A 288,358-nucleotide genomic window follows, 5' to 3' on the forward strand; every position below is an offset into this window, starting at 1 on the left:
GCCGGAAAGTTCACAGGGTCAAGGTGACGCACATGAACATACAATTCTAAGCAATCCCAAGGGGGCAGTGCTACACCTGTATAATAATAATGCCTGACATGTTGAAGTCACCCATAATTAAAACCTCTCCCTTCTTTGTCATTTGAGTTATCTCATCAACCTACAGCTTATCATAATCCTTTGACTGTCCAGGGGGCCTATATACTACACCAATTCTAAGGAAAGACACCCTCTATGGTTTGTAGGCAAAGTTCAACTTCATTTCTTTTCTGAAGTAATGTTATTTTTATGCAATTCTTGACATAAATGGCAACTCCACTACCCATCTTTCAATCCCTGTACACACAGGCTGAATATTGGCCAAAATCAGCCGGTAAAGTAGAAACCATCTGATATTTGTCCTGTGTCCAAGTCGTTTAACTTCCTGAACCATACCTCAGTATTTGCAATAGAATCTGCATTAGCTTTGCACAGAAGAGTTGATAGCTCACAAAGCTGTCAGAATCTTTAATTGCATGAACTACCCCATCAGCCAAGTCCTTAGAAACACAAGCCCCCTTTTTTTTTACCTGATGGAGGCAGAAATGCTCCTTATTAAATCATCTATGTTCATTATTAATTACATTTCTTTGTGCATTTATTATTATTTTCTATTTTTTTAATTACTTTGTATTACTTTGTATTTGATTACTTTGTATTATTTTCCTTTTTTTTATATATTTTTGACCTTCACTGTTTCAGTATTGAACTCAGTGCTTATACAAGGATTATGATGACTTAGACTTTGTTTTCTGGTGTTATCACAGGTCTAAACACACTTGTAACTTTCTTTCGAAGGATAATGTTTTTCAGACCCTCTAATACACACCCTGTCCCACCTCGCTGAGCATTGCCCTCCCTCCCCTCTGAGTCTGGCCTTTCTCCTCCCTGCTTCCCTTAGGGTTTTGACACCGAGTTTTCTCTTCTATATATAAACGGAATCTGCCTCTGCAGCTTCTCTCCCCACTACATCAGTGTACTGAGCATCTACACTATGGCAAGTTGTGCTGCTCAGTTGGCCAAGGATAGGCGCTCAGCCCTAGGCATTGGCACCAATAAAAACCCAGTAAAATACTTGAACCAGGACTATGAGGAGCTGCTGGCACAGTGCCTGGCATCTGGAAAACTATTTGAAGATCCAACTTTTCCAGCTGCTCAGGCTTCTCTGGGCGTCAATGATCTTGGACCAAAGTCAGAAGAGGTACAAGGGCTCATCTGGAAAAGACCTGAGGTAAGTGACACTTTTATATCTTACCTGTAGTTTAATTGTTCATTAAAGTGGAACTAAAGTCTGAAAAAAAAATTATAAACAGGCAGACTCTATTGCAAAAGAGACATGTAGTGCCCCATTCTACAAAAAAAAAACTTACCTGCCTGTTTGCAATCTTTTGCAAAATGTACACTGAACTGCGCATGTGCAGCCGTGTTCACCTTTCCTGCTTGGTGCCAGTACTCCGGGATGAATGACTCACATTCATGCACTGGCGTAACATCTGGTTGGCCCCCAGTGCCAACCAGACAAGATGGCCAAAGACTACTGGCACCCAGAAGAAAGAAGCGGGGGGGGGGAGATGTGGCTATCAGCGAGAGCCTTCCCAGGCATCGGATCGCTGGGATATAGGTGAGTAATCGTAAGTTTTGTCCCGCCTTAAGCTGGATGTTCATGTGGCAATTTGATAGACTGTTTTGAACTTCAATCCAATTTTATGCTGAATTTGATAGCCAATCACGATTATAAAACATTGGTTTTGATCAAATGCAAGCACATTGGATTGAAGTTGTCCCAAAATAATGTTTTGAAAAAAATATGATCGTCAAGTTTCGTTTCCATTTCAATTAGATTTTCCAATAAACTGTATTAAAATCATCACTTTATTGCTCAGTTTCAACTTTACAACCACCCAAAATCTAGTGGTTGACTAAATTTGTGTGTTTGTTAGTGTCTAGGGATTATTTATGTGCAATTCCAGATGGCTTGAAAATTAGTCAAATAAACTTAAAATTGCTACGTGTATGGACTGCCATATGCTGCCCATAGACATAGCAGATGGCAGTTTTCAGGCAATTTCAACAACTTTCAAGTTTTGTGAATACAATCGAATGTGATTGAAAGAATGGAGGTGACCTACTAGACCACAACAGGAATTTAGGAGCATGCTGCATTTTGGTCCATGCAATATTTTTCTGTACTTGCAGGGTCTTTAAAGGGGTTGTAAACCCTTGTTTAAAAAAAAAGAATAATAAAAACATGTTATATTTACCTCCACCGTGCAGTTAGTTTTGGACAGAGTGGCCCCGATTCTCGACTTCTGGGGTCCCCCGGCGGCGCTGGTAGATCCTCCCCTTATCGAGTGGCCACAATGGAGAGGGCTCTCCTAAGGTGGACACCCGTGCGAGCGCCCTCCCGAGTCCCTCCCGAGTCCCTCCCGAGTCCTGCTTCTGTGTACATTTGCACAGAATGCAGCATTCGGCCCCGCTCCCCGATGCCCGTGTCATTGGATTTGAGCCAATGGCTGCTATTAATCTATCCAATCAAGAGCCAAGACAACAGGCAGAGAGGTACAGCGTGTCTCCACTGAGGGAACGAACGGGCTCAGATGAATGAAACGGGGGTTGGTGGGGGGGGGGTTGGGTTGGCCGTACAGTGTCAGAAGTTTTTTCACCTTAATGCACAGGACGGATTACAACCCCTTTAACCACTTCTGGACCGCCTACCGCATACATCGTTTCATGCATTAGATACTGTGGGCAAGCATCTGCTGCACGACAGGGGAGCGCACGCGCGGGTCTGACAGACTCGATGTCTGCCGGCCACCCGCCATCGCTCCACAGAGAGGCAAAACATGTAAACATGGCGGATCCCCATTCTGACAGGGGACAACATGGATATATGCTATTCCTAATGAACAGGAACAGCGATCTCTGTGTTGTCCCAGTGAGCCCATCCTCCACACAGTTAGAACACACACTAGGGAATACAGTTAACCCTTTGATCACCCCTAGTGTTAACCCCTTCCCTGCCAGTGTTATACATTGATCAGTGCATTTTTTTAGCACTGATCACTGTATTGGTGTCACTGGTCCCCAAAAAGTGTCGCTTAGGGTCAGATTTGTCCGCCTCAATGTCGCAGTCCTGCTAAAAATTGCAGATCGCCGCTATTACCAGTAAAAACAATAAAAAAAATTAAAAGTCCCTAAATATATCCCCTATTTTGTAGATGCTATAACATTTGCGAAAACCAATCAATATTCGCTTATTGGGATTTTTTTTACCAGTAATATGTAGAAGAATACATATTGGCCTAAACTGATGAATAAAGTCGGGTTTTTTTATTTTTTATTTTTTGGATATGTATTTTAACAGAAAGTAAAAAATATTGCTTTTTTTTCAAAATTGTTGTTTTTTTTTTGTTTATAGCGCAAAAAATAAAAATCGCAGAGGTGATCAAATACCACCAAAAGAAAGCTCTATTTGTGGTAAAAAAAGGACATACATTCAGTTAAAGTGACACAGTGCCGTATCGCAAAAAATAGCCTGGTCATTAAGGGGATAAATTCTTCCAGGACTGAAGTGGTTAAAGAGATAAAATTTGAGAGATGTAATGTACGTATAATCTATGTAATAGACTGGAATGCCATTGTGGATTATTTTCCTGAAATACTAGCTGCCAGGCTGTCCTGTTCCACCTTAATACTTTGTTACTGGCATTGAACACAGGCGAATAAGAAGGTTTGAGTATAGCCATGATCTGTATAATTGTTCTGGATTAGTGACTCAAAGGACTGAATCCAGAGGATCACTATGACAGGCAGGGAACAAGGATCTGCAGATTAAGGAGCCTGCAGCCGTAGCATTCATGGTCCTCTCAACTTGATTTGATTGTAGCCGTATTAGTGCAATTGTGACAGAGAAAATTGAGAACTGTCCGTGATACTTTTTTTATTTGCACTAACATTTTTCAGGACAAGCTATCGGGGGTATGTCCCCTTCTTCAAGGTCCAAGCAGTACTGATTCACAAATTTTTAAGCAGCATGTTAAAGAAAAAGAAAAAAATAAAAAATAAAAGAGAAAACCAAACACATACAAATCAATGGTAATAAAGATAGCAGCAGAGTTAGTGAGATAAGACAGAGGGAGAGCTATAGAATGCAGGGGGGGATACTGGTCACAGAGGGGTCGTAAAACTTTAGCATAATGTGTAAGAAAACCAATATCTAAATTCAGGCCGTTATTTTTCGTGTCAAAAAGAAGTATCATTCTTAGTTCAAACGTTTTCCTTTCCTGGATAGTTCTGAAACTCCCTTTAAGAACTAAAACATTGAGGTCTTCTATAGTGTGGTCCGGTTGTGAGAAATGATGTCCCACAGGTGTGCATAAACCGTCTTCTTTATGTTCTTTGATGGTATGTCTGTGCAAATTCATCCTCGCTTGCAACTTCTGTCCTGTTTCACCAACGTAAAATCCTTTGCTGCACCTTTTGCGTTGGATGAGGTACACAACGTTACTGGAGGTACAGCTGTAAGACCCCATGATATTGAAGGTCCCATTTGTGTGTGTAACACTTTTGGATAGATTGATCTGGTTGCATAGTTTGCAGCGTTTTTTATTGCAGGGTTTGCTTCCATTATTTGTGACTTCATAATCAGAGTGAAGTTTCCTGCTGATTAGTTTGTGTCTGAGGTTGGGTGGTTGTCTGAAAGCCAATAATGGGGGTTGTTGGAATATTCCTTTCAGAGTTTCATCCTCTGTTATAATGGGTTGTGAATCTTTGATTATCTTTTTGATCCCTTCAAGTGCTGGGTTGTATGTGGTGACTAGAGGTACTTGGTTATTTGCTTTTTTCTCTGTTTATTGGAGGAGATTTTCTCTTCCGGTTTTCAAGGCTGTGTTTATGCTGTTGTTGATGGTTTTGTCTTTGTAACCTTTCTTATGGAAGGAGTCTGCCAGTGTTCTGAGATGTTTATCTCTGTCTTCTGGGTCTGAACAAATTCAGTGGTATTTGATGGCCTGGCTGTGTATGATGGCCCGTTTGGTGTGTTGGGGGTGAAAACTGGAACTATGAAGATAGCTGCATCGGTCAGTAGGTTTTCTGTATATCGACGTGTGAAGCTTGTCATCCCTGATGTATACTGTAGTGTCCAGGAAGTTGACATGTGTTTTTTTGAATAGCCCATTTTTAGTTTGATAGATGGGTGAAAAGTGTTGATCAATGAGAAGAATTGGTTTAGATTTTTTTCACCTTCAGTCCATATCATGAATATATCATCAATATAGCGATAATATCTGTATGGCTTTTGTTGTATGCTGTTCAGGAATTTGTCCTCCAGGTCAGCCATAAATAAGTTTGCATATTGGGGTGCCATTTTGCTTCCCATAGCAGTACCCATACACTGGAGATAGATGTCATTATTGAAAGTGAAGTAGTTGCGTGTAAGAATGAATTCAATGAGCCGTGTCACATCCTCAGCCGTGTATTTGTGGTTTGGTGAGGATGATAAGAATCTGTGACATGCCGCCAACCCATCCTTGTGAGGGATGTTACTGTACAGAGATTCTACATCCATAGTGACTAGAAGTGTATTTGGTGGTAATTGTTGTATATTGTTAAGCTTGTTCAGAAAATCAGTGGTGTCTTGCAGGAAACTCGCAGTGTTCATGACTAAAGGTTTTAACATCTTTTCTACAAGGCCTGAGATATGTTCGGTAAGTGTATTCATACCTGTTATAATGGGTCTGCCTGGATTTCCTGGCTTGTGAATCTTGGGCAGCATGTAGGAGTCTCCAATTTCTGGATTATCCGGAATCGCATTGATGAGTTCTGAATGTAGGTGGGTTGGTATTGTCGCAATGAGACCTTTTAATTGCTTAGTAAAATCCTGGGTCGGATCATAATTCAGTTTTTTGTAGTAAGTAGTATTTGCCAGCTGCCTCTGGCCCTCTTGTATATATTTGTCTGTATCCATCACAACGACTGCTCCCCCTTTATCTGCTGGTTTGATGGTTATGGCCTGATTATTGCGCAGATCATGTACAGCTCTTCGCTCCAGTGGTGAAAGGTTGTATAATATTTTTTTTTGCTGGGTGGATATCAGGGATGTAACTCGCAGCCTGAAGCTGTCAATATAGGTATCCAGTTTGGGGTTGTGTCCTTGTGGAGGTGTGAAGTTGCTGTTCTGAAAAATTGTATGTTAGTGCAAATAAAAAAAGTATCACGGACAGTACTCAATTTTCATGGTCCTCTCAAGAAAGGTCTCCTTTAAACCAACAGCACCCTTCCAGAACTGAACAGAACAGTTCAGTGTTGGGCAAAGTCATACTTTTTTTGCATCATGCTTCAGTAGCACACTGTAACATCTACATTTTTATATTCTCTCTTAGGAAATAAAGGAGAAGCCTCAATTTATTAACGAGGGTGCAAAACGAGCTGATGTACGACAAGGATCTTTAGGTGATTAGCAATAGTTTGAGCAAATGGTGTTCAGTATTCCTTAGAGTGATTATAGATGGGAAGATCTGTCAGCAAGTAGAGACCAGTCCATCCACACTACACTTACTATAGAGACCCCCTACAACCTTTTTTCCAGTACCCTAATTAGTAGATGTGGTGCATGTGTGATGAAAGGTCTGATCCTTTAACTCCATCAAAGGAAATTGTTAGGACAGAGATGTACCACAGTTTCCTTCTCTTGGTGGCTCTGTGGATGTCCTCATGATCAAAGGGGGTGCTCAGATCTGTCTCTGGCAGGCATTTGGTTATGTAATTTCTATTGAAGGCAAGTGATAAGTTCAGCTTGGAATATGTAGTTAAAGTGTATCTAAATCCAAGAACTTAAATTTAATATATTGTATCTTACCAGTCCTTAGATGTGACGGCTGCATTAGCTTACTTTACTCAGTCTTTTATTTTCACTTGGTGAGCCTGAAAATAACACACTTCCTGTCCTAATGTGGCTTTGCTCATTTCTCCACTGTACCAATGGAGGGAGGCACAATTGTCACATGGGTGGGATTAGTCATTTGCAAGATAAATTTTTTTTTTTATTTCCGTAGAGCTCAAAAGGTCACTGCATTTCTGGCAGGATCAATAGATGGTTTCTCTACTTGCTGAAAATGTTCCTAGTTAAAGAGGAACTGCAGTCTGCTCACTTAATTTGTAATAAAAACATCTTTGCTATTCTAAAGTTTCCCTCCAACCACTTTGCATATTATTTTATATATGCTGTGATTCTGTACTTGCCAAATATGCTGCAGAAATCTCGTTCCACGAAGCCTGGTTGCAGCCATTTTAACTGTGGGCAGCTGAAGCTGCAGTGCTGCCTGTTCACTTCCTGGATTTACACAGACACACAGAGGCACACCTCCAGCTCTGCAGCCCCGCAGCTTTCATTGGCCCTCTTATGACTCATGGGGCAAACTCTCACAAGAGAGAGAGAGAGCTGTGCATGATGTCATAAGCCTAGGCTAATGACCAGACAAGAAACAGGAAGTGGGCTGTAAAAGGTATTTACTGGCAGAAAAAAAAAGTTTTACTATCCAAAATTAAAACAACAAGGGGAGAAGATTTAATAGATGGAAAGTTTAAAAAAATGACTGAAGGTCTGCTTTAAGTATAGAAAGAAGTGCTGCGCTAAAATAACAAAGTGTCTTCCTTATTCTCTAAAAAATGTTATACTTATCTATGATAGCTGAATACCTTTTATGGAGGGATACAGTCAGTTTGGTGCCTAGCAATTTTAGCCAATATATATTTCTCCAAATAATAGCAAGGATTGTATAATTGTTTATTCTGAAAATGTTCTTAGCCTGAAAAAAACGAATGTAGTCACCACATGTAAGCACTGGTAAGCTGTATAATATTACAATTTTGTTCTTGGATTCAGATATATGCGTAATGGAAAACAGACTTTGTATCCAATATATTTTACTTGTTAAAGGATAATTTCACATTTATAGAAAAAATAATAAATGCGCATATTTTTGCAGAAGAAAAAAATATGCATTTGGCCCCCATTCACATTGACTGCGCCTTTAAAATCGTGCAACTTCATCTGAAATCGCACACCTTCAAACCTGCGTGTCAGTGCGACTTCAGATGCAACTTGGAAGACATCTGTGCGGCTTCATGCACAGATGTCTATCCAAGTTGCACCCAAAATCGCCAAAAGTAGTGCAGGAACTACTTTTTAAAATCGGTGTGGCACCGCAAAGTTGGTGTCTCAATAAATTTGAACAGAGCAATTGTCGGCAAAAGGCTGCGACTTGTCATGCGATTTGACCTTTCAAATTGCATGACAAGTTGCTCCAATGTCAAAGGGGTCTTATTATTTTTTCCTGTACGAGCCTGAAAAGCATTGCCCCCACAATCAGGTGCAATGTGGACTCCTTCAGACATCTCCTCTGGTTTTCAGCCTGTACCTCTGTATGGGCTTTCTATTTGAAAGCCAAAGGATAAGTCAGTGGACTACAAAAGAGCTCATCAGTGTCCCTGAAGCCCATTGAAACTGCAAGTTCATCTGCAACAGTGGAAAACAGTACTTATAGTTTATTTATTCACATGAATCTGTGAATGAATGATGTCGCTGTGTGGGCTCTGCCATGCTGTATTTAAAAAGTGACAGTGGGTGCAGGGAGAAGATCCCCTGATGTCACAGGGAAGGAGTATCAAGGCGGAAAGGGGGAAGGAGCTGGAACATGTTACATGTTCCACCCTAAAAATGCAAACAGGGGGGGAATTTCCTTTAAATGGGACTTTAAGGGGCACTACTCCTCTATAGATCAAGACCGTAAATATAAATAATATTATTTTATTTGAAAAGGTTAAAAGTAGGATATACAATACAGAGAGTGTACAGGGTGCAAATACAAAGATATGCAACAATACAGTTGGAGACAACCACTGCTCTGTTGAATGAATAAAGCAACAGAGATGACCCAACGTGTTTCAAGTTAGCGATATTTGTTCTCTTCTTCAGGGGTAGGTGGTTAGACACACGACGTGGCGATATTGGTCGCTTTGGGCCATACATGGGGTATTCCCATTGGGGCCGAGTTGGAGTGCCCTCTGTGAGTGACCATCCTGGGCCTTGGGTTGCTTTTCCTGGGTGTACCCATTTCTCTGGACCCGAACTGATTGGCTTAATGCAGCAGCATTTTTTCCAAATGTTTTAACGTGGATGCAAGATCGTTGATTTTTTATGCAAATTTCATGAGGTATTTACGTCCTGTGTCTAACCACCTACCCCTGAAGAAAAGAACAAATATCGCTAACTCGAAGTGCGTTGGATCATCTCTGTTGCTTTATTCATTCAACAGAGCAGTGCTTGTCTCCAACTGTATTGTATCTTTGCATATCTTTGTATTTGCATCCTGTATTGTATATCCTACTTTTAACCTTTTTCAAATAAAATAATATTTTTTATATTTACGGTCTTGATCTGTAGAGAAGTAGTGCCCCTTAAAGTCCCATTTAGAGGAAAATTTACCCTGTTTGCAATTCATATAGTTTAGGGATGTGGGCAATAAGTCCTTCTTTTTGGACAATAAGTGCTATTTATGCGTGCAAACTAATGCATACGTGTAAATCTGGCCATACACTAGTGGATTTTAACATTTGAAACCACTGTAATGCCCCGTACACACGGTCAGATTTTCCGCCGGAAAATGTGTGATAGGACCGTGTTGTCGGAAATTCCGACCGTGTGTACACAAATCCGATGCACAAAGTGCCACGCATGCTCCGAATAAATAAAGAGATGAAAGCTATTGGCTACTGCCCCGTTTAGAGTCCCGACATACGTGTTTTACGTCACCGCATTCAGAACGATCGGATTTTCCGACAGTTTTATGTGACCGTGTGTATGCAAGACAAGTTTGAGCCAACATCCGTCGGAAAAAATCCTAGGATTTTGTTGTCGGAATGTCCGATCAATGTGTACGGGGCATTAGAAATGTATTTGTTTGAAAAAATTTCCATCCTGCTGCTTCAAATGTTCGATCATATTGTGCCCACTAACAATTAGAAAATCGAGTGAACGTTCTTCCCCTGACAATGCCTTTGTCTTTCAACCGGTACTGTTATATTGTTTTATTGTTTTTCATAGGCAATTGCTGGTTTCTTTGCTCCATTGCATCTCTTACCCTAAATGAAGAGTGCTTGAACCACGTGGTTCCAGTAGATCAAAGCTTTGACAACAACTATGCAGGGATCTTCCATTTCAAGGTAAGTCCCATTTTTATCTGCTTTGAAGTCCAATATTGACTTATATTAGCCAATATATAAAAAAATATCCAGGCGAGACGATGGGAGAATTGAAGGAAGATAAAGCAAACAATTATTTCCAGTTATGCTGCTACACCTAAAAAAAGGACAGTAACGTTTTTTCCTGTAAGTGGTTTCTAACAATCTGGGCGTGGCTTCTTATTGGAGAAACTTCAGATCTGCAAGGGGCTTATTTACATATTGAAGCAGTCCTCACCTGTAGCAGTTTATGGGTGACTCTTTATTAGATATTCTCCATGAGGGGAAGTAGAGAGGTGGTAAGATGTGGAAGATGCCACTTCCTTGGAATAGGCAAATGTCTCTCATCTGATCTTTTCATGGACACATCTGCCCGTCCATGGTTAGAGTGAATAGTAGTACCAACAAGTGGATTGCAGTTTGTTAACAGCTTAAAACGGAGTTCCACCCAATTTTGAAAGGTGGTCTTAAACGAAAGACCACCTCTCCACCCTTTGTTTTTGGATATTTAAAAAAAAATTTTTACTTTCTAACTTACCTTTTTTACGTTGCGTCCTCTTCTGCGGCGAGCCCCCCATTGTCTTCTGGGACATGTGTGTGTCCCAGAAGACAAGCTGGGCATTCACAAAGCGCCGCGCGACCAGCGCATGCGCAGTCAGAAACCGGCAGTGAAGCCGCAAGGCCCCACTGCTGGTTTCCCTTAGATGGAATGGCGACGCCTGTACCTGATCCGAAGGACGGATCGGCTTCAGGGGGATAACATTGCGATCTCCCTGAACAGGTAAGTGTCCTTATTAAAAGTCAGCAGCTACAGTGTTTTCAGCTGCTGACTTTAAAAAATTTTTTTTTTTGGCTGGAACACCACTTTAAGACCTCACAGACATGGGCAGAAAAAAATGCTGCTTTTAAATGGGTCTGGCATTATTTTTTTTTTTTTTTTACACCTCTGAACGCAGCTCTAGTTTATCTTATGTGCATATGCACATTGTGTTGTTTACAGACGTATTTTGAAGCAGTGATCAGGGGCATAAAAAAAATGCCCCAAACCTGGGCACACAGGCTGCATATGATGGGCACAGAGGCTGCATATGATGGGCACAGAGGCTGCATATGATGGGCACACAGGCTACATATGATGGCATAGAGGCTGCATCTGATGGGCACACAGGCTACATATGATGAGCACACAGGCTACCTATGATGGGCACACAGGCTGCATATAATGGGCACACAGGCTGCATATAATGGGCACACAGGCTACATATGAAGGGACACACCTCCATCCGTCTGTTTTAGCTGGCAGGACTGGATTGGATGCCGGCGGGTGTCAGAGCACACATGTCATGTCATAGAAAACAATAGCGGGTCCGATCAGGTCTGCCTGAAAAACTGTGTGAAACCAGCCTTAAGTTATTTAATCTAAGCAGTCAGTAGTTTAATTTACTTTAATTTTGCAGATGTGCTCACTTGGATTTGCAGCATTTTTAAAGTCTTATAACATAAAGGAGAATTCCTTAATAAAAGAGTAGCATGTTAAAAGACTTGGACGTGAGAGCATTATTTATTTACAAGGGAGGATATCAGTTTAGCTCCAAAATGGGTGGGTTCATTTACTTTGATTTTGCAAACTGGTTAGCATTGCAGTGGAGCTCAAAGAGGAAGTTGGGTGCTCATTGGATTTCTTTTTTTTTCTGTGCTTGTAGCATTTTTTAAGACACATAGATGTATATTTAGCCCTTTGACAGGTCCAAATCGCACGACAAGTCGCACCCCATTGCCAGCAATGGAACCGTTCATATTGCCGCTACTCGTGTTGCAGCGATTATGAAAAAGGTTCCTGCACTACTTTTTTTCCGATTTCATTGCGACTTTCATTGACTTCTGTTAAATGAAGTTGCTTGCTGCAATGAATTTGGCAGTGCAAATTGCACTAATCTTCAGCTTCGAAATCGCACTGAAGTAGTGTGATTTCAAAGCCGCACCAGTGTAAACCAGGGCTAAAAGGTCACCTCGCCTCGCTCACCTCACTAAACCCAGCATTTGTTTCATAATTCAGCTACAACCATGACTCACTGATCTCTGTACTAACCTGTAACCTGTCTCCCCCAGTTCTGGCAGTACGGGCAGTGGGTGGATGTTGTGGTGGACGATCGCCTGCCAACAAAGAATGGGAAACTGCTCTTTGTAAAGTCAACAGTGGCCTGTGAGTTCTGGAGCGCCCTCCTGGAGAAAGCCTACGCCAAGTAAGTACAATGTGATGCCCCACAATCAGGAGACTTACCAAAGAAAAATAAATTCTCCCCTGAGCTGTAACTTCTACCTTGGCCAAAAATGTGATTGATTAAGGCCCCATGTACACTGGGCATTTGCCCAGCAATTCTAAACGCTCTTCTCCTGGCAGGAGAAAAGCAGCTTCAAAACGCACCTAAGCCACTTGGGTATTTATTAATTTCATTGCCCAGAATATTAATTTATTCTGCCCATTGAAATGAATGAACGTTCAAGCTAATGCACCTAGCGGCCAGGCGCCTTTAGATGCATTTGCATGCGTTTGGTGATTTTTCTGTCAAAATGCTCTTTTCCTGAACGCACAAGTGATCAAAAGCTCAAAAGCACCATGACCCCATTTATTCCTATGAATTGTATATACTCATTCCATTTATACAGAAGAGTTCAGAACCAGCCAGGAAATATGGAGGAGCACAGGAGTGCGATGATGCTCATAGTTTATGGCCAACAGATGACTTAGAAAGCTTCAGGAATTTGCCAGTTATTTGCTGTATCACCATAGGCATAGCATCAGAGGTTGCAGGGGTCACAATTGAGACCCCGCCCATGCTCCAGGGGGCACGTGTGGTTGCCCTGTCACTGTGACGGGGAAAGTGGAATCCAGGTCAGAGTGTGATGTCAGCAGCCAAGAGATCCCCCACAAAGTATTTGAATCAGAAGCTCTGAGCTTATGGCATCATCTTCAAGTCCTGAGTCGTGCAGAGAGCCGGAGAGTAGCGGAGGGAGGACTGGGTGAGGCCAGCCCTGGACGAGAAAATGTCAGTGCTAACAACCAGGTGGGGACCTACACTGACCTGTCACAGGGCTGAGCAAGGGAGGAGGGAGGAGAGCACTGTCCAGGAGCCGGGACCACTGTGGTGAGGTAAGACACTGGTCGGACGCGGAACCGTGTAGAGAACACACACACACTGCCCCACCACCACCACCTGCTGACACTATCACACAAATACAAAAAAAAATCCCCTAACACCTCCTGAGGGCCCACCCACCCCACCCCCGAACCACCCGAAGGATTGCTGGGTCCAGAGGCAGGTGGGGGAGGAATCAGTAATTCCCATGGGGGGGCATGTGTCATTACTAGGAGGAGGGAACCTATCATTACCTAGAGGTGGGGGACATCAGTCATTACTTGGAGGGGGGAGGACATGTGTGTTACCAGGTGGGGGAACCTCTGTTATTACCTTGGTGTAGTGGGCCTGAGGTATTTGATTTGTTACAGCTGGGGGGGGGGGGTATGTGTCATTACCTGGTGGGGAGGGGGATCTTGTGTCATTACCTGGTGGGGGAGGGGGGTCATCTGTCATCACCTAGTGGGGGGAGGGGGATCATCTCCCATTACTTGGAGGGGAGAAGGGGGGTCATCTGTCATTGCCTTGTTGGAGAAATAGGGTAATCTGTCATTACCTGGTGGGGGAGGGGTTTATCTATCATTATCTAGTGAGGGAGGTGGGTCATCTGTCATTACCTGGTGGGAGGGGTCATCTGTCATTACCTGGTGGGGGGGTCATCTGTAATTACCTGGTGGGGGAAGAGGGTCATCTGTCATTACCTGGTGCAGGGAGGGGTGTCATCTGTCATTAACTGGTGGGGGGGGGGGGATCATCTGTCATTACCTGGTGGGGGGAGGGGCATCTGGTGGGAGGAGGGGGGTCATCTGTTATTACCTGGTGGGGGGCCATCTGTCATTACCTAGTTGGGGGGGTCATCTCTCATTAACTGGTAGGGGGAGGGAGGTCATCTGTCTTTTCCTGGTGGGGGGGCATGTGTCATTACCAGGAGCAGGAGTCATCTGTCTTTATAGGAGGATAGAGTCATCTGTGATTATCTAAAGTGGGGGGCTCCTAAAGGAAGGGGTCATCTGTCATTACCAAGAGGAGGCAAAGGGGAATACGTCAATGCCAGGAAGGGGGTGTCACCTTATCCCAATATCGTGCTGAACTGCTGGGTGAAAGCGGTGGGCTTGTATGTGAATCTGGAAGACAGAAGGCCCTCTGAGTCTCCTCTTTTACATACAAGCTCACCACTTTCAGCCGTCAGCTCAGAGCGTGGCCTGCCTGTCCCCACCTTGTGTGCACGTGCAGCCGGTAGCAGGAGAGAGAGAAGAGACAGACAGCCACTATATAGCTACCAAATCTTGGCATGCGGTGGGAGTATCTTTGGGCACGGTGGAAGGTAGTGGGGGCTTCAGGTCAACCTTAGCACCAGGGCTCACAAGCTTCAAGCTACGCCTCTGTGTATCACCCTTCTGGCTTTGCAGTGAATAAGGGCATGCATCAATCACAAGTCTTTCTGAAAATAATTCTACATTTTATGGCAGAGAAGATGGTTTATGTCAGGGATATGCAATTAGCAGACCTCCAGCTGTTGCAGAACTACAAGTCCCATTAGGCATAGTAAGACTCTGACAGCCATAAGCATGACACCCAGAGGTAGAGGCATGATGGGACTTGTAGTTTTGCAACAGCAGCAGGTCCGCTAATTACATATCCCCGGTTTATGTATTTAAACTGTTTATAAGCAGTATGGCAAGAGTTACACTTTCAAAAAAATTTAAATAAATACATGATTGCTATACTAATTTTCACTGGGGAAATTGTACAAAAGTCCGTTGTTTGCTGTTTTATTATTTCAGTAATGGGATAATTATAGACACCATTTACCTCTTGTATTATCACACAGGCTGAATGGGTCCTATGAGGCTCTAAAAGGCGGCTTATCTTTGGAAGCTCTAGAAGACTTCACTGGAGGTGTTGGTGAATTATATTACTTTGAAAAAGCACCGAACAATTTGTTCCAGATCATTCGTAAAGCCCTGAAAACAAAATCCCTGGTCACCTGCAGCACTGTGAGTCCCATCTCTTCTTCTTCTCTATAAATAATTCAATATTGGATAAAAAAAAATCCTAGCAGGGACAAGTCTATAAAATGTAGCAATGGCCTTGCAGGTTACCATGGGCAATATCCTGGATGAGCCCCCAAATCTAGCACACCCCCGTAGGAACTGCTAATGAACTTGAAACCCCCATTCCTGCACAGCCAGGCACACAGAATTTTCACAAGCACACAGAGTCAGAGAACAGTCCATGACTTTGTTTTTTTTATGAGAGGGTTAATAACTTGGATAGGGATAGGAGGTTATGGGATGCCCATTTAACTTCAGCAAAACATCAAGGACATCTTCCTATATATATATATATATATATATATATATATATATATATATATATATATATATATATATACAGTCTCCTTCACTCCCCTCAAGCACATTCACTTGCTTGCTCCAGCTGAATCACTCTGATTTATCTGGCAGTCTCTCAGTCTGATTAGCAATGGCCCATTACATGCAAGAACCCATAGTCACTTTTTGTGTAGCACAGTTGTAGTGAAACAGCTTGTAACTTCTCCCATGTGGCCACTGATCTCAGCACCACCTCTTCAGGCACTGCCAATGCACCTGGCTGCAGCTGTCCCTTTCACCAGCCCTCCTGGCTGTCTCACTCTTCTTCCTAAGGCAGGACACCCCCCCAACTGCCCCTGCTGGCATGGCCCATGTCTATTCATGGAGTGGTCTCAGCCCCCTGCCAGCCTACCTCTGAGGATTGGCTAAGGCTCCATAAATATTCAAGGCAGCTCCTCCTAACCTCCAATCTCTAATTCTAGAAGATTTTCCAACCTTCTAGACCAGGGGGAGGAACCGGAGAGCTGCCAGGATGAGTCACCCAGCACTGCGTAAATTGACGGCGCTATATAAGTACCTGAATTAATATAAAATAAAATAAATAAAATGTTTTATCTACATTATCTTCTAGCACACACTAGAGGGTGCTACAAAAGTATAGTAAACTGTACAGATGTTGGCAAAAAAAAATTAAACAGTGCTGAGCACTGAGCATCATGTAAGTCCTCTGTGCTCAGTTTTTATTTGTAAAGAGATTACACAAATTACATAAATCAAATATCAGTATATTAGGCAGCCCATACATTGATTATTTTTCTTTCGTTCAACCAGCTGGCTGAGGGAACAAAAATGAATTGAATCCCCCATCCACATTCGAGGTGGATGGGGGAATCCTTCCCACTGTGGTATTGTACTCTGACAGCGGGAAGACTTCTTAACCATCAGAATACAATAATCAGTGTTGCTCGCTATAGCCGGCAGCACTGATCATTCAGGAAAACCTGAAAGGCTGGTTGTACACAAGTTGATCAATAGATTGCCTTGTGTACAACTAGCCTGCCCATACATGGATTGAATCTTACCCAGTCCCTGCTCAACCGGCCAAATTTTGATCCATGTATGATCAACTTTAATTTCTAAATGTTAGAGCTGAAGTTTAATACACTTATATTTTGCCTTGCCTTTGTGGTTCCTTTTTTCTCCTCTTATCAACATGGGAATGAATTTTTAAAATAAAACCTTTCCATTTTCATTATATTGTTTTAGACCCAGTGATGTAATCGCTGAGTTTCTGTGCTTCTCTATGCACTGCAGTCAGATCATGGTTGGTGGGAGAGGCGGTGGGGGCGCTGTACATATTTTCCTGAAAACATCAAAGCACCTCCTCTCAGGAGCAATCAGACCCAGTGCAAGTAGTGAGCAGGCTCTAGGGAGGAGTTATGCAAATATCCAAAAGCCTTGATAAGTGGATGTTAGTCTGGAGGGGTGGGCAGGCTGTACTTGCATGCCCTAGGCAACACCCACATTGCTTTAAAGAACCAAAATCCAGTAAATAAAAGAGGCAGAACAGGGACAGTAAGGCTGTGGAGGAAAGTTGACTGAAGATGATGCTGGATGTCCTTTATCTAGGTAATTACTTACTGCAGCTTCTAATGCACAATGTGAGAAGCTCAGAGTGTGCAGTGAAATTAGAGTAAGCGAATACAATAAAGGAAAGTAGCTTGTACAAACTGTACAAGACTGAGTTTAAGACTGGAGTTTGGCTAATAAAACTATAAAACCTGCATGTTCACCTCAAAACTAATAATGATCCTGCTTTTCCATTGCAATAGAAATCGGACTTTGGATCGGGTGAAATAGTTGCGAGCACCAATGTTGTAAAGAATCACGCATATTCTCTGATCGGTGCTGAAGAGGTAAATAATTAGCAGCTGCCATTTCCACTGATTTGTGAGATGTGATTGAGAGCTATATCATCCCACTTTATTTACTGTGGATTGTGTGTTTTAGATCAGCTATCGTGGAGACACAGTGCAGGTTGTCCGAATGAGGAATCCATGGGGTTATAAAGAGTGGAATGGCGTCTGGAGTGATAAGTATGTTCTATCAAGTTGATGTGGTCAGTGTACCCAGATGATGTGGTCAGTCCAATCAGTTAAACCGTCAGACTTTAGTTGATATTGTCCTGTGGAGGGTCAACTGGGGACTTGGGGAAATAAAGGCAGTTCTTCATGGTGGCATTTTGATGGATCAGGCCAGACTGAATAACTGCATTTAAAAAGAGAATAAAACATACTGTATTTATCGGCGTATAACACGCACTTTTTTCCCCTTAAAATCAGGGGAAAATCGTGGGTGCGTGTTATACGCCGATCCCCGCTAATTGTGATCTATCGGCGGCGATCGCCACCGACATTCACATAGCGTGTCGTTTTAAATATGGTGGCGCGGAGTTCGGAGGGACTCAGCGGCGCTGAACGAGCGCCGCCGAAATCACAGTGACTGCTCCGAGCCGAGATACACATAGTCGAGTGTATTCGGCTCTTTCCGGCGCTGCTCACAGTCACGGCCAGTCCCGCCATTGGACCTGTGTTACGTCCATCATAGGGCGGGACTGGGCGGGACTGTGAGCGGCGCCGGAAAGAGCCGAATACACTCGACTAATGTGTATCTCGGCTCCGAGCAGTCACTGTGATTTCGGCGTTCAGCGCCGCCGAGTCCCTCCGAACTCCGCGGCGCCATATTTAAAACTACTTCACATGCTACGTGAATGTCGGCGGCGGCAAGCATGGACACTGGGGGCAAGGCTGCACTGACCACTGGGGCAAAGCTGCACTGACAAGGCTGCACTGACAAGGCTGCACTGGGGCAAAGGTGCACTGACAAGGCTGCACTGGGGCAAAGCTGCACTGACAAGACTGCACTGGGGCAAAGCTGCACTGACAAGGCTGCAATGGACACTGGGTCAAGGCTGCACTGACACTGAAAAGGCTGCAATGACACTAACAAGGCTGCAGATGAACACTGATGAGGCTGCATTGATGGGCATTGTAATGTAAGTTTTTTTTCCTTAAACTTCCCTCCTAAAAGTTTTTTTCCTTAAAAGTCTCTCCTAAACTTGGGGTGCGTGTTATACGCCGGCGCGTGTTATACGCTGATAAATACGGTATTTAAAAAATACCCACAAGCCCCAACTAGATTCACTGCTCCTCAGTTTGAATTTATTTGTTTCTCTTTTTTTAAGCTGCTTTATATAAGACATTTCAGGTGTAGCACATCCCCTAGAAAGCCACTAGTGAATTCAGTCCTGTTTCTACCTTAGAACACACACAGCCAGGCACTCAGCATTTTCCTCTTTGTTTCACAGTCTAGAGGTTCTTTTTAGGTTTTTTTTTTTTATGGGAACAATGAACTTGGATAGCAATAGGAAATATGAGATACCCCGTAACTGATGAACTGGATATCTTGGGGACTTCATCATTTCTGGCTGCACTTTATAGAACCACTGGCTGCACTGCCCAAACAAATGAATGTCCCACAGGATCTCTTATTCCAGAGTTAAATAAAGCTGCACACAGTCACTTTTCCTCCAGCACTGAGGGTCAACTACTCACATATCCACCAGGATATTTCTAGTGGGAAAGATGTAGACTCGCACCACCATAGGACAGCTGTTCTCTTCCCCACCAAATTCCTCCTGGCTCTCTCCTGTGAGCTTCTCTTCTCTAGAAGACTGGGGTTATCAACAGAGCAGCAGTCTGTAAAACACTGAGCCAATCAAACCCTGCTCCGCTAATTACAGGGAAGCCAAACTAAATGCTCCTAGCAGCCTACTCTATACTAGGAGAGTACTACACCAGGGTTGCCTGCATAGGCGTGCGCACAGGGTGTGCCAGGTGTGCCTGGGCACACCCTAATCACCCTGTGTGGTGCAGATTCTCCCTGTTTAAACCCCTGATATGAATAAAAATAAAATAATAATACTAATAAAACCTACTGACACCATCCACTGCCTTACTGACACCAATCTCTGCCTTACTGGCACCCGCCACTGCTCTACTGACACCCTCAGTATGTATACACATGCACACATATATGTATTTGCGCTTTGAGGTGCACACCCTAATGCAATAGGCTGTGCACACCTATGGTTGCCTGTCAAGTACAAGTCTAATTTGAAAACAACCAACTGGATAGAAAGTGAGGGAGATCTCCCCCCAATGGAACACAAAGTCCAATAAAATCTTGATGCAAACAGGCAGTGTAGATAAGGGATTGAAGTGCCAAGTCAAGATACTTATTTATTCCAATGTAAAATCATGTAGAAGATTGTTTGAGAAATCCAACACATTTTGAGGATTGTAAGGGTTTAAGAGGATGGATCAAAAGAATTTGGTAAATAGCCTGGCTTATGCCGTGTACACACGGACGGACTTTCCAACCAGACTGGTCCGACGGACCGAATCTGGCGGACAATCCGACCATGTGTGGTCTGCATCGGACTTCCGACGGACCGTTTTGGTCGGAAATCTGATGGACTTTAGATTTGAAGCCTGCTTCAGATCTTTACGTCGTAACTCCGTCGGACTCAGTTCCTAACGGAAAGCCAGTTCGTCTGTATGCTGGTCCGACGTACTGCATCTCGTGCTCTCTGCAATAGGAAAAACAAATTTTCGTATTGCGGCGAGTGCGAAGGTGAGGCGACGATGTCCCTTAGGTCTGGTATGGGTTTTAATGGGAACCCCCTTCGCCGAAAAAACGGGGGCATGCGGCCTGGTACGGTTCGGGGGGGGGGGGCGCTCGCTCGTCCCCACCCCCTTTCCTGACATGCCGGGCTGCGTGCTCAGATAGGGGTCTGGTATGGATTTTGGGGGGATCCCACGCCGTTTTTTCGGCGTAGGGGGTTCCCCTTAAAATCCATACCAGACCTAAGGGCCTGGTATGCCCCGTGACGGGGCTCGCAAGGTGTCAATCTCGCCGATAAAAGCGGTGAGATTGACTTCCTTTTCTAGTCCCGCCGTACCCGAGTCACCTTCAAAATGAACGGACTTGTTCGTGTGTGGGCAAGTCCGTTCATTTGGAAAGTCTGCCGTAACTCCATCGGGAAATAGGTCCGCCGGAAAGTCCGGTTGTGTGTCGGAAAGGGCGTCCTTAGTCCGGTCGTGTGTAGGCAAGTCCGTTCGTAGAAAAAAGTCCGGCGGGAGTCTGTCAAAAGTCTGTCGGAAAGTCCGTCGGACCAGTCCGGTCGAAAAGTCCGACCATGTGTACGTTGCATTAGAGTTGAATTGGGTTTGAAATTCGGCATGTCCTTGTGGCAGCACGAACAGCCACCTGGAACCTGGTTGGATGTGCCTTTGATTCATTTTCTTGGCCCTTTCTTTCTTTCTCTGACCTGACTGAAGAAATATCCACTCAATTCCTGTTCTGACTGAGGACATTTGAATATATAGAAAGTGGGAAAATCTTTCCCTTATGGGGCGTACACACGGTCGGACTTTTCAGCTACAAAAGTCCGACAGCCTGTCCGACAGACTTTCGACGGACTTGCGGCGGACTTTCTAACGAACAGACTTGCCTACACACGATCACATAAAAGTCCGTCGAATTCTTACGTGATGACGTACACCAGACTAAAATAAGGAAGTTGATAGCCAGTAGCCAATAGCTGCCCTAGCGTGGGTTTTTGTCCGTCAGACTAGCATACAGACGAGCGGATTTTTCAACCGGACTCGAGTCCGTCGGAAAGATTTGAAGCATGCTTCAAATCTAAAGTCCGTCGGATTTGAGGCTAAAAAAGTCCGTTGAAAGTCCGGAGAAGCCCACACACGATCGGATTACCAGCCAGCTTTAGTCCGTCAGCGTCCGTTGGACTTTTGTAGACGAAAAGTCCGACCGTGTGTACGCGGCATTACTTTCTGTTCTGCCTGACACTCAGATTAATTAATCTTCCAAAATGGGAACACAGGCCACAAAGATATCTGGTTCTTTCCCTTCCCTACTCTATCCAAATCATGCAAAACCAATTTTGCTGGAGTTGGGCTTTAAAATGACCCTGTCACCACAGTGTCACTTGTAAAAAAAGCCAAGTATGTATAAGAAAAGGCAATTTGCTTACTTTTCTGGTGTCCTGTATGTTGAAAGGCTGCAGCTTCACAGTTAGTGAAGCTAGGCAAGTATTTCAGTAATAGTGTTTTTTATCTTTCAATGGATTCTTTTTTTACTGGAGATTTGCTTTAAGTAAAATTGATTAGTACTGTATCCTGTGTTTAATCAAATTTAACAGATGAGATTTTCCTTATTTGTACCTCCTACAGTGCTCTGGAATGGAATGAAGTTGACCCAGAAGTTAAAGCTCAGCTGCATCTGCAGTGTGATGATGGAGAGACCTGGTGAGTTCTGGGGAAAATGTATAATGCATCGCCAATAAGTTCTCCTACTGCGCCATGATCACATTTCATATACAAACTTTAAAATGTGCATTAAATACTTGTACACACACACACACACACCAATGCATGCTCTGTACAAGCCTAAAATAGATATACGGTAAATCCAATAAAAAAAAATTCTCATATAAGTTTGCCTACTTTTACCCCTTCCTGCCCAGGACAATTTTCAGCTTTCAGCGCTGTCGGACTTTGAATGACAATTGCGTGGTCATGCAACCCTGTACCCAAATGAAATTTCTATCATTTTTTTCACACAAATAGAGCTTTCTTTTGGTGGTATTTATTCACCACTGAGTTTTTTTATTTTTTTGCTAAATAGACAAATAAAGCCCGAAATAAAAAAATTAAAAAATACTTTTTTATAGTTTCAACATTTTGCAGGTAATTTTTCTCTGTCACTGATGTGTGCTGATGGGCACTGATGAGGCGGCACCAATGGACATTGATGGGCACTGATAGTCTGCACTGATGCGCACTGATGAGGCTGCACTGCTAAGCGGCACTGATGGGACTGATATGTGGCACTGATGGGCACTGATAGGCGGCACTAATGAGCACTGATAGGTGGCACTGATGGGCACTAATAGGCGTCACTGATGGGAAATGGTAGGCGGCACTGATGGGCACTGGTAGGCAGCACTGATAGGTGACACTGATGAGGAGGCACTGATGGGCACTGATTGGCCTCACTGATGGGCACTGAGTGGCAACAGTGGTGGGCATAGATTGGCAGCAGTGGTAGGCACTGTTGGGAATGGTAGGCACTGTCCCTTTTACAGAAGCCAGTCATCAGCTCCCTTTTCCTCTCCTCCTCATGCTGACAATGTCAGGCGGAGGGAAGAGAGCCGATGACCGGCTTCTGTTTACATCCATGATCAGCTGTGGTTGGACACAGCTGATCATGTGGCCGCAATCTGTGATCAGCTGGAGTGCTGTCAAGTGCCATCATTCAGCACAGCAGGGGGAGGGCTCAGTTCCATTCATACCATTAACCAATAGTAAAAGACCAATCAGTACCGGGGAGGCTGCGTGATGTATCTGTGAGATGCTAGTAAACATCCACTGCATGGGCAGATAGATCACACAGCCCTACCAGCAATGACTGACACAGAATACAGGAAGGGCATGAATAAATGCCATTGTAAGTAAACATTTCCCTGTGCCTACAATGAGTGTCTTAGAGAGGGGGCAGTGCCTAGGGCTTTGCGGTAGCTTTCACTTTGGCTAGCCTACAAATTGGGCTTCAGCCTGGGGTGTAGCCATAGCACAAAAGAAATGAAAATGTACTTTTAATGCACAACAGGGCTATGGATCACAATAGGACCAAGTGTTATATGCACATGATTCCCTAGGGCAGTGGTTCTCAACTCCTGTCCTCAGGACCCACTAACAGGCCAGGTTTGCAAGATAACTGAAATACATCACAGGTGATATAATTTGCTGCTCAGTGATTGCAGTATTCTAGCCTGCATCTCCCCAAGGTAATACTTAAAATCTGGCCTGTTGGTGGGTCCTGAGGACTGGAGTTGAGAACCACTGCCCTAGGGGATTCAAGAAAGATTTTTAAGCTGTGGCAATACTTCTTTAATATGTTAATGTAATTTTAAACTTTTTAAATCAGTCTTCTCAAATTTTCACGGCTTTTTGTCACCCTGTCACATGCATCTCTGCTTGCCTAAGCAATATGGCAACACATATTGCTTATGCGTGATCCGCTGTTGCCAATATCAGGAAGCCAGTCCAGAGCAATGATATACAATCAATGTATACACAAAGTAGCTGAAAGAGGCTGGAGACATAACTTGCCCTGTTGGATCCCGCTCAAGTATTTTGGGAAGATTAATGCAGATAAGAGATTTGATCTGGCGAAAAAGAAAACTCCCAGGATTATATTAGAATTTTTGCAATATTCCAAAGAGTAAGGTGGACTGTCTGCTCCTAACCCATGGGTATATTTCCTTGCCGCTCAGCTTCAGCATATTGAAGGATGGGGCGGCTTGGATCTTACTTCAGGGTAAAAACCATTACACACGTTAGACACTCCTGCTGTTCTTAAAGTGCAATCTGCACATCCTACATTAAATTTGATGCATAAGATGTGGCAGTTAAAACTCTTTTGGAAATAATTGGATTTACCAGATATACTCCACTTTGGTTCAATGATACAGGAGTCACTGGTTTTCTTGGAGCACAAGAGTCACTTAGAAGTTTTCTGCATGAACATTTATTTACTATATTTTTTGTATGAACATTTTTTTGGGATCAACATTTTTGCCATTTTTGGATTCACATTTTTTCTTCATTATATAAATTTGTTGACATTTTTGATATTTTCGTACACAATCTATGTTATGGACTTTTTGCCCTTCTGGAGCATCACCTTTACCACATAGGGATTATTATTATTACTATTATACAGGGTTTATATAGCGCCAACAGTTTACGTAGCGCTTTACAACTTGAGCGTAGACAGTACAAATACAATACACTTTGATACAGTAGGAATCAGAGGGCCCTGCTCCTTAGAGCTTACAATCAAAGAGGGAAGGTCAAAAGATACAAGAGGTAATAACTGTGGGTGATGTGCTGATTGAGAAGATAAATGTACAGTTGTTAGGTGGGGGCCAGATAGGCTTCTCTGAAGAGATGAGTTTTCAGGGATCGTCTGAAAGTGGATAAAGTAGGAGAAAATCGGACGGATTGGGGTAGAGCATTCCAGAGGATGGGGGAGGCTCTGGGGAAGTCCTGAAGGCGAGCATGGGATGAGGTGACCAGGGAGTTTGAGAGCAGGAGGTCTTGGGAGGAGCGAAGAGAACGATTAGGTTGGTATTTTGTGACTAGGTTAGAGATGTAGCTGGGGGCCAGGTTGTGTATGGCTTTGTAAGTTTTAGTTAGTATCTTGAATTTAATTCGGTGACTGAGTGGCAGCCAATGGAGGGATTGGCAGAGGGGTGTAGCAGACGCTGAGCGGTTTGTGTGGTGGATGAGCCTGGCAGCAGCGTTCATGATGGACTGAAGTGGGGATAGCCTATTTAGAGGGATTGCTTATATATTTAATTTATGTCTTGTATGCTTGATATGGAGCATTTACATAAGGTTTAGTTTCACATCTATGCCACTTTACTGCTAGCGGGACATTTCTGTGTGTGAGACCCCCCTTTTTTTCAGGTGGGGTACCCATTATTATATGATTTAGTATACTATATACGTATACCACTGTTGTAGGAGATGTTTTGATATTGGTATACACACACACACTGGTATACGGGTTCAACACTTTTTGTTTATTATTTTTTCTACCTAGACTCACCTGGGTTAGGTGGGTGTTTGGTACATGCACATTTGGGATTAGTACACATACACTGTGTTTATGTAGAGACCTCTGTCCCCATCAACTTAGGGAGCGCCACTCTCCCCTCACCCTTTTACATATATACCTGTTAACATCCCCTTCCAGATTGGGGGGTGCTAATTAGGGGAAGGCTGCATACCTATCTATCTATCCTAAGCGCGGAGGTAGTCCCATTCCTTGTTTTGCATACACACAGTCACACAAATGTTGTCAGAATTTCCAAACGTCAAGAACGCGGTGACGTACAACACGTACGACGAGCCGAGAAAAATTAAGTTTAATAGCCAGTGCGGCTCTTCTGCTTAAATCCGAGCACGTGTGGACTTTTGTGCGTCGGAATTGTGTACACACGTTCAGAATTTCCGACAACAAGTTTTGTTGTCAGAAAATTTGAGAACTTGCTCTCAAACATTTGTTGGCGTAAATTCTGACAACAAATGTTCTATGGAGCATACACATGGTCGGACTTTCCGACAACGAGCTCACATCCAATATTTGTTGTCGGAAAATCCTATCGTGTGTACAGGGCATAAGTTTACAAATCCTTAACCACTTCAATACAGGGCACTTAGACACCTTCCTGCCCAGACCAATTTTCAGCTTTCAGTGCTGTCGCAGTTTGAATGACAATTGCGCGGTCATGCTAAACTGTACCCAAACTAAATTTTTATCATTTTGTTCCCACAAATAGAGCTTTCTTTTGGTGGTATTTGATCACCTCTGCGGTTTTTATTTTTTGCTAAACAAATAAAAAAAATAAAAGTTTTGCTTTTGTTTCTGTTAAAAAAATTTGTAAATAAGTAAGTTTTCTCTTTCACTGATGGGCACTGATAAGGCGGCACTGACAGACACTGATACGGCGGCACAGATGAGGTGGCACCAATGAGCGGGCACTGACGGGCACTAACGATGGGCACTGATATGCAACACTGATGGGCACTGGTAGGCGGCACTGATGGGTGGCACTAATATGCAGCACTGATGGGCATTGCTAGGCGGCACTGATGGGCACTCATGGGTGGCACTGGGTAGCACTGGTTGGCACTGATGGGCACTGATAGGTGACATTGATGGGCACTGAAAGGCAGCACTGCTGGGCACTGATAGGGTGGCACTGATAGGTGGCACTGCTGGGCACTGATAGGCAGCACTGCTGGGCACTGATACGTGGCACTGATACGCGGCACTGATATGAGGCATCCCTGGTGGCACTGGCAGTGGTAGGCATTGGAGTGGGCACTGATTGGCAGCTGCCTGGGCACATATTGGTATTTCCCTGGGGGTCTAGGGGCATACCTGGTGGTCCAGTGTGGATGGCTTCCCTGGTGGTCCTGGGCGGGATCCGAGGGGGGGCTGTGCTGATAAACAATCAGCACAGACCCCCCCTGTCAGGAGAGCAGCCGATCGGCTCTCCTCTACTCGCGTCTGTCAGACGCGAGTGAGGAAAAGCCAATCACCAGCTCTTCCTATTTACATCGTGATCAGCCGTGATTGGACACGGCTGATCACGTGGTAAAGAGTCTCCGTCAGAGACTCTTTACCTAAATCGGTGTTGCGGGGTGTCAGACTGACACCCCGCAACAACGATCGCCACGATGCGCGTCCCCGGGGGAGCGCAGCGGCTCGATATTCCTGATCACATCATATGATGTCCGGTCAGGAATATCAAACCTCTTTGCCGCCGTCATTTTGTAATAGGGCGGACGGCAAGTGGTTAAAAGAGCACAATTTACCATTTTAGAAAATGTGCAGCAGGTGCATGATTCCATACCTTTTCCACCTAGCCCCACACTGCAGGGATTGTAGCTCCTTGTAATACCCATTATCCCAAATTGGGCTGTGACCAGTAAAGCCAGTGACATCCTGCAATTGCCTAACCTTATTCCACACCTTTTGCATCAGGACATACGTGGGGAAGAGTTTATTGTATTTAGCATAAGCCAGTGCCTCCAGTCCCATGGCCATATCATTTACCCTTGTTACATAGCGCAAAAGGGCCTTAACTGAGTCCACATTCCCTCCCTCATTCCCGGGGCTACAGGGGCATAGCTCGGGCAATATGCTGCAGCTGAGCTGCAAGGTAGTAAAGCTATGGGTTAGGTAGGGCCAGACCACCCATATCTTTAGGTTTCTGCAATTTCTCCAGCTTAACCCTTGGTGGTCTAGTATGCCATAGAAAGGGCCTGAATATGGAATTGATGATGCAAAATAATTTAAGCGGAATAACCATTGGTGTATTATGTACAATGTACTGTATTATTAAGGTTTACTCTACCTACCAGGGACATCTTAAGTCTAGACCACACTTTTACTTTGGCCCAGTTGGCACCTTCAGTTCATTTCGTTCCGAATTGAAATTCGGATGAATTTCCGTTTTTCATAAAATTCGGATATATTTGAATTTCCGAATTAAAATAGTACCGAATTTAACCGCATGCCAACCAGCCGCCACAGTTGTACTGCAGCAACATGGCTTGGCTGCGCGAATCGCCGCCATGGTACGTCAGTAACAAAGACGGCCACTAGGGGGCGCGTCGCCGGAGGTGCACGCGCGCCCCCTTCTCGCCCACCAAACCTAGTGCCCGGCTTCCGCAATCGCTCGAGGCAAACGCAGAACCGGGATCTGTGTGTATAAACACACCATTTACAGTTCTCTGAAGGGAGAACAGACAGATCGTCTGTTCATATAGAGTATGAACAGACGATCTGTCATCTCCCCTTGACAGTCCCCTGCACACGTACTAGGATACACTTAACCCATTTACTGCCCCCTAGTGATTAACCCCTTCACTGCCAGTGACTTTTTACGGTAATCAATGCAATTTTATAGCATTGATTGCTGTAAAAATGCCAATGATCCCAAAAATGTGTCAAAATTGTCCAACGTGTCCGCCATGTCGCAGTCCCGATAAAAATCGCAGATCGCCGCCATTACTAGTAAAAAAAAAAGTTAATCATAAAAAAGCCATAAAACTATCCCCTATTTTGTAGACGCTATAACTTTTGCGCAAACCAATCAATATACGCTTAATGCAATTTTTTTACTAAGAATATGTAGAAGAATACGTATTGGCCTAAACTGAGGACAAAAAATTATTTTTTTATATATTTTTGGGGGATATTTATTATAGCAAAAAGTAAAAAATATTGCGTTTTTTTCAAAATTGTCGCTCTTTTTTTGTTTATAGCGCAAAAAATAAAAACCGCGGAAGCGATCAAATACCACCAAAAGAAAGCTCTATTTGTGGGAAAAAAAGGTCAATTTTGTTTGGGTGCAACGTCGCACAACTGCGCAATTGTCAGTAACAGCAACGCAGTGCCGAATCGCAAAAAGTGCTCTGGTCTTTGGCCACCCAAACGGTCCGGGGCTGAAGTGGTTAAAGGAATCTGACGAAAAAAAAATTTGGACGGATTTGAATAGATTTCAACTCAATTTTGAATAGTTTTCGAATTTGAATAGTTTTCCAATTTCCAAAGAGAATAAAATAGAATAGAAAATAAAGGAATACAATAGAAAAAATTGAATACAATAGAAAAGGATATAACAGAAAAAAAGAATATAATATAATAGAGTAAAACAGAACAAAATAGAAAAAAAAAGAATAGTAAAAAAAAGAAAAGAATAAAATAAACTATAATAGAATAGAAAAGAATAGAATAAAAAAACAATAGAATTGAATAAAATAGAAAGAATATATCTATTTTCCAAAATTTAAATACACTCAATTTGAATTTGAATAGAAAAGAATAAATTAGAATAGAATAGAAAATAACAGAATAGCATAGAAAAAAAACAGAATAGAATAGAAAGAACAGTGTCCGAAATTTGAATATAAAATATATTATGTAATGTGATAGGATAGAAAAGAAAAAATAGAATAAAAATAAAATAATAGAATAGAAAAGAATAGAATAAACAAATAGAAAACAAATAGAATTAAAAAAAACAATAGAATTTAAAAAAAAATTCCCAGAATTAAAATAGAATCAATTCGAATTTGAATAGAATAGAAAAGAACAGATTGGAATAGGAAGACAGTTATATTCTTTTTATTCTATTCTATTGTTTTTTTCTATACTATTCTGTTATTTCCTATTCTATTGCAATCTATTCTTTTCTATTCTATTCAAATTTGAATTTTTTTCTATTCCATTGTATTTTGAAATATATTATTTTCTATTCTATTCTTTTCTATTTGACTTTCAGAAGATGGTTACATTCTATTTTATTCAATTATTTTATTTTCTATTCTATTTTGTTCTGTTTTACGCTATTATGTTCTATTTTATGTTCTGTTATATATTTTTTTCTCTATTCAATTTTTTTTCTATTCTATTCCATTATTTTCTATTCTATTTTATTCTCTTTGGTAATTGGAAAACTATTTGAATTCTAAAACTATTTGAATTCTAAAACTATTTGAATTCGAACACTATTTGAATTCGAACACTATTTGAATTTGAACACTATTCGAATTCTAAAACTCTAAATTCTAAAACTCTAAATTGATTTGAAAACTATTCAAATCGATTCGAATTCGAATTTCGAAAATTTGAATTAATTTGAATACAAATAAACAAAACTAATTTCCAAAACCTGATTAAACGGGTTAAACGAATTTAACCACTTCAGCCCCGAAGAATTTACCCCTCTCCTGACCAGGCCATTTTTTGCGATACTGCACTGTGTCGCTTTAACTGACAATTGTGGTCGTGCGACGTTGTACCCAAACAAAATTCACGTCCTTTTTCCCCCACAAATAGATCTTTTTTTTGGTGGTATTTGATCACTCTGCAGTTTTTATTTTTTGCGCTATAAACAAAAGAAGAGCGTAAATTTTTTTAAAAACACACTTTTTTTACTTTTTGCTATAATAAATATCACCATTTAAAAAGAAATGCCTTCATCAGTTTAGGCCAATATGTATTCTCCTACATATTTTTGGTAAAAAAAAATTGCAATAAGCGTATATTGAGTGGTTTGTGCAAAAGTTATAGCATCTACAAAATAGGGGATAGATTTATGGCATTTTTGTTATTATTTTTTTTTTTACTAGTAATGGCGACAATCTGCGATTTTTATTGGGACTGCAACATTGCGGAGGACAGATTGGACGCTTTTGACACTTTTTTGGAACCATTGACATGTATACAGCGATTAGAGCTAAAAATAGCCACTGATTATTGTTGATAAATGTCACTGGTAGGTGAGGGGTTAACACTAGGGGGTGATCAAGGGGTTCAATGTGTGTTCCCTAGGTGTGTTCTAACTGTATGGGGAAAGGACTGACTGGGGGAGGAGACAGATCGTTGTTCCTACTTAGTAGGAACAGACAATCTGTTTCTCCTCCCCTGACCGAACAGGGATTTCCCCTGACCGAACAGGGATTTGTGTTTACACACACATCAGTGCTGCCAATCAGTGCCCATCAGTTCCTCATCATCAGTGTCACCTATCAGTGCTGGCTATCAGTGCCCATCAGTGCTACCTATCAGTGCCCATAAGTGCCACCTATCCGGCCACCTATCAGTACCCATCAGTGTCACCCATTAGTGCCTATAAGTGCCCATCAGTGCAGCCTCATCAACACACATCAGTGAAGTAGAAAAATTACCTGCAAAATTGTATAATAAACAAAGAAAAATGTTTGTTTTTCAAAATATTCTATCTTTTTTTTTAGAAAAAAAAATGAAAAACCCAGTGGTGATTAAAAAGCTCTATTTTTGTGAAAAAAAAAAATGATAAAAATTTCATATGGATACAGGGGGTTTTTTACGAAAGGCAAATCCACTTTGCACTACAAGTGCACTTGAAAGTGCAGTCGCTGTAAATCTGAGGGGTAGATCTGAAATTAGGTGAAGCTCTGCTGATTTTATCATTCAATCATGTACAAGCAAAAATGCTGTTTTTAATTTTCCTTGCATGTCCCCATCGGATCTACAGCGACTGCACTTCCAAGTGCACTTGCAGTGCAAAGTGGATTTGCCTTTAGTAAATAACCCCCACAGTGTTGCATGACCGCGCAATTGTCATTCAAAGTGTGACAGTACTGAAAGCTGAAAATTGGCCTGGGCAGGAAGGAGGTGAAAGTGCCCGGTAGGGAAGTGGTTAAATATTCTGTATACAGCCTGTCAGTGTTGGATTTTTTGTGTTTTGCAGGATGCCTTTTTCCTCCTTCTTGGTTGAATTCTATCGGGTAGAAATATGCCACCTTAATCTGGACGATGTATGTTGTAGCAAAATACATAAGTGGTGTCTAACTGGATTTAATGGAAAGTGGATATCAGGAGTGAACGCAGGAGGATGCAAACGCAACTGTAAGAATCACAAATTCCTGTCTCAACCTTTTCCCACTCACCACACAACGCTAAGAAATATTGTTTACAAAGTCCAATAGATCTAGCTCAAAATTTCCACCAAAAAAAAAAAGTAAAAGTGACCAAAATGCAGTATACATTTTACTTTAACACTATAGATGAAAATGGCAGACATCTATAATTCTGTAACGATACTCCCAAGGGAGTCACTTGGTAATCTGGGTTCTCTGTTCTGTGCCTCGACTCCAAGCCTCTCTGACATACCTAGTTGAGTGAAAGTTACTTGAAGCACTTATAGGGACATGAGTATAGATACCTTTAACTCGGCTGTGAATTAGTACCAGATAATAGACACAGGACCGTTTAGTGGTGAAGGAACACAAATGTATTGGTACAGGTTAAAATAATGGTTTGAGTATAAATGAACACACAGAAGGTAAGTTCAGACAGTCTACAAGACAGTATAATCTTTATACCAAGGTAATTTAGAATAGAGTTCTGTACCACTAGACTGGGATTAACTCATGAATCATCATGAATGAACAGTGCATATAAGCATTACCTGCTATGAATAATAATACTATAATTAGTTGTCAGAAACCACTAAATCAGATTGAGATAGAAGTATCGTTAAATCACACTTGTTTAATAATAAAAGTAAAAAGAACAAACTTATTCAATACATAGCCAGAGTTCAGTAACCGGAACAGATAATCAGCCAAGCCAGAAGTCAGGGATCAAAGTAGTGGAACAGCAAGCAGGATCTGGAGCCAGAATGTCAGCAAAGCCAGTCTTTAAACAGGAACGCAGGAGATGTTTCTTGTGATGTTGACTAAGGCGAAGGCAGAGACCCTTTGGACTGGATGGCTTAAGTAGGCAGGACTGACGAGCAGGATCATCAACAGCTGAGTAACTGTGGAGAGAGATGAGAGCTGGCAATTAGCCGACAGCTGAGCGGCCAGCTTAGAAAAGGAAGGGCTGAGCCCAGCCCTGACATTAGTCTAGAGCAGGGATCTGCAATTAGCGGACCTCCAGCTGTTGCAAAACTACAAGTCCCATCATGCCTCTGCCTCTGGGTGTCATGCTTGTGGCTGTCAGAGTCTTGCTATGCCTCATGGGATTTGTAGTTCTGCAACAGCTGGAGGTCCACTAATTGCATATCCCTGGTCTAGAGTGTACTGTAATAGAATGGCTAGCATATGGTGCAATGTCCACTGAGAGGTACCTCTTAGGCTACTTTCACGCTGAGGCATTTTTCAGGTGCTAAAGGGCTAAAAATAGCACCTGTAAAGTGCTTGAAAAATGCCTCCCCTGCCACCCCAGTGTGAAAGCCCGAGGGCTTTCACAGTGGAGCAGTGCGCTTACAGGACGGGAAAAAAAGTCCTGCAAGTAGCATCTGTGGAGCGTTGCGGGAGCTGTGAATACACCGCTCCTAAAACAACCCTGACATTGAAAGCAATAGCCAGCGATAGCCAGCGCTGCCAATTATCAATTCGGCAGCGGCGCTTTTGACCCTTTTTCGGTCGCTATCGCTAAAAATATTGGCGCTTTACTGCTGACGCCCCCCGCCCCAGTGTGGAAGTGCCCTTAGTGTAAGCAATAGGTGAAGGTCTTTGTGTAACAGCTGTAAAGGGACAGTCTTTAGTTTATCTCTTCAGCTGGCTAGCATTGGGAGCCCAATTGTATCGTTGGTGCACGTGAGAACAATCCCAGTCAAGCATGCAGGCAGCAATAGGGCTACTATATGGCTGTATGGCCAGTTCCTAAAGAGCGCTATATTTATAGCAGCAGATAGTAAAACCCCACAGCAGCAACTCACCAGTGATTTTGCAGCTCAGCATCCGGTCATACACAGTGATTAGCCCACGCTATGCTCTGTACCCAGGTGACTCTGGCTGTTGATGCACCTGGACTCAACACTTTGAATCCTGCTCAGGCCGCTGTTATGCAGCACTGATGGTGCACACTAGACAGCGACATGCACTCTCATAGCTCTCTCATGGCAAGCTAAAGCTGAGTTCTATACAGCCTGAGGAAATGCAGTTCTTTCCCCTCCTCCTGGCAATCTTCCTCTGGGAAATGCAGTTTAAAAGCTCTTGATTACAGTAGAGTCTCTCTCCTCTGGACTACAGTTCCCACAGTGCAGTGCTGCCTGGCTCAGTCTATTGAAATGTTCCTCTTTAGCAGCTTCCTCCTCTTGCTGATATAGCTGTTAACCAGTTCAGCACCGCAGGGCAGCAGCTTCAAAGAGCAGCCGCAGCCAGTGTTTCTCTCAGTCTCCAGCCAAGTGCCTCTCTACATTTCCATTGATGATTTAGGTTCTTTCTCTTCCCCCTGTAAGCTCACATAAGTACACCTCACCCTTCACCTTACCAAGCAAGCATTCCCTTGACAGTCTTACTTCAGCCTTCAGCTGGTGTGTGGCTACTCGAATAAAGAGAGCTTTCAAGTTACTGTAGCTGATTTGAAAGATTACTTCATGCCTTTTGAAGAAATGTGTATTCATTTCAATTAAGTCATTCTATATTTTATAGGACTCTTATAATAATTGACTTTTTTGTGGCAGTGACATTTTGGACCAATCCACAGTTCCGGATCACCCTGGAGGACTCTAATGAGGATTGCAAAGGAGAGAGTGGGGAGCCACTCTGTACAGTGCTGGTCAGTCTGATGCAGAAAGAGCGTCGGAGAAAGAAAGGAGGGGACCTGTTAACAATTGGCTACTATATATACAAGGTTAGCTTTACATGCCAGCATTTAACTCAAGGAAATTGTAATGGTTTAGGACCAATTGAAAGTTTGTAAATTCCTAAACAGATGTTTTAAGATTACTATGCAAGCTGTCTTTTTTTATACCTTTTATTATATTTTATGAACATTTAAATCATGGCAATGGATTCCCAAAGCACATTAGGTTATCTAAAGAGAGGGAGCAGAAGCAGTTATCTCCTTTCAGACAGGCTATTTCTCATTTAAACCTCAGATGGGGCTATACAGAGGGAGGAGAGGGGGTTATTGCTCTGACTCATTTAGTTGTCTGTTAAATTTAGCTTGAGCTGCTGAACTCTATAAACAACAATTTTTGGCTGACAATATATGGTACATAAAATTTCTTTTTTAACATTATGAGGTTGATTTACTAAAACTGGAGAGTGCAAAATCTGGTGCAGCAGTGCATGGTAGCCCATCGGCTTCTTACTTCAGCTTTTTCAATTAAGCTTTGATAAACAAACCTGGAAGCAGTGTTAATTTTGACGTCAAATTTCGATTTAGTCTTAGTTATAGTCTTTTGACTAAAATGCCAATTTAGTTTTAGTCATATTTTAGTCTTTTAACTAAAATGCCATTTTAGTTTTAGTCATATATTAATCACCTGCATTATTTCAGTTTTAGTTGTATTTTAGTCGACTTAAATCTCCAGTACATTTCAGTCGACTAATTGGGTTTAGTTAAAATTGAATGCATTATTTAAGCATTTCTTTAGAATTGCCAAACTCATTATAGAGTCCTGGAGTAAAAATCTAATAACATGTTTATTTCTTATGATATTAAGGTTGCACTACTTGCACTACAGACACAGATTTAGCTGTTGCGATATTTAACGTCTTTATAAATAAAACCAAGTGCCATAAACAAACAAATATATTGCTTTTTGACAAGCAGAAGTGCAACTTGAAAATATAAAAAAACACAAAAAAATGTAAACTCTGTTGACTGTAATGCCATTGCACATATTATCTGAATATATTACCAACATTAAATATCAAGAAGAAAAATTAAAGTCTTTTTCTTATTTTTTTTTTCTTTTAGTAGCTTAGTAGATGCCCCCTACATATCCTTATATGGTAGTGCAGTGTTCATTTTGATTTCAAATTTCAATTTTGTCTTAGTCATAGTCCTTTGAAAAAAATGCCATTTTAGTTTTAATCGTATTTTAGTCTTTTGACTAAAATGTAGTTTTTTAATCATCTCAATTGTTTTTGTTGTATTTTAGTCGACTAAAATAGTATTAATTTAGTCAACGAAAATATTTTAATGGACCTAATTAACACTATCTGGAAGCTAAATGGTTTCTATTCAGAACTGCACCAGATATACAGTACGGATCTATACTTTGCAGTAACACACAGTAAAATGAGTTACCACTTCGCACATGAACTCATGTACTATTAATTTTTCGATGGCACTTAATCAACGCACTGTCACTGTGTATTCGGGTTCTGCATTGTGATGTGAAAAAAATAGCGCAAGCCTGATTTTAGGTCTAAAACAAACTATGAGGATCTTGCGAACTACCTATTTTAAAAGTGACAAAATATATAGAAAACAAAATATCCTAGACGAGTAATAATGATCGACAGCTGCTAGCACTGATTACGTCCCATAAAGTCACCTCAAAACAATATAAATAGAAAATTACTGTTCAGCGCAATCTCCTAACATTAGTTCCAACAAATACTTTTAAAGTGCCTACTTTACAATGATGAGAAAAATAATAATAATAATAAAAAACCATGATAAACTAACAAAAATTATAATAATTTGAGGTCTGTTGCCCATTGTGGTGTGTAGTCATTCAAATGAGTGGGCTGCTTTAACACAATGCATCACATTAGACTGGATATGATTGGACCCTAAAGCTAAAATTTAGGCCCTGCAGTATTAATGTTCTAACTACAATACCATAAACTTTATCTCCAGCGACAGATAGGACTTATATGGCCTGGTGTTCTATCTATCCCTTGCATCGATTCAGACAGTTTAACTTGATGAATAAACTCACATGTTGAGGAAGTCAGACAAGGAAAGCCTTTCAAATGTTCCTTTTAATGAAGTAGTCTTAGGTAGAAAAACGTTAATGTTGTAAGCCACATGGAAAGATGTTTACACCATGAAAGGATACTGGAGAATGGCTCCAGAGATGGGGAGGAGGGAGGAGTATACACAAGTACGATGAGAGGAAGAGCTTAGCTTAGACAGGAGGGAATAGCTTTAAAGACACAAAGCAACGATAAACCAAGTTATGGACACAGAGAAATGATAATAAATCGCATGGGTGGTTATTTACTAAAGCTGGAGAGTGCACAAGCTGGTGCAGCTCTGCATAGAAACCAATCAGCTTCCAGGTTTAATTGCCAAAGCTTTATTGAACAAGCTGAAGTTAGAAGCTGATTGGCTATTATGCACAGCTGCACCAGATCTTGACCAGTGTAGTCAAGATAGTTGTCAATATGTCCCCAACTTTTCTTACCACCCTTAAACCCCACAAAACTCCCCACACTCCCATTCCCATACCACCATCCAATAATAAGACCAGACAAGAGTTTGGAGTATAAATGGCCATAGCAGCCTTTTTATTAACCAAAATATTTAATTATTTCCAAATAACCTTTGTAACGACAACTTTTAAACACACAGCCTGTTGGTCTTTGACGGCACCCCGAACTTAACATTTTCTACCACTACACACAGGACCTTTTACCATACCAGGCCTCCAGCCGTATCATCAGCTCGGAGACAACCCCTTTCCCGCAGTGCAACCAATACCGTATTCCAGCAGACACCTATCCACTGGAATAAACCCAGAGGGGCCCATACCACGGTTGAGCCCCCCACCACTTCCATCACATCTGTTTTTCTGCCACCATCAAAGACCAAAGACACTGCCACAGCCCACAAGGATAACACCTTACCCTTAAGGGCGCCTCCACACCTGCAGGTCCCGCTGAATCCCATCCGGAAGACCCAGCGCCCATAGATCCAACCCTCAGCCGAGAGGTAAACTCTACCACCCCGCAGGTACAATCCCACATTAAAACTCCAACTCCATATGTCTGATAACCAACACCCCTATTACGTGAAACAAATCTACCCACCACCTTGTTCACTTTAAAGCGAACTTCATAATCCTCGTACTACACTGCTCCACACCATCCCTGGAATTTCCAGCCACCGAGTACATACCTCCCTTCGAGAGATACCCCAGCTGTTTGCCACCGTTCTAACATCTGCTTTCCTGGCCCCCCAAAAGCCATAAGAATGCCCCAAGATCCAGACAAGGCGTGTGTAACCTCCATCTGAAATGACATCACAAACAAACAAGGGGAAGCACCAACACAACAAACATAACATGACAGCAGTAAAACTAACAAGTTGAACCACCCCCTACAACCCGTACCTCCCCCAAAAAATAACTTGATCTGTTTACCATTGTGGGTGCACATAAGAGCGAAATCTCCTGGATTACCACCGGCCAAAACTCTCAACTGCCGCCTCATCCAACCCACACCTGGCAGCCTCTGTGGCCGCCCCGATGCGTAAGGAGTGTAAGGCAAATTGTATGCAGTCAACACCCCCCCCGTTCAAAAGCACTCCCTGGAGGGGGGCGTGTCCGAATGGCGAGGTGAATGGACGCACTGCAGAGGAGCTCTGTCTAGCCCTCTGCAATCCACTGCCATCCGGCATCCACAAACATCAAAAACTGCCCCAAGGCCTATCTAATAACCACTGGACACTAGGAGAGCCTTTTACTGAGGACATTGGAGCAGATTAGCCGGCGGACTACTTTGTTTTCAGGCCGCGGCCGGCCTTCTACAATCTACAGCCATCCGGCATCCACAAACATCAAAAACTGCCCCAAAGCCTATCTAATAACCACTGGGCACTAGGAGAGCCTTTTACTGAGGACATTGGAGCAGATTAGCCGGCGGACTACTTTGTTTTCAGGCCGCGGCCGGCCTTCTACAATCTACAGCCATCCGGCCTCCACAGATATCAAAAGCTGCCCCAAAGCCTATCTAATAACCACTGGGCACTAGGAGAGCCTTTTACTGAGGACATTGGAGCAGATTAGCCGGCGGACTACTTTGTTTTCAGGCCGCGGCCGGCCTTCTACAATCTACAGCCATCCGGCCTCCACAGACATCAAAAGCTGCCCCAAAGCCTACCTGGTAGCCACTGGGCACTGGAGGAGTCCTTCCCTGAGAATATTTAAGTAGATTGGCTGACGGATTGCTTGTTTTCGGGCCGCGGCCGGCCTCACTCCACAGACGCCGGCCGCCATCTTGCGGCCTACGAGACACACAGAATCCCCGGTCTCGGGTGCCGCGGAGGGCGATCGGGGGCCCTGGGGCCAGGAGGGCTGTATCCGGAGCGGAGGGGACACCAGACAAGGCAGAGAAAGCAGGCACTGGATGCTTGCGGCAGGCCCGAGGCCTGTGAGGCCCCCAGCATCGCCGCATCTTGGCGCCACGACCGGAGGTAAGGGGGTCATATAATTCACCCTCACTTAAAGTGGCCCCCCCTGGGCATATCTGACAAGTTTATAGCCAGCTCAGACCCATCGCTGACCCCGGTAACACTAGAGACTTCCAGTGACGGCCGCCATCTTACCATCTTGCGGCCTAGCTTACAAGACGGGCCCGCACTATCAGAAACTGTGCCCTGGCTGGACGGTGCTCTCCCCCTTGAACCCATACGGTGTCCCAGCCTTGCGCCCATGTTAATAGGGTGACACCGCTGCTCCCGCAGGCCTGGTCACCCTCCCCAGTCCCCCTCATCTCCGTGGAAGATAGGTTTTGATGGAGAGAGACTAACTATGGATGGCTGAAGACCCGCACCCCTGAGTCCCGTGCTATCCCGACAGCTACAGGCTATTTACATAGCATAGCACACCCACATAATACATGGCGGCAGCTAGCTCACACTCCACGGAGCATACCGACCCCCAACAAGGCACCATACAGAGGTATCTACTTAGAACTACGCCGATTGATCCCCGAACTCCCAAAGACAAGATGGCACCCGGCCGCAACCCGGGGAAGACCAAGCCTCCCGCCTCAGCAGCAGCTCACACGGCAGAGGACAATAATGAGAGACTTCAGAATTCTACGGGAGAGCCCTCAGCCTCCTCCACAAGGTCAGTCTCATCGTCCGACACAGGCACCGGGGAATCCCAGTCTGCTACGCATCCCCTATCAGGAGAACCCATTAGATCGGAAGCTGCTGCCCTCCTCTCTGCCTTCAGAATGGATTTCGAATCCTGGGCAAGCAAAATGGAAGATTCCCTCCACGTGGAGCTGAACGCCCTGAGGCAACAAGTCACAGCTAACGAGGAAGCAGTATCGGTCTTAACCACGGCTCAGGATGACCACGAGGCACGTATAACAGCCCTTGAATCCTCATCCGCGACACATCTTAGGCGCATACGTCACCAGCAACTCCGCATAGAAGATAGCGAAAATCGCAGTCGCAGAAATAACATTAGACTGCAAGGCATACCGGAGGCAACATCTGGAGCAGAATTGATACCCACTGTCATAACTATCCTCAATAAAGCACTGGGAAGAGAGGCAACATCACCAATTGAACTGGATCGTGTTCACAGAGTAGGAGGACCAGGGGGGGCCCGAGATGGTCGCCCCCGCGATGTTCTATGTCGGGTCCACTATTACACTTTAAAAGAAGAGATCATGCGAAAGGCATGGAACTTGGGTCCTGTTGACTTCTTTGGTGCCCCTATTCACCTATACCCTGACTTATCTCGCAATACGCTGTATATGCGTAGAGTGGTGCGCCCTCTACTTGACCTTATACGGCAAGCTGGAGCTACCTATACATGGGGTCACCCCTTCAGCATCAAGGTGACACGGGGCGGCAACAGGTTTACGCTCTCTGATCCAGACCAACTGCCCGACTTTTTCCTCTTTATCGAACAAGATCCAGTGGAAGTTTTGAACTGGTTAGACCCTCCAGAGGATAGATCAGGCCAGGTGGGACTTGGTCCACTTCCACAGCGCCGCAGACGTCCTAGGTCCAGATCAGTTTCCTCTGGCCCAGGGATAAGAAGACCTACTTCCCCAGAAGATTAACTCAACAGTTAATTAGAGACTGATGGCTTGTTTTGTCTCCACTGGTTCTTTCCCTGCTCTTTGCCAATTTACAATTTGGCTGGGGTTCGGGTGAGAGCATAGATTGGAGTCAATCTTATGCCTCTCATTATGAAGAGCGTCAGGTAATGCGAATGTCTACCAATGCTATGTTTTTGTGTTTTTCTTTTTTCCTTTTTATCTGACGTTTTTCTAAAGATGTTTTGCATTGTCTCAGATTGATTCCTCTCACCTTCCCATGATGATATATGCAGTGGGGGAGGTGTAGCGGGAGTGGGGGGATACCTTCCTCGGAGGGGGGTTTGGTACCCGGTTTTACTCGGTCTCTGCTACAGAGAATATAGGGTTTAAAGGACGTTACACATGGAGCAGAGGATTGCCCCCATGGGGGGATCCCCCACTCTCCCTGCCCTCCATATACCCACCCAATTGTCTTGGCGCAATAACTTTCTTTATATACATGAGACAATGCAATAGTTTTATATATACCTCAGGGTTACTTATTTAAATCCAATGCACACACTTGGTTGATTGTTATCATTTGTTGTGGTTAAGCTGCCTTATGCCCCACACTCGTTTTAAATATCAAGTGTGCCACACATACTACTTGCATGCCTGATATGCTGTCGGGAACACGGCTCAGACCCATTCATCTCGACTTTTCCCCCACAATAGGACAGGCACGGTTTGTGCCTAAAACGTGAATTTTCACGCAGTGTTCTGCGTTCGCGGACACATTAGTTTTCCAGACACATCTTTTTAGGTGTCTTTTCATTTATATCGTATTTCTTCCATTATCCTCACGCTCCTTTCATTTTTCTTCCTCCCCTCCCTCTCTTCCCCCCCTTTGTCTGTTTATCTTTTTCTTCATCTCTTCTTTCTTTTTCTTTCCTGCTCCCTATACCTTTCCTCCATATCTTAATACTTTCTCCCTTTTACAGCTTTTGGCACTCCAGCATGGCTCACACGGTGACTTTGCGCCCACACCTGAAACTTTGTTCGTATAATGTAAACGGACTTAACATAGCGTCGAAACGTGGGCAAATTCTATATCAGATGCACAAAAGACAGGTCAGCATACTCTTGCTGCAGGAGACCCACTTCCATTCTGACTCCACTCCTTCCTGCTCCAATAGATATTTCAATAGATGGATACACAGTACCAACCCGACACAAAAATCTAAAGGAGTATCTATTGCGTTTCATAAAACACTCCCTATTGAGCTGCTTGATCAGGTGACGGACCCCCAAGGCAGGTATGTCTTTGTAAAAATTTTATTATGGGGGACTAAATTTACAATAGCCAACGTATACTTGCCTAACACACACCAAGTCCCATCAGCCTTGCAATACCTAAAGATTTTGGCGGGTTTCACGGAGGGCAAGCTCATACTCGGAGGGGACTTCAATACTCCCCTGGATCCACTTTTGGATTCATCGACATCCCGTTCGTCTATATCCTTTCCAAAAATACGGGCCCTAAAACGTACCATCTACAATATGCATCTCATAGACGTGTGGCGAATACTGTACCCGGACTCACGAAACTACACACACTTCTCCAACATCCACCAATCATACAGTCGTATAGATTATTTTTTAGTCGAGCACGGCTGCTTAGATTGGTCCCCCAATTGTGAAATAGACCCTATGGTTTGGTCCGACCACTCACCCATATTCCTGACGCTTACAATCCCCTCTACTCCAATAAAAGAATGGACATGGAGGTTAAATGACTCTCTCTTGACTGAACCAGGGTTTGAAACACAGATAGCAGAGACGATATCAAACTTTTTCACAGATCACACATCTGATGACACCTCACCACCCATGAAATGGGAAGCATTGAAGGCGGTATTACGGGGTAGGTTTATTCAGATGGGTGCTCGCATGAAAAAAGAACGTTCAACTGCGATAGTTACGGCAGTACATAAGCTAAGGACACTAGAAACTACTCATAAACGCTCCCCGACGGTTGAACTGCTTACGGAGGTTTCTTCTGCTCGCACCCAGCTTAGAGAGTTATATGAGGCATCAGCCCGCACGTTTGCGAACAAACTAGCTTTTCATCAATATAAATTTAGAGATAAATGTGGTAGATCCCTGGCTCGCACCCTCCACACCAAACAACCTAACTCCTTTATACCTCATATACGGGACAGCTCTGGGAAAACTGTCTCATCACCTTCCGAGATGGGACAGGTGTTCCGGGACTTTTATCAATCCCTATATAATATACCTGCAGCGAGCTCCACTGATCCTCCCCTCACTACAGCGGAAACACAAGCCTTATACATCGAGCAAACTGCATTACCCACTCTAGATGGCGAGACGATAGAGGACCTTGAGGCCCCGATTTCGGAAGACGAGGTTGCCCGCGCCATTACTTCTACCCCATCTGGTAAAAGCCCGGGTCCTGATGGCTTTACTCCGAAATTCTATAAACAATTTGCTACCCTTCTTACTCCCTTCTTGACAAAAGTATTTAACTCCATCTCTGAACGATCAGTGTTCCCACCACAAACCTTAGAGGCACATATTACCCTCATCCCCAAACCAGACAAAGACCTGAATGTTTGCGCTAATTACCGACCTATTTCGCTAATAGGAGTAGATCTAAAGGTGTACGCAAAAATTTTAGCTAATAGGTTGCAACCATTGTTACCCCGTTTAATACACCTAGATCAGGTTGGCTTTGTGAGTGGAAGGGAGGCGCGTGACAACACCCTCAAAACACTCCTCATTGCGGATTATGCTCGGGCCCACAATATCCCATTGTGCCTTCTCACAGTCGATGCGGAAAAAGCCTTCGACCGTGTCGACTGGCAATTTCTCCGCTTATCATTACAACAACTAGGTCTAGGTCAAAACATGATCTCCAGAATAATGTCCCTCTACACATCTCCTTCCGCTAGGATTAGACTAAACGGCTCCCTATCCCCTAAGTTTACTATACACAACGGAACGCGGCAGGGGTGCCCCTTGTCCCCCATTCTTTATGTAATTGTCATGGAACACCTAGCCATTGCCCTTAGAAACAATCCGGCCATACATGGCGTTAGAGTAGGCCCACTACACACTAAAATTGCCCTATTTGCTGATGATCTACTCATATTTGTAACCCAACCACAAATTTCTCTACCCTCCATTATGCAGGAGTTTCAGAGGTATGGAGAGGTTAGTAATTTTAAAGTTAATCTAAATAAGTCAGAAATCCTCAACATTTCACTCCCAACAGCGGCTCTACAACAGCTTACGACTTCCTTCCCTTTTAAGACAAGCTCCACATCTATCCGCTATCTAGGAATCCATATTCCAACAGTCTCATCCCAACTATTCTCCAGCAACTTCACCCCTTTACTTACCAGAACTCAAGCGGATCTGACCACATATGCCTCTAAACAGCTCTCCTGGCTGGGTAGGGTGAATGTCTTGAAGATGGATGTTCTCCCTCGATTCTTATACCTTTTCCAGACCATTCCTATCTATATCCCCACCTCGTTCTTCAAAAGGCTCCGTCAGATCTTCTCTAAATTTATATGGCAGGGACGTCGCCCCAGGATAAAACATGACACAATGATTCTCCCGAAAGTCAGGGGGGGTGCGGGGGTCCCAGATGCCTCTATATACCATAAGGCAGCGGTACTCGTGCGTATAGTGGATTGGTTCCACCACTCTTCCTCCAAACTTTGGGTTCAACTAGAGAAATATCTTAATGAGGCTGATCTTTGCGCCCTGCCGTGGACCCCTATGGATGGGCGTGGGGACGGCTTATTCTCCACTGCTCTTACTCGCCAAACTCTCCAGATTTGGGACCGCATGATCTCAGCGAGTAAATTGTCTAAAATCCAGGGCCCAATGACCCCTCTCTTCGGGACTCCGGCTTTCCCCCCAGCAGCGAACAAGTTAAGATTTGGACCCTGGAGTAGGGATAGCCATAGACGTTTAGCACAGGTCTTACGCGCTGACCCATCCTTGAGAACGGACATACCCTCTCGGACGGAATTGGGGACCTCAACAATGTGGTTACAAAGGGGTCAAATAACGTCATACATACGCACTTTCTCATCCATCTCAGAGATACTGGCCGACCCATCAGACTTTGACGAACTGCTTTTACAACCAGACCCACCAATACATGTAGTATCACTGTTGTATTCCCTACTACTGAACGAATATGCCCCTGACCTTCCAACATATACACAGAAATGGGAAGCGGAGCTGCAACACTCCATCTCCCCCACTGATTGGCAAAAAAGCTTTATCCTAACGCATAGGATTTCCCTGGCAACCAAGAACCAAGAAAAAGGGTTTAAATTATTAACGAGGTGGTACAGATGCCCAGTAGATATTAAAAAGTTTAACCCCTCTTTGACAGACGTGTGTTGGAGATGCCTGTCCTCTAGCGGGACAATGCTTCACATCTGGTGGGCTTGCCCTCCAATCTGGAAACTATGGCAAAAGGTCTTTGATCTTTACAGCAGGCTGATGGCGACATCAATCAAACCCACACCAGAGATAGCCCTATTATCTATACTCCCAGGCCCCCTCAAGTCGATTAAAAAAGATGTACTGCGCCACTTTCTGGCAGCAGTTAGGACAGTGATCCCCCGACATTGGAAAACGACAGATGTGCCTTCCTTGGGAGAATGGGTGGTTGAAGTGGACCAGATAAGAGATCTGGAGCGCCTGTTGGCGGAGGAAGTGGGAAAGGAGGAGCAGTTTACCGCCACCTGGACCTCATGGTCCATGTTTCGCTATTCTGATGAGTTTTCCCTTTGGGTCAGAGATACCCCACCCTTACCCGCCGATTAGCCATGCTGGAGTGCCTGGTGCCTCAGGTACCATCCCACACTTCTACTCACGTTCTTATTTCTGACTTTTTCTGTCTCCTCTTTGTTAAGTACTGAACCGACCACTCACATATATAGTTAAAGATCATATCTTTGGACTAGCTAAATGACTTGATTATCTATAATAGGTGAATAAAAGACTTCTACAGCAGTCTAATTCGTTGAGAGGGAACCCTCAGATAACACCAACCCGCGAAACTACAAGGTTCATTATATGTTGGCCCCCACCCGCATATTATTCCTCTCTTAGAATAAAGATTTCAATATACAATATGATATACCAGTAGTTCACCGAAAGCTGTATGTTAAAATGATCACTCCTGTTTATACATGGGTAAAGTACACCTCACTATTCTATGTATACTATATGTGTTGCCAAACTGTAAAGAATGGTATTTTTCTGTTATATTCTTTGTGTTCTTACTTTTGAAAATAAACTAAGATTGAAAACAAAAGCACTCCCTGAAAACCACCACTAATAAGAACCTGGACAAATCTGACCCATCCCAATAAAATAAGAACGGCCCACCTCCAACCGAACTAATTCCCAAAAAGTCCCATACCCCTCGCACCGGGCAAATCCTCGCACCAGGCAGTGAAAAACAGCTGAAAACTCACCCCTTTACCCCTCTGATCCGTTTTTTATACCTGTGCCAATGTAACACCACCCAGTCTTCTGAAGCATACACATCCTAGGCCAGCAACCCCTTTGCTACCCATCTGGATGGGCTCCAACTCCCCCACCCGAATGCTCCAAAAACTCTACAGAAAATCAGCTGTAAACCAAATCACCTCATAGCCTGAGTAACATACTGACCCCAATTTTTTCACAAATGGCCTGAAGAATTGACAAGAGACCGGCCTCCGATTGTCTCTTGTGATTGGCACGTACAATACCCTTTAATCGCTTGTTTCACCCAAAATCTTTTAACAAATCTGTCAGGCCCTGCATCTTTAACAAAAAGGGGGCCAACCCCGCCAGCTTCCGCTCCATGGCAGACTCTGACCCCCCTTCCTTCCATGTGCCTGTAACAAACTATACCATCAACAACCTTGTCTTGGACCAACCCAGCTCAGCTTCCGCCAGCCGTATGAAAGCTAACCGCTCCCTCCATACCTTAGAGTGAGCTGCCCATGACAACCCCCTCACCAACCTCCTGATCCTTCCTCCTCTGCCAGCAAAACCAGCTCCCCAAACTTTTCCCCCTGAAACCGAGACAGTGCATCAGCCAGCATGTTGTCACAGCCTGGGAGATACATAGCATACAGAAAATTGTTCAACTGTAAACAACACCAAACTAAATGGCGCAGTAACCCTACCACCAACTGTGATGACGCTGAAATCAGTTTGATAACTTGAACCACCCCCATGTTGTCACAGTTCCACCTAATCTTTAAGTTCTTACATGCATCCCCCCACACTCCATTGCCAGGACCACTGGAAACAATTCCAAAAGTACCATGTTCCAAAGTAACCCCGCCTTCACCCGGGATCTAGTTCAAGATTCTGCACTCCATTGCCCATGCCATAATGCCCCAGAACCCGTAGACCCTGCCGCCTCCGTGACCAACCCTAAACCAAAAAATACTCAAAGTTCCAGCCATCAAACGCGATCGCCCGTTGTCCGTCCCCAAAAACATGTGCCAGACTCTCAAATCCCCCTAAGCTCCCTGTCCAGTCTGATGACGTGGTTTGGGGCACGAAAAACCCCCAGCAGTAGCCGCCGACAGCCGTCGGCAGAAAACCCTACCCATTGAATTAATTTGACAGGCGAAATAAACTTGCCTACAAAGACTATAACATCCGGAGCTGGACCTCGCTCTGCCCCATCCTCCCCCTGATCCAAGCCTGAGAGCCACTCTACCTTGCCCCTCGGCAGCCGACCCTCCCTGTCTCCAGAGTCAATAACTTATCCGATGCCAGCAGACGCCCAAACTTACCTTAATGCGCTGCCACGTGGACAGGAATCGCACACACATTCGAGGAAGGAGGCCCCATACCCGGAAAATCATCGAAATAGTGGCTGACAGACTCCAAGCCAGACACATCCCTAAACACCCATTACAACAATGAACTGGACATTTTAACATGGCGCAGTAAATGTAGCAACCCATGGCAGACATTGATCCCCAAAAAACTCATCCTTCCATCAGCACACCAACAGCATAAAAACTGTCTGGGTGTACCAGAAGAAAGTGCCCCTTAGCGCCTCACACACCCGACAGTAGCGCAAAATTATTATTATTTTTTTTTTTTTTAAGTGTAGCGTACAAGCTTCGGGGTCTATGAAAACAATAGCAGACCCCCCTTTTGAAAATGAGAGGTGGTGAGTAAGTCAAAACTTTGGTTCCTTCTCAGGCACCACCCCCCAGCGGTGAGCTACCGAACCCCCAATGGTTTAACCTTAAATGCCCCCCCCATGCGCCCCAGCGCGACTTCTTTTTCCAATTTATCCGAAACAACCCCCAGATTCCGTAGAGCAGACCTCAAATTCCGCGTAATAGTCGGTACCTCCGTCAAGGAACGCGGTATCCTATAACCCTCCTAAAAAAACCCTGAGGCCAAACCTCCTAGCAGCTGCCCTAACCATGCACCCATTTAGGAAAGGCTGCATCCTCCCACCCTTCTCCGGATTTGCCCCTCTGGCAAGCAAACTCCCCAGCATGCTTCACTTTGAAAAAACAGCGGGACAGAAGAAATTGAAGAAATTGATTCAGGGCCTGCGGCAAATACATAAATTGCATCCAAAGGCTGATGTGTTGTTGATCCCACCGGGGCTATGGTCGAACCGCCCTATGGCGCCCAAACTGCTCATCCTCTACACGGTCCCCCATACACCCTATGTGCCTCACCTAGTGCATACATATAACAAAAAGTACCGAGCAATGCTCCGGGTTTTTCTCACCTATGACGCTGATCATGATCGCGAGCACCTGCAGCCAAATCACTAATGTCCGCTGAATAAACCTCATGTTGTACAGCGCTGCGTAAACTGTTGGCGCTATATAAATCCTGTTTAATAATAATAATAATAATAATAAACGGTCTCTTCCTTCTTTGATTCATCGGGCTTGACCCTAACCCCATTAACTTTTTATAGGGGGAGTAACGAGAACCTCTCCCCATACTCACCCTTACCGATCTCGTCCCATACCTATTGCTTCCGGTGCCCCAATGGTCACTCGAAACAAACATAAACTTCCCACTTAGCAGCATCCTAAATTCTTACCTGGCAGCAGCCCCCCTTTGTCCTCTCCTTTTTCTCCAGCCGCCATACTCACTGTCCCTACCCGACGTAGCGGCGGAGAGGTCCGTCAGCGTTGGGGGGGGGCCCTCGTCCCCCAGCCTTCTCCTTACTCACGCCAATCCACGAAACCACCTGTTGGGGGCCCCCTTGTCCACCCACGAAGCGTTGGACCAGATCCCGCAACCCCCCCAGCAGCTACCCTTGCAGTCGCCCAGCTGTCCTGGGAGCGACAGGCGGACTGCCCGGCACCCACGGGCCAACCCCCCCACAACGCTACCCATGTCACCGTGGACACCCCATAACTTGCACAGTGCCTCATTTAAATAACATGTGAAAAAGAGACAGACTTACCGGGCTGATCGGGCATGTCCCCCACAGCCGTTGCTCCTGCTTCCCCCGCAGGCGTACTATCCTGGTGTTCTTCCTCCTCAGGACTGAGACTTCTCCTGCCGATCGCACCTCCAGAGCCGGCAGCCTTGGCCTCAGCAGCCCCTCAGGCGAAGCGGGCCTGGAGGCCGTGGATCCCTGCTGCTCTGTGTACCGCCGTCTCATGCTTGACACTGCCACTGGCCACCCAGCTGCGCCCGTGTATCCACTGGTATGCTGCGCTTGCTGTCCTCCGCCATCCCTCGATCACTTCCAGAACCCCCCAGCCGCTGGCCGCATCTGATGACGGCCTAACAGCCGCACCGCTGCTCCTCCCCCACCGTATCTCCCCCTTTGATGGGACAGGTGAGGTGGGGGGAATCGTGCCCCCCCCGATCTGCTGGCACGTGGTGAGGAATGGGTGCCATTACGGCCTGTAGCCCCGCCCCCTAGCTCCACCGGTGACGGGGATTGTGCCCGGTCCCCCCCTCGGCCAAAGCTTGGGTGTGCTCCGCCGGTGGGACCGCTGGGTCCACAAATGGGCTCCTGGGACAGCGCTGATCTCCGCTGAAGGGGCCGGGCGAGAACGCTCCTGAGACCTCAGAGCGTGTGGGGAAACCTCACCTCCAGTGATCAACCCCCCCGCCTGGACCTGGAGAATTGAGGCCACCTGGCTCAGAAGCCAAGCAGGTCCACTCGTTGCCGCCACCCGCAAGCGCATCAGGATAGGATCCCTCCCAGGCATGACAGAGGAGCAGCGTGACAAAAGGCCTCCGCCTTTTGTACAGCTCCTCCCCCCTCCAGCACTTTTCCTCCTGAATCCTCCCCTTCAAACCTTTTCCAAATGAACCCCTTATTGACTCTCCTTTCCACCTTCTCATGCTCGGCCCTCCACTATTGTTTCCTTTGTCTTTTCCGTTCCGGGCCTCACTTGAGTGCAGCTGTTTTAGTAAATCTCCCCTATAGTGTAACACAACAAGTAACATATTACTAGTCAATACAATCCCCAGTCTCTGCAGACTGTGATTGATGTTTTCTAGACTCACTCAGTTTTATTACTACAAAACATTAGTTCTTTTTAGATTCCCAATCTTACTGACCACTCTTGCATTTGTGTCTTCTTTGAACCAACATACTAGTCAGAGTACAGCCCCCTGTAGGCAAAGATAAGGTCTATTGTTACTATGCTGGAGAAGAAAGCTGAGGACTGGGGTGGCAATGAAGGTCTGGGACAAGGACAACATAAAATAGTGAAAGGGACACCCTTTTACTGCCCACATTTCTGTTTATGTGGCTTTTATGCATTCCCCCTACTGACTTTTCCTAGGAAATGTGATCCATGTCTGTTGGCTACTTCCCTGTTCTGTAATGTAATGCTGCCATCATAATGTTGTGGTGGGTTTTTTTTTTGGGCAGGAGAACAGCTGCAAAGTAGCATGGGAGGGCAAATGTATTAATTAATTTCTTATATGTAGAAAGATACATCACTGGGAATATGTTAGAAATGTTATAGGTTACTTTGATGGTCCCTGAAATTCAATCTTAACAATTATTTTGTGTATTTGATTTTATAACGAATTTATAATGTATTATATTACTTGGATAGTAGATCATATGTAATTATCATTGTTGTTTTTGATTATGGTAATTTTTTATTATAGTTGGTATTGTTTTGTAGTTACACAATGCTATTATTTTTTTCTTTTTCAGGTCCCTAAACAGGTGCGGAATTAATTTTTTTCTCTGCTTGCACATACCTTGCAAATTAAGATGGTAAAGAGCAGCCTTCCTCAACTGGGGTTCTGTAAAACCCAGGGGTTACAGTGAATGCTAGGAGTCCCTTTAAGGATGGGATAATCATTTACTACGTGATGGTACTTACAAAGTTCCAGTACTGGCAACACTAAGCAGGAGTCACTACACTGACCAACACCAATGTAACAGGACATTCTTTTCATTGGCTTCCACTGTAAGTAGCCCCTTATTGACCAAAGATACAATAAGGAAGCCTTCCTCTGATTTCCAATGTTTTATACTTATCACCAATGTAAAGTATCACTTTTCCACTGCCCTCCAATCTAAGAGAATTACTATTCCATTGACAAAACCCACTATATAATATACCATGAACTGTAATATAATAACTTTAAGCAGAGGTTCCCCAAGATCTGAAAATTAGTTCAAGGGTTTGTCCCAATTACATGGACCAGAAAAGGATTAAAATGAAAAAAAAGTGATTGCTTAAACTCCAAGTGTTTTTTTTTGTGAACCACTGTTTTTCCCTTATACTGGCATTTCAAAGGAACATTCTAATCATTTAGATGCTGGATGAAAGGTTTAGGATTGTATAACACCTTTGGTATTTAATAGCCCACTTTTATAGGGGTCTGTACATTAAATCAAAAAAGGGACAACTGAAGAAAGAGGGACAAAGGGGTTTAGTCTAAAAAAGGGACAGTCTCTCCAAATGATGGTCAGTTGGAAGCCATATTATGCTTCTAAATATGTAGAACAGTCAATATCATTCTTTCTGTGTTACTAATTTTTAGTTACGTTGTATATTCGGTTTCTCATACATTCATTAGCAATGAATTTCCACAGAGCAACCGGGAACCCAGCCTCATTAGGCCTTATGCATATAGATAGTTTGAGGTGGAAAAAATGCACTAGTGTAATATCCCAGGGTTTTTCCACACATTTCTGCCCTCAGGGGGCCTTAATCATAGCCAGATAGCTATGATTAAGGCATCCTGAGGGCAGAAACACGTAAGCTGCTTGTCTTCTGGATTTTTTAACTCTGCCTATACTTAACTACTTCCCGCCCACCGTATAGCAAAATGACAGCCGGAAAGTGGTTTCATTATCCTGACTGGGCGTCATCCAGCAGGATAAGCCGCGATCGTGCCCCCTGCGGCGGTGGTGTGTCAGTATTACACACTGCATCTCCGATCTAGGTAAAGAGCCTCTGATGTAGGCACTTTGCACTGTGATCAGCTGTGTCTAATCACTGCTGATCACAGTGTAAACAGGAAGAGCCGTTTAAAGGCTTTTCCTCCACTCGCACTGACAGGCGCGAGTAGAGGAGAGCCGATCGGCTGCTCTCCTGACAGGACATTGACTATCAGTGCAGACCCATCGAGGATGTCCATTTCAGACCACCAGGAATGCCTACGTCAGACCACCAAAGATGCCCACTTCTGACCACCGGGTGAGCCCACCAGAGGTGCCAATCAGTGCCTATTAGGATGGCACTCTGTGCTCATCAATGATGCCTGCCAGTGCCCACTGATCAGTGCTGCCTATCAGTGCCATCTATTAGTGCCGCCCATCAGTGCCACTCATCAGTGCCCACCAGTGCCACCCATCAACGCCACTCATCAGTGCCACCCATCAGTGCCCATCAATGCCCTATAAATTCCCACCAGTGCCACCTATGATTGCTCATCAGTGCCACCTATAAGTGCGCATCAGTGCCGCCTACGAGTGCCCATTAGTGCTGCCTATCAGTGCCACCTATCAGTGCCCATCAGTGCTGCTTATCAGTACCGCCTATCAGTGCCCATCAGTGCTGCAAAAAAGTGCCTCATCAGTGCCCAACAGTGCCACCTCATCGAATCAGTACTGCCTCATCACTGCCTGTCAGTGCAGCTTCATCAGTGCCCATCAGTGAAGGAGAAAATTTACCTATTTACAAAGTTTTGTAACAAAAACAAAAAGAAACTTTATTATTTTTTGTAGCGCAAAAAATAAAAACCCCAGTGGTGATCAAATACCACCAAAACAAAGCTCTATTTGTGGGGAAAAAAAATTATAACAATTTTCTTTGGGTACAGCGTCGCAAGACCAAGCAAATGTCATTCAAAATGCGACAGCGCTGAAAGCTGAAAATTGGACTGGGCAGAAAGGGTGGAAAGTGCCCTGTATTGAAGTGGTTAATAAATGGATTTTACTTTCAATCATTTTTATTATTGTTGTAAGAAGGTTAACAATCAAATCAAGAAAAAGCACATGAAACATCAAAACAGCCAGGACCCTGACGCAAGCTTACAAAAATTGTGATTGGTAAATACATACACATATAAAGCATTGCCAAATAACATAATAATAAGAGTAACAAGAGACATAGCAATCTTCTCACTGTATTATCTTAAACCTCAAAAGTATAGCAGGGACTCCAGTTGTAATATCGCACAGGAGACGTATCCTGTATACTATAAATCTCAGGAATAACAGAAAAGAAAGAAACAAGAAAACCAAAGACAAGAGTGGAAGATAAAGAGAGAGGTGAAGGGGAAACCCAGAAAGAGGGCAAGGAGGTGATGCTCTCTGGGGACGGGCCTGATCTGGTCCCCTAGAGCCTCACTTGTACATAGTCCGCCCAGGGACTCCACATGGCCTCAAACTGTTTTACTGTATTATTAATTACACTAGCAATTTGCTCACTGAGCATTATCCAGGACACCCTTCATCTGTACAACAACATGCCCACAGAGGCTTTCCTCCATGAACGAGCAATAGAAAGCTTAACCGCCAGGAGCATAAAAAAGATCAGTCGCTGTTTAGAGCGAGGTAAGTGTTCAATAGGCTCATTTAACCTAGCCTCCGAAACTTTCCGTATCAGAGTTAATAAATAAATACAGCACTTTCCAGCTTTAGTAAAAAAAAACCCCATTGCGTACTTAAAAGTGGGGTATGCCTGTAGATGCCTGTAGATTTTATGCTGTGAAGACGAGTCAGGGATTGCATCTCTTTCAAATCTTCATTACTGGCTTGTGGAGCCTGTGGATTGGCCACAGGAGGACAGTCTTTCCTGACAAACTGGATTATTGGGGTAGTAGGACAATTTACGTTTTTGGGAACTTAAGTACATCCATGTGGACAAGGTATTAAATGTACGTGTGCTCAAAAGTCAGGATTCAGTCAGTTTATAACACCTTATGCCACGTACACACGAGTGGAATTTCCGTATGCCTTGCATACACACGGTCACACAAAAGTTCTCTGAACTTTCGACCGTCAAGAACGCGGTGACGTACAACACTATGACGAGCCAAGAAATTCAAGTGAATGAAGTGAAATTCAATGCTTCCGAGCATGACTCAAATAGTTTACGAGCATGCATGTTTTTTTGCGCGTCGGAATTGCATACAGACGATCGCATTTTCGGATAGGAACTTTTTCCGACCGAAAAATAGAGAACATGCTCTCAATTTTTTTTGCTGGCTGGAATTCCGCCAGCAAAAGTCAGATGCAGCATACACACGGTCGCATTTTCCGACCAAAAGCTCTCGTCGGAGTTTTGCTGGCGGCATTTCCGATCGCGTGTACGGGGCATTAGGTTAGAAACACATGCTGTGTGCTCACATTAGAGGGCTGGAAACCTGTCAAGATTCTGGTGCAATATAAAGTAATAAGAATGGAGCTAAGAGTTCATTGTCACAAATGTGAAGATGAATTACTGCACAATGCATACAGCTCCCAAGGGGAATAAGGACTGTTTTTAAAAGGCTTTACCTGCTTGTTCAGGGTAAAGTGTATGTAAAGGAGTCATGCTTGTACCTGTCAGCCTTGCAATGCCTCATGGGACTTGTAGTTTCGCAACAGCTGGAGGGCCACCAGTTTGAGACCCCTGATCTAGAGGGTTCTCAAGGTTATAACTCCTGTCAAGTTTTTATTGCTGAAATGCCGCTGGGGAGATTCACTCTCTCAATTGGTCTGGATGACCTTTGTCTCTAGAACAGAAATGTTTGAACTGTCACAAGAACAGGAGGTGAGGAGAAATCTTCCAATGGAGACCCCTGTTCTCAAGACAACTGTTTAAGAGGGAATATGGAGAGACCACCTCTGCATCTCTGGGACAGGAAGTGAAGGTAAATCTCTCTAATAGGACATAGACAGAAAAAAAAAAAACTGTCAGGGATCTTAAAGAAGAATTCCAGGAAAAAAAACATTTTTCCCCATGCAGTGGGCTGTGCATGGGTTAACGGCCCATCTTTGTCTAAGGGTGAAAAGAGTATAGATATACTTACCTAATCTGCTAATCTGAGTGCAAGACCAGTCCCCAGAGTTCTAGTTTAATCATTCCCCACTCTATCTTAAAGTGGAGTTCCACCGACATGTTTGTTCTTTTTTTTTTTAAAGCCAAACTTAGGGTCCTAACATACATTAATGCCACTCACGATTGTAAAAAAATTTGGCGCTCTGCAGCTGAATGACCAGCATGCACCGCCCGTTCTCGCACATGCGCAGTGTGTAAAGCTTGCAGCGCAGGAAACTTATCTTGTTGCCATCACAATGGGCGGCGGTGTTGGAAGTGCCCGCCCCGTTGTGATCGTAACCAAGATAAGCAAAACAGTAAAAGCATGTCATCGCGTCATTTCCGGTTTCAGAATATCGCGGTGATGAGCGGTGGCCATCCACACTGACTCCTGGGAATTATGACACATAGCTCCCAGGAGACAGTGCGCCGTGGGATATGACGGACATATCCGCGAGTGGCAGAGACAGGAAACTCAATTGAAAACAGTGCTATCCAGGTAAGCTGTCAGAAAAAGAAAAACTTTCCATTGCAAAATCTATATGCTGCAAGAATGATTTTGATGATGCGCTCTAAAAGTGGGTGGAACTCCGCTTTAAGTGCTTGTTTATGAGGCACCTGAGATGAGAACAGTCTGGCTAATATGACAGGTGCTCTTTAAACTTAGTTCATTGGGATCCTTCCATATTGTCTCCAGAATCTCACAGATCTGCAGCTGGGGAAAGATTTCTTTAAAAAAAATAAAGACGCAGCCCGTGTGGATTTTTACAAAAATGAACGTGAAGTATCCAACCGGTTCCTGCTTCCTGTTGGAAACTACGTGATCATCCCAACCACCTACAGTCCTTGTGAAGAGGCTGACTTCTTTCTTCGTGTCTTCTCAGAAAGGAACTCCAATGGGCTGTAAGTAGAAAGAGTACATGAAGATGTTTTCACATTTTAAAGCAATCCTGTGGTTTGTTTGTTCAGTTGGGGCTAAGAATGGGTTTGCTTTGATCCCCCCCCAATCTTCAGCAGCAAATACTTACATCCCTTTGCTCCCATACCGCTCTGTTTAGCACCAGGAGCCAAAGGAAATGCCCAGTGCTTCTGGGTATAGAGGAGAATGTGACTCACTCCATGTTACAGTGCTGGGACCTATGCTGCTATATCCTCACTGTAGCTAACCCCTATTTTAAAATGTATATTCCCTGTGCATGTGAGTGGGCAGTCTCCGAACCTGATTGGGGTCTTTTTCTGCCTTCATCCCAAGGGTTTGCCAGCTTTAGAAAATCTTAAGCCAACGAGCCCACAAACAAGGTGTATGGAATAATCCCTCCACCAAGACAATGAATTCTGACAGCAGCACCTGCTACCATCAAGAGACACTGATCAGTGAAAATGTTTCCATCATGTTCCTTTTACAGACATTGATTAAATAATTGATTTGGGGAGGTCACGTACTGATCAAGATTCATTCAGTCCCTGCTGGACCAGTCAAATATAGCTCCGGTCAAGTTTATTATAAAACTGGCCATAGATCAAATTTCAGCCAGTTCAGCAGGGACCGGCTGAGATTCAAACCATCTATGGGCAAGCTGATTGTACCCAAGTCGATTGATCAATTTGGGTACAATCGACATGTTGGATTTTTTCAATGCGATTATTGTCAACGGCTATAGTCACTAACAATAATCATTGTGTTCTCCTGCTAGCAGTGGCTCCCCGCACCTCCCACACCCTGGGGGAACACTATAGCTTCGCAAAAGGGATTCCCCCCATCAAACTAACCATGTTAATGGGGAAAACTAGCGATTTTCTTTCCTGTGAAAAAAGATTGCATCATTTATGGCCAGCTTAAGTATTAGACTTGGAGGGGATAACAATAATTCACATTTCCAATTCGCATTGTATCTCGTTACTTCCAAACAACCTACATATTACAAAATGTTAGCTTTTTCACTTTACATTTCATCATGAATTTAGGATTTCCAATTGACAGGTGTATCTTAACGGCAATCTGTTCTTATTCAGAGACCAGTGGCAATTTTTTAAATTTCTTTTATTTGTTTTAGTGAAATTGGAAATGTGGTGGAAGCAAATATCTATGAGGTAAATTCAAAGTCACAATTTATATAATGTATATATGAGTCTAAAGCCTGCATACCTTTTATGTCCTTTCAAACTTTTCTGAGCTCATAATATTTCATTATTATTATTATTAGTGTGTACATTTCACATTATCATTTGCAATATATTCAAACCCCAAAACAAAAATCTTTAACAGCTTACCAGTCCCTAGATGTGGTGACTACATATGTTTTTCATTATTACCACCTGGTAATCCTGCCGGTAACAAACTTCCTGTCGTGGTATGACCATGCTCTGCCCCTGTATTGCATCTATGGAGGTGAATCCTAGGATAGGAAGTGTGTTAGGACTACAAAACAACTCCCAATCTCCTCATCCTAATTACATATGAGGGTGGGGGGTCTGTAGTCCACAGAAGATAGATGGGAAGGCTGATCATTTTGAGATTTCAGCGCCATGCCCAGCAAGTTGGATTTCTATTGTGGTGAATGAATATTTTCTGTACTTGATGAAAATGCATTTACCCTGAAAAAAAGAAAATGAATGCAGCCACTATATCTAAGGGCTACAGTACATTTTTATTTTTGGGTTTAGATACACTTTAACCACTTGCAGACCTCGCTATAGCCGAATGATGGCTACAGCATGGTCGTCCAGTTCTGGGAGGCCATCATATGATGCGCCTGGACACTGATGAGGATTGAGGTAAAGAGCCAATCAGCGGCTCTTTACCACGTGATCAGCTGTGTCCAATCACAGCTGATCACGGAAGTAAACAGAAGCCGGATATCAGCAGAACCGATTACCGTCTTGTCTAAAAGGGACATGTACACTGATAATCAGGGCATTGATTATCAGTGACCTGATTATCAGTGCAGTCCCAACAGTTTCCACCAGTGTTGCCAATCAGTGCCCACCAGTGCCTCCTCATCAGTGCTGCCTATCAGTGCCGCCATCAGTGCCTCCTCATCAGTGCTTATCAGTGCCTATCATTGCCCACCAGTGCCGCCTCATAAGTGCACATCAATGCCCATCAGTGCAGCCTCAGCGCACTTCAATGAAAGAGAAAAATTACTTGTTTGCAAAATTTTATAACTATGAAATTTTTTTTTTAATTTCTGCTCTTTGTTTATTTGGCAAAAAAAAACCCAAAACTCAGTGGGTGATTAAATAGCACCAAAAAAAGCTCTATTTGTGTGAAAAAATAATTATAAAAAATGTGTTTGAGTACAGTGTAGCATGACTGCACAATTGTCATTCAAAGCGTGACAGCGCTGAAAGCTGAAAATTCGCCTGGGCAGGAAGGGGGCAAAAGTGCACAGTGGGCAAGTAGCTAATTGTTGTTAGAAGCATCTATTTTTATTTCTAGAAGTATGCAGCGTATATATTTATCAATTCAGAAAATAACTAATTAGTTTGAATGAAAATTAAATAATAATATTTTATTCTGTGAAGCCTTTATCAAATTCTGCCCCAGAAGTGGAGCCTCAGAACGGGTGTGAGGAATCGGATGAAGAGGTAACTGACATTTTAATTATAGACAGATTACATGTTTTATCATTTTATATTTATAAGTGCAATAAATGTAAAGAATGTTATTCTGCTTGTTACATTGTTTCCCATCATGTTTGCAGCAGCAGAGAGAGGAGTTTAATGAAGAAGACCTGAGTCGGGCTTTGAAGAAGAAGCTGTCAAAGTGTAAGTTTAAAATTATTCTCACACTACATCAGAACAATCGCACACAATTGCTGAATTAGAATTTTTTTTTAAAATTGTATTTTTTTTTGCATCTCATTTATTACATCCTCAAAGTATCACAAAAAATGCACACTAGAACAGTCTCAACAAGAACAGACATCCATCTCCATGTTACATTTTGGGTATATTACTACCCTTTCCACAGGATAACAGTAGTGTTGTGCCATTTTACTGCAGAACTGTCACCCTATCACAGGAAGAAAGAAAAATAAGGGGTCTACTGGCAGGATCCACAGTTAATAAAACTATCTTACAGGATGGAAGGGGAGCCCAGATAAACAAAAACTGCTGTTAATGTTAGTGAAAGACTGCATCAAACACTATATTACCAAAAGTATTGGGACACCTGCTTTTCCACGCGCATGAACTTTAATGGCATCCCAGTCTTAGTCCGTAGGGTTCAATATTGAGTTGGCCCACCCCTTGCAGCTATAACAGCTTCAACTCCTATAGGAAGGCTGTCCACAAGGTTTGGAGTGTGTCTATGGGAATGTTTGATCATTCTTCCAGAAGCACATTTGTGAGGTCAGGCACTGATGTTGAATGAGAAGGCCTGGCTCACAGTCTCCGCTCTAATTCATCCCAAAGGTGTTCTATTGGGTTGAGATCAGGCCAGTCAAGTTTCTCTACTCTGAACTCGCTCATCTTTATGGACCTTGCTTTGGGCACTGGTGCGCAGGCATGTTGGAACAGGAAGGGGCCATCCCCAAACTGTTCCCACAAAGTTGGGAGCATGTTGTCCAAAATGTTTTGGTATGCTTATGCCTTAAAGCGGAGTTCCACCCACTTTAGAGAGGTGGTCTTAAACAAAAGACCACCTCTCCACCCCTTGTTTGGATATTAGAAGAAAAATTTTTTTTTTATCGTACCTTTTTATGTACAAGTACATAGTGTACTTACGATCCATCCGGTCCGCATCGCAGCACGTCATATCCTTTTGTGCGGCGAGCCCCCCCCCATTGTCTTCTGGGACCTGTGTGTGTCCCAGAAGACAGCTGGCCCTTCACAAAGCACCTCGCGACTCGCTCATGCGCAGTAGGAAACGGGCAGTGAAGCCGCAACGCTCCACTGCCGATCTCCCTTAGTTAGAATGGCGGCGCCTGCACCCGATCCGATTGACGGATCGGCCTCGGGGGGCCGACATCACGGGCTTTTTTCTTATTGGGCCCAGAGATCCACTTTAATGATATCAGTACATGATTCATGTGGTTTTGTTCCTACATCTGATGCACATGTAAAATCACTGACTATGGATAGATAAAAAAAAAAAAAAGATAAAATTGCATTATTATTGTAGTCAGGCCACTGCTTTGTCGCTATAGGTTCACTCCATAACAAACCACAATTACTAAACTCACCCTATGTATGCTAGAGCCTGTTCTTCTGTAGTCATAGCACACTTCCTGTCCAGGGGTGACAATGTTGCTCCTCCATAGATACAGTGCAGTAAGTGAGTGTTGTCACTCTACGACAGAAAGTGTGCTACTGGACAAATCACCAGGTGAAAGTAAAGAAAATAATCCTGGAAAAAGGAAACAAATGCAGCCATTACATCTAAGAACTGGTAAGCTGCAATATATTACATTTCTGCTCTTGGAGCGAGATATGTTTTAACTCTGTCTTTTTCTGGAAGATGTCACCCTTTCATTGAAGGCATCATATTAGATCACATTGGGGTATAAAGCACTAGCTGCTGGTTGCAAAGGTCTGAACATTAGACAGCGTGCATCTAATCCAAAGTCTATAACCGCTTGTACACAAATAATGATCAAGTGGGGGATATAGGGTAATTTAATTATTAACTGTATTTATATTTTAGCGTATGTACTTTATCATTTTTCTCTTTACAGATACAGATATTAAATTTGATGGATTTGGCCTGAGGATATGTCGAGAAATGATTATTCTAATGGATGTATCTTTTAAAAAAAAGAATAGATTCATATACTGTATACCCTGTAATGGGGCATGAGAGAACAGCTCAATACCTTGTACTGGTGTTCTGAGCCTTGTTGGGCCAGCTGTAGGGGGGCAGCTCTATATCCTGTACTGGGGCCCTGTGCTGTGCTGGGTCAGCTGTAGGAACACAGCTCAATAACCTGCACTGGGACTCCGTGCTGTGCTGGGCCAGCTGTAGGAACACAGCTCAATAACCTGCACTGGGACTCCGTGCTGTGCTGGGCCAGCTGTAGGAACACAGCTCAATAATCTGCACTGGGACTCTGTGCTGGGCCAGCTATGGGAGGACAGTTTTAAATCATGCACTGTGGCTCTGTGCTGTGTTGGGCCAGTTATAGGAGCACAGCTCTATCCTGCACTGGGGTTCTGTGCTATGCTGGAACAGCTGTAGAAGCACAGCTCAATACCCTACTCTGGGGCTGTGTGCTTTGCTGGACCAGCTATGGGGGCAGTCCTATATCCTGCACTGGGGCTCTGTGCTGTACTGTTTTACTACTGTCTGGAAGATTCCTTAACCACACACTGTACAGGTGGACAATACCGGGACTCTGAGTGCAGAAGAATATAAGACCCTCTGCATGAAGCTGGATCACTATATGGTAAAGATCTGTTTGCTAGACATAGGAGTGTGCACAGGGTGTGTCGGTGTGCCTGGACACACCCTACTCACCCTGTGCGGTGCAGATTTGTGTGTGTGTGTGTGTGTGTGTGTGTGTGTGTGTGTGTGTGTGTATATCTTACAGTATCTCACAAAAGTGAGTACACCCCTCACTTTTTTGTAAATATTTTATTATATCTTTTCATGTGACAACACTGAAGAAATGACACTTTGCTACAATGTAAAGTAGTGAGTGCACAGCTTGTATAACAGTGTAAATTTGCTGTCCCCTCAAAATAACTCAACACACAGTCATTCATTTCTAAACCGCTGACAACAAAAGTGAGTACATCCCTAAGTGAAAATGTCCAACTTAGGCCCAATTAGCCATTTTCCCTCCCGGTGTCATGTGACTCGTTAGTGTTACAAGGTCTCAGGTGTGAATGGGGAGCAGGTGTGTAAAATTTGGTGTTATCGCTCTCACTCTCTCATACTGGTCACTGGAGGTTCAACATGGCACCTCATGGCAAGGAACTTTCTGAGGATCTGAAAAAAAGAATTGTTGCTTTACCCTAATGCAATAGGCTACGCACATCTATGTTGCTAGATATGTGACATTTTTCGATATGCAAACATTTTAAACATTTTTCAGAAGATCGATGCAAATCTATTCAGTAACTGAAAAAAAGCAGCGCAATGCTGTAATCCAGGCCAGTCAATCAGTATTCACTTTTTGCTGATCTTATTCAAAACAAGCTGATTGGTTAACACAAGAGACCACTTCCTGTTCTAGGGTGACAACACTCACCCACTGTACTGTAAATATTGATGGGCAGCGTTGTCACCCTCCCTGCTCTCCTGATTTGCATTACCAAAACCTCCCCCTCTCCTCATTGCCATTATATAGAGTGTGTTGTGTTGTAGTTCACAGAAGAAGATGAAGCTGATAAGATTGTTTGAGCTTTTAGTCTTTTAGAAGGAAGTTACAAGGATGCTGCATTTTTGGCCAAATCAAAAGGTATATTTGTGTACTTGTGTAAAATGTACTTGGCTCGGAAAAAACAATGCAGCCATCATATCTAAGGACTGATAAGCTGCAATATGTTACATTTTTTGTTCGTGGGTTTAGACATTCTTTAATTGGGTTAGTTCATCTTTACAATAAAATTGCCCATGCAATCCATTGTCGCCAGGGCCAATTCACAGTAGCGCATTGACCAGCGTTTTTTAGCACAGTTGTTTTACTATGTGTCCAATTCACACTGAAGCGCAGGCCAGAGCAGCAAGGCAGTGATCTGCGATAACATGCAGACACTGGACAGGATCTCATATCATTGTATACATAGGCGTGCACACAGGGTGTGCCTGGGCACACCCTAATCACCCTGTGTGGTGCCACTACCCCCTGCAGTGCTACCAGCTTCCCTCCTCTCCTCTCAGGAGCGGGGAAGGGGCTGGTAAATATTTCATTAACTGTCCCTTTCCTTTTCTGAATGAACACAGTGAGTTATCTGTACCAATCGCTCCTGTCTCCATTTTTTTTTTTCAAAGAAGTTTATTAGAGAAAAGAAATTACAAACATGGCATAGATTTCATTTTCAACAAGTTACAGTGTACAATCGGTATGCTTATCATCACTTTACACCAGTGTTCAACATGTTATCTTCAATATGCACCTTCAACACACTACCCAACAGGGCCCGCTGCACTGTCCAACATCAAGCACTTGTTACAGACTTTAATGCCATGTACACACGAGCAGAATGTCCGTCAGAAAAAGTCCGATGGGAGCTTTTCATCGTATATTCCGATCGTGTGTATGCCCCATCGGACTTTTTCCGCCGAAAATTCAGACGGACTTAGATAGAGAACATATTCTAAATTTTTCAGACGGAACTAATTACTATCGGGAAAACCACTCGTCTGTATGCTGTTCCGACGTACCAAAAATGACGCATGCTCTGAAGCGAGTACGAGACGGAAGCTATTGGCTACTGGCTATTGAACTTCCTTTTTCTAGTCCCATCGTACGTGTTGTACATCACCTCGTTCTGGACGGTCGGACTTAGGTGTGACCGTGTGTAGGCAAGACCGCTTGAGCAGAATTCCGTTGGAGTTCCGTCTGAGAAACCTTCGGAGTTTATTCCGATGGCAAAACCGGTCGTGTGTACGTGGCATAAGCCTTAAGCAACTGGTCTAGAGTAATAGTCTGTCCAGTACAAGATCCACCGGGGTCATTCCCAGGGTATCCAGCCAGGGTGACCACAATGCAATACCAGGGCATCCTCTCTGTTGGAAGATAAACCTCTCCAGCAGTAAAGTGTCACCCACTTGGTGAATCCATTCCTTGAACATGGGAGGGTCAACTGCCTTCCATCACTGAAGGACGAGCAGGCGAGTCTGAAAAAGGGCTCTCGCAATAGCTGGTTTAAAGTTATCCTCAAGGGGGAGGTCATCCAGAATGCCCAGTATGCAGGGTCTGGGATCTGTTGGGATATTGACTGAAAAGGCTTTATTAATAGTGTTCAGAACCCCTGTCCAGTATAAGTGAAGCTTGGGGCAATGCCACAGCATATGGATTAAGTCTCCATGGTCTCTAGCGCACCGAGGGCAGTCAGAGTCTGATCTCACCCCCATTCTAAACAGCCTTGCGGGCGTATATTGCACCCGCAAGACAATGCACAATTGGGATAAGCGTTACGCTATGTTGAGGGATGACATTTGAACCGCCTGGAGGGCCTTCTCCCACTGTTCTTCCTCAAATGTGCCTACATCATTCTCCCACTTGCTCGCCGCCAACAAAAGGGAATCCCGCCAGGAATGCCGACAATAGCATTGAATAGCAGCTAGAAATAAAGCCTTTTAAACAGGACACCTCCCCCATGTAGTGAAATATGGGAGTTGGGGATAGCACCCACGGAGTCCCGCTGGATTGAGCTCTAACATCATGTTGCAGCTGCATATGGTAAAAGTACATCATCTGTGGGAGTAGAAATAGCTCCAGAAAAAGAGCTCAATTTACCTTCTGCAAAAATGTGCTTTAGATGTGACTCTGTGTTTCCTCCACCGAGCCCCACATGTCAAGGATTGCAGTTCCGGATAGTATCCATTGTCCCAAATTGGACTGTACAGGAAGTCCCCGAGTTACGAACACAATAGGGTCTGTAGGTTTGTTTGTAAGTCGAAGTTGTTCGCAACACTGCATTCGTAAGTGTAACATCCGCCTGTGCATGGATGTGGGATGTTCCGGGCGCTTGTTATGTTATCTGGGGTTCTTCTGGCCATGCAGTACATGTAGTACTGCAGCATAGGCGTGCACAGCCCATTGCATTAGTTTGTGCACCCCAAAGCTCAAACACATATGCATGTGTATATATACTGACAGTGTCAGTAGAGCAATAGACAGTGTCAGTAGGGCAGTGGACAGAGTCAGTAGTTTTTATTTTTATTATTTTATTTATTATTTTTTACAGTTTTATTATTTTTATTTTGCTATTTGGGAAATCTGCGCCTAAATGGGGAATCTGCGCCACAGGGGGTGATTAGGGTGTGCCCAGGCACACCTGGCACACCCTGTGCGCACGCCTATGTACTGCAGTATGGGATGTGTCCGGAGGTATCCAGGACCAGCGTGGAGCACAAGTGGCCGGCATTTTAGGCCGTTCGTAAGTAGGAGTCGTTCGTAACTCGGGTGTTCGTAACTCGGGGACTACCTGTATTTAGTAACGGCCTGTAAGTGTCTGGCCTTTTTCCATACCTTTTGGATCAGGGCAAATGCGGTGAACTTCTTATTAGATTTTGCATAGACCAGGGCCTCTAATTCCTCCTCTATGTAATTAGCCCCCGTTACTTGGCGCATAGCGGACTTGATAGGGTCTGTTTCAGAGTTTTTCCCCTACCTCCCTTTGCGGCGGAGACATGGCCCGAGCAATATGCTGTAGTTGGGCCGCTAAGTAGTAAATCCACGGATTAAGTAAGGCCAGGCCTCCTGCATCTTTGTGTGAACAGTAAGTGCAGCACTCAGAATAAATCTCCTTTCCCAGCAGAAGCCTCTTATGGAGAAACGCCGCGTTGGACAGGAGTCACGAGTCCTGACGTCACCACACAATCAGCTGGCTGGCTTCACCGCGGCCGTGCTGCTCGTTTACCTAACTTTCTGCTCAACCTGTGATGTCAGCCACGCAATATATTTTAAAATATTTTTTAAATAAAGAAACTAAAGTACTACACTATGGAGGATCTCCTGTTTGTTTGATCTCTCCTATATATCGATAATCCCACGGAAGCACTGACTTTTCCACTGTACTCCCTTTGCCTGGGAGGGATCGGAGACGGACCGCAAACCACTAACAACATCAGCTGTTCCTGCTTGCCTGATCCGGCATCTGTGGGCTCGTAAAACCCCCGTATTAGGGGGTCCAACGTATCCGGTAAGCGCCCCCCCCCCCCCTCCCCCTCCTTTCTGCCGTTTTTGCTTCAATCAAGGAGATGTCTTTCATTCACTGAAGGAAGGACTTCATACACAGAAATTTGCACTGATTGACTGTCTTTTCAGGATTGATTGATTTTTTCCAGGACTTTATTCAATCACCAGGGTTGTGCAGTATCTGAATACGCATTTATTTATTGATTTATTTGTTTCATTTTTGATGATAGTAGCGCACCAGAAGTTATATGTTATAAATCTCAGAATAAACTGAAAAATGTATATATACATAAAGTGCACATAAATGATCCAGGAAGAAACTCAAACAACATATATATGCAAGTAATGCGTATAGACACTAAATATATGTGTGTAATAAACCAAAAAATGTATATATTATGTGACAATTAAAATATGAGTGAATGATGTCCAATAAAGTGAAGGAAAAAAAAAATATTTTAAAAATAAATTATAGTCCTTGGTGTTTGGACAGGTGAACCAAACAATAAATTGTAGATATCCATTTCAAAATAACTGACACTTGAACTGGATAATGATGTGACAAAGGAAAATGTGCCCAAACTTGATAAGTGATCCACCACCAGAGAGTCAAAAGGCTTACCGGAGCAATTGAACCCAAATGAGTGTACACCCAATGGGTCAATCAGGCTTGTAGGGCCACACACCCAGGGGAAACTGTTACAGAGGACACGACTTCCAACCAGAAGACCAACTCCAACAATGGACCTCAATGGTATAGGTAATGGACAGAGAGCCTCATGGATAGTTGCTCCAATAGAACAGATTTATGAAAAGGAAGAATAAGTAGGCACATAGTGTAATCCCATTTAAGAAGTAATTTAATCAATAAAAAAGGAGGAAATACACTCACATTTTTTTGGAATAAAACAGTGACTTCAGCAAAGCGTCCCCCGTGGGACACTCTGCTGAAGTCACTGTTTTATCCTAAAGCGCTTTTTTACCTACTAAAATGTGAGTGTATTTCCTCCTTTTTTATTGAATAAATGACTTCTTATTTAAATGGGATTACACTGTGTGCCTACTTATTCTTCCCTAGTTTATTCTGAGATTTATTCTGAGTGCTGCACTTACTGTTCACATGTTTTCATTCTTTGCAATTGATCTATTGCTGTGCTAGCTGCATTTTTACATTGATTGCAGACAACGCGGTATATTTGCTTTATACCTCCTGCGTCTTTGGGTTTCTGCAATTGTTCCAGCTTATCTCTCGGGGGTTTGTCATGCCATAGGAAGGACCTAAAGATGGAATTAATAATACAAAATATTTTAAGGGGAACCATCATTGGGGTATTATGTAAATTATAGAGAAGTTGTGGCATAAAATCCATTTTTATAAGGTTTACTTTACCTACCAAGGACATTTTTAATCTCGACCATACTTTGATTCTATCACAAAGACCTAGCAGGGGTGACAAATTGAGGGAAATATAATCTCCTGTCTCAGGGGTGACATATACTCCCAGATATTTAAAGTTCGAGGTCACTGGCACATTGTGTAACATGGGACCCTGGCTACCAGGTCCTGTATCTATTAGCATTAGTGAGGATTTGGTCCAGTTAATTATCAAGCCAGAGTACATTACAAATTTCTCTATGACCGACATCACTGTTCTCAGGGAGTCAGTAGTGTCTCCCAGGAGTAACATAGTGTCGTCAGCATAGAGCATACGTTTTTCATGAAGCCCCCCGTATTTGAAACCACTGATAGATGGATTAGATCTTATATAGGCTGCCATGGGTTCAATCGCGATGGCAAATAGTAGTGGGGACAATGGACAGCCCTGTCAGGTACCCCTGTGGAGATGGAAAGGTAAGGAGGTGTGGCCCACCTCTCTTATAACTGCCTGTGGGGAGTTATATAGCAGCCGGACCCAGGACAAAAACGTGTCCCCAAAGCCGAACTTGCCCATAACTGCCCAGAGGTATTGCCATTCTATGCTGTTGAAAGCCTTATGGCCATCCAGTGACAGCAGTGCCCTGTCACCCACATTATCCGACTGGGCTTGCAAGTTAAGAAAAAGTCTGGGGAGATTTATAGCAGTTGATTTTTGGGGGATAAATCCAGACAGGTCCGGATGAATGATAGAGGAGATAACCTTATTGAGTCTCAAGGCTAGGACCTTGGCTAGGATTTTAATATCGCTCTGTAAAAGAGATATTGGTCTATACGAACCCGTATCCAGCGCGTCCTTACCCGGTTTCAGTATAAGCACAATATCGGCTCTAGTCATGGATACTGGCAGACACTGACAGTCCCTGGCTGAATTAAGTACTCTAAGTAGATGGGGTAGAATGGGTCTCCCATATTTCTTATAAATTTCCATCGGGAGGCCATCATCACCCGGGGCCTTGTAATTAGGGGAGAGCCTAATCACCTCCTGCAATTCCTCTATTTTAATGGGAGCATCCAGAAGTGCGCTCTGGGATGCGGAGAGGCAGAGTAACTCAACGGCCTGTAGATAAGTCTGCAATTCTGCCTCGACTGGTAGAGATCCGAATAATACTCCACCAGTGTTCACCATCCTTCCCTGTTTGGTGCGTAGAGCACCTATAGAGGGGGGAGGTCTGGGAAGACTTCACAATTTTCGCAAGTAGACGACCTGTCTGTTCCCCCTCCTCGTAAAAAGCAAATCTATTGAAAAATCTCTTTCGATCAGCTGCTGAGCTGGTAATATGATCTACCGCCTCTTGTGCAGCCAGACAGGCCTCCCTATTAGAATCATTGGGTCTATCAATAAACCGTGTCTCAAGCTGACTTACCAACCGCTCAGCCTGCTCCTTCTGTGCACTAGTTTTAGATTTAATACCCGTAACTACAGTGATAAGGATACCTCTCAGGAATGCTTTAAAGGCATCCCAAGCTGTGTTCAGGTTGGGGTGATCCATGTGATGTAGCCAAAACTCCACAATTGCATCAGTTATGCCATCATGGGAGAGAAATAGGTTTAACCAAAAGGCATTGAGTTTCCAAGGGGCCCTCGGCAGGGTCGTGTCAGGTTTAGAATTCAGATAAACCAATAGGGGAGAGTGATCTGAGATACCCCTGACTAGATATACAATGTCATGTAAGAAGCGGGACATTTGGGGTGTGTATAAGCAGAGATCAATCCTAGAGAGGGAGAGATGCGTCTTAGAGAAGTAGGAGAATTGTTTCTGCTGCGGGTTGCGGCCTTGCCAAGGGTCTATCCATCACACCTTCTCCGTGAATTTCTGCAATGCCGTTCGGGCAATTTTGCGGCCTGTCGCTGGAGTGGGATGTTTGTCCAGGACAGGGTCCATATAGCAATTAAGGTCACCCACAACAATTAGAGGTAGGTCAGGGTTGCCTAGCTGAAATGCCAGGAGGGTTCTCAATGCCTCTGAGTTAAAAGGAGGTGGGACATATAGAGCAGCAACAATGCATTTCAATTGTACTTTACATAGCAGGATCACATACCTCTCCTCTGAATCAGTTTGTCATATACTTGGAAATCCACCGATCGGTGCACCAGTACACTCGCCCCCCCCTTAAGTAGGAGGTGAGCGTGGAATGGTATGCCCATCCCACCGATAAAAAGTTAACACAAGATATCATCTCTGGAATGGGTTTCCTGAAGGGCATAGATAGCCGGTGAGTGCTTTCTGTGGACATGGACACCATGGTAGGTTTGAGTGGGTCTTGGAGACCCCTAATATTTCAGGACAATACAGGGACAGTGTTCATCTAGAAGTAATAAAGTATTTGCGATAGGGTAAAAAGAGCCCCAGGCCTTTCGTGCCCGGGATAATGCATGTTCCTGCTCAGCCGAGCATAATATACTTGGGTGTACAGCAGCATGTCAGTCACAGGGCATTGGGTAAGTGTCAAGGCACAATTCTACAGTGAATGCGCAGTGCTTAGAAGTGAGGTCAAAAGTTCTGGAATCATAGCGGCATCCTTGGTTGAACTGTGAAGAAAATTAGTGAACTAAGAACAGTAGAGTCACCATCACTGTGTGACCTAAAAAAAAATTCGCTAGCCAGCGATTTCCGACTCGGTCGGTCGATAACTGAAAGTAAACAAACCAAGCACATAGGTTTGCTTTGAGCAGTCCAACTGGCAAAACTCAAGGGGAATCAATTACCTTAGGTCTTTCCTGGTAAACTTATAGATTTTGTAAAATTCACATTGCTGACAACGCTGAGGGGAGAAAACCGTTTTGTCTCCCAGCCAAACTGCTGGTGTCCTGAAGAAAAATAGGCTAAAGGTAGCCTCCTCTTTGCTCACCCCACCTCCGGGAACAGTGGAACAGGATGTCAGTTTCCCTTCGCCGCAGCCCTCCTGGTCTGGTGAATGACATGTTTCCTACATCCCATGTAGATGTGTCTGCCGCGGATTCAAAAAGTGTGCTTGGCCTCTGACCGTAATGCGGAGTAGTGCCGGGAACAGCATGGCATATGGAGCTTGGAGTTGTTGAACCCTCTTTTTAACATCAACAAATCTCTCTCTGCGGTGCTGTACTTCTGCAGAGTAGTCAAGTTAGAAAGAGATGCGTGCACTGTTAAACTGTATATTGCGCCCTTGTCAGGGCGAGGCTCAGCCCTTCCTTCTCTGAGCTGGCAGCTCAGCTGTCGGCTAAGTGCCAGCTCCCCTCTCTCTCCACAGTTACTCAGCTGTTGTTGATATCCTGCTTGTCAGTCCTGCCTACTTATGCCGTTCAGTCCAGAGGAGCTCTGCCTTCACCTAGGTTAACATCACAAGAAACATCTCCTGCGTTCTTGTTTAAAGACTGGCTATGCTGACATCCCCTCTGGCTCTGTATCCTGCTTGCTTTTCCACTACTTTGATCCCTGACTTCTGGCTTGGCTGACTGTCCGTTCCGGTTACTGTACTTTGGCTATGTTTTGACTACGTTTGTTCTTTTTACTTTTATTATTAGACAAGTGTGATTATTTAACTGTACTTCTGTATCGGTCAGATTTCATGGTTTCTGACAGCCGTTCCCTTGCTTGGCGAAGTATAATTTCCTTGTCTTTATAGTTATAGGAGCCTGGGTAAGAGGGTGCGAGGCGGATGGCCTTGCGGAAGAGGCCTGGGTGGCACTCTGTGCGCCTGCTCCACCGAGTTCAACAAGGTGAACACCTCCCTCCCAAGGACCTTGAGCAGCCATTTTTCCACTAATTCTGTGGGGTCCTTGCCCTCCGTCTTCCCCGGGAGCCCCACAATCCACACATTGTTCCTCCTCAGACAGTTCTCAATATCATCTGACTTGAGCTCGTTTGCCCTAGCAAGTCTTGCTGTGATCTGAATGTCTCTGATTAGGGGGGCCATTTTGTCTTCTATGTCGCTAATGCGACCCTCTACAGCAGTGGTGCGCTCTCTAACCTTCTGCATATCATAACGGATAGAGCCCACTTCCTCCTTCATACTGCCAAACTGCTCTCGCAGAGTATGCACAGAGGCTGTGCAGGTATTTCCCGCTCTGAGAATGTCTGCCAGGGTGGGGGGTGTGGTCTCCTCATCTCCCCCATCCTCAATCTCAGGGAGAGCTGAATCACTAGTGGCAGAGGGGGCCTGTGAGAGCTGCTCTCCCGCCAGTGCTGCATGTAATATAGCAGGGATGGCCTCCATGTCTTCCTCCCCTCTCTGCCCCATAAGCCCAGAAAGTTTTTGTGTGTAATACATGTCCCTGGGGGGTCCTTCTCGTTTGTCTTGGGAGTTTCAGGAAGCTTACCTGCGTCCTTCAGCTTGTCAGCTCCACGTGAGCACCTGGATAAGGAAGCTGTGGCGCCATGTTGGAATTTGAACAGTCCCCTGGTCTCCGTCTGTTTGCGGGTCTGCATGGCGTCCAAAGTGTCTGGTGGCAGAACCGGGAGTGTCAGAGGTGGGTCTGGCAGGGTTGAGGACCGAAATCCTACGGTTTCACAGGCTGGGAGCAGGATCAATGCAGGATCTAGGACGGGAGCTCTGTGAGACACGTCCTCTCACATGCCGCTCTTGGCCACACCCCTGTCTTCATTCTTAACTGAAGCATAGTAAACTATGTTTATTACAAGCTGCAGAGAAAGGGTCTGGGGAATTTCTGTCCTCAGTTTCTTTCTTTGTCTCAAAAGTGAGACATCAGGGGGCTGTTTAGACCCTTGATATTTCACCAAAGCCACATAACGGGGTTTCTAAAAAAAAAAAAAAGTAAAAAAAAAAAAAAATAGTATTGTAAAAAAATAAATAAAAAAAAAAAAAAAAAAGTTTTACATTTTAAAGAATAATAAAACTACTGATACCGTCCACCGCCGTACTGACATAAATCCTAGCTCTACGGACACCCTCCACTGCGCTGCTAATATACACGCATGTGTGTTTGTGCTCAAGGGTGCACACCCTAATGCAATAGTCTGGGCGTACCAATGATTGTGTAGCAGCACAACGCATCATGCTCCTGGTTAGTGACATTAAAGGGGTTGTAAAGTCTCCAGGTCTTTCAAACCTTCTGTGCTGCAGCTGCCCCCCAGAGCCCCCCTCCCCCTTTTTCTTATCTGAACCCGTTCATTCCAGCGACAAGCTCGAGCCAAGCAGCTCCAGCCGCTGTCTCTGTCCTCATTGGATAGATTGATAGCAGCGGGAGCCATTGGCTCCCGCTGCTGTCAATCAAATCCAGTGACACGAGAGTGGGAGGTGGTCCTGCTGTCTGTGTCAATGGATGCAGCAGCGGGACCATGGCTCTCTGTGGGGGCACCCCAGAAAAGGAGGATCGGGGTTGCCCTGTGCAAAATCGTTAAAGGATATGTAAAGGTTCGTTTTTTCTTTTTTTTTTGTTTGTTTTTTTAAACAAACATGACATACTTACCTCCTGAGTGGCCCCAATCCTCTTCTTCTGGGGTCCCCCAGCGGCGCTCCTCCTCTTTTCGAGTGCCCCGTTGGAGAACCGCTCTCCCTCGGGGCACCCGTGTGAGCACACTACCATGTCCTGCTGCTGTGTCCATTGACACAGACAGCAGGACCTGGCCCCCACATCATTGGATTTGATTGACAGCAGCGGGAGCCAATGGCTCCCATTGCTATCAATCTATCCAATGAGGACCCAAGACACCGGCTGGAGCGGGTGTGCGCGTCCCCATCACTAGAGCAATCGGGCTCAGGTAAGTAAAAGGAGGGCTCTGGGGGGCTGCTGCAGCACAGGAGGCATCGGTATTGTAAAATCTTAACGTGAAAAACCCTGAGGGTTTATAACCCCTTTAAGTGCATAGCCTTGGACTGCCTAGAGTTCACATTCAGGACTGCCCACGTTACTAGCAGTAATTACTATTTGTTCTTCTTTATGATTCCCTTTACAGAAAATCTTCCTGGAAGTGGACGCCAATCACTCCGGATCCATCGATGCCCATGAAATGAGAAACGCCTTGCAGACAGCAGGTGAGTGAACTCCTAATATTCTGTACTGACCAGTGTAGCTTCATCAGATGAGGAGGGCGCCTATTGCTGTAATAGGCGCTCCACATAATACAGAGGTGCAGCGGCAAAGAAGGTGGGCTTTAACACCCACATGCCACAGATATGTGTCTATGGGTGGCAGAGGTTTCTGTGCTGAGAGTCCGCTCACTGTGCACTCCCAGCATAGAGACCAAACTGGAGAAACGGGACCAGCTCCCAATCATGTGATCACTGTGACAGCCAATCACAGTGGCCACATAAGAAGCCCCCCCCCAGGCATTATAGCTCAGTAGAAGGAATGGCAAGGCTGGCCAGGAAGTAGTTAATACATCATCAATTGTATTTTTAAATGCTATTATTATTATTTTTATTATACGGGATTTATATAGCACCAACATTTTGCTCGGCGCTTTACAATATAAAGAGGGACGGTACAATTACAGTACAGAAGGAATAGGAGGGCCCTGTTCATGGAGCTTACAATCGAAATGAAGGGGGAGGTGGTACAAAAGGTAATAGCTGCAAGGGATGATCTGATGAAGGTGCCTAAATTTAACTTGGTATCCATCAGCCCCTTGCAGTCCTTGTACAGCAGAGCTCATACTGGGAGAGGGAGAAGCAGCACAAGGAGCCAGTAAATTCTGCTTCAGTGCTCATGTGCTGACAAGGAATGTGCTGATAGGAGGAGAGAGCAGAGTGACAGAGATGTGCTCATCAGTCTGCTGCTTCTCCTTTCACTGTCCAATCACAGGCTGAAGGTGGGGAGGTGACCTGTAAAGCTCACCACACATTTTTGTCTGATTGTACAATCAACATTATATTTACCAAAAACGATGTAGTGCAAGGGCCTGCCTGATTGGACACAAAATGATTGGTTAGATTAGGGTGCTCCTATTATGTCATTTTGGTAAATTTAAAGTTGATTGTAGAAAGATTGTATAGTCAGATTGCAACATGTATGGTGGCTACATACATCGCTACAGCATCTTGCATATGTCATTTAGAAGTGAGATTTCAGTCCTGGAAGTATTTTGCTTTGTTGCAATGTGTGAGGCCCAATGTAGGATGATCACAGCAATTATCAGTAGTTAACTTAGCGGAAGTCATCTGTACACTGTGATGGGAACCTGAGAATATTATTGTATGTTATGTATTGATGACCCCTACAAGAGGGGATTTAAATTTTATTTTCAGCAGTTACATGAATTCTATTTTATTTGCAGGTTTTAACCTCAATACCAGGATTCAGGAGATCATTGTACAGCGATACGTCTCCAGCGATCTGTCCATTAATTTTGAAGATTTTATAGCATGTTTGATTCGCTTGGAGACTTTATTCAGTAAGTGGTGGAAGCTGCTCAATACTGCCCCCTGTCATCCTTGTTGTGTATAAAGGAAAATAAAACTACACTGATCTATGGAGAGGTACATGCATTCATATATGGAGATAAACATGGTCATGTAGGTGAAAATATATTTTAAACTGAACTCCTGGCAGATATTAAAGACACAAAATATTTTTTTTATATATGCAAGGAACTTTTAAGGTCACATCACATAAAGAGTTTTGCAAAACATTATATATATATAATGCACAGAGTCGCCCCAATCCTCCTCTTCTGGGGTCCCCCAGCGGCGCTCCTGACTCCTCCTCTCGAGTGCCCCGTTGGAGAGCCGCTCTCCCCCGGGGCACCAGTGTAGGTGCGCTCCCGGCTCCTGCTGATGCGTTCATTGACACAGACAGCAGTCCCCGCCCCCGTCTCCCGCATCATTCAATTTGATATATATATATATATATATATATATATATATATATATAAAAATTATATATTTATATTGATCCCCTGCAGATTTTGTAAATTTGCCCACTTACAAGGAAATTACGGGTCTCCGATTTTTATCATAGGTGTATTTTAAATGATAGAGCCAGAATATCAACCAAAATAACAATCAATCTCCCTCGGTCTGGAGTTCCTTGCAGGATTTCGCCTCATGGGGTAAGGATGATCATGAGAAAAGTGAGGGATCAGCCCAGAACTACACAGGAGGTGCTTATGAATGATCTCAAGGCAGTTGGGACCTAACAAACCATTGGTCTCACAATACGCCACCATGGATTGAAATCCTGCAATGCCTACAAGATCCCTCTCCTCAAGAAGTCACATGTACAGGCCCGTCTGAAGTTTGCCAATTAATATCTAAATGATTCAGAGAAGAATTGGGAGAAAGTGTTGTTGTCAAATGAGATCAAAATTGAGCATTAACTCAACTCGCCGTGTTTGGAGGAAGAAAAATGCTGATTATGACCCTAAGAACACCATCCCTACAGTCAAGCACGAAGGTGGAAACATGATGCTTTAGGACTGTTTCTCTGTTAAAGGTACAGGCCGACTTTGCCGCATCGAGGGGCCAATGGACGGGGCAGTGTATTGTAAAATCTTGGATGAGAACCTTCTTCCCACAGCCAGAACATTGAAGATGGGTCATGGATGAGTCTTCCAGTATGACAATGACCCAAAACATACCGCCAAGGCAACAAAGGAGTGGCTAAAGAAGAGGCACATTAGGGTCCTGGAGTGGCCTAGTCAGTCTCCAGACCTTAATCCTATAGAAAATTTATGGAAGGAGCCGAAACTTCGAGTAAAGAAGAGTGGACCAAAATCCCTTCTGAGATGTGTGCAAACCTGGTCACCAACTACAAGAAACGGCTTCCCTCTGTGCTTGCCAACAAGGGTTTCTCCATCAAGTACTAAGTCATGTTTTGCTTGGGGATCAAATACTTATTTTACTCACTGAACTGCAACTCACTTTAAAAACATTTGTATCATGTGTTTTTTCTGGATTTTTGGTTGATATTCTGTCTCTATCATTTAACCGCTTGCCGACCAGCGCACGACAATGTACGTCAGCACAATGGCACGGCTGCGCAAATGGGCGTACCTGTACGTCCCCTTTAAGATGTGGCATTGTGGGCGCACGCGCCTGACGCGTACTCCATGAGCGTGCCCGCGAGTCCTGCGGACTCGATGTGTGCTGGGGGCCCGCGATTGTGACACGGAGCTGCAGAACGGGGGGATGCCTATGTAAACAAGCATTTCCCCGTTCTGCCTAGCAACATGACAGGGATCTACTGCTCCCTGTCAACAGGAGCAGTGATCTCTGTCACTCCCTAGGACACACATAACCCCTTGATCGCCCCCTAGTGTTTAACCCCTTCCCTGCCAGTGTCATTTACACAGTAATCAGTGCATTTTTATAGCACTGATTGCTGTAAATGACAATGGTCCCAAATTAGTGTCAAGTGTCCGATGTGTCTGCCATAATGTCACAGTCACGATAAAAATCACAGATCACCGCCATTACTAATAAAAAAAAAAATAATAATAAAAATACCATAAATCTATCCCCTATTTTTTAGAAACTATAACTTTTGCGCAAACCAATCAATATATGTTTATTGAGATTTTTAAATATGTAGAAGAATACATATCGGCCTAAACTGAGAAAGAAATTTGTTTTTTTTTAAATATATTTTTTGGGGATATTTATTAGAGCAAAAAGTTTTCGCTCTTTTTTTTAGCGCAAAATATAAAAACCGCAGAGGTGATAGATATATATATATATATATATATATATTAAAATTAATAATATAAAAAAAAACGACCAAACATGCCATGAACCAAAAAAAACAAAAACAAATTTCCATCCAAAGATCATGGGGTATAAGTGAGGGTTCTGGGCTTCCAGGACTTATCTAAGGCTACATGATACATTTGTATGACCTTAAAATGCTCTATGTGATTTGGGTTGAATAAAATATCCTTGTATGAAATGATTTATGTTTCTGTATATTAATTTTGCACCTTAAAAGTCTCTTGTAAATATAAAACATTCTTTTGTGGTATAAAGTAGTTTGTTGGGGATGAGGTGCCGGAATAAAAGTCCAGTCCAAAACACTTCTTAATACTGTAAAACCTTGGATTGCGAGTATAATTTGTTCCGAAAACATGCTTGTAACCCGAAGCACTTGTATATCAAAGCGAATTTCCGCATAAGAAATAATGAAAACTCAGATGATTCGTTCCACAACCATTTATTCATAAATCCTTCAGTTTATAGTCCATATAAAAAGATTATAGCAATGTGATTGTGTAACCATTAAATGTGCATCCACAAATGGCAGCCTCCACAAGGGGATTAAAGCAAAATCCAGCAGGAGCTACAGTGTAGAAAAGAAAAGAGAGGCGCCTCTAAGGGTCGGTTCACACATGGGCAACACGACTTTAGCGCGACTTTGTACCGCGACTTCAACGCGGCTTCAGCGCGACTTTAGCGCGACTTCAGCGCGACTTCGGCAAATTACGAGGCGACTTGAAGTCGCCTCCATGACAGGCGACTTTGCCTGTGGCCAATCACCTCTCTGGGAGGGAGGGGGGGAGGGAGGGGTTTTCTCTGCAAAGTCGCTTGACTTTACAGAGAGATCCGACTTGCAGGCGACTTACATTGAGTTGAATGGGTACAAGTCGCCTACAAGTCGGATAGAAGTAGTACAGGAACCTTTTCTGAAGTCGGAGCGACTTCAGTAGTGTCAATTAAGACGCTCCCATTGCCTACCATGTTAATCTAAATACAAAGCGACTTGGGGCGACTTGGGGCGACTTGAGGGCGTACAAGTCGGATCCCAAGTCGCCCCAGTGTGAACCGACCCTAAGTGTAGTAATATGGTTACATTTAATGAAGGTGCAACATTTAGCAACTCACATGGTTGATGATTAAAACGGGCACGTCTAAGTATGCAGGCATCCGGGGTAAAGAAATCCACATAGACCATCCTCCGCACTGCCGGCTACCACCGCAGTAGAGCGAACTGAAAGCGAGGCTTGAAGCACTCGTGGAGTGCAGCATGGAAGGGATGACATTGGTGGCAGTGCAGAGGATGGTCTATGTAGACAGCTTTACCCCAGATGCCTGCATACTTAGATGTGTCTGTTTTTAATCATCAACCATGTGAGTTGCTAAATGTTGTACTTTCATTAAAGCCTTTGTTAACCCCCCAAAAATGGATCCTGCTCCTTTAACCACTTAAGGACCGCCTCACGCCGATGTACGTCGGCAAGGCGGCACGGGCAGGCAAAATCACGTACATATACGTGATTTGCCTCCCGCGGGTGGGCGGTCCTGTTATGTCCCCCGGCGATCGGAGGTGAGGGGGAGGCCATCCGTTCGTGGCCCCCCCTCGCGATCGCCGCCGGCCAATCAGATCACTTCCTTTGCTGCTGTATGCTAAACAGCAGCAAAGGAAATGATGTCATCTCTCCTCGGCTCGGTATTTTCCGTTGCAGCGCCGAGGAGAGAAGACTTCACTGTGAGTGCACAACACTACACACACAGTAGAACATGCCAGGCACACAAAACACCCCGATCCCCCCCCCCCGTCACAAACTGACACCAGCAGTTAGTTTTTTTTTTTTTTTTCTGATTACTGCATTGGTGTCAGTTTGTGACAGCTACAGTGTTGGGACAGTGAGTATTACCCCCCTTTAGGTCTAGGATACCCCCCTAACCCCCCTAATAAAGTTTTAACCCCTTGATCACCCCCTGTCGCCAGTGTCACTAAGCGATCATTTTTCTGATCGCTGTATTAGTGTCGCTGGTGACGCTAGTTAGTGAGGTAAATATTTAGGTTCGCCGTCAGCGTTTTATAGTGACAGGGACCCCCATATACTATCTAATAAATGTTTTAACCCCTTGATTGCCCCCTAGTTAACCCTTTCACCACTGATCACCGTATAACCGTTACGGGTGACGCTGGTTAGTTCGTTTATTTTTTATAGTGTCAGGGAACCCGCCGTTTATTACCGAATAAAGGTTTAGCCCCCTGATCGCCCGGCGGTGATATGCGTCGCCCCAGGCAGCGTCAGATTAGCGCCAGTATCGCTAACACCCACGCACGCGGCATACGCCTCCCTTAGTGGTATAGTATCTGAACGGATCAATATCTGGTCCGATCAGATCTATACTAGCGTCCCCAGCAGTTTAGGGTTCCCAAAAACGCAGTGTTAGCGGGATCAGCCCAGATACCTGCTAGCACCTGCGTTTTGCCCCTCCGCCCGGCCCAGCCCAGCCCACCCAAGTGCAGTATCGATCGATCACTGTCACTTACAAGGCACTAAACGCATAACTGCAGTGTTCGCAGAGTCAGGCCTGATCCCTGCGATCGCTAACAGTTTTTTTGGTAGCATTTTGGTGAACTGGCAAGCACCAGCCCCAGGCAGCGTCAGGTTAGCGCCAGTACCGCTAACACCCACACACGCGCCGTACACCTCCCTTAGTGGTATAGTATCTGAACGGATCAATATCTGATCCGATCAGATCTATACTAGCGTCCCCAGCAGTTTAGGGTTCCCAAAAACGCAGTGTTAGCGGGATCAGCCCAGATACCTGCTAGCACCTGCGTTTTGCCCCTCCGCCCGGCCCAGCCCAGCCCACCCAAGTGCAGTATCGATCGATCACTGTCACTTACAAAACACTAAACACATAACTGCAGCGTTCGCAGAGTCAGGCCTGATCCCTGCGATCGCTAACAGTTTTTTTGGTAGCTTTTTATTGAACTGGCAAGCACCAGCGGCCTAGTACACCCCGGTCGTAGTCAAACCAGCACTGCAGTAACACTTGGGGACGTGGCGAGTCCCATAAGTTCAGTTCAAGCTGGTGAGGTGGCAAGCACAAGTAGTGTCCCGCTGCCACCAAGAAGACAAACACAGGCCCGTCGTGCCCATAGTGCCCTTCCTGCTGCATTCGCCAATCCTAATTGGGAACCCACCACTTCTGCAGCGCCCGTACTTCCCCCATTCACATTCCCAACCAAATGCAGTTGGCTGCATGAGAGGCATTTTTATGTCCTCCCGAGTACCCCTACCCAACGAACCCCCCCAAAAAAGATGTCGTGTCTGCAGCAAGCGCGGATATAGGCGTGACACCCGCTATTATTGTCCCTCCTGTCCTGACAATCCTGGTCTTTGCATTGGTGAATGTTTTGAATGCTACCATTCACTAGTTGAGTATTAGCGTAGGGTACAGCATTGCACAGACTAGGCACACTTTCACAGGGTCTCCCAAGATGCCATCACATTTTGAGAGACCCGAACCTGGAACCGGTTACAGTTATAAAAGTTAGTTACAAAGAAAAGTGTAAACAAAAAAAAAAACACATACAAAAATATAAAATAAAAAAAATAGTTGTCATTTTATTGTTCTCTCTCTCTCTATTCTCTCTCTATTGTTCTGTCCTTTTTTACTGTATTCTATTCTGCAATGTTTTATTGTTATTATGTTTTATCATGTTTGTTTTTCAGGTCTGCAATTTATTGTTAACCATTTTTTTGTCTTCAGGTACGCCATTCACGACTTTGAGTGGTTATACCAGAATGATGCCTGCAGGTTTAGGTATCATCTTGGTATCATTCTTTTCAGCCAGCGGTCGGCTTTCATGTAAAAGCAATCCTAGCGGCTAATTAGCCTCTAGACTGCCTTTACAAGCCGTGGGAGGGAATGCCCCCCCCCCCCACCGTCTTCCGTGTTTTTCTCTGGCTCTCCTGTCTCAACAGGGAACCTGAGAATGAAGCCGGTGATTCAGCCAGCTGACCATAGAGCTGATCAGAGACCAGAGTGGCTCCAAACATCTCTATGGCCTAAGAAACCGGAAGCTACGAGCATTTTATGACTTAGATTTCGCCGGATGTAAATAGCGCCATTGGGAAATTGGGGAAGCATTTTATCACACCGATCTTAGTGTGGTCAGATGCTTTGAGGGCAGAGGAGAGATCTAGGGTCTAATAGACCCCAATTTTTTCAAAAAAGAGTACCTGTCACTACCTATTGCTATTATAGGGGATATTCACATTCCCCGAGATAACAATAAAAACGATTAAAAAAAAAAAAAAAAAATGAAAGGAACAGTTTAAAAATAAGATAAAAAAGCAAAAAAATAATAAAAAAAAAAAAAAAAAAAAAAAAAGCACCCCTGTCGCCTCCTGCTCTTGCACTAAGGCGAATGCAAGCGGTGGTCTGTCGTCAAACGTAAACAGCAATTGCACCATGCATGTGAGGTATCACCGCGAAGGTCAGATCGAGGGCAGTAATTTTAGCAGTAGACCTCCTCTGTAAATCTAAAGTGGTAACCTGTAAAGGCTTTTAAAGGCTTTTAAAAATGTATTTATTTTGTTGCCACTGCACGTTTGTGCGCAATTGTAAAGCATGTTTGGTATCCATGTACTCGGCCTAAGATCATCTTTTTTATTTCATCAAACATTTGGGCAATATAGTGTGTTTTAGTGCATTAAAATTTTAAAAAGTGTGTTTTTTCCCCAAAAAATGCGTTTGAAAAATCGTTGCGCAAATACTGTGTGAAAAAAAAAAATGAAACACCCACCATTTTAATCTGTAGGGCATTTGCTTTAAAAAAATATATAATGTTTGGGGGTTCAAAGTAATTTTCTTCCAAAAAAAAAAAAACTTTTTCATGTAATCAAAAAGTGTCAGAAAGGGCTTTGTCTTCAAGTGGTTAGAAGAGTGGGTGATGTGTGACATAAGCTTCTAAATGTTGTGCATAAAATGCCAGGACAGTTCAAAACCCCCCCAAATGACCCCATTTTGGAAAGTAGACACCCCAAGCTATTTGCTGAGAGGCATGTCGAGTACATGGAATATTTTATATTGCGACACAAGTTGCGGGAAAGAGACAAATTTTTTTTTTTTTTTGCACAAAGTTGTCACTAAATGATATATTGCTCAAACATGCCATGGGAATATGTGAGATCACACCCCAAAATACATTCTGCTGCTTCTCCTGAGTACGGGGATACCACATGTGTGAGACTTTTTGGGAGCCTAGCCGCGCACGGGACCCCGAAAACCAAGCACCGCCTTCAGGCTTTCTAAGGGCGTGAATTTTTGATTTCACTCTTCACTGCCTATCACAGTTTCGGAGGCCATGGAATGCCCAGGTGGCACAAAACCCCCCCAAATGACCCCATTTTGTAAAGTAGACACCCCAAGCTATTTGCTGAGAGGTATAGTGAGTATTTTTCAGACCTCACTTTTTGTCACAAAGTTTTGAAAATTGAAAAAAGAAAAAAAAAATGTTTTTTCTTGTCTTTCTTCATTTTCAAAAACAAATGAGAGCTGCAAAATACTCACCATGCCTCTCAGCAAATAGCTTGGGGTGTCTACTTTCCAAAATGGGGTCATTTGGGGGGGTTTTGTGCCACCTGGGCATTCCATGGCCTCCGAAACGGTGATAGGCAGTGAAGAGTAAAATCAAAAATTCACACCCTTAAAAACGCTGAAGGCGGTGATTGGTTTTCGGGGCCCCGTACGCGGCTAGGCTCCCAAAAAGTCCCACACATGTGGTATCACCATACTCAGGAGAAGCAGCTAAATGTATTTTGGGGTGCAATTCCACATATGCCCATGGCCTGTGTGAGCAATATATCATTTAGTGACAACTTTGTACAAAAAAAAAAAAAATGTGTCACTTTCCCGCAACTTGTGTCAAAATATAAAATATTCCATGGACTCAATATGCCTCTCAGCAAATAGCTTGGGGTGTCGACTTTCCAAAATGGGGTCATTTGGGGGGGGTTTGTGCCACCTGGGCATTCCATGGCCTCCGAAACTGTGATAGGCAGTGAAGAGTGAAATCAAAAATTTACACCCTTAGAAATCCTGAAGGCGGTGATTGGTTTTCGGGGTCCCGTACGCGGCTAGGCTCCCAAAAAGTCCCACACATGTGGTATCCCCGTACTCAGGAGAAGCAGCTGAATGTATTTTGGGGTGCAATTTCACATAGGCCCATGGCCTGTGTGAGCAATATATCATTTAGTGACAACTTTTTGTAAATATTTTTTTTTTTTTGTCATTATTCAATCACTTGGGACAAAAAAAATAAATATTCAATGGGTTCAACATGCCTCTCAGCAATTTCCTTGGGGTGTCTACTTTCCAAAATGGGGTCATTTGGGGGGGTTTTGTACTGCCCTGCCATTTTAGCACCTCAAGAAATGACATAGGCAGTCATAAACTAAAAGCTGTGTAAATTCCAGAAAATGTACCCTAGTTTGTAGACGCTATAACTTTTGCGCAAACCAATAAATATACGCTTATTGACATTTTTTTTACCAAAGACATGTGGCCGAATACATTTTGGCCTAAATGTATGACTAAAATTGAGTTTATTGGATTTTTTTTATAACAAAAAGTAGAAAATATCATTTTTTTTCAAAATTTTCGGTCTTTTTCCGTTTATAGCGCAAAAAATAAAAACCGCAGAGGTGATCAAATACCATCAAAAGAAAGCTCTATTTGTGGGAAGAAAAGGACGCAAATTTCGTTTGGGTACAGCATTGCATGACCGCGCAATTAGCAGTTAAAGCGACGCAGTGCCAAATTGGAAAAAGACCTCTGGTCCTTAGGCAGCATAATGGTCCGGGGCTCAAGTGGTTAAAGCATGTTATATGACACAATTCTTGTCCTGTGTCATTTGGTCCTCTTGTAACACCTAAAAAACCTGGCTGATCCTGCCAGTTTCTTCCCACCCCTCTGTAAACTGACCACTCTGTATCATGGCTGCTGAGACCAAACACTGTGGTCAGTTTAGGTGCCTCTGTCATCAGCAGCCTGCTATCTGCCCTCCTCTCTGCTCCTGTTTCCTCCTCTCCCCTCCTCTCTTTGTCTGTGTGTGAGCTGCTCCTCCCCCCTCCTGCTGCTCTCATAACACTAACCTGTATACACCATCAGCACTGCCTCCTATTGCAGTGTCCCCCTCTGTGAGTGATTTATAAATATAAATGCTGCAAATACCTCATTTAAGAGCCGAGATTGCGATCACATGACCAGCTAGCACTCTCCTCCTCTCCTCTTCCCCTCAAGACTGACATCAGCAGAGGAATCTCATCCCCGCCTGCTGTATCTCTCAGAGGAAGAAAGGAGAAAGCTGGCCAATCGCAATCTCAGCAGTGAAATAAGGTATTTACAGCATTTTATTTTTATAAATCACACACAGAGGGGGATACTACAATAGGAGGCAGTGCTGATGGTGTATACAGGTTAGAGTGGCTTAACAACCACTTTAAATGTAACCATATTGCTACACTTAGAGGCGCCTCTCTTCTCTTTTATACTCAGTTGTGACATATATCAAGACATCGCTTGAATATCAAGTAAAACTAATTTTTATAAAATGTTGCTTGTCTTACAAAACGTTCTCAAACCAAGTTACTCTTTAAACCAAGGTTTTACTGTATATTAGTTATTAAAAATCACTATTTAATCCACCTATATATACACACTTAAAAAAATTCTTAGCGTATTCATAAAAAATTGCAGAGCTATTTGTCCTGTGAAATAGCATGTACATTCATTCTGTGTGAGTGGGGGAAATCAAACTCAAACTGCATAATGGCCACTAGATGGTGCTGATGATCATAGGAAGTAACTAATTATTTAATATGATTGTCACCTCTATCTAGTGGTCATGACACTGTATTTTCCTGATTCACTCTCTTCTGTATGAATAAAAAACATTTGATCTGGAGAGATACTAGGCTAATAACATTTGTTTTTTTTACAGAACAAATGTTTATGCACCTGTGCAAAATAGCTCAGCAGTTTTTTTAAATACACACGCCATAAAGTGTATCTGTAAACACATTTTCTACTTTTGGATAGAGTACAGAAAAATTCAAACCCCTGTCATTTTTTTTGGTCCATTGGGTAGATTCCTCTAGACTTCCTGTCATGGTGACTTCAAAGTGTGTGTGGGAGGAGCATTCCTTCTTAAATATGTGCCCCCATTAAAAGATTTCACCTCACCTCCTATGGCAACCAATCAAGTGGTAGCTTTCAAATTCTAATCTTCTGTCTGAATAGTAATTGTAGCAATACAGCACACCCACCAGTAAAATACATTTTTTTTTTTTGCTCTTTAGAAATGTTTGACATATTGGACGCAGACAAGAACGGAAGCATCAGTTTGTCCTTATCTGAGGTAATTTTCTCCATTTTAGAGTAATGGGCTCCATAATAAAATGCACAACTTGTAGGATCATCAAATTTTGGAGAACATTTAGAAGGAATGTAATAATTAGTTGTAATGCTATTTTTTACTATTTAAATATTATTGTTTTACAGATTAACATTTAAAGCCCAACTGCACCTTTATTGTAGTTAAGCATAGGCCTACAGTTAGAAAACAGTCACAGATTGAATAGAATTACCTGTCCCCTGCCAGTATGCTGCTGAAAAGGACCCTTGCTCTTTGTGTGGAAGCAGTGGTCTTTCTACAGAGGTGCAAGACACCACTTAAAGCATTTGTATACATACCCCGCTTGATCATTTTTACCTACAGGTTAGTCTATAATAAGGCTTACCTGTAGGTAAAATGAATATCTCCTAAACCTCCAAGGTTTAGGAGATATTCACTCTGCATGCAGCTGCTGACGTCAACGGGGCATGCGCTCTGAAGGTCTGGTGGATCATGCCGGAACTTCAGAGCTCCTTGCTGGAACGGAGGACTCCCGTGCACATGTGCAGGAGTGACGTCATCGTGGCTCCGGCCACTCGCAGCGCAGAAGCCCACGAACCCGGACGAAACGCAGAAAAAACATGTCAGCGGTGACCGGGCGCGCTGCGGGGCTTTGTTCTAAGGTAAGTATTCCATAATGTGTTAGTATGCGGTGCATACTAGCACATTATGCTATTGTCATGCAGGGGTTTTTTTTGGGGGGGGGGGGGGGGTTCAGCGGTTTACTATCGATTTAATGTGTAGCAGATCTCTCCAATCAGCACGGAACGTAAACTTTTATCCAGAGCTAGGAAAAAGTTCTGGCTTTGGATTACCTTTAAAGCGCCACCTGCTGGATGCATGTATATATAATTTTTATTTGTTATAGCCTTGGCCTATACATACAGTATATACAAAACCTCCATACATTCATTTTACATAACTGTACTTATTTTTTTTTTTTTTTTCACAGTGGCTCTGTGCTGCACTCATATGAAGAGAACTCCATACACAGAACGAGTGACTGTGTATCGTCTTTGAAATACCTGTTTGCTCAAAGACAGAACTATCTTTACTAGAAATAATGATAACCCTTATCAGGAATATAGAAAATGACCAGTGTATTGCATTTCATGTAAAAGACTTTTTCTGTATATAAAAAACACCTAACAAAAGTCACTATAAAATTAGTATGTTATGGTTGGTTTGTCTGTGTAAATCTTTTCAGCTGTAATACATAAACTAATTCCCTTCAACCACAGACTTGTGGGCATCCAGAGCTTTAAGAACATCCCCACTGGTGGTGATAAATTGAATAATTAAAATGCATTATTGATTTAATATGAAAACGTGCCCCTTTAGGTATTGGGATGGAAGGTAAAATGGTTGCTCACTGATTCCAACAACTTCACATAAATCTGATTTGTCCTTTTCTGGCTGGAGTGTGACAATTATCGATCCAACCATACACCCCCCACCACTTGCAGCTCCAACACATCTGTAACGCAGTGAGCTTGACTGATGTCATAAATCTGCGATAAATCCCATATCTCTCTATGGAGAATCCAGATAAGGATGCAAGGTAAAGAGAGATACCTTAGCAAGCGCCCTCTGGTGGATCCTCTATAGGGATATACAGTAAAACCTTGGATTGTGAGCAGTGGCGCTGGTGCTCAAAATTTTTGGGGGGTGCAAACTAACTGAAAAATACTGAACCCCCCCATCAATTGCAGCCACTTGTGCCCTTCAAATGCAGCCACTTGTGCCCGTCAAATGCAGCCACTTACCCTGGCAATAAACCCCCCCCCCCCCCCGCTCTGGGCTCGCTCCTCTCATGCTTCCTCCGCTTGCCAAAGCGCCACTAGGCATCCAATAGGTTTGCCTGGTGCTTTGGCCAATCGGGAAACAGGTCTCCCTGACCTGCCTCCTGATTGGTGGGGAGGTACTGTAGTGTGAAGATAGCGAAAAATTCATTCGCTATGGTCACACAATTGGGTGGGATCAGGGCGCACTCTCTGCACCCTGAGCTCACCCTTTTTTGAAGCTGATTAGAGCCTCTGGCTCTAATCACATGCTTCAAAAAAAACCCACCCCCTTCTCACCCCTGCCAAAGTAATCCATGTATCTGGCGTCCTGAAAGGGGCCGGGCACATGGATAGGGAGGCGGCGACAGGGAGGGGGGGGGGGGGGTGGCGGCACCCTCAATGCACGGGCCGCCACTGATTGTGAGCATAATTTGTTCAGGAAACATGCTTGTTATCCAAAGCACTTGTACATCAAAGCAAATTTCCCCATAAGAAATAATGGAAACTCAGATGATTAATTCAACAACCATTTATTCATAGGTCTTTCAGTTTATAGTCCATATAAAAAGATTATAGCAATGTGATAGGTTGTGTAACCATAAAATGTCCATCCACAAATGGAAGCCTCCACAAGGGGATTCAAAGCAAAATCCATCAGGAGCTCTAGAGCATAAAAGAGAAGAGAGGCGCCTCTAAGTGTAGCAATATGGTTACATTTAATGAAGGTACAACATTTAGTAACTCACATGGTTGATGATTAAAACAGGCACATCTAAGTATGCAGGCATCCGGGGTAAAGTTGTCCACATAGACTGTCCTCCACACCGCAGGCAATCTGCAATCGTTACCAGAAAGCCTACCCTGCAGTATCTGAAAGCAAGGTTTGAAGAGCTCGTGGAGCGCACAGTGGAAGGGATGACGTCGATGGCGGTGCGGAGGATGATGAGTTGGTAGGACGTGAGTTGCTAAATGTTGTACCTTCATTAAATGAAACCATATTGTCACACTTAGAGGCACCTCTCTTCTCTTTTATACTCAGTTGTGACATGACGCCAGGGCCGGTACAAGGCAGGGGAGGAAGGGGCGGATGCCCTGGGCGGACCAATTTACTAGAGTAAGGGGGCGCAGGTGAAGTGTCGGCAGCGGCTGGACTGTACACACAGGCTGCGCTAGAAGAATACAGTACTGCACAGCCAGTCAGAGCTGCAACGATGTGCCGAGTGCGCTCCCGCACAAGCGAGGACGAGCCCTTCCTTGTCTGGCTGACCAATCTGCGCCCGACAGGCATCTCCTAGTCCCGTTCAGCGTGTTGTCACTGAGAGGCCGGCCGGGAGGTGGGAGAGGAGAGGAGCGAAGCTGCGAGTGTGATCTAGAGAAGGAGGAGGAGGAACTAAGCAATCGTAAGCCATCAGCCATCTGCAGATAAGTTTGTTAGCTCCTTTTCTTGGGGGGCTAAGGGGTGGTTAATAAATTACCAATGATATTTTTGTAATATGCATGAAGGGGTTAATGTGCATTGTCACTGCTGCATTAGTGACAAGTGGCAGTTAATTAACCCCTTTGGGCTGCATTAGTGGCACCAGTGTCAGTGTTAATTAATCCCTTCATGCTGAAGCATAAAGGGGTTAATTAACACTGACGCTGCTACTGCAGCCCAAAAGGGGTTAATTAACTGCCACTTGTCACTAATACAGTAGTGACAATACACATTAACCCCATTCATGCTGCATATTACAAATACCATGGGTAATTAACCACTTGCCTTGGGATGACAGCTACAAGCACCGTGACGTACCCATATGTCACTGCCTGTTTCAGCCTAGGGTCACACTGTAGCGAACACAGACATCGCATGCGATTCACACCCACACTGTGGTGCCGATCATATGGGATGTCTGTGCAATGCGAGTTCAGCCATACAGTTGTATGGCTGAACTTGCATTTGAGGTAGCAAGTAAGGTAGGATGGATATTGGTAATGACTGCTAGACAATGAACTTTCTGGTATGCGAGATTTTTTTTATTCCATTCTTTTAGCTAGTAAGAATGGACACTCCTGGCCCGACTCGTGTCTATCACGCCAAGAAGTGCCCATACAGACAAATTCAGTGTACTTATAACTCTATTACATTACGTCACAAGCGAATCAGACAATACATTTCCGTTATAAGACATTTTTAACCTCTTAACCTTTGTAAGCATTTAACCTACTCTTATGGTTGCAAAGCAGTTAGCAAAGCAAATTCCTTTTGTACTCTTGCAGTTTGCAGATTCTTGCCTTTGCGGTTTCCTTATCTTACTTACTAATCAGCTTGACATTTGCTAACTTATAGGAAAGTGTACGTCAGTGTGCTAAACACAGGTGTCTGTGTTAAGGGGGGTGAGAGGGTGAATTCAGTGTCTTTAACCACAGCCTGTAACATATTTTACAGAGCTCATAAACTGTTCTTAGCATAGTATATACAAGAATGGCTTCTTAGCTGAAATTCTAAATCAGCCTTACTGCACACATAACCATGGCCATATAAACTGACCCCGTTCCTACTTCATTCCCCCCTTTGATCATAATCATAGCGATTAATATGAGCGAGATTAAGCATCATTAAATACCATACCGTTCTGCTTTCTAATGGATCAGAGCCCAATGTTACTGAGATTTTTATTTAGTCTTGGGGAGTTAATGGCTGGTATTTCCACATAGCCATAATACGGGTCGCAGCCTTTCTTTCTACGGTGGCCTCAATGAAACTCTGGATCATTCTAGTCCCAAGAGGAATCAGACAGGGTAACAGCAGACATGCTACAAGTATTACTACAACGATCCCCAATATAGCCTTTACCCCATATACACTGGGGAAACCCCAATCCCCGAACCAGCTACCAGCATTGAGACCATCCTATGTCTGGACTGGCACATGAGCTAACTTTTTCATTCTACCAGTGATTTCTTCAACTACTTTTCCTGTGTTGTCCACTTCTAAGCAACAATTACTCAGATTAAATTTTCCACAGACACCACCCTCAGTAGCTAACAGATAGTCTAAGGAAAGTCTATTCTGATACACATGAGCACGTAAATTAGTTCCTTGTTTAGCAAGCAAATTTAAGGCAGTAGCAGTTTCGTTAGTAATTATTTCTAGTACAGCCTGTAACCTTATAATTCGATTAAGCATATAAATTGGTGTTCTATAACCGTAACTACCATCCTCGGCCTAAGTAGCTGGACCATAATATTGGACAATACGTTCTGGGGGCCATTCATTGTCTTTCCAGTTTCCTATCTTCAAGCTAGATGATCTCCGCTTCCTCTTTGGACCTGTGTACACCGAGACTCCCAATTCTTCCCTATTCCCCAGTGGAAGAAGGAAAAATGAGGGTTTTAAGGTACCTAAGACACAGGCTCCTGACCAGTCTTGAGGGAGCTCTGAATAGGCTTTGTTCCCACAAATCCAATACAAGTTTTCTGGGGCCTTCCAGTTAGATTCTTTGGTGAGATTTTCCCATAGCCCTTTTAGATGAGTGAAATTGGTAAAGGGGTGTGGGTCAGGCACGGGTACGTTTGAATCACTCCACCAGGATGTATTTTTAGAAGTGTTGTTATTAAAATGTTGTCCTAAACAGGCCATTTCTCCTACATGTGTTCTATACTGGGGACCCGACCTGGCTATACAATATTTCCCAATTATTGATGTTTTCAGGTGCCATTCTGACCTTATTCGTTCAGGAGGCTGCTCAGAGGTGGCACTGAATGGCACATCATAATCTTTTTCCCTGGCTTCCCAAGGCCATTGGTCTCCCATGTTAGTTCCTCCGCACACATAGCAATCTGTCACTTGTAAATTGTCAGCCACACTTTCTGCCAGTTCAATGAACAGGTTCTTTGTGCTAGGAGGCATCTCCATACCAGTGGCCAGTTCTTCATAAAGGGAATGAAATAGCTGATGATTAACACTCTTTGTTAGTTCAGTTTCTAGTGAGACATACATAATTGTACCGGGGTCTGATCCTTTACCATAAATATGAACTCCAAACTTATTTCCCCATTGTGCTAAAAACCGGACAGGGTTATGTATGGTAAAATTCACAGGGGTGCAACTTCCCACTGTGCAGCTGGATGAACTAGCTAAGGATTGTAGGATTGCATCCTGATTTTTCATCCCCCATGTTCCCCAAGCAGCACACCTCCAGTTGGGGCAGTAATTCCATTCCTCACCTGCACAGCTAGGTCCCAGTTTCCCTGAACAGATGTACCTATCATTTCTCAAATACTCTCTCTCCCATTCCAATCCCCCACACCCTCCTAAAGGAAGGGAAGGGGTTGAGGTTGATCGCAGCACACGCATCAAAAATTAGGCTTGCTGCAGTGCTGGGGTCAGTGATCAGTGTACGGTTTATAAGCTTCCCGGTGGAACTAAAGCTCCGGACGGTTAACCAGGTTTTGTAAGGTGCATAAGTGGGATCATAGCAGGTTATCTGATCTTCCACAGAGCACATTGAATAGGTAGTCCCATTATGTATGCAGGTACCAGTGTCTGTACCCTTGCATTGATAATGGGAGTGCCACAGTAACATCTTGGTAGTCACAGATCCTACTCTGGTGGTTTTTATACAAGAGTCACATGAGTTACTCTCCCCCTCTTTTAACCCGGTCAGTATCACTATTATGGCTATCAACAGTCTCATTATAACGATTTTAGTAAACATTACACCGATGAATATCCTCAAGCTTCAGCTTGTGCGTAGACCAACCAGCGTCCGGGCTGTGGTTGGAGCAGAGCTTAGTAGATATCCTTTATCTTCCGCCGTGCGTTGAGCCAGCAGCTTCCAGGAGTGTGTTGGCCGCAGGGCTGCAGTCTGTCTATCTTCTGCCGTGCGTAAATTCAGCAGCTTCCAGGGGTGTGCTGAACACAGGGCTGGAGTTCTTCCTTCTGATTTCTCTGGTCAATCTCAGTCTCAAAGGATCTTGGGGGTCTAATGTACTGTGCCCGGAGTCTGTGAGGTCAGCAGCTCGCTTTACCCTGGAGTGGTGTATCCAGGGTGTCACCTCAGCTACCCTAATGGCTGTTGGGGTAGATAGCAGAACAGTGTAAGGACCTCTCCATTTTGGCCCTAGTGGGGTTATGTTCCACTCCTTTACCCACACTGTATCTCCTGGTTTAAAGGGGTGTACTGGGTTCGACAAGCTTATGGGAAGTTTCTCTTGAACCCATTTCCCTATGTTATACAACACTGCATACTTTCCCCAAGTTTCTGTATCAGTTCACGGTTAACTACCCCTCCTATCTGATGCAAGTCTCCTCTTATCCCTCTAATGATAGGTGGGGGCCTACCATACAGTACCTCAAAAGGGGACAGATTTGTCCTCTTTGTTGGGGTACTCCGAATTCTCAGTAAAGCAATAGGCAACATCAAGGTCCACTTCATTTGGGTTTCCTGACAGAGCTTAGCCAGTTGTGACTTGAGTGTGCGGTTCATCCGTTCAACTTTTCCAGAACTTTGTGGTCTATATGCAGTGTGTAGTTTCCAAGTAATTTTAAGTGCTGTTGCTAATTCCTGGAGGCACTTGTGGACAAAGTCAGGGCCATTGTCTGAGCCTATATCTGGGGATAAACATCTTTCACAAAACTGCTTTCGTCAGTAAAGTACTCAACGTTTGGATTTTTCAAGGGGCTGTCTTTCAAGTCTGGTCAGCTTGCATATCCATTACCCGGAGACTGTCCTGAGTTAGGGGTTCTTGTGAGGTGGGGAGCAGAGTGGCTGGGTTTTAAAGTGTTTACAGTCTCTAAGTGGATACGAGGATTTTCACACAGCATAGCTTGATATTTAACCATTCGACTGTTAGTAAACCAGTGATTTCCCTTGTAATCCATTAGTGCCTGTACTTGGTGTGGGACTCGGACATAAGTCTCCTGACCTAATGACAACTTGTCAGCTTCGACCACAAGGAGGGCTGTTGCTGCGATGGCCCGCAGGCAGGATGACCATCCCTGAACTACAGTGTCCAGTTGTTTTGAAAGGTATGCTACAGGGCGCTGCCAAGACCCAGAGTGTTGTGTCAGGACTCTTACTGCTATTCCTTGTTTTTCACTGGCATACAAATAGAAGACTTTTTTGGCTATCTGGCAAGCCTAGCGCAAGAGTCTGCATTAGAGAGACCTTAATGTCTTAATGCTCTGTTTTGCTGTTCTCCCCATTGGAAGGGTTCCTTTTCTCCCCCCTTTGTGGATTCATAGAGGGGTCTGGCTTTTATGGCAAAGTCCGGTATCCAGATTCAGCAGAATCCTGCCACCCCCAGTAATTCACCTACTTGCCGTCTGGTAGTCAGGGTGGGAATCTGACAAACAGCTTCTTTCCTGCCTTCTCCCAACTGTCTCTGTCCTTGTGATACTCTGAATCCCAGGTACTTTACAGTCTCTTGTCAAAATTGCACCTTTCTCCGGGACACCTTATATTCTGCCTCCCACAGTAATTGTAACAGTTCATTAGTGACCGCTGGGTACATGGTCATTACAGCCTGATTGACCACTCTGAGGTCTTGAACAGGATGACAGTGAGCTGTTTCGGGTTTCTGCACTGGGAGTAGAGGTGTATTCCAGGGAGACTGACAGGGTTTTAGAATTCCATAGTGTAGGAATTTGTTTAAGTACCTTTGTATTCCTACTAGGGCTTTTCGAGGGACTGGGTACTGTTTCAGGCTGACTGGAGTGGCTCCTGATTTTAATTCGATAAGGATTGGGGGAACATGTCTGGCTAATCCTGGTAGGTTGTCTTCTGCCCATAGTCCCGGGATGTCTTGCAGTATGCGGGCTTCAAAGGGATGGGGCAATTTTAGGATAGCCTATCCCTATCCGTCAGATTGGAAGTATATGTGTGCTCTGAGTTTAGCAAGTAAGTCTCTGCCCAGCGAGGGAATAGGGGAATCCGACATGTACAGGAACTGATGTTGGACTTGATGCCCCCCCCAAAAACTACAAAGTCTTTCTAATAGGAAGGGTCTTTTGCCTTTATACTTCTGCACTGCTTGGTTAATTCTGTGTCTCTCCTCAGTATTAAAAAGGGTCAATAAAAGTTGCTGGCAGTCCGACCAAGTGGGGTTATGGGTCTGAGTTATTGACCGGAGCAAATCTGTGATGGCTTGGGGCTTCTCAGAGTAGGCAGGGTTATGAATCTTCCAGTTCAGTAAATCTGTTGTGTTAAAAAGGGGTGTAAACTAGAGTCCGATATTCCTCCACCGCCTGTTTTCTTAAGGGCATTTGCAGAGGTATGTTGAAAGACGGGCAAGGGTCCGGCTGTTTGCATCAGGATTTCTCGGAGTGGAAGTGGACACTTGATTGGGGAGCCCATTGACTACTACTGAGTTCCCTATTTCTGTCCTGCCTATACTCAGAGTGTTACGGTCAGGAGTATATTTACTGAGATTTGGCATTGAAATACTGACTGAATCTGATGTAGGTGGACAACAGCTTGAGTCCTCTTGTCCACTGGACGGGGCATTTGGACATGGCTCTGACCTGTCTCTATCTGAGGTCTGTTCATCTACATACGGGGGAGGTTGATCTGTCTCTTCGGGTTGAGAATATATGTTTTGTTTGTTTTGTCAGTGTCACTACTCTTTGTCATAACCATAATTCTACACTGTTCCTCTTTTTGTGGCTTCTATCCACTGCAGGTCTTTATCTCCCATTTGTCCAAAGGATGCACAATCATCCAGACGGACGTTTTCTCCTAGCTGACTGACTGACTGACTGGCTGAGGATTTGTCCGAAAGATGCGCAATCATCTGGACGAACATTCCTCCTGACTGACTGGCTGAGGAGTTATCCGAGAGATGCACAATCATCTGGACGGATATTCCTCCTGACTGGCTGAGGATTTATTCGAGGGATGCACAATCACCCGAACGAACAGTCCTCCTGGTAGGTGCGTCTTGGTCATGTTTCTGTGAGTCTGACATAATATTCTCAAATAATCAGTCAATGGTCTCTAAGTCAAGGGTTCCCTGTGGGGGCCACCGCGCTCCATAACAGGGCCAATCTTTCTCACACAATGTTATCAATTTCTCAGGGCTAAGTTTTAAATTACAGTTCTTAGAAAATCCCTTCCTAAAGTTGGAGATCATGGTTTGTAGGGGGGATTCAACACTATGTTTCCCACCCATTCTTATAACCTAACAGACACCAAGACAGACACAGAGGGTAGGGTAAATGATGAGAATTCAGTAAGGGGTCTGAATCCTCGACAAAGGTAGGAACAATAGACAACGCTTCCCTCGGTCAGTGGCCTGGACGTGGTCTCCCAGCCAGAAAACGCACTTAAAAGAGGACACGGTCACTTCACCACTAAGTGATGTCTCATACACACATCAATCATACCAGACACTCCCACCCAAAAATTACTGACTGACTGAGAATTCGTCCGAAAGATGCACAATCATCTAAACGGAGGTCTCTTCTCGGAAGGTGATCAGGCTTCCCTTCTCTCGATCCGTCGAGAGGCCGACCGACTGGCTGTCTGACAGTTATCCCAAAACCAAAAGTAAAAAGCTCTCACCTGTTCCCGTTGGAGCTCCAGCTATCTACTGCTCGGATTCCCAGGTCCTTTTGACGCTACGAAGGTCGTCCACAGCAGGCCACCAAATGGGACACAGCGCAGTCTCCTAGATAACAGTTCTAGAAGGCGCCTTTTGAGACTACGATATAACCCACAGGGCTGGCCTCTCGGACCATTCCTTGTAGGTCTGGTGGAAAACAGTGCCACCTGCCTCAACAGGTCACACCGATATTCCCCCCTTACGGCCAATGCACCAAATGAGGTAGCAAGTAAGGTAGGATGGATATTGGTAATGACTGCTAGACAATGAACTTTCTGGTATGCGAGATTTTTTTTATTCCATTCTTTTAGCTAGTAAGAATGGACACTCCTGGCCCGACTCGTGTCTATCACGCCAAGAAGTGCCCATACAGACAAATTCAGTGTACTTATAACTCTATTACATTACGTCACAAGCGAATCAGACAATACATTTCCGTTATAAGACATTTTTAACCTCTTAACCTTTGTAAGCATTTAACCTACTCTTATGGTTGCAAAGCAGTTAGCAAAGCAAATTCCTTTTGTACTCTTGCAGTTTGCAGATTCTTGCCTTTGCGGTTTCCTTATCTTACTTACTAATCAGCTTGACATTTGCTAACTTATAGGAAAGTGTACGTCAGTGTGCTAAACACAGGTGTCTGTGTTAAGGGGGGTGAGAGGGTGAATTCAGTGTCTTTAACCACAGCCTGTAACATATTTTACAGAGCTCATAAACTGTTCTTAGCATAGTATATACAAGAATGGCTTCTTAGCTGAAATTCTAAATCAGCCTTACTGCACACATAACCATGGCCATATAAACTGACCCCGTTCCTACTTCACATTGAATTTGCACAAAAAAGGTGCAGGGACTTGGGTGTTCTCACCTGCGATCCGATTCCTGTGCGAGTTCACAGTTTGCACTGCGATCTGTGCACAGTGGCGTCTCCAGCTTTCAAATTTGGGGGGGCACATGGGGGGACAGGGACAAAAGTAGGGGGCAACTATAAAATGCATATATATATATATATATATATATATATATATATATATATATATATATCCTGGGGCCCTTTACTACGACCCCACAACGGGCCCTTTCACATGTTCTGCAGTGAGCTCCCTTCCTACTGTATTGGGGTCCCCCAGGGTGGCAGAAAACAAGAGATATATGTCACCAGCATATCAAGAAAATATAAGGATCCAAAGCAGTGGGAGAACTATCAGGGTTGCAAAGGTTGTCTTGCCACCGGGCCCTGGTGTTCTGCCACTGTGGGGTTCCCCAGCCTCCTCTTGCTGTCCTGCCCCTGCTATTGACAGCTCTGGTCTGACATCTCTTGGAATTTACAGGCTGGTCCTCCTGTCCTAAGGACGGGAGAAATCAGTCTGTTTTTTCAGTAACTGAAAGTCCTGGTGGAGTCCTTCCTGCAACTCGCTCTTCTCCCTGCCAATGAGGATGCAGGTGAAGGAGCAGATCAGGCGGCCGTGGTTGTGTGAACGCTCGCATTATGCAGTGTCAGCGAGCAGGGGAGGGGGGAGGAATCACCCGCAGGAGCTGACTGGGGACTCTCTCCCTCTTAGACATTGATTTTTTGTAAAAAAAAAAAAAAAAAAAAAAATTTTTTTTTTTGGGGGGGCACATGGTGGGGCACAGCATAATGTTGGGGGGGTCAGGGCCCCCTCTGGCCCCCCCTAGGGTCGCCATTGTCTGTGCACCAATCTGGGGGTGTCATTAACATTGTATTGACACCCACAGCAGTTCGCAGAGGGCAGTGTGAACTGCCTGCGGGAGAGATGCGGGAACTGGCGCTGGAATCGCACTGGTTCATGCATCGCTACAGTGTGAACCTAGGCTTAGGGTTTCGGGTGCCTGCCCCTGCCCGCCTACTCCCCTGTGATTTGACTGAGTGGGAGTCTGTCAGCAGATCCCAGCCAATGATTCATGACCATGACCTACTGACTCCACAGCCCAGAGCCCTGTGTTGACAATCAACACTCTGTACAGAGGAAATGCAAAGCAGGGAAAATAAACAAATCAGTACACAGTACACACATTACACATTGTTAGGCACACAATTAACCCCTTGGATGCCCCTAGATATTAACCCCTTCTCAGCCATTGTCATTAGTACAGTGTCAGTGCATATTATTAGCACTGATCAGTGTATAAGGCTACGTTCAGGACCTAGGCGTTCCGGAGCTTCTTTTGGGCAACAGGCGTCCGGCAATTTTGTCGCGACTTGTAGGGAGACGATTGCCACAAAATCGCACCGCGATTGGGGTGCCATTGAAAGTAACGGGATCGCAAGCGTATCTGTGCATTGATTTGGGAATTGTGGGCAGAATCACAGCTATTCATCCCATGATCCGGAACGCCTAGGTGTGAACTGAGCCTTAGTGTCACTGAGTCCCACTATAAGTCGCTCCTTCTTTACAACCGAGGGGGCGCAGTTTGCCATCTTCGCCCTGGGCACCGGATGACCTTGTCCCGGAACTGCATGACGCTACTTGTATATCAAGTCAAAATTTATGAAAAAAATTTGCTTGTCTTGCAAAACGCTCTCAAACCAAGGTTTTACTGTATAGAGAACTCATAGGGCAGAGACGCAGAACCTCTGATCCAAAAATTACCAATGCCAATCTTCTGCTGCTAAATGTGTCACTCTGGCCATCCTTCCCACTATTTCAGATAAAGAAAATAACTAAATACATAGAGGAAATACATATACCATATGCCACCTGTTTTACCTGCCAAAGGAATTTGCATCTTTTGTCCATCCAGTCCTAGGAATTACACAGTTCTACCACACAGCACAGGCATGTCTGGCAGAGTAAAGAGTCCTGATTTTTCTCTGCTTCACTTCAAACAGTTCAAACAGTTGATGGTGAATAAAGTGCTGTGTTGAAAAAATTCTGTTTATCAGTGCTCAGGAGGGCTCCTTTAACCACCTCAATACAGGGCATTTTCTCCCCCTTCCTGCCCAAGCCATTTTTCAGCTTTCAGCGCTGTCACATTTTGAATGACAATTGCGCGGTCATGTTACACTGTACCCAGATGAAATTGTTATCATTTTTTCCCCACAGACATCTGCGGTTTTTATTTTTTGCGCTATAAGCAAAAGAAGAGGGACAAGTTTGAAAAAAAAACACAATATTTTTTACTTTTTGCTATAATAAATATCCAATTTTTTTTCTTTTTTAAACAAATTTTTTCCTCAGTTTAGGCCGATACGTATTCTTCTACATATTTTTGGTAAAAAAAAAACAATCGCAATAAGCGTATATTGATTGGTTTGCGCAAAAGTTATAGCATCTGCAAAACAGGGGATAGATTTATAGCATTTTTATTATTATTTTTTTTTTTTACTAGTAATAGCGGCGATCTGCGATTTTTATCATGACTGCGATATTGCGGCGGACATATCGGACACTTTTGACACATTTTTGGGACCATTCACATTTATACAGCGATCTGTGCTATAAAAAGGCATGGATTACTGTATAAATGTGACTGGCAGGGAAGGAGTTAACACTAGGGGGTGATTGAGGGGTTAATTATGTTCCTAGGGGAGTGATTCTAACTGTAGGGGGAGGGGACTCACAAGGGGAGGAAACTGATCGGTGTTCCACTGTACTGAGAACACACCATCAGTCTCCACTCCTCTGACAGGACCTGGATCTGTGTGTTTACACACACAGATCCACGATCCTGCTGTGTTACCGGGCAATCGCGGGTGCCCGGCGGACATCGCGGTCGCCGGGCACGCGCATCGAGTCCTCAGTGACATGGCGGACATGCGAGAGTGCCGCCGGTGGCGCGCACGTGCCCCCTGGTAGGCTGGGAAGGCGAGGGCGTCATATGACGCCCTCCCGCAACGTGAGCCGCGCCGCCAGGCCATCAATTAACAGCCGGCGGTCGGCAAACAGTTAAGGAAAAAATGAGGGGACCGCTTACCAAAGGAAATAATCTCGAATTACAGGGATCAAGAGCGCACAGACTCCATCTCCTGGTAAGATGTTTCCACTGGCAACATATTCTCAATGGCATGTTTCATCAATGGACTACAAGAACCAGCTCTTTTAGCATCAGAAAACCACTCTCCGCAAAGGCATATATGAGATATAAACAGAGAGAAGCCTCATAGTGCAATATGACCAAGATGTCTTTATTAATAAAAGAGCTACATTTACAATTAGGCAGTGTCAAAAGGCACAAAATTGTGAAAACACTCCGGCCGCAGTGTCTCTCGACCCGTCTGCACGTGATGACGTCACACACTCCATCCGACGCGTTTCTCCACTGTGGCGGCCCCATTGGGTTTGAGTAAATAACGAGAGGAGAGCTTCTGACGGGTGCATTACTTTTATTCTTTTGCCTCAAAGGTGTACAGTAGGGTTGAACACCACAGAGGTTAATATACTATGTGCTATATACTGTATGGAGCTGATACAACATGCAGTCCATACAGTGCTGAGAGGCATGAAGTAAATAGTTTGCTTGCACCACCTTGTCCAATCGAATGATTTCAACTTTAACAAAAGCTTGCGATCAGCTTTAACCACTTCAGGCTGAGAAGAAGGTTCACCCCCTTCCCGACCAGGCCATTTTCTGCAATATGGCACTGCGTTAAAAATGCACAATAAAAACCAATTGTGTATGTGATTCCGCGCAATGCCTCTAAATGTGTTGTTGCAGTGAATAAACAATAAATATATAAATGCACAAGTAAAAACTTTTTTAAAATTAAGTGTGAAAAAATCTTGTCTTCAAAATGATAAGTGTATATAACACAGCTGATAAATATATTGGTATTAGTCCATACGTGTATTAAAACATGACTAAATAGATCAAATAAATTACATAAAAATGTCAATGGTATTAGTGAGCATGCGTTGATATGACACTAGCAGGTATCCAACCACGCCGCAGCGGCTTCGGGGGTATCAAAGAAGCGGGTGGTGTCACCATCAGTGATCCTCAATCTGCTGGGATATAGAAGGCCAAAACGTATTCCCTTCTCTCGGCGTCTGACATCTGTGAAAGATTTGCGGCGCTGCTGCACCTCTTGGGAGAAATCAGGAAAGAAGGACAGTGTAGTATTCTCATACTTGATTTCCGGCATGGTTCGGGCCGCCGCCAAGATACGGTCACGATCCCGGTAGTTTAGCAAGCGTAGCAGGAAGGGGCGTGGAGGGGCCCCGGGTCTCGGAGGGAGTGGTGGGACTCTATGGGCTCCTTCAACCACAAAAGTGGGTGGCATATTGCCCAGATTAAACAAGGTGGATAATAGCTGTTCAGTGAACTCTGCCGGTCTGGGGCCTTCAACTCTCTCAGGTAAACCAATTATGCGAATGTTGTTACGCCTAAGGCGATTTTCGGTGTCTATGGCTCATTCCTGTAGCGCCTTCACCTGAAGCTGCAAGGCCCTCACCTCTCTGGAATCTGACCGGATCGCATCCTCCACCCTGGAGACTCTGTCCTCTACTTCAGATATACGTGATCGGAATTTGTCCATGTCTTGACAGATGTGACTTACATCTACTGTTAGGAAGTCTATCTTGGCAGTCAGGGTTTCTTTACATGCCGTGATGGCTGCCAGGATCTCTGCTCCCGTTGGGGACTCCGTAGCCCCTGACTCCGCCACTGTTTGTGCGTTCGCTGCCATTGTAGCCGCCAGCTGGCGCCCAGACGATGCGGCCACTGAAGGAGCGGTGTGAGAAGCCTTTTTTTTAGGATGCGCACAGCGGGTCTTGGGAGGGCCCATCTGCAGTGTGTTCTGCTCTGAAGGGGGGCTTTATGCTCTGTGAGGGACAGAAGGAAGGCACCAGAAAACACAGGGAGCGGGACAGAGGGTGCACAGGGTCAGGGCCTACTGTGAGACTCAGCCCCTGCCGGGATGGTGACTTAGGGAAAGCAGCACAACTTCTATGGGGCACAGTAACTTAGGATGGGAGGATGGGCCAGGCACCGCAGGCCACAGGATAGCAGCGGGCCTCGGGCGCTCGAAATTCTTTCTTGTGGATCTTTTTTCGGGTCCCCACACAGTCTAGCAGCCTCCCGGGGACCGCCGCTAGAGGTGCGGAGGTGATTGCTGCCTCCCACTCCGCCGATCGCGGCACCCGAGCCCGGGGATATTCGAGGCTCCGTAGGCCGCAAGATGGCGGCTGGCCGCGGCGCCGGGGAACCGTCCGAATAGATCCGCCGGCGGTCCCTCGGCCCTCTACGCTGGGCAGTCTCCCCCCAGGAATATCTGTCGTGGAAACAGGGGGATTGGCCGCCCTCCGCTCTGCCGATTGCGGCACTTCAGCCCGGATACATCGGAGGCCTCACAGGCCTCAAGATGGCGGCGGCTGTTGCTGTGTGGAGCCGGCCACAGCCGAGTATAGCTTAATTGGCGCGACCAAGCTCCACAATTTTCCCCAGGTCCAGTGTGGGTGATGTCCTGGGTTAAGTGGGGAGAGTTCTGTGGCTCTGCAAGTTGTTTTTAGCGCAGGATGGCAGTGGATTAAGCCAGGATTTTCGGAGCTCCTCAGCAACACGTCTGGTGCGCTCTACATCCGGACACGCCCCCCCCGAGCATGCGTTGATAGAAGATCTGGCGACTTTCGTGATGTTACATCCCTGCTAGGGGCTCCCAGAACTCTCACCTTGATGACACAGTAAATGTGCCTGTATGAATCCTTTGGAGATACAATCCTTTTGGTTCGGTTGGTGATAACGATCCGTTCCGTTTATGGGAAGAGATCCCTCCCTACGATTGGTGGACTCCACATAGAAGGTAATCAAAAAGGGGTCTCCAATAGGGTAATAACGTTTTGCCAAAGAATTTTATTTAAAATTATTCGCTTACATTAAAATATAAGTAGTTGCGCCAAACAGCAGTAGAAAAACAGCGTGGAAACGATACCCGCTACGTCACTTCCGGTCCGCACTGTGTATTTCCGGTTACGTCCTATGCGTTACGTCATATCACATGACTTCCTCAGGGCACCAGATTGGTTAATACCTTTGTTTATTTATATGGTTGGGACAGGAAGTGTAAAAATCGCCATTTTGTTGTAGACCAAGTATGTAATAATAAGGCGGCCATCATATAGAAGATGGTCGCAATGAATCCTTATGAATAAAGTTTCCTCATGTTCAAACAAAAAAGTAAAAAAAGGTCAAAAGAAATGTTAAATGTTAAAGCCGGGTCCAGCTCTCTATTGTCCCCCCCCAGAGAAAACAGATCATTACCGCCGGGTCCAACTCTCTATTGTAACCCCCCCTCAGAGAAAACAGATCATTACCGCCGGCCCGGGTCCAACTCTCTATTGTCCCCCCCCCAGAGAAAACAGATCATTACCGCGGGTCCAACTCTTTATTGCCCTCCCCCCCCCCCCCGAGAAAACACTGACAGATCATTACAACCGGGTCCAGCTCTCTATTGTCCCCCCTCCCCCCACACACACACATCCGGACACCGGAACCGATCTCACTGGTAAGGTGACATGACTTTTTTTTTTCAATATCACTTCTAATAACACTTACTAGATCTCAGATGAAGAAGCTGTGGCTGTAATCTCCAAAAAATCCTCTGTAGGGCGCTGTTCCTCTTCTGTGACGAGAGTGGATATGACGCGTCTTCTCCGTAGGAAAGCACAGAGGAAAATGGCGCCGCTCTGCTGTCTCGTGCTGTATAACCGTTATCTGCCCGCCCCCTCCGCAAATCAGAGGTAACATGACCCCCCCCGCCGCAGGCGGCGCGCGCTGGCTGTGACGCAGTTCAGCCCGGTGTTCTGCCGAGAAAGTTCCGCTCGGCGGATAAGGACCCCCCCCTACTGCGCAGGCGCTGCGCCAGCGCAGAAGGATCCGGCAGAAATAGCCGAAGATGAATAGGGGAAAATCAGCTGTACACGGCGCCTGTAAGCGGGCTCGCTTCGCTCGCCACGCTTCGGGCACGGCCTCACTTCGCTCGGCTCTTTTTGATTCCCCCTCTAGGTCCACTTGGATGGTGGGGAAGAAACCTGGACCCAGGGCGCAGGCGCCGTGTACAGCTGATTGAAAAGTTTGAGCTTCGGCTATCTCCGGCGGCTGACAGTAGTTCGTACTGCGCAATCGCTGCGCCTGCGCAGTACAGGGGGGGGGGACTTACCCCCTGAGGGAACTTTCTCGGCAAGACACCAGTGTTCTCCTGAGAAAGTTCCGCTCGGCGGATAAGGACCCCCCCCTACTGCGCAGGCGCTGTGCCTGCGCAGTAGGATCCGGCAGAAATAGCCGAAGATAATTAGGGGAAAAATCAGCTGTACACGGCGCCTGTAAGCGGGCTCGCTTCGCTCGCCACGCTTCGGGCACGGCCTCACTTCGCTCGGCTATTTTGATTCCCCCTCTAGGTCCACTTGGATGGTGGGGAAGGAACCTGGACCTAGGGCGCAGGCGCCGTGTACAGCTGATTGAAAAGTTTGAGCTTCGGCTATCTCCGGCGGCTGACAGTAGTTCGTACTGCGCAGGCGCTGCGCCTGCGCAGTACAGGGGGGGAACTTACCCCTTGAGGGAACTTTCTCGGCAAGACACCAGTGTTCTGCCGAGAAAGTTCCGCTCGGCAGGTAAGGACCCCCCTCTACTGCGCAGGCGAAGGGGAATAGGACCAAATCAGCTGTACACGGCGCCTGTAAGAGGGCCGCTCGCCACGCTTCGGGCACGGCCTCGCTTTGCTCGGCTCTTTCAGATTCCCCCTCTAGGTCCACTTGGATGGTAGGGAAGGAACCTGGACCTAGGGCGCAGTCGCCGTGTACAGCTGATTGTGGATTTTGAGCTTCGGCTATCTCCGGCGGCTGTTAGTAGTTCGTACAGTGCAGGCGCTGCGCCTGCGCAGTACAGGGGGGGAACTTATCCGCCGAGGGAACTTATTCGGCAAGACACCGGCCTCCGATGTACGGTGACAGGAGAAGACAGCTGGAGAGAGGATTCGGCGTTCTTCACCCTCCAGCCTGCAGGTGGCAATAGAGAGCGCCGCTGTGCAGTGAAGGAAGTCTGCCCGTTCTCGCTCATTCTACGGCCTTGTCACATGACTGGAGGAAGGGGGAATTTTCCCGGTATGTAGAAGGAGGGAGAGGGGGACAACTTAGCACAGACCTTCCCTCTCTCTCAGACCTCACTATAACACATGGAGGTCACACTACTACATTGTTCTGTGTGATAAGAGACTCATTCTATGATCTGCACTGTCTGTCCTTCTCCAGAATAAAGCTTCTTCCATCCATGTAGATCTCTACCTTATCATTACAAGAATGTTATTAAAAATGATCCTCACTGATATAACAGAACATGAAAACCAGCCCCAGAAGATTTACCCCCCCCCCCTCCCCCTTGTGACCAGGCCATTTTTTGCGATACGGCACTGCGTTACTCTAACAATTGCGCGGTCGTGCGACGTTGTACCCAAATACAATGTATGTCCCTTTTCCCCACAAATAGAACTTTCTTTTGGTGGTATTTGATCACCTCTGCGGCTTTTTTTTTTTTTTTTTTGCACTATAAACCAAAAGACCGACAATTAAAAATAAAAATATATTTTTTTTTTACCTTCAGCTATAAAACACATCCAATAAAAATGTAAAAACAAATTTCTTCATCAATTTAAGCCAATACGTATTCTGCTACATATTTTTGGTAAGAAATTCCCAATAAGCGTATTTTGATTGGTTTGCACAAACGTTTTACCGTCTACAAACTATGGGATGTTTTTGTGGAATTTAAAAAAAATGTTATTACTATTAATGGCAGCGAACAGCGTTTTTTTTTAGCCGGATTGCGGCAGACAAATTGGACACTAAGAGCCCTTTCACACCGAGCCGCCTATAGAGTCGGCGGTAAAACACCGCTATTTTTAGCGACGTTTTACCGTCGGATTTGCGGCGCATTTTGGCCACTAGCTGGGCGCTTTTACCCCCGCTAGCGGCCGCGAAAGGCCAGCGCTGCCCCATTGATTTCAATGGGGAGCAGTGGTGGAGGAGCGGTAAACACACCGCTCCTTCACCGCTCCAAAGAAGCTGCTGACAGGACTTTTTCTGACGTCCTGCCGGCGCAGCGCTCCGGTGTGAAAGCCCTCGGGGCTTTCACACTGGAGACAATGCTGCAGCTGTTTGAGGGCGGATCGCAGGCGCTATTTTTAATGCTATAGCGCCTGCAAAACGCCCTCGGTGTGAAAGGGGTCTAAGTGACACTTTGGGGACCAAGGACACCAATACAGTGATCAGTGCTAAAAATTTGCACTGTCACTGTACTACTGACACTGGCAGGGATGGGGTTAACATCAGGGGCGATCAAAGGGGTTAACTGTGTTCCTTAGGGGGGAGTTTCTAACTGTGGGGGAGGTGATTTGATTGGGGGAAGACAGAGATCTATTTTCCTGATTAGCAGAAACACCAGATCTCCATCTTCCCCTCTGACAGAACAGTGATCTGCCTTGTTCACATAGACAGACTGCCGTTCCGTCTGCCTCTGGAGCGATCGGCAGGTCCCAGCAGACAACGGGTCCACTGGACCCGCTGATTGGCTACCACTGTGTCCAATCACAGCGGGTCGCCGGGTGCGCCCCGACCCAAAGAAAAAAAAATCATGTACAGGACAGGAACGTGATTTTTGCTCTGAAGGGCCGCCCTGCCGCAGTATATATGTGTGGGACAGTCCAGAAGCGCTTAATAAAGCCTAATTGCATCCTTTTTGGGAAATCGCTCATTCCAGTGCTGCTGAGACATTGGTCACATGATTGCTGCAGAAAATATGGTTACCATTTAGACACAGCGACTGATTGGCCAGTTCTGCCTGAATTACAACATGCTAAAGCTAGGGGCACATGTGAGTGTCGGCTTCTTCACTTGTGTTTACGTGTGATTTTTATGCATGTTCAGGTGTAAGGGGTTTTGTTTCAGCCGATTGGAAGGAGGTGACTTGGAGGAGGAGACTGGCCGTTAGGCACAAAAACACGTGTTACGCGTGTTTTTCAGGCGCTCCAATTGAGTTCTTTTGGGCTAAAAACATGTGATCCTCCCCCAAAGAAGTGTCTGTACTTCTCTGGGATGACAGCACATCACTCACATGAGAACAGGCCTCATAGAGTAAAATGGAAATCTTACTGTTCAATGTTGTCCTGCATTTGGAAACATGGGACACATTGCTCCAGTCTGTGACCAGCAACCTACGAGGCTGATAGTAAGCCAAATTGAAGTACTTATAGTATTTGCATTTTAACCACTTGATGCAAAATCGCATACCTGTACGTCATTCTGCTACAAGTGGTTGTACCGGGGAGATGTGCAGCTGCAGGCATCACCTCGCTGGCAGTCGGCTTTCTTGTGATAACAACAGATGCAGCTAAGCAGCCGCTCAATTGTTATCAAAAGCAGCGGGAGGGGACGTCGCCTCCCACCGCTATGTCCGGGCTCTCCCATCCCACGGGGAGGTCCCCAGCGACCAGCCAACACGTCCGCTGGATACCTAAACAAAGCCGGGATTGGCTTTCATCGCGTCTTGTCGGATATAGTAACCCGGAAGCTCTAACTTTTGCGCAAACCAATCAATATACGCATATTGCGATTTTTTTTTTTTTACCAAAAATATGTAGAAGAATACATATCGGCCCAAGCTGAGGAAAAAAAAATTTTTTTTATATATATTTTTGAGGGATATTTATTATAGCAAATAGTAAAAAATAATGCGTTTTTTTCAAAATTGTCGCTCTTTTTTTTTTTGTAACGCAAAAAATTAAAACCACATAGGTGATCAAATACCACCAAAAGAAAGCTCTATTTGTGGGAAAAAAGGACGTCAATTTTGTTTGGGTGCAACGTCGCACGACTGTGCAATTGTCAGTTAAAGCAACGCAGTGCCGAATAGCAAAAAGTGCTCTGCTCAGGAAGGGGGTAAAATCTTCCGGGGCTCCCTGTACCCCATAGCGCACTCCATGCATGCCCCATTAACTCTCCTATACTTCATAGCACACTCCATGCATCCTCATACGCTCTCCTATACTCCACAGCACATTCTATGTATGCCCCATTCACTCTTCTATATTCCATAGCACACTCCATGCATCCTCATACACTCTCCTATACCCCATAGCGTACTCCATGCATGCCCAATACACTCTCCTATACTCCATAGCACACATTTTATGCATGTCCCATTAACTCACCTATACTCCATTGCACACTCCATGCATGCCCCATACACTCTCCTATACCCCATAGCACACTCCATGCATGCCCCATACACTCTCCTATACCCCATAGCACACTCCATGCATGCCCCATACACTCTCCTATACCCCATAGCACACTCCATGCATGCCCCATACACTCTCATATACACATAGCACACTCCATGCATCCTCATACACTCTCCTATACGCCATGGCACACTCCATGCATGCCCCATACACTCTCATATACACCATAGCACACTCCATGTGTCCCCATACACTCTCCTATACTCCATAACACACTCCATGCATGCCCCATACTCTCTCCTATACTCCATAGCACACTCCATGCATGCCCTATACTCTCTCCTATACTCCATAGCACACTCCATGCATGCCCCATACTCTCTCCTATAATCCACAGCACAGTCCATGCATGCCCCATACACTCTCCTATACTCTATAGCACACTCCATGCATGCCCCATAAACTCTCCTATACTCCATAGCACACTCCATGCATGCCCCATACTCTCTCCTATACTCCATAGCACACTCCATGCATGCCCCATACTCTCTCCTATACTCCATAGCACACTCCATGCATGCCCCATACTCTCTCCTATAATCCACAGCACAGTCCATGCATGCCCCATACACTCTCCTATACTCTATAGCACAGTCCATGCATGCCCCATACACTCTCCTATACTCTATAGCACAGTCCATGCATGCCCCATAAACTCTCCTATACTCCATAGCGCACTCCATGCATGCCCCATACACTTTCCTATACCCCATAGCGCACTCCATGTATACCCCATAGCGCACTCCATGTATACCCTATACACTCTCCTATACTCCATAGCGCACGCCATGCATCCTCATACACTCTCCTATACTCCATAGCGCACTCCATGCATCCTCATACACTCTCCTATAATCCATAGCGCACTCCATGCATCCTCATACACTCTCCTATAATCCATAGCGCACTCCATGCATCCTCATACACTCTCCTATAATCCATAGCGCACTCCATGCATCCTCATACACTCTCTCCTATAATCCATAGCGCACTCTATGCATTCTCACTCTCCTATACGCCATAGCACACTCCATGCATGCCCCATACACTCTCCTATACTCCATAGCACACTCCATGCATGTCCCATTAACTCTCCTATACTCCATAGCGCACTCCATGCCTCCTCATACACTCTCCTATACGCCATAGCACACTCCATGCATGCCCCATACACTTGCATATACACCATAGCACATTCCATGCGTCCCCATAGCGCACTCCATGCATGCCCCATTAACTCACCTATACTCCATAGCGCACTCCATGCATGCCCCATTACCTCTCTATACCCCATAGCGCACTCTATGCATGCCCCATTAACTCTCCCACACTCAATGCATCCTCATACACTCTCCTATACACCATAACACTAGGGCCAGACTGGGAGTAAAAACCAGCCCTGGAAAAAATGTTGTACCAGCCCCATAGCCTAACGTCATTATTTTCTTGTTTATGAAAAGGAAAAACGTGCACTTTAACCAAGCACATTTGAAGAGTGTATTATATATAGAGAAGACAGATATGAAAGCAAATATATATATATATATATATATATATATATATATATATATATATATATATATAAGCAAATTCCAGTTAAAAGTGGTCAATCATCAAGGGGGACCCCAGGATGTCTGGAAACGTGGAGGGGGGGAAAACTCTGTTGACCAGAGACCACCTTCCACAGAAAGAATACACTAAGGTCTGGGGGGTGGGTTACTGATATGAGGGGGAAACCTTTATATCAGTGCCCCCTTACATTATTGTATTTACTCCCCCCCTTACATAATTGACCCCCCCCCTCTCAGACTGGCCTGGCGGTGCTGTCATTGACCTCCTCTCAGGTGCACCGTGCAGGGCTCAGTCGGCTCCAGCTCTGGTTTTATCCTATAGTCTCCTCTCCACAGTTCACACACATCCGACTTCTTCTATGACCCCCATCCCGATGGCACTCCCACTCTTGACTCCTCTCTAGACTCCCCCTCAGAGACTGCAGACATGATATAAGACAAGAGATGGATATAGGTTGTGGACATGATACAGGAGATGGTTAGAGACTGAGGACATCATACTAAAGGTGGTAAGAGAATGCACACATAATACAAGAAATGGTCAGAGACTGCAGACATGATACAAGAGATGGTCAGAGACTGAAGACATGATACAAGAGATGGTCAGAGACTGCAGACATGATACAAGAGATGGTCAGAGACTGAAGACATGATACAAGAGATGGTCAGAGACTGCAGACATGGTACGAGAGATGGTCAGAGACTGCAGACATGGTACAAGAGATCAATGCAGCCTCATCAGTGCCCATCAAATGCAGCCTCACTGTGCCCATCAAATGCAGCTTTACGGTGCCAATGAATGCAGCCTCACTGTTCCCATAAATGCAGCTTTACTGTACCCGTAAATGCAGCCTTATTGTGCCTGTTAATGCAGCCTCACTGTGCCCCATGAATGCAGCCTCACTGTGCCCATGAATGCAGCCTCACTGTCCATAAAATGCAGCTTTACTGTGCCCACAAATGCAGTTTCACTGTGCCCATAAATGCAGGATCACTGTCCATCAAATGCAGCTTTACTGTGCCCGTGAATGCAGCCTCATTGTGCCCATGAATGCAGCTTCACTGTGCCCACGAATGCAGCTTCACTGTGACCACGAATGCAGCCTCACTGTGCCCACGAATGCAGCCTCACTGTGCCCACGAATGCAGCCTCACTGTGCCCACGAATGCAGCCTCACTGTCCATCAAATGCAGCATTACTGTGCCCATGAATGCAGCCTCACTGTGCTTGTGAATGCAGCTTCACTGTGCCCATGAATGCAGCCTCGCTGTCCATGAAATGCAGCTTTACTGTGCCCATGAATGCAGCCTCAATGTGCATCAAATGCAGCCTCGCTGTGCCCATCATTGCAGCCTCAATGTGCATCAAATGCAGCCTTGCTTCCCTTCAATACATACTTACCATTGCATGTGTGTCACGGAGCTGGGTCTGTAATCGGTGGCACTGTAACAAGGTCCCGCCCCCCTAGACCGGCTTGCGTGATAGGCAGAACACTTATTCAATCAGTGTTCCATCTATGACACGAGACGGTGTGGGGGGTGGGACCTTGTTACAGCGCTGCCTAACACACACAGACCCAGCTTCGTGACACACAGTGGGAGATTCCCGCTGTGTGTGACACATAAGGACATAAGTGGAGAGAGAGAGGGAGTGAAGGGAACGCTGCAGCCAGCCACAGCTCAAAGCGGCCCCAGGGCAGACAACCTACCTGGAAATTTCCCGCTATCCTGGTAGGCCAGTCTGGCCGTGGGGAAGTACAATGTAAAACGTGGTGGTATTTCCCCACATTTTTTTTTTACCTGCAAATTAGTTCACTTTTTATTATTATTTACATTATTAGAACAAATAAGTTGACTGTATGTTAATAAATGCAAAAAAAAAGGAGAGAGAGACAGACAGACACCAGACTGCACCTTAATTCTTCCGCTCCATGGCCATTTGCTTCTCCTATTCTCCTGCTTCCTTCACAAATATCACTTGTGACTCGGCAGCAGACTAGTGGGCGGCGCTGGCGCCGGATGTAAAATCAAGCACCACGGCGTTCTCCTGCTCCCAGGTATATCACTCCGCAGCCTGCAGTTCAGTGGGCAGCGCTGGTCGGATCAGAAGAGGAGGAAGTTTTGCATCGGAAAGTGTGGCATTTGCCGGTGCTGTTCATTTTACTGAAAGGCAAGCTCCGAGCCAAAAGCGGCCCCAGGGCACTGAGGGCAGGCGGCCTACCGGGAAAATTCCTGGTAGGCCAGTCCGGCCCTGCATAACAAACTCCATGCATGCCCCATACACTCTCCTATACCCCATCGCACACTCCATGCATGCCCCATACACTCCCCTATACCCCATAGCACACTCCATGCATCCCCATACACTCTCTTTACCCCATAGCACACTCCATGTATGCCCCATACACTCTCCTATACTCCATAGCGCATTCCATGCATCCTCATACTCTCTCCTGTTCTCAATAGCACACTCCATGCATGGCCCATACACTTTCCTATACTCCATAGGGCACTCCATGCATGCCCCATTACCTCTCTATACCCCATAGCGCATTCCAAGTATGCCCCATACACTCTCCTATACTCCATAGCGCACTCCATGCATCCTCATACACTCTCCTATACCCCATAGCGCACTCCATGCATGCCCAATACTCTCTCCTATACTCCATAGCGCACACTCCATGCATGCCCCATTAACTCACCTATACTCCATAGCGCACTCCATGCATGCCCCATTACCTCTCTCTGCTCCATAAACGCACTCCATGCATGACCCATTACCTCTCCTATACTCCATAGCACACTCCCCTATACTCTATAGCATACTCCATGCATGCCCCATTACCTCTCTATACCCCATAGCGCACTCCATGCATGCCCAATATTCTCTCCTATACTCCATAGCACACACTCCATGCATGCCCCATTAACTTACCTATACTCCATAGCGCACTCCATGCATGCCCCATTACCTCACCTATACTCCATAGCGCACTCCATGCATGCCCTATACACTCCCCTATACTCCATAGCGCACTCCATGCATGCCCCATTACCTCTCTCTGCTCCATAACGCACTCCATGCATGACTCATTACCTCTCCTATACTCCATAGCACACTCCATGCATGCCCTATACACTCCCCTATACTCCATAGCGCACTCCATGCATGCCCCATACACCCTCCTATACCCCATAACACACTTCATGCATGCCCCATACACTCTCCTAAACTCCATAGCGCACTCCATGCATCCTCATACACTCTCCTATACTCCATGCATCCTCATACACTCTCCTATATGCGATAGCACACTCCATGCATGCCCCATACACTCCTTACCCCATAGCGCACTCCATGCATGCCCTATTAACTCTGCTATACTCCATAGCGCACTCCATGGATGCCCCATACACTCTCCTATACTCTATAGAGCACTCCATGCATCCTCATACACTCTCCTATACCCCATAGCGCACTCCATGCATGGCCCATACTCGCTTCTATACTCCATAGCGCACACTCCATGCATGCCCCATTAACTCCCCTATACTCCATAGCACACTCCAAGCATGCCCCATTACCTTTCTATTGTCCATAACGCACTCCATGCATGACCCATTACCTCTCATATACTCCATAGCACACTCCATGCATGCCCCATACACTCCCCTATACTCTATAGCAAACTCCATGCATGCCTCATACACTCCCCTATACTGCATAGCGCACTCCATGCATGCCCCATTAACTCTCCTATACCCCACAGCACACTCCATGCATCCTCATACACTCTCCTATACTCCATAGCGCACTCCATGCATCCTCAAACACTGTCCTGTACACCATAGCACACTACATGCATGTCCCATACACTCTCCTATACACTATAGCACACTCCATGTGTCCCCATACACTCTCCTTACCCCATAGCTTACTCCATGCATGCCCCATACACTCACCTATACTCCACAGCGCACTCCATGCATGCCCCATACACTCTCCTATACTCCATAGCGCACTCCATGCATGCCCCATTACCTCTCTATACCCCATAGCGCACTCCATGCATCCTCATACTCTCTCCTATACAACATAACACACCCCATACATTCCCCTATACTCTATAGCTCACTCCATGCATGCCCCATACACTCTCCTATACTCTATAGCGCACTCCATGCATGCCCCATACACTCTCCTATACCTCATAGTGCACTCCATGCATGCCCCATACACTCTCCTATACCCCATAGCACACTCCATGTGTCCCCCATACATTCTCCTTACCCCATGGCGCACTCCATTCATGCCCCATTAACTCTCCTATACTACATAGCGCACTCCATGTATGCCCCATACACTCTCCTATACTCCATAGTGTACTCCATGCATCCTCATACACTCTTCTATACCCCATAGCACACTCCATTTATGCCCCATACACTCTCCTATACTCCATAGCGCGCTCCATGAATCCTAATACACTTTCCTATACGCCATAGCACACTCCATGCATGCCCCATACACTCTCCTATACACCATAGCACACTCCATGCGTCCCCATACACTCCTTACCCCATAGCGCACTCCATGCATGCCCCATTAACTCTGCTATACTCCATAGCGCACTCCTTGCACTCTCCTATACAACATAGCACACTCCATGCATGGCCCATACACTCTCCTATACTCCATAGCGCACTCCATGCGTGCTCATACACTCTCCTATACTCCGTAGCGCACTCCATGCATCCTCACTCTCCTATACGCCATAGCACACTCCATGCATGCCCCATACACTCTCCTATACCCCATAGCGCACTCCATGCATGCCCCATACACTCTCCTATACCCCATAGTGCACTCCATGCGTGACCCATTAACTCTCCTATACTCCATAGCACACTCCATGCATGCCCCATACACTCTCCTATACTCTATAGCGCACTCCATGCATGCCCTATACACTCTCCTATACTCCACAGCACACTCCATGCATACCCCATACACTCTCCTATACCCCATAGCATACTCCATGCGTGCCCCATACACTCTCCTATACCCCATAGCGCACTCCATGCATGACCCATTAACTCATCTATACCCCATAGTGCACTCCATGCGTGACCCATTAACTCTCCTATAGTCCATAGCACACTCCATGCATGCCCCATACACTCTCCTATACTCTATAACGCACTCCATGCATTCCCCATACACTCTCCTATACTCCATAGCACACTCCATACATGCCCCATACACTCTCCTATACCCCATAGCACACTCCATGCATACCCCATAGCGCACTCCATGCGTGACCCATTAACTCTCCTATACTCCATAGCACACTTCATGCATGTCCCATACACTCTCCTAAACCCCATAGCGCACTCCATGCATGCCCCATTACCTCTCTATACCCCATAGCGCACTCCATGCATTCCCCATTAACTCGCCTATACTCCATAGCGCACTCCATGCATGCCCCATTACCTCTCTATACCCCATAGTGCACTCCATGCATGCCCCATTAACTCGCCTATACTCCATACCGCACTCCATGCATGCCCCATTACCTCTCTATACCCCATAGTGCACTCCATGCATGCCCCATTAACTCGCCTATACTCCATACCGCACTCCATGCATGCCCCATTACCTCTCTATACCCCATAGTGCACTCCATGCATGCCCCATTAACTCGCCTATACTCCATAGCGCACTCCATGCATGCTCCATTACCTCTCTATACCCCATAGTGCACTCCATGCATGCCCCATTAACTCTCCTATACCCCATAACACACTCCATGCATGCCCCATACACTCCCCTATACTCTATAACGCACTCCATGCATGCCCCATACAGTGGCGGATCTAGAGTCTAGTCTCGGGAGGGGCACTGCCAGAAAATAATCTGTTGCTTACAAAACTGTATTTAACGTACCATACAGTCGGGCCATCCTCGATTGCTCCCCACAGAGATAGAACAGCGGTCTGCCCATGTAAACAAGGCAGACTTCTGTTCTGTCAGAGATGAACAGAGTGATCTTGTGTTCCTGCTAACCAGGAACACGGATCACTCTGTTCATCTAGTGAATCCATCCCCCACACAGTTAGCAAGCACCCCCTAGGGACACAGTTAACACTTTGCTCGCCCCTGATGCTAACCCCTTCCTAGCCAATGTCATTAGTACAGTGATAGTACATATTTTTAGCACTGATCACTTTATTAGTGTCACTGGTCCCCAAAAGTGTCAGTTAGGTGTTAGATGGGCTGCAATGGTGCAGTCCCACTAAAAACCGCTGATCACCGCCATTACTAGTACAAAATAAATAAATAAAAATGTCATAAATCTATCCCCTATTTTGTAGATGCTATAAATCTTGCGAAAACCAATCAATATATGCTTACTGGGATTTTTTTTACCAAAAATATGTAGCAGAATACATATTGGCCTAAACTGATGAAGACATTTTTTTATAGCAAAAAACAAAAAATATTGTTTTTTTTTCAAAATCGACGCTCTTTTTTTGTTTATATCGCAAAAAATAAAAACCGAAGAGGTGATCAAATACCACCAAAAGATGTACTCCCCTCCTAGTCCAGGATCTCCACTGCATCACCCAGTCCAGGGCCTCCTCTGCACCCCCCCCCCCCCCCCTAGTCCAGGGCCTCCTCTACATCCCCTAGTCCAGGGCCTGCTCTGCACCTCCCAGTCAAGGGCCTCCTGTGTACTCCCCTCCTAGTCCAGTGTTTTCTCTCAGGGTCTTTGCCACACCAACCCTTCCCTAATCCAGGGCCTTCTCTGCACCCCCCACTCCAGTACCTTTGCTGCACTCCCCAGACCCTCCTCTGCACCACTCCCCCCCAGTCCAGGGCCTCCTCTGCACCACTCCCCCAGCCCAGGGCCTCCTCTGTACCCCCCAAGTCCAGGGTTTCCTCTGCACCGCCCCCAGATTAGAGCCTCCTCTGCACCCCCCCATTCCAGTGCCTCTGCTGCACCCAGGGTTGCCACCTGTACGGGATTCACCCGGACAGTCCGGGTTCTGAATCATCTGCCCGGTTTCAGACTCTCTGAAACCCGGACAGACCATTCAGGCAGGGGGAGCTCCGTTAGCATATTTGTCACTGTGGAGACAGCAGCAGTGTCACTGCTTCTCCATAAATACACTGTGCTGGTGTGTTTGTTGAATCTAATGCTCATTCCTGTCTCCCCTCCTCCAGGCTCCTGCAGTGCCTCTCTTATCAGTGACTTAACTTTCTAACCCCCCATCACTAGTGCTGTGTGCTTAGAGAACCAGGGAGGCGGAGATCATGTCGGGAGGAGTAGATCATGTACGGCTGGCGCTGCTCACACTACATGCAGGGAAGAGGTAAGCTGAGAGTTTTTGTCTGAGTCTCCTATGGTGGAAAGCTGACAGGATTTGTTTTGCAGGAGTTGCTGTGAAGGGTTAAGGTGACAGGAGGATCGGTCTGAAGTGTGTCTGAACGATATCTTCCAAGCCTCACATCTAGGGATGAGATCCGGCGTGTTCGCACGGCCCACGTGCAGAGCCCGCCAGGAAGTCGGCACTGCGCTAATCACAGGCAGTGAGAAATTTCCCAATCTCTGCAGCTGCACATCGGGACAATGTCTCCCTGCCTGTGATTAGCGCAGCGCAGTGCCGACTTTCTGGCGGGCTCTGCACGTGGGCTGTGCGAACACGCCGAAACTCATCCTTACTCACACCTCTGTCTGTACAAACATCCCCCATCCTCAATCCAGATAATGTGCAGTCATTTATGACCATTCATTAACCCTGTGTGTATGTGGAGAGTGTAAACTTCTGATTGTACAGAGCTTGGATAACACAGGGATATATGAATGGTCATACATTACATTCACATCATCTGTACATACAGAGTGCTAAGAGCTGACAATTTTTCATTGTTGTACTGTTGTAAATATTAGTGGATGAGTACAATAGCTTTTGTTTTTATATACATCACTATTTCTCAGCCCCCAACTTCCCCCAGGTGCATCACCCCCCCAGACCACTTCATATATCCAGCTGGCATCACCCCCTCCACACTCCTCTCCTATACATACTACCCCCACCATCCACTCCGCACTCCTCCCCTGTACATACTACCCCCACCATCCCCTCCACACTCCTCCCCTGTACATACTACCCCCACCATCCCCTCCGCACTCCTCTCCTGTACATACTACCCCCACCATCCCCTCCGCACTCCTCTCCTGTACATACTACCCCCACCATCCCCTCCTCACCTGTACATACTACCCCCACCATCCCCTCCGCACTCCTCTCCTATACATACTACCCCCACCATCCCCTCCGCACTCCTCTCCTATACATACTACCCCCACCATCCCCTCCGCACTCCTCTCCTGTACATACTACCCCCACCATCCCCTCCGCACTCCTCCCCTGTACATACTACCCCCACCATCCCCTCCGCACTCCTCTCCTGTACATACTACCCCCACCATCCCCTCCGCACTCCTCTCCTGTACATACTACCCCCACCATCCCCTCCGCACTCCTCTCCTATACATACTACCCCCACAATCCTCTCCGTACTACTCTCCACACTCCTCTCCTATACATACTACCCCTACCATCCCCTCCGCACTCCTCTCTTATACATACTACCCCCACCATCCTCTCCGTACTCCTGCTATAAATACTACCCCTACCATTCCCTCCGCACTCCTCTCCTATAAATACTACCCCAACCATCCCCTCCGCACTCCTCTCCTATACATACTACCCCCACCATCCCCTCCGCACTCCTCTTCCATACATACTACCCCCACCATCCCCTCCGCACTCCTCTCCTGTACATACTACCCCCACCATCCCCTCCGCACTCCTCTCCTGTACATACTACCCCCACCATCCCCTCCGCACTCCTCTCCTGTACATACTACCCCCACCATCCCCTCCGCACTCCTCTCCTATACATACTACCCCCACCATCCTCTCCGTACTACTCTCCACACTCCTCTCCTATACATACTACCCCTACCATCCCCTCCGCACTCCTCTCTTATACATACTACCCCTACCATCCTCTCCGTACTCCTGCTATAAATACTACCCCTACCATTCCCTCCGCACTCCTCTCCTATAAATACTACCCCAACCATCCCCTCCGCACTCCTCTCCTATACATATTACCCCCACCATCCCCTCCGCACTCCTCTTCCATACATACTACCCCCACCATCCCCTCCGCACTCCTCTTCTATACATACTACCCCCACCATCCCCTCCGCACTCCTCCCCTATACATACTACCCCCACCATCCCCTCCGCACTCCTCTGCTATACATACTACCCCCACCACCCCCTCCTATACATACTACCCCCATCACTCCCTCCGCACTCCTCTCCTGTAAATACTACCCCCACCATCCCCTCCGCACTCCTCTCCTGTACATACTACCCCCACCATCCCCTCCTCACTCCTCTCCTATACATACTACCCCCACCATCCCCTCCGCACTCCTCCCCTATACATACTACCCCCACCATCCCCTCCGCACTCCTCTCCTATACATACTACCCCCACCACCCCCTCTGCACTCCTCTCCTATACATACTACCCCCACCACCCCCTCCGCACTCCTCTCCTGTACATACTACCCCCACCATCCCCTCCGCACTCCTCTCCTGTACATACTACCCCCACCATCCCCTCCTCTCCTATACATACTACCCCCACCATCCTCTCCGTACTCCTCTCCGCACTCCTCTCCTATAAATACTACCCCAACCATCCCCTCCGCACTCCTCTCCTGTACATACTACCCCCACCATCCCCTCCGCACTCCTCTCCTGTACATACTACCCCCACCATCCCCTCCGCACTCCTCTTCTATACATACTACCCCCACCATCCCCTCCGCACTCATCTTCTATACATACTACCCCCACCATCCCCTCCGCATTCCTCTCCTATACATACTACCCCCACCATCCCCTCCGCACTCCTCTCCTATACATACTACCCCCACAATCCTCTCCGTACTCCCCTCTGCACTCCTCTCCTATACATACTACCCCTACCATCCATCCCTCCGCACTCCTCTCATATACGTACTACCCCCACCATACCCTCCGCACTCCTCTCATATACATACTACCCCCACCATCCTCTCCGTACTCCCCTCCGCACTCCTCTCCTAAACATACTACCCCTACCATTCCCTCCGCACTCCTCTCCTATACATACTACCCCCACCATCCCCTCCGCACTCCTCTGCTATACATACTACCCCCACCACCCCCTCCTATACATACTACCCCCACCACTCCCTCCGCACTCCTCTCCTGTAAATACTACCCCCACCATCCCCTCCGCACTCCTCTCCTGTACATACTACCCCCACCATCCCCTCCTCACTCCTCTCCTATACATACTACCCCCACCATCCCCTCCGCACTCCTCCCCTATACATACTACCCCCACCATCCCCTCCGCACTCCTCTCCTATACATACTACCCCCACCACCCCCTCTGCACTCCTCTCCTGTACATACTACCCCCACCATCCCCTCCTCTCCTATACATACTACCCCCACCATCCTCTCCGTACTCCTCTCCGCACTCCTCTCCTATAAATACTACCCCAACCATCCCCTCCGCACTCCTCTCCTGTACATACTACCCCCACCATCCCCTCCGCACTCCTCTCCTGTACATACTACCCCCACCATCCCCTCCGCACTCCTCTTCTATACATACTACCCCCACCATCCCCTCCGCACTCCTCTTCTATACATACTACCCCTACCATACCCTCCGCATTCCTCTCCTATACATACTACCCCCACCATCTCCTCCGCACTCCTCTCCTATACATACTACCCCCACAATCCTCTCCGTACTCCTCTCTGCACTCCTCTCCTATACATACTACCCCTACCATCCATCCCTCCGCACTCCTCTCATATACGTACTACCCCCACCATACCCTCCGCACTCCTCTCATATACATACTACCCCCACCATCCTCTCCGTACTCCCCTCCGCACTCCTCTCCTAAACATACTACCCCTACCATTCCCTCCGCACTCCTCTCCTATACATACTACCCCCACCATCCCCTCCACACTCCTCTCCTATACATACTACCCCCACCATCCCCTCCGCACTCCTCTCCTATACATACTACCCCCACCATCCCCTCCGCACTCCTCTCCTGTACATACTACTCCCACCGTCCCCTCCGCACTCCTCTCCTGTACATACTACTCCCACCGTCCCCTCCGCACTCCTCTCCTGTACATACTACTCCCACCGTCCCCTCCGCACTCCTCTCCTGTACATACTACTCCCACCGTCCCCTCCGCACTCCTCTCCTGTACATACTACCCCCACCATCCCCTCCGCACTCCTCTCCTGTACATACTACCCCCACCGTCCCCTCCGCACTCCTCTCCTGTACATACTACCCCCACCGTCCCCTCCGCACTCCTCTCCTGTACATACTACTCCCACCGTCCCCTCCGCATTCTTCTCCTGTACATACTACCCCCACCGTCCCCTCCGCACTCCTCTCCTGTACATACTACTCCCACCATCCCCTCTGCACTCCTCTCCTGTACATACTACCCCCACCATCCCCTCCTCACCCCTAGATATACAGGTGATTAGTGTGTACAGTATAGATATACGGGTGATTAGTGTGTACAGTATAGATATACGGGTGATTAGTGTGTACAGCATAGATATAGGGGTGATTAGTGTGTACAGCATATATATAGGGGTGATTAGTGTGTACAGTATAGATATACGGGTGAGTAGTGTGTACAGCATAGATATACGGGTGATTAGTATGTACAGTATAGATATACAGGTGATAGGTGTGTACAGCATAGATATACGGGTGATTAGTGTGTACAGTATAGATATACGGGTGATTAGTGTGTACAGTATAGATATACGGGTGATTAGTGTGTACAGCATAGATATAGGGGTGATTAGTGTGTACAGCATATATATAGGGGTGATTAGTGTGTACAGTATAGATATACGGGTGAGTAGTGTGTACAGCATAGATATACGGGTGATTAGTATGTACAGTATAGATATACAGGTGATAGGTGTGTACAGCATAGATATACGGGTGATTAGTGTGTACAGTATAGATATACGGGTGAGTAATGTGTACAGTATAGATATACGGGTGAGTAATGTGTACAGTATAGATACGGGTGAGTAGTGTGTACAGCATAGATATATGGGTGAGTAGTGTGTACAGTATAGATATACGGGTGAGTATATATATATATATATATATATATATATATATATATATATATATATATATATATGTATTGGTGAGTAGTATATATATATATTTATTATAAGTAATGTGTACAGTATAGATACTGAGTAGTGTCTTGGTAGTATGTAGGTAGGTGTTCCTTTTCCTCAGTCCTGATCTCACTCTCTGGCGCACTCCTCTCCTATACATACTACCCCCACCATCCCCTCCGCACTCCTCTCCTATACATACTACCCCCACCATCCCCTCCGCACTCCTCCCCTATACATACTACCCCCACCATCCCCTCCGCACTCCTCCCCTATACATACTACCCCCACCATCCCCTCCTATACATACTACCCCCACCACTCCCTCCTATACATACTACCCCCACCACTCCCTCCGCACTCCTCTCCTGTAAATACTACCCCCACCATACCCTCCGCACTCCTCTCCTGTACATACTACTCCCACCGTCCACTCCACACTCCTCTCCTATACATACTACCCCCACCATACCCTCCGCACTCCTCTCCTATACATACTACCCCCACCATCCACTCCACACTCCTCTCCTATACATACTACCCCCACCATCCCCTCCGCACTCCTCTCCTATACATACTACCCCCACCATCCCCTCCACACTCCTAGATATACGGGTGAGTAGTGTGTACAGTATAGATGTACGGGTGAGTTTATATATATGTATTGGTGAGTAGTATGTATGTGTATATATATATATATATATATATATATATATATATATATATATATATATATATATATATATATATAAATATAAGTAATGTGTACAGTATAGATACTGAGTAGAGTCTTGGTAGTATGTAGGTAGTTGTTCCTCTTCCTCAGTCCTGATCTCACTCCCTGGCTGTTGATGACATTTCAGTTCACAGTCCAAGGCTGGTTGCACTTCCCACGAGCGTCCGTTAGGTGGCGGTGTTGTGGCCGCGGTCTCCCCCATGATCTCACCGTATAGAAGAAGTTGATGGGTCGGTCGGTGAGCGGAGACGTGTGAGGAATGAGAGAGCGGAGCGGTGTCCGGCCTCTTCCCCCCTCCATACACTCCCAGCCATGGACGGGCTGCTCGTTGTCTTCCTCATCTCCCTGGGAATGTTCCTGGGCTGCTTCCTCCTGGGGCTCATCCCGCTGGCTGTGAGACTGTCCGAGGTGAGGAGACCGGGGGGGGGAGAGGGTCATACTGGTTACATTGTATTAGTGATGGTTCTCCCTCTGTGTGTATACTGGTTACATTGTGTCAGTTCTCCCCCTGTGTGCCGGTCATATACTTGTACATTGTATTAGTGATGGTTCTCCCCCTGTGTGCCGGAGAGGGTTCCGGGTCCTATGGGCTCCATAGGGGAATGTGGCTGGAAGGTTGGTACCTTAGAGGGGCTCTTTATGGGGGGTTGATGGAGTCAGTGACAGTGCTGGGGGGGTTGATGGGGTCAGTGACAGTGCTGGGGGGGGGGGGGTGTTGATGGGGTCAGTGACAGTGCTGGGGGGGAGGGTTGATGGGGTCAGTGACAGTGCTGGGGGGGGGTGATGGGGTCAGTGACAGTGCCGGGGGGGGCGGGGGTTGATGGAGTCAGTGACAGTGCTGGGGGCGGGGGTTGATGGAGTCAGTGACAGTGCTGGGGGGGGGTGTTGATGGGGTCAGTGACAGTGCTGGGGGGGGGTTGATGGGGTCAGTGACAGTGCCGGGGGGGCGGGGGTTGATGGAGTCAGTGACAGTGCTGGGGGGGGTGTTGATGGGGTCAGTGACAGTGCTGGGGGGGGGTTGATGGGGTCAGTGACAGTGCTGGGGGGGGGGGGTGTTGATGGGGTCAGTGACAGTGCTGGGGGGGGGGGTTGATGGGGTCAGTGACAGTGCTGGGGGGGAGGGTTGATGGGGTCAGTGACAGTGCTGGGGGGGGGTTGATGGGATCAGTGGCAGTGCTGGGGGGGGGTTGATGGGATCAGTGGCAGTGATGGGGGGGATTGATGGGGTCAGTGGCAGTGATGGGGGGGATTGATGGGATCAGTGGCAGTTGTGGTAATGGGAGTTGGGTTCAGTGGCAGTGCTGGGATGAGATGGGATCAGTCATCAGTGACACTCACTTGTCAGCTCGGCTCCCTCTCCTCGTCTCTCTGGCTCCCTCCCTGTGTCTGCAGTGACACCTATTTCAAAATGGCGAGATGGGGTCTGCTAACACAGTGGAGCCCTCACCCAGATCCCCCCCTTCACAGGTCATCTGACCTCTAGTTTCTGACTGCCCCCCTTCCCCTCTTGATGGCCATGCTCAATCTGCCTGCAGCTGTGAACTCAATGGGTGGCTGGGTGAGCGGGGCCATGCGGCAGTGACTTGAGTGTACTATGTTCAGGTAGGGGGCACCCCCACAGTGGCGGAACACCAGGGCCGGGCTTGAGACCCTGGTAGTTCAGCCATTGGTGTGCGCTCAAGGCGCAGCTGCTTTGGGCCCCACAACAATGACTGGGTCAGGGGCAGCTGCCCCTTTTGCCCCATGTTAGACGGCCCTGGGTCAATGTATTAGAGTGACAGTGGGCTGGGGGGTATAGTGTCAGATGTATATATCCAGCTTAATCCAAGTGTGGATTTCACAAGAATAGGCAATGATCCTGGACATGTGACACATATCATATCATTAGCAGTGACTTTTATTCACACCAGTCATGACCAATATTTTGTTCTGCTTTAAAAAGAGTGCTGCAGTATTTTAAAGTGAAAATAAATTTAAAAAATTGCTGATAGGCAGGATTCTTACTTATGACACAAGAGACTCTATTTGTCTCTTTTGCCATAACTGCTTTTCTCCGCCTGCCAGCATTTGTATGTAGTGAGCCAGACATGCACAGCTCAGCATACAATTACATCCCAGCTCTGTGACATCATTGTGGCCCAAGCAATCAAGCAGAGTCAGAACCTAGAATGAAGACCAGGAGAAGATGGAAGCTCCCATGACCCAAAGTGCTGGAGGGTTTTGCATGCCAGGTAAGTATTCCATAATGCGCTAAAGTCTGAACATACTATCACATTATGTGGGGGGGGGCTTTTAAAAAAAATTTGGGGAAATGTTTGTTTTAATGTATATACTGTATATGTTTGTACAAACTAAGATTGTCACACCACCAGTAAACTATTTTTTCTCTATATAAATCCACACGGTACAAACTATCAACAAGTTGGAGAGAAATTCTTATATGCATGCATAGTGCTGATGCCTCATGTCAGCCAGGGAATTATTATTTTCAGAAGAAGAGATCAGCAGTGGCAGCATCTATCCTCCGTCAGTTCAGATATTCCTTTAAAGCTGCGCTCCAGGTATGGTTTGTATTACAAAGTTACATTGGTCCTGCTTGAACCACTGTAAGTACGTGTGTTCCCTATCTGTGGGACTGCTGTGGAATCACTGTAGTGATCATCGCTGTTTCCAGCCTCTGCCCTGCATCATAGTGCTCACTGGGCACAGGCGCCATTCACAGAGCGCCTTGTATTTTTTCCAGTGAATGTAAGGCGTTCTCTGAAAGGTCAAGGTGGAGATTGTGACGTCACGATTCCACCTTGTCCAATCAGAGAATGCCTTACATTCGGTAAGGAAAATACAAGGCGTTCTGTCCTCAATCTATCCATTATTATATATGTGCTCCAACTATGGAGGCTCTCAAAATGTATAGTTAGGACTGCAGACAATACTGGGGCGCCTTGTCACGGCCGCTGTAGCTTACACATATATTTGCAAATGTTTGCAAACTAAACCCCTGTTTTTAACGTGAACTGATAGACAGGACAATTCGGTTTGTTGCAGGCTGGTCGGTAAGTTGAGCAGGGAATATTTCTTTGTTTTTGTTTGACATGCGTTGCTCTTACATGTGTTTTTTTTTTTTTTTTTTTTTTTTTTTTTTTTTTTTGCTTTCAAGGCCAGTTAAAGGTTGGGGCAGTTGCCGTTTGTTTGTTCTGTGAACCCCCTGTAGTTACTATGCAGCAGGTCAGCCGCATGGGACCCAGAATACAGCGCCAATCACTCCACAGTCCCACAGGTATGGCATATGTATACCTATATTGGTTCAAGCTGGACCAATATAACTGTCATAAAATCCATACCTGGAGTTCTGCTTTAAGAAGTTTTTCAAAGGAACCAGTTGCGTTCAGATTGGGCTTGACAGTTTGAAAGGTGACTGGAGTAGAAGCAGACAGTAGAGGAAACAGGCCCACCCAACCCACATATAAGGCCCGCTGTGGCTACAGATTGCAAACAGCAGCTCACTCATCACTTGTACCTGTAGCCTGGAATTGTGGTTTCTACATTAAACAGTCTTTCCATGTTAAAAATTATTAAATGTTTGTGGAGTTCATGAACCTGTAAATAAGCTGTAACCAAACGATAAGGATCTTTAGTCTGAGTCACGTGACCGGTATTTTCAAATCTCATTGGACTCGGCTACAAATATCCGTCTTTTTTTTTTTTTTGAACGTAAGGATCTTTATTTTGACACATTATCTTTGTGAATTGAACATTATAGTGTGTGTTTGTATACAAGATTATTGTTGGCAGATTCAGTAACTACAAAAATGTAAATGATTGTCTACTTCTTTACACCACTTTGTCACTTTAAACTGGCAAATTCACACTTGTATGCTTGTTCTGCAAAGATCACCAGTGTGTGTGTGATGATTATATACAATATAACAGAATGTGATTGTATAGTGTGTAAAAAAGAAAAAAAAATATTCAATTACATCATCTTCCATAATTGGTGGAAAGTGTCACATCATACAAGACCATAAAACAGGTACCTTTCTAATAGAAGGACCTTTCACTTCAACAAACTTTTCTGTGTTCTCTAATTGCAGGATGCAAACTGACTGAATTGTTTAGGTGATCACATTACATGGATTTGGTTAATCTTAATGAGTGTGTAATTTATATGGCCAGCATAATAATTAGAAGCAAAAATCTTGATTTTAATGTATTTAAAGCTGATCTCCAGGTTTTAGTGTAGTTTATCTAGTTAGTTTGCTCCAAACTCATCCTAAGAAACTATTTACTAACAGATATTTAGCCTTCAGCATCAACTACATACAGTATACAGCGCTGCATTGCATAGCATCAATACAAAGCTTCCTCTGATTGGCTGAGGTGGACGGGTAATGTCACAATCTTCACCATAGCCAGTCAGAGGAAGCTTTGTATTCATTCATAGAATACAAAGCTTCCTGTGAATGGCTGAGCAGGCCTCAGGCTGACCCCATTTAGTTCTGTGAGAGGGAAAGGAAGTTCCATCCCACTGCCGGAACACCGCTCTGTATACTGTATATAGCAGAGGATACATACAATTTATACAGCACTTACAGCTGCTGCATTGTTGGTGAAATGGTTCGTTTGGACCAGCTTGGGCCAAACAAACTACTTAAAGTTCACTAAAACCTGGAGACCAGCTTCAATAGTTCAACTATCTGATAAATTATTTAAATTTTTATACACTATATAAAATTAATTAAAAATTGGGGGGGGGGGTAAAAACAAAAGAGCATTTGTTAGGATATAGATAGATAGTAGAGCTGCACGATTCTGACTAAAATGAGAATCCCATTTTTTTTTGCTTAGAATAAAGATTACAATTCTCTCACGATTCTTGCGGCGTAACATCATCTTTTACATTATACAAAAAAATTGGGCTAACTTTACTGTTTCATTTTTTTTTTTCTATTCATTAGTGTATTTTTTCCCAAAAAATTGTATTTGAAAGACTACTGCGCAAATATCGTGTGACCATAAAATATTGCAACAACCACCAGTTTATTCTCTAGGGTCTCTGCTAAAAAATATATAATGTTTGGGGGTTCGAAGTACTGTAACTTTCTAGCAAACGATACAGATTTAAACTTGTATGTAAAAGGTTTAGTCTTTAAGTTGTTAAACTGACCTCATTTACAGAACAAAGTTCATCCCTTTGATCTAAAAGAACCAAAGGTTACATTGTTTAGACCCCTTTCACACTGAGGTGCTTTTCAGGTATTTTAGCTCTAAAAATAGCACCTGAAAAGCGCCTTTCATGCCTCCCTGGGGTGCGCTTGCGGGACAGGGGGAAAAAAGTCCATCAAGCAGCATCTTTGGGGCGGTTTGGGAGCCGTGTATACACCTCTCCTAAAATGCCCTGGCCATTGAAATGATTGGGCAGCGCTTTGGCAGCGCTGCAACACTGGCGCTTTTATCCCTTTTTTTGGCCACTAGCAGGGTTTTAAAGCGCCCTGCTAGCTTTCAAAAATCACTGCTAAAATGGCACTAAAATTTGCGGCGCTTTACCGCTAATGCGGCATGGCCCCAGTTTCAAAGGGGTGTTATCTCAGTGCTGAGGAATGTTGTGATAAACTTCACAGGCTGCCTGTGTGGTGTGTTTTTTTTTTTTTTTTTTTTTAATTTGACAGCTGTTAGCTGTGATCAGAGAATGGCTTCTTCACCGAATCGGGGAAATGCTGTATTAAGATCGTGAGGGGGGGTTGAATCGAGATTGCAATTATTTTTTTAATTATTTTTTTAAGATTAATTGTGCAGCTCTAATAGAGATGTATATTAAAGGGGACAGGTATTTTGCAGCGGTAAACCACTCGCAGAACAGGGTTATCCAAGGAACAGTCCAATCAGGATTGTCCTGCCCTTTTATTCAGCAGGCCAGCACACAATACATAGTTCTGTGCAGGAGGGCTCTGTACAGTAAAGCCAGCTATAATATGTGTGTGTGTATGTATGTGTGTATATATATATATATATATATATATATATGTGTATGTGTATATATATATAGTGTGTATGTGTATGTGTGTGTATATATATATATATGTGTATTTGAGCCAGTTTAGCAGGAGCTGGCCGCATTTCGATCCATGTATGGGCTTCCAGGTTGTACTCAAGTTCACCTATTGTGTTCTGCCGGCAAGGAAGGCCTAAAAATAAGGTCTCCCTACCAGGTAAGAGGTGCACCTAGGAATGGGGGCTTTTTCTCACCAAAAGGTTTACAAAACGCCTGGTCTCCAGGACCCAACAAAGTCTTTTTTTTTTTCTCCCCTCCATATCAGTTATAAAACACACACACGCGCGCACACACACTATATTGTACAGTGCCTTGAAAAAGTATTCATACCCCTTGACATTTTCCACATTTTGTCATGTTTCAACCAAAAACGTAAATGTATTTTATGTGATAGACCAACACAAAGTGGCACATAATTGTGAAGTGGAGGGAAAATTATAAATGGCTCTCAACATTTTTTTTTTTCAAATTAAATATGTGAAGTGCATTTGTATTGTGCCCCCCTGATCAATACTTTGTAGAACCACCTTTCACTGCAATTACAGCTGCAAGTCTTTTTGGGGATGTCTCTACCAGCTTTGCACATCTAGAGTGACATTTTTGCCCATTCTTCTTTGCAAAATATCTCAAGCTCTGTCAGATTGGATGGAGAGCGTCTGTGAACAGCAATTTTCAAGTCTTGCCACAGATTCTCAATTGGATTCAGGTCTGGACTTTGACTGGGCCGTTCTAGCACATGAATATGATTTGATATAAACCATTCCATTGTAGCTCTGGCTGTATGTTTAGGGTTGTTATCCTGCGGGAAGGTGAACACCCCCCCAATCTCAAGTCTTTTGCAGACTCCCTGACCAGCTTCCCTGTCCCTGCTGAAGAAAAGCATCCCCAGAACTTGATGCTGCCACCACCATGTTTCACGGTGGAAATGGTGTGTTCAAGGTGATGTGCAATGTTAAATTTTCATCAACACATAGCGTTTTGCTTTTTTGCCAGAAAGTTTAATTTTGCTCTCATCTGACCAGAGCACCTTCTTCCACCTGTTTTGCTGTGTCCCCCACATGGCTTCTCGCAAGCTGCAAACAGGATTTCTTATGGCTTTCTTTCAACAGTGGCTTTCTTCTTGCCACTCTTCAATAAAAGCCAGATTTGTGGAGTGCATGACTAATAGTTGCTTTGTGGACAGATTCTCCCACCTGAGCTGTGGATTTCTGCAGCTCCTCCAGAGTTACCATGGGCCTCTTGGCTGCTTCTCTAATTAATGCTCTCCTTGCCCAGCCTGTCAGTTTAGGTGGACGGCCATGTCTTGGTAGGTTTGCATTTGTGCCGTATTCTTTCCATTTTTGGATGATGGATTGAACAGTTCTCCGTGAGATGTTCAAAGCTTGGGATATATTTTATTACCTAACCTTGCTTGAAACTTCTCCACAACTTTATCCCTGACCTGTCTGGTGTGTTCCTTGGCCTTCATGATGCTGTTTGTTCAATAAGGTTCTCTAACAAACCTCTGAGGGTTTCACAGAACAGCTGTATTTATACTGAGATTAAATTACAAATGTATGCCACACTTTTCAGATATTTACTTGTAAAAAATGTTGAAAAACATTTATCATTTTCCTTTCACTTCACAATTATGTGCCACTTTGTTGGTCTATCTCAAAAATCCCAATAAAATACATTTATGTTTTTGGTTGTAACATGACAAAATGTGGAACATTTCAAGGGGTATGAATACTTTTCCAAGGCACTGGTAAAAAAAAGGTAATGGTAAAAAAAAAAGCTCATATCATTTTTATTTTATTTTTTATATTCTTCATTTATGGTTTTTCCAAACAGACAGGAACACAAGAATGACAATGCAGATACAGCCAACAGAATTACAAATCCCTCTGCTAATGTAGGATAACAGTATAATAGACAATAGAGCAATATTTGGCCTTGCCTGGTATATGCAGAAGATATCTGAACCTGTAAAATCGTACAAAACACAACCAAAAATCTTGTGGTTTCCCCAAATCCTGGGGCCACGTAAAATAGTTTCAAGAAAGAAGAAATAGGTGTAAAAGAGGTATTAAAACAAATAATAAATCAAAATTGTTTAGGGCTGAAACAACTAATCGATTAATCGACAAGTAATCGATTATGAAATTAATCGATTACGATTTTCATAATCGATTAATCGGCCAGTAAAATAGTGGGGTTAAAAAAATAAAATGAGCCCTTTATAGTACAAAAAGAGCAAATCGCTACTGTAAATATTACTTTCACCGTTCTACAGTAAAAAAAAATGAACCCCTTACAGTTGTGATTATTTGCTTTTTTTGTACTATAAAGGGCTCATTTTAGTTTCTTTTAACCCCATTATGTTACTAAACGTCTTAGACCTGGTTCACATCTATGTGTTTTTTGGTGCTTTTTGCAGAAACACACTACAGTTAATTTAACATGGTTTCCTATGGGACACGTTCACATCTATGCTTTTTTTCAGCCGCTGCGTATTTGGAAAGGGTCAAGGACTTTTTTTTTTCTTAATGCAAAATGGTGCTTTTTAGGTTCAATATACTTCAATGGAGAAGCTGCAGAAAAGCATGTAATGCGTTTTTGCAGCAATTTGTATTTTTTAATCTGCCCAACAACAAATTGGCCAAAAAACAGTATTTCTCTTCTAATAGTGTATACAGTATATCTCCTCTAATAGTGAATATACAGTATATCTCTTCTGTCTGTTATTCTCAGAGTGGATTCCTGTTGAAGTGCAATTGGACGAAACGCGTCCACCCGTTCTGGTAAGAGTTTTCCATCTATTTCCAACTCAAGATTTCCATGCTGATGAATCATAGATCAGAAGATCTCCCATTCACACTGGATTTATATTTTACTTCTTACACTATGGGACTTCATTGTTTCACCTATTCATACTCATGTCTTAGTTTATAATATACATGAGCTATTGAACTTTATTCATCACTTTGGTCTTCTGCCTTTTATGTCCCAGTGAGCAGTACCCACTGGCCACTGCATTATTTGTTCACATTTTGGGTTTTGTTTTTGTTTTAGCGCTACATTTATATTATAGTATATTTTTGAATATTGGTCACATTTGTGTGTAGCAGCTTCACTTTTTTTTTTTTTCTTTTTATATTGGGTTAGCGCAGTGTTATTAGTTTCATGCAATCATGATTGCTGTTATAGTGAACCTGTGGTGGGGAGCCATGAAGATTGGTAACTGATTGCTGTATCTGATGGGTCAGCTGTTGGATAAAGGGCTGTCACAAAACGGGTAGCTGACATTTCATCATAGGATGTTTATTAACGTATTCTTAGCTGGGGAGGAGTGATGCTGGAGAATATTATTATGGAGGATGGAAAGTGGTTAAGCAGCAATCTACTTCGATTATCTGCACCTCCTATGCTATGCCAATCTGCTGGTATGTTGGGGAACACTTGTCACACCCCTGCAACCCCACAATGCAGCAGGGCTGAGTGGTAAATCCCCAGATAATATCGTTTTCACAAAGGGGTGGGAGGAATGGTAAGCAGGGTGCTTATGGCCGATAAAGCAGCTTGAGTCAGAAGGGTAAGCGCTAGCTGCGTAAGGTTTCTCCTGTAAAGTGATTCCTGGTACTTATCATACAGCTTTCTCCTCGCCGGGTTTGGCGCAGAGCTGGATCTTTCTTTCTTTTTTTATTCACAAAGCCACAGTGAACCCCCCTTTTATACTGAATACATCATTTAATATTTGGTACCGGCCCTCACATGGCATTGTATACATGTGAGTAAGGTGGGACCCGTTCAGCTTTGGGCCTTTTAGCTCCAGATATGCCAACCAAGACACCTAAATCCCGCTCCACACTGGGTAAAAGATCCGGGAAGGGATCAGCATCTCACCCAGACGCTTCCGGTTCCATCCAGCGTTACCTAGCTGCGGGAAGAATCACCACCGGAGCCCGAGGCAACCAGGCCATAGCCGCAAGACCAAGTGCTTCTCCCTCTTCCCATGCAGCCTCCATGAGAGAGAGCTCTCCTGCCTCCTCATACTGCTCTGAAATCATGGATGATCTCGGATCTCCTGCTGGCTCAGAAATGACATCTTTGATGAGCGGTCTTAAAAAAGAAATTGCGGGGATGTTCCGCAGTCTGGAAAAATCCATCAAGAAAGAAATTACAGCTGTGCGTTCTGACATGTCACACATCTTGGTCAGGGTGGAAGAAACGGAGCAAAGACAGGACTCGCATGCATCAGCCATAAAAGAATTGCAAGAGACTGTTACCCAGTTAGCTTTAGCTCATCGTGCCACTCTGTATAAACTTGAGGACCTCGAGAATCGTAACCGGCGAAACAATCTCCGTGTCAGAGGATTACCTGAGGCAACCAGAGGTAATGACCTTGAGCCATCTATCCGAGGCATCTTCAATACCATACTGGGTAACCCTGTCACCGACCCGCTGCGCTTTGACCGAGTACACCGGGCTTTACGATCCCGCAACGCTAACACAGACCAACCTCGTGAGTCATATGCCGTCTGCACTACTTTGAAGGTAAAAATGCCATCATGACAAAAATGCGGAATACCCCTAACATTGACTTTGATGGGGCGGTCATCAATATATTCCCTGACCTCTTCAAGGAAACTCTGGACCGCCGCAGAGCCTTGAAGCCGCTCTTTGAACACTTGCGTTCAGATGGAACTACATACAGGTGGGGTTTCCCCGCCTGTCTGATTGTTACTAAAAATGGCCGCTCCCATACACTCCGCTTCCTGGAGAAACTCTCATCCTTCCTACAAGATCTCAATCTCCCACCCGTGGAGCTACCAGGTTGGCAGGATCCCATCCCTAAGTTTTCGTGTCCCATGGATCCTGTATGGCGAAAAACCCCCTCAAATAAGAGGCGTACCTCAATTCCTGGATCTGCACAAAAACATGGTTAAGATGCGCATCTATTTCTCTATGCCCGCGCTACCAATGTAGTCGCTTAATCTTACGTTAGTTGTACTGTCATGGTCAGATCACTGATGCTTCTTTTCCTTTGGCTCTAATTATGCTTGAATATCGCTGACCTGTTACCATTTCGTATGCTGTTTTATGCATTCTACTTCTGGTATTTTCTTTCTTTTTTGCCAGTTTGACTTAACTGCAGGGTTTTTTTTCGCAGAATTTATACAGTTTAAGGTGTTCTTGTTCTTTTAACCTTTCTATTTTGTTGGAGCTAACCTCCTAAAGTTATAAGTTTTTTTTTTTTTTTTTCTCTCACAGGCCGAATGCTGACGGGATGTGTTGTCTTTACACTCCCTATACATAGTATTCCCACACCCCCCCTCCTCTTAGGGTTGGTGAGCGCCAGCTGCCTACAAGATGATCTATTCGGTCACTATTTGGAGATCTGGATGGTCGCTCGCTCTCTCTCTCCCCACTGGGACCACTGCAGATCTCTGCGTGATATTCATGTGTTTCCCACAAGATCGTTAATACGTACATATGTATGCTGTGAATGTGTATTTTTTTTCTCTTTCCTCCTCCCTCTTATTCCAAATTGTTCTCCCCCACTCCTCCCCCTCTTTCCCACCTCCCGGTTGGTATGCATGGAAGTGTAAGCTAAAGGGTCTCATTCCGCTATCCCAATGGCTACGTTAACAATTACTTCATATAATGTTAGAGGTCTCAATGTCGCTGCTAAACGACACCAAGTTTTACGGGAACTAAAGCAATCCGCATGCTCTATTGCCTTTCTTCAAGAAACGCACTTGTGTGGGAGGCTCATAAGGCGACCATCAGAGGACATCTCATAGAACTAGGGGCAAGGAAAAAAAAGAGCATGGTCAACAAATTGAACAGGTTTTGCAACAAATAGCTGACCTTGACAAGCAACACAAACTCTCTCTCTTCATAATGCGCACCTTAAGGCTCTTACACTCAAACGAGAGGAACTAAAGACCCTTCTTGACTTAGACACTAAAAAGAAATTTCAGTGCCTGTCACAGAAATTCTATGAGTGGGGGAATAAACTAAGCAAGCAACTTGCCAGATCCCTAAAAGATAAGCAAAGTCATTTATTCCCAAAATTAAACTCTCAACAGGTGAACTTGCACACGCAACCCCAAACATCGCCATGGCTTTTAGAGAATTTTACACGGAACTGTACAATGTTAAGAACAATCTATCCTCTCTATCTCAGAAGGAGAGGAGGAGTCGTATGCTCTCTTACCTGAAAGAAGCTAACTTGCCTAGAATCTCTAATTCAGTTCTTGAGGAATTGGAAGCGGATTGCTCAGTCGAGGAATTCCAAGCTGCCTTAAAATCTTCCCTGATGGGTTCACTATTTTATATTATAAAACATTTAGTGACATCCTACTCCCTCGCCTCAGTGCCTATGCGAATTCAATATCTCATTCTTCAGGTTTACGCCCAGAGTCCTTCTCAGCCCACATTACTTTCATTCCCAAACCCGATAAAGATCCCACCCTCTGTAGCAGTTATAGACCAATCTAATAAACACTGATATCAAATTGTATGCCAAAGTAATAGCTAACCGTCTACTCCCCCTATTACCTAGCTGGATCTCGGCAGATCAATCAGGTTTCATACCCCATAGAGAAGCTAAAGATAATTCCTTGAGGGCAATTTCCCTAATCCAATACGTGCGGAGGTGCGCCCAGCCCACCCTACTCCTTTCTACTGATGCTGAAAAAGCGTTTGATAGGGTGGACTGGGACTACCTCAAAACTACTCTGCGACACATTGGACTGGGGCCTAAGATGCATCGCTGTATGTCCTCTCTATATTCCAATCCTACAGCACAAATTCATATCAATGGGGTGCTGAGTGATCCTTTCACTCTGCACAATGGTACCAGGCAAGGTTGCCCCCTATCCCCTATCCTTTTTGCTATCACCCTAGAACCCTTTTTATCCACAATCAGACATAACACCAATATACACGTAGGTAATAGAACCCACAAATACGCAGCCTATGCGGACGACATACTTTTTTTTTATACAGCAACCACGTATCTCACTCCCTAATCTAATGTCTGCTTTCTCCACCTTTCAAACGATATCCAACTTTAAAATAAATCTTTCCAAATCTGAAATCCTAAATATTAATTTCCCCAGATTGGAAGTGATTTCTCTGAAACCCCTCTTTCCCTTTAGGTGGGAACAAAAACATATGAAATATCTAGGCATCTATCTCACCCCAATATCCATTCTCTTTTTAGACATAATTACATCCCCCTACTTAATAGTGTTAGAGAAGATTTGCGTAAATGGACTAGCCTATCACATTCTTGGCTAGGGAAAGTAAGCGTTATTAAAATGAACATATTGCCTCGCATCCTCTTTATTTTCCAGATGATTCCACTGGGTGTGCCTACGGGGTTCTTTACAATCCTGCAAACCATGATCTCCCGCTTTATTTGGGGGAACAGCCACCCCAGAATATCTAGAGAGATCTTATTCCGCTCCAAGTGTTCTGGGGGACTGGCACTTCCAAATTTTAAAAACTACTACCATGCTGTTGTATTGTCCAGAATAGCAGATTGGAAATATGCTAATAACTCTAAACTGTGGGTCCAATTGGAACGCTCCTTGAGTAACGTGGATCTCTCTATTGCTCCCTGGATAACTCGTCCCTATAGGAAACTCTCCCATACTACTTCAGCCCTCACCATATCCTCTCTGGACATATGGGATGCCATACATAAGAAATTTTCATGGGCGTACGATTCCTTTCCGATGCCACTCCTCAATCACAACTACTTTTTACCGGGCTTACTGGATCAAGGATTTAAAACATGGGCCTCAGAAGAGCCTCTCTTATTGCATCATGTCCTCTGCTCTAACACACTTAAACCATTATCTGCGATCCTAAGCCCTAAACCCATCACGTTTTTAGATAAGTGGAGATTCCACCAATTACAACGCTTCTTGAGTTCTCTCTCTCATCCTCCAAGAGGCCTGCAAGAATTCAATAGCATTGAAGAAATATTTAATCCAAAGGACCCCCCTTTACACGGTATTTCGCTGTTCTACAAAGCTCTTTTAGAGCTTCAAAACCCTTCTCACCCGCCCTTCCTGGCCAAATGGGAAATTGACTTAGATTCCCCTCTCACAAGCAATCAAAAGGACAAAGTTCTACAACTCGCCCACGTTTCCTCCCTTGCCTCAAACTTGGCAGAAGTTAATTATAAATTGCTAATTACTAAAGATCCCATAGTTTCTTATAAACGCTCGCTTATCCCTCATCTGCTGAACACGGCCAAGGCCATAATCCCCACTCTATGGGGTCATTCCGTCCATAAAAAGTTGGCTACAAAAGGTTTCTGAAGTTCATCTCATGGAAGATATCACCCACAATATCAAAGGTACATCTAAGAGACATTCGCTGACCTGGGCACCTTGGATAAAATTCAAGTCCACCCCCCTCTATATGGACATAACGCAAACCCCCTAAAAACTGCCACTTAACCACTGTCTATCGATCTTCTCACTTATTAGATTTTTTTTTTTTTTTTCTTTTATGGACTATGGTTTATTTTTCGCTTATGTGACCCGTTAGTTATAATACTAATTATTCTTACATGTGAAGACATGCATACCAACTACCCCCCCCATACAACCTTCTATACTCCTTTCCCTTTTACCTGTTTTCTTCTCTACACCCGCGCTCACTTACCCCCTTCTTTGCTCTACTTTTCTTTCTATCCCTCTTATTTTACGGTAATTCCTATTTGTGTTTTGAATCGGATACATACTTATATGGTATTCAACGCTAAATTAACTGTTATATTCAATAGTACCCTCTCCTTTGTACTTTCAGAGGCAATCTTTGGTTATATGACGCATTTTGTGGTTAGGTGTACTTTGGAATATGTGCCATTTACATTTCAAGCTGTATAAGGATTACTGTATAACTGTCTTTTTCTCCATTTTATTTCAATAAACATTTATTAAACAAAAAAAGTGATTCCTGGTTTTGCCCAGATTGGCAGAATTCAGGTTCATGGCCCACCTCAACAGGATACCTGGTTAGTTCTCGGCAGCTAACAGAATTGCAGAGGAGCAAAGGAAAGCTTCTTATCAAAAATACTGCCCCACTGTGACGTCACTGACTCAGCATGCTTCAATGACATCACAAGGGGCGGTGTCACCAGGTGATGTTGCCAAGTGGCCCTGCCCCTTAGCTGTGTAGCCTCCCTGGCGGTATGATTGTCAGATTTTTGCGTCTCAAAGTGGTACAATTATTTTGTAGAAATTTGGCGTTTTGTAGGCCTGTAATTCTTAGCAATAATGCACTTAAATCTGTCCACCAAGAGTTTAGTAGATATCCCGGGTATGATGAAGTTTGAAACACAAAATCAAAAATTATAATAAATATAAATATAAAAAATAATATAATAAAAAAAAATGTAATTTCCCCACGATTCTCTATCACTCAATTCTGCAAGTGTTCTAATTTACTATTGCTGTTTTCTAGCTGGTCTAAAACCACTTTTGGCGTAAAGGGACACTTTTTGGTTGCTATGGACAATCTCAAGTTTCCAGGCAGAAAGAACAGTATATATAATATAAAACTGCATGCAGGGCATTGGACAAAGCACTAGGGTCAAAAAGGATGTGAAATAATTTCATACAGTAATGTAATCTGTAAGATTACAGTGTACTGTATGTATTATGATTTTTCACTTTTTTAAATTTGCCACCGGGCTCCACCCCCATGCGTTGCGGCGCTCGCAGGGAACTGAGCCCGGCACACAGAGGCATCGGGCAGAGGACAGAGCCCATGGACACAGTGAGGGGACATCACAGGATCCTGGGGATAAGGTAAGTACACCGCACCAGGATCCTGCAATGCAATCCCGAGTGTGGCTCTGGGTTACCGCTAATGGTGCTGAAATTTAACCCCAAGCCACACTCGGGGAAAACCGCCAGGGAGGTTAAGAAATGTCAGATGGCGGGAGTGGTGGTTTTTTTTTTTTTTTTTTTTTTGGGGTCTGCAGTGGTGGCCGGCATCGTGATTGACGATGGATCTACACCAGTTGAGATTGTGTGTGTGTGTGTGTGTTGTGTTTTTTTTTTTTAAATAAAGGAATTGTCAAAAACTGTGTCTGTGTTTTTTATTCCTTTTTGACGCTTTTTTTGGTGAATGCGTAGGGTATGTGAAGGGGCGTATGTACCCCATACTCATACACGAAAGGGGGGCGGGGATCTGGGGGCCCCCCACCTTTTAGACCTCCACAACCATGAGCCAGGGTTGTGGGGAAGAGGCCCTTGTCACCTGATTGGGGGGGGGGGGAGCCCCAAGCCATTTTCTTTTTTTTCTTGCTTCCCAATTTTCTTTCCTTATTGCTGACAATTCTTCGTCTTCTCTTTTTTTTTTTTTTTTTTTTTAATTCAGTTGTCAACGTGGAACGCAGCTGACAGCTGATGACTCATCGGTTGTTGAGGACTAGGGATGAGCTTCGAGTTCGAGTCGAACTCATGTTCGACTCGAACATTGGCTGTTCGCAAGTTCACCGAACAGCGAACAATTTGGGGTGTTCGCGGCAAATTCGAATGCCGCGGAACACCCTTTAAAAGTCTATGGGAGAAATCAAAAGTGCTAATTTTAAAGGCTAATATGCAAGTTATTGTCATAAAAAGTGTTTGGGGACCTGGGTCCTGCCCCAGGGGACATGGATCAATGCAAAAAAAAGTTTTAAAAACGGCCGTTTTTTCAGGAGCAGTGATTTTAATAATGCTTAAAGTCAATCAATAAAAGTGTAATATCCCTTTAAATTTCGTACCTGGGGGGTGTCTATAGTGTGTCTGTAAAGGGGCGCATGTTTCCTGTGTTTAGAACAGTCTGACAGCAAAATGACATTTTGAAGGAAAAAACTCATTTAAAACTACCCGCGGCTATTGCATTGCCGACAATACACATAGAAGTTCATTGATAAAAACGGCATGGGAATTCCCCAAAGGGGAACCCCGAACCAAAATTAAAAAAAAAAAATGACGTGGGAGTCCCCCTAAATTCCATACCAGGCCCTTCAGGTCTGGTATGGATATTAAGGGGAACCCCGGCCAAAATTAAAAAAAAAAAATGACGTGGGGTTCCCCCTAAATTCCATACCAGACCCTTGAGGTCTGGTATGGATTTTAAGGGGAACCCCGCGCCAAAAAAAAAACCGGCGTGGGGTCCCCCCAAAAATCCATACCAGACCCTTATCCGAGCACGCAACCTGGCAGGCCGCAGGAAAAGAGGGGGGGACGAGAGTGCGGCCCCCCCTCCCTCCTGAACCGTACCAGGCCACATGCCCTCAACATTGGGAGGGTGCTTTGGGGTAGCCCCCCAAAACACCTTGTCCCCATGTTGATGAGGACAAGGGCCTCATCCCCACAACCCTGGCCGGTGGTTGTGGGGGTCTGCGGGCGGGGGGCTTATCGGAATCTGGAAGCCCCCTTTAACAAGGTGACCCCCAGATCCCGGCCCCCCCCCTGTGTGAAATGGTAAGGGGGTACCCCTACCATTTCACGAAAAAAGTGTCAAAAATGTTAAAAATGACAAGAGACAGTTTTTGACAATTCCTTTATTTAAATGCTTCTTCTTTCTTCTATCTTCCTTCATCTTCTGGTTCTTCTGGCTCTTCTGGTTCTTCCTCCGGCGTTCTCGTCCAGCATCTCCTCCGCGGCGTCTTCTATCTTCTTCTCCTCGGGCCGCTCCGCACCCATGGCATAAGGGGGAGGCTCCCGCTCTTCTCTTCTTCTTTTCTTCTCTTCTGTTCTTCTTCATTTTCTTCTCCGGGCCGCTCCGCAATCCATGCTGGCATGGAGGGAGGCTCCCGCTGTGTGACGGCGCTCCTCGTCTGACAGTTCTTAAATAACGGGGGGCGGGGCCACCCGGTGACCCCGCCCCCCTCTGACGCACGGTGACTTGACGGGACTTCCCTGTGGCATTCCCCGTGATGTCACAGGGAAGTCCCGTCAAGTCACCGTGCGTCAGAGGGGGGCGGGGTTCACCGGGTGGCCCCGCCCACCCGGTTATTTAAGAACTGTCAGACGAGGAGCGCCGTCACACAGCGGGAGCCTCCCTCCATGCCAGCATGGATTGCGGAGCGGCCCGGAGAAGAAAATGAAGAAGAACAGAAGAGAAGAAAAGAAGAAGAGAAGAGCGGGAGCCTCCCCCCTATGCCATGGGTGCGGAGCGGCCCGAGGAGAAGAAGATAGAAGACGCCGCGGAGGAGATGCTGGACGAGAACGCCGGAGGAAGAACCAGAAGAGCCAGAAGAACCAGAAGAACCAGAAGATGAAGGAAGATAGAAGAAAGAAGAAGCATTTAAATAAAGGAATTGTCAAAAACTGTCTCTTGTCATTTTTAACATTTTTGACACTTTTTTCGTGAAATGGTAGGGGTACTACACAGGGGGGGGCCGGGATCTGGGGGTCACCTTGTTAAAGGGGGCTTCCAGATTCCGATAAGCCCCCCGCCCGCAGACCCCCACAACCACCGGCCAGGGTTGTGGGGATGAGGCCCTTGTCCTCATCAACATGGGGACAAGGTGTTTTGGGGGGCTACCCCAAAGCACCCTCCCAATGTTGAGGGCATGTGGCCTGGTACGGTTCAGGAGGGAGGGGGGGCCGCACTCTCGTCCCCCCCTCTTTTCCTGCGGCCTGCCAGGTTGCGTGCTCGGATAAGGGTCTGGTATGGAATTTAGGGGGAACCCCACGTCATTTTTTTTTTTTAATTTTGGCCGGGGTTCCCCTTAATATCCATACCAGACCTGAAGGGCCTGGTATGGAATTTAGGAGGACTCCCACGTCATATTTTTTTTTAAATTTTGGTTCGGGGTTCCCCTTTGGGGAATTCCCATGCCGTTTTTATCAATGAACTTCTATGTGTATTGTCGGCAATGCAATAGCCGCGGGTAGTTTTAAATGAGTTTTTTCCTTCAAAATGTCATTTTGCTGTCAGACTGTTCTAAACACAGGAAACATGCGCCCCTTTACAGGCATACTATAGACACCCCCCAGGTACGAAATTTAAAGGGATATTACACTTTTATTGTTTGACTTTAAGCATTATTAAAATCACTGCTCCTGAAAAAACGGCCGTTTTTAAAACTTTTTTTTGCATTGATCCATGTCCCCTGGGGCAGGACCCAGGTCCCCAAACACTTTTTATGACAATAACTTGCATATAAGCCTTTAAAATTAGCACTTTTGATTATTCATGTTCGTGTCCCATAGACTTTAACGGTGTTCGCATGTTCGAACGAACTTTTTTCCTGTTCGCATGTTCTGGTGCGAACCGAACAGGGGGGTGTTCGGCTCATCCCTATTGAGGACACAACGGCTGGCTTCCTGGGCCGCTCGAACAACCAGCTAAAATTCACAATGGGCACACGCCACAACCGTGCCGCGTTACCATAGACTTGAGTGGAAGGCTTTGAAAGGCTTCAAACGCCTCCAGACTCAACATGAAGCTTCAATTATGAAGTGACGCTACCGCTTCATGTTTTGATAATGTGAACAGCACTGTATGCTGTCCATTTTATTTGCATCCTTTGCCCCTCAAATGCCTGCTTCCAATGCCAGTGAGAACTTAGCCCTAATGTATTTAAAGGTTTCAATCATGTCTTCCCTTTCCTTTCTTTCCTCAAGACTGTACATCCCCCATCCCTATGTAAGCTCAAACTAAAATAGACTTTCATAGTTCTGTTTTCCTTCCAGCAGAGAGTGAAGCATTAGGGGAGCAAAGGTAAGATAAATATAATCTACTGCAGGAAGTGGTATAAAAGTGAACCTGTTCCTTTGTCCTGAATAAGAAAAGGGAACGTTTACTTTAAAATGGAACTAAGCTCACCTCCTTATTCCAGCAAGCAATATGGTGGTTAAATCCACTGTCAGCTTCTCTCCAGTTTCTTCTTCTGGGTGCTGGATTTTTGGCCTCTTAATTGGCCGATCGGGGATCGATGACATCCTGCGCATGCACACGGGAGTCTGTTATTCCAGCACAGTCAGAGTATGCCAGGAATGTGCAGGTCAGTGTGCATTCAGTAGAAAATTGTGGGTAAGCAGGTAAGGGTTGTTTTTGCAGGGGGACATTAGCATTAGTGTGTTTTAGTGCAAAAAAGAGCAGCATGTTCGCAGTTTATTATTCAAGTTTTTAGTTCCACTTTTAATCCTGTCGCTGCCAGACCTGTTCCAGTGTGTTTGTCGGAGTGAACAGGTAGCTGTAAAGCTTTACAATGCCTGAATCACTTCAAGTAGAATTACCCGACAGTTAGGTAATAAGATGTCAACAGACTCCCAACTGCTATGGCAGTGAAAGGGTTAAAGAGCAACTGTAGGCTACAAGTACAACTGGATTTAGAAATAGCGCCTGAAAACTGCCTCCCATTCCACCCGAGTGCTTTCACACTGGGGCGGTGCGTTTGCGGGACATTAGAAAAAGTCCTGAAAGCAGCATGTTTGGGAGCGCTGTATACAGCACTCCCAAAATGCCCCTGCCCATTGCAATGATTGAGCCGGAAAAGTGATTCGTAAGCACCGCAAAACGGACATCTTTAACCCCTTCTTTGGGATTTTAAGCGCCGCTTAAACAGCGGTAAAGCACCGGTAAAACGACTGCCACTTTAACGCTAATGCACGGGAGGCCCCAGCGTGAAAGGGGTCTAAAGAATGCAGGGTGCCATGGCCCCATGTGGCCTACTTCGATCTGCACCTGGGGGTACCTATCTCGCAGGTTGTTATTACTTCATATCCTATAGTGCTTTACAGACCCTGGTTCTGTGGATACGCCAGAACCAACATGCACCCCTTTAAATAATCTTCAGACCAGGTTTAAAATAGTTAATGTAACTTTACTGAACAAGTTGCAGCATAACAGTTCAATGTGAACGTCCTTTTCCTAACCCTATCTACTGTAGTGTGGCTGCCAGGGGCGTTGCTAGGTCTACAAAAGATCTGGGGCTAGAGCCCATAGCCACATAAGTCATACGCTTGGGTGGGCATACACATTTATATAATATACGTGTGTGTGTATATATCCCCAGAGAGCCCCCCCTTATATCAGGGTCCCCAGAGAGCCCCCCTCACATTAGGATCCCCAGAGAACCTCCCCCTTGCATCAGGGTACCGAGAGAGCTTCCCCCTTGCAGAAGGGTTCCCAGAGAGCCTCACACTTACATCAGGGTCCCCAGAGAGCCTCCCCTCCCCTCCCCTTGGGGACCCCTGCAGAGACTCGGGGCTATGGGTCCCAGATTCGGTGCTATAGCCCCAAAAGCCACCCCCTAGCGACGCCACTGGTGGCTGCCCAGGCATATCTCCTGTGAGGTGAGAATCCATCTTGGTATTCTCCATGGTTTGGATGTCTCGGAAATAAAAATCACATGCTGGGGGAGGGGGTTCTTGGTGGGGTTGGTGCGGAGGAAATCAAATATGTCTTTAATACCAACCAGTAAGTTATTTTTTCTAAAATATATGATGGCATTCCAGACAGACTCAAAATGCTGCGGGAATTCCCTATTGTCACACAAGTGGGTGGACTCGGGGCGCAGTGCTCTGCACCTCAAGCCCACCCTTTTCTGAAGCCAATTAAAGCCTCGGGCTCTAATCATGTGCTTCCAAAAAAAAAACTCATTGAAATCCATGCGTCCAGCGACCCGCATGTAGATTTGGGGGCCGGCCGCATGGATGGGACACTGCCTTCCATTTGTGGAGCAATGCAGTTAAATTTAAACCCCCCCCCCCCCAGCATGCCTTTCAAATACAAATGATGGGGCTTATTATTGCATCCACTGACTTCAATGCTGGGGTTTATCATTGCACTCACTGACACCAGTGTTGAGAGTTATTGTTACATCCTCTGACACCATTGCTGGGGTTTTTTACTGCCGCTGACACCAATGTTGGGACTTATTATTATGTCCACTAACACCAATGCTGGGGGTTATTGTACTCCAACTTCTTCAGTGTGCAGTGCAATAAGATGCAAAAAATGCAGCACAGCCATACTTTTTGGCCATTGGGCCACGCTATAGCCCATACATTTTGCGCTTTGCTGCTATTGTGTGGCCCTCTGGAAGTGCCTGGGGCTGCACTTGAGGCACTCCTATGATTTTAAAGTTGACCACCACTGCTCTAAAGGTTCATTCACACCAGCCTATGAGCATTCTGCTTTGTATTACATTTACACAACGCATTGTTACAGTGAATTACGCGGTTTACTTTAAATGTAACCTTTTTTTAAATTTAACTATTGAAATGTCACTTTATTCAGCTCTATGCATCGCAGCATGTCGGGTTGCCTTGCAGTGACATGCAATGCAGAAAAGACCTGCATTTTTACGCAGTGCACACCATGACCATTACATATGTGTGGTGAGAATAGGGCACATAATTACAATTGTTCTCTTTGTGCCCTTGTGTTGACGTTTTGCAGATAAATGCAGCTCAACCCACCTGGTTTGAAAGAGTCCTAGAAACAACAGAGGGTTACATAGAAGTATAGTGCCGATATAAGGTACATACTGTATGTATGAGCCACCTGAATAGTCCAGGTCACATCTATATCTGAATGATCTCCACTCTGCTTTTTAGTCACTTAATCATTTAATAACAATAACCTTATTCATAACTGATAAACTGTAATGAAAACTGGTCTAACTACTATGCTGGAGTCCTGGGCTTGTTGCAATCTGTGCTGATTATACTGCGTTGTAAGCACTGAAAGAAACTTGTCACAAGAGAAACACTAAGGCCAGCCATAGATGGTGCAAATTTCTTTCCTGCAGACAGTGCTGACTGGGGAATCCCTGGTGTCATGACATTGTTTGCTCCCGGCAGGGGGCTGGAGCGGGTGGGGAAAGCTGTCCCTGCCGGGAGAACACAGTGATTATCGCTAGCAGCTATTGCAACTGCTTGCGATAATCTGGCAAACTGCTTGTACCCAAGTTGAACGATCAATCAACTGGGTATATTCAGCCTTGCCCATTAATGGCTCGAATCTCGGCTGGTTTCTGCTGAACTGGCCAAGATTCGAACTGTATGGCCGGCCTAAGGCTGCCATTATTGGTGAAAATGCCAGCTGTCAGACTGCCATGCTGATCCTCTAGCCTACACCATATCTAAAACCCAAAACAAAAAGTTAATATATTGGAGCTTAGGCCCCTTTCACACTTGTGCGGCTTGGGACTGCAAAGTCACATGACAAGTCGTACCCCATGATTTCCAATGAGTACCATTCATATCTGTGTGACTTCAAAGTAGTCCCTGTACTACTTTGGTCCGACTTTGATGTGAGTTAAAGTGGAGTTCCACCCACTTTTACAACTCTTCAGCATCCCTCACTAAACTGTGCACTGTAAACAAATTGGATATTTTTAATTTTTTTTTCTCAGCACTTACTGTATATCTGCAGTATTCATTTTTCACTTCCTCCTCCCTGGCCGCGGCCCATCGCATCATTTCCTGTTTGCAATGCCTTCTGGGAAGGGGCAACTTCCTCTGACACTGCCGTTGCTATGGAAACCTGACCTGAAACCTATTACACTGCTTGTGCTGCACTGAGCATGTGCGAGATCTGCAAGGATGAGATCCAGGAAGAAATACAGTCTGGCTTCAGATGCCCAGACTAAAGCTGGCCACAGCCTGCTGTAAGTTTATAAAATAACAAACTACTGCTATAAACTAACAAAACAGACCTTAGTTTACAGACTAACTTTACTAGAATACATTAAGCTTGTGTATTATAGGGGTATTTTTATTTAAAAAGTATAATTTCGGCCGGAACACCACTTTAGCACAAGTTTACACAGGCATTCCCTGAAATCACGGCAAAATCGCATGACTTTGAAGTCGCAGTAGTGTGAAAGGGGCCTTACCGGTCCTTAAAGCTGAATTCCAAGTATGTCAGTTTTTACATAGCTGGTCCAGCTTGGAGTATGTGCCATACCTGTGGGATCCTCATGGTAGCTGGAATTCACTGTAGTAGGCATTGCTACTCTAGTGATTTCCAGTAGTTTCCAGGTCCTGTACTGAGCAGTTGCTCTGCTACTTCGTGAACACAGGAGGTTGCACGCTCAGCAGGGGTGCCATTCAAAGAATATTTTCCATTTTTTTTCAATAAAAGCAAAGTGTTCACTGATTGAGTGTGGTGGAGATCGTAATGTCACTACCCTGGCTCTCCACCTTGTCAAATCAGAGAATGCTGTGCCTCAAGAATGAATGCAAAAAATGCTTAAGAATGCAAAGTGTTCCCTGAATGGTGCCCATGCCGACTGAGCGATCTAGCAACTTCTGTGTTCCCAATGCAGCACGACAGCCAGTCAGCTTGGAATCCGGTGGAGACCACTTAAGTAGCCACCACTGCCTCCGCAGGGACCCCACGGGTATGCCACATATATACTTACATTAGTCCAAGCTGGTAACCATGTAAAAACTGTCATACCTGGACTTCATCTTTACATGTGCTAGCTAAATTAGTTTTGTTAAGTTTTTTTTTTTTTGTTTTTTTTTTCACCTGGCGATTCGGCCAGTAACATCTGTCTTAGGATGACAGCGCTTTACTGTATTTACTGAGAAGCAGTGTAGCCACCTCTGGACAGCAACACTGTTAACCTAAGGAGAGAGTAGTATTAGATGGACTTTACATAAATGACTAGAAAAATAAAGCTGAACTCCAGATAATACTTTTTAAGCAGTTACAGCAAGAGTTTTTTTTTTTTTTTTTTTCCTTTTAACATAAAGGTTTTCAATACTATAAATAAAAGCTGATCATTGTAATCTTCCCTGCCATTGTTAAATGATTGGTCTCAACTAGGGTTGTCCCGATACCGATATTAGTATTGGTACCGATACTTAGCATTTGCCTGAGTACTTGTACTTGGGCAAATGCTCCGATGCTTCACCCGATACCTGGACAGTCAGTGTGATCGGTGCGGAGGGGGAGTTACAAGCACCAATTTCAATAAAGCCTGACAGCTGTTTCTCCTCTTCTTCTCTCCCCCCCCCCCATCAGCTGCTTTAGTGAAATTACACAGCGGTGATCAGTGCTTGTAACTGCCCCCAAAGCCGCACCGATCACCACTGACTGTCCCTGCATCCTCCTTCAGTCCCCCTCTGTTCTGCTGCTGTCCCCCTCAATGTTTCTCCTCCGTTCTGCTGTCCCCCTCTGTTCACCGCCGTGCTGCTGTCCCACTCCGTTCTCCTCCTCTTCCCATCTCCGTTTTCCTCCGTGCTGCTGTCCCCCTCCGTTCTCCTCCTCTTCCCATCTCTGTTCTCCTCCGCGCTGCTGTCCCCCTCCGTTCTCCTCCGCGCTGCTGTCCCCCTCCGTTCTCCTCCGCGCTGCTGTCCCCCTCCGTTCTCCTCCGCGCTGCTGTCCCCCTCTGTTCTCCTCCACGCTGCTGTCCCCCTCCGTTCTCCTCCGCGCTGCTGTCCCCCTCCGTTCTCCTCCGCGCTGCTGTCCCCCTCCGTTCTCCTCCGCGCTGCTGTCCCCCTCCGTTCTCCTCCGCGCTGCTGTCCCCCTCCGTTCTCCTCCGCGCTGCTGTCCCCCTCCGTTCTCCTCCGCGCTGCTGTCCCCCTCCGTTCTCCTCCGCGCTGCTGTCCCCCTCCGTTCTCCTCCGCGCTGCTGTCCCCCTCCGTTCTCCTCCGCGCTGCGGTCCCCCTCCGTTCTCCTCCGCGCTGCGGTCCCCCTCCGTTCTCCTCCGCGCTGCGGTCCCCCTCCGTTCTTCCCCCTCGATCTTTCAGGATGGAGAGCAGAGGTAGGAACCAGCAAATCTGGCTCCCTACTTTTACGAATGAACAGTCAGTGATAACTGACTGTCCATTCACATAACTGAAACATCGTAACCTGTGTTTACAATGCTTCAGTTTATGAATGGAGAGGAGCCTCTGTCTCCTCTCCATTCATTTTCAGTGCAGCTGAGGCTGCTGAGAAGGGGACTGGGAAATGTGTCCTCGGTCCCTTTCCTTGTCTCAAAGGGGAGATGTCAGGGGACTATTAAGACCCCTGATATCTTACCAAAGCCCCCCAACAGGGCTAATAATAAAAAAAATTGCAATAAATAATGAAATATATTAATTGTAAAAAATAAAATAAAAAAACACACTGACACTGTCAACTCCCCCCCCCCCCCCCTTAAAAAAAAAAAATTATTGTAAAAAATAAACTGTAAAAAATAATTTAAAAAAAATTAATTGTAATAACTAAAATTGTAAAAACAAAAAACTACTGACACACGTGCCACTGTCACATGACATTAAAAAAGTATCCGTATCGGCGAGTACTTGAAAAAAGTATTGGTACTTGGTTTTAAAGTGGTATCGGGACAACCCTTGTCTCAACAGTATAACTGCCACTTTTGTTGGACAGCTTGGTCTGTTGAAGGAAGTTGAAAAACAGACTTATTGATGGGATCAATATGTGATAAAACTATTACAGGGGGAATTTAGGCCTTGTTCACATCTGTGCACTTTTGCAGCTCTAAGGCCCCTCTCCACACGCAAGGGCTCTGGCAGAGGATCAGCTTGTTCAGCAGGCAATCTGTCAGCTGATCCCTGCTGAGCAGGCAGATGACAGGTCAGTGTCCTCTCCGCTCATGCAGAGCAGACACAGCCTGCTGTTCTCTATACAAGCGGTCAGCTGGAAATGGACCGCCTGTTTCCATCTGACTCTCATCCGATCCACCATCCATCTGTTTTTACCGGACAGGATCAGATTAGATGTTGGCGGGTACCAACGCATACATGTCTGTTAACATCCACCGCTCCCATAGAAAGCAATGGAGGGTCCGATTAGGTCCGCCTAAAAAAACTGACAGACGGACTTGCCCGTGTGAAAGACTCCTAAACGTATCTTCCCAGAGTGCCAGAAGTGCCCTGACTCGCCAGGTTAATCAAATAAATACTGCACTGCTACTGGGAGCACAAATATAGATACTATGTACACAACTATGGTTGAGTATCGGAAAGCAAATCTCAAACTAGTTTGTGGTAAATGAACCCAATATATTGTCACGGGTTGCAGTAAATGGCAGTATGCACATAGTTGAGTATGTAAAGGATTAGGTCAATCGCCGTTCACTAGACAATATGTTCACCAGGCTCTAGCAGCATAGAATGGAGTTACTGTAAAAACTCCTCTGTAAACAGGCTATATCCACTTTACAGTAAACTATTTGACCACAATGAAATTAAAAACATGTATAAGGAGGTACTGTTACTATGGACAATAGGCAAAGTTCTTGTGAAGCAGCTATCTGAGTGAGCAGTCTTTAGGCCTAGTTCTTCAGTTGGGGCCCAGTCTTTATAGTGGTGCACATGAGTACAGTCCCAGTAAAGTTTGCACGCAGAAATTATGCTGCTAGTTAGATGGCCAGTCTCTGTGTGCTCAGTCTCTGCTAGCAGCAACATGTTAATGTCAGCAGTTTCCTCTCAGCAGTCTCAGCGATGCAGCAACAAGGGTCTCACTGCTCACTTCTCGATCTGCCTGGAGTGACTCTGGTCCTCAGAACACGACTGCAGACATGTGGCTGGTTGATGTGCACACCTTGGTCTCCTCACAGCAAAGAGAAAGTTCCTTTTGTATTCTGCCTGAGATAATGCAACCTGGAGCTGTAATAAATGGAGTTTGTCTTTTTTTTTTTTTTTGGAGTGTCTTGTTTGACGTGTACTTGTATCTGATTAAAAAAAAAAATTGTTTATTTTCTGAACTTCATCTCCCATTTTTCAATGCTGCCAACCATCAAGTTTCTTGAGCTCCTTCTAATTATCAGCTCCCTCTGGTGGATGGAGGCAAAGTAGTGTTAACTCATTCAGCTGAAGTCGATTTGGAGCACAGAGAGCACTGCAACACAGTGATCTAAATCGCTGTCTGTCTCTCTAGCCAAGCACCTGGTTACATGTTTAGCCGCTTAAGGACCGCCCCGTGTACATATACTGCAGCAGGGCGGCCCTTTAGTGCAAAATCATGTACCTGTAAGTGATTTTTTTTGTCTTCTGGGGCGCGTGCGCTCTGCCAGCGACCTGTTACCGCTGTGATTGGACACAGCAGGTGCGGCGGACCTGCCGATCGTTCCTAAAGCAGTCGTTTGTAAAGAAGGCAGATTGCCGTTCTGTGACAGGAGAAGACAGAGATCTTATGTTTCTGCTAAGCAGGAACACGGATCTCTGTCTTCTTACAGTACAAGCACACACACACCTTTTATTGCCCCTGATGTTTACCCCTTCCCTGCCAGTGTCATTAGTACAGTTACAGTGCATATTATTTAGCACGGATCACTGTTTTATTGTCACTGGTCCCCAAAAATGTGTCCCATTTGTCCCCCGCAATGTCGCGGTCCCACTATAGGTCGCTGATTGCCGCCATTACTAGTAAAAAAAAAAAAATTAATAAAAAAAAAAAAGCAATAAAAATATCCCATAGTTTGTAGATGCTATAACTTTTGCGCAAACCAATCAATATACGCTTCGTGGGATTTGTTTCCCTAAAATATGTAGCAGAATACACCGTGGCCTAAAATGATGAAGAAATTAGATTTTTTTTTTTTTTTTTTTTTTATTGGGTATGTTTTATAGCAGAAAGTAAACAAATGTATTTGTTTTCAAAATTGTCTCTTTTTTTTTTTTTTTGTTTTTTTGTTTATAGTGCAAAAAAAAACCAAACAGCAGAAGTGATCAAATACCACCAAAAGAAAGCTCTATTTGTGGGGAAAAAAAAGACATAAATTTTATTTGGGTACAGCATTGCACGACCGCCCAATTGTCAGTTAAAGTAACGCAGTGTCGTATCGCAAAAAATGTCCTGGTTATGAAAGGAGGTAAATCTTCTGGAGCTGAAGTGGTTAATAGCAAATAGTAATCTTGCTTTAGTGTTTTATTTGAACAGAAAATACTTTTTCCTAATATACATCTCATGCAGGATGAATTAGTGCAATCTCTTTCTGATTTTAGATTGGCCACAACTGTTGCAACCGTTACCTGAACACCCCACATTAACATTTTAGGGGTTTCAGAGACTTCTTTTAGAATCAAACAGCTCTTGGGCTAAATTTGCTGAGATGGCCAGTCTTGGACAAATTAACAGGCATTCGAAATCTACACCACTTATAGATTTACCTTTTAATAATTGATTTTAAAAAAATTGGTGATCTTTTTATATCCTTTGCTAGACAAGTACTTCTCCGCAACTTTCTTTCTGAGGGCCTTAGAAAGCTCTATTTATTTGTTCAAGTATGTCACCTTTTATCTGTAGGCACTATTTTAATCGATATCTGATGTTTGCCTGTTCAAATATTTTGAAAAAGTCACCAGTTTCCATGTTGTTTCATTACTTTTCCACTTGACTGTAACTGTCCATTTATCTGTAAGAGGAGGGATCTTTAGCATGTAAACAGGTTGGTGCAGAGCTGGTGCCTTTGTTTTTTTTTATTATCGTTTTGCATCACCTGGTGGTCTCTTGCACTCTGCTGGACCAGGCTGTCAGAGTGACAGCTTCGCTCTGCTGATTGCACTGGGACAGCGGATCTCCTAGTGTCATATGAGGGCCTCAGCTGTCGATATGACAGTCCTCATTTCTGTATTAGGAACAGTTTGCTCTCCACATACACAAAGTACAGTGGACCAGCTGTCACAACAAAAGCAAAACTTCACTGATTATATCAGGAAAGCTACTTCCCTTATGAAATCTGCAGTGGCAGAGCAGAGAGCAGGTGAACCAGCAGCTGCATAAACTACACCCTGATCACCCATTCATCTGAACATTGCAGACCCCCATCATATGGAATCCCTCAGTTTGAATTCAGATCTTGCAAATTTGGGAGGAATTAGCAGATCTCTTGCATCATATAAACGTTTCACTTATCCACTTGTAAGATCTACAAATTCAAGGATTGAATGTGTCTTTAGTGTCAGCGATTTGCTTGCTGCAAGCCTCTGAATTATTTTTGCACTATATGCAATTGTTTTATTTTCTTGCATTCATCGACAATGTAAACACCATCTATGCATGGCACACACCCAGGCTTACATACAAACTCTACTGAAGATGTTGCGGATCACTTCACACCAGTGATTTGCCAGAGGTGCGTATTGACCCTTGTTAAATCACATTGAGGTCTGATCTGGTAATGAAATTCAGTTGGATAAGTCTGAATTTCATTTAAGACGGAGGACACTTATTTTGTGCACAAGGCTGGCTTTATTGACATAAGCATTGCAAAACTATTTTAGATGCATGTTTTGGATGCCTGTATACATTTCCTATAGCAAGTGGCTGTGTTGTTTTAATTGTAAGCCAGCTCAGCACTGAGATTCTCTGTTGCTTTATGGCTCGTTGACTCCATGTGCGGCCCTGCCCAGCACAGCCCCAAAGACAAGGCAATTTGCATTGATTGCTATGCAGTCAATTCACGTCATTGGGTGTAGTGGTTTGTGCTGAAAAAAGTACTGCATGTAGAACTTTTATTTTCTTCAGTTGCAAACATCACAATGGAAAAAAGTATATAAACCTCTGAAGGGATTTTTAAGGCAATGGAAATTTTCAATTTGAGTAAAAATCAATTTTATTATTATCGATCAGAGTTAATAAATACAAAAGTACAAAAATTACAAAGAATAGAAATAATAAATTGAACTACAAAATTCAAGAAAAACTATATATACACAAAAGGTAAGGATATCACATTGCAAGTGATTAAAAAAGTGCATTGGCTAGTGAAAGGAGAATTTTAGAAGAAAGTGATACATCACACTACCTGATACAGTCACCACAGATAAACAGCCGTGGCGTCGAGTAGTGGAATTCCAACGCGTTTCAACATGTTTATTTCAAAGAAAAGTCTTCTTCAGGGAAATGCATCACAGTCTAAAAAAACCAAAGTAATAATGTTATAAATTGTATATATGTATGTGTACATTTCCCGCACTGTGAAGCTGTCACATTACTTACATCCTCCTAAAGCACCTCGTGGGTTAATGTAATCTCCAATGTCAGGGTATGGAGTCCTAGTTCTCCATGGGTTTAAAAGTGTCCTATATCTCCTACAAGATGGCTGGATAAGTAGATTTAATCCAAGTGTTGGCGTTTCAGCATCAAATTTCTGATGGCTGTCTAGAATAGGGCAAAGATAAGGAGTAATGAATAAAGGATAATAGTGGGAAGGTGGGGGGCTATAACAGGCCCCTCCCCCTTTTTTTTTTTTCATTTATTATTATTTTTTTTCCCCCTCCCCACCAGAAATCTACTTATCCAGCCGTCTTGTAGGAGATATAGGACACTTTTAAACCCATGGAGGACTAGGACTCCATACCCTGACATTGGAGATTACATTAACCCACGAGGTGCTTTAGGAGAATGTAAGTAATGTGACAGCTTCACAGTGCGGGAAATGTACACATACATATATACAATTTATAACATTATTACTTTGTTTTTTTTAGACTATGATGCATTTCCCTGAAGAAGACTTTTCTTTGAAATAAACATGTTGAAACGCATTGGAATTCCACTACTCGACGTCACGGCTGTTTATCTGTGGTGACTGTATCGGGTAGTGTGATGTATCACTTTCTTCTAAAATTCTCCTTTCACTAGCCAATGCACTTTTTCAATCACTTGCAATGTGATATCCTTACCTTTTGTGTATATATAGTTTTTCTTGAATTTTGTAGTTCAATTTATTATTTCTATTTTTTGTAATTTTTGTACTCTTGTATTTATTAACTCTGATCGATGATAATAAAATTGATTTTTACTCAAATTGAAAATTTCCATTGCCTTAAAAATCCCTTCAGAGGTTTATATACTTTTTTCTATAAATTGACATGGGATGATGGCAATGAGACATCCACACCACCGAGGTCACATGTATATAACTTTGCAAACATCACAATGTACCTGCAGTGAATAGAAATGAATTCATTCAATAAAGTTTTACAGAGAAAGAGAAAAAGAATAGAACCGTGAGATATGCCTTAATATGGCTTGCTGCTGTGATTGAGCCCCTGCAGCATCTGCAGTATTGACAGTCCACTTTTACTCATTTGTTTATGAAGAAAGGTTATGGTTATATACAAAAATATGTGTGCATGGGGGGATTCTTTGTGAATTCTAAGGCCCCTTTCACACGGGCGCCTCCGTTCTGTTGGATCAACTTGCTCAGTGGGGGGGATTGCTCTGCTGATCCCCACTTCCCCACTGAGCAGGGGATGACCAGTCTGTCTCCGCTTACTGAGCAGAGAGGAGATGGACAAAGTCCCGCTCTCCCCCCGGACCGTTTGTCCGTTTTCATCCGATCCACCAGATGGATGGAAAATTGGACTTTCATCCGTCTGGTTTTGGTGGAGAGGATCGGATAGCAGCGGGTGTCAGCGGACAGGCAAACCTGATCGGACAGCTCGTGTGAAAGGAACCTAAGGCCTCATGCACAATGGATGTTTTTACAGCAACTATTTTTGGCTTCAGGTTTTTTTTTTTTTTTTTTTTTTTTCTGCAGCCAGTAAACTCCCCAGCATGTTGTCCATGCACACAAAGGCTTTTATCAGCGTTTTTTGGCATGGGCTTTTTCTGGCTGGGGAAAAAAACCCAGAACTAATGGGTTTGAAGAGGAGTTTTTCAGTTGTAAAAATGCTCTAAGGCTGCATTTACACCTGAGGCTCTTTTCAAACCATGTGTTTTTGGGCGTTTTTCTGCTCTAAGCCTCAGCTATAAAAACGCCCAACAAGACATATCCCATTCATTTCAATGGCCCCTGTTCATCTGAGCGTTCTGTCACCTAATGCAAAATGACCTCTGCCGGGTTAGCCCCCCCATATCAAAATTTTTGAAAAAATCGTATGCAGTTTGTTAGATCTTTGTTAGATCAGGTTAGATCAACCGTTGTTTGCGTTAGATCTCACACAGAAGAAGCAATATTAACAGTAAGACCTCATGCACACGGACGTTTTTACAGCTGCTTTTTTGAGCTTTTTTTGCAGCTTAAAAAGGCCTGTCTAGGTTAGTCTATGGCTTCATGTCCACCTAGGCGTTTTTGAGCTGCAAATGGCATAGGCGTTTTTAAGCTGTAAAAAAAACCCAGGACCAGTGGGTTCTGAGAGACGTTTTTCAGCTGTAAAAACGCTCTAACGCTGATAAACGCTCAAAAACGTCATTCACCAACGTTTTTTAACGTTTTTTGATCCATTGAAAAAAAAAAAAAACGCTAAACGCGGAAAAACGCTCAAAAACGCTATTGCAAAAATGTTGAAAAAAGTTAAAAAAAAATCACTGCAAAGATACTGGAGTTTTCATAACGTTATTTTAACAGCCTGTGTGCATGAGGCCTTATTTGCTGGGGGGGCTAACTCGTCATCAGCCCCCCCTTATCAAAAAATTGACCAAAAAGTTAGCTATTTTGGAAGCAATTTTTAGATCCAGTAAGATCAAGTGGTTTTAACGTTAGATCTCACATAATTAGAGACTTACTAAGTGATTAATGAGGGGGGCTGGCCCCCCCTTATCAAATTTTCTGGCCAAAAATAATTTAGGCTAATAGATATTCGTAAGATCAAGTAGTTTTAACGTTAGATCTCACATCATTTCAGAGATATTCCACATCAAAATAGAGATATTAGGTGGTACATATGGACAGGCTGGCCCCCCCTTATCAAATTTTCTGGTCAAAAATCATTCAGGCTATTAGATATTCGTAAGATCAATCGTTTTTAAAATTAGATCTCACATCATTTCAGAGATATTCCACATCGAAATAGAGATATTAGGTGGTACATATGGACGGGCTGGTCCCCACTTATCAAATTTTCTGGCCAAAAATCATTCAGGCTAATAGATATTCGTTAGATCCGGTAAGATCAAGTGGTTTTAATGTTAGATCTCACATCATTTCAGAGATATTCCACATCAAAATAGAGATATTGGGTGGTGCATATGGACGGGTTAGCCCCCCTTTATCAAATTTTCTGGTCAAAAATCATTCAGGCTAATAGATATTCGTTAGATCCGGTAAGATCAAGTGGTTGTAACGTTAGATCTCACATAATTAGAGACTTATTAAGTGATTAATGTGGGGGGCTGGCCCCCTCTTATCAAATTTTCTGGCCAAAAAATCACCCCAGCTAATTGATATTCATTAGATCAGGTAAGATCAAGTCATTTTAATGTTTGATTATCTATAATTATAGGGGTATTATGGATATTTGGTAGCGATGCAAGCATATCCATACTAGTGTCTATATTGGAGGCGGTGATGAGCATTTTCATGTGTACCAGTGAGGAGTGCCATTGAGCATACCGAGGTATGCTGAAATTATGTGGGACATTAATCAACAGGTGTGTCCAAGAACAGTGAAGCCTGAAGCACAGTGCCAGAAGCCAGAGGGAAACTTCAGAGGGCTCTGGTGAAGGAGCCAACCGGGTGCCCATCTACGGTAGCTGGCTCAAAACCAATGACACGAAGAGACAGCAGCGAAAGTCCAAACCCTTGCAGAGGGCCCCCCGTTGTTGCCTCCAAGCAACCCAGTGTCCTGTTTCTTTTGACAAATGCTGCCTGGTGTCGGAGAGTCAATGCACACCAGACTTCCAGAACTTAGCGCAGACTTAAGCCCAATCAGAACCTCGCAGAGAGGAGCGCGGATACAAACCACCACTTTCTCCATGCTCCCTGACAAGCTGGTGGGACCTTCTCCTGTTCCCATCCAAGTAAAGTCTAAACCAAGGCCCTTCTGGATACTGGAGCTTAAGTGACCCTTCTCTACAGAGACTTCTATGACAGGCACCTCAAGCACCTGCCTTTGCAGAAGTTGGAAGAGTTGCAGATATGGGGCATTGTGACTCAGAACTTCCCCTATGATGGCTATCTACCGGTCAAGCTGACCTTCGATCCCTCCATGGCTGGGAAAGCCGAGACTTTTGAAACTCAGGCAGTGGTCTGTCCTCGCCCAGCAGGGGCCAGTGAGAGTTCTCTCATCATAGGGACCAATACTGATCTTGTCAGAACGCTGTTGACACCTCTTGTTCTGGAGCCGGGCACTTCAACTACAAGTTTGCACCCCATGCTGAGACAAGCCTACCAGCACCTGGTACAAAAACAGAAGGGAAAGATCTGGCGCTTGGATAAGTGTGAGAAGGTGTTACAGCCTGGTAAAGTGGCCTATTTACGAAACTAAAAATCTCTCCTGCGCTCGGGTATCTAGTTCTTTAATATGTGGTAAGACCGAATGGTTCAGTGGTATCTGCCGTCTTGCAGCCTTCCTCAGAATAATGGGTATTCATGGACTACAAAAAAAGAAAGAAAGGAGGGCACACCGACCTAGTGCATTACCACTGGTAGCATTTATTAAAGAAAGTAAAAACAGCAAATGAATACTCACAAACGAGCGTAAAAGTCAAGCATGAACAATAGCTGCAGGTGAGCAGTAACAAACATCGAACAACCGGGACCGGACATCAGGTGGATGAGGCAATGGCTGACGCGTTTTGGGGGACAACCCCTTTCTTCAGAGCCTAAGCGGGTTGTGACTGCCTATTTACAAGCATCTGTCAAGCTAAATTTGAAGCAAGCAGGCCCTTTCATTGTCCTTCAATCAGACGGACAGAGAGAAGACATGGGAGTGGAGATAATTCCCGAGGTGGTTTCAAAAAAAGGGTTGCAAAGAAGTCACGGGAAGATCTTGGTTAGTGTCCGCAACATAACAGCCTCGCCAGTGAAGATGCCGGCTCAGATGTTGCTGGGACAAGTGAATCTGGCCACCCCAGTCCCACCGTCTAATTTGGTGGGGGCAGCAAAGGATGGGATCTCTGTGGAGGAGCTCTATCCGAAAAATACTCCCCTTTTGCCTGAATGGAAGGAAAGGGCCAAGACTCAGCTCCTGAGATGGCAGGCTGCATTCTCCAAGAGGGAATTTGATGTGGGGTGTACAAAAAGTGCCCAATACCAGATCCATCTCTTCGAGTGCATAAGCCGTTCAGGGAAAACGTTTGATGGATTACTTTAGGGGACTTGGAGGATCTGCATCAACAACTGGCAGAGTTGAAGAGGGCAGGTATCATCCGAGAGTCCCAGAGTCTATACGCTTCCCCAATAGTGGTGGTACGGAAGAAGAATGGGTCACTGAGGCTGGGTATTGACTACCGGACGCTGAACTGAAGGACCATTCCCGACCAATATACCACCCCAAGGATATAAGATGACTTGCAGAGCCTGTCAGGAGCGAAGTGGTTCAGCATGCTGGATTTGAAGAGTGGGTATTACCAAATCCCCATGCACCCTGAGTATCGGGAGAAGACCATTTTCATTACCCCGCAGGGGATGTTTGGATTTGACTGTATGCATCAAGGCCTGTATGGTGCCCCAGCCACCTTCCAAAGGCTAATGGAGAAGACCGTGGGTGACATGAAACTGATTGAGGTGTTGGTGTACTTAGACGACATCATCGTTTTCAGCAAGACCCTGGAAGAGCACGTAGAGTTTCTGCAGAAGGTCCTTAAGAGATTCCATGGTGAGGGGGTTGAAGCTGTCTCTGGAAAAATGCCAGTTTTATCAACCCTTGGTCAACTACCTTGGTCACATTGTGTCTGCTGATGAAGTAGCCACTGACCTCCTGGCCGAGGCCTACCAATGTGACTGAGCTTAGGTCATGTCTGGGATTCTGCTCTTATTACAGAAGATTTGTCAAGGAATTCGCTAAGACGCTGACCCTGATCTGGCGAACCCTGTCAGACCAGCTGGAGGGCCCAGAAAACCCAGAGAGTTCATTCAGGAACAATTGACTCTGAAGTGTGAAGAGGTTTTAGGCAGCTGAAGTGAAGCCTAACAACCGCTCCAGTCGTGGCCTATGAAGATCCAACCAAGCCATACGAGCTACACTTTGATGCCAGTCGAGATGGGTTAGGTGGGGTGCTATATCAAGAGCATGACTGCCATCTACGGCCTGTTGCCTACGTGAGTCGGAACTTGGCCCCCGCCGAGAAGAACTATCCCATGCACAAACTTGAGTTCCTGGCCTTGAAGTGGGTGGATAAGCTGAGGGATTAACTGTATGGAGTGGAGTTCGTGATCAAGACCGACAACAATGCTCTCACCTACATCCTCACTTCCACCAAGTTGGACGCCACGGGTCACAGATGGTTGGCTGCTCTATAAGGGTTTATTTTCAGCCTGAAGTATCGACTGGGGTCAGGAAACAAGACGCTGATGCCCCAATGTTCCAGAGACACTCCAGAAGAATAGGCCCAACTGACACCTGAAGGGTAAGAGCCTTATGTCAAGGAGCAGAACATCAACCTGGTGTAGGATCCAGGACCGAAGAGGTTGTAGTGTCAGCCGTTGGTGTCCCCAGATGTTATTGCAATGTCGCCCAAGTCGGGGATAAAGGTCTGCCCAAGCTGTCAAAGACCTGTGGAGGGACCAGTTGGAGGACCCTCCCTGTAGCTTGGCATTGAAGGCCTTGGAGAGCCAATGCCCTGACTTGCTCCTCACTGACTCCCCGAAGGAAACCCATCTGCTGCACAGAGGGTTGGTCTACCGAATGGGCCCCTCTGACGATTTTGAAGAAAAATGGCAGCTATTCCTACCTTAAAAACATACGGAGACTGTATTAACTGCCCTACTGTCAGGAACCATGAATCGGACTGAGACAGAAGTATAGTTAAATCACACTTGTTTAATAATAAGGTAAACAGAGTAAGCGTAGTCAAAACAAGCCAGAGTTCAGTAACCAGATCGGGTAGTCAGCCAAGCAAATGTCAGAGAGCCAGAGATAAACGTAGTAGTACAGCAAGCAGGATCAGGAGCCAGAAGGAACGTCAGCCTAGCAAGTCTTCAACAGGAACGCAGGAGAGAGACTCTGTGATGTTGACAAAGGTGAAGGCAGAGATCAAGTGAGCTGGACGACTTGCTCTGTAACTGTGGAGAGTAATGGGAACTGGCAATTAGCTGTCAGTTGAGCGGCCAGCTCAGAGAAGGAAGGGCTGAGCCCAGCCTTGACACCTACATGACAACCATGGCCACCTAGGGACCAAAATGACTTTTCTCCTGGTGAGGGACCGGTTCTACTAGCCCTGCATGCAGGCTGAAGTTGAGGACTATTGCCACTCCTGCATCAGATGTATCCACAGATGTATCCAAAGGAAGACTTTGCCTCAGGAGCTGCCCCAATGGACCATCTTCAGAGTCAAGGACCCATGGAGCTGGTGTGCATTGACATTCTGTGCTTGGAGCCTGATCTGAGCAGGCAGGGAAATATCCTGGTAGTGACTGACCATTTCACTTGGTATGCCCAGGCATTTTCCACGAGGGACCAACAAGCATCCATGGTGGCCAAGATCTTCACGGAGAAATTCTTTGTGCACTATGGTCTGTCCCAACGCATCCACTCTGATTTCAAGAGTAGTCTTGTCAAGAGACTTTCAGACCTGTTGGGCATCAGGAAGTCTAAAACCACCCCTTATCATCCTCAAGGGGATCCTCAACCAGAGAGATTCAACTGAACCCTCCTGGATATACTTGGAACTCTAAGTTCAGAACAAAAGCAGCACTGGAGCAAGCATATAGTGGCTATTGTGCATGCTTATAACAGCACCGCCAATGATGCCACAGGTTACTCTCCCTATAGTTTGATGTTCGGACCGTAGGCCTGGCTGCCAGTAGACTTGGCCTTCGGCACATCCCTCGACCATACCTTAGCAACTTTCCACAGAGGGTATGTGGATCGCCTGCAGAGACGTCTGAAAACCACCTTTGATAAGGCTCAAGCTGCCTCATATGCTTGAGGACAGAGAAACAAAATAAACTTTGACCTTAGGGTACGAGTGCAGGACCTACAGCCGGATGACAAGGTACTGCTGAGAAACCTGGGTGTCCCTGGAAAGCACAAGTTGGCTAACCTATGTCGTTTGCAAGCATCTGCCCAGACTCCCAGTATATCAAATCCGGCCAGAGGGAAGCACAGGCCTGCTGAAGACTTAGCATCACAATCATCTGTTGCCTCTGTCAGAAGCAGTTCATGTGCCACCACAGCCAGATTTACAGTCCACACCCACGGCCTCTGAAAGATCCCGGCCAGTGACTAGATCTCACTCTGTACCCCTTGCTGAAGATGAAAACCGCGAGGATGAAGAGAAAGATTGTCTGGGGCCATCTCAAATGCCAGGGCCTGCCACCCACCCCCACCCCCTTTCTTCTCCTCCCAAGGTGACTGAGGTGACTCTCAGGCCAGAGGCTCCTGAGTTTGTACCTCAAAGTCCACCTTTTGAAGAGTTGGAAGACCCTCAATCTTCCCTGCTGACAAGAGACCCCTAAGACTTTCCATCCTACATTGAGGAAGCTGAAGCTGATATGCAGGAAGAAGAAGAGACCAGTGTGCCTGTAACCCCAGAACCTAAAGAACAGCGAGAGCGAAGGGTTATTCACCCGCTCAAAAGACTAACATATGATACTTTGGGTGAAAGCTCTGAGGAGGTCGTTCTCATTGCAAAAAGGACTCTTGAAGAAACTAACTCTTCCACCACAGATTTGGTGGTGGACAATCCCAACTCACTGTCAGGGCTGGGCTCAGCCCTTCCTTCTCTGAGCTGGCCACTTAGCTGTCGGATAATTGCCAGCTCCTATCTCTCCACAGTTACTCAGCAGTTGATGATATCCTGCTCATCAGTCCTGCCTACTTAAGCCGTCCAGTCCAGAGGATCTCTGCCTTCGCCTTGGTCAACATCACAGAAACAATCTCCTGCGATCCTGTTCAAGACTTGCTTTGCTGACATCCCTTCTGGCTCCAGATCCTGCTTGCTGTTCCACTACATTGATCCCTGACTTCTGGCTTGGCTGACTATCCGTTCCGGTTATTGAACTTTGGCTATGTTTTGACTACGTTTGTTCTTTTTACTTTTATTATTAAACAAGTGTGATTTAACTGTACTTCTGTCTCGACCTGATTTCTTGGTTTCTGACACTCAGCCCCTGGCACATCTAGCTGGGCCATTCCAGTTAACCTCCCCTCCTATGCTAATTGGTGGGATGTTCCTCTGCCAGGGTTTTATGCAGATGTAAATTGTATGGTTTCCTGTGCACACTAACCTGTTTTTTTTTCCGTGTGTATATCAAAAGCATGTAATAGGTCATAGACTCTTTACCTCCTTTGGCGGACCAAAGGTTCTTTGGTGGAGGGAGTGTGTAGCGGGGGCTACTCTATCACCCATGGTCCTGCACCTCCCGCCATTCCTGCCAGCGACCGCCGGACTGAATAGACACTGACACAGGCACTCACTGAGGGAGAGCACGCCTGTCAGTCCCTGTGGGGGATTTCTTCCCCTCCCTCTCCTCTTCCTGTGTCCCTATTGGCAGGGAGAGGGAGCCAATCAAGCAGCAGAAGAGGACCACGGCCCACAATATAGCCCCATTGATTCTACAGGGGGTGGAACTACCAAGCCCAGCCTGCTTTGCAAGAAGGGGGGGCTAGCTAAAGACTTAAGCTTGTTGGTCTGAGGAGAGATCACCATGAGGCAGGGAGGTGAACGGAGGTGTGAGGAGAGACTACAGGCACCCGCTGAAGAACCATGCAAAGAAGGTTCCAGAGACCATCCAGATACGGTTGAAGATGGATGTACCTTCTGTACCACCTAATATCTCTATTCTTTATGGAATATCTCTGAAATTATGTAAGATCTAAAGTTAAAAACACTTGATCGTACCAGATTTAACGAATATCTATTAGCCTGAATGATTTTTGGTCAGAAAATGGCATATGGGCAACCCATCCTTATGTACCACCTAATATCTCTATTATTATGTGGAATATCTCTGAAATTATGTGAGATCTAACGTTAAAACCACTTGATCTTACCGGATCTAACGAATATCTATTAGCCTGAATGATTTTTGGACAGAAAATTTGATAAGGGGGGGCCAGCCCCCCCTCATTAATCACTTAATAAGTCTCTAATTATGTGAGATCTAACATTAAAACCACTTGGTCTTACCGGATCTAACAAATTGCTTCTAAAATAGCTAACTGTATGGTCAATTTTTTGATAAGGGGGGGCTGATGACGGGTTAGCCCCCCCAGCAAATAACTGTTAATATTGCTTCTTCTGTGTGAGATCTAACGCAAACAACGGTTGATCTAACCTGATCTAACAAAGGTCTAACAAACTGCATAAGATTTTTTCAAAAATTTTGATATGGGGGGGCTAACCCGGCTTATCATGCAAAATGCCCATTGCTCAAAGTACAGGAGCTTATTTTTTGGCAGATTACAGGTGGTTTTCATTCTTTTACATTGGTGACCTGTACAAAATCGTGCGACTTTCTGCCTGAATACAATACGCTCAGGTGTGAACGGAGCCTGAGCGTTTAGTTTTCAGGCAGAAAGTTGCGTGTTTTTTTTTTTTTTTTTTTTGGTGTGTTTTTGACGCGATTTTGTGCAGGTCAAATGATCACCAATGTGAAAAGACGGAAAAGTCTGTAATCTGCCTAAAAAGAAGCTCCAGAACTTGTTTGTGCTTCAGGCGTTTTGGAGTGGACATGTGAACCATCTCCATAGAGAATAATTGATTGTTTTCCCCTGCAGCTTTTATGTAGCTTCAAGCTACAAAATGCTCAGGTGTGAATGGGGCCCTATGGCTATTCGGTCTTTATGAGCATTTTTGAGCCATAAGCTTTTATGGGAGTATAGTTTTGCTAAAAAAAAAAAAAAAAGCTACAAAACATTACTGCTAAACTAATTCTACAGCTGCTGCTTTCTATTTTTTTTTTTTTTTTCGTTTTTTTTTTTTTTTATTACCTTACTAAAATGTGTTATGTAATCTTCTTAGTTCTCAGTGCCTTTTTTCCCTTTTAAAAAAGGGACTGATCGCTGAATAAAATGTGCATTTTGTTATAAGCTATCCAGTTCCCAGATAGAGCAAAACATTTTGACCATTAAAATGTAAATGATATCCTTGCTCTGTTTCAGTATGCTGATCATGACAGAATCGCATTGGTTTAACCATGTCGCAATACCGCCCCCATTCGTTTTTTATAAACCAAACAGTGGTAATCTATGGATATTAGTACAGATACCATTTCTCCCACTTGCAAGCCCAGACCCTATAGCAGATGTACAAGCTTCATACATCTCAGCTAGGGAAGGTGGGTGGGAGGAATTTGAGCATCTTTTTCTTTTGGTGCCAGAGCTTTGGCTGACATTGCTTTCAAAAATGGGGTTTTGCTGCAGGAAAGGGACTGCATTAGAACACGGATTTGCAGAGAATAGTTTCTTTCTCACCATGCAAGTTCCTTCTTTTGATTCTGTATGAAGACTTTCAGAGCCGGAAACAGCTAGAGATCCCGTGTAATAAATGACACGCACTAGACGTGTAATGCTGACTCATTGGGGGGAGTAATGAGCTGTGTCATGACCATCTTCTACTGATATGAGTGAACTTTGTGTTACAAGGAAGCACAGTTCAGCACTGTCCTCTTATTTATTGAAGTGTCTGAAATAAGAATAGAATATAGAATAGCCAAATAGATTGATCTTATTTCAGATGTGTTAAAAAATTAGGTCAGATATTGGTTATTAGTTCAGCAGCCCCCCCCCCCCCCCTTTTTTTTCCTCTCCCCCCGCTAAATAATAATAATTTATATATATATATATATATATTATATAACACCCTTATAAGCTCTATATGACAAATGACTTGTAATATAGTACTAAAAGTGTGCACATTTCTGACCTAATTAACCACTTGACCTCCGGAAGATTTATCCCCCCCCCCCAGGCGATTTTTTTTGCAACACAGCACTGCGTTACTTTAACTGACAATTGTGCAGTCGTGTAACGCTGTACCCAAATAAAAATGTATGTCCTTTTTTTTCCCACAAATAGCTTTCTTTTGGTGGTATTTGATCAATGCTGCTTTTTTTTTTTTCTGTGCTTTAAACAAAAAGGACCTGACGATTTTGAAAAAAAAACAAACAATTTTTTTTACTTTCTGCTATAAAATCAAATTTCTTCATAAATTTAGGTCAATATGTATTCTGCTACATATTAAACAAATTCACAAAATATATCCCAATAAGCATATATTGATTGGTTTTGTGGAAAGGTTATAGCGTCTACAAACTGTGGAATATTTATTTATTTTTTACTAGTAACGGCGGCGATCAGTGACTTATAGCAAGACTGTGATATTGCGTTGGACTCTGACACTTTTGACACTTTTTTGGGAACCAGTAACACCAGTACAGTGATCAGTGCTAAAAATATGCACGGTCTCTGTACTAATGACGCTGGCTGGGAAGGGGTTAAACAGAGGCGATCAAAGGGTTAAATGTGTTCCTAGCCTGTTTTTTTTTTTTTCTTACTGTAGGGAAGGTGCTTGTACTAGGGGAAGACATGGATCCATGTCCCTGCTTTGCAGAGACATGGGATTCATGTCTTCCCTCCTGACAGAACAGCAATCTGCCTTGTTTACATAAGCTGACTGCCGTTCTGCCTATGTACCGAATGATTGGCGGGTGGCGGCAGACATCGGGTCTGCGGTACCTGCCCATTGACTCCCGCTGTGAATAATCAAAGCATGAGTGAGAGCCGCCTGCGGCGTGCACTCAACCCAACTACCCGGAAGTCCAGGATCACATTTGTACATGTTTGATCTTGCACACAGTGGTCACCCTGTAGCAGTAAAACTGCTACTGTATAGGGAGGTTGCCAAGTGGTTAACGGGTATTTAATTGCACTCATCGATCAGATATAACAAAACACTTTCAGTGATAAATTTAATAGATCAAAAGGCTGCAAATATAATAAATTCATTAAAGTATAATAAAAGCAACAAAAGGGGTTTTAACCCTCCCACATGCCAGCGTTAGGCAAAAGATTTGGCTAGATCTAAAGCAGGAAATTGGGCAGGCTGTCAATTTTTAATTGCCACTGCATCGATGAAGTCTTTAAAAGCTCATTTTAATTAATGAATGTGACGCTAAGGCTAACTGTTGCACATAGACTTGAAAAGACATGATAAAATTGCACAGAATTGAATCTCTTTGAAATTCATCAAAGTCTGCTTTCTGATGAGCTATAAATGGTCATTGTGATGGCTGCGAAAGAGAATGATTTAAGTGTGTAGAATATAAAAGAAGTTCTTGTAGAACAAAGATCAGACCGATTCATAAATATGCAGCGATGTTCTCCGCCTTTGAGGTCTGAGACTTGACTGGCATTTGCAATAGGGAACTTTGAAAATTGTGTGCCCCTCTGTCACCTTCATTCCACTCTGGTTCTCTTTTGTATGTTTAAGAAGGAACAGAATAGGGAAATGCTATTAGATCGTGGGAGATGCATTTTTTAGCTATGAGCTGAGCAAAAAAAGTGACCATACGTTTTTGGATTGGGCCTTGCTGCTAGAGAGGTTTAATGGGGCTTTAGCAGTGGATTTGGGAGGTAAAAGGTGGTGTCAGTGTGAGAGAGGCACTTTTTTTGTTGCCTGCTGTACAGAGGAAATCTTTGCTTTATAGCACAGGATTACTTTAATCTCTTGAGAATTTTAAACACAGGAGATGTGCCATTAAAAAAAACCTCATCAAAGACTCCTAGGAGGTATCTTCTAGGTTCAGCTACTCTCCCCTGTGGTTGCTCTCCTGCAATCAGTATGACAGCTAGGAATGTTATATGCTATATGTTACATACCAGAAGCAGCCATTACTGTGTAGAATGACACATGCAGATGATCTGCAAGTGCCATTGAGTAATACAGCGTAACAATTTTTAGTACATTGTATTTACTGTTTCATCAATATGTAGATCAAAGGTGTGATCTTTGAACTCTTTGTTAACCTTTCAAGTAAAACATTTTTCTTTTAGCTAAAATCTATTCTTTAACCCTTTTTTTAATATTTGAGTAACACTAACATTATTTCCTTCATCAACTAAGCCACATATGCCAAATACAAGCCCTGCGGGCCGAATTTAGCCTGCCAGGCCTTGTCTTGTGACCCTTGCACCCAGTTTTGCTCTAGAACCAAGGGAGGTTCTAGAGCTGGGCCAGGTAGGAGAGAAAGATGCGAGGAAGCTTTCGGGGGTTGGGGTTGCACACTCTACATAGCACACTCCTGAACTCTGCACTTTGTACATAGCGCACCCCTTGAACCTGCATTCTGTATATATCGTAACCATGAACTCTGCACTTTGTAGTACACCCCAAACCTTACACTCTGTACATAGCACACCACTGAACTCTGCACCCTGTCCGTAGCGCACCCCAGGTGCAGCCGGCCCTTTGGCAACCATACTGCAGATGCAGACTGTAATAAAAATGGAGTTTGACACCCATGCCCTAGGCGGTCACGTGATCTTAAGCCGCGCCCAGCGTCACAAACCTCTTAAAGGGCTGGGAGGTGCATATTTATCTCTCAGGGATTCCAATGGTGAAATCCCAAATCTGCACACATGCTGTAGCCATTATAAGGGGTTCCTACCATCTCTGCTGGATTTTTTTTTTTATTTTTATTTTTTATATATATAATGGTCGAAACCAACAAGACTGTTGCAGTATCCAAGACCCCTTTAGGAACCCAGAGACTTACTTATTCCGTAAGGATCCACCTATATCTAAAATAACACTTTTGTATGAAGTGACCCTTTACTTTAGGAATAGACTTTAGTCCCCCAGGGGCCATAGGCCAGGAGGTAAAGCATTTTCTGTTACACCATTGTTTACTTGGACCTGTTTGTTTTGGCAGTTTGGCTGGCCATAGATGGATCAAAACTCAGCCAAGTCAGAAGGGACAGACTGAATCTCGATCCATGTGTAGCTGATGCAGGATGGAAATGTTTTCTTGAATAAACAGTAAATTTATTTTTTGTTTAGGAAATTCCATTCACTGCAACTTCAAGTGTTAAAAGCAAATGTTTTTAACAGAACGATATTTGGCAAGTCGTTAAATGTACCGATGAGAATTTTCTGCAAATCTACTAGTGTATCGCCAGCTTCAGTTGGCCATCCAGCTAATTGCCTTTCCTTTCTTTCTTTTTCTTTTTTCAGCAAAAGCTGCAATTTATAAGTGTTCTGGGTGCCGGTTTGCTTTGTGGAACAGCGCTGGCTATAATTATACCAGAAGGGATTGAGCTGCTGGATGGATCCTCTAAAGGTTAGTGGAATCCCTGATACTTCTTTGTTGTCCCCACACAAAATGTCTTGGCTAGAACGAGCTATCCATTGCTCTTGATGTCACAGCCAGAACAAGCCTTGTCTGTTCTCCAGCACATTCAGAGCTCAAGGGCTTTATTTATAACAAATAACAGTTTACAGAGTGCAGTAACTCATAGCAACCAGTCAGCAGCTATTGTTCAGACTGCTTCGCACTGATGAGGGGCTCAATCCTTTTGTCGATTGCTTAAAGCTGAACTTCAAGCAATCACTAAATACAAAAATGAAATGCATAAAAACACACACAGCACAGAGTTTGCAGTTTTCTTACGGGTACTCTGGTTTCCTCCCACACTCCAAAGACATGCTGGTAGGCTAACTGGCTCCTGTCTATATTGGCCCTAGTATGTGTATGTATGAATGTGAGTCAAGCCCTGTACACACGGGTCGAATGTTGGGAGACATTGGCCGGTTCAATAAAAACCGGCCGACATTCGGGTTGTGTTTGTCAGCCGGTCTGACAGAAGATGGCAGTTTGCCCGGCTCCTGTCGGACCAGTATGCTGGAAAAACAGCAGTCGAATAACGCATGATCAGCGCGCTCAGCCAATGGCTGAGCGCGCTGACCAGAGTGTTTTGGCAGAGCCGTCCCCCTGTCAGAACAACAACACAGCAGGGGAGATCGCTGTACTAACTTTGTATCATTAACCACTTCAATACCGGGCCAATTCTGACATTTCTCTCCTACATGTAAAAATCATCATTTTTTTGCTATAAAATTACATAGAACCCCCAAACATTATATATGTTTTTTTAGCAAAGACCCTAGAGAATACAATGGCGGTTGTTGCAACTTTTTATCTCACACAGTATTTGCGCAGGAATTTTTCGAACGCGTTTTTTTGGGGAAAAAAAACTGTTTTGTGTTAAAAAAAAAACAAAACAGTAAAGTTAGCCCAATGTTTTTGCATTTTGTGAAAGATGAAGTTACGCCGAGTAAATAGATACCTAACATGTCACGCTTCAAAATTGCACACGCTCGTGGAATGGCGCCAATGTTCAGTACTTAAAAATCCCCATAGGCGACGCTTGAAATTTTTTTTTACTGGTTACATGTTTTGAGTTATAGAGGAGTTCTAGGGCCAAAATGATTGCTCTCGCTCCAACGTTCGCGGCGATACCTCACATGTATGGTTTGAACACCGTTTTCATATGTGGGCGGGACTTACGTATGCGTTCGCTTCTGCGTGCGAGCACACGGGGACAGCGGCGCTTTAAAAATTTTATTTTTTTTTTTTATTGTTAATTATATTTTATTTTTTTTATTTTGACACTTTTTTGAAAAAACAAAAAAATTGATCACTTTTATTCCTATTACAAGGAATGTAAACATCCCTTGTAATAGCAATATGACATGTCAGGTGCTCTTAATAGTGAGATATGGGGTCAATAAGACCCCATATCTCACCACTAGGCTGGGAAGCCTGAAATAAAAAAAATAAATAAAACGATCGCCGCTTCCCAGCCGAAGCGGCGCCGTTTTTTTTGAATGGAGAGGCCGGGCGTGACGTCATAACGTCATAACATCGCGCCCGGCCTCCGACGATCATAGAGACTCCGGGGACCATCTGGTCCGCCTGAAATCTCTATGATCTACATCCGGCGCCGGCGGATCCACTCTCCGCCTCACCGATCGTAACGGTGAGTCGGAGCAAGCACCGGAGGGCGGCGGGAGGGGGGGGACGTCCCCTCTCACCTCCCATAGGAACGATCAAGCAGCAGATCGGCCGCTATGATCATTCCTATGGTGTAGAGATTCGCCGGCTGAAACCGGCAATATCTGAATGATGTCTGTAACTACAGGAATCATTCAGATATACCCGCCCAAAGCCCTCATATGACGTCTGTGGGCTGGAAGTTGTTAATATAGCGGCTCCGACCAGAGCTGTCAGTTCTGTACCTGTAATAAATTAATTAATTATATATATATATATATATATATATATATATATATATATATATATATATATATATATATATATATATATATATATATATATATATATATATATATATATATATATGCAAAGAAATGAAGGGTCTATAATTTTTATCATGTGTATTTTTTATTGAAAAGTTAAAATTTTTAATTTTTTTTTAAAAAACATATACATATAAGCAAACAAAATAGTTGGCACTGTACAACGGTAGGGCGCACGTTACAAAAATGTTGCAATTGATCTCACATCATGCATACAATTATTTATAAATAATTCTAATATACCTATAGTATTATACTAACAAGAAGAATCATTTGTAACATGTTAACACACATGTCAGTATCATAGGTGTATTTTAAATGATAGCGACAGAATATCAACCAAAAATCCAGAAAAAAAAACACATAAAACAAATGCTATAAATTTAAGTTGCAATTCAGTAAGTAGGGATGGGCGAAAGGTTCGGCCTGAGCATAAGTTTAGGCCGAACTTTGGTTGTTCAGATGTTCTGTGAACACCGAACAATATGTGGTGTTCGGGGCAAATTCGAAAGCCGCCGGAACACTGTTAAAGTCTATGGGACATTGACATGAAAAATCAAAAGTGTTCATTTTAAAGGCTTATATGCAAGTTTTTGTCATAAAAAGTGTTTGGGGACCTGGGTCCTGCCCCAGGGGACATGTATCAATGCAAAAAAAGTTTTAAAAACTGCTGTTTTTTCAGGAGCAGTTATTTTATTAATGCCTAAAGTGAAATAATAAAAGTGAAATACTCCTTTAAATTTTGTACCTGGGGGGTGTCTATAGTATGCCTGTAAAGTGGCGCATTTTTCCCATGTTTAGAACAGTCCCTGCACAAAATGACATTTCTAAAGGAAAAAGGTCATTTAAAAGTACTCGCGGCTATAATGAATTGTCAGTCCTGGCAATTCAGGTAAAAGTAATTGAAAAAAACGGCATGGGACCCCCCCCAGTCCATCACCAGGCCCTTTGGGTCTGGTATGAATATTAAGGGGAACCTCGAACCAAAATTTAAAAAAAAATTGCATGGGGGTCCCCCCAAATTTCATACCAGGCCCTTCTGCGCCAATTTTTTTTTTAAAATGGTGTAGGGGTCCCCCTCAAAATCCATACCTGAACCCTGCGCCAAAATTTAAGAAAAAATAGCGTGGGGTCGCCCCAAAAATCAATACCAGACCCTTATCCGAGCACGCAACCTGACAGGCTGCAGGAAAAGAGGGAGGGGACGAGAGAGCGCCCCCCCCCCTCCTGAACCGTACCAGGCCACATACCCTCAACATGGGGAGGGTGCTTTGGGGTAGCCATGTTGAGGGCATGTGGCCTGGTACAGTTCAGGAGGGGGTGGGGGCGCTCTCTCGTCCCCCCTCTTTTCCTGCGGCCTGCCAGGTTGCGTGCTCGGATAAGGGTCTGGTATGGATTTTTGGGGGTGCCCCACGCCATTTTTTTTTAAATTTTGGCACGGGGTTCCCCTTAATATTCATACCAGACCCAAAGGGCCCATCCCATGCTGTTTTTTTCAATGACTTTTATGTGTACTGCCGGGACCGACAATTCATTATAGCCAAGAGTACTTTTAAATTACTTTTTTTCCTTTTAGAAATGTCATTGTTCTAAACGCGAACAAAAGAACGGCCGTTTTTAAAACTTTTTTTTTTTTCATTGATGGACCTGGCAGAACCCAGGTCGCCAAACACTTTTTATGACAATACCATGCATATAAACCTTTAAAATTAGCACTTTTGATTATTCATGTTTGTGTCCCATAGACTTTAACGGTGTTCGCTTGTTCGAACAAATTTTTTTGCCTGTTTGCATGTTCTGCTGCGAACTGAACCGGGGGGTGTTTGGCTTATCCCTACTCAGCAGTGCCTAAAAATACCTAAAATGGGAGAGCAACTGAGCAGGGTGAGACCATGTATTACTCGATTTTTAACAGTATAGAGTCTTATTTTTAATGTTTTACATAGGTATACCTGCAAAAGGGGCCAGCCTGAAGTGATCTAGCAGGACTTAGTTTTCTGACTAAACTTCCACTTTAAGGTTGAGATCAGGGCTTTGTGAAGGCCACTCGAGATCCTCAACACCAAACTCATCAAGCCATGTCTTTATGGAGCTGACATTGTACACAGGGGCACAGTCTTACTGGAACAAAAAAAGACCATCCCCAATTCTTTGTCACCAATTTTGCAGAGTGCGGTTGTCTAATATGGCTTTGTATACCATAGTATTAACAATACCCTTCAAACACCTGAGCTCAATAATTTGGAGGGGTGTCCACATACTTTTGGCCCATAGTTAGTGGAGATTTTCTAAGCATTTAACACCATTTTGTTCTTGTTCTCAGTCACATGTAATATTGAGTGTTCAGTTTTGTAAATCACGTTGATTGTGTCTGTCTGGCAGAGTCTCCAGCCAAATGCCTGAATGTTGCCCAGAATGTCAATGTCACAGAGGCTGCGGTGACAGAGGAGGAAGTAAAAGAGGTGGCTTCATCTATCCCACCCCACTTCTTTATTGGGGTCTTCTTGGTCACTGGATTCATTCTGATGTTTATCGTGGACCAGATAGGAAGCTACTGCTCTTATCATGGTGAGTTTAATCCCTAGGTGTAACATGAAGAGCACCTGTGATTTGTCCAATGCAATATAACAGAACAAGTTACCCTGAAATTTCTAATTTTGTGTTTGCATTCACACAGCATACCTTTAAAAAGAAAAACAAAACTGCCAGGACATGAAGTAAGATTCATTCTCTCCCTCCCATGAGGACAGAGATGGCAGTAAAAACCTGACAGATGTCCTCATTCTTCCCTTCTATAACAGAAACCACAAAAAATTGTTTTGGACAGGGTTGAGCTTTATGCATTTCTCTGCTAAGAGAGTGTTTTGGCCTGGCATTCGTACCTGTCCTCCACCCAGGATCCTGAGGATTGGAAAGAATCCTGAGCAAACACTAAATTCGTTTAAATTACCATTTAAATCAACAAACTGTCTTGCGAGCTCATGTTGTGCTGGCATATTACACCCATCAGGGGAAATACCTTTTTCTTCCTGCTGTTCTCCCGCATGTGTTATTGGACATTGTACAGCAGGTAATCCTGCATATTTTTAGTAGAAATGCCTTGTTAACCACTTGACCTCCGGAAGGTTTTACCCGTCATGACCAGGGCATTTTTTGCTATTTAGTACTGCGCTACTTTAAATGACAGTTACTCGGACATGCAACACTGTATCCAAATTAAATTTATATCATTTTTTTAACACAAATAGAGCTTTCTTTTGGTGGTATTTAATAACCACTGGGTTTTAATTTTTTCCTATATAAAGGAAAAAATACCAAAAATTTTTGTTATATGTCTGCAAATCGATCATTCTTGATGTACCGATGGCCTGTCATTTCTTGAGACCTGAAAATGTCAGGACAGTACAAATACCCTACAAATGATACACTGATTTGGAAAGTAGACAGTCCAAGGTATTTGGTAAGAGGCATGGCAAGTTTTTTTTAAGTAAGAGTACCAATGCAGTACAGCATCCTCCTATGACTGGTGTTGCGGTGATCAGGGATACTGAAAAATAAAAATGTAAATGAATGTTTTATTCAATTTTTAATATGTATTTATTTTTTAACATTTCTATTCTTTTTATTTAGTGACACTGTACTACTCGGGGGTAATCAGCATTTTTTTTTACATTGTTCTTATAACAGTGATGATCAGAAGCTCTGGAGACAATAAATCTACACTACTAAAGCAGGCCATACATTATGCGATTTTCGTTCCTTCCATCACAAGTGGATGGAAAGCAAATCAATTGATTCCCTTTTTCAGTGCTAGTGTGTTCTGCTAGCGGGGAGCCTTCCCTGCTCGCAAAACTTTATTAGTGTTGCCGTCTTATAGCCGGTGGCACTTTTTGTTTAGGAAAAACCTGACAGGCTGGTTGTACATAAGATCAATGGATCAACTTTGTGTACAACCTGGGTGCCCATACATGGATCGAAATTTGTCCAGTTCCTGCTGACCTGGCCATATTTTGATCCATGTATGGCCGGCTTAAGACCTCTAAACAAATTATCTTTACTGCATAGCCTGCAATGATCTGTGACCAGCAACAATGTTTGGAGCTCTCCTGAATGTCTGACATCAACTGATTACAAATGTCACAGGGGTACAGGGTCAGCGGAACCTCTGCTTTTGGGTTTAATACTGCTTTAACAATAGCAAACATTTTGTTACATTGCATCTTACCAATTCTTAGATGTGATGGCTGCATTCATTTTCTTTTTTAGGCTTTCTTTCCTTTTTCACCTGATGATCTAGCCATTAAGTCTGTTGTTTTTCAAAAGAAAGAACAAGCTCCAGATGTAGCAATTTACAGGGATGGGATAAATCATTTAACACTGGCAGGGGTATTTACAATGATCCGCTTTCATGTATTCCTGTAAAACCTTTATCCTAAAAGGAAAAGACTGTTTTTGCTGTAATTGATTACAAAGTGTGAGTTGGAGTTTGGCTTCAATTTGTTAGCGTATTTAAATCATCTAACAATCTGCTCTCCCCAGACTGACAATGCTGGTGTCCAAAAGTTCCCCATGTGATCATTAATCCAAAGTGTAAAAAAGATAACGAATGCAGCTACTGCATCTAATAATTGGTAAGCTGCAATATAATTTGTGGTTTTGTGTTTAATACTGCTTTAAAGTATTAGTTCAGCTTTACAGAAGCGCTAAATAAACACCGTACAGCCTCCCCACCCTCCCAAGTCCTTGTTGTAGTTATCTCTGGGAATACTGTCAGTCCTATGTCAGACCCATACACCTGGTCCAGTGGTCAAGGGATTTGAGATCCCCCGCTCTTCTCCATGCAGCATTTCCAGGATGGACCAGAGTGATGTTTATCAGTTCCTGCACAATTAATCACTCTGGTCCTTCTCAGGAGCACTGCACAGAAAAGAGAAGAGCAGGGATTTCAAATCGACCGGCTGCATGAGCACTGACAGGTCAGCATTCCTGGAGGTAGGTACAGCAGAGACTGGGGAGGAGAGAAGGATATACAGTGTTGGTTCACCTTCCTTTTTTTTTCTGTAAAGGTGAACAAACACTTTCATGATGGATAGAGTACTGGATATGTGTTATCTTCATATGCACACAAATATTCTTTGGTTAAATTGCCTCATCAACCCAGTAATGGGCCCCCTTCACTCCCCAGGCCCTTAGGTGTTCTGACAAAATGTCGAACCTGGCAGAATAAGCAACCCACGTCATTTCCGATTTCCATCATGAATTGCAGATTTTCTCAAATTGCTGTTTGGACACAACTGCGGCAGCCAAATAGAGTCCGGTGCGCAATATTATAAGTGGAGATTGTTACTCCGCCCTGAAACTAACCAAGAAAATGTCCACTTCTGAGGCGGCGACAACTTTGTCCTTGTTGGCCCGCTGTGCTTTGAAAACAGTAAAATCTTCCTGTACTGGACTATATTCAATAGCTGGTGTTGTGTCCAAACACCAATTGCATCCAAATCAGCAATTACTGATGGTTTAAAGAAAGCAGAAGTGACGTAATTCGATTTTCTGACGAGTTGCCTATTTTGTCAGGACACAGGCACCTAGACTGCTATTGTTACATGACTGATCTAGCCTGAAGGCTTTGTTCATTATGTATTGATAATAATAATTGTTGCTTTGCTTTTAGACCCCAGGACAGGAATGTCTGCAGGAACAAGCATCACAGCCACTCTGGGTCTAGTCATCCATGCTGCAGGTAAATGTCACTTTGTGTTGATAGACTAGAGTGAAAAAAAATTATAGGCACACACCAGGGACCTCCATGTGTTGCAAGGTATAGGCTGCTCCCAAACAATAATACCTAAAAAATAGTACATAAAAAACCTAGATAGATAGATATAAGATATATTGATCTAATACAATGATACATGGACATTTTGGTGATAAATGGTGGAAGCATTATTGAAAACAGTTTGAAATGTTTTCAATCTTTTCGTCTAATGCAGGGGTAGGCAACCCCCGGCACTCGAAGCCTCTTTTGCAGGCACTCGACTCCTTCCCCATCAGCAGAGCAGTGCAGGGAAGTGTCAGTAAGACACTAATGCATTCCAATTTCAGAATTCTGCACCTGGACTGAGGGGGGGGGGGGGCACTGTGCCCCCCACACATTGTAAAAGATGGGAAACATTGTTTGGTTCTATAACTTTGCTGTAGCTGAATCGTCAGCTTTTGTGATGGGGAAGAGATTGGATGCAGTTCTGCTGGGGGGGGGGGCTGTAAAGCGGCCACGAGTCCCATGATCGGCCTGAAGACAGCTCCAAATTGCTATTTACAACGCTCGTTTTTAGAAGGCATTTACATAGTGTGGTATTCTAGCTTCTAATAGAGGGGCTGGCAGTGTCTATTGTAGGTTTTTTTGGGGTTTTTTTTTAATAGCGGGGGGGCGGGGCGGAGTGGAGACAGACACAGAGAGGGAGCTGACAGGCATTAAAGAAGGAGTGAGGGGGAGAGAGGAGAGCTAAGGGCAGGGCAGAGTATGACAGAGGGATGCACTCTAACCACGGTGGTCAGGGCTGAGTAGCCCTGGTTATCGTGGTCAGTAAAGAGAGGGGGGTACAGGAAGTGGCAGTTTTTTTTACAGTTTAGAGGGGGTCAGATTACACAGCACAAGAACTGTGCTGTGTGATCTGCTTTAAAGGGACCAGGATGTGTGTTTTTTGGGGTGGAGTTATAAAACACTTTAAAGCAGTTGTATACCCTTTTTTTTTACTTTTACCTACAGGTAAGCCTATAATAAGGGTTAAAGGTTTAGGAGATATTTACTTTGCATGCAGCCACTGACGTCAGCGGCGCATGCGTTATGAAGGCCCAGCTGAAGGTCCGGCAGCGTCTGCCGGGACGTAGAGTGACGTAATCGTGGTTTCGGCACTCACAGCACCGGAGCTGCGATACCCAGAAGAAACGCAGAGGGAACATATCAGCTCCCTCGGCGTGGACCAGGATCAGATGTCGAGGCCTCGTTCTAAGCTGAGTATTTCATAATAAGCTAGTATGCGCTGCATACTAGCTCATCATGCCTTTGCCTTGCAGGTTTTTTGTTTTTAAAAATCTGTGCGGGTATACAACTGCTTTAAGCCGGGTGCACACTACAGTTCAAACTGACAGCTCCAGTTGGAGACGCTGTACTAACCATACGAGGTTTGTTCAGCGAACTCCCCTGTTAAGCTGTTGTGTCCTGACAGGGGGACGCCCCCACCCCAGGACACTCTGATCAGTGCTCTCTGTCATAGGCTGAGAGCGCTGATTGGGAGTCGGTCGTCTGCTCGTTTTCAAGCATGCATGTCCAACAGAAGCCGGCCAGCTTCACACGGGCCGAATGTCGGAGGCTTTTTTTTTTTTTTTTTTCAGTTTTTTTTTTTTTTAACTGGCTGTTGTCTCCCAACATTTGGCCCATGTGTATGGGGCGTTAGATAGCAATGAAAACCAGCAGAGGTTGTAACCCATCATCACTATATCCAAAACTTAAGAAAATACCCTTTACCGTAAACAAAGGTAAAAGCAGTCAACACCACTTTTACTAAAACTGAATTACCCTTGCTGGGTTTTAGTTGTTCTCTGGATTTGCTTATTAAAAATAGCTTGTTGTCATGGGGGACATGCTGCGTGCTGCTGATAATAATCTTCAGGCTCTAGTAATCTAATGAGCAGCTGCTAATTAAGCTAATCATTTCCACTAATGTAATGACTGAGCAAGGATCAATTGCATTGAGAGATTCTACCTGGAATATAACTAGCCCATCCATCCATCCAGGATTCACCCCAGGGACAGCTTAGCCTGTGCTAATCGCTTTATCTGAGCTTGATCTCAATGAATGTTTTTTGAAAACAGATTAATTCAGTAGTGAAGGTGGTTTCTGTTATCCCTGAGCCCGGACCTGGTGTTTTATTACAGTTGGACGTGTCCTGATACACAGATTTGTATTGCTTATCTCCACCCGCTGGCAGTAAAGAATAGAGGAGTAATTGTGTTGTGAGAATTGTGCGCAGTGTTCTGTTGTCTGTCTGGAATACTAACAATAAACACTCTGCACCAAGCAAGTCACAGAGGGGCAGTTATAACCAAACGTGCCATTTGTACATTTAGTGTTTTTGTTGTCACTTGCTGTTGGGTGGTTTCCAGCTGAACAACACACACTAAAGGGAATGCATAGGGGTTTTGTACATCCTATTTTTCTTAACCCATTCTGGCTGACTTCACAACGGATTGTCCCTCTAAGGAAGAGTAGCTCTCTTTTAAAGCAGAATTTTACCCATAACCGTTTATTAAAAATTAGTGTTCTTTAACAAAAGAACATAAATTCCTCGGGTCTTTGGCACGAATGTGAATTATATAACTGTTTGTTATCTTACTTTTTTTTTACCTTATTTTGGCATTTATGGGCTGCCTTTATGTACCGCAGCCATTTCTTCCTGTTTGTATGCTAAAATTATAAATAAAGAATTGGGAAAAACAAAAAAAACATACCTTCCACATTAATAATTATCCTACCAAAATTGGTGTGTGCTGCAAATCCCTCCAGCATTACTCCTGTTTCTTCTTGCTGGAGACGGCCATTTTGTTGAAGCTCAGAGCAGTCATTTACTCTCCTTGGTCTCAAAAACTACATGCCACTTTTTGTAATTAAAATCTGTGCATTTTACTTGATTGCATGGCTTGGCTCAGCTAGAGAGGAGTGCTGACAGAAGCTTTACAGTGCTGAAGTTCATAGTGCTGCCAGCAGAAAGGAGAGAATAGCAGGGAGATAAGTTATGTTTACATTTTTTATGTCTCCCTGTCAGCAGAGTTTGTCTTGTCAGCTCTCTTGCTTTTCTTTTCTCCCTACCTAATCTGTGTTCCCTCCACACATTGTTTCATTCCTGATGCTTCCTATCTGGCTTCCCCCCAGGGGCCACCTTGAAGTGATCTATTGGGGCTTAATTTTTCACCAATGTCACCCTGAATGAAAATGAAGATAAATAAAACATTTTGAGTGGCCACCAGAACAGGAATAAGGCAGCTTGCTATGGGGAAACCTGAGCCAAGTCACAGCTCCCTGTGTCCATTCAGACATGGAGCTGCGGCTCCGCCCCCTCTCTATTGGCTGACTGATTTGATTGACAGCAGCAGGAGCCAATGGCCCCGCACTACTGTCTCAGCCAATGAAGAGGGGAGTCCCAGATGGCGGAGACATTCCTACAACATCGCTGGCACTAAATGGCCCTCAGGTAAATATGAGGGGGGCTGCTGCACACAGAAGGCTTATTATCTTGATGCATAGAATGCATTAAGATAAAAAAAACCTTCTGACTTTACAACCGCTTTAAATGTGCTCCCACACCAATATGTACTTAAAAACAATTTTAAAAATAGTGTAGCACTTCTGACAAATACTCGTGTAATAGTATAAACAAAATCACCAATTTAAAGCGGAGGTCCGCCCGCCCCTTTAAAAAGTAAGTCAGCAGCAACACATACTGTAGCTGCTGAGTTTTAACATTAGGACACTTGCCTGTCCTGGAGTCCAGCAGTGTCGGCACCGCAGCTGATGTTTCCATCAGTTGTCTGGTGCTGTCGTCATCATTCCCGGTAAGGGAACCCTGCAGTGTAGCCTTTAGGCTTCACGGCTGGGTGCCTACTGCGCATGCACAAAGTGCTCTCTTACTGGCCCAGCAGAAGGGGAGGGAGGAGGGGGACCGAGCTGTGATGTACTTTGCCACCGCCCGGTCTCCCGGAAGTGGGGACAGGATACCTGTCAAACATAGGTATCCGCTTCCCCCTCCCCCCAAAAGGTGCCAAATGAGGCTCTGGAGGGGGGGAGGAATTAGATGAGCAAAAGTTCCACTTTTGGGTGGAACTCCGCTTTAAACGGCTAATCACCTTAAATCACCATACATAAAATCTCAGTAGGGTCCACACATATAATGGTATTCTTGGTGAGTAGAGAAAAAGTTCATAAAAAAGATTTCGTGCAAATTCTTCATTATTTAAATCTTAATGTGGAAAATGTTCCCAAAATGCCAGTGCTGTAAATCAAATCCACACACTCGTGATGCACCTCTAGTGTTCAAGATGTGCCCTCACCTTAATCATTGGACTGATAGATAAGCAAAGGCCTATATGTGCCTTCCCCAACTTCAGGGGTAAAAAATTTATGTACACACAGTATCTCAGAAAAGTGAGTACACCCCTCACATTTTTGTAAATATTTTATTATATCTTTTCATGTGACAACACTGAAGAAATGACACTTTGCTACAATGTAAAGTAGTGAGTGTACAGCTTGTATAACAGTGTAAATTTGCTGCCCCCTCAAAATAACTCAACACACAGCCAGTAATGTCTAAACCGCTGGCAACAAAAGTGAGTACACCCCTAAGTGAAAATGTCCAAATTGGGCCCAAAGTGTCTATTTTGTGTGGCCACCATTATTTTCCAGCACTGCCTGAACCCTCTTGGTCATGGAGTTCACCAGAGCTTCACAGGTTGCCACTGGAGTCCTTTTCCACTCCATGACAACATCACGGAGCTGGTGGATGTGAGAGACCTTGCGCTTCTCCACCTACCGTTTGAGGATGCCCCACAGATGCTCAATAGGGTTTAGATCTGGAGACATGCTTGGCCACTCCATCACCTTTACCCTCAACTTCTTTAGCAAGGCAGTGGTTGTCTCGAGGTGTGTTTAAGGTCCTTATCATGTTGGAATAAGCCCCTGCGGCCCAGTCTCCAAAGGGAGGGGATCATGCTCTGCTTCAGTATGTCACAGTACATGTTGGCATTCATGATTCCCTCAATGAACTGTAACTCCCCAGTGCCGACAGCACTCATGCAGACCCAGACCATGACACTCCCACCACCATGCTTGATTGTAGGCAAGACACACATGTCTTTGTACTCCTCACCTGGTTGCTGTCACACACTCTTGACACCATCTGAACCAAATAAGTTATCTTGGTCTCATCAGACCACAGGACATGGTTCCAGTAATCCATGTCCTTAGTCTACTTTTCTTCAGCAAACTGAAGACTTCTTGCGCATCATCTTTAGAAGAGGCTTCCTTCTGGGACTATAGGCATGCAGACCAATTTGATGCAGTGTGCGGCGTATGAGCTGAGCACTGACAGGCTCACCCCCCCACCCCTTCAGCCTCTGCAGCAATGCTGGCAGCACGCATACGTCTATTTCCCAAAGACAACCTCTGGATATGATTCTGAGCACGTGCACTCAACTTCTTTGTTTGAGCATGGCAAGGCCTGTTCTGAGTGGAACCTGTCCTGTTAAACTGCTGTATGGTCTTATCTACCGTGCTACAGTTTAGTTTTAAGGTCTTGACGATCTTCTTATAGCCTAGGTCATCTTTATGTAGAGCAACAATTCTTTTTTTCAGATCCTCAGAGAGTTCTTTGCCATGAGGTGCCATGTTGAACTTCCAGTGACCAGTATGAGAGAGTGAGAGCAATATCACCAAATTTACCACACCTACTCCCCATTCACACCTGAGACCTTGGAACACTAACGAGTCACATGACACCGGGGAGGGAAAATAGCTAATTGGGCCCAATTTGGACATTTTCACTTAGGGGTGTACTCTCTTTTCTTGCCAGCGGTTTAGACATTAATGGCTGTGTGTTGTGTTATTTTTAGGGGACAGCACATTTACACTGTTATACAAGCTGTACACTCACTACTTTACATTGTAGCAAAGTGTCATTTCTTCAGTGTTGTCACATGAAAAGATATAATAAAATATTTACGAAAATGTGAGGGGTGTACTCACTTTTGTGAGATACTGTGTGTGTGTGTGTGTGTGTGTATGTGTATATATATATATATATATATATATATATATATATATATATATATATATATATATATATATATATATATATATATATACACACAGTGGAACCTCGGTTTAAGAGTAACCTGGTTTGAGAGCGTTTTGATTTGCGAGCAACTTTTAAAAAAAAATTCTGACTCGGTTTGCGAGTGTTGTCTCTTCAACCTAATAGGGCCTGCAGTACCGCATTTGGCCTGACGTGTGGGAGCGCCGGAGCCGAGAAGAGCTGAACAGCAACGATCGCAGCCGATCACCTCTGTACGGCAATGCTCGGAAATACTCAGTTTCCAAGCCTTTCCGACATTTGCAGAGGTCAGCCGACGTGTCCTCGGGCCTTTACGGCAGTTTTCGAGGCTCTCCGTCCCCCCCCCCCCCCACCTCTGGCCGCATGCAGTATTGCATCCCATTCAGTTTATCTTTTTTAATAAATCTGCAAAAATGTCAACAATTCTGTGTTTTTCTGTCAATATGGGGTGCTGTGTGTACATTAATGAGGGAAAAAAATTAACTTAAATGATTTTAGCAAATGGCTGCAATATAACACAGAGTGAAAAATTTAAGGGGGTCTGAATACTTTCCGTCCCTACTGTGTGTATGTATATAATATATATATCTGGCCAGTTTTGCCTCTTTTACTCCAGGAAACTATACTCTCTCTCTAAAAATCTTCAGTATTATAGGGGCAGGTGCTGCAAACACTCAGAACCATATAAGGCCACCATAGTGTAGTAACTAAATAATCCAGCAGGCATTATTAAGAGCCCTTGCACACTGGGGCGGTTTGCAGGCGCTATTGCGCTAATAATAGCGCCTGCAAACCGCCCCGAAAGTGCTGCTACTTTTATTCCAGTGTGAAAGCCCCGAGGGCTTGCACACTGGAGCGATGCGCTGGCAGGACGGTAAAAAAAGTCCTGCTAGCAGCATCTTCGGAGCGGTGAAGGAGCGGTGTGTATACCGATCCCTTACCGCTCCTGCCCATTGAAATCAATGGGACGGCGCGGCTATACCGCCGGCAAAGTGCCTCTGCAGAGGCGCTTTGCGGTGGTATTTAACCCTTTCTCGGCCGCTAGCGGGGGGGTAAAACCGCCCCCGCTAGCGGCCGCATACCGACGGTAAAACGCCGCTAATAATAGCGGCGTTTTACCGCCGACGCCGCCCCAGTGTGCAAGGGCTCTCAAAGTTCTCCAGGGTAAACATACAGAATAAAAGAAGTCTTGGACATGAACTTAAGGAGTGGTTACAAGGACAGATGACCGATCACCTTAGAGGATATATGGGGACAAGAGAAAAGCTGCTTCGGTATTACTGAGGGCCTTCTCTTAGAGCCTAGAATTTAAAATGTTCAGTACATCTCTGCTGTACATAAACATTTTTCCACATTTTACCCCTTGCTACAAGTACAGAAAATGCTTGTCGATTTGCCAGAAATCCAGTGAGCTCCTAAGTCCTGTATTGACAACTTTACTTGAGATCTCTCCTGCTGAACTACAGGACTCCAGCCCCCCAGTGTGGAAATAAGGAGAGAGGTGTTCTGCAGTCCAACATAAAAGAACTGAGCAGAGCTGACAATACTGTGTGGGATTCCGGTGCAGCAGCGGAAGTTTTCAGCTCACTACAGGAAAGCTCACTGGATTTTTGTCAGATCAGTAGAAATGTTTTTCTGTACTTGTAACATTTTTAAAGAGGTAAAAAATATGAAAATGTGCTTGTATTTATTTTTCATTAATTTATCCAGACATACACTTTAACATATTTCTTGAAGAAAGAAGACCCAAACAGAGACTGGTTTGCATCTGTTTCAAGAATCCCACTCCTTTTTTATTTTTAATTTCCACTTAATGACATATTAAATTTCGAGCGCTAAGTTTCCCTCAGGTGTCATTGTTTCTTTATCCAGTATTCATCTCTGAAACTTTTAATCTTCTCCCCAAGAGGGCAGATCACCTGTTTTATTATACATATACAGAATAGCAGAAAAAGAACAGTTTGTTGCTGGTCCCAATAGGGTACTAATGGTAGACTGCAGGTTTATTTCTGTAGCTAAGCTGGGCCTTTGAGAAATAATTATTCTGGAATTAAAAAAATTAATTTCCAGGAACACCTGACACCTGTCAGGTCTACAACACAATAATATGATTGGGAACGGTACGGTGTACATGCAGCACTGCACCAAAACCACTTTAAAGGGCCAGTTCACACCATAGAAACACAGTCCGGATGCGTTTCTGATGCTTTTCTGCATGCAAATTTTTGATGCATTCCAGTGCGTTTTCGATGCAGTCCAGTGTATTTTTCCCCCCTCTTTTTTCTTAACCTCTTAAGGACATGTGTTCCAGTGCGTTTTAGATGCGTTCCAGTGCATTTTCATGCGTTTTACAGCATTCCAGTACAGTCCAATGCAGCATGTTCTACTTTTTTTTCTGGAACGCACTGGAACTGCAAGCACTGGTGTGAACTATACCATTGAAAACCATATAACCTACTTTCCATGCGTTTTTGATGCAGGAAAAAACGCACTGGACTGCATGTGGTGTGAATTGGCCCTTAAGCTGAACACTGTGTGCGTGTGTTTAGTATATATATCACACACACAAATATATATATATATATATATATATATATATATATATATATATATATATATATATATATATATTATTCAATTGCCACAGAGGTTTTAAATCCAGTTTGTGTGCATACCCTTCGCAAACCCAGATGTTACCTTACAAATGTGCTGAACAAAGAATGTGCAGAGAGCAAAGCTGTGGGAGTGACCCAGGAGGCCCCACCCACTACAGGCTGCCTGTGTTTCATCAGATTTGGTACCGGAAGTGACGTTACCAGCAAAAAATTCCTTACTGCGCATGCGCAATGCGTCCAGCATGGCCGTTATAATTTCCAATAGGTTTCCTATTCTGACAGAACACAAAGGCAGCAGACATCTTGTTACACCCAGATCTTGTTACACCCAGGCAAGTCTGTTTTAGCAGTAAAGTCCACTTATATAGGGGAATACAGTATAGTAAATCTGTGATAGTGTTTTAATGTTAAATTTGAAAACCAGCGGCAAGGCAGCAGTCAGAAAGTAAAGATCGGTAAAGGCACAAACACCTGAAATACAACTTATTCCTCACAAGTATATCATAAAGTCCATAATACTAGTGGGGGTTAAAAAGTCCAAACAAAGGGCTGCTACCATATGGGAACAGAAGCAGAGTTCCAGCAATGCTGAAAAAAACAAGGAGAGGCGCCTCTAGGTGTAGGATTAAAAACAATTTAATAGCACATAAAATTTGACAACTTACATGTGTGAAGTACCGTATATACTCGAGTATAAGCCGAGTTTTTCAGCACATTTTTTTTGTGCTGAAAAAGCCCCCTCGGCTTATACTGGAGTCACTGTGCCCATCTGCAGCCTCATGCGCCTGATCTCCCGGCGCTGTGACATGCAGTCTAGTCGGCAGCCGTGCAGCGTAACAAAGCCCCGCCTTCTCCTCGTCCGCGTCTGATAGGCAGGACACTGACTCACTGCTGGGAAACTAAATCAGTGTTCCGTCACGGATGAGGAGGAGGCGGGTCTTTGTTATACTGCACGGCCTCCGACTAGACTGCATATCACAGCGCCGGTGTTCTGGAGATCAGGTACAGGATGGTGGCAGATGGGCACAGGGGGGCATGGAGATGGACATTGTTGACCTTCTTTTCCACGTACAGTAGCTGCTGCATTTCCTACCCTAGGCTTATACTCGAGTCAATACGTTTTCCTAGTTTTTTGTGGTAAAATTAGGTGCCTCGGCTTATATTCGGGTCAGCTTATACTCGAGTATATAGAGGTATATGGAGGAACGAGCGCTGCGGACGGGTGAGACGTACGCTAGCATCCACACTCCCTGGGTCCGCCGTGGCCTTCTTTTGTGCTTTCTATTTACCATTGCATGCTTTGCCGTGAGATTTCCTATATGCTGTGAAGTGACTTGCCTACTATTTTTTATCTTGAATGTGAGTGTATTGGAGTTTTTTTAGTGGTTGATTAAATCTTTTAAACGGTAACAAACTATTGGAGCATTCTTTTATTTTATATGTCAAATCACCTACGTAAGGAAAGTGTCCGGTCTAGTGAGCAGTGGATGTGTGTAATCGCATGTTAACCCCCATGAGAGTGGGTTGAGGCTCTGTTGGGCCAAACACGAGAGTGGGAGGCCTTAATAGCTGGTGATTTTGAACTTTAGAAGGGATTGGCATCACGTCACGGAGGTGTGGTGGATGTTTTGAAACACAGCTGAACAGTTTGGAGACACCTTCACTTTGTGGATTTTTTTTATTTATCTTCACTATTCACTTGGACTTTTTTGTTTTTGTTTTTATGTGTACTTCTCACATTTTTATATATTTTTCTGGACTTTGCATCATTTATTTCACATCGAACTTTTATTGTTCTGCTGATATTAATTTAATAGTAATATTGGTATAATTTAACACTACTGTCACGGGGTGTTATATTTTGTATTGTTTTCACATCTGATTTTATTAGAATTCATCACTTGTGTGGATGTATTGAATTTAATAATTATTTTATTTTAACTTTTTTGGGTTAACAGGGAAAGGTCACCTGGCCCGTGTATTGTAAACGCATCCCAGTTATAAGGGTTTTTGAATTTAGTACACTTCCAACTCACTGTAGAACATTGGTGTGTGCAGAAGTGCCTGGTTTATCCCCACCACTTGGGGGTCAGCGCCACTATTCATCCCTACGGTACAATCTCTTGGGTGAATTCAGTATATATAGACCTTACAATTTAAGTGGCAGCTTCGATAGGGTCGTGTTTTTCATTTTAGCGCAGAGGTGGTAGTTCAGGTTTGGGCGACAATTTTTGACCTGTATACCTTCAGTTTACAAAATCTGACGGGTCGCTGAATCTGACGGAACACCTGCCTAAAACTACAGGAGGCGGCAGATTAAAAGACCAATCATCCTGCACAAGGAGAAAAACTAGCAATGACCAGCCTTTATTACAGGAAGCTCCTGAGCAGAGGTAATGCTTCATACAGAATGTAGGGTAAGTGTGCACATACTGTATACTTGTATCTAGAGGAAAAGCAGATCAACCTCCACATATGGAAAGGATTCTTCACAGTAAGAGCTATAAAAAGTGGAGTGGTCACCTCCACAGGAACTAGTTCCAGACAGCTCTATAGATTGCTTCAGGAAAAGGCTGATTGTATTTCTAGATTCAAAAATTTGAACAGCTACTGATTTTTTGGAAATATCATTAATCAAGGAAGTATCCATTGCCTTTGGGAACCCAAAAGGCGTTTTTATCCCATTGAAGCAAATTGGATCTTGTTTTATAAAAGAATATTTTGCATTTTTATGGATCAGCTGCAGGTTTAAGCTCCAGAGTATGAAAAGTGTTTTATTTTTTTTTTCTTTCAGGTGCATGTGTTTAAGTGACAGTGATTGATTCACTCCCCGTGAATTTTTGGTGAACGTCACATTGACTGCTGTATAGATATATCTCGAAGTATATGCCTGAGGAAAATAATGAAAATAATGCAGCACATCTACAATACATGCACACACATCCACATTTTATTCCTTTAAAAATAATGTAAGTGCAGGAAAATACCACTAATCCTGTCAGAAGCCCACCGAGCTCTTAACTTCCTGTAGTGAGCTGACAACACATAGTTTTGCTGCACTGAAATCCAAGCTGTGTTATTAGCCCTGCCCAGTTATCTGCTGGGTATCAAAAGCCTTCCCTCTGTTATAGAGAAGAGGATTTGTTCTGTAGTCAATCATAGGGAGAATTTGGGCAGGACTGATAACACTGCGTGGGATTTCAGTGCAGTAGGAGGTACTGAGGCTGATTTAATAAAGCTGTTGAGAACTGTCATATAATAAATTGTGATAATAATCACTTCAAATATCTAATCATTTGAAAAGCGCATTTCTGTCCTCTGCACAAGATAGAATAATTGAAGTGAATAATCACACAATTTATTGTTCAAAGATCCTCAACTCATCTAGTGTATAGGTGCAACTGTGTTGTCAGCTCAATACAGGAAGTTAGCAGCTTATTGGGTACTGGCAGTCTTTTAGGCAGGGTTCACATATGTGCGAATTGGATGCGAGTTTCTCCGCATCCAAATCGCATGACATGCGAGTATGCCCGGCTCTGAATTGAGCAATTTCACACATGTTGGGGTCGGCCGCGATCCACATTTCAAATGGGTCTTGTGCGTCTTTAGGTCCATTTCAGGTGGGAATTCAGGCAAAAATTCGGACCTGATTCTCACTTGAACATGTAAACAGGGACACACCGGACCCCATGCTGTGAACCACGGCGGCACATATGTGAATAGAAATATTAAGGTACTCAAGCGCTAAAGTGAATATATAAAACTATAAAATTGTGTTAAAAGTAGTGTAAAAATAAATAAATAAACTATTACATAAAACTGCACATATCCCGATACTGCAGCTGCAATCATTCAGTGACACCCCACTCGTAGATAATTAAATAGATAAAGTGATGCGCTCGTAATATCTAAGGCCTCTTTCACACGGATGATCCGTATGTCCGTTTTTCATCCATCCGTTTTCGGATGAAAAACGGACATACAGTCATCCCTATGGAGCGTCGGATGTCAGCGGTGACATGTCCGCTGACATCCGACCCGCTCCGATCCGAAAAGTGTAACGGAGGAAAAACCTACTTTTTCCTCCGTTTTCGGATCGGATCGGATGACGACGGACACTACGGACCGTCATCATCCGATCCCCCCATAGGGGAGAGCGGCGCTCTGACAGGTGCGTCGCTGCACAGTGTGCAGCGATGCACCTGTCATCTTCCTGCTCAGCGGGGATCGGCGGAGCTATCCCCGCTGAGCAAGCGGATGTTCACGGGGCGGATCATGACTGATCTGCCCCGTGTGAAAGAGGCCTAAAGGATATCCTACTAATACAATGTGCTGACAGGTCACATTCAACATGTGGATACTTTGTTACAAACTATAGAAAAACTTGACCAGTGAATAGCATAATATAAATAAATATAAATACAATGTGTTGAAACGTCTCCTGTGAAAGTCTAATTAGAGACCTCCCGGGGTACAAATCCAAAAATTAGTTCACCATTGATCTTGTGAAGTATTAAACAAACAAAAATGTGGGAAAAAAATGTGGGAAAAAATGGTGAAGAAATAGATAATGAAAAAAATATATATTAAGTATATATGTAGTTTATACAATTATAAAGGGATTCATATTGTTTGAATTTCCATACACCTTACTTGAGAAGGTGATTCCTTTGCAGGTTAGAAGAAAAATGATGATGTTACCCCCTATGTGTGTTAAACAAGGCTTACTGAGTCTGGATTAATCAGCAGAGGATAGGCTTACATCCGCCGGCTTGGATCATTAAATCTCCGCTTCTCCCGTTCATATGCTTTCCCCATATGAAATACAAAAGAGGGACAAGACCATTGCGCACATAACTTTATACTTTATAGAGTTAGCAAAGAGCCCAATATATCCACTCACATGATGTAAACACTATAGATCGCCTTTTTCTGATATATGGTCAGTAGAAATCACTCGGCTCCGTGTTCCTCGGTGCTGCTGCTATTTAGGATCACTGCAGACTGCACACTGACAAGAGCTGACAGGCTCCTTCTCCCTCACGCGTATCGTCACTAGACATGTGACTTTTTCAAAGGTGTCAGTGACTCTGCTCTGATTGTTATTTATGGGTTGTGTACAGGTTGCTAAAACATAACATATGTGAACCCGGCCTAAAAGGATAAAATATGGGAAATACGCATGTACTGCCGAGATGTACTGAATGTTAATTTTTTTTATTTATTGCCCAGACATACACTTTTAACCCTTGTACTGCCACTGGCATATGTCATACGTTGGTGGCAGCAGGGATTTTACCTCACCTTTTTATAATCTACTAAACTGTGTAATATATTGCGTTCGCGTGCACTAAAATTAATGTTTGTGTATTTTTCCATAAAAATTTGCACTGTGTAAACCATTGCACTAATTTCACGTGACAGGAAAATTGGAACTGCCAACATTTTATTCTCCAGGACCTCTGCTTTTAGAAAATAAATACTGTTTGGGGTTTTGACTAATCTTCTTCAGGCCTTAAATGATGTTTTGTTGATAACCTTCCACGGCTGCCAATACCACCTTTACGAGACCCAGGTCTATTTGTCTACTCCCTAGCTGACCCCCTCAATCTCCTCACCTATCACAAATTTACTGAGCAACATATTGGTATGGATGTCACACCATTTCCTCAAACTCAGTCTGTCTAAAACTGAACTTGTAATATTTCCTCCTCCCCGATACCCCCCTCAGGACTTTACCATTGAGATCAAAAATACAATTATTGGTCCCTCTGCACATGCCAGGATGTTAGGTGTAATATTAGACTCTGACCTCTCCTATGGGCCCCACATTCAATCACTGGCTAAATCTTGCCGCCTTAACCACCAAAACATTTCCATAATTCAACCTTTCCTAAGGCCAGTCATATACCGTTCGAATCTCAGCTAGTTCTGCAAGAGCCATGTGTGGGCAGGCTGAATGTACCAAATTGGTTCAACCAGCCTGCCGGATTTACTTACGCTTTAATGCTTGCAGCTTCTATAGCCGCTAGCAATAATGAATGTCTTCTCCCAATGGGGAAGGCTTCTTGCTCTCTAGCTCTTTTGTTACCTCCTCCCATGCTTACCTCCTCCCATGCTCACCTCCAGGTCTTCTCCAGAACCTCTCCCATCCTCTGGAACTCCCTACCCCTGTTTTTCCGGTAAGCTCCCACCCTGTCCGTCTTTTGGCGATCCTTGAAAACTCATTTATACAGGGAAACCTGCCTCGCCTTCATTTAAAAACTGTACTTGAGTCACCTCCATCAGATGGTCCCCCGCAGCTATTACCTTTTCTACCACCTTTTCTTACTTTAGATTGTAAGCTTCATGAGCAGGGCCCTCCTATTTCTTCTGTATTGACCTGTATTGTAATTGTAGTCTCTCCCTTTATATTGTAAAGAGCTGCGTAAAGTGTTGGCGCTATATAAATCCTGTATAATAATAAATCATTTTTTTGGCAATTAGATTTAACAAATTCTCCATCAGATCTTAACATACAAGCGAAAATGTATCCCAAAACTGTCACTGCCAGAAAACGTGGCTAGCAAGAATCTGACCAGCTTTAAACTAACTGTTCTGCCTTTGTTCTCTACAGCTGATGGAGTTGCCCTTGGGGCCGCGGTTGCATCTTCTCAGGTCTCTGTACAAGTCATTGTCTTCTTTGCTGTCATCCTACATAAGGTGAGATGGGCCTAAAAATACTTGCGTGTTTTCTTTTTCCTAACTCACAAAGGCAAATCAAGGCATTTTGGAAGCATAACCATTCATCTTGTTCCTTTCTCCTGCTGTCTGGAATCAACAAATATTTGTTTAACCACTTGCCTACCAACTCACGCAGATATACTGCGGCAGAATGGCACGGGCAGGCAGAGTAACATATGAGTCTCATAAGTGCAGTTCAAGCTGGTGAGGTGGCAAGTACAAGTACTGTCCCGCTGCCACCAAGAAGAAGACAAGCACAGGCCCGTCGAGCCCATAGTGCCCTTCCTGCTGCATTCGCCAATCCTAATTGGGAACTCACCACTTCTGCAGCACCCGTACTTCCCCCATTCACTGGCCAACCCGGCATTCAGGTGGAAACAGTTGATTTTACTTCACGATTTTTATTCGCTGTTTTTCACTGAAGATCTCTATAGATCTATTGTGGACCAAAGCAATGTGTATGCTGGTCAATACATCGCCGCTATTCCCCAGCCCTCCCTTGCCAGAGATTGGAAACCAATTAGTTTCCGAATTTAAGCTCCTTCTGGGCCTATCCCTCCTCATGGGCATAAATAAAAAGAGTGAGTTGCGGTCATATTGGTCCACTGACCCAATTCACCACATGCCCGTGTTCTCTGCCTCCATGACCAGGGCACAATACGAGCAGATGTTGCAGTTCATGTATTTCAATAACCATGAACTCTGTCGTCCTCGTGGAGACCCTGGATACGATTGGCTCTACAAAATTCGGCCCCTCATAAACCACTTCAACCAACGTTTTGCAGACTTGTTTACTCCCCATCAAGTTGTCTGCGTTGATGAGTCCCTGATTAAGTTTTCTGGCCATTTGTCTTTCAAACAGTATCTTCCCAGCAAGCGTGCCAGATACGGGGTCAAGATGTATAAGCTCTGTGACAGGGCCACAGGCTATACATGTAGTTTTATGGTTTACAAGGGAAAAGATAGCCAGGTAGAGCCACAGAACTGCCAGATTACATAGGGAGCGCTGGCAAGATTGTGTGGGACTTGGTGTCACCCTTATTCAGAAAGGGGTACCACTTGTACGTGGACAATTATTACACAAGCGTGCCACTTTTTAGACACTTGTTTGATCATCAGATTGGAGCATGTGGCACCGTGCGACCTAATCACCGGGGCTTTCCCCAGCGGCTTGTAGATTCCTGTCTTAGGCTGGGGGAGAGAGCCTGCTTCAAGTGTAATAATTTGTGAAGTGGAGGGATAATAAGAATGTTTTTGTTCTTACCTCCCTTTATGCAGACACGACGGTCCAAATTCCTACGGCGACTGGTGTTGTGGAGAAACCCCTCTGTGTCCACGAATATAACCTTAATATCGGAGGGGTGGACCTCAACGACCAGTTGTTGGCGCCGCACCTAGTTGCCCGTAAGACCAGACCTTGGTACAAGAAAGTGTCTGTATACTTATTTCAATTGGCTTTGCTGAACGCTCATGTGCTATACAGAGCTTCAGGACGGACTGGATCCTTCCTTAAATTCCAGGAAGAGATCATCAGAGCCCTTCTGTTTCCAGACGGTGCTCCACCTCACCCTCCCCAACCAAATGCAGTAAGTCGGCTGCATGAGAGGCATTTTCCATATGTCCTCCCGAGTACCCCTACCCAACGAGCCCCCCAAAGAAGATATCGTGTCTGCAGCAAGTGCGGATATAGGTGTGACACGCTATTATTGTCCCTCCTGTCCTGGTCTTTGCATTGGTGAATGTTTTGAACGCTACCATACACTAGTTGAGCATTAGCATAGGGTACAACACTGCACAGACTAGGCACATTTTCACAGGGTCTCCCAAGATGCCATCGCATTTTGAGAGGCCCGAACCTGGAACCGTTAGTTACAACAGTTACAGTTACAAAAAAAAAAGTGTAAAAAAAAAATATATATATATATATATATATATATATATATATATATATATATATATATATATATATATATATATATATATATATATATAAAATAAAAAAAACAAAAATAGTTGTTTTATTGTTCTCCCTCTCTCTTTTGTTCTGCTCTTTTTTTACTGTATTCTATTCTGCAATGTTTTATTGTTATGTTTTATCATGTTTGCTTTTCAGGTATGTAATTTTTTTTATACTTTACTGTGTTTTATTGTTAACCATTTTTTTGTTTCCAGGTACACCATTCAGCTGCAGCGTGGATTTATTTATCTTGACAGCAACAGCGTTTGCTCCCACGATACATAAAGCCGTGACTCCAGCGCTGTAGGAGGTGATTTCACCACAGTTAAAAAAAAAAGAGCATATATGCCGAAGCAGGGGGGGAGGAGCGGTTTGCTCCTAACTTTTGCGCACGGATGCCCCCCATGCTTTGGCATATATATATTTTAGGCACAGATTGCGTTAAAATGTTTTATTTTTTATTATGTTTTTTTTTGTATTTGCTTTGCTGGTATGGTATGTCTTACTGTTATACTGTAATGTTACTTTGTTTTATTGTTAACCATCATTTGCTTAGCAGGTACGCCATTCAGTTGCAGCACGGATTTATTTATCTTGACAGCAACAGCGTTTGCTCCCACGATACATAAAGCTGTGACTCCAGCGCTGTAGGAGGAGATTTCACCACCACAGTTAAAAACAAAATGGTGCATGTATGCCCATCATTAGAAGTAGGTGGATGAAGGGAGGTATTCTAATGGTGGGCATACCCACTGATCAATCTCTTTTTTTCGTTCAGCCCACAGACTGCATGAAAAAAAAGAATACAATATATGCCCAACAAGGACCAGCAACGTACTGGTATGTTGCTGGACTTTGGTTATACCAGAATGATGCCTGCTGGTTTAGGTATCATCTTGGTATCCTTCTTTTTTTGCCAGCGGTCGGCTTTCATGTAAAAGCAATCCTAGTAGCTAATTAGCCTTTAGACTGCTTGTACAAGCAGTGGGAGGGAATGTTGTTGTCCGCCCCCCCCCCCATCATCTTCCATGGTTTTCTCTGGCTCTCCTGTCCAAACAGGGAACCTGAGAATGCAGCCGGTGGTTCTGCCAGCTGACCATACAGCTGATCGGAGAACAAAACGGCTCCAATCATCTCTATGGCCTAAGAAACCGGAAGCTACAAGCATTTTCATGACTTCGATTTCGCCAGATGTAAACGGCGCCATTGGGAAATTGGGAAAGCGTTTTATCACACCGATCTTGGTGTGGTCAGATGCTTTGAGGGCAGAGGAGAGATCTAGGGTCTACTAGACCCCAATTTTTTCAAAAAAGAGTACCTGTCACTACCTATTACAATCATAGGGGATATTTACATTCCCTGAGATAACAATAAAAATGATAAAAAAAATGAAAGGCACAGTTTAAAAATAAGATAAAAAAGCAAAAAAAAAAAAAAAAAAAAAAAGCACCCCTATCCCCGCCTGCTTTCAGGTAAAGGAGAACGCAAGCGTCGGTCTGGCATTAAATGCAAGCAGCAATTGCACCATGCATGTGAGGTATCACCGCAGTTCACCCAGGTATCACCCACTGCACGTTTGTGCGCAATTTTAAAGCATGCCGTGTTTGGTATCCATGTACTCGGCCTAAGATCATCTTTTTTATTTCATCAAACATTTGGGCAATATAGTGTGTTTTTAGTGCATTAAAATTTGAAAAAGTGTGTTTTTTCCCCAAAAAATGTGTTTGCTGCTTGCTGAGAGGTATGGTGAATATTTTGCAGACCTCGCTTTTTGTCACAAAGTTTTGAAAATTTAAAAAAAAAAAAATACATTTTTCTTTTCTATCTTCATTTCCAAAAACAAATGAGAGCTGCAAAATAGCTTGGGGTGTCTACTTTCCAAAATGGGGTCATTTGGGGGGTTTATGCCATCTTGGCATTTTATGGCCTTCAAAACTGTGATAGGTAGTGAGGAGTGAAATCAAAAATGTACACCCTTAGAAATCCTGAAGGCGGTGCTTAGTTTTCGGGGCACTGTACACAGCTAGGCTCCAAAAAGTCCCACACATGTGGTATCCCCATACTCTGGAGAAGCAGCAGAATGTATTTTGGGGTGTAATTCCACATATTCCCATGGCATGTGTGAGCAATATATCATTTAGTGACAACTTTGTGCAAAAAAAATAAAAAGTTTGTCATTTTCCCGCAACTTGTGGCAAAATCTAAAATATTCCATGGACTCAACATGCCTCTCAGCAAATAGCTTGGGGTGTCTACTTTCCAAAATGGGGTTATTTGGGAGGGAGGGAGGGGTTTGCCATCTTGGCATTTTATGGCCTTCAAAACTGTGATAGGTAGTGAGGAGTAAAATCAAACATTTACACCCTTAGAAATCCTGAAGGCAGTGATTGGTTTTCGGGGCCCGTACGCGAATAGGCTCCCAAAAAGTCCCACGCATGTGGTATCCCCGTGCTCAGGAGAAGCTGCAGAATGTATTCTGGGGTGTAAAAAAGGACGCAAATTTCGTTTGGGTACAACATTGCATGACCACGCAATTACCAGTTAAAGAGACGCAGTGCCAAATTGTAAAAAGTGCTCTGGTCAGGAAGGGGATAAAACCTTCCGGGACTGAAGTGGTTAAACCACATTTAATCTCCTGATCTTTGACAAAACTGTTGGCAGATGTTCTCCAAGATCAACAAAGCTTCCCTGGTATCCATCTAGAAGATCTTTGAGCCCCAAGCCCACAGTCTCCTGCAAAAGAACAAGTACATTTAAGGGGATTTCAGGGATACTTTACTACTTCAACACAAGAAGCGATGGATGCCTGCCTCTCAGGATTTACTTCTAATTCAACTGTTCGGTTTTTGAGCAATGACTTTTTCTGGGAAGTTGCTGGACTATATTAATGTTGATTTTAGGATTGCTCATGTGAATGGAGTGGCCAGTCATGAGAAGGAATGTAATATTTGCTTTTTGTCTTTCCAGTTTGCACTTATTCTTAGAAAGATTCTTTGCAAAATCCTCTTGTACAATTCCCTTGGTTTCAGTCTTCTCATGAAACAAAGTGCAAGTTGACCTTCAAATGATTTGTTTGATGCAGCTGACAGGTTTCTTTGTTCTCTGAATATTAATACAGACCATTAATCTATGTCGCACTTTGCATATTGTATGTTCACAAAAGTCTCTGCCCTTAAGGAGTTTAGGTCCCTATCTCAGTTAATCTACCAGAATGTCTTTGGAGGGTGGAAGGAAACCTATGCAAACACAGAGAAGACATGCAAACTCCATGCAAACAGTGTCCTGGCTGGGTTTAAAACCCAGGTTCCCAATGCTGCAAGGCAGAAGTACTACACTAAGACACTGTGCTGTCATAGCCACTATTTGCTGTTAGACTGCCACGCGGAGGCTGAAAATCTATCCCAGGGAACAGGTACTTAGAAATGTAACCGCTTACCAACCATATACTGTGTATTTATACAGCGGCAAGGCGGCTCTCCTGTGCAAAATCACGTACTTTCCGGGTCTGGGACGCATGCCTGCGACCCACTCCCACTGTGATTTGACACAGCAGAGGCCAATCTGCGGGGCCAGAGTCGCCAGTCGTTGTTCGGGGGAGAACAACGGTGGTCTGCCTATGTAAACAAGACAGATCGCCGTTCTGTCAATAGGGAAGGTAGTCATCATGTGTTTCTGCTAAGCAGGAACACAGATCTGCCTTCCCACAGTACAAGCACCCCCCCCCCCCAACAGTTGGCAAGCGCTCCTCCCTAGGTACACATTTAACCCTTTTGTGGGAAAAAAGGACATACATTTTGTTTGGATACAGTGTTGCGCAATTGTCAGTTAAAGTAACGCAGTGCAGTATCACAAAAAATGGCCTGGTCATGAAGGTGGGTAAACCTTCCGGAGCTAAAGTGGTTAATTTACAAAATATTGTAAATCTGAAAAACGCATCTGTTTAACTTTAAATGATGAACAAAGTTCTGTAGTCCAGCAGGCAGTAGACTGGGAATGCTGGTTTGAATTTCTGTGCAGCACAGGCAACATGTTGTCTGCCCGCACAGGAAGTTAGGAGCTCCATGGATTTCTGGCAGATCAGCAGGTATTTGTAGTGTCTTAAAGGGATAAAACCTGGGGCAATACGCAACAAAAATGGTAAAAGGCTTGAAAAATAAAACACATCAGGAGAGACTTCAGAAACCTAATATGTACAGTCTGGAGGAAAGAAGGAAAGGGGAGACATGATTGAGACCTTTTAAATACATCAAGAGGGTGAAAAAGGTTCAGGTTTAAGATTTAGAACATGGGGACATGATCTCGAACTAGCAGCAGCAGGAAGTTTTAAAACTGATCTTAGAAGGTCATATTCTGCCAAAAGAGTAGTTGATGCTTGGAACAGACTTTCAGCAGAGGTAAGGAGTTGGTCAACAGTAAGTGAATTAAAACATGCTTGGGACAAACCTGGATTTATACTCAGACAAAAAGGCTAACCCCCCCCCAAATAACACAAAAATAAACATTCTTGATGGGCCATGTGGTCTCTTAGTTGTCACTATGTACAGGTATGTTTCTATTTATTGCAGAGATGTACTTTGCCTAGTTATAGTAACATGTATAACAATTATTTGTATTGAGACATTTTTTTGTACTTCATAGGCCCCAGCAGCGTTTGGTCTGGTCTCGTTTCTCATGCATGCAGGATTAGAGAAGAAACAAATTCAGAAGCACCTGCTGGCATTTTCAGTAGCTGCACCTCTTCTTGCCATTACAACGTACGTTATTCTGACAATGGTAAGCTGATCTCTCACACACGTACAATTTTATATAATATACTGTAGATGCTATCAGCTCATTTTTAATTTAAAAATACATTTTTTAAAGTAATTGTAAACCCAATTTTTTTTAATAGCAAACATGTTATACGTACCTGCCCTGTGCAGTGGTTTTGCACAGAACAGCCCCTATCCTTCTCTTCTCAAGTCATCTGCCGGTGTCTTGCCAAGAAAGTTCCCCCGGCGGATAAGGACCCCCCTGTACTGCGCATGCGCAGTCCGAACGACTACAAAGCCGCCGAAAATAGCCGAAGATGAACAGCTGATCGTCAGCTCTACACGGCACCTGCGCACTACATTCTGCCCTAAGTCCACCTTAAAGCCCCACCCTCCAGGTGGAGGTAGAATATTAATATGCCAAGCGCAGCGAGGCCGTGCCTGAAGCAAACAGTTTTTCTTACAATAGTCTTGGCACGCAGGCGCCGTGTACAGCTGACTCAGGTGTTCAGCTTCGGCTCTTTTCGGCGGCTCCCTTGTTGTTCCTACTGCGCAGTACAGGGGGGTCATTATCCGCCGAGGGGAACTTTCTCGGCAGAACACCGGCTCTCTTGGCTCCTCCCCCCTGCTGAGTGTCCCCATAGCAACACATTTGTGGAGCTTTGTTGTTAGTTAGGTTGAAAAAAGACACAAGTCCATCTAGTTCAACTGATAAAAAAAAAATCATGCAATCCCATATATGCTATCCTATACCCACAGTTGATCCAGAGGAAGGCGAAAAACCCCACCAAAGCATGATCCAATTTGCTTCACTAGGGCAAACAATTGCTTCCTGATCCCTGGATCAACTTTACCTATAAATGTCAGTACCCAGTTATATTATGTACATTTAGGAAAGAATCAAGGCTTTTTTTTTTAAGCAATCTACTAAGCTGGCCAGAACCACCTCTGCAGGTTGTCTATTCAATGTTTTCACAGCTCTTACTGTGAAGAAACCTTTCTGTATTTGAAATCTCCTTTTCTCCAGAAGTAAAGAGTGCCTCCTTGTCCTCTATGATGACCTTGCCTTACCTTACGTTACCTTTGTGTTGATAGACACAAACAGCACGACTCAGCCCCACTCCCTGCTCTCTCCTTAAAGGCTGTGATTAACAGCAGCAGGAGCCAGTGGCTCCCCTTGCTGCCTCCATGTCCAGTGAGAAGAGAGCGACACCACTCTCGGGCCCAGCACTAGTTTGAGAACGGGCTCAGGTATTTATAAGGGGGCATTGGTGGGGGGAGGGGGGGATCCTGTGCACAGAAGTTTTGTTTTGTTGGAGAGAATGCATTAAGGGTTTAAAACCTTTTACCTTTACATTCCCTTTAACTAAGACATTCTTTTGAATTTTACTATGCTAGAAGTGAAGGGACAAGTGTTTGGTGGAACAGATTTTGTTCTTGGATTTAAATGATTTTTTCGGTTGGTATGGATAAATGATTAAGTTAGCAACTTTAGAAAGATGAAAACCAAAAGCTTTTATTTCTTTATCGTACATGATGGGACACAGAGCCTTAAGTAATTAATGGGTTATGGGCCACCTTCAGGTGTTGACACTTGTATACCCAATACAGGAAGTTGACTCCCCTATATAACCGCTCCTCCTTCCGGAGTACTTCAGTTTTTTCACCAGTGTCTTAAGGTGTTGGTTACGAGTGAAGATGTGCTCCGAGGAGCTCCAGGAGGGATCCATGCTGGATTTAAAAAGCCTCCACAACCAGATCCATCCACGCCACTGCGGCCATAGGATGGTACCCGGGCCTCTCATAGAAGAACGAGGTTTTGCCTGTAACACTTCTCTTTGAGGGCTGGACCCTAGGAACCAGGACTCTATTATTTTTTTTTTCTTGCTACATTGCCTAAAGTTGTCCTGAGGGGTGCTATACAGGTCCAAAGGAGTGGAACCCCTATTAAAAGGGACCCGGTCTTTGAAGGTTTAACTATGCTGCCCTCCGTGATGGGTGAAGTCTGGATCTGTCTGTTTTCAGCAATATCCTGTAGCAAGGAAAAGGTAAGAGAAAAGCTTAGGAACTGCAAAGTGCACCTATGAATTTTCTTTCAATATGTAATATTGTAATGCCTTAAAGCTCCTCTAGAGGGAGTAAGAATGCGTATACCCTGTCAATCTGTGCTAACTTACAGCGTGTGTCCTAGCAGCTGGAGGGGGTTCTCCTCTCCCCCCAATTGGGGGTACTGTTGCACATTACATTTGTAAACAGTTTTGTGATGCTAGTGTGACAAGCACTAAAGGCTGACAAGCTGACAAACTGGTAAAGCACACGGCACAGACAATCAGGTTTACACCTGAGGGCTTAAAAGCTGATGCTCTGAGAACTAAAGGTGTCTACCAGAGCAGCTGAAGCAAGGCTACCACAGGACATAGGAGCGTTGGAGCACGTGAGGAGTTTACACAGGCATTTTCAGTACAGGAAAAGACATTATTGTTTAGCATCAGATTAATCCATGCTGCCATTGTTTTTCCTACTATTGCTCAGCAAATAAAACAGTTCTTAGAGTGCCTCTGCTTTTGTGCTTAGCACTATGGCTTCCAAGGTTACTACTAAGGCACCAAAAGTTCCACCCCCAGGTGCTGGGAACTCCAGTCATGCCTCCACACTGTCGTGCTCTCCGGAGATACCAGATATGGCAAGTCAGGGTGAGTCTTTGGAACCGATTGGTGGTGCAACTGCTTCTCACACTTCAGCCCCTGTATATGTGACTGAAGATGCATTCTCCTCTGCCCTGCTGGGCTTAGAAGGAAGATTAGCGGCTTTAATCGCATCCTCCATCCAAGGCGATAGGAAGCGTGCTAGATCCCTCTCCCACACTCCAAACCCTTTACCAAGGGAACAGTGGGGACAGGATGAGGTATTACCTTCAGACTAGCGAGAGGAAAAAGAAGCCGATTATTCCTTTGCGGAGGAAACAACAGTTGATGAATCAGTTTCACAATCTGAGGTACAAATCCTTACAGAAATGGTTCACTCCACTTTCATGCTACCCCTAACAGAGTTAGCTGAAAGTCCGGTTTCCTCCTTGGGTTCTTTGAAACCTTTACAACCTTTGCATGTGTTTCTGGTCCATGCATTACTAGAAAAGTTTATTTATGCTGAATGGGATCATCTGGATAAGCATTTTCTCCCTCCAAAGAGATTCTTAGTTCTCTATCCCATGGAGGAAAAATTCACCAAAAGATGGAAAGTTACAGCAATTGATGCTGCGATTTCCAGTGTGAATAAAAGCCTAACTTGTCGACAATGCACAAATGCTTAAGGATCCAACAGATAAGAAGTTGGAATTCCTGTTAAAATCCCCTTTTTCCTTCGCAGGGACCATTACTCAGCCTGCAGTCACAGCAATAGGCATCTGTCAGTTCTTAAAGGACCAATTCACAAAGGCACTTAAAGAGCTCCCTGCACAACAGGCCTGTGAGTTGGCCGAACTACCAAAAGCATTATGTTTTGCCATAAATGCTATGAAGGATTCTATTCACCAGGCATCCCGACTTGCGCTTGTGCTAGTACACATGCGTAGGACCCTTTGGTTAAAAGATTGGTCAGCCAAAGCACCTTGCAAAAAGCTTCTGACTAGTTTCCCTTTTCATGGGGAGTGACTATTTGGCAATGATTTGGATAAATACATCCAGATGATTTCAAGTGGAAAGAGTACTCTTTTGCCAGTCGAAAGAAAGTATAAACGTCCTTCATTTAAACTGACTTTTTCTCCTGCGCCAGGGGCATCCGCCTCTAGGCAGTGGCGATGGCCTCCGCCGTCAGACTCTAGAGGAAAACCTCAGGGTCAGACCCAGGCACAAAAGAAGCCTTGGGGCCGCAAATCTGCAAAACAGAATGCTAAAGCCTCATCATGAAGAGGCGTCCCCCCTCACCAGAGTGGGGGAAAGACTTCTGAAATACTCAGAAGTCTGGCAAAGGGAAATTCAGGACAGATGGGTTCTCTCCACGGTCTTTTGGATACAAACTAGAATTTCGGGAGTTTCCATGTCTCGTTTTCTGAGATTAAACGTTCCCAAAGACCCATGGAAATGGCAATCCCTATTTCACCCCGACGTTTTTCGGGCTGTTTGCTAAAGATGGGGGACTCCAGACGTAGATCTTCTAGTGTCCAGTTTCAGCATGAAGTTAGTCAACTTTGTGTCCAGGACAAGGGATCCATTCGCATGCGGAACAGATGCGCTGGTAACCACATGGGATCAGTTCTCACTGATCTATGCATTCCCCCCCTATTCCGTTGCTGCCATGACTTCTTTGCAGGATCAAGCTAGAAAGAAAGCCGGTAATTCTGGTAGCATCAGCATGGCCCAGAAGGTCATGGTACGCAGAAATTGTAAAGATGCCAGTGGAAGGCCCATGGCCCCTCCCACTTAGGCCAGACCTGCTCTCACAGGGGCCGATATTCCATCCTACTTTACGAACACTAAATTTAACGGCCTGGCTATTGAAACCCACATTCTAAAGAAACATGGGCTTTCCAGGTAAGTTATCTCAACTTTAATGCAAGGAAACCAGCTTTCAGAACTATATATTATAGAGTTTGGAAGACTTATGTTTCCTGGTGTGAATCCAAGGGTTGGCACCCTCGGAGATATATCATAGGCAGAATTCTTGCTTTTCTACAATTAGGCATAGAGATGAAGTTGGCCCTGAGTACTATTAAGGTCCAAGTCTCACGCCTTATCGATTTTATTTCAAAGACCTCTTGCTACGCATTCTTTAGTCTGGGATTTTATGCAAGGGGTGATGCGAATTAATCCGCCAGTTAAATCACCCTTGAGCCCTTGGGACTTGAATTTAGTTTTGTCAGTGTTTCAAAAACAGCCATTTGAACCTATACAGCATATTCCCTTAGTCCTTTTGACAAGGAAGCTATTGTCCTGCCATCGTTTTTTCAAAAAACATGTTCCAGGGAGGAAAAGTCACTACATTGTCTTGATGTGGTGAGAGCAGTGAAAATCTACAGTGGGGCAAAAAAGTATTTAGTCAGCCACCAATTGTGCAAGTTCTGCCACTTAAAAAGATGAGAGAGGCCTGTAATTGTTATCATAGGTATACCTCAACTATTAGAGACAAAATGTGGAAACAAATCCAGACAATCACATTGTCTGATTTTTGAAAGAATTTATTTGCAAATTATGGTGGAAAATAAGTATTTGGTCAATATCAAAAGTTCATGTCAATACTTTGTTTTATATCCTTTGTTGGCAATGACAGAGGTCAAATGTTTTCTGTAAGTCTTCACAAGTTTGTCACACACTGTTGGTGGTATGTTGGCCCATTCCTCCATGCAGATCTCCTCTAGAGCAGTGATGTTTTGGGGCTGTCGCTGGGCAACACGGACTTTCAACTCTCTCCAAAGGTTTTCTATGGGGTTGAGATCTGGAGACTGGCTAGGCCACTCCAGGACCTTGAAATGCTTCTTACGAAGCCGCTCCTTCGTTGCCCGGGTGGTGTGTTTGGGATCATTATCATGCTAAAAGACCCAGCCACGTTTCATCTTCAATGCCCTTGCTGATGGGAGGAGGTTTGCACTCAAAATCTCACGCTACATGCCCCATTCATTCTTTCATGTACACGGATCAATCGTCCTGTTCCCTTTGCAGAGAAACAGCCCCAAAGCATGATGTTGCCACCCCCATGCTTCACAGTAGGTATGGTGTTCTTTGGTTGCAACTCAGCATTCTCTCTCCTCCAAACACAACGAGTTGTGTTTCTACCAAAGAGTTCTACTTTGGTTTCATCTGACCATATGACATTCTCCCAATCCTCTTCTGGATCATCCAAATGCTCTCTAGCAAACCTCAGATGGGCCTGGACATGTACTGGCTTAAGCAGGGGGACACGTCTGGCACTGCAGGATCTGAGTCCCTGACGGCGTAGTGTGTTACTGATGGTAGCCTTTGTTACGTTGGTCCCAGCTCTCTGCAGGTCATTCACTAGGTCCCCCCGTGTGGTTCAGGGATTTTTGCTCACCGTTCTTGTGATCATTTTGACCCCACGGGGTGAGATCTTGCGTGGAGCCCCAGATCGAGGGAGATTATCAGTGGTCTTGTATGTCTTCCATTTTTTAATTATTGCTCCCACAGTTGATTTCTTCACACCAAGCTGCTTGCCTATTGCAGATTCAGTCTTCCCAGCCTGGTGCAGGTCTAAAATTTTGTTTCTGGTGTCCTTCGACAGCTCTTTGGTCTTCACCATAGTGGAGTTTGGAGTGTGACTGTTTGAGGTTGTGGACAGATGTCTTTTATACTGATAACAAGTTCAAACAGGAGCCATTAATACAGGTAATGAGTGGAGGACAGAGGAGCCTCTTAAAGAAGAAGATACAGGTCTGTGAGAGCCAGAAATCTTGCTTGTTTGTAGGTGACCAAATACTTATTTTCCACCATAATTTGCAAATAAATTCTTTCAAAAATCAGACAATGTGATTGGATTTGTTTCAAAATTTTGTCTCTCATAGTTGAGGTATACCTATGATGACAATTACAGGCCTCTCTCATCTTTTTAAGTGAGAGAACTTGCACAATTGGTGGCTGACTAAATACTTTCTTGCCCCACTGTATTTTAAAGGCAACTGCTCAGATTCGTAAGACTGACGTCTTATTTATTCTGCCGGAGGGTCCTAAGAAAGGACAGGCAGCGTTGAAATCCACTGTCGCTAAGTGGATTCGGCAAGTGATAATTCAAGCTTATGATTTAAAGGGTAAAATTCCCCCGTTTCAAGTTAAGGCGCACTCTACCAGAGCGGTTAGTGCTTCTTGGGCAGTGCGTCACCAGGCCTCCATTTCTCAGATCTGCAAGGCCGCAACTTGGTCTTCAGTGCATACATTCACAAAATTTTATCAAGTGGATGTAAGGAGGAATGAGGATATCGCCTTCGGGCGCAGTGTGCTGCAGGCAGCAGTATAAGTCCTCAGGTCTGCGGGTGCCCTATGGGTTGTGTCTCCCTCCCCTCAAGTAGCATTGCTATGGGACGTCCCATTAAATAATTACTTAAGGCTCTGTGTCCTATGATGTACGATAAAGAAAATAGGATTTTTATAACAGCTTACCTGTAAAATCCTTTTCTTGGAGTACATCATGGGACACAGAGGCCCCTCCCCTCTTTTTATGGGGTTTAAGTATATTGCTTGGCTACAAAAACTGAGGTACACCTGGAAGGAGGAGGGGTTATATAGGGGAGTCAACTTCCTATATTGGGTATACCAGTGTCAACACATGAATGCTTAAGGCTCTGTGTCCTATGATTTACTCCAAGAAAAGGATTTTACAGGTAAGCTGTTATAAAATTCCTATTTTTTTATTTTTTGGGGGAAATATTCTAAATGTATATAGTGTGTGTGGCTGTTACAGCCCCTATTATTAGAATCTATGATCATACCATCCTCAGGGCACTACTATCACCCAGCAGGTCCATAAATATGAATGTTATACTCAGCTGAATTCCTAAAGAAACTCTCGCTGTGCCCAATCAGGAGAAAATAAACTGGTTCTCTTGCAACCACCTGCTGATGGCCACCTTCACTGCACTCCCCTGCTGCTCTGTTCATTGGAGCTAGGAGTCCTAACCTTGTGTAAGCTCCGGTTCATGTCATAGTGTTGCGACTGACTATTGGCCACTCAGCCTGAGTCCTGCATCCCCATTCTAAGAAATACTGAGTACACAACATTGGAGGAGGGCTGTGGAGGTGGATACAAGTTGGTGTGGGGGGTTCATATAAGAGGACCTGTCACTTTAGGTCAATGGACTATAGGGGAAAAAGTAGCTCTAGCAGATATTGAAAGTGTTGCTTATCTTGTGGGGCAAGAAAAAAAATTGAGATCAATTTGATTAGTTCCCACAGACAAGGCTTAACCAATGGGGTTATGGGAAATTCCCATAGTCCAATCAAAAACTGTTGACTTTAGTTTGATTCCTCTCTCTTATTCTTCAGTCAGGGGGCAGCTCACAGCACAGGCTCAGCGCCACAGGACACGGCATGCTCTTCTCAGCCGGGACTTTCCTCTACGTAGCCACAGTTCACGTCCTACCAGAGATCAGCGGCCGAGGACACAATCAACACCAGGGGGCATCCGAATACAGACAAGGACTGGGACTGTTAGAGAGCCTGACGCTGGTGGTGGGAGCCTTCCTCCCAGTCCTTCTATCATTAGGACTTCACGATGGCTGAACAAGGACTGAGCGCGCCCTGCCAACGTACAGGATTATTCCACTGGCAATAGTCTGAGGAAATGATGCCAAACACAAAAGTGCATTCCCTGGGATGATAGAACATAAATAGGACTTTTTTCTATATAGAACAGGATAAATCTTCTCTCTGTTTTCCAGATTGTTGTATTAACGTCTAACTTGCACAAAATCTAATAAATTATTGTGATTAATAGAAATAGCCTTAAAGACATACCATTCTCCTGGGCCTTGCTCAGGGTTTTCATCAAGTGTGGATGTATTCCTGTCCAGTTTGCTGGCAATCACTTTTGATACCTGGCTGACAGCTGTGTTTGTGTTATTTGTTTAAAGGGAATTTGTATTGCTTTTACAATGGTGTTTTTTTTTATATATCTAATTATATAAACTATATATTTAAATACTACTCTGCTTTAAGTTGAAATCCCAATTTTTTTTTTTTTCGTCTATTTATTTTACTCTTTATGTCCCTTTGTAGAGATTTCCTATCCTAGCCCAATCACATGACCGTAAGTTAAGAGAATCTCCTCAGTGGGAACAGACCATTAAAACCTAAGGTTCTAACCTTTCCCCACTTAATTATATTAAATATTTTAATCATATAAGTACATTTAGCAATAATTTCCCATTGCATGTGCAAGCTTACACATTACACCTGTGGGCAAAATAAAAAATGACATATATGATGTAGTCTGTCCCTCGTGTAACAGAGTTTAATTACCTGTGGATACTGCCAGGAGATCATTTTTTTCCATTTCCTTTAACAGGGCGACAAAGCTCTTTTCTCTGTAGTGAAAATGCACAGGAGCATTGTCAGCCTGGGACCTAGATGCACATGCAGTCAGACTATAAACTTACATATTTAGGTTGAAAAAAGACACAAGTCCATAGAGTTCATCTAAAAGAAAAAAAATAAATTGAAAACCTCTATTTACAGTGCATCCGGAAAGTATTTACAGCGCTTCACGTTTTCAACATTTTTTTGGGTTACAGCCTAATTCCAAAATGGATTAAATGTATTATTTTCCTCAAAATTCTACAAACAATTCCCCATAATGACAACGTGAAAGAAGTTTGTTTGAGATCTTTGCAAATTTATTAAAAATAAAAAATGAAAAAAATCCCATGTACATAAGTATTCACAGCCCTTGCTCAATACTTCGTTGAAGCACCTTTGGCAACAATTACAGCCTCAGGTCTTTTTGAGTATGATGCTACAAGCTTGGCACACCTATTTTTGGGCAGTTTCTCCCATTCTTCTTTGCAGGACCTCTCAAGCTCCATCAGGTTTGATGGGGAGCGTCGATGCACAGCCATTTTTTTTTTTAGATCTCTCCAGAGATGTTCAATCGGGTTCAAGTCTGGACTCTGGCATTCTACTGACAATTCGTTGGACTTCATGGCTCAGTTTGTGCTCTGACACGCACTGTTAACTGTGGAACTTTATATAGACAAGTGTGTGCCTTTCTAAATAATTTCCAATCATCTGAATTTACCACAGGTGGACTCCAATCAAGTTGTAGAAACATCTCAAGGATAATTAGTGAAAATAGGAGGCACCCGAGCCCTTCTCCCCTGATCGATCAGTTTGGCTGGGCATCCCGCTCTAGGAAGAGTCCTGGTGGTTCCAAACTTCTTCTGTTTACAAATGGAGGCCACTGTTCATTGGGAGATTCAAGGCTACATACATTTTTCTGTATCCTTTTCCAGATCTGTGCCTCCATACAATCCCGTCTCGAAACATCTCAAGGATGATCAGTGGAAACAGGACGCATCTGAGCTCAATTTTGAGTATCATGGCAAAGGCTGCAAATTCTTATGTACATAATTTTTTTATATTTAATACATTTGCAAAGATTTCAAACAAACTTCTTTCACATTGTGAAAGATAAGGCTGTAACATAACAAAATATGAAAAAAGTGAAGCGCAGTGAATACTTTCTGGATGCACTGTATAGAACCCTATATCCACAGTTGGTCCAGAGGAAAGCAAAAAACCCTTACACAGTCATGGCCAAAAATATTGGCACCCCTGCATTTGTCAGATAATGCACCACTTCGCCCAGAAAATTGTTGCAATTACAAATGTTTAGACATTTTCATGTTTATTTCTTTTGTTTGTATTGATATGACACAAAAAGCCAAATCTGGTACATTCCATGCAAAACTCCAAAAATGGACTGGTAAAATTATTGGCACCTGCTCAAAATTAGAAATAAATTGCATTCCAGGTTTGTGATGCTCCTGTAATTTGTAATTAAACTCACCTGTATCAATTAACAGGGGCTGACAATATAGAAATCACACCGTCAACCAGTTAAAATGATGAAAAAGTGATTCAATCTTTCTGTTGTGTGTCTCTGTGTGCCACACTGAGCATGGAGAAGAGAAAGAGCAGCAAAAATTGTCTGAGGAATTGAAAACAAAAATTTTGGAAAAGAATGGACAGTCTCAAGGTTACAAGTCCATCTCCAGAGATCTTAATGTTCCTGTGTCCACTGTGTGCAACATTGTCAAGAGGCTTACAGCCCATGGCACCTAATCTCCCTGGATGTGGACAAAAATGAAAAATTGATCAAAGATTGCAACAAAGAATTGTTTTTGAATGGTGGATAAAGAACCCCGATCAACTTCCAGACAAAATCAAGCTGACCGTCAGGCACAGGGTACCACTGTGTCAGCTTGCACTTTACGTCGCCATCTGGCTGAAAGGGCCGCTATGGTAGGAGACCCAGAAGGACCCCACTGCTGAGACAGAAACAAACAAAAAAGCCAGATTGGAGTTTGCCAAAACTTACCTGAGGAAGCCAAAATCCTTTTGGGAGAATGTACTGTGGACAGAAGAAACAAAATTACAGCTTTCTGGTAAAGCCTATCATTCTACTATTTTCAGAAAAATTAACGAGACCTTAAAAGAATACAGTAAAACATGGTGGAGGTTCACTGATGTTTTGGGGTTGCTTTGCTGCTTCAGGCACTGGATGTCTTGACCGTGTGCATGGCATTATGAGATCTGAAGACTACCAAAGAAATCTGGGGTACAATGTAGGGCCCAGTGTCAGAAATTTTTGTCTCGATCAGAAGTCATGGGTCTTGCAGCAGGACAATGACCCTAAGCACGCCTCAAAAAGCACCCAGAAATGGTTTAAGACAAAGCGCTGGAGAGTATTGAACTGGCCAGCAATGGGTCCAGATCTAAATTCCATAGAGCACCTGTGGAGAGACCTGATAACAGCAGTTGGGAAAAGGAACTCCTCCAATCAGAGAGACCTGGAGCAGTTGTGAAAGAAGAGTGGTCCAAAATTCCAGTAGAGTGGCGTAAGAAACGTATTGATGGTTGTTTTTAAGGTTGAACTGGATGGACTTGTGTCTTTTTTCAACTTGACTAACTATGTAACTATGATGGTTACAGGAAGCCATTCTTTTCGGTTATTTTTTCCAAGGGGTGTGCTACCAAATATTAAATTTTTGGAGTTTTGCGTGGAATGTGTCAGATTTGACTTTACAATACAAACAAAAGAAATAAACATGACAATGCCTAAACATTTGTAATTGCAACAGTTTTCTGGGTGCAGCGGTGCATTATCTGACAGAAATGCAGGGATGCCAATATTTTTAGCCATGACTGTAATGCATGGTCCAGTTTCCTGCAACAGGAGGAGAAAATCCTTTCTGTTTCCCCTAAGGCAATCATATATTCCCTGGATAAACAATATATGGTGTTATTAAAGCTGAACTAAAGGAAGAAAAACTTGCCTTTCCTCCAACGGTCTTCTGTGTTGCCAGTCTTTAGCTGTCAGGAGTTAGTCATCCTGGCATACGGGGATCAGGCCAGCACTGTAAGCTGAGCTGTCCATGTACAGCTTAGTTTACATGTGAGAGAACGCTGTGAGTGGGCAGGTAAGTGTATTTTATTGCAGAAGAGACACTGCATGTCTCTTCGGCAAGAAAGAGCATGCCTGCTCGCAGTTTGTGAAAGTGGAACTTTAGTTCCATTTGTTAATATCCAGCTTAACCACTTGCCGACCAGCCGCCGCAGTTTTACTGCGGTAGAATGGCACGGCTGGGCGAAACGACGTTATGTAACGTCGCTTCGCCCTGCAGCCACTAGGGGCAGGCACCCTGCTCGGAGCCGATGGGAGTGCCCGGCAGGCTCCCACGATCGCTGGTTACACACCGGGAACCGGGATCTGTGTGTGTAAACACACAATTTCCGGTTCTCTGAGGGGAGAAGAGACTGATCGTCTGTTCATACAAAGTATAAACAGTGATCTGTCATCTCCCCTACACAGTCCCCTCCCCCCTTCAGTTAGAACACAGAAAGGGAACACATTTAACTCCATCGCCCCCTAGTGGTTAACCCCTTCCCTGCCAGTGACATTTTTACAGTAATCGGTGCATTTTTATAGCACCGAACGCTGTATAAATGCCAATGGTCCCAAAAATGTGTCAACAGTGTCTGATGTGTCCGCCATAATGTCGTAATCCCGATAAAAATTGCAGATCGCCGCCATTTTACGAGTAAAAAAAAAAAAAAAATCAATTGCGATTTTTACCAAAAGTATGTAGAAGAATACATATCGGTCTAAACTGGGGAAAAAAATGTCTTTTATAGATATTTTTGGGGGATATTTATTATAGTAAAAAATAATGCTTTTTTTTTTTTTTTTTTTTAATTTCGCTCTTTTTTTGTTTATAGCACAAAAAATAAAAAGCGCAGAGGTGATCAAATACCACCAAAAGAAAGCTCTAGTTGTGGGGAAAAAAAGGACGTCAATTTTGTTTGTGTGCAACATCGCACGACTGCGCAATTGTCAGTTAAAGTGACGCAGTGCCAAATCGCAAAAAGTGCTCTGGCCAGGAAGGGGGTAAAATCTTCCGGGGCTGAAGTGGTTAAAAAAGTGTAATTTGGTTTGTCCCAACCCCTCTAACTGTCACTTTTGCTGAAAGCCTGGCCGATTTCGGGGGGGGGGGGACTCTATGGTAATACTACTAACAATCTACTTCATATAGGTTATTGATTTTTGAGTTGCATTGTAATCCTTTGGTAGTACATTGCAGTGATAGTACTTTACTGCTCCCCTTATTCCACTGCCTTCCTAGTGTAAACTCAGTCAATAGGCTTTCTAATATCTGACCTAGTCACAGGGGGATAGGGAGGAGACCTACAAGTCTGTACAGGAAACATGAGGAAAGAAAGATAATAGGAAATAATAGGAAAATTAAATGTCATAATAAGTCAAAATTGGCACACTTAAAACCAGCCGATCAATGACTCAAGGACCTCGTCTTCTGGAGTTGGTCTATAAGCAGTTTCATCAGTGCTCTGCTTCTCCTTCACTGTCTAAGCATAGGCTGAGGGAGACCGGGCTGCATAGCCTAAAGTGAATTTAAGCCCTAACAATTATCTTTTATTATTTTCTCCCTTTTGGTCTGCTAACCCCCTTACCACCCAGCCAATTGTAAAATGATGGCTAGGTGGGAGCCTGTTTATTCTGGGAGGACCAGGATCGTGCCTTGCGTGCGCACCCTGTAAGCCCCCATCCAGTGCCATCTGTCACCCGTTGTGTCCACCAGACACAGCCTATGACAGATCAGTGTACCAGTCCGCTGCCGGTACTATGTGATTGCTGTGACCAATCACAGCAGATCACATGACAATTGTACACAATGAATGGATTTGATTCATGCCAATAATTGTGTTGATCACTGTGATTGATCACATCACAGCAAATCTATTTCATTCACTAGAAATGGTTGCTTTATACCAGTGATATTCACTGTTATAAACCATCATAGTGTGTAAAAAAAAAAAAAAAAATCCCGATCACCTCCCTAGAGTAGTACAGTGTTAGTATGGTATTGCTCTGGTTACAGTATGTAAAAAAAAATATATATATATATATTTTTTTTTTTTACATATTGTCACCAGTAGACAGTCCCTGTTCACCGCCATAGCAGTTCTATGATGATGCTGTACTGCACTGGTGACGGTATTTAAAATATTGTAAAAAAAAATATTATTTGATTTTTTTTCATTTTCCAAAAAATTGTAACAAAAAAAAAAAAAAACACTTAAAAAAACGCCTCTTACTAAATACCTTGGACTGCCTAATTTCCAAAAAGGGGTCATTTGGGGGATATTTGTACTGTCCTGGCATTTTGGGGCCCTTTAAGAAATTAGATAGTACATCAGGATTGATCATTTTTCAGATATACAGTGCATCCGGAATGTATTCACAGCGCTTCACTTTTTCCACATTTTGTTATGTTACAACCTTATTCCCAAATGGATCAAATTCATTATTTTCCTTAAAATTCTACAAACAATACCCCATAATGACAATGTGAAAGAAGTTTGTTTGAAATCTTTGCAAATTTTATTAAAAAATAAAAAAAACTAAAAAATCCTATGTACATAAGTATCAGAGCCTTTGCTCAATACTTTGTTGAAGCACGTTTGACACCAATTACAGCCTCAAGTCTTTTTGAGTATGATGCTACAAGCTTGGCACACCTATTTTTGGGAAGTTTTTCCCATTCTTTGCAGGACCTCTTAAGCGCCATCAGATTGGATGGGGAGAATCGATGCACAGCCATTTTCAGATCTCTCCAGAAATGTTCAAGTCTGGGCTACTCAAGTACGTTCACAGAGTTGTCCCGTAACCACTCCTTTGTTATCTTGGCTGTTTTGCTTAGGGTCATTGTCCTGTTGAAAGATGAACCTTCGCCCTAGTCTGAGGTCCAGAGCACTCTGGAGCAGATTTTCATCAAGGATGTCTCTGTACATTGCTGCAGTCACCTTTCCCTCAATCCTGACTAGTCTCCCAGTTCCTGCAGCTGAAAAACATCCCCACAGCATGATGCTGCCACCACCATGCTTCACTGTAGGTATGGTATTAGCCAGGTGATGAGCAGTGCCTGGTTTCCTCCAGTCATGACGCTTGTCATTTAGGCCAAAGAGTTCAATCTTTGTTTCATCAGACCAGAGAATTTTGTTTCACATGGTCAGAGTCCTTCAGGTGCCTTTTGGCAAACTCCAAGCAGGCTGTCATGTGCCCTATACTGAGGAATGGCTTCCATCTGGCCACTCTACCATACAGGTCTGATTGGTGGAGTGCTGTAGAGATGGTTGTTTTTCTGGAAGATTCTCCTCTCTCCATAGAGAAATGCTGGAGCTCTGTCAGAGTGACCATCGGGTTCTTGGTCACCTCCCTGAGTAAGGCTCTTCTCCCCCGATCACTCAGTTTGGTAGGGCATCCCGCTCTAGGAAGAGTCCTGGTGGTTCCAAACTTCTTCTGTTTACAGATTATGGAGGCCACTGTTCATTGGGACCTTCAAGGCTACAGAATTTTTTCTGTATCCTTTTCCAGATCTGTGCCTCGATACAATCCTGTCTTGAAACATCTCAAGGATGTTCAGTGGAAACGGGATGCATCTGAGCTTAATTTTGAGTGTCATGGCAAAGGCTGTAAATACTTATGTAAATCGGATTTTTTCAAATTTTATTTTTAATAAACTTGCAAAGATTTCAAACAAACTTTCACCTTGTCATTATGTGGTATTGTTTATAGAATTTTGAGGAAAATAATGAATGTAATCTATTTTGGAGTAAGGCTGTAACATAACAAAATGTGGAAAAAGTGAAGCACTGTGAATACTTTCCGGATGCACTGTATACCATAGTTTGTGGATTGTATAACTTTCCTACAGACTAAATAATATCCACTGATTTGGGTTATTTTCACCAAAGAAATGTAGCAGAATATATTTTGGCCGATTATTTGCAAAATGTTATAACGGAAACGAAGAAAAATGTGTTGGTTTTTTTTTTCAAAATTTTCTGTCTTTTTTTGTTTAGCAAAAAATAAAAACCCAGTGATGATTAAATGCCACCGAAAGAAAGCTCTATTTGTGTGAAAAAAATACAAATGTCATATGGGTACAGTGTGGCATGACCGCACAATTGTCATTCAAAGTGTGACTGCGGTGAAAGCTGAAAATTGGCCTGAGCAGGAATGGCGTGAAAGTGCCCAACATTGAGGTGGTTAGATATACCATTGAAAACATTTATTTCTGTTCAATTAATGAAAAAAAAAAAAAATTTGATCTTGCCAAAAATTCTGAGCTGACCCGTTCTCACTTTCTGTGTTGTCTCAAGGATAGTATGTTGTAAATGGCACTCCCAATCCTTATCATGAGACTACATAATGTTTTAGCATTATGTTGTGGAGATAGTATTGTGGGTAGATCTTTGTAGTTTGGTTAAAAGAAAACCTGGCAGGGCCGACACCACTCAGTCCACAAAAAGGATGTGTGTTGTCAGCCCACTATAGGTCTTGGCCTTGAAAGGATAAACACATGGAAATGTGTACATATTACACAGATGTACTGCAAATGATTTGATTTTTTACAAATATTTTTGCCCTGACATATGCTTTATTTGCATTAGAAAAATGTCAGGTCATCATGCTGGGCAGTTGAGCTGTGTAAATACAAGGAACAAAGGAGGACAGAGCACCTTGTCCTTGTGAAGTATGTAATAGTTTATTATAAAATACTAAAAGGTACTCGCAACAATGAAGCAATCAATCACTTGCAAGATCCACTTAAGTGGAATTTTCGTGGCAGTTTTCTTTGTATAAGGATGCCGACTGTAGCCAGTAGTACAATAGATTTTCTGATCAATACAGGCACAGATGGCCGTAAAACTGACAGTTTGTAATTCCCATCCCCGCTCTATCGAAAAGAAAATTAAAGGAGAAGTACAGCCAAAGCTTGTTTGGCTGTACCCCTCCTATGGATCACAGGAGTGCATTTCGTTCTGCACTCCTGTGACCCATTTGCAGCAGAGAGTGGGCTGAAATCCGCTCTCTGCTGATGTCAGTCGGTTCAGGCTCCACATCATCACGATCACGGAGACAGGATCCGCCAGATCCCTGGATCGACACTCGACTCAGGCTCTCGGCAAACCGCTGAGAGCCTGAGCCAGCCGCTCCGCCCCCTCCACAACCCAGCGCTCCAGTGTGTGTGTGGGGGGGGGCAGGGCATAGCAGAGAGCTGTGACCGACAGTTTACAACTCTCTGCTCAGGGAGCTGTGAGAACCAAGCAATCAGCGGTGTTCAATCGCTCGGCTCTCAGTGCAGAGGCACCTGGGGGGAACCAATGCTACATCCAATTAAGTAAGTATGAATCTGAAACCCGATTCCCATACTTCTCTTTTAAACATTTTCATAGCTCCCAACTGTCCCTGATTTGAAATAATGTCCCTCTGTCCCTCATTGCTCATTTGTCCCTCATTTTGGTCTGATCTACATAGATGTATATAAAATGCACTTTTTATCTGTCATAAAGTGTTTTCCAGCGCTAAACCTTTCATCTGATTTCTAAATTGCCGCATTTGTAAATTCCAAAAGCCAATATAAAGGAATATTAGTGGTAAAAAAAGCACTTGTGGGTTTAACCAATCTTGTTTTTTTGTACAATTCTCCTTTAAGGGGGCGTGGCTAGGGGTGTGTCCTATGCCTGCATACTTTTGCCGATAGGTGTCCCTCGTTCCCATCTCAAAAAGTTGGGAGGTATGCATTTTGCTTCAGTTTGGCTTTCAGTACAGAAATATGTCTTCTCAGGTTAAAAATAAAGTAAATATTTTTCTTGCTTTATTTATACTTTAGGTGCTCAGTCACATGGCTTTTCTTTGCCATACACTGCCCAGATTAGCCTATTTCGGCTGTGGATTCGGCTAGGTGTTTATGTTCAGCTGCAGCCGCTTGGCCTGTACAAATCCATGAGGCTGAGATGCTCTGCTGCTGTCCACATCCAAGTGATCACCTGCGATGAGGGACAGATTAAGTGTCCATAGATGCAAACAGTCTGCATACAGAGCCGCTCATCTGTCACATGTAATTGGCGCTTGCGTGATTACATGCAAATATTCATGGACATTGTCAGCCTGTCATTGATTTGTACAGGTTTCCTGTCTACAGCTAAACATTCATACATAATACACGTGCAGAAATATATTGATCTAGGCAGTGTATGGCTATGTGAATAAGTTTGGATTTTTTTACTCATCTTTGCTGTACAGGGAGTCCTGACTCAATTTCTTTCTTTCCTGTGAATTAAAGCTCCATGTTCTGCATGGAGGACACCTTTGTGTACTCTCTTCCGACAATAGCTTTGTGGGACTTGCATGACACTGAGCCTCAGCAGCCGCCTTTTGTCGCGGCAATCATTTTAATACACCCTTGTAGTTTTCAGTAATGCAAGGATGATGTAATGGTGCAGCTGTCACAGCCAATGGTCTTTACTAAACAAACAGCACTGGCAACACTTAGAGGAGGTCACCCACCCCTGCAAAAATTAAAAGCCATCATCTACAAATACTGCAGCTTCTGACTTTTAATAATAGGACACTTACCTGTCCTGGAGTCCAGCAATGTCCGCACCGCAGCTGATGTTGCGGACCATTGCCGCTAAGGAAACCTGGTAGTTAAGCATTACGGCTTCACGCCAGGTCCCTACTGCGCATACGCGAGGCACCGCTGCGCTCTGCTACTGGCCCGGTGGCAGAGGAGGGAGCCGAGTTGCTGAGGTCATGCGCTGTGGCCCCGTCTCCCGGAAAAGGGGATAGGGTACCTGTCGAAGACATGTATCCGCTCCCCCTCAAAAGGTGCCAAATGTGGCACCGGAGGGGAGGAGGAGGAGACAACAAATGAGTGGAAGTTCCACTTTAAAGTGATTGTAAATGATCACCTTGTAAAACAACCCATTCAGTTTAAAATAGAAACGAAAGTCAAAATTTTTGTATATAGATATAAAAAACATTAGAAATACCTTTTTGTTTTCCTTTTTTTTTAATATAAGTGATCACATTCCCTCTGTGCTTAGCTGCATAAGAGCTGGGCGGAAGGGGAAGCAAAAGTACACTGAGCTTCCCAGTGAATGGCTGTGCAGGGGAAGTGTGTCAGGACAAATCTGATCATTGGTGGAATGCAATTCTGGAAATATACTTTAAACTAGAGCTGTGGCCAGGCTATAAAAATTAAAATAATTACATATTCTGAACAAAAAGTGTTAAATAAACTTTCAAGCAGAACTTCTAATAAACAAACATTGGGGTTGATTTACTAAAGGCAAATCCACTGTGCGCTAGGAAGTGCAGTCGCTGTAGATCTGAAATAGGGGAAAGCTCTGCTAATGTCTATCATCCAATCATGTGCAAGCAAAAATGCTGTTTTTTTTTTTTTCCTTGCATGTCCTCAGATCCACAGCAACTGGACTTTCAAGTGCATTTGTAGTACACAGTGGATTTGCCTTTAGTAAATAAACCCCATTGTCTACATAAAGGATACATATGTATTATTACTGAAGTCTTGGTGTGCTTTGTGTATTTCTTCCAGATCTGTGCAGGAATCCAGTGTGAAATCTTCTCTCTGTGCAGGAGCTTCCTGTAGATAAAGACCAGTCACTGCTGATCTCACTCTTTGTGCAGAGTGACTAGTCTTGTATCCGCCCCCTCCTGTAGTTTTCTCTAGGCAGCCTGGTGTGGGTGAAGAGGAGGAGCACTTCAGATGGAAGGTCAGCAAGGCAGGGATGCAATCTAACCATCACCTGCCTGAGATGGATGGGTTGCCATCCCTTGACGTAGAAGGACTGCCCACAGCCCGGAGTGTCGGAGGTGCAGGGTTTTTGTTTTCCATCTAGGGGTTGGGCTTTACATTTTTTATTTAAATGTGGACCTTTCAAGTCCGTCTCAAATGTTTTTCTTTGGTATACAGTTATAACATATTTTAGGTTTTTATCTCCATTGGGTTGATTCTCCCTCACTTCTTGTCCCTTTGACTGATATACATACAAGAAAAGGGGTGTGTGGTTGTTACTGCGTTAGGAATGCACAGACTTTTGGTGAGCAGCAGCTGTAGTGACTCTGCTGTTGAAGATGCAGAGATCAGCATCAGGCTGCCATAAATATAGTGATATTTGTCTTCCAGGAGAACTATAAACCTGCCAGAAATAAATAGAGATAAGCCCAGGAGAGTCATAGAGTGCCTTCATTGTTTACACAGGAGCTGAATTCATGGAATTGAGCTTTAACCTCCCCCCCCCCCCCCACCCCTGGCATTCTGGTCAGTGGCAGTGAAAGTTAACCCCCCTCCTCTTGCATTGGTGGTCATGGCAATGAAAGTTAACCCCACCCCTCTTCAAGCCAAACCTGAACACTTTAGCAGCCTTGGACACCTTTGGGTGCCCCATAGAGAGTAGTAATGTGGTGCGCATAGCGTGCCACAGTGAACAGCAATTGTGGCCAATTTGCTATTGACATCATCACCTTGCTCCCCAATGATGCCAAACCTACAGCCAGACAGCCGCCCGCAGCTCCCAGATGGCAACAGATTTGTGTGTAACTATCTTGGTTACTTGAGGATCCACAGCTTGGTCTGAACAATGTGTCCGGGTTTCAGTCCGCCTGAAACCCAGACACACGATTCAAAACCCGAACTGTCCGGGTGAATCCTGAACAGGTGGCAACCCTGCTCCCACATCGCTCCTCTTGTATTGTAGGAGGAGATAACTTTGCCCATACAGACGCTCTCAGTCAGTGCTGGGTGCTGAGACACACACTGTCCTAGTGCCCGGCACTCCACTGTCATTTTGCAATCTGTGTGGTGCCCAATGGCCCACAGGCAACATGTAGGTGGTTGCAGCACCCCTAATGAGCCCGCCCCTGCCTTAGTACACCATTGTCCTTGTAATAACCCTAAACATCAGCCTTTCCAGCTAACTTCCTTGAACTACAAAATTACTTTTCAACATGTATTGAGGATGAGGAGAGGGGAAGGTTTTTGCAGTCACTGAAGGATTGGAAGTATGTTAGAGAAAACCTGAAAAGACAGCGACCACATCTAAAGACTGGTTAGCTGTTACATTTTTTGTTTTTCTACATTAATGAGATTTCACATGATGACGATTGCAACAAAAGGAGTGAGAAGTAGCTCCACCCACTAACCTAAAATGGTAAAACAATAAAAACAAGTGGGTATCTGCGTTACTGAAAAAGGTACATTAAAACCTTGGATTGCGAGCATAATTCGTTCCAGAAATATGCTTGTAATCCAAAGCACTCATATCAAAGCAAATATTCCCATAAGATATGATGGAAACGCAAATGATTCCTTCCACAAACATTTATTTATAAATCCTTCAGTTTATAGTTCATATTAAAAAAGATTATAGCAATGTGACCAGGTTGTGTAACCATAAAATGTCCATCCACAAATGGAAGCCTCCACAAGGGCATTGGAAGCAAAATTCAGCAGAAGCTACAGAGTATAAAAGAGAAGAGAGGCGCCTCTAAGTGTAGCAATATGGTTACATTTAATGAAGGTACAACATTTAGAAACTCACATGGTTGATGATTAAAAGAGGCGCATCTAAGAATACAGGCATCCGGGGTAAAGCTGTCCACATAGACCATCCCCCACACAGCCGGCTCTCACCGCTGTCAGTCTGCAATCGTGACCGGGAAGGCTACCCTGCAGTATAGCGATCTGAAAGCGTGGCTTGAACAGCTCATGGAGCGCAGTGTGAAAGAGATGACATTGATGGCGGTGAGAAGGACGGTCTATGTGGACAGCTTTACCCCGGATGCCTGCATACTTAGATGTGCCTGTTTTAATCATAAACCATGTGATTTGTACCTTCATTAAATGTAACCATATTGCTACACTTAGAGGCGCCTCTCTTCTCTTTTACACTCAGTTGTGACATGACGCTACTTGTATATCAAGTCAAAAAATGTTTTTCCTTTTTGCTTGTCTTGCAAAACGCTCTCAAACCAAGTTAATCTCAAACCAAGGTTTTACTGTACTAAAATTGGAAGAGGAAAGCAGCCAGCACTATTTGTTGATAAGCAAATATAAAAAGTCCACGTGCGGCACTAATAAAAAGCAACATTCTTTGAAGTATTGAAAGAGGAAAAGATGATAATCCCTTCATCAGTTTTCATGGTGTATAGGGAAGCACACCACACACCACGTGAGAATCAAATCTGCTTATCAGATATCAGCAAGTGATAGGCATTGATTAATAACTTCCCAAGGGATCGCATCTGAACTCTTCAATCACCAGTAAGTAGATGGTTAAAATACACTGCAAAGCTTACATCCATTCACTTGTCCCAGGCAGCAGCAAAGCAGTAAACTTCCAGCAGTCAGTGGGCGTCTCACCCAATCAAGGGGATATCACCACCAAATGGAAATAAAGCGGCATAAAGTGAAGCCAGTCTCACTTGTGAAAGGATTTGTTGTAGCAGCTTACATGTGCGGTCAATAAGAACGATCATCATAAAACAAAACAGCCGCGGCATTCAGCGTGCCTGTGTCTCAAAGCCAGCCTGACATCAGAGTTCATCGGAGTGGATATCATCAGAGGTAATAAGGAATGAACATACCTTTTGTATTAAGATGACTCTACCTTGATTCCTCTTGGTTAACTTAAAGTGATTGTAAAGTCATGTTTTTTTTCATTAAAAATAACAAACATGTTATACTTACCTGCTCTGTTGCAGTGGATTTGCACAGAGCAGCCCGGATCCTCCTCTTCCCAGGTCCCTCTTCTGTGCTCCTGGCCCCTCCCTCCTGCCGAGTGCCCCCACTGCAAGCAGCTTGCTATAGGGGCACCCGAGCCGAGTCACAGCTCCCTGTGTTCATTCAGACATGGAGCTGCAGCCCCGCCCCCTCTCTCTCCTGATTGGCTGACTGACTGATTGACAGCAGCGGGAGCCAATAATGCTGCTGCTGTGTCTCAACCAATCAGGAGGGAGAGTCTCAGAGGGTCGAGACATTCGTGGACATCACTGGATCGAGATGGGGCTCAGATAAGTATTAGGGGGGCTGCTGCAAACAGAATGCATTAAGATAAAAAACCTTCTGACTTTACAAATCCTTTTTATGTGTTTTTTTTGTTCCTTATCATCCACCTCACCATAACCGGGCTGTCCTATTGTCTAGCACAGCCATGTGATCTCCAAGTATTTCCTGTGTAGTAGCTCCACTACATTTTATGACTGGTATTTTGTACTTTTTATGACCAGAGGAATTCTATTTACATAACCGAGTACAATGGTGCATGCTATCTCTGCTCTGTGACCTGAGTGCATAGCAGGAGATGGATCCCTATGACAGGACAGGGTTTTGGTAGCATTGCTTTGTCTGTTATTCACAGTCAAGTGACAGTGATCACCAGGAGCTGGTGTTTGGATTGAAGACCAGTTGCTGTGACAATGGTTACTAAAGCTGGCCATTGACGCATTCTTTTTTTGTGCAGCCTGCCAGCTGAAGAAAAAAAATGAAAAATGTAGGAGTCCTCCATTCACCCTCCCAGATCGCAAGCAATTGAACTGCAAGTTTAAAAATGACTTGCTAAGTTATTTGTTAGACTTGCGAGGCTTCACAAGTTTGTTGCAGAATTGTAGCAAGTCGGCATTGCATGACTCCAGATCAACTTTCTTTGCAAACATTCTGTAAGTCTGTTGCAAGTTCTGGTTCAGTTATGTTGTGCTATAGTCATCCTACCACAGGGGGCACTGTGGCTGAAATTTCATGCTGTAGACTTGCAGAGCTCCTGCTGTAGACTCACCACTACAACTTTTCACCTCTGCCGGGTTAGCCCCCCCCATATCAAAATTTTTGAAAAAATCTTATGCAGTTTGTTAGATCTTTGTTAGATCAGGTTAGATCAACCGTTGTTTGCGTTAATATCGCTTCTTCTGTGTGAGATCTAACAGTTATTTGCTGGGGGGGGCTAACCCGTCATCAGCCCCCCCTTATCAAAAAATTGACCAAACAGTTAGCTATTTTGGAAGCAATTTGTTAGATCCGGTATGATCAAGTGGTTTTAACGTTAGATCTCACATAATTAGAGACTTATTAAGTGATTAATGAGGGGGGGCTGGCCCCCCCTTATCAAATTTTCGGGCCAAAAATCATTCAGGCTAATAGATATTCGTTAGATCCGGTAAGATCAAGTGGTTTTAACGTTAGATCTCACATCATTTCAGAGATTTCATATTCTTTGCCAATAACAACATTCAAGTTAGTAGATAATTGTTAGATGAAGTTATTATTGCATTAAACCTAGCATGCACATGGCAGAAATCAGTAATAATCGCAATGTAAGTAGGGATAAAAGCTTGTTGCAGTTTGATCAGTGAGATGTTTTATTTAATCTATGATAAATACATAACAGTTCGTTATTTTATAAGTTAGGCCCCTGTGGCAGTAGCTTCAAATTAATAAATTTTGGCATCGCTGCTCTAAGTTGTGGGCACAACTGGAACAGGCCCAGACTGACATTCTGCTGCCAGGGGCTCTGTGGTGCTATGACCAACTACCGCCTGTGCTGAAGTCACACCCCATAATGGGTACGACACTCCGCATATGCTTCCAGGTCAGCACACAGAACCGGCTTTCTTCCCTGATTCCCCATTGCTCCCTATCATAGAAAAACCGTGGTTCCTCCCTGGTCTGGAACCCCAAATGTTTCGGACCCTAAGTCAAACAGGTAGGGTCCAGGCATCCCACTTCCTAACGGGAGGCCAATGGCTTTCCACAGTAGTGCTAATGAGCCCTTCAAACTTTCCTTGTGGACAGCGCTACAATTACAACACTTTCTCAATACTTTGCCTAATCCACAGGGATTTAATCGTCCCCTGACGTCCTTTGAAGCATACTGTTCCAAAGAGGCTTCCCTTCCACAGGCTCTATCCAAAACATACGCCCTCTTGAACTGTCCGGCTGAACAACCACACTTACCGTTCTTGAACAAATGGGAAAGTAAGCTGGGGCGTACATTTACATCTGCTCAGATACAACATGTCCTCAGATTTTCGTTGAAATCATCGGTTTGTACGAAAATTAAAGAGACCAACTATAAACTGTTAACAAGGTGGTACCTCACCCTGCAACTACTAACCAATGTTGGAGATGCCAGGGGGATGGAGGAACACTACTTCACATATTTTGGTCGTGCCCTAAATTGATCCACTTCTGGGAGACAGATAAACCACGCAAAAATTTACGGAATACAAGGTTCCTGGTGATCCAGCTTTTTCCTGCTACATGTCTCCTCCATCTGAGCCAAACTCTATAAAAACTCCATTCCAAATGAGATGGAAGATCTAGTACTCACTGCACAACACCAACAGGAAAAATACTCTAAAACTTGGGGACTATGGAACCAGTTTGTCGTTTCCGCAGAGGGTACTGCCCTTCTTGGGACTTAATGTCACAGATAAGTTCCGGAGCCCGTTCACCATAGTTATCCTGAACCAACGCCATTTCACACCTCCCCCCCAGCCTTACCCCCCCCCCCCCCCCCCTTCTCTCCTCTTACCTTTTCCATCCTTTTTTCCTTACCTTCTTTGATTATTGAAAATGAGAAAATAGTTTTGGGCGACAGCGGGTCTTGCTCCACAGCCCATTTTCCATCTTTAATAAAAACTGATAGGCCAGGAGGTAAGCAGCCTTTTGAGCAGTGTGCCGAAAAATGTTTTCAAAGAAATTGAGCGTGCCGATTTTATAACAAAAAAGTCAACTTCACAATCTCAATCACGAAAAGGATTTTTTTATAAAGTAAATGCTGTAAACTACTTTAGTAGTGAGAAATTAACATCCTGCACTCTCACGCCTCAGATCAACCCCAATTTATACACCTTCACACCTCAGATCACTGTATCACCTGCAAATCTGCCCCACCACTGTACCCCCCTGCTCAACTGCCCCACCACTGTAACCCCCTGCACATCTGCCTCACCACTGTAACCCCCTGCACATCTGCCCCACCACTGTAACCCCCTGCACATCTGCCCCACCATCGTACCCCCATGCTCTTCTGTCTCACTGCTGAACCATCTTCTCATCTGTCCTAACACTGAACTTATCTGCTCATCTGCCCCACCACTGTAACCCCCTTTCTCATCTGTCCCACCTCCCTAACCCCCTTTCTCATCTGCCCCACCACTGTAAACCCCTTTCTCATCTGCCCCACCACTGTACCTCCCGCACATCTGTCCCACCTCTGTTCCCCCTGCTCATCTTCCCTACCTCTGTTCCCCCTGCTCATCTTCCCTACCTCTGTAACCCCCTTTCTCATCTGCCCCACCACTGTAACCCCCTTTCTCATCTGCCCCACCTCTGTAACCCCCTTTCTCATCTGCCCCACCACTGTAACCCCCTTTCTCTTCTGCCCCATCACTGTACCTCCTGCACATCTGTCTCACCTCTGTTCCCCCTGCTCTTCTGCCCCACTGCTGTAACCCCCTGCTCATCTGTACCACTAATGTACCTCCTTTCTCCTCTGCCCCGCCACTGTACCCCCCTGTACATCTCCCCCACCTCTGTTCCCCCTGCTCTTCTGCCCAACCACTGTAACCCCCTGCTCATCTGTCCACCAATGCACCTCCTTTCACATCTGCCCCACCGCTGTACCCCCCTGCTCTTCTGTCCCACCGCTAAACCCCCTTCTCATCTGCCCCAACACTGAACCCCTCCTGCTCATTTTCCCACCACTGTAACCCCCTTCTCATCTGGCCCAACACTAAACCCCCCCCCCGCTCATCTGCCCCATCACTGTACCCCCCTGCTTTTCTGTCCCACTGCTGAACCCCCTTCGCATCCCTCCCACCACTGCACCTTCTGCACATCTGCACCACCACTGTACCCCCTTGCTCTTCTGCCCCACCACTGTAACCCCCCTGCTCATCTACCCCATCAATGTACCATTTTTCTCATCTGCCCCACCACTGTACCTCTCTGCACATTTGCTCCACCGCCATATTCCCATGCTCTTCTGTCTACTACTGAATCACCTTCTCATCTGCCCTACCACTGTAACCCGCTTTTTCATCTGCCTTACTAATGTACCTCCTGCACATCTGTTTCACCTCTGTACCCCCTGCTCTTCTGCCCCACCTATGTTCCCCCTGTTCTCCTGCCCCACCACTGTAACCTCCTGCTCATCTGTCCCACCAATACACCTCCTTTCACATTTGCCCCACTGTTCTACCCCCCCTGCTTTTCTGTCCCACCACTGAACCTCCTTCTCATCTGCACCAAAACTGAACCCCCCCTGCACATCTGCCCTACGACTGTACCCTCCTGTTCTTCTGTCCCACATCTAAACCCCTCCTGCTCATTTTTCCCACCACTGTACCCTCTTCTCATCTATGATATGTGTGATATGCAGAGTGGTAAAAGGAAGCAGAGATGAGACACATCTACTTGTCCTGGAACACTCATCCTGCTGATTCACCTCTCGCATCCAGCCCACGTGCTTGTATGTGATGTATGGGATGTATGTGATGTCACATACGAGCATCTGGAATGGATGTGCAATGATGAGCTCAGGTCAGGGGCATTTTCTGAAAGCAGTGGGCCTGTGTGCAGGATCATAAGTTGGGTCCCCGCAGCTGAGGAAAAGTTTTTGCGCCGCAGCAAAAGTTGGGTGTGATTTTCATTGCGCTGAATATAAGGGGGGGCCAGCCCATCCATATGTACCACCTAATATCTCTATTTTGATGTGGAATATCTCTGAAATTACGTCAGATCTAACGTTAAAACCTCTTGATCTTACCGGATCTAATGAATATCTATTAGCCTGAATGATTTTTGGCCCGAAAATTTGATAAGGGGGGCCAGCCCCCCCTCATTAATCACTTAATAAGTCTCTAATTATGTGAGATCTAACATTAAAACCACTTGATCTTACCGGATCTAACGAATATCTATTAGCCTGAATGATTTTTGGCCCGAAAATTTGATAAGGGGGGCCAGCCCCCCCTCATCAATCACTTAATAAGTCTCTAATCATGTGAGATCTAACGTTAAAAACACTTGATCATACCGGATCTAACAAATTGCTTCCAAAATAGCTAACTGTTTGGTCAATTTTTTGATAAGGGGGGGCTGATGACGGGTTAGCCCCCCCAGCAAATAACTGTTAATATCGCTTCTTCTGTGTGAGATCTAACGCAAACAACGGTTGATCTAACCTGATCTAACAAAGATCTAACAACCTGCATAAGATTTTTTCAAAAATTTTGATATGGGGGGGCTAACCCGGCAGAGGTCAATGTTTTGTTTGTTTGTTTGTGTTTCCTCCGGACCCACAGGAGCTGCAAATTTATGAAGATAGATTATTTTTTACAAAATGTTATAACAGGAAAATGTTCAGTATTTTTCAATTTATATAGCAAAAAATAAAAACCCAGTGGTGATTAACTACTTGAGCTCTGAAAGGTTTTACCCCCTTCATGACCAGGCCATTTTTTGCTATTTAGTACTGCGCTACTTTAATCGTTCTTGTCAAACCAATCTATTAACCACTTGAGCCCCGGACCATTATGCTGCCTAAGGACCAGAGGTCTTTTTCCAATTTGGCACTGCGTCGCTTTAACTGCTAATTGCGCGGTCATGCAATGCTGTACCCAAACGAAATTTGCGGCCTTTTCTTCCCACAAATAGAGCTTTCTTTTGATGGTATTTGATCACCTCTGCAGTTTTTATTTTTTGCGCTATAAACGGAAAAAGACCGAAAATTTTGAAAAAAAATGATATTTTCTACTTTTTGTTATAAAAAAAATCCAATAAACTAAATTGTAGTCATACATTTAGGCCAAAATGTATTCGGCCACATGTCTTTGGTAAAAAAAAATGTCAATAAGCATATATTTATTGGTTTGCGCAAAAGTTATAGCGTCTACAAACTAGGGTACATTTTCTGTAATTTACACAGCTTTTAGTTTATGACTGCCTATGTCATTTCTTGAGGTGCTAAAATGGCAGGGCAGTACAAAACCCCCACAAATGACCCCATTTTGGAAAGTAGACACCCCAAGGAAATTGCTGAGAGGCATGTTGAACCCATTGAATATTTATTTTTTTTGTCCCAAGTGATTGAATAATGACAAAAAAAAAAAAATATTTACAAAAAGTTGTCACTAAATGATATATTGCTCACACAGGCCATGGGCCTATGTGGAATTGCACCCCAAAATACATTCAGATGCTTCTCCTGAGTACGGGGATACCACATGTGTGGGACTTTTTGGGAGCTTAGCCGCGTACGGGACCCCGAAAACCAAGCACCGCCTTCAGGATTTCTAAGGGTGTAAATTTTTGATTTCACTCTTCACTGCCTTTCACAGTTTTGGAGGCCATGGGATGCCCAGGTGGCACAAAACCCCCCCAAATGACCCCATTTTGGAAAGTAGACACCCCAAGCTATTTGCTGAGAGGCATGGTGAGTATTTTGCAGCTCTCATTTGTTTTTGAAAATGAAGAAAGACAAGAAAAAACTTTTTTTTTTTTCTTTTTTCAATTTTCAAAACTTTGTGACAAAAAGTGAGGTCTGCAAAATACTCACTATACCTCTCAGCAAATAGCTTTGGGTGTCTACTTTCCAAAATGGGGTCATTTGGGGGGGTTTTGTGCCACCTGGGCTTTCCATGGCCTCCGAAACTGTGATAGGCAGTGAAGAGTGAAATCAAAAATTCACGCCCTTAGAAAGCCTGAAGGCGGTGGTTGGTTTTCGGGGTCCCGTACGCGGCTAGGCTCCCAAAAAGTCTCACACATGTGGTATCCCCATACTCAGGAGAAGCAACAGAATGTATTTTGGGGTGTAATTTCACATATTCCCATGGCATGTTTGAGCAATATATCATTTAGTGACAACTTTGTGCAAAAAAAAAATTGTCTCTTTCCCGCAACTTGTGTCGCAATATAAAATATTCCATGGACTCGACATGCCTCTCAGCAAATAGCTTGGGGTGTCTACTTTCCAAAATGGGGTCATTTGGGGGGGTTTTGAACTGTCCTGGCATTTTATGCACAACATTTAGAAGCTTATGTCACACATCACCAACTCTTCTAACCACTTGAAGACAAAGCCCTTTCTGACACTTTTTGTTTACATGAAAAAGTTATTTTTTTTTGCAAAAAAATTACTTTGAACCCCCAAACATTATATATTTTTTTAAAGCAAATGCCCTACAGATTAAAATGGTGGGTGTTTCATTTTTTTTTTTCACACAGTATTTGCGCAGCGATTTTTCAAACGCATTTTTTGGGGAAAAAACACACTTTTTTAAATTTTAATGCACTAAAACACACTATGTTGCCCAAATGTTTGATGAAATAAAAAAGATGATCTTAGGCCGAGTACATGGATACCAAACATGACATGCTTTAAAATTGCGCACAAACGTGCAGTGGCAACAAAATAAATACATTTTTAAAAGCCTTTAAAAGCCTTTACAGGTTACCACTTTAGATTTACAGAGGAGGTCTACTGCAAAAATTACTGCCCTCGATCTGACCTTCGCGGCAATACCTCACATACATGGTGCAATTGTTGTTTACGTTTGACGACAGACCGCCGCTTGCGTTCGCCTTAGCGCGAGAGCAGGGGGCGATAGGGGTGCTTTTTTTTTTTTTTTTTTTTTCTTTATTATTTTTTTGCTTTTTTATCTTATTTTTAAACTGTTCCTTTCATTTTTTTTTTTTTTTTAATCATTTTTATTGTTATCTCGGGGAATGTAAATATCCCCTATGATAGCAATAGGTAGTGACAGGTACTCTTTTTTGAAAAAAATTGGGGTCTATTAGACCCTAGATCTCTCCTCTGCCCTCAAAGCATCTGATGACACCAAGATCGGTGTGATAAAATGCTTCCCCAATTTCCCAATGGCGCTATTTACATCCGGCGAAATCTAAGTCATGAAATGCTCGTAGCTTCCGGTTTCTTAGGCCATAGAGATGTTTGGAGCCACTCTGGTCTCTGATCAGCTCTATGGTCAGCTGGCTGAATCACCGGCTGCATTCTCAGGTTCCCTGTTGAGACAGGAGAGCCAGAGAAAAACACGGAAGACGGTGGGGGAGGGGGGGGGCATTCCCTCCCACGGCTTGTAAAAGCAGTCTAGAGGCTAATTAGCCACTAGGATTGCTTTTACATGAAAGCCGACCGCTGGCTGAAAAGAATGATACCAAGATGATACCTAAACCTGCAGGCATCATTCTGGTATAACCATTCAAAGTCGTGAATGGCGTACCTGAAGACAAAAAAATGGTTAACAATAAAGCACAGTAAACGGTAAAGTATAAAAAATTGCATACCTGAAAAGCAAACATGATAAAACATAATAACAATAAAACATTGCAGAATAGAATACAGTAAAAAAGAGCAGAACAAGAGAGAGAGAATAGAGAGAGAAAGAACAATAAAACGACAACTATTTTTTTTTATTTTATATATATTTTTTTTTTTTTTTTACACTTTTTTTGTAACTAACTTTTATAACGGTAACCGGTTCCAGGTTCGGGTCTCTCAAAATGCGATGGCATCTTGGGAGACCCTGTGAAAGTGTGCCTAGTCTGTGCAATGCTGTACCCTACGCTAATACTCAACTAATGAATGGTAGCGTTCAAAACATTCACCAATGCAAAGACCAGGATTGTCAGGACAGGAGGGACAATAATAGCGGGTGTCACGCCTATATCCGCGCTTGCTGCAGACACGACATCTTTTTTGGGGGGGTTCGTTGGGTAGGGGTACTCGGGAGGACATAAAGAAAATGCCTCTCATGCAGCCGACTGCATTTGGTTGGGGATGTGAATGGGGGAAGTACGGGCGCTGCAGAAGTGGTGGGTTCCCAATTAGAATTGGCGAATGCAGCAGGAAGGGCACTATGGGCACGACGGGCCTGTGTTTGTCTTCTTGGTGGCAGCGGGACACTACTTGTGCTTGCCACCTCACCAGCTTGAACTGCACTTATGGGACTCGCCACGTCACCAAGTGTTACTGCAGTGCTGGTTTGACTACGACCGGGGTGTACTAGGCCGCTGCCGCTTGCCAGTTCAATAAAAAGCTACAAAAAAACTGTTAGCGATCGCAGGGATCAGGCCTGACTCTGCGAATGCTGCAGTTATGCGTTAAGTGTTTTGTAAGTGACAGTGATCGATCGATACTGCACTTGGGTGGGCTGGGCTGGGCCGGGCGGAGGGGCAAAATGCAGGTGCTAGCAGGTATCTGGGCTGATCCCGCTAACACTGCGTTTTTGGGAACCCTAAACTGCTGGGGACGCCAGTATAGATCTGATCGGATCAGATATTGATCCGTTCAGATACTATACCACTAAGGGAGGTGTACGGTGCGTGCGTGGGTGTTAGCGGTACTGGCGCTAATCTGACGCTGCTTGGGGCTGGTGCTTGCCAGTTCACCAAAATACTACCAAAAAAACTGTTAGCGATCGCAGGGATCAGGCCTGACTCTGCGAACGCTGCAGTTATGCATTTAGTGTTTTGTAAGTGTCAGTGATCGATCGATACTGCACTTGGGTGGGCTGGGCTGGGCCGGGCGGAGGGGCAAAACGCAGGTGCTAGCAGGTATCTGGGCTGATCCCGCTAACACTGCGTTTTTGGGAACCCTAAACTGCTGGGGACGCTAGTATAGATCTGATCGGACCAGATATTGATCCGATCAGATACTATACCACTAAGGGAGGATACGGTGCGTGCGTGGGTGTTAGCGCTACTGGCGCTAACCTGACGCTGCCTGGGGCTGGTGCTTGCCAGTTCACCAAAATGCTACCAAAAAAACTGTTAGCGATCGCAGGGATCAGGCCTGACTCTGCGAACGCTGCAGTTATGCGTTTAGTGTTTTGTAAGTGACAGTGATCGATCGATACTGCACTTGGGCTGGGCCGGGCGGAGGGGCAAAACGCAGGTGCTAGCAGGTATCTGGGCTGATCCCGCTAACACTGTGTTTTTGGGAACCCTAAACTGCTGGGGACGCTAGTATAGATCTGATCGGATCAGATATTGATCCGTTCAGATACTATACCACTAAGGGAGGCGTATGCTGCGTGCGTGGGTGTTAGCGGTACTGGCGCTAATCTGACGCTGCCTGGGGCGACGCATATCACCGCCGGGTGATCAGGGGGCTAAACCTTTATTCGGTAATAAACGGCGGGTGCCCTGACACTATAAAAAATAAACAAACTAACCAGCGTCACCCGTAACAGTTATACGGTGATCAGTGGTGAAAGGGTTAACTAGGGGGCCATCAAGGGGTTAAAACATTTATTCGGTAGTATATGGGGGTCCCTGTTGCTATAAAACGCTGACGGCGAACCTAAATATTTAGATCCCTAACTAGCGTCACCAGCGACACTAATACAGCGATCAGAAAAATGATCGCTTAGCGACACTGGTGACAGGGGGTGATCAAGGGGTTAAAACTTTATTAGGGGGGGTTAGGGGGGTATCCTAGACCTACAGGGGGGTAATACTAACTGTCCCAACACTGTAACTGTCACAAACTGACACCAATACAGTAATCAGAAAAAAAAAAAAAACTGCTGGTGTCAGTTTGTGACGGGGGGGGGGGGGGGGGGGGGTGATCGGGGGGGGCGATCGGGGTGTTTTGTGTGCCTGGCATGTTCTACTGTGTGTGTGTGTTGTGCACTCACATACCTGTCTTCTCTCCTCGGGCCGGAACGGAAATTACCGAGCCGAGGAGAGATGACATCATTTCCTTTGCTGCTGTTTAGCATACAGCAGCAAAGGAATGATGTGATTGGCCGGCGGCGATCGCGAGGGGGGGCCACGAACGGATGGCCTCCCCCTTCATCTCCGATCGCCGTGGGACAAAAGACGACCGCCTCGGGCACCGGGGGGGGGGTCCGATCGGACCCCCCACCCGCGGAAGGCAAATCACGTATATGTACGTGATTTTGCCTGTCCGTGCCACCTTGCCGATGTAAATCGGCGTGAGGCGGTCGTCAAGTGGTTAACCTTCTATGAGGAGGTGAGCTGTCATCTAGATAACGGAAGGCCCGTAGATGTGGTGTATCTGGGTTTTGCAAAAGCATTTGACACAGTTCCCCATAAACGTTTATTGTACAAAGTAATGTCAGTTGGCATGGACCGTAGGATGAGTACATGGATTGAAAACTGACTACAAGGGAGAGTTCAGAGGGTGGTGATAAATGGGGAGTACTCAGAATGGTCAGGGGTGGGTAGTGGGGTCCCCCAGGGTTATGTCCTGGGACCAATCCTATTTATTTGTTCATAAATGACCTGGAGGACGGGATAGAGCCGGGAAGAGCTCAATCTCTGTATTTGTGGACAGTACTAAACTAAGCAGGGCAATAACTTCTCCGCGGGATGTGGAAACCTTGCAAGAAGATCTGAACAAAATAATGGCAAATGAGGTTTAATGTAGAAAAATTTAAAATAATGCCTTTGGGTGGCAAAAATATGAATGCAATCTATAGACTGGGGGAATCTAGGATGTAAAAGGACCTGGGGGTTCTAGTAGATGACAGGCTCAGCAATGGCATGCAATGCCAAGCTGCTGCAAGCAAAGAAAACAGAATATTGGCATGCATTAAAAAGGGGATCAACTCCAGAGATAAAACGATAATTCTCCGACTCTACAAGACTCTGGTCCGGCCTCACCTAGAGTATGCGCTGTCCAGTTCTGGGGACCAGTCCTCAGGAAGGATGTGCTGGAACTGGAGAGAGTCCAGAGAAGGGCAACAAAACGAATAAAGGGACTGGAGGATTTCAGTTATGAGGAAAGGTTGCGAGCACTGAACTTATTCTCTTTGGAGAAGAGACACTTGAGAGGGGATATGATTTCAATGTACAAATACCGGACTGGTGACCCCACAATAGGGATAAAACTTTTCCGCTGAAGGGAGTTTAATAAGACACGCGGCCATTCACTAAAATTAGAACAAAAGAGGTTTAACCTTAATCCCTTGCCGGCCGGCTCACGCAGATATACGTCGACAGGAGGGCACGTACAAGCATATTAGTATACCTGTACGTTGCCCTTTAAGACGTGGCATTGTGGGCGCCGCGAGCTCCGTGAGTGTGATCGTGGGTCCCACGGACTCGGTGTCCACGGGGATACCCGCGATTGTCTCACGAAGAGGAAGAACGGGAAATGCTGATGTAAACAAGCATTTCCCCATTCTTCCTAGTGACAGGACACTGATCACAGCTCCCTGTGATCGGGAGCGGTGATCAGTGTTATGTCACATGTAGCCCATCCCCCCCACAGTTAGAATCACTCCCTAGGACACACTTAACCCCAGCAGCGCCCCCTAGTGTTTAACCCCTTCACTGCCAGTCATATTTACACAGTAATCAGTGCATTTTTAATCGCACTGATCGCTGTATAAATGTGAATGGTCCCAAAGAAGCGCCAAAAGTGTCCGATCTGTCCACCATAATGTCGCAGTCATGATAAAAATCGCAGATCACCGCCATTACTAGTAAAAAAAAATATTAATAAAAATGCCATAAAACTATCCCCTATTTTGTAGACGCTATAACTTTTGTGCAAACCAATCAATAAACGCTTATTGCGATTTTTTTACCAAAAATATGTAGAAGAATACGTATCGGCCTAAACTGAGGGATATTTATTATAGCAAAAAGTAAAATATATTGCGTTTTTTTCAAAATTGACGCTCTTTTTTTGTTTGTAGCACAATTGTCAGTTAAAGCGACGCAGTGCCGAATCGCAAAAAACGCTCTGGTCTTTGGCCAGCCAAATGGTCCGGGGCTGAAGTGGTTAAACTACCTAGAGGGTTCTTTACTGTAAGAGCGGTAAGGATGTGGTATCAGCGGGGAGCATCGATAATTTCAAGAAACTATTAGATAAGCACCTGAACGACCGCAACATACAGGGATATACAATATAATACTGACATATAATCACACACATAGGTTGGAATTGATGGACTTGTGTCTTTTTTCAACCTCACCTACTATGTAACTATGTAACTGCGTGGTCATGCAACACTGTACCCAAAGGAAATTTATATAATTTTTTTTCACATAAATAGAGCTTTCTTTTGGTGGTATTTGATCACCACTGGGTTTTTTCTAAACAAAAAAAGACTGAATTTTTGGAACAAAAAAAAAAAAAAACAATATTTTCAGCTTTCTGCCATAAAACATATCCAATAAAAATGTAAAAAATCTAATTTGTTCGTAAATTTAGGCCAAAATGTATTCTGCTACATGTTCTTGGTGAAAAAAAATTCCAGAGGAGATGAGGCACACAAGAACGGATGAGAAAAACAAAACTCCCAGCTGAACAGCAACACAGCAGGAAATTTTGTCAGGGAGCAGTGCAGACTGGGGTACCTGGGGTCCACCAGAGGAAATAGTAGCAAGAACAACCCTTGTTGAATTATTGCAAGATGTTCTCTCTCTCTTGGGAGTAGCCAAGGAATCCAGGGGTTGACGCACCCCATCAAGATTTACCTTTAAAGTGTACCCAAGGCCAAAACTTTCTTTTTAGTTTTAAATAGATTGTGAAAGGACTCGAACTGCTGTTTTTGTGTCGGTTTTCTTGCCCTAAAGAAGGTGGAGATCTTTGAGGCCACCAAAACACGTTGGATTTTTTGTGTTCTCTCAATATTAAGGTTTTGTTCCAGGTTTTTGTTGCTGTCTGTGAACCTGCTGGGTAGATTCACCCTCACTATTTGTCCTAGTGACCAATGTCACCTCGACTGAAAAACCAATGTCACCTCGACTGAAATCTAAAATTATTAATTGACACCAGAACAGTAACCAAGGAGAAACCTTCCAATGGGGACACCTTCTCTGACGACAACTGCCAAGGAGGGGATTCTGCTCACCCTGGAGAGATTTCCTCTCACTATTGTGTCTACAGGACAGGAAGTGAAAGGAATCTGACGGATGCGGCAAAGTTTAGGCTTTTTGCGATACGGCACTGCGTTATTTTAACTGACAATTGCATGGTCATGCAAGGATGTACCCAAATAAAATTTATGTCCCTTTTCCCCACAAATAGAGCTTTCTTTGGTGGTATTTCATTACCTCTGCGGCTTTTATTTTTTGTGCCATAAACAAAAAAGACTGACAACTTTCAAAAAGAAACAAACATTTTTTACTTTCCTCTAAAACAAATGCAATACATTTTTTTTATAAAAAATCTAATTTTGTTATACAATTTAGGCCAATATGTATTCTGCAATATATTTTTGGTAAAAAAAAATCCCAATAAGCGTATATTGATTGGTTTGCGCAAAAGTTATAGTGTCTACAAACTATAGAAAATTTTAATTAATTTTTTTACTAGTAATGGCGTCGATCAGTGACTTATAGCGGCACTGCAATATTGCGGTGGACATTCTGACACTGACGGACGCTTTTTGGGGACCAGTGACACTAATACAGTGATCAGTGCTAAAAATATGCACTGTCACTGTACTAATGTCTGGAAATGGGTTAACATCATAGGTGATCAAACAGTTAACTGTGTGCCTAGCTTGTGTTTCTGTGTATGGTCTCTTTTCTCTTAGGACATTGCACACCACACCTGGATTATGTTGCTAACATGTGGGATCACCAGAATTCGCCATTGGGGGGTTTGCACGTATGTACCTTGGTTTTCCATGGGCCACTGCCACAGCTCCCGGGACAGACACATCCCTGGCAGCCCTCAATTTGCAACACTGCATGCTGAATCTGAAGAGGACTTATATACACCTTGCATCCGCTCCTGAAGTAGTGGAGTGAATTCCACAAAACGCACGTGTCAAGCTTTTTTAGATGCATTATAATCATACATTTACAGCTGAGATTAGTAGGAACTTTTTGCAATCATTAATGATTTTAATATTATTTTATGATATGGATTACAAGCCAGCCCTCAACATCTATACTTTATACTGCAATGTGTTATACATGACATCTGTGTATATATATGAATTATAATGATAATGAACCATCATGATATCTGTATGTATATGAAAGAATAAATGTGCTATCTTGCATTTGACCACTTTACTAGCTATGTGTCACGTGCTTCATTTAAAGTCCCAAAACCCCCCTCCTGCCCAGACCAATTTTCAGCTTTTAGCGCTGTCACTCTTTGAATGACAATTGAGCGGTCATACAACACTGTACCCATATGAAATGTTTCTAATTTTTTTCCCACAAATAGAGCTTTCTTTTGGTGGTATTTGGTCACCTCTGCATTTTTTATTGTTTGTTAACCACTTCACATCCGGGCCATTTCTGACACTTCGCTCCTACATGTCAAAAATCATCATTTTTTTGCTATAAAATTACATAGAACCCCCAAACATTATATATGTTTTTTTAGCAGAGACCCTCCAGAATACAATAGCGGTCATTGCAACTTTTTATCTTGCACGGTATTTGCGCAGCAATTTTTCAAACGCGTTTTTTTTGGAAAAAAAACAGTTTCATGCTTAAAAAAAAAACAAAACAGCAAAGTTAGCCAAATTTTTTTGCATTGTGTGAAAGATGAAGTTACGCCGAGTAAATAGATACCTAACATGTCACGCTTCAAAATTGCACACGCTCGTGGAATGGCGCCAAACTTTGGTACTTAAAAATGCCCATAGGCGACGCTTTAAAATTTTTTACAGGTTACATGTTTTGAGTTACAGAGGAGGTCTAGGGCCAAAATTATTGCTCTTGCTCTACCGATCGCGGCGATACCTCACATGTGTGGTTTGAACACCGTTTTCATATGTGGGCGGGACTTACGTATGCGTTCGCTTCTGCGTGCGAGCTCACGGGGACAGGGGCGCTTTAAAAAATTTTTTTTTTTTTTTATTGTTAATTTTACTTAAAATTTTTTATTTTGACACTTTAAAAAAATATTTTTTTTTGATCACTTTTATTCCTATTACAAGGAATGTAAACATCCCTTGTAATAGGAATATGACACGATCAATCCTCTTTACAGTGAGATATGGGGTCAATAAGACCCCACATCTCACCTCTAGGCTGGGAAGCCTAAAATAAAAAAAAAAAATAAAACGATCGCCGCTTCACAGCCGAAGCGGCGCCGTTTTTTTTAATGCAGAGGCCGGGCGTGACGTCATAACATCGCGCCCGGCCTCCGAACGATCATAGAGACTACGGCGACCATCTGGTCCGCCGGAAATCTCTATGGTGAACATCCGGCGCCGGCGGATCCGCTATCCGACTCACCGATCGCTGAGGTGAGTCGGTAGTAGCACCGGAGGGCGGCGGGAGGGGGGGATGTCCCCTCCCGCCGCCCGTAAGAACGATCAAGCGGCGGAACAGCCGCTATGATCGTTCTTATGGTGTACGGAATCGCCGGCTGAAAATGCCGGTATCTGAATGATGTCTGTAGCCTCAGACATCATTCAGATATAAGCCCTGAAAGTGGAGGCCGTCATATGACGGCCTCCGGATGTCAAGTGGTTAAAAAAATTAAAAAAGACAGAATTTTTAAAAAAACAATACAAAACCGTTTTATATTTAGTTAGAAATTTTGCAAACAGGTATTTTTTCTCCTTCATTGATGTACGCTGATGAGGCTGCACTGATGGGCACCGATAGGCTGCACTGATGGGCACTAATAGGCGGCACTGGTGGGCACTAATAGGCGGCACTGATGGGTGGCACTGATAGCTGGCAGTGATGGGCACTGGCAGGTGACACTGATAGGCAGCACTGCTAGGTGGCACTGATTGGCACCATTGGTGGGCATTGATAGGTGGCATTTGTGGGCACTGATTGCTGGCACTTACTGTGGGCACTGACTGCTGGCACTGGCAGGCGGTACTGGTGGGCACAGAGGCTCTTCCTCTTTGGGACCGATGTCCCTTCAAACAGAAGCCGGTGATCTGCTTTTTTTCTCCTCGCGCTCTCAGCACGAGAAGAGAAAAAAAAACTATTACCGATCCTCTGTTTACATCACGTGATCAGCTGTCATTGGCTGACAGCTGATCATGTGGTAAGGGGCCGGGAGCAGCCCCTTACTCGGATCTGTGATCACCCAAGTCTCATTGACTCGGCCGATCACAGAGCACGCCACCCCCCCTTCAGGGGGGCGTGGCGAGCCTGCAAAGGGGAGGACGTCAATAGACATACTCCCGGCAAAGCAGATCCACGCTGTAGCCGTCATTCGCTATAGCGCGGATGTGAAGCAGTTAAAGTCCCAAGATCCCCCTAATACCCACTTTGGGGGAGGTGCTTTTACTAGGTTAAGGCATGGGATCCATGTCACTGCTTTGCAGGAACACATGATCCATGCCTTCCCTACTGACAGAACGGTGATCTGCCTTGTTTACATAGACAGATCACCAGTCTGTCTCTGTACCGAATGATCGGCGGGTGCCGACGAACATCAAGTTACAGCGGGAGCAAGCCGCTAGCAAGTGGCAACGCGCATTCAGGCCCACTAATCGGAAGAGCCGAATCACATATATTGTAAAGAGTCTGCCTGGGTTAGGTAAACAGAGGGTTAATGGAAGAGGGCAAGTACTTCCCTTTCAGGCCTGCTTATTAGGCAGCTGGTCAGAGAGGCTGGGGTGGGGAGATGGCTGTTTTGCTATCAGTTCTGAGAAGACTTAAAGTGGTTGTATAGTGTTTTTTTTAACTTTTACCTACAGGTAAGCCTATAATAAGGCTTACCTGTAGGTAAAAAAAATATCTCCTAAACCTTTACGGTTTAGGAGATATTCCCCTTGCTATGCGCCGCTGATTGCAGCGGCGCATGCGCACAGGGGATTCTCGGCTGAAGGCCCGGCAACTGCCGGACCTTGCCGGGTAAGAAATCTCCCGCGCGCATGCAAAAAAAAAAATTTCAGTGGGTATACAACCGCTTTAAATGCTGGATGGAAGTCTTCAACCTGCTGGGAGAGCTGGCCTGTAACTGTACTTTGCAATGTTTGTTTGGCTGGGATGCCAACATGATATAAAAGATTGTTATACTGATGAGCAGAGCACCTTGTGTTGTGTTGAGCTGCCCATGAAGACAAAGTCTGTCATTATTTTGTCTGTTTTTGCTGAATAAAGCTGTTTTTTACTGAACTGTCTCCCAGCTGCCTGTTAACCCCTCAGATCCTGACGATATATACATGTGATCCGGTTAGGGTTGCCACCTCATCCCTTTAACCACTTCAATACCAGGCACTTAGACACCTTCCCGCCCAGGCCAATTTTCAGCTTTCAGCGCTGTCGCAATTTGAATGACAATTGCGCGGTCATACAACACTGTACCCAAACAATTTTTTAATCATTTTGTTCCCACAAATAGAGCTTTCTTTTGGTGGTATTTGATCACCTCTGCGTTTTTTATTTTTTGCGCAACAAATAAAAAAGACCGAAAATTTTGAAAAAAAAAGTTTCTTTGTTTCTGTTAAAAATTTTTGAAAATAAGTAAGTTTTCTTCTTCAATGAGGGGCACTGATATGGCTGCACTGACGGGCACTGATGGGCACCGATGAGGTGGCACTGATGAGGTGGCACTGATGAGGTGGCACTGACGGGCACTGATAGGCGGCACTGATGAGCACTGATAGGTGGCACTGATAGGTGGCACTGGTATGCAGCACTGATGGGCACTCATAGGTGGCACTGATGGGCATTTGTAGGTGGCATTGATGGGTACTTATGGGTGGCACTGATGGGTACTTATTGGTGGCACTGATGGGTGGCACGGATGGGCACTGATGGCCACTGATAGGTGGGCACTGATGGGCACGGATGGGCACTGACAGGTGGCACTAATGCCCCTAAGGGTGGCATTGCTGGGCATCAGTACTATAAAATGGTGCCAATCAGTGCCCATTTGTGGGCACTGATTGGCACAGATTGGGCACTGACTGGGCACTTTGGGCACATGTGGATGGCCATGGGGTACATACCTGGCCATCCACATGTTGCCCCCTTCCCTGGTGGTCCTAGTGGCGATCCCTGGTGGTCCAGTGTGGTGATCTGAGGGGGGGCTGCGCTGATAAACAATCAGACGCGAGTGAGGAAAAGCCGATAAACGTCTCTTCCTATTGACATCGTGATCAGCCGTGATTGGAAACGGCTGTTCACGTGGTAAAGAGCCTCCGCCAGAGGCTCTTTACCAAGATCGGTGTAGCGGTGTGTCAGACTGACACACTGATCCACCGATCGCCGCGATGCGCGCCCCCGCAGGCGCACGGTGGCATGTTTTCAACATTTTTGAAAAAAAAAACTTTTTTGGAAAAAAAAAATAATTTTTGAAAAAAATAAATAATTTTTGAAAAAAATGTTCAGCTCTTTCAGCTAATGATGGGACTTCAACTGTTTTACTACTATTTATACTTTTTAAAATATTAAGCTTTTTAACACTTTTCACAGTTACTCCAGCCACTCCAACCACACAACAGTTACTCAAGCCACACTCCAGTTGTAGAGGCAAGAACACTTTTCACATTTTCCCCAGAAATTGTAGCTTTTCTAGTTTTTTTGTCGTGTGACTTCAAATGTTTTTGAAATTAGTCACATGTTCAGCCATGTGACTTCAGATGTTTTTGAAAAAATAAAAAAAAAATAAATGTTACTTTGATTATGTGACTTCAATCCTCAAATCTCATTGGACACTGGAAATGACTCTATGACATCAGAGCTCAGAGGCTATAAATAACGGCTGCTCAGTGTGTGGAGCTCATTCAAGCTGTGAAAGGTGCAGAGGAAGCATCGTTTTTTTCTGCTCCTTGTTTTGCTTGAATTTCTGAAATTTTCCACAATGGGAAATCGCTTCACGCATTACCTGCGCAAAAATAATGATGATGACTTTTACCATCAGTCATCTCCAAAATCATCAGGGTGTCATAGCCCTGCCAGTCCCACCTTGGCTAAGGCTGGGACTAATAACATCAGCACCTCCAACCTGATGGAGGTTTCTGCAATATCTTCAGGGCATTCAAGCCCTGCAAATCCAGCTGAGACTGGAATCAATGACACCAATATGAACACCAGTGTCATTTCAGGGTCTGGTAGCCCTTCCTGCCTCACCTCGGCTGAGGTGACTGCAGCCGCCAATTCCATGTCTGGAGATGAGGATCACTACCAGTCATCTCTAGAACCCTCAGGGTGTCATAGCCCTGCCAGTCCTGCCTTGGCTAAGGCTGGGACTAATAACATCAGCACCTCCAACCTGATGGAGGTTTCTGCAATACCTTCAGGGCATTCAAGCCCTGCACATCCAGCTGAGACTGGAACCAATGACACCGATATGAACATCAGTGTCGTTTCAGGGTCTAGTAGCCCTTCCTGCCTCACCTCGGCTGAGGTGACTGCAGCCACCAATTCCATGTCTGGAGATGAGGATCACTACCAGTCATCTCCAGAACCCTCAGGGTGTCATAGCCCTGCCAGTCCCACCTTGGCTAAGGCTGGGACTAATAACATCAGCACCTCCAACCTGATGGAGGTTTCTGCAATACCTTCAGGGCATTCAAGCCCTGCACATCCAGCTGAGACTGGAACCAATGACACCAATATGAACATCAGTGTCTTTTCAGGGTCTGGTAGCCCTTCTTGCCTCACCTCGGCTGAGGTGACTACAGCCACCAATTCCATGTCTGGAGATGAGGACCACTACCAGTCATCTCTAGAACCCTCAGGGTGTCATAGCCCTGCCAGTCCCACCTTGGCTAAGGTTGGGACCCACATCAGCACCTCCAGCATCATGGAGGTCCATTCGCAACATTCAGCACATTGCAGCCCTGCATGTCCAGATGAAGATGGAACTCCCAACAACCTGGGCACAGAGTGTGTGCTTTTAGGACCTTGCAGCCCTTCCCATCCTGCCTCAGCTGAGTCGGAAACCCCTGACACCGCCCTAAGCATGGTGAGTGTCTTTCCAGGACCTTCAGGATGTTTCAACTCAGAGACTGAAACCACCGGATATGACTCCATCGCACCAATCGAAGACATGACAATAACTCTGTCAAGCTTCACATTGCACCATGTGCTCGGAGAAGGAAGCTTTGGAAGGGTAAGTGCTCATTTACTCCCATTACTTAAATTACTAGCCCCACCCACAAAACACCTTTCAACACCGAGGACCCCACTAATTGTTATCTTCTCTCTCATTCAGGTTGTTCTGGCTACCCACCGAAAGAGCCAGCAGAAGGTGGCCATCAAGTCAGTCATTAAGACTAGAAATACCTACGACCTCGATATAGAACGCTTCGCCATGGAGAAGTCAGAAGGGTGCCCCTTTCTAATTCAGCTATATGCCGCCTTCCAAACACCCTTCACCGCCTGTTTTGTGATGGAATATGTCTGCGGAGGGAGTTTAGGTGACTTCATCAGGAACTTTTCCCCAGGCGACAGTGACATCATCCAGTACGTTTCATTACTAAGTTTAAAATAGAAAAGAAAGCAAGCCTTATAAGATATTTAAGTCCAATTAAATCCTTTGTATTCATTACTGTAATGCAGTCAGGTTGTATATAGAGTAATATATATATATGCTCTTCTTTCTATTTTATTTTTACATTCTCAGTGCTGCAGCAATGGTTTAAATACCTCATGCTGGCAGCACCCTGGAAAGCCTGACCACTGCTCTCACACACAGCTTTTCCTATAGCGGGCAATGATTGCACATGTGAAAGGAGATGGAGACAGAACATAGTTGCCTAGTAATAAGTCGCATTGTACATGTTCATTGAGACACAAGCATAGGGGCAGTGTTGGAGGTGCCTATTCTTTAAAATGGGGCAGATTGGATCCTATAGGCGGGATCGCCCAGTAGGCTTTTTTGGGATCTTGGTAAAAACTGTACCAGGAATTGCACCTGTCTTAGGTGGCACTGTTAATCACACTGGACCAGCCCCTTCCTGCCCCTGCCTCCCTCTGCCCATGGGTTCTGCTTCTATCTGAATTGAATTTCTTTTAAATGTAATTTTATTTCAATCTAACTGTGTTTTTCTCTTTTACAGATTCATTGTGGCGGAAATAGCTTGTGGACTGGAGTTCCTTCACAGTAATGGCATCCTCCATAGGTAACTAATTCTATTCAATTGTAAACCATATACCTGTGTTAAATGTGTGCAGAGGTGAGATTGAGGAGAGGCACATATATACATGGATACCTAATGTCTTCCCACTTTTCCAACCAACTGATATAAGAAGCTAATGGAAAACTTCTGCCACTAGCAGCCACCTATAATTGAAATATCAGTTGGCGGTAAAGGGATCCTCCAAATCTGTTTTAGATGACCCGTGCCAGAAAATGACACTTACAGTCTTTCTCTTTGCAGGGACCTCAAGCCTGATAATATTCTAATGAATGAAGAAGGACATGTCCGCGTTGCCGATTACGGACTGGCAGTGGGCGGTCTGTGGGACGATAAAAGGACCACCGGTGTGGCTGGAACCAGAGGATTCATGGCTCCAGAGGTTTGTATATTTCTCCATACTCATAACTTATCTATTCAGTATATCAGAATTCATCAAATACCACTCTGATATTTCTTTACACCCATTCCTTTTATTATTGTTCAAAGTCCTGAGAAGCCAGCGGAGTGCCATATACCTTTGTAACACACTCCACTCTGCTTTATAAAGATTTATGTTTGTAAAGCAGCAGTATGGCCATTTAAAGGACACACAACAACTTTATAAATATGTCTCTTAGAATAGGTGTTTGATGAATATACATTATAAAAGATATTATATATAAAAGACTAAGTTGGGGGGAAGGGGGCTTGTGCTTCCTATAAGATAATGGGGTCAGCCTATTCGGCCCCTTTAAAAATGAACTCAGCTTTGTGGGCTTCTTTGATATATTCTGGATTTCTGTACTGTCCAATGTACTTATTGATGTTCTTTCTTTGGATTGGCAGGTTGTCAACAATGACTTTTACCAGTTTGAACCTGACTGGTTTTCACTAGGAGTTATTACCTACATCTTGGCCACAAACCATATGCCATTTAGGAGAACGACCTTTGATGAATACAGGAGGGAGGTGAACTTCAGCTATCCCTATTACCCCCCTGACATGGACCCGGACCTGGCGGACTTCATAGAAGGAGTAAGTAGGAGAAGACCTTTTTTAACTCTAAATAGCAACAGAAACGGATTCCGGCTACTACTGCTACTGCTCTAGGAGTATAGTGTAGGTTTGCTGACAAGTCTGGTCATTGACTGTTGGGTAGTTTGGCTTCTTTGTCCCCCAGTAAAGGTTCAGTTATACAATCATGGAAACACTTTATCATGGGACTGAGGGGGCAGAAGATGCCACATGAGGTAAATCACTGATATGCACATTTCATAATTCTATCCAATCAGAAACACATTTATTTTTGCATCCAGCACCTGCACTAGCCTATATGTGTGTCTTCACACGTTAAGATGCTCTATTGGGTTGAAAATAACCACCCAGCAGGAGACGCACAGTAGTCAGAGTTCTAATCTATACAGAGCCAAGAGCCATGTAACTTTTATTACTCATGTATACAAGTCCTCATTGATAACTGTTCATTATTTTATAGCTGCTCTGCAAATATCCGGAGGAGAGACTGGGGATCAGTGAAGACATCCGATCCCACATCTTCATGGAATCCATCGACTGGGAAGAACTAGAGGAAGGGAAAGCATCACCCCCTTTCAATGTGGAATGGGTAAGTACCCAAATCCTAATGGGACGATATTACTATATATCTGATAGATTGGAACAATGCTGTGTCCTTACAGATAATGTAGGGAACACAAACGTAATCCAGCCTGCAGGAAAACCTTACAGACTAACCAGTCAATTGTTCCCTTTTCCATGAGAGGAGAAGATAAGAACATAACTTTCTATGCACCAGACAGAATGGTGCACAGTTGGGAGTGAGTGGAAGTGAGATGGTACAATGGTACATGACACAATCTCTATGAGGTCTATGAGATGTGACGTCGCCCATCACCATGTGGAGGAAGTGATGGCCATAGACACATAGGGGTTAATTTACTAAAACTGGAGGAGTGCAAAATCTGGTGCAGCTCTGCATAAAAACAAATCATCTTCCAGGTTTTATTGTCAAAGCTTAATTGAACAAGCTAAAGTTAGTAGCTGATTGGCTACCATGCACAACTGCACCAGATTTTGCACTCTCAATTTTAGTAAATCAACCCCATAGTCTGCTTCTAGATTTATGTCCTATCTGTTCTCTCACTACATGGAACTGAGGAAGAAGAGATCTGCTCTAGTCTGTATTGGGAGAGCTGATAATTATTAAACAATAAGTCCAGAGATCATTAAACATTGAATATGACGCATTGTGTTTTCTTTTTACAGCCCATGAACATGAAAACGGACGACCGACTTTCTCCATCGGCTATAATGCCAAAACCATCAAAGAATCCAGAAGAAGAGATATACTTACCCAAGTTCACATACATCAACAGCATGTGGGCACGCATGTAAATCTGCATTAGACAATGACATCGTCCTGCGAAGATTCAGAAAAAACAATTCTACGCATTTTTGACAAGTTCTAGTCTGCTGCTTCCTTCTCCTGTAGTCTACCGTGAGCATGAGCTGTGAGACCCTAGGGGCCGCGACCTGGAGCCAGACTGCAGCGCAGTCCATCCTCACTACTAGAGGCTCTGGTGAACACCTGCTGGCTTTTAGACTCCGCGCCCTGGGGAATCTATGCTCTAGCTCCAACTGGGATCTGTTTTAATGATCCAGTAGACCTGCTCCCTGAACCTCCCTGGGTACTATCCGCAGCACTCAGTCCTAGGGTCCACTATCTTAGCGGTGCACTTCCGACTCCTATGAAGTGCATCTGTCACCTGGTCTCAGGTGACCTGACACACAGACCTTTTACCACCATTGTTTACACTAAAGATGTTTGATCCAGGGAGCAATCCGATCGCCTTCGGGGGTCAGGAAGGAATTTTTTCCCTGTTGGAGCAAATTATATCATGCTTCATAAGGGTTTTTCGCCTTCCTCTGGATCAACAGGTGAGTTCCATACTATACATTCAGCTGTACTCACCTCCCAGGGTGATGAACTGTTAGTGCCCACGAAGCCTGTGTAGTGGTCCGGGGATTTGAAATCCTTGCTCTTCTCCGTCTTCTATCTGCAGCACTCAATGTTCTGTGCTGGCGATGACCAGTCAGAATGTCATTGATCTATCCTGCAAGTGCCGTAGAGAGTAGAAGAGTGGGGATTTCAAAGCTGCTACACAGGCCATGTGCCCACTGACAGCTCACCACAGAATAAACCGATTTGGGGGTCAGGAAGGATTTTTTTTGCCCCATTGGAACAAATTACACCATGCTGCACAAGAGTTTTTTTTGGAAGAGGCGGCTCTCTAATTAGGTAAACTAGCCAGCTGTGCGAGGCCCCTGTGAATGCGAGGCCTGAGGCTACCGCCTATTTCACCTAATTAGAGAGCCGCCTCTGCCGCTAAGCTTTGCTCTGTGTGTATAGGAAACAAAAAAAAAACTGGCCAGAGAGGGATTACTTTGACGCAGTTGGCCAGCTTAAACATGTATTGCGATATATGTGAACCAAAAATCCCTTTTTATGCAACATTTATTTGAAATGGAAAGGGTGTATAGCAACGTGCAGAGCACTGATTTATAGATTTTCTCCCAACACAGCGCACCACAACGCAAAGTTGCTTGTTTTGGTGCACTGCACATTCTGTTGTGCAGATTTGGAAAAAATTCTGGAACAAGATGGATCAAGCAGAAGAGGGAAGAAGGTGATCTTTATTTATATTGGTCACATTGTTTACTAGGAGCAATGCCATTTTATTCAGATTTAATGTGAGCCTCTCATTAAAGATATATCCTTTAGCCCCCGTTCACACTGAGGGCGGGTTAGATATTGTGCGAGTTCAGCTGAACTTGCACGATTTCAAACCCGCATTTCATTTCGAGTTCGGGGGCGATTTGAAAGACATCTTTGGGGGTTCATGCATTGATGTCTATTGAAACAGCCCCCAAAGTTGACAAAAGTAGTGCAGGAACTACTGTTAGGAATCGGTGTGGCGCTGCAAAGTCAGCGCCGCAATAGGCTCCGATTTGGCATGCGATTTGATATATCAAATCAGCCCAGTGTGAACAGGGGCTTAGTACAGTCTCAAGCAATTGAAAATAATTAACAACTTCAATACAGGGCACTCCCCCCCCCCCCCTTCCTGCCCAGGCCAATTTTCAGCTTTCAGCCCTGTTACATTTTAAATGACAATTGCGTTATCATGCAACACTGTACCCAAAAAAAAAAAAAAAGAAAATTGGTATCATTTTTTCCCCATAAATAGAGCTTTCTTTTGGTGGTATTTGATCACCACTGGGGTGTTTATTTTTTGCTAAACAAATAAAAAAAAGACCGGAAAAAAAAAATTTTTTCTTTGTTTCTTTTTTATTACATAGTTACATAGTAGGTGAGGTTGAAAAAAGACACAAGTCCATCAAGTCCAACCTATGTGTATGATTATATGTCAGTATTACATTGTATATCCCTGTATGTTGTGGTCATTCAGGTGCTTATCTAATAGTTTTCTAAATATCGATGCCCCGCACTGAAACCACCGCCTGTGGAAGGGAATTCAACATCCTGGCCACTCTTACAGTAAAGAACCCTCTACGCAGTTTAAGGTTAAACCTCTTTTCTTCTAATGTTAGTGAATGGCCGCACATCATTTTAAGTTCCGTTGTGCTGAAAAGTTTTATTCCTATTGTGGGGTCACCAGTGCGGTATTTGTACATTAAAATCATATCCCCTTCTCAAGCGTCTCTTCTCCAGAGAGAATAAGTTCAGTGTTCATAATCTTTCCTCATAACTAAAACAAAATATGTGAACCTCTGCGCTACTAAAAAAATGTGTGCTGTGTGTAGTGCTGCAAAATCTAGTGGTATACACAAATCAACCAATGAAAAAGAGACAGTAAAGTGATTTCGCGCACAATGAAGATAGAAATCCAAGTGATATTAAATTGTCAAAAAGATCATTAAATATATGAAGTGAGCAATGATAAACATCAAAAATATTAATAAATATCCAAAAAAGGTTGTAGTGAATCGCCAGGTACTAAATAAGGTCAATCAGTAACTTAGTCCAATAGCATAGGGCTGGATATTCATGAATCTTCTCAAATACAGTAGGTGATGAAGACAGCAATAGGTGACGTCTGTGTGGTAATGTGCTCACAGTGCCCTTACCTCTATCTACCTCTGGACAGCCTCCAATGGTGTAGTAAAATAAATCCTGTTTTCCTCAGGGTATTCCTCAGGGAGATTCCCTGAGGAAGTCACGAGGGGTCGTGACGTAACGCGTAGGACCCACGCTAGTTTACGCACCCGGAAGTTCTTACTCCGACCCGGTTGTTGTTGTTGCGGACCGGAAGTTTTGTAATAGGTAGCGGCGGAACGCCGCTTTGTGCTGTACTGTCTGCATCCCATGCCCTGTACAGCGGTTTTACTATTAAAAACTGGATTTATTTTACTACACCATTGGAGGCTGCCTTTTTCTTTTCTTTGCATATATTCATCTGGATCCGGAGATGAGCCTGACCCAGCCTTATGATTGACATCTACTCACCTGAGGACTCATCGGTCTCCATCACCGTCCACCAGTTGGAGCAATAAGGCATTTACCTATGCCTATAGAGGTAAGGGCACTGTGAGCACATTACCACACAGACGTCACCTATTGCTGTCTTCATCACCTACTGTATTCTTTGAGAAGATGCATGAATATCCAGCCCTATGCTATTGGACTACGTTACTGATTGACCTTATTTAGTACCTGGCGATTCACTACAACCTTTTTTGGATATTTATTAATATTTTTGATGTTTATCATTGCTCACTTCATATATTTAATGATTTTTTTGACAATTTAATATCACTTGGATTTCTATCTCCATTGTGCGCGAAATCACTTTACTGTCTCTTTTCCTCATAACTAATATCCTCCAGTCCCTTTATTCATTTTGTTGCCCTTCTCTGAACATTCTCCAGTCCCAGTACATCCTTCCCGAGGACTGGTGCCCAGAACTGGACAGCATACCCTTGTAGAGTGGGAGAATTATCGCTTTATCCCTGGAGTTTATCCCCTTCTTAATGCATGCCAATATTCTATTTGCTTTGTTAGCAGCAGCTTGGCATTTCTGAGCCTATCATCTACTAGGACCCCTGGGTACTTTTCCACCCTCGTGGGCGCACGCTAGTGGCTCATCCTGCTGGACGTCATATGACGTCCAGTCAGGATAATGAAACAACTTTCCAGCCGTCATATTGCTATATGGCGGGCAGGAAGTGGTTAAGAGGGACACCTCAAAGGGCTTGAGAAAAAAAATGAGGTGTGCGAAGTGTGCTGTCAAGAGGGCATGGGGGTACATCATTGGTGTCAGTGAGAATAAAATAAACCCCATTATTCGTGTCCGTGGGATAAACTAACTCCTGTCACTGGTGTTAGTATAAGAAAATAAGTCCTATCATTGGTGTCAATGAGAATAAAATAGGTGACATTGGTGTCAGTGATATTAAAATATATTCAATAATTGATGTCAGTGGGATAAAGTACATTCCATCATTGCAGAATTATAAATACCACCGTTAGGGTCAGTTGAAAAAAATGAATCCCACCATTGGTGTCAGTGGGATAAGTCCCATTGTTGTATCACTGGGAATAAAACAAGTCCCATCATTGGAGAGAGAGCAGAGGGGGGACAAGAGTGGAAAGTGATAAACAGAGGGGGAAGAGAACTGAAGAGACTGGGGGGAGGGGAGAGGAGGCCCCCAGAAGAAGACAAACTATGGCTGGGGTAGGAATGGAAAGATGAGCCCACACCTAACCTCTAATGCCATGACTTCTGAGGTGGGGCTCGCTGATCCAACTGGTCATCCAACTGGTCAAAGACAAAATCCCTGTGCACTAGTCATAGATACATTCCTTTGCTGGTGTCAGGCTCTCCTCTTCCTACATGATATGGATATAGAGCTGTGGTGGGTAACTGGGTCTCTTGGCTTTTCTCCTAGGCTAACTTTTTATCCAATGTGACAGCTTGGGAAGAGGAAGGAGGCGGAGCAGCTGCAGTAGCACCTCCTCTGTGCTTGAACATGGGCAACAAAACCAGGCAGATGCCCAATGGATGGGGGTGCTTAAAGTGGTTGTGAAGGCAGAAGGTTTTTTATCTTAATGCATTAAGATAAAAGCCTTCTGTGTGCAGCCGCCCCACTAATACTTACCTGAGGTCCTTCTCTGTTCAGTGTCCGAGACTCACTCTCCTGATTGTCTGAGACACAGCAGTGGCGCCATTGGCTGCTGCTGCTGTCAGTCAAACTCAGCTAGCCAATCAGGGAAGAGAGGGGATGGGGCCGGGTCAGGGCTCTGTCTGAAGGGACACGGGGAGCTGTGACTCAACTCGGGTGCCCCCACAACAAGCAGCTCAACAGAAGGGAGGTGCCGGGAGCAGCAACGAGGAGGGACCCGAGAAGAGGGGGGATCCGGGCTGCTCTGTGCAAAGTAAAAAACACACACAAGACTAGTGTGAAACTCAGCGCTAGAACCCAAGAACTGCAAAGTGGTGAATAATAAACCCCATGAATGGGCTTTTTATTTGTCCTGCAAGCGCACCCCTCCAGTGTGAAAGCCCTCGGGGCTTTCACATTGGAGTGAATTGAGCGGCTCTTTCAGGGAGAGATCAGTGGTACGGTGTGTCAGTCTGACACACCGCTACACCGATCTCGGTAAAGAGCCTCCCTCTGACGGAGGCTCTTTACCACATGATCAGCCGTGTCCAATAACGGCTGATCACAGTGTAAACAGGAAGAGCCATTAATTGGCTTTTCCTCACTCGCATCTGACAGACACGAGTAGAGGAGAGCCAATCGGCTGCTCTCCTGACAGGGCATCTGTGTAGGGCTGGGAGATTTTCTTTAAAAAAAAATCTTCGATTCTCTTAAAAAAACTCGATTCACATCGAGTTTTTTTTTGGAAACCGCGCCGGTCCCGAGGCGCTGCGGGCATGAGCTTTTAGGCGAGGCCGCGGCTTCGGCCTAGTCCGCGGCGTCCGGCCTCAGTAGGAGGTAGCGAGCAGGGACCACGGTAAGTTAAACTGAGAAGGAGCGCGAGGAACCCCCGGCATGCAATGCGCGCCTGACAGGAATTGGCGGGAAGAGCTGGGGGGTGGTCATGATAGCACTATGTGTGAGGAGAACTCTGAGGTACAGAACTGTATAATAATAAGAACTACCAGGGAACTAATAAAGGTTTAAATCAGAGTCCATCTGACCAGACAGTCTGCACTGTATTCTCCATGTGATGAGGACATTTATTTTTTTATAGACTGCCTAATACAGATCACTGCACTGTGGTGTGAACGGTCCATTGACAGTCATCACCGGAACAGATGTCCCCTGCGGAAGGATTTTCTCTTAATTCCTGTTTAGGTGACAACTGTAACTTTTGGATTCCCGTCACTTGCTGTCCGGGGAACAATGCTCACCGAAATAAGAGGAGGGAATTCATCAAAGCCGGAGCAATTCTACCTGGTAACCAATCAGATTCTACCTTCAGCTTGTATAGATAAACTTTATAAATGAAAGATAAAAGCTGATTGGTTGCCATGAACGTTGTAACTGACCATTGAGGCATTAGGAGGAGACATATTGTTGGAATTTAATCTATACCCAGAGCCGAAACTAGGGGGGGACAGGTGGGGGACCCCGGGGGGGGGTGGGGTGGGATGAACTGATTCTTTGCCCCGGGTGAAAGAATGTCTAGCTTAGCCATTGTGTATACCCATACATAGCGATTTTACCCCCTTGGCACTGTCACCCCCTTCCTGCCCAGGCCAGATTTACCTTTCAGCGATGTCGCACTTTGAGTGACAATTGCGTGGTCACGCATGCGCAGTAAGGAATCAGCTGTGAAGCCAAAAGCCTTCACTTCCGGTTTCCCTTAGTGGAGATGGCGGCAGCCGGGAGCCTATCCAAATATCAGCTGGGGTGCGGACATTGCAGCCTCTGTGAACAGGTGAGTGTCCATATATTAAAAGTCAGCAGCTGCAGTATTTGTAGCTGCTGACTTTAATTTTTTTTCTCCACCTCTTTAAAGCGGAGTACCACCCAAAAGTGGAACTTCCGCTCATTTGTCTCCTCTCCCCACAATTGGCACCTTTTGGGGAGGGGGGGGCAGGATACTTGGCTTTGCCAGGTATCCTGTTCCCACTTCCGGGAATCTGCGGCCCATGACGTCACCGCTCGGCTCCCTCCTCCTCCCCCTGTCGTCGGGCCAGTAGGAGAGAGGAGCGGTGCCTCACGCATGCGCAGTAGGGTTCCCGCCGTGAAGTCATAAGGCTACACAGCCAGGTTCCCTTACCCGCAATGGCAGCAGCAGCACCTGATGGAAACATCAGCTGCGGTGCCGACATCGCTGGACTCCAGGACAGGTAAGTGTCCTGTTATTAAAAGCCAGCAGCTGCAGTATTTATTCACCACTATTTTTTTTTATTTTTCGATCGGCTCTCCCTGTCAGCGCGAACCGAGGAATGCCGTTTACCGCCACTTCCTGGTTCACGCTGTGATTGGTCACAGCTGATCTCGTGGTAAGAAGCCTCTGACAGAGGTTTCTTATCACAATCGGAGATGCGGGGTGTCAGACTGACACGCCGCACTCACGATTGCTGCGCTGCGCGCCCCCTGCAGGTACCCACCGGGATGTTATCCTGCTGGACGTTATGTGACGCCCAATCAGGATAACAGCACCACTTCCTGGCCGTCAATCAGCTATAGGCGGGAAGTGGTTAATAGAAATCAAGCTATCTCTCCGTCCACAACAACAACACTACACAGGGCCGCCATGTAGGCAGCCTTATATAGTGTGGGGTGTGGACTTAGTCCCCCTGAGCCATGATTGGCTAAAGGCACCCTGCCTTTGGCCAATTATGGCTCTCTTAGCAGAGGGCACTGGGATTGGCAGAAGCATGCAGGTCAGGTGCATGCTTTGTATATATAGTGTAGCGCTATGTGTATGAGTGGATCAAGGTGAAATATTAAAATCGAGCCATCTAGCAATGGCCAGAAAACAGACAGAAATTGTATATAAAGGTGAAAAATGGGAAATTAAATTGCACAAATACAAAATCATATATAGAGCATAATGGAATACACCTGTGAAAAAGTAAAAACACAAACACAATATAAAAACAACCTTCAATAAATAAGATGTGTCCTTAATGGAAATCAATAGAGGCCACCACCAACAGTCTCTGAGGGTAGGTTGATGAGGGCAGCAACAGGATGTTACTGGTGAATGAAACCGAGGAACACCAAATCCAATGTGACGTCTATGTATGTGTCAGAACCACCACCATAACATCTGAGGAGGCTTACCGGACGTAGAGGACTTGCAAAGACATACGTCTTGCAAGTCACGAAAAGCTTGTTTAGCCACCAGGGCTAGCAGGGTGAAAACATCTGATATCCAGAACTTCAATAAGTGAGGAGGGAAGATCTATAGGCAACTTCAACCGTCCAGAGGTGTCAACAGACCATCCGGATGTGTAATTGGAACCATGAGAGAAAGAAGACTCACATGGCGTGATATCGTTTTAAAAGGCATGCATTTATTAAAACATTAAAAGAAAAACACTCACATGGTATACGATCATAAACAGCTTAAAAGATATCGGACGCGGTGATCATAGGAGGTCCACCCAACATGTTTCGGCTAATCAGCCTTCATCTGGGGTGTGGACCCCCCTATTTCACCGCTATTTAAAGTAGAAATGACCCCCACTGGGAGTGTCACAACCCAGGAAGTGACCAAATGATGTCACTTCCGGTTCACAAATATGTGTGTATAAACCTTATGTAATGTGTTTATAAGACAGTAATCGCGATGTGTATATCTCTAATCTGAACATCGGGATCACAAAAGAGTGTGGACTTGTAATTAAAAGAAAAAAGAAAACTGAGATTATGGCCGGGCGATTCAGAAATGTTTACAGTGGAGATCCAAGCCTCCTTCTCAGCACAACCAGATTCGATAGGACGGAGCGTCATCTCGCTCCGCCCCCTCCAATCACCCGGGCACTGAGAGCGCAGTAGCGGAAGTCATGAGGAGGAAGTCCGCCGCCGCACCAGGCCTCGTTTTGAGTAGAGAGTCCTACAGGTTGGGGCACTATACTCCGCCCCCTTGGTGTTACCATAGTAACTCCCGTCAGGAGTGTGGCCACACAGAGTCCGCAGTGCGCAGGACATGCATAGTAGCGGAAATCATAAGAAGGAAGTCCGCCGCCGTGCCAAGCCTCGTTATGAGCTGTGAATCCTACAAGTTGAGATACTATACTCCGCCTACTGGTATTATCTAGGTGGCTCCTGTCAGGAGTGTGGCCACACCCAGAATCCGCCCACATCTCTGCTCACACTGCCAAAACAAAACCAAGCCTCTCATTCACAACAATGTGTGAAATTCCTGTATAGAGAGCCATGGTAGGACAGAGAAAACCGGAAATAAATCCCAGCGCTCTGGCGGTGAATGACAGTGTCAGCAAAGGTGGTAAAAAAGAAAGTAATAAAACCTATGTCATGAGTCAACAAATATGCTGAGCAGATGACCAAAAAATATTAAAGGGTCGAATGAAGACAAACCCTCATGGGGGCTGGTTAATAAAAGTGACACTACCAATGAAGGGCATCCCACATAACTTATACAATGCATATAGAAAAACCAGCAATAAAAACCTATATGAAAAGTAACATTTGTCATATGAGGACTAAATCCACAAATAAGTAAGAAATTAATATTAAAATCACAATAACAAGTGCCTATAGATAATATTAAATGATTTTGAGAGTATTAATACCTACTGATACCAGGTAACTAAAAATAAATAAATAAAATAAAAACAAAAAAGAGAGAAGTCACAAATATGATAGTTATGCCTGATTAATAAATGAATTGATGTCCCACTCCACGTTAATCCCTTGCGGGAAGTGGGAACCCAACTCATAAATCCAATAAGTCTCCAACCTGGAGAGCCCCCTAAGTGTTGACCCCCCCCGCCAGGGGGCCACATATTTGTCAATAATAAGGAACTGTGTGCCCTTGGGGTTTCGATCGTGGAACTCCCTATAGTGACGGGGCACGGTATGTTTCGTACTACCTGCCTTGATTAAATTAATATGTTCGGAAACACGCGTGGTAAAGGACCTGATTGTCCGTCCCACATACTGTTTGCCACAGGGGCAAGTCAAAAGGTAGACTACCCCCGTCGTGGCGCATGTACAAAACTGTTTAATTTTATGGGTACGACCGTTTGCCCTAGAAGAAAAAGTATAACTAGTACATCTCCCACTAGTATTAAACTTACAAACTAAGCATTTTTTACAAGGGTGGAATCCAATCAGATTGTGAAAAAAAGAAGGTTTAGTTGGAGGGTTGACCACATTGGGTGCCAACTTATTACGGAGGGATGGAACTCCTCTAAAAACTAGCTTAGGAATGTCGGGCAATCTAGGGCCCAAAATCTTGTCAGTTTTTAAAACATCCCAATGATGTTCAAAAATCCTTCTAATATGTTTATGTTGAATGGAGAAGGATGTCATGAAAGACCATTTAAAGTCCTCATTGACTTGCTTGGGTTTATCTTCTAAAAGGGATTGACGATCCACTAAACCTGCGCCCTCGATTTCCCTATCCAGGTCCAAAAGTTTGTACCCCTTTTCTAGAAATCTACTCTTCAAAGACGCTGCCTGAGTCCTGAAGGTGTTGGGGTCGCTACAGTTCCTCCGCAATCGCAGGAACTGGCTCTTGGGGACTGATCTGATCCAGGGGGCATGATGACAGCTATCGGTAGGTATATAACCGTTACGGTCGGTAGGCTTAAAATAAGTACTGAATACAAACTGGCCATCCCTTCTGTCTATGACCAAATCTAAAAAGTGGATGGAAGTTGCACTTGCCTCAAAGGAAAGGACAATATTCCTATCATTGGCGTTAAGATTCGTGAAGAAGGTGGCCAAATCGTCTTGGCTCCCAGTCCATAGGAGGAGGATGTCGTCTATGTACCGCGCCCACAGCAAAAGGTGTGGGCATTGCATGGCATAGACGACATCCTCCTCCCACTTGGCCATAAATAAATTGGCCAGGCTGGGAGCAAACTTCGCTCCCATCGCGACACCCCTATGTTGAAGGTAGAATCTCCCATCGAACCAAAAATAATTATGTTGAGTTGCAAACTCAATAAGCTCAATGATGTAGTCCACCTGGGGTGAGGCGAGGGAGGCATCTCTATCGAGAAAACACTTAACTGCATCAATCCCCCTACCCTGCGGAATGCAAGTGTAGAGAGAGGCAACATCCGCAGTTGCCATAATTAAGTCACCGGAATGGGAAACCCTGGAAAGTAAATTGATCACGTCCTTGGTATCCTTTAGATAGGATGGCATTTTAACAACAGATGGTTGGAGGAAGTAATCAATGTACCTACCAATTTTTGAGGTAACGGAATCGATGCCGCTAATAATTGGTCGACCGGGAGGATGTAGGGGGTCTTTGTGTACTTTAGGCAGATAGTACATAACGGGTATGCGTGGGGCCAATGGAACTAAAAAAGATCTCTCCTTCTTATTTAGAATGTAAGAATCATAACCTTTAGAAACCAAACCTTGTAATTCTTTCTTATATTTTTGTGTAGGATTACTGGGAAGTTCAACGTATGTTTCATGATCACCAAGAATACGATGCATTTCTTGGACGTAATCTAATTTGTTCAACAGAACTATGCCTCCGCCCTTATCGGCGGGGCGGATGACTAAATTTTTGTTTTCACATAAAGTAGTGAGGCCTACTGAAGGTAAAGGATTATAGAATTTGCGTTTCAGGGGGACATTGTTAAGATCCTTCAGCACAAGTTCCTTAAACAAGTTGATGGCAGGTGGAAGCTGTGTTGGGGGACTAAACAGAGAGGGATTGGATAAGCCCGAATGAACTGTACCAGACGTTGCCGCTCTGGCCAAATTCCTAGAAGGGTTAGAAATAATATATCTCTGGACGTGTATCTTCCTAATAAACTTTTGAACGTCAATAAAAGTATCGAACTTGTTCAATTTACGTGGAGGGGCAAACTTAAGACCTTTGTTTAGAATAGTCTTTTCTTCGTTGGTAAGGATCGTGTCACTGAGGTTAAAGACCCCTTGACACACTAGGTCCTTTGCCTCTTTTCGTTTCTGAGCCCTCCTCCCTCCTCTGGACCCTCTCTTGTTTCTGGACCCCTTTTTTTGTTTAGATGGTCCTCGTGAAAACCCCGAGAGGTTCGTGGTCCAGAGTAGGGTTGTTTGTAGGGAGATGGACCGTATCCGGCATTCGGAAATGGATAAATGTTTCCGTTATGATGTTCCTGTAAAGGGGAATATCTGTTGTATGTAGATACAGGGGGATGCCTATACTGAGGTGGATGTTGGTATGGGGAGTAGTGTGGATAATCATAACTACGACCCGGAGAGTCCCTGTAATAGGGGCTGTCCTGCTCATAGTATCGACGTTCCCCTTGACCATGATAATCACCCCTATTTCCACCTCTGCCCCTACTCCTAGAGTAGTGACCTCTGCCTCTTGATTGCTTTCTAGGGGAATGCATGCTAGGATGCCGGCTCCTACGTGAAGAGGGGCCCGCATCATGAGCCTGATCCCTGTTAGCAGGAAGTTTTGGACGGACAGAGGGCTCCCTGGGGGGAACCACTATAGTATCACTCAAGGAGTTAGTTTCCATTACAACCTCTGGAGTGGGTATTGTGATTGATTTCTGCCAACCAAACACTTTACCCGCCTTATAATCGCCAGTATCTCGGGAATACTTTTTATGTTTTTTAACTCTTTGGTCTTTGTCCTCCTTTACAAGATGAGCTTGCAAATTGGATGACAAAGTATTGTATTCCACTGAATTTTTAAACGAAAGTAATTTATCTTTAAGCTCCTTGATTTCTCGGTCCAAGACGGAAAGCCGAGTACGCTTCCTCGAGATCAGAAAATCAAGGAACTTAATACCAGCGTCGTTAAAATACTTAAACCAGGTATCGAGTTCGGATTCACCCTGTTGGGGGTGGATATCCCATCTGAGACTTCGTGGGATCATGCCTTCTGACACATATTGTTCTAGGAAGACAAGATCCCACTGGAGGTGGAGTTCAGAGGTCATAACATTTTTTAACCTCAAAAATAGTCCACCAATCTCAGTGTCATTGGAAGTGGCTATAAAAACACCCTCGGTGTTTACAACTCTGGATGCACGGTAATCAAATATATCCATATTTAAATGAATATGAGCTGCAGCTATACTAGGTGTCTAATCAATAATGGAAACAGATAAGGGATAAGTACAGCGCTGCTACGGAGATGCTAAAGAAATATAATACAGTAAGCAGCTAACACACCTCTAAGACAAAGAAGTAAAAAGTCTGCCCCGATGTTCAGATTAGAGATATACACATCGCGATTACTGTCTTATAAACACATTACATAAGGTTTATACACACATATTTGTGAACCGGAAGTGACATCATTTGGTCACTTCCTGGGTTGTGACACTCCCAGTGGGGGTCATTTCTACTTTAAATAGCGGTGAAATAGGGGGGTCCACACCCCAGATGAAGGCTGATTAGCCGAAACATGTTGGGTGGACCTCCTATGATCACCGCGTCCGATATCTTTTAAGCTGTTTATGATCGTATACCATGTGAGTGTTTTTCTTTTAATGTCTTAATAAATGCATGCCTTTTAAAACGATATCACGCCATGTGAGTCTTCTTTCTCTCATGGTTCCAATTACACATCCGGATGGTCTGTTGACACCTCTGGACGGTTGAAGTTGCCTATAGATCTTCCCTCCTCACTTATTGAAGTTCTGGATATCAGATGTTTTCACCCTGCTAGCCCTGGTGGCTAAACAAGCTTTTCGTGACTTGCAAGACGTATGTCTTTGCAAGTCCTCTACGTCCGGTAAGCCTCCTCAGATGTTATGGTGGTGGTTCTGACACATACATAGACGTCACATTGGATTTGGTGTTCCTCGGTTTCATTCACCAGTAACATCCTGTTGCTGCCCTCATCAACCTACCCTCAGAGACTGTTGGTGGTGGCCTCTATTGATTTCCATTAAGGACACATCTTATTTATTGAAGGTTGTTTTTATATTGTGTTTGTGTTTTTACTTTTTCACAGGTGTATTCCATTATGCTCTATATATGATTTTGTATTTGTGCAATTTAATTTCCCATTTTTCACCTTTATATACAATTTCTGTCTGTTTTCTGGCCATTGCTAGATGGCTCGATTTTAATATTTCACCTTGATCCACTCATACACATAGCGCTACACTATATATACATTTGTTGAACTTTTTACTTCTTTGTCTTAGAGGTGTGTTAGCTGCTTACTGTATTATATTTCTTTAGCATCTCCGTAGCAGCGCTGTACTTATCCCTTATCTGTTTCCATTATTGATTAGACACCTAGTATAGCTGCAGCTCATATTCATTTAAATATGGATATATTTGATTACCGTGCATCCAGAGTTGTAAACACCGAGGGTGTTTTTATAGCCACTTCCAATGACACTGAGATTGGTGGACTATTTTTGAGGTTAAAAAATGTTATGACCTCTGAACTCCACCTCCAGTGGGATCTTGTCTTCCTAGAACAATATGTGTCAGAAGGCATGATCCCACGAAGTCTCAGATGGGATATCCACCCCCAACAGGGTGAATCCGAACTCGATACCTGGTTTAAGTATTTTAACGACGCTGGTATTAAGTTCCTTGATTTTCTGATCTCGAGGAAGCGTACTCGGCTTTCCGTCTTGGACCGAGAAATCAAGGAGCTTAAAGATAAATTACTTTCGTTTAAAAATTCAGTGGAATACAATACTTTGTCATCCAATTTGCAAGCTCATCTTGTAAAGGAGGACAAAGACCAAAGAGTTAAAAAACATAAAAAGTATTCCCGAGATACTGGCGATTATAAGGCGGGTAAAGTGTTTGGTTGGCAGAAATCAATCACAATACCCACTCCAGAGGTTGTAATGGAAACTAACTCCTTGAGTGATACTATAGTGGTTCCCCCCAGGGAGCCCTCTGTCCGTCCAAAACTTCCTGCTAACAGGGATCAGGCTCATGATGCGGGCCCCTCTTCACGTAGGAGCCGGCATCCTAGCATGCATTCCCCTAGAAAGCAATCAAGAGGCAGAGGTCACTACTCTAGGAGTAGGGGCAGAGGTGGAAATAGGGGTGATTATCATGGTCAAGGGGAACGTCGATACTATGAGCAGGACAGCCCCTATTACAGGGACTCTCCGGGTCGTAGTTATGATTATCCACACTACTCCCCATACCAACATCCACCTCAGTATAGGCATCCCCCTGTATCTACATACAACAGATATTCCCCTTTACAGGAACATCATAACGGAAACATTTATCCATTTCCGAATGCCGGATACGGTCCATCTCCCTACAAACAACCCTACTCTGGACCACGAACCTCTCGGGGTTTTCACGAGGACCATCTAAACAAAAAAAGGGGTCCAGAAACAAGAGAGGGTCCAGAGGAGGGAGGAGGGCTCAGAAACGAAAAGAGGCAAAGGACCTAGTGTGTCAAGGGGTCTTTAACCTCAGTGACACGATCCTTACCAACGAAGAAAAGACTATTCTAAACAAAGGTCTTAAGTTTGCCCCTCCACGTAAATTGAACAAGTTCGATACTTTTATTGACGTTCAAAAGTTTATTAGGAAGATACACGTCCAGAGATATATTATTTCTAACCCTTCTAGGAATTTGGCCAGAGCGGCAACGTCTGGTACAGTTCATTCGGGCTTATCCAATCCCTCTCTGTTTAGTCCCCCAACACAGCTTCCACCTGCCATCAACTTGTTTAAGGAACTTGTGCTGAAGGATCTTAACAATGTCCCCCTGAAACGCAAATTCTATAATCCTTTACCTTCAGTAGGCCTCACTACTTTATGTGAAAACAAAAATTTAGTCATCCGCCCCGCCGATAAGGGCGGAGGCATAGTTCTGTTGAACAAATTAGATTACGTCCAAGAAATGCATCGTATTCTTGGTGATCATGAAACATACGTTGAACTTCCCAGTAATCCTACACAAAAATATAAGAAAGAATTACAAGGTTTGGTTTCTAAAGGTTATGATTCTTACATTCTAAATAAGAAGGAGAGATCTTTTTTAGTTCCATTGGCCCCACGCATACCCGTTATGTACTATCTGCCTAAAGTACACAAAGACCCCCTACATCCTCCCGGTCGACCAATTATTAGCGGCATCGATTCCGTTACCTCAAAAATTGGTAGGTACATTGATTACTTCCTCCAACCATCTGTTGTTAAAATGCCATCCTATCTAAAGGATACCAAGGACGTGATCAATTTACTTTCCAGGGTTTCCCATTCCGGTGACTTAATTATGGCAACTGCGGATGTTGCCTCTCTCTACACTTGCATTCCGCAGGGTAGGGGGATTGATGCAGTTAAGTGTTTTCTCGATAGAGATGCCTCCCTCGCCTCACCCCAGGTGGACTACATCATTGAGCTTATTGAGTTTGCAACTCAACATAATTATTTTTGGTTCGATGGGAGATTCTACCTTCAACATAGGGGTGTCGCGATGGGAGCGAAGTTTGCTCCCAGCCTGGCCAATTTATTTATGGCCAAGTGGGAGGAGGATGTCGTCTATGCCATGCAATGCCCACACCTTTTGCTGTGGGCGCGGTACATAGACGACATCCTCCTCCTATGGACTGGGAGCCAAGACGATTTGGCCACCTTCTTCACGAATCTTAACGCCAATGATAGGAATATTGTCCTTTCCTTTGAGGCAAGTGCAACTTCCATCCACTTTTTAGATTTGGTCATAGACAGAAGGGATGGCCAGTTTGTATTCAGTACTTATTTTAAGCCTACCGACCGTAACGGTTATATACCTACCGATAGCTGTCATCATGCCCCCTGGATCAGATCAGTCCCCAAGAGCCAGTTCCTGCGATTGCGGAGGAACTGTAGCGACCCCAACACCTTCAGGACTCAGGCAGCGTCTTTGAAGAGTAGATTTCTAGAAAAGGGGTACAAACTTTTGGACCTGGATAGGGAAATCGAGGGCGCAGGTTTAGTGGATCGTCAATCCCTTTTAGAAGATAAACCCAAGCAAGTCAATGAGGACTTTAAATGGTCTTTCATGACATCCTTCTCCATTCAACATAAACATATTAGAAGGATTTTTGAACATCATTGGGATGTTTTAAAAACTGACAAGATTTTGGGCCCTAGATTGCCCGACATTCCTAAGCTAGTTTTTAGAGGAGTTCCATCCCTCCGTAATAAGTTGGCACCCAATGTGGTCAACCCTCCAACTAAACCTTCTTTTTTTCACAATCTGATTGGATTCCACCCTTGTAAAAAATGCTTAGTTTGTAAGTTTAATACTAGTGGGAGATGTACTAGTTATACTTTTTCTTCTAGGGCAAACGGTCGTACCCATAAAATTAAACAGTTTTGTACATGCGCCACGACGGGGGTAGTCTACCTTTTGACTTGCCCCTGTGGCAAACAGTATGTGGGACGGACAATCAGGTCCTTTACCACGCGTGTTTCCGAACATATTAATTTAATCAAGGCAGGTAGTACGAAACATACCGTGCCCCGTCACTATAGGGAGTTCCACGATCGAAACCCCAAGGGCACACAGTTCCTTATTATTGACAAATATGTGGCCCCCTGGCGGGGGGGGTCAACACTTAGGGGGCTTTCCAGGTTGGAGACTTATTGGATTTATGAGTTGGGTTCCCACTTCCCGCAAGGGATTAACGTGGAGTGGGACATCAATTCATTTATTAATCAGGCATAACTATCATATTTGTGACTTCTCTCTTTTTTGTTTTTATTTTATTTATTTATTTTTAGTTACCTGGTATCAGTAGGTATTAATACTCTCAAAATCATTTAATATTATCTATAGGCACTTGTTATTGTGATTTTAATATTAATTTCTTACTTATTTGTGGATTTAGTCCTCATATGACAAATGTTACTTTTCATATAGGTTTTTATTGCTGGTTTTTCTATATGCATTGTATAAGTTATGTGGGATGCCCTTCATTGGTAGTGTCACTTTTATTAACCAGCCCCCATGAGGGTTTGTCTTCATTCGACCCTTTAATATTTTTTGGTCATCTGCTCAGCATATTTGTTGACTCATGACATAGGTTTTATTACTTTCTTTTTTACCACCTTTGCTGACACTGTCATTCACCGCCAGAGCGCTGGGATTTATTTCCGGTTTTCTCTGTCCTACCATGGCTCTCTATACAGGAATTTCACACATTGTTGTGAATGAGAGGCTTGGTTTTGTTTTGGCAGTGTGAGCAGAGATGTGGGCGGATTCTGGGTGTGGCCACACTCCTGACAGGAGCCACCTAGATAATACCAGTAGGCGGAGTATAGTATCTCAACTTGTAGGATTCACAGCTCATAACGAGGCTTGGCACGGCGGCGGACTTCCTTCTTATGATTTCCGCTACTATGCATGTCCTGCGCACTGCGGACTCTGTGTGGCCACACTCCTGACGGGAGTTACTATGGTAACACCAAGGGGGCGGAGTATAGTGCCCCAACCTGTAGGACTCTCTACTCAAAACGAGGCCTGGTGCGGCGGCGGACTTCCTCCTCATGACTTCCGCTACTGCGCTCTCAGTGCCCGGGTGATTGGAGGGGGCGGAGCGAGATGACGCTCCGTCCTATCGAATCTGGTTGTGCTGAGAAGGAGGCTTGGATCTCCACTGTAAACATTTCCGAATCGCCCGGCCATAATCTCAGTTTTCTTTTTTCTTTTAATTACAAGTCCACACTCTTTTGTGATCCCGATGTTCAGATTAGAGATATACACATCGCGATTACTGTCTTATAAACACATTACATAAGGTTTATACACACATATTTGTGAACCGGAAGTGACATCATTTGGTCACTTCCTGGGTTGTGACACTCCCAGTGGGGGTCATTTCTACTTTAAATAGCGGTGAAATAGGGGGGTCCACACCCCAGATGAAGGCTGATTAGCCGAAACATGTTGGGTGGACCTCCTATGATCACCGCGTCCGATATCTTTTAAGCTGTTTATGATCGTATACCATGTGAGTGTTTTTCTTTTAATGTTTTAATAAATGCATGCCTTTTAAAACGATATCACGCCATGTGAGTCTTCTTTCTCTCATGGTTCCAATTACACATCCGGATGGTCTGTTGACACCTCTGGACGGTTGAAGTTGCCTATAGATCTTCCCTCCTCACTTATTGAAGTTCTGGATATCAGATGTTTTCACCCTGCTAGCCCTGGTGGCTAAACAAGCTTTTCGTGACTTGCAAGACGTATGTCTTTGCAAGTCCTCTACGTCCGGTAAGCCTCCTCAGATGTTATGGTGGTGGTTCTGACACATACATAGACGTCACATTGGATTTGGTGTTCCTCGGTTTCATTCACCAGTAACATCCTGTTGCTGCCCTCATCAACCTACCCTCAGAGACTGTTGGTGGTGGCCTCTATTGATTTCCATTAAGGACACATCTTATTTATTGAAGGTTGTTTTTATATTGTGTTTGTGTTTTTACTTTTTCACAGGTGTATTCCATTATGCTCTATATATGATTTTGTATTTGTGCAATTTAATTTCCCATTTTTCACCTTTATATACAATTTCTGTCTGTTTTCTGGCCATTGCTAGATGGCTCGATTTTAATATTTCACCTTGATCCACTCATACACATAGCGCTACACTATATATACATTTGTTGAACTTTTTACTTCTTTGTCTTAGAGGTGTGTTAGCTGCTTACTGTATTATATTTCTTTAGCATCTCCGTAGCAGCGCTGTACTTATCCCTTATCTGTTTCCAGGTGCATGCTTTGGCCAATCATCATACAGCAATGCACTGTGATCATGCAGTGCATTATGGGGCGTTCAAATTTGCCGCAAACGACCCATAATGTTCGCTCCTCTGCGAACGGGCGAACACCTGATGTTCGAGACGAATGTATGTTCAACCCAAACATCAAGCTCATCCCTACTACTGATCATAAAAAAAAGGCATATCCACTAAAAGGGGTACAAAGCAGAATTGTGATCGTTTAGTATTCACTGTAGGTCCAGCTTTTGACTTCTCTCTCCCTCGGGCCAATCACCCCACACACTGTTCTACATAAATATCAGATGTATTTAGAAACAATCTTACATAGCTTGGATTGTATTGAAAAGCAGAACTTGCCAAATAAGGCTTCATAGAAAAACTTAAAGCTGAAGGTCAGGTATGGATATTTTTCTATAGTTACATTGGTCCTGCCTGGAGTAATGCAAGTAGGTGCCACACCTCTGCCGGGTTAGCCCCCCCATATCAAAATTTTTGAAAAAATCTTATGCAGTTTGTTAGATCTTTGTTAGATCAGGTTAGATCAACCGTTGTTTGCGTTAGATCTCACACAGAAGAAGCGATATTAACAGTTATTTGCTGGGGGGGCTAACCCGTCATCAGCCCCCCCTTATCAAAAAATTGACCAAAAAGTTAGCTATTTTGGAAGCAATTTGTTAGATCCGGTAAGATCAAGTGGTTTTAACGTTAGATCTCACATAATTAGAGACTTATTAAGTGATTAATGAGGGGGGGCTGGCCCCCCTTATCAAATTTTCGGGCCAAAAATCATTCAGGCTAATAGATATTCGTTAGATCCGGTAAGATCAAGTGTTTTTAATGTTAGATCTCACATCATTTCAGAGATATTCCACATCAAAATAGAGAAAAATCAAGTCTCCTGCCCTGTCGGACAGAACAGTGCTGTGGGGCAGAGTTGTGTAAATCTTAGGACTGGGTGGACAGAAATACAACTGCTTTGGCAGGTAAAACAGATCTGATATACCGTTGTGCTCATAAGTTTACATACCCTGGCAGAATTTATTATTTTTTGGTCATTTTTCAGAGAATATGAATGATAACACAAAAACTTTTTTTTCACTCATGGTTAGTGTTTGGCTGAAGCCATTTATTATCAATCAACTGTGTTTACTCTTTTTAAATCATAATGGCATCAGAAACTACCCAAATTATCCTGATCAAAAGTTTACATACCCCAGTTCTTAATACCATGTATTGCCCCCTTTAACATCAATGACAGCTTGAACTCTTTGGTGGTATTTGTGGATGAGGCTCTTTATCTTCTCAGATGGTAAAGCTGCCCATTCCTCTTGGCAAAAAGCCTCCAGTTCCTGTAAATTCTTGGGCTGTCTTGCATGAACTGCACATTTGAGATCTTCCCAGAGTGGCTCAATGATATTGAGGTCAAGAGACTGAGATGGCCACTCCAGAACCTTCACTTTATTCTGCTGTAGTCAATGACAGATCGACTTGTGTTTTGGATCATTGTCATGATGGAATGTCCAAGTACATCCCATGCGCAGCTTCCTAGTTGATGAATAAAAATGTTCCTCCAGTATTTTTTGATAACATACTGCATTCTTCTTGCTATCAATTTTTACCAAATTTCTTGTGCCTTTGTAGCGCACACATCACCAAAACATCAGTGATCCACCTCCGTGTTTCACAGTAGGAATGATGTACCTTTCATCATAGGCCTTGTTGAATCCTATCCAAATGTAGCGTTTATGGTTGTGGCCAAAAAGCTTGATTTTGGTCTCATCACTCCAAATGACTTTGTGCCAGAAGGTTTGAGGTTTGTCTCTGTGCTGTTTGGCGTATTGTAAGAGGAATACTTTGTGGCATTTGCGTAGTAATGGCTTTCTTCTGGTGACTCAACCATGCAGCCCATCTTTCTTCAAGTGCCTCCTTAATGTGCATCTTGATACAGCCACATCACATGTTTTCAGAGAGTCCTGTATTTCACCTGAAGTTATTTGTGGGTTTTTCTTTGCATCTTGAACAATTTTCCTGGCAGTTGTGGCTGAAATTTTAGTTGGTCTACCTGACCGTGGTTTGGTTTCAACAGAACCCCTCATTTTCCACTTCTTGATCAGAGTTTGAACACCACTGATTGGCAGTCTCAATTCCTTTGATATCTTTTTATATCCCTTTCCTATTTTATACAGTTCAACTACCTTTTCCCGCAGATCCTTTGACCATTTTGTTTGCTTTATCCATGACCTTTATACACACACAATAATTACAAGCAAATAGATCACAGGTGAGGATGGGTACCTTTAATAGCCATTCAAATCCCTTTGTGTTAACTTGTGGGCCTGTTATCAGGCCAAAATCATCAGTGTATGTAAACTTTTGATCAGAGTCATTTGGGTAGTTTCTGTTACCATTATGATTTAAAAAGAGTAAACACAGTTGATACAGTTCATAAAGGCATAATGGCAGTAAACACAGTTCATAATGGCTTCAGCCAAACACTAACCATGAGTGAAAGAAAAGTTTTTGTGTTATCATTCATATTCTCTGAAACATGGCCAAGAAATCATAAATTCTGCCAGGGTATGTAAACTTATGAGCACAACTGTATGTATTTTATCAGTGTATTTAGCTGTTTGCAGGGAGTTTAACTTTAAGCTATGTGTGTAGTCATCTTTAAGACAATCAGGTGCTTTCCACTACCCATATGACATTGCCTACAGTGGCAGAGATGGGGAATAATTTGAATACAAAATTGATAACCAAATCCAGATGACAGAGCAAGGGTGAAGAAAGTGTGTGAAGAACATAGTGAATGCTAAATGCTTCTTATTGTGCTCTTCTTATAATAACAGTCGTACCAGTCTCTCCCTGATTCCTCAGTATTCTCTCTGACGGATAGATGTGTTCAAGCATCAGGGGACTGAGCTGAATATTCTAAAGAACTACTGGGTGCAGATTTATAGATTGCCCCAGCTATAATGCTACATGAAGAAAGCATGTCTCTACTAACTAAATATAAAGTCCAACTCCAGATTTACTGCAGCCCCTTCTGCATCTTAGTTTTCACCCTGTGATGTGTATTTTATATATTTTCAGAGGTGTAGAAATCAGTGTTCAAGTATATGCCGTTGTCCTTTGATGGATAACAAATATGGGTTTTTGTAGGGTAAGCTTTGCCCAATTATACCATGGCAACTCAGGACACCTAGAAATAAAAACTTAGATATAGAAAGCCCCATTATTTCTTTGTCTTTTTTTTTCTTTTATGTGGCCATTTATTAAAGTGATACTAAAGTCTTGTTTTTTTGGGTTAATAGGTGGATATCATCAGAGGCGATGAGGAATGAACGTACCTTTTGTATATTAAGATGATTCTACTGTTATTCCTCTTGGTTAACTTAAAGTGATTGTAAAGTCTTGTTTTTTTTTTCATTAAAAATAACAAGCATGTTATACTTACCTCCTCTGTGTAGTGGTTTCGCACAGAGCAGCCCTGATCCTCCTCTTCTCGGGCCCCTCGCCGGCGCTCCTGGCCTCTCCCTCCTTTCGAGTGCCCCAACAGCAAGCAGCTTGCTACGGGGGCTCCCAAGCCAAGCCGCTGTTCTGTGTGTCCATTCAGACACAAAGTCGCAGCTTGGCCCTGCTCCCTCTCTCTCCTCATTGGCTCACTGACTTTGACAGCAGCGAGAGCCAATGGCGCACGCTGCTGTGTCTCAGCCAATCAGGAGGGAGAGTCCTGGAAACCGAGTCTCTCGTACAACATCGCTGGATCTAGATCAAGCTCAGGTAAGTATTAGGGGGATTGATGCACACAGAAGGTATTTTATCTTAATGCATAAAATACATTAAAATAAAAAAAAAACCTTCTGACTTTAGAACCACTTTAAGTCCAACCAAAACTCTTTATTATTTTGGATAGAACAGGGTACAGAAATAACCTCTCTTGAATTTCATTGCTGTGCGAGACCTTCTTAGGGAGATTTCTTATCACTTTCTGTCAAGGTATACACCGATCAGCCATTAACATTATGACTACTGACAGGTAAAGTGAATAACATTGATTTTCTTGTTAAAATGGCATCTAAAAGTGGGAGGGATATATTAGGCAGCAAGCAGGGCTTTTTTTCAGGGGGAACTTGGTGGAACTCAGTTCCACCACCTCTGGCTCAGACCCTTTGGTGCCTGCTCACCACATTCACTTGTAAATACAGAAGTCTGGTTTCTGTGCTTACAAGTGACAGCTTTCTGCACTCTGTATGTAATGCAATCCTGGTATTTAATGCCCCTTTAAGACCCTCCTACTGTTTTTGTGAAATTTGACTGGACACACCCACTAATGTGATTTGGAGGGTGTGTGTGTAAGGGGGGGGGGCCGTGGTTAAGTTCCAGCACCTATTGTTTGAGAAAAAAAGCCCTGGCAGCAAGTAAACATGTTGTTCCAAGGAGAAAAAATGGACAAGCATAAGGAATTGAGCAACTTTGGCAAAAGCCAACTAAGGACTGGGTTAGAAGAACTCCAGAAGTGCAGCTTTTGTGGGATGTTCCCAGTCTATTGGTCAGGAACTACCAAAAGTGGTCCAAGGAAGGAAAACCGGCGGACTGGCAAAAGGGTCACAGGGTGGCCAAGGCTCATTGATGCACAGGAGAAGTAAAGGCAGGCTTGTGTAGGCTGATTCAATAGAAGGGCTACTGTAGCTGAAATTGCTGCGAAAGTTAATACTGGTTCTGAAAGAAAGGTGTCAGAACACAGAGTGTATAACAATTTGTTGCATATGGGGTTGTGTAGCAGCAAATTGGTTATGATGCCCATGCGGACCCGTGTCCACAGCCAAAAGTGCCTACAATGGGCATGTCAGCATCAGAACTGGATCACAGAGCAATGGAAGAAGGTGGCCTAGTCTGATGAATTCAAGAGTGGTTTGAGGAACACAACAAGTTTGTGGAGTTGCCCTGGTCTTCAAATTCTCTAGATTTTAATCCAATCAAGCATCTGTGGAAAAACTCGGATCAATGGAGGCAACACCTCACAACTTACATCACTTAAAGAATCTGCTACTGGCGGCTTGGTGCCAGATACAACAGCATACCTTCAGACATCTAGTGTGGAGTCCATGTCTCAATGGGTTACAGTGGGAGGTCATAATATTTTGGCTGATCGGTGTATGTTGTCACCTGTTCACGAAGTGAGGACAATTTTTACTTAGTGAAAAATTGGAATTCTAGCTGTCCCCTACTCTGCTAAACAGTGTTTCTTGTGTCTGAATCTATCTTGGAGATTTCTGCCAATTTCCTATCCTGTTGACCAGGAATGAGGTTTACATTCACAGCTACCATTGGTTCAAGGCAAATGCTGCAGGTTCGAGATTTGCAGTCCTAGTCCTAGGGGGGAGTTAAATTAGAGGTAAAACTTTTTTTTTTTCATTTTGGATAGAGTAAGGGAGGATTTTCCTTCACTTTCTGTCCCATAGCTACAGCATGAGGTGAGAGGAAATCCCTCCAAAGTGAGGAATTGTCACCAGGAGTCACCAGAATTTGTGTCTCCATTGGGAGATTCCCCATCTGTTGTTCTGGGGGCAATCCAAAATTTTACAATATTCCTTCGCTCTCAGTAAACAGGACAAATAGAGAAGGTGAATCTCCTTAATGGGGACACAGAGCAATAACACCTAATGCCGCGTACACACGATCGGAAATGCCGCCAGAAAAACTCTGATGAGAGCTTTTTGTCGAAAAATGCGACCGTGTGTATGCTCCATTGGTCTTTTGCTGGCGGAATTCCAGCCAGCAAAAGATTGAGAGCAGGTTCTCTATTTTTCGGTCCGGAAAAGTTCCTATACGAAAATGTGTTAGTCTGTATGCAATTCGGACGCGCAAAAAATTACGCATGCTCGGAAACATTGAACTTCATTTTCTCGGCTCGTCGTAGTGTTGTACGTCACCGCGTTCTTGACGGTTGAAAGTTCAGAGAACTTTTGTGTAACCGTGTGTATGCAAGGCAAGCTTGAGCGGAATTCTGTCGGAAAAAACATCCAATTTTTTTCTGAAGGAAATTCCGATCGTGTGTATGTGGCATAATAGTTGTTTGAATCCCTCTCTGCTTTGTCCAAAACTGGAAGAAACTTTTGCCTTGTACTGTACAGACACTTCCTCATGGATGTTTGTACAATCATATTGTATAGTGTATGGCAATGTTTATACACCTAAAATTACTAATTGCGCTTCCAGTGCCATTAATCGTTAACGGCACACCAAATACCGAAGCAAACACACATTTTGCAATGTGAAAAAAAACAAGGGGCAAATGCTGAAAAAAACATGCAACCCAAAAATGCCAAAATGTCCCATTAACCACATGTAGTGCAGCCAATTGAAATCAACGGGCTGCCCTATGCGTGTCACAAGAAAAACGAGACACAAAATGTGTGCTCCCACTATGCTAGATGTGAATGGGGCCTGAAAGTGAAATTGGTGTGGTAACACAAGGACAATGAGGCTCCATTCACATCTGTGCGTTTTTTTCCTTTTTAGAAATGCGCTGCACCAAAAAAAAAATCTCAGTAAAAAATGCACCAAGCTCCGCTCTAAAAATAAAGTTCTGAAGCTTCTTTGGGGCGATTGCTGTGTGTAGGGCAGCACATTCAGGTGGATGGGCTGCCCTATGTGTGATGAGTGAAAATGCTCCAAAATGCCTCCCCACCTCGCAAAAAAAGACGATTGTGGGAATGCGAGTTCTCGCTATGCAGAGTTGTGAACGGGGCTTCACAGCTGAGTGTTTCTGTGCCTTCTATGTACTTGTATAAAGATGACCATACACTATGCAATCTGATTGGTTATATTGTGTATTTAGTGAGAAGGGTGATCACTGATTGATTGCATTTACTAATGGATACGTCTGAAAACAACATGGATGAGAACAAGTAAGTGTATGTAGAAATAATGGAAATACAAAGTAAGTGTATGTAGAAATAATGGAAAGCTTTGATATTTTTGCAAAAAAAGTACATGAATGCTAAATTGGTACATAGGGCAGCTGGAATTTAGAAAAAAAAGTGTACAAAGGTGAACTTATCCTTTAATTCTGATTTGTCTGATTTTCTGATCATTAGTACGGTGCTTTCGACAGCCGATTCCGAATTTTCGGACGGCAAAAACTGGATGTGCATGCTCTAAAATTGTTGTTGTACATGAACACAATGTCCGATTTTCGTTCAATTAGTATGGTTTTCGTCCAGAAAAAAAAGAACGTAAGAGCAAGACTATGTATGCTCAGAAACGCAAGAACACATACAAAACCATTCAACACATTATATCACTTTGGAAGTAGAATTCTGTCATACGAGGATTTTCGTATCTTGAGTAACCTCTTCACTTTCGATATCAGACTAGCAGCATACAAAATCCGATAATCTGATCGTGTGTACCCAGCTTTACACTTGCACAAAGTCAGGGATTTTGTAGGATTAAAGTCAGGTGTATTATTAACCAAGTAGGTTGAAACACAGTCATTACCTGAAACAGACACAACTGTGTAGGTGGCTGAAGCCCAGGTTCACACTGACAGCGGGAATGAAATGGTGCGAGTTCAGCTTTCATTCCCGCACGTCAGTCCCGACTTCGGGGGCGATTTCAGAGACATCTGTGTGGGTTTCTGCACAGATGTCTATTAAAATCGCACCCCAAAGTCTCCAAAAGTAGTACAGAAACTACTTTAGGGAATCGGTGCGGCGTTGCAAGGATTTGGACGGTGCCAATGCCAGCAATAGCTGCCAATTTGGAATGCGTTTTGACATGTCAAATTGCATGCCAAATCGCTGTAATGTGAACCAGGGCTCAAACTGAGTGAGGAACAGCCCAACTCAGAGTGAGAAAACATAAGGCCAAGGATCAGAGCACAACCCAAATGGTAATGACTAAGTGTAACAGAGAAACACAACATTAGATGATAAGAGCACCTTTGTAGCACCAACACTATACCGGTAATTATGGAGAACAAACTTAGCAGGCTTTGCTGCATTTTGAACAAGATTTGTAAAACTCTTGGTAAATCGAACCTGGGCAGATACCATCATCACTACAGGTGATATGAGGCCACAGAGAGCAGTAAATATGACAGAAGCTCTTAATCTTCTCCACTTTACCAAAACTGAACAAAGAGTTTTGGCCAAAGATGCACTGCTTTCAAAACTATAGCCCATAAAATTGCAAATACTGTATGTATAAATTTATGTTTTTTATTGCTGTGATGTGTGTTTAAAATTACTTACCTGGCGCCTACAAAATCCCACCAAATTTTCTCTCTGTTTGCACCTGATACTAAGTATGTGTACTGGTTGTCTTGATAGGAGATATTCTTGAATACAGAATAATTATAATCACATATCTGGAGTCTGAAGGCATAATATATTATGTCCACAAGGGGGCAGTAAAGCTTTATATAAACTATATGTACAGTGCTGTGCTACAAAAGCCATTCAGACTTTATCATCATTTCAGATGCTGCTCTGCATGTACAATGCATTTTAGGAGTTGTATATAAAGCACAACTGAAGTCTGACAAGCTAGATCTTCTGTCAGTCCAACTCAGCTCTCTGTCTGTACAGAGCCTGCAGTTATATCGGCCCACTGCAGTACATTTGCATTAGGATAGAAACACTGGTGCAGCCAAAAGGCAAGCAACATGAGCTCTGTTTTTGGCTTTAAAGCGGTAGTAAACTTTTTTTGTTAACTTGTACCTATAGGTAAGGCTATAATAAGGCTTACCTGTAGGTACAGTGAATATCTCCTAAACTTGCACTGTTTTAGAGATATTCACACTGCATGCAGCCGGTGACGTCACCAGCGCATGAACTCTGAAGGGACGGCATACCCATGCTGTCTCTTCAGAGCTCTGAGCTGCGGTCCGTGACCCCCCCGCACACATGCGCGGGTGTGACGTCATCGCATCTCGACCAATCAGGCGGACGGAGCACTCAAACCTGGAAGGAAGCCCTCCAGCGGTGACAGTGTGCCGCTGGAGGGCTTCGTTCTAAGGTAAGTATTTTTTTAATGTGCTAGTATGTGTTGCATACTAGCACATTATGCCATTGTCTTGTAGGTTTTAAACAACAACAAAAAAGTGCGGTTTACTAAAGTAGAATTCCAGCCTAAACCTAACTAGTCTTAAAAATGCCCCTCGCTCTCCTAACACCCATGCTGTCTAACCTATGTATAAAAGATGTATATACTTATCTATTTTCAGCCCACTCCGGTCCAAGTCACATGATCCAGCTCCCCTGTGTCAGCCATTGATGGCTGCAGGGGAGAGGAGTGAGCGTTGACAACGGATGGGCCATAGGAATTTATGGGTGATGTCACCGCTACCGGCTTTCCCAGCACTCTCTCCAATCCGCCTCTGCTTGCTGACACAGGGGATCGAGTATATAGTATACTCCTTTTTCACACAGGTTAGTCAGTATAGGTGTTAGGATGGGGGGGACATTTTTAAGAATAGTTAGGTTTGTGCTGGAATTCGACTTCAAGGCCTTTGAGCACAATTCATCTTTAAATTGTGGCCCTTGTGCCCCAGCCCACAGCAGTCAGTTGTGGGATTATTGGCTTATAAAGGGCCCTTTAATAGCAGTGATCTTCAGTAGTCTCATGTAACATGCCCCTAGTTTCTAACTCTCTTCTGCATGCATAGGTGTGCGCAGGGTGTGTGCCAGGTGTGCTGGGCACACCCTAATCACTATGTGCAATGCCAGTTCCCCCTACTGTCCGGGCCCCCCCCCCCTTTGTTGGCGCCCCTTGTTGGCCCCCTCGCCCAGCAGTGCTTCTGGCTTCCCTCCTCTCTTCTCCCCTTGCTGCTGCGGGAGATGTTTCAGGATGGAGAGCAGGGAAAGGGGCTAGAAAATATGTCATTTACCAGCCCCTTCCTGTTCTAAATGAACACACTCACTTACAGTGCACATTTATAACTGAAGCATAGCAAACTGTGTTTACTATGCTTCAGTTTGTGAATGAACAGGAAGCCGCTCAACACAGAGCACTTCTCATTCATTCACTGTCCCTTGCAGAGGCAGCAGAGAAAGACATGTGTGTTTGAGCTTTGGGGTGCACACCCTAATGCAATAGGCTGCGCACACCTATGATAGCATGCCTTCTGTCTCAAACCACTTCTGTCTCTGACCGGCTCTTCTAATAATCAGTGGCGTAGCGTGGGGGGTGCAGGGGGTGCCGTGGCCCCGGGCGCGACATTTAGGGGGTGCCAGTATGTGTCACTGGCTGCCTCCTCCTAATTTCTCGATCCTGTGTCCCCAGCCCGGCCGCCATGTTAAGTGGCCGGCGCCCTGTGATTGGGCGTATGGGGGTCATGTGAGGCGTAGGGCTGGCCTGTCCTAGATCGCTCCTGAAGTCCCGCCTCCGCACATGACCCCCCATACGCCCAATCACAGGGCGCCGGACACTGAACATGGCTGCAGCCAGAGCGCAGGGGAGAGAAGAATGTGAGCCGCCGCTGTCTTCTCCTCCTCCGGATCGATGCAGGCCAAGATAAGAAGGTGAGTAAGAGTCTTGTTACTGGCGGGGGGGGGGGGGGGGGGGGTGAGAGAGAGAGACTGTAGGCAGGATAGTGTAGTTTAGTATGGAGGTTAGTCAGTGTAGTGTAGTGGTCAGTATGGCGGGCAGTGTAGTGTAGTATAGTGGTCAGTGTAGTATGGTGGTCAGTATAGTGGACAGTGTAGTATGGTGGTCAGTGTAGTATAGTATAGTGGTCAGTGTAGTATAGTATAGTGGTCAGTGTAGTATAGTATAGTGGTCAGTGTAGTATTATAGTGGTTAGCATAGTGGTCAGTATAGTGTAGTTTAGTATGGAGGTCAGTGTAGTATAGTGGTCAGTATAGTGTAGTATAGTGGACAGTATAGTGTAGTATGGTGGTCAGTATAGTGTAGTATAGTGGACAGTATAGTGGTTAGTGTAGTATAGTGGACAGTGTAGTATGGTGGTCAGTATAGTGTAGTATAGTGGTCAGTGTAGTATAGTGGACAGTGTAGTGTAGTATAGTGGTCAGTGTAGTGTAGTATAGTGGTCAGTGTAGTATAGTGGTCAGTATAGTGTAGTATGGTGGTCAGTGTAGTGTAGTATGGTGGTCAGTGTAGTGTAGTATGGTGGTCAGTGTAGTGTAGTATAGTGGACAGTGTAGTGTAGTATAGTGGACAGTGTAGTATGGTGGTGGTGTGCACTGTGTAAAAATGTGCCATGTATGCATTTTTGCACAGTGCAACTCACTGCAATGCATTGCAATGTGCTGTACTACTTAAAGTTGAATAAAGTTTAATTTTGTGACACTTCAATAAAGTTAATAAAATAAAAGGTAAAACAGTGTGATGCAGCATTGTAGCACAACATAGTGCACAGATAGTTCACAGATGGCGATGCCATATAAAATGAATGGGCAGATACGTGTTAAAAAAATATGAATGTGCATATATGTAAATGAGCTTTCTCAGTGTTTGGGCTGCACAGTGACAAAGTGGTTAGCACTTCTGCCTAGTGGCACTAGGGTTCTTGGTTTAAATCCCAACTATGCCACTGCATGCATGGAGTTTGCCTGTTCTCCCTGCAACCATAGGCGTGTGCACAGGGTATGCCGGATGTGCCTGGGCACACCCTAATCACCCCATGCGCATTAGTGTTATCGCTCTGTGTGCCAGCAGGAAGATAAGAAAGATCTCCCTTTTACCGACTCTGCCATTAGAGAAGTACTTACGCACTTCTCTTTCACTGTGCCAGCAGGGGGATCAATGTGCCAGGGCCATATATATATAGATAGATACACACACACATGTGTTTTTGAGATTTAGGGCATGCATCCTAATGCAATAGGCTGCACACACCTATGTCTGCACCTGTGTAGGTTTCCTCCCTCACTTCAAGGACATGCTGGTAGGTTAATTGGCTCCTGTGTAAAGCCGGCCATAGACGGAGCCATTTTCTTTCTGTGGTTGCAGGAAAGAAAATCGCTGGATTCCCCCATCAACACAGTCAGTGTTGATGGGGAAATCCCTGCCGTGGAGCTATTGTGTTCTCCGGGCGGGAGAACACAGTGAATACTGCTTACGGCTATAATAGTCGCTAGCAATAATCGCATGTAAAGATTGACAGGCTGGTCGTACCCAAGTTGATCGCTCAACCAACTTAGGTACATTTAGCCAGCCCATACATGCTTCAAATCTTGACAGGTCCTTTCTTAACCAGCCGAGATTTGAACCATCTATGGCTGGCTGAAATTGGCCCTAGTATGTGTATGTATGAATGTGTGAGCTAAGAAACCTAGATTGTAAGCTTCTTGAGGGGCAGATGTGAATGCACAATATACAGTATCTCACAAAAGTGAGTACACCCCTCACATTTTTGTAAATAATTTATCTTTTCATGTGACAACACTGAAGAAATTACACTTTGCTACAATGTAAAGTAGTGAGTGTACAGCTTGTATAACAGGGTAAATTTGCTGTCCCCTCAAAATAACTCAACACACAGCCATTAATGTCTAAACCGCTGGCAACAAAAGTGAGCACACCCCTGAGTGAAAATGTCCAAATTGGGCCCAAAGTGTCAATACTTTGTGTGGCCACCATTATTTTCCAGCACTGCCTTAACCCTCTTGTGCATGGAGTTCACCAGAGATTCACAGGTTACCACTGGAGTCCTCTTCCACTCCTCCATGATGACATCACGGAGCTGGTGGTTGTTAGAGACCTTGCGCTCCTCCACCTTCCATTTGAGGATGCCCCACAGATGCTCAATAGGGTTTAGGTCTGGAGACATGCTTGGCCAGTCCATTACCTTTACCATCAGCTTCTTTAGCAAGGCAGTGGTCATCTTGGAGGAGAGTTTGGGGTTGTTATCATGTTGGAATACTGCCCTGTGGCCCAGTCTCCAAAGGGAGGGGATCATGCTCTGCTTCAGTATATCACAGTACATGTTGCCATTCATGGTTCCCTCAATGAACTGTAGCTCCCCAGTGCCGGCAGCACTCATGCAGCCCCAGACCATGACACTCCCACCACCATGCTTGACTGTAGGCAAGACACACTTGTCTTTGTACTCCTCACCTGGTTGCCACCACACACACTTCACACCATCTGAACCAAATAAGTTTATCTTGGTCTCATCAGACCACAGGACATGGTTCCAGTAATCAATGTCCTTAGTCTGCTTGTCTTCAGCAAACTGTTTGCGGCTTTCTTGTGCATCATCTTTAGAAGAGGCTTCCTTCTGGGACGACAGCCATACAGACCAATTTGATGCAGTGTGCGGCATATGATCTGGGCACTGACAGGCTGACCCCCCCCCCCCCTTCAACCTCTGCAGCAATGCTGGCAGCACTCATACATCTATTTGCCAAAGACAAGCTCTGTATATGACGCTGAGCACGTGCACTCAACTTCTTTGGTTGACCATGGCGAGGCCTGGAGTGGAACCTGTCCTGTTAAACCGCTGTATGGTCTTGACCACCATGATGCAGCTCAGTTTCAGGGTCTTGGCAATCTTCTTATAGCCTAGGCCATCTTTATGTAGAGCAACAATTCTTTTTTTCAAATCCTCAGAGAGTTCTTTGCCATGAGGTGCCATATTGAACTTCCAGTGACCAGTATGAGAGAGTGTGAGCGATAACACCAAATTTACCACACCTTCTCCCCATTCACACCTGAGACCTTGTAACAATAACGAGTCACATGACATCGGGGAGGGAAAATGGCTAATTGGACCCAATTTGGACATTTTCACTTAGCGGTGTACTCACTTTTGTTGCCCGCGGTTTAGACATGGCTGTGTGTTGAGTTATTTTGAGGGGACAGCAAATTCACACTGTTATACAAACTGTACACTCACTACTTTACATTGTAGCAAAGTGTCATTTCTTCAGTGTTGTCACATGAAAAGATATAGTAAAATATTTACAAAAATGTGTGGGGTGTACTCAATTTTGTGAGATACTGTATATGTAAAGAGCTGTGTAAATGGTCAGTGCTATATACATACCTGTAATAAATAAAGCATACAGAAAGGTGTGAATATCACACAATCGATTGAATGGTCCCTACACCAGAGTTTATGTTTGGCTGGCTGTTTAGTTGTTTAGCTCCAAACACTTCATAATTTAGGGCACTTTGGACCTGTGCCTGGTGCCAACTCTGCATAATGGAGATTGTGTACTTTGCAGATTTTTAGAGGAAGTTAAACGGTATAAGTCCCGAACAGACAACCTCTCTAATTAGGAGCAATTATCTCTGAGGTCTGTTCACTCTAATTAAAATTAAAATGCCGTAAAAGGAGCAGACTTCAAACCAGCAACAAATGGAGTTATTAGGCTCCTGTAAGGGATTGTATGCTAATGAGCTGCCGGTCATCGCAGGTCTTTACCACCATGTGTGGTGGAGAATAGGCTTCTCTGTAAATTATGGTTTTCTTTTAAAGGCTGTTTATATTAATGTCCCATCAAGGAGGTTTTATAGCCTGAATCTGGACAGAGCTAAAAATAAAAATTATAATATGCCCCCCCCTCAAAAAGATGAAGAATATAATTATACAGTATAGTTACATAGTTGGTAAGATTGAATAAAGACACCAGTCCATCCAGTTCAACCCGGAGTGTGTGTTTATGTGACTACCATTTCCCATATCTCTGTAGATTGCATTTGCTTAGATGCCCATCTAAAAGTTTTTTGAGATTTTTGTTACTCCCCACTGACACCACTGATTGTGGAGGGGAGTTCCACATCCTGACCACTGTAATGCCCCGTACACACGGTCAGACATTGATCAGACATTCCGACAACAAAATCCTAGGATTTTTTCCGACAGATGTTGGCTCAAACTTGTCTTGCATACACACGGTCACACGGTTTGTCGGAAAATCCGATCATTCTGAACGCGGTGACGTAAAACACGTACGTCGGGACTATGAACGGGGCAGTAGCCAATAGCTTTCATCTCTTTATTTATTCTGAGCATGCGTGGCAATTTGTGCGTCGGATTTGTGTACACACGATCGGAAATTCCGACAACGGATTTTGTTGTCGGAAAATTTTATAGCCTGCTCTCAAACTTTGTGTGTCGGAAAATCTGATGGAAAATGTGTGATGGAGCCCACACACAGTCGAAATTTCCAACAACAAGGTCCTATCACACATTTTTCGTCTGAAAATCTGACCGTGTGTACGGGGCATAACAGTAATGAACCCCCTACGTAGTTAGGGGTTAAACCGAGTGGCCGTGTGTCTTCTTAAAGCAGAGGTCCGGCCATTTTTTTTTTTTAAGTCACTACAAACACTGTACCTGCTGTCTTTTAATAATGGCACTTACCTGTCCAGCGAGCCCGCAATGTCGGCCCGATCCATTCATCGGAACGGGTGCCGGCGCCACCATCCTAACTAAGGGAAACAGGCAGTGGAGCCTGGCAGCTTCACTGCCTGTTTCCTACTGCGCATGCGCGAGTCGCGCAGCGCTTTGTGAATGGCCCTGTTTTTTTCTGGGAAACACACATGTCCCAGAAGACAACGGGGCAGCTCGCCGAAGAGGAGGAAGTGGAGGACCAGCGCCGCGGAATAGGAAGAGGCAGATTGGGAAGACTGCCTAGCAACAGGCATTTCTGGTAAGTATAAAAAAAAATTTTTTCCAAATGTTTTTTTATATATTTTTCTGAGAATGTTAATATGTTAATGTAATTTTTTATTTTAGGGTGGACCTCCGCTTTAAGATACCTAAGACTGAATAGTTTCCCCCTGTACACACCATTTAGATATTTGTATACAGGGCCGCCATCAGGGGGGAACCAACGGTACTCCTGTAGGGGGCACGGGCACACAGGGGTCCTGGACAGTAGGAGAATTAGTGGGGCGAGGAGGGCAATTGCAGAACAATACACTGTGTAACTCTCCCTCCAGCAGCTGAAAGCCAGTTTCTCCCCTTCTTCCTCCTGCCAGCTTTTAGCTGCTGGAGGGAGAGACACAGACATAGCTGGATCACCCCGACTTCAGTTCTGCCCCCCACCCCCAGCCCAGCCCTTTCTTGGATGTTGTTCCTTAGTGGCCGCTGAGCTCCTCCCATCCCCCACCTGCACTCAGAGCTGGGATGAAGGGATGACAGTCTGGAGCAGAGAGAGGAGAAGTGGTGGAGAGGAAAGAGCCAGGAGGAGGTTTGCCGTGTGACGCTCTTTGGGCTCTCTCTCCTGTCAGAACAACGCTCGTCCATGCAGTACATGAGACAGAATCGCTCTTAGATCGCAACGGACTACATACACACAGTTTGATTATGGCCCCCTACCCACATTTGCTGCTGCCAGGAGATGAGGTAGGGGGCAGTTACCAAACTATGTGTGTGTGTGTGTACAGTACGATGGGATCTAAGAGTGATTCTGTGTCCATATGTTGCATGGACGAGCGTTGTTCTGACAGGAGGTGAGAGCACAACACAGTGCACCTCCTCCTGGCTTTGTAGTGGATTCCTCCTGTAGGTTGGGGAGGGGGTCTAGCTTACAGGAAAACTGTACACAATGAGGGGTGAGGGGGAATAATAGTTTGTGCCTAAGAGGGGGGATTAGCAGCTATCTGTGCTGGAAAGTGTAATGGGGATTTGGGGGGGGGGGGGGTATGTGCTAGTAGGAGGGTTTGGGGGATTTGAGCCAGGAGGGGGAATTGGGGGAAATGTTTATGCCGGGGGACGGGGGTTGTGGATTTCTGGAGGGATTGGGGAGGGCGGTGCTAGGAGGAGGGATTGGAGTGGGATTTCTGCTGGGAGGAGCGATTGGGGTGAAGCTTGTGCTAGAATGAAGGATTGGGGAGGATTTGTGCTAGGAGATGGGATGAGGGGTGATTTGTACTGAGAGAGGGGATTTGTGCTGGGGGGGGGGGTTCTGCTAGGAGGAGAGATCAGGGTGGTATTTGTGCTAGGAGGAGCGATTGGAGATTTGTGCTGGGAGGGGGTAATGGAGGATATTTGTGCTAGGAGGAGGGATTGGGGTTGGAATTGTGCTAGGACAAGGGATTGGGCTGCAATTTGTGCTGGGAGGGGATTTGTGCTGGGGGGATTTATACTAGGAGGAGGGATTGGGGTAGAATTTGTGCTAGAGCAAGGGATTGGGTGGGATTTGTGCTGGGAGGGGGGATTGGGGGGTGGGATTTGTGCTGGGAGTGGGATGGGGGGATTTGTGCTGGGAGGGAGGATTGGGGGGATTTGTGCTAAGAGGAGGGATTGGGGTAAAATTTGTGCTAGGACAAGAGATTTGTTGGGATTTGTGCTGGGGGGGGATTTGTGCTAGGAGGAGGGATTGGGGGGATTTGTGCTGGGAGTGGGGATTAGGAAGGATTTGTGCTAGGATGATGGTTTGGGGGAGATTTATGTTTGGAGAGGGGATTTGGGGGAGAAGATTTGTGCTAGGAAGGAGAATTGAAGAAGATGTGTGCTAGGCTGGTGATTTTTTTGAGGTAGGGGAGATTTCTGATACAAGGGGGAATTGGGGTGGGATTTGAGCTGGGAGATGGGATTTGGGGGCAAAGATTTGTGCTTGGAGGGGGAATATTTGCATTTTTGTTTAGGGAGAATGTGGGCTGGCAGACAGAATTTATGCTTAGGGGGTTAATGTGCTGATTAGTGCAGTTTTTGTTTTTGAGGGGGAGGGATTTATGCTGAGACAGGATGCTGGGAGCAATAGCTATATTTAAAAATAAACACCGATTCACCTCTGTATAGGCCACAATGCCCATGTGAATGAACCCCAGGACCTCATTTACACACAGAGCTTTATTTATTAATTAATTTATTATTATTTATTTAGTATTAACTCAGTACAGTTTTATGTTTTAGATTTAGCAGGAATCTTGTAAGTTATGTTATGTTTGTGTCTGCTAATAATGATTTTCATGTATTTTTACTGTTAGTATTATTTAGAATTTTTTTTTTGGGGGGGGGGGGGGGGGCTGTCAGGTAGGCTGCACGGGACCCTGGGATTTCTAGCAGAAGCCCTGTTTGTATATTACGGTCATATCGCCTCTTAAGAGTCTCTTCTCCAGGGAGAATAGGTTTAATGTTTGTGGCCGTTCCTCATAACTGAGCTCCTCCAGTCCCCTTAATAACATTGTTGTCTTTTTCTCTCTCCAGTTCCTGCACATCCTTCCTGAGGACTGGTCACCAGAACTGGAGGGCATATTCAAGATATGGCTGAACCAGAGTTTTGTAAAGTGGTAGAATAACAGTCTTAAATGCTCAGTTTATTAAGGAATGATATAAACCAGAGTATTACTTACTTTATTCCATGGTTTCTCGGGCTACCTTCTTTCTGTAACGGTTCCTCCAAAGCTTCCTTTCTTGCCAGTCTCTGATCTTGACACAACTTGCCAACATCATCACATACAATGTAGGACCGCCAACGTCCCCTGGTACTTTATTGTAAGTAATGACATAGGAGAGCCCGCCCACATTCTGGCGCCAAAGAGAAGAGGATCTGATCTCAGGTTTACTTAAAGTCTTATGCCCTGTACACACGGTCGGACATTGATCGGACATTCCGACAACAAAATCCATGGATTTTTTCCGACGGATGTTGGCTCAAACTTGTCTTGCATACACACGATCACACAAAGTTGTCGGAAAATCCGATCGTTCTGAACGCGGTGACGTAAAACACATCCGTCGGGACTATAAACGGGGCAATAGCCAATAGCTTTCATCTCTTTATTTATTCTGAGCATGCGTGGCACTTTGTGCGTCGGATTTGTGTTCACACGATCGGAAATTCCGACAACGGATTTTGTTGTTGGAAAATTTGATAGCCTGCTCTCAAACTTTGTGTGTTGGAAAATCCGATGGAAAATGTGTGATGGAGCCTACACACGGTCGGAATTTCCGACAACAAGGTCCTATCACACATTTTCCGTGTGTACAGGGCAATTGTCTACCTTTTGGACCACGTTTAATGTTATTCCCATATTTAGGGTGAAGATTGAAGCATGGTTGAATTCCCTAACCCCTATCCTCAAACGGCTCCTCCCCCATTTACCTGAATTGCAAGGTACTTCTCTCTACAAACAACTGTTATTTTATTGAGCTCATTCACAGGGATCTGAGAACATGAATACTACAAGTCCCATCTTCTACTGCGAGGGACTCAGCAGGGCAACCATCAGGAGGGAGGTGATGTCACAGCTCTTGTAGTTCATTATTATTATATTATATATTATTATATCCAATATTAGTTATTGTTGTAAGTGCATTGATTACATTTTTCCAAAAGGTGGACTATGCTTTTAGGTTTTACCTCATTCAATAAGCAAATGTGCATTCTATTCCTCATTATCTGGGAAGGGGGGCAAATATAATTTTTTTCAGCAGTTCCACTTTACAGCATCACTTGGACTTGGCTGAGCAGCAACCTGAGTTTAGTACTGTTCCAACCTACCAAGACTTATCAGCACAAGTCTCAGGAGATTCACATACAGGGCTGCAATATTTATGGAGTATTTACCCAGAAGCCCTTTCTCCTTCTAGATTTATCTGTCCACTCAGAGTGTTTTGGTGGAGAATGCGGGACCTCTTGCTAGCCCTAGAATGACAGATGGCATGGACAGGATATCAGGAGGTCCTTCTGCTTTCAATACTTGACTCGTATCCAACTCTGCTGATCTGATTGCTCCAGGCAAATATTAAAGCGGTTGTATTGCCTGCTTTGTGATTTTTACCTACAGGTGAGCCTATAATAAGGCTTACCTGTAGGTAAAATATCTCCTAAACCTGTACGGTTTAGGAGATATTCACCCTGCATGCAGATGCTGACGTCAGCGGCGCATGTCCTCTGCAGGTCCAGCGTATCCTACCGGAACTTGCCAGAATGAAGGGCTCCCGTGCGCACGAGCGGCAATGATATAATCGCGGCTCTGGCCACTCACAGCGCCGGAGCCAGCAATCCCGGAAGAAACGTCAAGGGAACATGTCAGCTCCCTCAGCGGTGACTGGGCGCGCTGCGGGAGCTTCGTTCTAAGGTATTTCATAACATGCTAGTATGCGATGCATACTAGCACATTGTGCTATTGTCTTGCAGGTTTTTTGTGGGTTTTTTTTCAGCGGTTTACTACCACTTTAAAGCCAGAGGGTCAGAATGACAGCCAGGTTAATGTTTTCATAAGGAAGGCAGCAACCTAGACATGAAAGGTTTATTTTAATCCCCTGTAGATAAATGTTCTCATGCTGTAAGAACATTACTCTATGTTCCAGCTGGGATCTGGTAGCGTGCACCTATGTGAGCTTCTGGTTCTGAGACTGCACAGTCACACTGACAGCTGCTGGCCTTAGACTAATGATTGGGAACCAATCAGTGTGCTTCTATTTGGGTTAATTCTATGAAATCCAAGCATGGTGCTGCTGTGCAGACTCGAGAAATTTGTTTGCATGTGGATGGCACTGTGGCTTTTTTTTTTCTTTTCTTATGCTTGCTGTGCACTGGGAAAGAAGTGCAGTGATAGAAATCATTACAGTGTGTAAAAAAATATTAGTTAAATCTTTGCAAAATGGATATTTAGGTTGGAAATTCCTAGCTCCACCCACTAAAGGCTCCTTGCTGACAAGATAAGGCTGGCCATACACATATAGATTCAGCCTGCAGGCTGAACAAAAGAAATCAAATTCATTTCTCCAGGTAGATGAAGGAATATCCCCTGCTGGCCATTATATTCCGACAACTGGCAGCCGCAGCTGTCAGAATACTCAAACAGTGACAGTATCTTATTGGATGCAGTTAAAGTGTTAATAAACCCAGGACCCTGCGTTCACTATATCTGGGCTCCCACAGTACACAGAACATGGATATGCAATCGTTTTAGTAAATACAAACTGCTAAATACATTTTCTCATCAGCAATATATAGCAGTCTTGTGACTTCTATAAGTGTCTGGATAAAGCTTGTAGGGGGAGTTTTCTGACTGTCCTATGACACTGCAAGATCCCTGACCCTCTGTCTGGACAGTGCTGATTGGCCCTGCGCTAATCACATGCACTCTCCCAAGAAAAAAAAAAAGCTATTTAGCAATACACACCAAACTGAGCATGTGCAGCCTGACTCCATAGACTCTGAGCTATTAGGAAATTATCAGAGAAGACAGGATCAAACAGCCTTTTTACACAATGCTGAGGATTAACCCCTTAGGTCCCACAGTGAGTATAACAAGCATGCTTTACTGCATATACACACTGATTTTACTGTTGTGGGTTTAGTAACACTTTAACCTCTTCCTGCCCGCGCTATAGACGAAAGACGGCTATTCTTTTTTTTCTTTTTTTCTTACATTCAGTTGTCAGTGGGGAACCGACAGCTGATGACTCATCGGTTGTTAAGGACGTGGCGGCCAGCGTCCCAGCCCGCTTCTTAGCAACTGGCTATACACAGTGAATATAAAAAAAATTCGCAAATCGTGGCAAAAAAATGCAGAAAGCATTGCAAAAACACTCAAAAGCAACACGCATAGATGTGAATCAAGCCTGAGTGTGCCAAAAGTAGATTGAAAAGTTAACTTTTTTGGAGCCAGGTGGTACTATTAAACCGGGTACACACTAATGCCCTGTACACAGGACCGGTTTTGCCGTCGGAATAAACTCTGAAGGTTTTTCCGATGGAATTCCGCTCAAGCTGTCTTGCATACACACGGTCACATCAAATTCCGACCGTCCAGAATGCGGGGACGTACAACACGTACGATAGGACTAGAAAACGGAAGTTCAATAGCCAGTAGCCAATAGCTTCCGTCTCGTACTTGCTTCAAAGCATGCGTCGTTTTTGGTGCGTCGGAATAGCATACAGACGAGCGTTTTTTCTAATAGTAATTTGTTCTGTTGGAAAAATATAGAACATGTTCTCTATCTAAGTCCGTCTGAATTTTCGACAGAAAAAGTCAGATGGGGTATACACACGGTTGGAATATACGATGAGAAGTTCCCATCGGACTCTTTCTGTCGGAAATTCCGCTCGTGTGTACGCGGCATCACGTTTTTTTTAAACTGTCAGCTCAAGTCGGAGCGGCTGTACTAATCATGCAAGGTTAGTACAACGATCTCCCCCGGTGAGCTGTTGTGTTCTGGCGGGGGTGCCATTGGCTGAAATCGCTGATCGGGAGCAGGTCGGCTGCTGGTTTTCCAGCATGCACGTCCGACATATACACGGTCCGAGTGTCAACCGTTCTCTTTTTAACTGCCCGTTGTTTCCCGACATTCGGCCCGTGTGTATGGGGCTTTAGGGCCACCTACTGCTCAAATTTCAGCTGATCCAGCGGAAATTGGCCCAAATTTGAGCTTTGTATGGCAGGCGCATCATAGCATGACAGAAGACTGCA

The 288,358-nt window shown here is 44.3% G+C and overlaps 2 protein-coding genes and 1 long non-coding RNA gene across 3 annotated transcripts; 2 read left to right on the top strand and 1 right to left on the bottom strand.

Moving 5' to 3' along the window:
- The first annotated feature begins 928 nt into the window (after positions 1–928).
- LOC141140831 (calpain-8-like) lies at positions 929–86,761 on the top strand. Its single transcript, XM_073628338.1, has 21 exons — positions 929–1,270; positions 6,420–6,489; positions 10,142–10,260; positions 12,388–12,521; positions 15,247–15,412; positions 17,581–17,664; positions 17,759–17,844; positions 22,063–22,137; positions 31,710–31,867; positions 34,434–34,603; positions 50,933–50,944; positions 55,957–56,162; positions 57,314–57,350; positions 58,785–58,847; positions 58,967–59,027; positions 60,938–61,002; positions 61,577–61,645; positions 73,403–73,481; positions 74,723–74,839; positions 85,487–85,545; positions 86,534–86,761. The coding sequence occupies exons 1-21, from the start codon at positions 1,034–1,036 to the stop codon at positions 86,555–86,557; spliced, it is 2,091 nt and encodes a 696-aa protein (XP_073484439.1). The 5' UTR covers positions 929–1,033; the 3' UTR covers positions 86,558–86,761.
- A 2,601-nt stretch (positions 86,762–89,362) lies between these two features.
- On the bottom strand, positions 89,363–96,903 carry LOC141140832 (uncharacterized). Its single transcript, XR_012244005.1, has 2 exons — positions 95,915–96,903; positions 89,363–92,425 (listed from the first exon to the last, which is right to left on the bottom strand). It is a non-coding gene; the product is annotated as an uncharacterized lncRNA (long non-coding RNA).
- A 26,121-nt stretch (positions 96,904–123,024) lies between these two features.
- LOC141140833 (zinc transporter ZIP9-like) lies at positions 123,025–217,367 on the top strand. Its single transcript, XM_073628339.1, has 7 exons — positions 123,025–123,259; positions 168,891–168,996; positions 173,418–173,603; positions 176,707–176,775; positions 192,153–192,238; positions 198,855–198,989; positions 206,953–217,367. Exons 1-7 carry the CDS (start codon positions 123,164–123,166, stop codon positions 207,187–207,189), a joined length of 915 nt encoding a protein of 304 aa, XP_073484440.1. The 5' UTR covers positions 123,025–123,163; the 3' UTR covers positions 207,190–217,367.
- The last annotated feature ends 70,991 nt before the right edge of the window (positions 217,368–288,358 follow it).

The sequence above is a fragment of the Aquarana catesbeiana genome, linkage group LG04, assembly GCF_042186555.1.
Source record: "Aquarana catesbeiana isolate 2022-GZ linkage group LG04, ASM4218655v1, whole genome shotgun sequence".
NCBI classification, from domain to species: domain Eukaryota; kingdom Metazoa; phylum Chordata; class Amphibia; order Anura; family Ranidae; genus Aquarana; species Aquarana catesbeiana.

Bases quoted from the DNA above. Each gene is read 5' to 3' on its own strand.
- LOC141140831 (XM_073628338.1), top strand. From the start codon at position 1,034: ATGGCAAGTTGTGCTGCTCAGTTGGCCAAGGATAGGCGCTCAGCCCTA. The intron at 17,845-22,062 runs GTATGTTCTATC...TACCTCCTACAG, and splicing joins AATGGCGTCTGGAGTGATAA to TGCTCTGGAATGGAATGAAG. The intron at 85,546-86,533 runs GTAATTTTCTCC...TTTTTTTCACAG, and splicing joins TCAGTTTGTCCTTATCTGAG to TGGCTCTGTGCTGCACTCAT.
- LOC141140833 (XM_073628339.1), top strand. From the start codon at position 123,164: ATGGACGGGCTGCTCGTTGTCTTCCTCATCTCCCTGGGAATGTTCCTG. The intron at 123,260-168,890 runs GTGAGGAGACCG...TTCTTTTTTCAG, and splicing joins TGGCTGTGAGACTGTCCGAG to CAAAAGCTGCAATTTATAAG. The intron at 192,239-198,854 runs GTGAGATGGGCC...TGTACTTCATAG, and splicing joins TTGCTGTCATCCTACATAAG to GCCCCAGCAGCGTTTGGTCT.